Below are 226,570 nucleotides of genomic sequence, written 5' to 3'. Positions count from 1 at the left end.
TACTTAATCTGCTCAGGACTAAGCCAAGGCAGACTTACTCTTCAGGCAGTTTCCATTTTGATGCAGTATTTACTTTAAATGAAAGGCCATGATCCTGTTCAAAGACATGATTTCCCCTCTCTCCTCTGCTGTCATTAGAGTCAGATAACAGGAAGAGACAGTAAGATAACTGCCACTTATTTAGATTTCACTGAAGCTTTCAGGCAGAAACAGGGACGCCAGCCAGAGCCAAATCAATTCATTTGAATGATTTGCTGATTATCCATGTTAGTTATTCCCTGATTATCTTGCCTGCTGTCCAGAACTGGTTCTTTGCCTTTGGGCTTGGGCTGGCTGTTTATTTTAACCTGTTATTTATGGGGAATATTCTGCAGCATGAGCAGCGCACCCCAGTCTGCAGATACCAGAATAATTGGCACTGGAAAAACTGAGGATTGGTATTTTAATAACTGATTGACAGAAATAAAGCTTGATCGTAATTTTTCTTGGGGGCATCTGAACTTGTTAGCGAAGCAGGGTTAACAAACACTTTAGTAGTTCTTTTCATGACTTTGTCTTGAACATTTAGATTGCTGCTCTTGTGTTTTAATTAATACTGAAATTATGGGCATTCCAAAAGCTTCCCATCACTGAGTGGCAATCATACCTGTAGAAGAATTTAGTCTAAAAGTTGTGGAGCAAGTGAACATGCACAAACAGGCATGGATGTGGTAACATGAACACCAACAGCAGCATAATGTGACAAAGGTAGGTGTCCAGGCCCCAGTTTCCAGTCCAGAGCTGCTGAACCACAGTCCTCTCCTCTCATCTGGCAGCACAGTGCTGCTGTAGTCACTGCTGCATCCCTCCAGGGAGTTCATGCTCTCCATCCCAGAACCACTCGGCAAAAAAAGAGAATCAGTGCTGCACCTAAGACTTTGCTTGAATGTAAGCTTTCTTTCCATAGAGTCTACAAGTTCATACTTCCAGGGGTCATACAAGATGATGAACTATAGTAAAATTTAGGAAATTTGAGTAAATAACATTGAGATTCTAAAGTATGATGGGATGGAGCTACAGTAGCCAGTGACTAATTCAGTCAGATTATGCAGTCTGACCTCCTTCCTGAACCAAAGGATCTGAAATATTCTTCAAAATAAAAGGTAATGTTCTGTACTTTGGGGCTTCTGGTGACAAAGAGAAAATTAAGCCTCTGAATTTGATTCTCTTGCATTGTCATTACTTTCCAAGTGAGGCTGGCCCTCAGCCAACAGTCTGTTTTCTGGCTTTTAACCATGTGTATTTTGACAACATAATGTAGATAAACACATACAGTTTTCTCAACAATAGAAATAAATCACTTCAGTCTATTCATTACCATGCCTAAGTGAGTTTTTCTGCAGTAACTAAGGTAATTACGCATAGTATGAGCTAATGCAGGAGACATTTGGAAACAAGGCTGTGACCAAAATGAAATATTGTAATTCTAAATGATGACAGAAAGACATCTCCATGACAAAGCAATAGAGATAAAATCAGACAACATGTTTTGCAGCCAAACACAGAACAAGAAATTAAAGCAACTCATGATGCTATCAAAATTATGGGCCAGTTTTCCCTCCCTCATGGACTGGTGCAACAGGTGCAGCCTGTGGGGTGAGGCTCTTTGCCCAGACAAGAGTGGCAGCCAAACGGCCAGGGCTCACTCCCTCTCTCACCAGCCTGCCCTCCTCTCCTTCCTCACCAGCCTGCCCTCCCCCTCTTCCTCACTAGCCTGCCTTCCTGTCCTTTCTGTGGGTGCACATACAACTCTGGTCGTTTTGCTTGTCAGTCAGGACAAACTGAGAAGTCCGAGGAGGGACTGATAAATCAGCAATTACAGAGCAAAGTCAACAAGAAGAGATGGCACCACGGTGGCCAGTGGGAGCATTTGTTCAGTGAGGGGAGAGAGCTCCAGGAGCAGATACAACTTTCACAGCACAGATAACAGGTTGCCTCTTGACATCAGTCCCTGATGAAGTTGATCCAACCTGTAATACCTGCAAAATCAAACTTTTGGCAGGGCAAATAAATCTAGCTATTCTGAAACCTTAAAAGCCTCCATTTCAGTCATACACTTCACTGTAAACAGCATGTATTAAAGTCAGCTGGACCAGATGTGATAAAAAAGTAAATTTTTGGCTTAAAGATCACATTTTTTAAACTTACCAGGTACCTGTTGACATCTGTGTGTCTGATTATGAGAGGAGCACCAGAGCTGCTTTACTAACACCATTAACTCCAAAGTCTTCTTCCTGCCAGTGACCAGAAGAGGCTACTGAAGGGAGCTGTGGGAGAAACAGGCACCAGCAGAAAAATCCTTTCCTGCTTTCATCAAGCAGCTCTGAAACGGCTTCCTGAGCCAAACACTGTGAACAAGCTATGTTTAATGCTCATCAATGTACCTATCCTCCATTAATTTCTCTTCTCTTTTTCTGAACCCATTTAGACTTTTGGCATCCAGCGCTTCCCATGGCAACAAGTTTCGTAATTTAATTATGAACTGTGTGAAAAAGTACTTCCTTTTGTTTGTTTTAAATGTACTAGAAGAGAATTACAGGATGCACAACAGAATTGCATGAGCAGTCTTAAATGGGAAGATAATGTGGAACGACAATGGAAAATCAGTTTCAGCACGGAGAACTGGAAACCAGCTTTGTTTTTGCTTTACTCTGACCACCAGTACAGGGTTAGTTAATACTTCCTATCGTTCCTCTCCCTGTCATAAATAAGCCAATTCACGTGATTAGCGTGAAAAGTTAGAAAACAATCGAAGGTCTCTACAGAAATAGTAATGTTTGTTAGAAAGATGAGATCTGAGGTCTTCCTTTTCTCTTAGAGCAGAAAAGATATGGTGACTGCTGTGCTGAGCAAGGAGGGCCTCTGAATTTGCATTTGAATTTTCTAGGAGACGCGACAGTTAAAAATGTCAATATGATTTGGGGCTCTCATGGAGACACACCACAGGGAAACAGCAAGTGAGTCTCTCTTCTTGGAACTGACGTGCGATAGCATCTGGAAAAGGTGAGTGCAGTTCTCTGCACCTCGTTACCAGGAAGCCAAGCTGGAGGAAGTTCAGAGAAGAAGAGCCAACTGTAGCTATATGCTTGGAAGAACTGCCTGATGAGAAAAAGTACAAAGAGCTGACAGCATAGTTTGCTAACCAACGCTTAGGGAGTAAGATGACATAATAACTGTCAAGTAATATTTTAAGTGTAAACCTGTAGGAATGAGAGGAACTAGATTAGTGTGGGACAAGAGAGTAGCATAAGTAGTGACAGGCATAACAGAAAGAAAATGTAATAACAGAGCTCTATGACCCTTGGCCTTGCCCCAGGTGTGGTTTGACCTGGTTGTTCCTGGTCTCAGCATGTAATGTCTGTAAGGAGCACACAGGTTGTGATGCTCTCACCCAGCAGAGAGAACTGTGGCCACAAACTCAGCAGTGCCATTGCCCACACTGTGAAGAGGAGCTCAAGTGTTGCTTGCAAATCCCAAAAGCAACAGAAGCACAGTTCATGTTCCCTTTGCATTACCGTCTCTGGCAATGCTGGCAGAACTTTGATTTAGGTGTTCTCTGGAGAATGCACATCCCCAGGTCTAAGTTAGAGTATAGGCAGACATGGAAAGATTGGTCCTGTTTGGCCTTTATCGATAGTCTCTAAGAAACTATTCACGTCATGAAACCCCTAGACAATGAGACTGAAGTATTCAAAGCCCATACGTGAACTAAATGTGAAGAAAGCTGTAGAAAATGCAACAGGCAAAAGTGAAAGTGCATTTTATTGCAACAGTTTCAACTGCAGCAGGGTTTAAGGAGTGTGCACTGCAGGTGACTTTTTCCTTCTGCTGCTTTCTGTGATTTAATGGCTATCTACAGCATCCTGACTCTTTAGGAATTTACCCTTCAGCGATACAGCCAGAGGCTGTGGTGCTCTCTCCCAGACAAACCCATTTATCTGTAGAACACACTTATCCTGGCTAACTGACTTTAACACACATTCTTACAGTTTAATATTTTACAGGTGTCAGATGGGTGCTATGAAGGCTACATAAGAGCAATGTCATGTCTACCAATAGATTCAGTCCTGTGGGGAAATGTAATGTGAAAGAGACAGAACCAATAGAAAAACTGTGGCAAGCCACAGAAATTGAATTATACAGAGGACTTGGTTTAGACGCATTTAAATATTAAATTGTTTATTTGTCTTCAAAAGTAGAGTACTCTGATTTGATTCTGTAATCATGGTCCAATTAAACCTGTCCTTATTTATGGCAAATACATCTGAGACTGAAGATCGCTTTTCTTCAAGAACAAATCTCTTAGAAGATAATCTAATGGCAAAAGTCATTGAAAGAAAGTCATCAAAGAAAGAGCTCACACTGTTCCTCCCTGACTGGCAGATGTTCTTTAAAGAACAGATGTGAGCTACCTCTACCTTCAGTTTTAATTTGTTGTATCATGTTAATTAATTCTAAAACTTTAATTTGCACTACCTTCTTAAGAAAATTACTGAAAAATTTATAGATTTCACAAAGATTACACAAAATCAAAACACACAGCTACACAGAGAGGAGTGTAGAATCTGTTATTCTAAATGAAGGTATCTCTCCAGTTAATTCCTAGTACATGTTGGTAATATTATACAAGGAATAATTTTGGTCCATTATGATGCTGTAATTAGTAGGTCTCTCCCACTATCTACAGGATTTCTGAAGTCTGTCCTGGTGAGCAGTCTGCTTGCTGCATCTCCTCTCCAAATGTTCTATGACTCTGAATAGATTTTTGAAAGACCGTTTTTGTACAGATAAATCTTTGGCTGTACCTTGACATGAGAAGAACTGTGTGGGTTGGCATGTGACCCATATGCCCAACATTTCTCATTGCCCTTTGTATGAATGACCCCCACAACCTGCACTGTCTGTGGCTGCCTTGGAGTCCTTGGAAGCAGACATGCTTTGGAGTGGTGGGGATTCACTGATAGTGCTGAGGAAGGGGATCCCCAGTGTAGTGCAGGATCCTTCTCCAGGCATTTCCTGCATGTGTCTGCTCCAGCAGAGTTAGGTGCACAAGTGTGGACTGTAGATCTGCCTCTGAATTACTGCACAGCAGCTGAGCTTCACAGGTACAAGCTGTCTGTCTTTGAGGCACTGAGCACTGGTTGAAGTCAAACTGTTTCTTCTCAGCAGCTGTTTGTCACCTGTCTGCCTGCTGAGGACACAATTCAGACACTTATTTGCATCTTTTCATATTAGTTTTGCTGCAAGGTTTTAAAGTAAGCACTTTAAACAGGGTATGGTTAGAGATCAAGATTTTGATTTACATCTCTATTAGGTTTGACTCTGGTGTCATGGTTTGACTTCAAGGGAACATCTGGGCTATGGTTTAGATTCTACTAAACACTAAAACTGCTATGAGAACTTCCAACCCCAGTACTGAGACGAGGTAAATGTATGAGATGGACAAACTAAGGAAGGATTATGAAAGAACAGCTGTTCCAAAAAGTTAGTCAAGTCTCATCCTTAAAGTATTTGGAAAATACTATAATGTTTTGAATATAGATTTTAGATATATACAGGTTTTATATTGGCATGTTTCCTTTCGTGTCAAGTGCAAAAATTTTTTCTTTGCTTTTATATGTGGAATAATAATAAATGGAAGTTGTGTTGTGTAACTCTCCTGACACCTCTGGCATGAACTAACAGAGTAATAGAAATGATGAGGTCTCTGGACTCAGAGACTCAAGGCTGGGTACTGTCTGTGACTGATGCTGCTGTGTTTTGTCAGTTGATTCTGGGCTAAGCAGTTTTCATTACAGGGACACCTCAGCTCAGGGGCAGGAGCAAGAAGGGGAGACATCTACCCTAGGGAAAAACTTTTCTTCCTTTCCTTTTTGCTATTTAATATTGTACTTTATGAAATATTTCCCTGTGCAACCACCAAGGCATATTCTCTCAGTGTGTTATAAAAATTAAATTATTTGCCTACGAAAATCATCAGCTTCAATGGACGCAAAATCCACTGCATGAGTTCCAAATTTATCTCTAAGGCAATTCCTCCAGCCTTCTAGAGCCAATTCTACCCAAGTATTTTGGCTTCTACCTGTGAAAATGAAGCCTTTTGAAGAGTTTCTGTACCTGAGAGTCTAGCAATCTATTTTTCAGATGAGGACAGATTTCAGATCCATCCTTCTAACCGCACTGTTAAACAACCATTAATAGTTAGCTGGATGGTTATTTTAAGCTTCTGTATTTGACTATTAACAGGAACTGCATATGTGTGTCTGCTCCATATAGAACAAACCTATCTAGGGATTGATTTTATGATGCCAAAATGATAAAGTTTGCGAAAAAATGTAGAGTGAATGTGTAAGCTCTGGAAAACATTAACAAAAATAACTAAGTAACACTCCCTATTCATACCTAATTCCTACTGACATAAAATTTAGCTGTGTGTACTTTGGACTCATTGGAACTGTTACCATGAAAAATCTTGCTGCACAAGTCCTCTTTGAAACATATAATATTTGTGTTCTGATTGCTCTGTTTAAAAAAAAAAACAAAAAGGTTTTGTCATCACTGTAGTTTAGGCAGATTCTCCATTGTCTGGTGTCTTGTTATAGTCATTTATATCAACACAGAGTGGGTGTACAGTAGCCAGCAGTCTGTGTAAGCAACATTTCAGATTCAGTTTGCACTTACGTAAATGATTGTGCAAGATGTGAGAGGCAATCTAGCCCCTGGGAATTATATATGATTTTGGGCGTAATCTTGATGTGTGTAGCCAACATATAAAAATATAGAGAAGTTTTAACATGTTACCGTTACCATCACCCCAAATAAATATAATTAAACAAGCAGCTTTCTGTTGCACTTACAGGCAAGATCCAGAAAAGCTCATGTTTTTGGTGGCAAATATATAGGAAATATGAGCCTATAAGGAACAATATATTGCTTTGTTTTTCATGGCATTGTTCACCACATTCTCATAATAGTCAGATAAGAAAGTTTTCAGACTAAGGAAGAGTTAGGAAAATACATTTCAGAAAACTTATAATCTGTGTAGTTTAATAGGATGCATTTACTTTGCAATTGCTTCGTAATTCAGAAGAAAACGCTGGTGAATTATGTCACATTTCAGCTGAATTAAACTGGTTTAGAGATACTGTATCACGATAATCACTAAGACAGCCCAGTCCAGAAAGAAAGTGGTATTAAACTATGTTTATAATGTGGGGCCATGTGTTCCTTCCTTTTACCACAGAGCCATAAATGTTGCATATTCCACTTCGCAAGTCAAGGTATCCCAAAAGAGATATTAATGATATTGGGGGCTACAGGAAATGGAAGCACCTTAACAATGTGTTCCCCTGAGGGTCTGGCATGTGCTGCCTTGGAAATCCTTGACAAGGCTCAAAAGCACCATTAAAGCTTTTCTGTAGCTTGCTTTTTTTTTCCATCAGAGCTGGTGACAGCATAGGTGAAAAGTGCTCTTGCTGATGGCAGCACATCTCTCATACCCACCAATATTCATTTAACATTAATAAATTGCTTAAACATTCCTCAGGTGTCTGTGTCTCTCTGCAGAAATTTGGGATCTTTATTTTGCCCGACTCTAAACCACAACCCAAGTGAAAGAGCAAAGGAGGAACCGAAGAGACAGCCCCTGGCCGACTTTTTGCCGGTTGCTTTCATCCCTTTAAGTTTTCCCTGTGATGGGGCTCTGCAGGTTTTCAGGGCAAGGCAAGGATGTGTAAATGCCAGTGCAAAAAAAAAAAAAAATTTGCTTTCTTCTAACCCAATGCTTAGAAACAGCTGAACCCATTTTGCTGAGACCTTAAATGTGCTCAGTGTGATAGAGATTCCTTCAGAACAGAATTCTTTTCATTTGGATGATTTAAATTTGGCAAACTCATAGTGGTGTAGAACAAAAACCAAAAAGCTCTGGCTAGCTCTGCCTAGAATAATAGTTTATCTATTGTCCACCCCTTTTTAGACCAAGATTTGTCTTGTTCTCCTATATTTAATGAATGTCTTTAAGACTGACTTGCCTTAATGCTTATTACAGTTGTAACTCATTTAATAAATCAAATCACGATGGTGAGGAGGAGGAAGTTGTAAGAAGTGAATATCTAACAGATGAGTTATCTGGAAGAAGGCAGCACCTACTGACATCACTCTGCAATGTGCAGTGCCTCTGTCTGGAGCAGTCTGTCTTCCATGATGCTAGGAAAATCAGAGAGGTGAACTCCCTCCTATTTCCTCCTTGGAAGGTATTCAAGGCTATGGCCTCACCTCACTTGGAAGAGTCTTGAAATATTTTCAATAATGGGAAGGGGTGGAATGGCTGTGGGTTGGATCCTCTTGGAAAGTGCCCTGTAGCATTAGGGAATGACGCTGCTGGTAGCCTGCTCCAGCTGTTAAAAAGATGGGAGTTTTGCTGAGTTGCTCACTAATTCTGTACAGCCAAACGCAGTTATTGCAGCTAGGAATGATCCATCTCTGGTGTAAGCTCATTGCCAAAGCCTGTAGTGTCACAGAAGGTGTGATTGTGGGTGAAACCCCAGTTTGGAGAGCAGAAACCGGCTAGGTACACGTTAGTGACAGCAATCCGTGAGGCAAAGGAAAGTGTTCTGTAATTCCAGACACACTCACCTATAAATTGCTGACCGGTTTATGTATTGCCGATATAAGCACCCCAGGGATCAGGAATATTCTGCTTATCGGGGCGTTTATCACAGATAATCATGGGTGCGGTGGAAATACCGCCTGGCGTGTGTCGCTGGTTTTGGAAGCTTTCATTTCCTGATTTTCTGACACTGGTGGGGGGGGGGGGGGGGGGGGGATTGTGGTTTTGATTTTTTTATTATTTTCTTTTAACGCACCGGCCAGAGGACAGGCCAGCACAGCTCAGCGCCCTCCGCCGTGCGCGCCCGCGGTGCCGCCGTCCAGCTGTTTCGCGTTACCGCCGCCCCGTAAAAGCCGCTCACGAACACGGTGACACATAAACGCTAAATTAAAGCGGTGCTGCTCCCCCGCCCCGGGGCTGGGGCAGAGGGAGATCCGACCACCCGCAGCCGGGCCGCGGGGCTGCCGGTTCCCCGCAGCAGCGGCTCGGAGGCGGCCGGCGGGAGGCTCCAGAGCCCCAGCGGAGCCCGTGGGGCCGCTTCCTTCCTCCCGCAAATGCTTCTCCCATCGCCAGGCACCTGTGGAACGCCGGCCTCGGGGAAAGCTGTCCGTGGCTCCACGCAGGACAAGGGCTGGAAGGGGAGGGAAATCGGCTCAAAACAGCCGATGAGCGAGGATGGGCTCGCTTACAGCACAGCCCCGGGCGCACCGTCCTGCCAGGCCAGCGTGGCAGCATCACTCGTGGCGCAGCCGATGGCAGCCGGGACCCCGCTGTTTCCCCCGGGGAGTCCACCCGACCCTTCCCCGCCAGCCCCCGACCTGAGGGGACACACGGAGCAGCTCATTCGCAGCGGCTTCCTCCGGCCAGAGCCGCTCTTTGTGTCCGCCCTGCCAGGAGCGCGCCCGGGCGGCAGCGGCGGACACGGCCCCTCCCGGCCCCGCCGTCGGGGCTGGCAGCGGGGCCGCCTCCTGCAAGTGGGGACCTTGGTTTTTATTGTTATTTTTTCCTTGAGCTCAGAACTCCTCGAAGGCGGGTGATTTCACGGAAAGTGAAGGGGAAGACAGGGCCCCGAAGTTATTACACAAAATAATGAGTTCTCCAGCCGATCCCTTCGGGCTGAGACCGTGCCAGTGCGGGGATGCACGCATCCAGCCCCGCCGCCCTCCAGAAATCCCCAGATTAGCAGGAAAACTTGGTGGTGTTTCAAGTGCATACCAAGAAAATTAATGTGAAAGCATTCCTTTTTTAATCGGGAAAGGCGTATATTTTCTCTCTCTCCCAGTGCTTCTCTCTCTATTCCCCCCTCCCTCCACCCCGCTCAGGGTTTTCCAGATAAATTGGAGAGCTTTCCAGAGAGAACCTGGAGAAGAAATAATAGAAATACTCAAGCACTGTCTTCGTTGCCCTGATCTACAGCACCTTACTTTAAATGCCCGTTAGACTGTAAAATCCGGTCAAAACTGTATTCATTGCAATAATATTGGTAATAATGTATTTTGTGCAAAGTTGCATTATCTCCCTCACGACAGAAACTACAAACAAAATGTATGTTCCAAGAGAAAAGGAAAAGGTTTTATTTAATCCAGAAAATAATTAAAATCTCATGTATTTTTATTGGTTTTAGTATCCAGCAGAGTGAAAATATTGAAACTCCGAGACCCCTTGCATTAAAAAGTCACAACTGTTCTATTTTATTAGTTCTGACTGTGTGAAAAAAATTATAAGGACAACATTGAAAAAATCCGGGTTTTAGAGCCCCGAATGGCCATAAAAACAATAAAATCAACAATAAAACCTGCACTAGTGATATTAAAAAATTATGTAGTTCAATAAATGTGACATTTCATGAATGCGGATTTAATAGTCTCCAACCCGTGGAAGGAGGAAGGCTGAGGTCTAACAATTGAATTTGAAAGAGGTGGTTCTGTAGAACTGCAAAATTAAGTGCTTCATTTTTCTTGTTAGGGATTATGCAGGGGTAGTGGAATGTAATAACTGTGTCATTAAAACTTCCTTTTAACAAGGCCTATTGCTTGTATAAAAGTCAGAAAGGAATAATCTCTTCCTCTATTTATTTGTTTTCCAATAATACAGCAAAACATTTTTTTTTTTTATTTTTGCATAAACTTGTTCTCAAGATTTTGAATCGACAGCTTGTAAAATATTGTGGGGGCCCTCCATTCTGCTGCCTTATATCATGCACGTCGTTATTCCAGAGGGCAACGGGTCATCGGTTTACTGTACATTTATTAAGTAAATCAAGCTGCAAATCCAACACTTCCAGATGAAAACATTAACTAAACCCCTTGGAAAGAGCAATGCCTGGGAGACTGAACACAGAGAAAAAATAATCAAAACTGTCAGCTCACTTTACGTGTACCTGATATTTACAAGACACAGGACCACGCTTTAAAGGTGAGTTTTGGCGTTTGTTAACAATGTAAAGAAAAAGAAAACCCAACCTCTCTGTATTATTAAAATATTTTTTTGTTTTTCATTTCACCAACACCCTTTCGTCTCGCTCTGAGCCTCTTAGTTATTAAGATCTTCCTGGGTTTGGAGATTTTTTTTTTCTAAAGGGAAAAAAAAAAACAAACAAACCAGAGTTATACCAGCACCTGCTATCCCTTAACAGCTTTCCGTGCTCGCTGTCAGCACGGGGGCGTGTGATGGAGACGGGGCACGGCGGGCTCCGGGACCCGCAGGGTGCACCTGCCGCCTCCGCTCGCACGGACAGGGAGAGGCTGCGCCCCGGCTGCTTGAGGGGCGCGGGCAGAGCGGGGCTCGCTGCCCCTTCCTCACACCTCCCACCACCCCGAGTCCGGCCCACAGCGGCGCTGGCTGGGGGCTGCGGGGCAGGGGGAATCACCCGGCGGGATCTTAAAAATTTAATCGATGGAGCCAGGTGGCGCTGCTCGGGCCGTCATACCGCCTTCCCTGCCCGGGCTGTCGGGCACTGGGTCCCCAGCCCCGCGCGGCCCCCATCGCCCCCAGCCTGCCGCCCGGTGCCGGCCGTCGGTGCCAGGCGGGACGCGAGCAGCGCGGCGCGACTTCCTGCTTCGCCACGCCGCGCTCTCGGCCCTGTGCTGGGCACGGGGCAGGAGCCCGGGCGGCCCCGCCGCCCACGCGCTCCCCACGCTCGTTCCCGGTCCACGCAGCCAGGCGGAGCGCCCGCGCGGACTTTTCCAAGCGAGAGATCCCCGGGCCGGGTGGGGGGTGCCCGTCCGCTTCTTGCCTCCTCCCTCGGTCCGCGCCAGGGCCACGCTGCAGGGGTCAGCGCGCACCCCCGCGGGGAAGCCCGAGAACCGGGTGACGCTGTGCCGTGCGCCCGAGAACCGGGTGACGCTGTGCCGCGCGCGGGCACAGGAGCGGGAAGCGCTGCGGGAGGCGCCGGGCCCCCAAGTGCCGTCGGGGCCCGGCGGGCGGCAGATCTCGCCCCGCCGCCCCGCGTTCCCCCGCGCTGCGGCCGTGGCTGATTGGCGCCGCGGGGAGTTCGCTCGGGGAGGCGGGGGAGTGTTTGCCGGCGGGGGGTGGTTTCCCCCTTCCCTGGCCGGGCTCATTGGCCAGACGGCGCCGTGGCAGGAAGGGGACAGAGACCACGCGGGCTCCGCCCCGCGCCAATAGAAACCTATCGAAGGGTAACCCGAGCCCAGAGAAACCCGCGGCCGCGGTGCCAGCACCCAGCCGCCGCGGTCGGGGCCGGTTTTCCGCAGGGGCGGCCGGGGGCGCGGGGGTGCGCGGGCGGCGACCGCGCCATGCAGTACCAGCCGCCCGGCGCGGCGCCGGCCGCCCTGGGCGTCGGCGTCCCGCTGTACGCGCCCACGCCGCTGCTCCAGCCCGCGCACCCCACGCCCTTCTACATCGAAGACATCCTGGGCCGCGGCCCCGCCGCCGCCCCGGCCCCCCACTCCCTGCCCGCCCCGCCGCCGCCGACGCTGCCGTCGCCCAACTCCTCCTTCACCAGCCTGGTGTCCCCGTACCGGACCCCCATCTACGAGCCGACCCCCGTCCACCCGGCCTTCTCCCACCACCTCGCCGCCACCTATGGCACCGGCGCCTACGCCGGGCCCCTCTACTCCTTCCCCCGCGCCGTCGGCGACTACGCGCACGCCCTGATCCGGCAGGACCCCCTGGGTAAGCCATGTGCCTTCCCCCTCCGCCCTCCCTGGGCTGCCACGCTGCCCTCGTCCCGTCCCCATCCCGCCGTCGGGGCAGGGGTAAATGGGAAGTGCCCGAAAGCGGTCCCCTCACCCGCCTGCCCCGCCGCTTCTCTGCGTTCCCCCGGCTCCCTCCGGCCCCCGTCTGATTTACAGTAAATTAAAGACGTGCCGCGCTCCGGGTCTGTCAGCGAGACCACAGTGCGCGGCCGCGGTGACTCAGATTTGTTTTCCTTCAAACCAAGTGACTCTGAGAGTGTCCTTAGTAATGTCGCGTGTGGTTTTGGTGGGGAGTTTTAATTGTGCTTGGAGATCGCATGGCAGATCTCAGTCTTTCCTGCGGATGACTTGAAAAACAGTCGGGAGGCCGGCTCCGCTCGCAGGGGCCCCCGAGGTTCCTCCGCGGGTCGGCTCGGGCCGCGGCGACTACTTCGTGCCCTCGGCCGGGGTAAGCGACCCCTCTGCGGGGGCTGAGCCCCGTGCCCGGGCTGCAGCACTTGTTCTTAGTGATTGCAAAACTGGACCTGACTCACCACATTTGTGCAGTGAAAGAGGCTGACCCTTTCCGTTCATACAGGAAACCTTGAGCTCTCGATAGGAGTAAATCTGGTTTCAGAAGCTGTTAAGTGTTTTCCTGGCCGCCTGAAGCAGGCTCTTCCCCGGGAGTCGTGCACATTGCTGATTACTTTATCGACATCCTCAATACAGACAAATTCAGGAAACACTCGACTTCTGATAGCCGGGATCCGTTTTTCTGATATTGTTCATTTCCTCTGTGTGGGATGTGACTTTATGACAGCTAAAATAACCAGTTGCTTCCTATTTTTTGAGTCTGTTTTGCACCAGAATTACTAAAGCCTGACGCAAGCAAAATCTCGAAAAACAATGCAGCAAACTGCAAAGGGTGCAGGCACAAAGACAAACAGCGTGACTCAGTAGCACTGGCCAGAGCCTCCCGTCCCGGGACGCGGCCGTGGCTCCGTAGCGGGGCCACTTCCCCGACGTGTCGCTGCCTGCACCTCCTCGCCCCTCACCCGGCCCGGGGCCGAGCCAGGCGGGCACCCCGCGGCCTCTGGAGGGCAAACCCCCAGCCGAGGATGGGGGACATGGGGGCTCTTCTTCCTAGAAACCCAGTGCCCTCCTGTTGGCGCGTCACCCCTGCCCAGCCCCGCGATGTCCCCGCTCTCCGCAGGGACCCGGGCACTGGCTCAGAGAAAGGGAGGCAGTTTCTTTGGGGCATCGCGGTGAAAGAGCAGAAGGAAGCAAAGGTCTTTTTTTTTTTTTTTCTTTCTTTTTTTTTTTTTTTTTTTTTTTTTTTGGTCTCTTTCTGTGCGAGATAGACCAACAGGAAACACATTGACGGAAATGTTGCCAAAGCCCGTAGAGTGACTTTAACTGGTCTGTTTGGCGGAGGGGAAAAAATCAGAGAGGGGAAAGATCAGAGCAGGAACTGGGAGAAATAAAATCAGGCGAAGGAAATTAGCGAACCCTGGGCCCTGGCAGGGCCGGGGTTCCCCAGTCACGGGTGTCCACGGCCGGCCAGTGACCCTCGGTGCTGTGCCTCTCTTTGTAGGGAAGCCGCTGCTGTGGAGCCCCTTCATCCAGCGGCCGCTGCACAAGAGGAAGGGGGGGCAGGTCCGCTTCTCCAACGACCAGACCATCGAGTTGGAGAAGAAGTTCGAGACGCAGAAATACCTCTCCCCGCCGGAGAGGAAGCGCCTGGCCAAGATGCTGCAGCTCAGCGAGAGGCAGGTGAGGCCGTGCCCCTGCCCCGGGGAACCGCACCCCCTTCCCGGCCGCTCCAGGCCCTGCCGTGCCGCTGCTGTCGGTGCATCGCTCCCGGGGACCTGGCCGGCTCGGGGTCGGCAGGGGAGGGGTGCTTGGCAGGTTCTTGCTTTTTTTGCTCGTGGCTTGGGTAGGGCTTCGGGCACTTACTGGCTCCAAGCCTACCCCGCACCTTTTCTCGTTGTCGTTGCTCAGGTCAAAACCTGGTTTCAGAATCGCAGAGCCAAATGGAGGCGTCTAAAGCAGGTACGTAGATGTTTCTGTTTCTATAGAAATAAGTATTTTAATTGTCTTATCTTACGCCGTGCTCACCTATTCCAGGTTGTATGCAGAAGTCATCTGAAAGGCTGTTTAACCTCTTCACCTTGATTAAAAAGACAAATAGTCATGCTGGAATCCATGAGGGCTCGTTCAGGCAGCACTAATGTTAAAAGCTTCTAATGCAGTTCCTATATCAATTATGCCCGTCTTTCACACACCACCTATTAAAACTCCACGCTAATTGTTTTGTAAACCCATATGTTGTTTAGCCAATTAATGTGGAGAAGATAAGTAATTGTCAGTAAATTACTTAGGCAGTTTTTTTGGAGAATATTAACTGGTGTTTTAAAATGCCCTCTCTTAATAAACACATGTCGATGTATTTTGCTAACATTGGGAGAAGGCAGGTACAAACACCTTGCTTGTTTTGAGGAGCTGCATGGAAAACTGAGTAGCTTTTACTTTCCTTTCACAAACAGTTATAGTGTATGAGGCTAAGAAGTTAAAGGAGTTTCCCTTCTCTTAGAAATCATGATCAAGCAGATAATTATTTAGGGATTTTTATGGCACATAGAGGCTGTGCCTGGCTCAGCAAAACCGAGGTCCCTTGGCTCAAGTATTTTTGAAAAATTCTGATGTTTTGGCTTGAGTCTGACTTCAGTAAGTGTGACATGGGCACACATGTTTTACTGGCAAATTAGCCTTTAATATAAAAGTAAAGAGAAAAGAAAACCGATCACAGTACCATGCTCTAGATGAATCTGTTCTGTGACATTCGCCTGAGTTTAACTCAGTCTTCAGTTGGTTTTTTAATAAAGTCCTATTATTCTGGCAAGAGGCTGGCTAGGGCCCAACCCATGCCACAGTGTCCGGAGAGCTCACTTGGGATCTCGGCCATTTTAAGTCATTTCCTCCTTTTCATTCAGTCACATCCATTTCTCCCAGCCTGCAAGGTTATATCATGGGTACGTGTCTCTGCCTGCTTTTTCTTTAGAGTAGCATTTCATGCCCCCTTAGGGGACTGGGCTCTCCAGACAGGTGCCAACATAGGGCTACTCTTGCCTTCACAAAAAAAGGTTTTGGTTTGGTTTTAGTGGCTAGTGTTTTAATGTTAAGTTTTAGCTTAATTAGTAATTTTTTTTCCATTTGTTTTTGGGCCACTGATGGATTCAACCTCCCTCCTCTTGCTGCCGGGTGTAATTAAAGAAAGATCAGGGCAGGAGGAAGCTGTGTGTCGGTGTTTGTAGACTCATAATAAACATTTGCTTTGCTAAAGACAAAAGTTCAGAGGTTCCTGGGCTCCAGCAGCTCCTGACTCTTTTGAAGTGGCTGTGATAACCATCGCCAAGGAGCCTTATTCATGGCAGCAGCCCCTGTGGCTGTGAGGGAGCGGGATCAGGAGCCCTTGCCTGGCCCTGTCCCACTCGGGCAGGTTTATAGGCAGGAGGCCCAAGGAGGTAGCAGGACACCTGCCTTTTTCTGCAAGAAACCTGAGGTGGTTTTCCCACACAGCACAGCTGGAATTCCCGGGCCTCCTGTCTCTGTGGCCTGTAGTTCTGTACCAAGCAGGATTCTTTCATTGCAGGAGAACCCCCAGGCCACCAAAAAAGAAGAAGTAGAAGGTGCTGACAGTCACAGTGACCAAAGGCCAGAGAGCTGCCAGAGCCCCGAGCAGAAGGGTAAGGAGGTCTCTCTGGATGGCTCACAGTACACACCCTCACCAGCCTCACAGGAGGACCTGGAGTCAGATGTCTCTGATGACTCTGATCAAGAAGTGGACATTGAAGGTGATAAAGGCTATTACACTGCTGCCCACTAACAGTCCTGTGCAGAGAGCAGACCCTAACTCGGCTTGCACTTTACCAGGGGCTGGTTTGAAAGAATATTGTGCTACAGGAGAAAACTTTCACCGTTACACTGAAAGAAAAAAGCATCACCAAATAGACTAATTTTATAATAAGCAGAGGAAGAAGGATGTATTTTCTGCGAGCAGTTCAGTTTTGATATCTCTCATTTGGTTAAAGGACCGTGGTTTGTATTTAATTATTTGTAAAATATGTTTGTACAATAATCAATGTTCTAAGTGGAATATAATCCTGCACCCTGTCTTTACTCATGATGGTGGAGAGGGTCTGAATCAGCTGCTGTTGGTGATCAGGCAGAACTCTAACTAGTGTGGAAGTGAGTATGGATTGCAGGACTAAGACCTTTATATGTGTAAACAAACGTACTTTAAATAGATTAATTTAAACGCCCTTTGTAAGCAGAGAAACATGTTCTGTGAAATAGGGAGGGATTTGACAATCCCAAGAAGTGCCTTATGCTCACACCCTTTTATGTGCCATGGTGCTCTCTACTGAGACATCCCTTTGTCAGGTAGGGTTGTTGGACAGATTCCTTTTTCATCTTGAAAGAGAGGAGATGTGCCTTCTCAGATTTTTGAGAATTTTGCCTCACAGTTTGGATGGTTCCATTTGCAAAAAAAAAAAAGAAAAAAGAAAAAAAAATTCTCCTTCAAAATCTCTAGGACTGTTTTTTATGGATTTCATATTTGAGAAGAAATTGCAGGGAGCAATAGGGCCCTGCTGCAGGACAGAAACTGGCATCAGCTGCAAGGGCATAAATGAGGCACACAGCCATGGGAAGATAATGCCTATCATACACATATCTGCTTCTGTACATACTAGTTTTCTTTAAAAGTCTTGTGGTTTTGTACCTCACATTGTTCATATTTTGTACATATTTGTTCAGTGTTAAAAAAAAAATGGCAAAACCTGGTATTTAATTTTTGATGGACATATCTGTGAAATAAACCTAAACTCTGCAACACTCACCACTCTGGCCATCCAGTTTTCTGCCAGTGGCAGGAGAAAACCCAAACCTCTCCTCTGCCAGGTGTGTTGTAAGTGGCTTTTCCCTCAGTACTGTGCCAGCCACCAGCCACCCCGAGTTTTCAGCTCGGTTACAGGAGTCTCATGTGGGCTCTCTGCTATGTTTTTTTGCTGTTTAAGCCTCCCACCTCGTGTTTCGGTTTTGCCCGTGCCCACATGGGAATGGGCTCTGTGTTGGGAGGAGGAAAACCTGGCTGGCAAGCTCAGGCTGGGAGCGTGGGTGTTTACCCCCGAGTCGCCCTGACCTTGGGGGGCCGGAGAGGGAGTGCGGGCTGGAGGAGGAGCGGGGCCGGCAGGGACTGCTCGGGGCCGGGCATCGACCCCAGTCGGGGCAGACGCTGACCCACCTGAGTCAACAGTGGTTATTCATCGGCCTTTCTCCGAAATTACGTCGACCCAGGGAAGGAGCACGGAACCCGGGGGATGAGAATTGCTCCCAGAAGCGGGCATCCTGGATGGGCACTCGCGTGGGTATTCAGCCCTTCCAGGTGCCACAGTGAGCACCCAGGGAAAAGGGATTTACGCCTGGCCAAGTGTCAAAGAGGCTTTTAGTGCCAAGAAATGTTTTTAGATAGCAACAAGTGACTATTGTTACTAGCGAGGGAGGATGGCCCTTAGAGCAGATGAAATGTTGGTTCTAAGCGAGTTAATTCTTTAGAAACACCAGCTGAGTTTTCTGAATAAGTGACTTTAACTTTGGTTTATTCGAAAACCGCTCTCATGAACCGGGCCCGAAAAGCCGGAGTGATGGGGAGGTTCTGTGCCCCCTGCCCGTGCACGCCGTGCTCAGCCCCCGGCTGCCCCCCGAGCTGCTCCGGTCGGGGCCGCGGCAGGGCCGAGCACGGCGGTGCCGGGGACGCGGGCACCGGCCCCGGTTTAACGCCGCCCGTGACAAAGGCAGCTTCGGGGCTCTCCAGGGCGTCCCCGGGGCTCCTCTCGGCCTTTGCGCCGGGATCGAGCCCCAGCGCGGTGCGCACCCCGCGAGGAATCGCTGAGACAACTCAGTGGGGCTGCGCTGAGGGGCAGGAGATCGCTTCTCCATCCTTCGGCTTTTCCCTCGCTCGGGTTCCCGTCGCGGGTCCCGACGGGGACAGCTCGCCGTGAGTGCCGAGAGCTGCGGCGGTGAGGGTGATGGGGTTGGGAGGGCCGGAAACAGAGCAGGGAGCGCTCGGGGAGATGCCGTCCGTGACTTTCTTTATCTGTTTTCTGTCCCGATCTCATCAAGGTGCACGAAACTGGCGTTAGCTCTTCAACGCGACTCCGTGTTATGGCTGTGCTTTCGCGTGGGGATGGGAACACGGGTGGGCAGCCGCCGGCGGCCCGTGAGAGTGGACACCGGGCAAACCCCATTTCCACGAGGGCTGATGTCGGCCAGGACAAGCCGGGAGAGCCAGCCGAGCCTCATGTGATGGGCTCGGGGGGAGGCTCTGCCCGAGGAACTGCGCGAGGTCGCGTCCCGGGGGATGCAGTGGGGTCCAGGGAAGCCGGGCTCGCTAACCCAGGCGCTTTCCCCGCCGTGGCAGGGATTCGGCGGCTCCCTGCAGGTGGGGAGCGCAGATGCGCCGTCTGCAGCCGCCTGGCCAGGGATGTGGATTTCCAGGGTGTCGCGACAGGTGACAAACAGCGCTGTGCAGTCGATATGTCCTTGCTCACCCGCCCACCCGGGGAGGGGGTTTAGGGAGGTAAAACACACCGGCGGGCCCGGCCGAGCTGCCGGTCAGAAATAACCCCCCCTCATCTGTCCCTAATTTTCCCAGCTCGTTCCCACGCGGGAGCCACCGACGTGGGCATGACCACGGTGGGGCGGACGAGTGTCCCTCTACGGGCAGTCTTCTCTTTGGCAGGAGAAAAACAGCCAAAGCACTTTACACCGTTCGGGAAAACCTTCGAGCCCCTTCCGTGCCACCCTGCTCTGTCCTGTTTGTTTGCCCGTTGGCTATTCCATGCCCAACTGGCACGTATGACCTTTCCAGCACAACTCCCGTCTTGTTTTCGACTTTTTTATCAGCCGATTCAACTTGAAAATGGTTATCATTTAGCAGAAAAACAAACAGAAAAGCACATTTTTGTAAGCAAAACGTTAATGATTGGAAGAATTGCACCAATTTCAGCTTGACAGTGTGTGATTAATCCTCCGGGTCAGGTACTTATATTTTTAGTCATTAGGTTCGTCGGCCTTTGATATGCAGAACTGTTTCTAGCCTAATAGGCTATCGACCGAGCCGCTGTGTACTTTGACTCGGTGCGCAGCGCGGTCCCCGCGGGATGCGCGGGCAGCGCCGGCCGGGCAGGGGCAGCGGGGACAGCGGCCGGAGCCGGCCCGGCCCGCACAGGGGACCCGCGGGTGGGGCAGGCAGAGCCCGTCCCGCGGCCGGGACACGCGTGGGGCTGCGCGTCCGAGCCCGCCGCCAGTGCCCCGCGGGGGCGGGGAGAGGAGGAAGGCGGATACGCGATGTTTGCAATGCAGGTCGCTTTAATCCTTCTCACTGAAATGTCCAGAGCCTCTTCTATTGCACAATAATAGGAAATAATAACTCAGGGCTGCTAATTGTTTGCTTTCGCTGAAAAGGACCTTCCTCTGGTCATATCGGATAAGAGGATTTTTATCCGTCCACTCGGTTTAGTGAATGACAATAAAAGGTATTAGGCCTGGAAGACATCTGCTATTGAATGTCTCCTCAGAGGACAAAAAAAATAAAAAAGTCAGACAATAAAATCTGTGCATGGATATTATTGTCTTTTAGCTATGTATATATATATATGCAAAATGTTAGTTTTTGGAGACATTATTTTAGCACATGAGAAAGTTTCAAGACAGAACTATAAACCTGAAAGAAGTATAAACCGGAGTCCAGAGAATGCTGATCTGATTCAGATCAACTTCCTACTTATGTTTAGCAGTGGTTTGGGCTTATTAAGGACTTTGTCCAGGTCTTTGGTGACAACAGTTTACCAAAAGAGCCTTTGCTGACAGTTGAGTCTCTGTCTTATTTTGAATCATGGACTGGCTCCAGGTCTCCTGAGCATGGGAGGTTTGCTTATTCCTATTTATCCAAAACAGGAAATCAATGTGTATTTCTAAAATATTTCAGATGCTCATGTCAAGGCCAAAAAAACTTTACACAATCATGTAAAAGCCTTATCATGTTAACTTAAGTGGCTCTGCTTCACAGCTCCATTGTCTGCGAGCTATTGACAAATGACTGCTAAACTCCGGGAGTCTCAAGCACATCCAGACTGTGTTACTTTGGTCACTTCGAGTTACAACAGCAAATTATTATTTGGTGGAATCTTTCAATTGAGTTGGTGACTTGTGAATTTTCCCCTGAATGTTAGATACCCACCCATGTTATAAAGGCATAATCTCTAATGGGACTAATGGAGAGGTAGATCTTTTTTCCTATCAGATTGATACTCACCTATGTCGTTAACCCTTATTAATAAACAGAACTAATATGTTTGCTAGGGTTTGTTGACTTTTTTGTTTTGTTTATTTGGTTTTGTTTCTGTTTGTTTCATTTTGTTGCTGTAAAGTTTTGTTTTTTTCACATAGCAAACCAGAGCCTGATATTAAACAGTCTGGGAGGCTGTGCTCATGCTTGTTTTAGAATTGTCATAGTGACTTTTTAATTTTTAATTCTTATTTTCTTTTCTTTCCTGAAAGTATTGTTTCAGATGTCAAAGGTACTAACACATTTCTGGGAAAGACATACGATTTTTTCACTCTCCAGTAAGCTTGGTAGGAGCAAACCAATGTAAGGATATGTATTAACGACTAAGAATTTTTCTGCTGACTTTTTACAAGACAATTGTTAGAGCGGGTATGTGTGCAAGCATCCGGGCTGGACATTTTCAAGTAGCTGTTTAAAGGAGCAGATTTGACCAAGGGTTTTGTCTGAGTACATTTTGGGGAAAACAAAGTCGAAGTCAAAACAAATTGCTATGGTGGCCTGTAGGAAATGAATTGGTGCTCACAGTCAGCTAGAAATACTGATGTTAAAGACAAACTGAACTTTGCATTTGTTGGTACACTTTAGGCGAATGATTTGGGTTAAAAGATTGGATGGGCATGAAAAATGAGCTGCCATCTCATCAGCCTTAGAGAAGAGACCATTTCCAGAAGGCCTAATTAAATCAAGCTTATTTAGGGGCTAAAAATCCCATCTGACAGACACATAGACCTCAAAACCTTTAACATGACTTTAGCAGGCTGAGTTGCAGTCAGCAAGGAGCCCAGAATATGACCTGCTAAAACTTGGCAATTGTATCAGTTGACACTTAGTAGGTCTTGCTTTTGAAAAAAAGAAGTTCCTGACTGAACTAAATCTACTGAAAAAAAAAAGGATCCTTTTTACCTTTTTGTCTAGACAGACCCTTCAGGGTTTTCCTGCACTTCAATCTTCACCATTGCTTTGAAGACCTAGTGGAGAAAATCCATCCTGATCCTTTCCTATGCTATTATACTCCTTGGCTGTTGCAGTGGGCATGCCATTGTAAGGAGTATTCTGTCATTGTCTAGACAAGCTTTAAAGTTGTATTTTTAGAATGACTTAGCAAACACTTTTAAACACCTTTCAGCATTTGACTTGTCCTGTCTATGCAATGTTTCAAATCATGGTAGTCAAACCTATTTAGCTAGTATCTTTAAAAACACAGCTTTTATCCAAGTCTAGACATACTGAGAGTTCTTGTCCTGGAATACACCCACGTGAGGGTGGAGCTGTCTTAAAATGAGTCAGGACTGCCCACTACCCTGCAATTGTATCTCAATGACTTACTGCAGCTATCAGGACAAAAATCAGAGGTTAAAAGGGGAAGAAGTAACTTTGTTTTATACACATCAGTTCTGCCACTTCCTTCTCAGTGTAATAAGGAACCCTCTTACACAGCCAAAGACCTAATCTAGCACACGAAATCAAACAGAGACCTGTTGTAGTCCCAGGGTACAGAAGGATCCAGTTCTGCAAAAGGATGGACCAGTGGCCAAGGTTACTTTCCAGGGACTTATCCTGGAAGTTCTTCCCAAACGTACCTTGGAAATAGCCCAGGTTGCTGTAAGGGGTTTAGAGATGATAACCCTTTAAAGGAAAAGGTCTGCAGTAATTTTTGGCTGGTGGGTGTTGAAGCCCTGCCAGCACTTCAGAGAAAGTTTGGCTCATCGAGGGTGTTTCGTTGGTTGATTCTGGGCTCCATGGTAGTAAGAGACCAGATTAAATTTATCTCTGAGCATGTCAGTGCCAGTTAGATGTGGGCAGGAACTGCGAATGAGTTGCTCTGTTGGCTGAAAACAAACACGGGGCTGTATAAGCCAGGGTGAGAACAGCCAAGGGAGTTGAGCTATAGTAGTAGAGGCTTCAGGGGCTCAGAGGCAAAAATAATGGGATGGGACAGTAGCTCTGCAGCCCCATGGCATCCTGATGCAGGCAGTAGAGGAAACCAAAAATTTCTTCTGAAGTTTGTCAGATAATGGAAAACTATTTTTTGGGTAAAGGGCAGAGACTGATCTGACAGTCTGTCAGGGACCAGACTGAAATTTTCCATCCAGGTAAGATTTTGGAATAAACTAGTGGTCGGTACAGTCCCTAGGACATGGGTTAGGTCTGCCCTGCAGAGCTAAAGCCTTTTCTGTGGCTTTGGCCCTGGAGGCTCACACAGACATTGGCTTGGTCACCAGTAATGCACCTGGTACATTATTGTCTCCTTGGTGCAATACCCCCTGCAACTTCATGAGCCTTTTACTCCAAGTGAAGCAGCCTATTTTGATTCAGTGAAATAGCAGCAATAGTGGCAGCACCAAAGAAGGCAGCTCTTGGCCATCTCTGGCACCTGAACTCATCTCTGTTAGCAGGCAGGAGATGTACAGCGCTTCCCCAAAGTCATTTCTCTTTATGGTAACTTTTTGGGGAGGACTGAACCCCATCAAATCACTAGTTGCTTTTGAGAATCTCAGTCAGAACCATAAACAGATCGTTTTTTTGCTGTTCACCACTTCCCATACTGTGGTACGGGAAGAGAATGACGACACTGAAATAGCTGAATAAAGGACACCCATTTTCTGCCTGTGTTACTCTCATAATGAATACTATTCATGCTCGCTGCTGGTTTGCTCCACCAGTTACCCCACAGCCTTTGGGAGTGTCTGTGCAGTCAGGGTGTACTCACAGAAAAGGTAGATGGTGAATATCAGCATACATTAAAATATATTTATGTCTTAATTAAAAAAAAACTTACACAGAAAAGTACAGGTTTTTTTTTTCCTTTTTAACCTTCATCTGATATTTTTGCTGTAACAAAATATATGCTACATGCATATGGAAACAAACGTTTTTTCTAGAGAAGAGAATTATGACACAGAGGCCTGTGGGTGACCAGAACTCCTCTGAAAGTAGTGTGTGGTAGGATGCAGCTGGTCAACTTCAGAGTCTTTTGCAAGACAGCAGAAGTTCCCTGTGCTTGAAGTAATAAATATCTTACATCCACAGTTGTGGCTGGGGAGGGCGGTTTATATTGATTCATCATCAACCACTCCAAAATGAGATTGCTGAGTTGTAATGTAACCCTTAGAAGGGGTTTCCTGACAAAATTATTTTCTGTTATTTTGTATTATTTTTTTCAAAGGTGATACTTTTGCCTGATAACTGTCTCCTGAACTGTCAGTCGCAGGATTCATTAACACAACCTGTACAATCTGATTTCCTATATATATATATATATATGAGGAATAATCTAGCACTGGCAAATGAGGCACACACAGTGATACTTTAAAATGGATGTAGAGTATTAAGTTATTTGTTGGTTGCACCAGAACAAATGTAGGATAAATAATGCCATTAAATAACAAATGGATTAAGGCCTTATTTTTTCTTAGTTGATTACGGAATCTGCATTACTACATACTTTCCATTATTTGCAAATTACACCAGACAGATTGAATAAATGCTTTAAAATGGGTCCTGAACACTGGTTTAGAAGCACAGAGGAAATGGTTTCTTAGACAACTGCTACCCACATATTGATTTAATAACAGAGAGGTGGAGGGGCAAAGATGATTATGTTGATGTACTGAGCTGTTGATTGTTTAATTGAAGGTAAAATTTTTAGCTTCACTAGTCAATTACCTGATCTCATTAAGTTCTTAAAAATCACTAAAATACCATTCTGGCTGAAGCAGCTGCACTTTGCTACTATATTGTCTAAAGCATTAGGAAAATCATTTGCTAATGGTGATTTACAAGTGTAAACATGAGGTATTTTTAGTATCCGAATAAGCTTTCTCCATGTGAGAGATTTTGAATGACTACTATGCACCAGGTATGTAAGGACAAAGAAGTATATGAAATGTGTTGCTTAAATGAACCTTAAACTTCTAAATATTTTAAGTTTTTTTCTATTTAATTTTTTTCTATTTAAATTATTCCACCCTTATCAACAGGGTGGAAAATATAAATAGAAAATTATGGATTTTTAATATTAAAGCTGTTTCAAATATAAATGTAAGAAATTATTCAGTGCCTGTCACGTAATAGAGGTTGTTTTAAGGATAGATGCAAACGAAGACAGCATTTGGTTTCCCTGTGGAAGAAGAAGCCCTATGGTGTGAAGATGCTGAGGACACCAGCATGGCAGGACAAGATGATGATGCTCTGAGGACTCCAGAGCAGCAAGGACAACTCATCCTGGGCCTTGCCTTGCTACTTTGAAAGCTGCTGATAGAGGATTTTGCATAGCTTGTCCTGGCTTCTGTATGCCGTAATGTGCAGAGTACTGACATGAGCACTGCTAGCAGTCACGAGCATTTTTTGTCTTTCCAAACATCATAGGAACACATTCTTTTGGGTTAACACATTTTCATTTTGCAGGATGCCTGTCCCAGTAAAGGTAAGTGATCAGTCAATGGTCATACAGTTATGTAGGAAGCTTCTTTCAAAACCTGTGTGGCAAGGGTTCTGTCATTGTGTACTTTGTCTGGTTTTAGATCAGTTCAGAGAAAGACAGCTGGTTTCCATGCAGAAGGACTCTGGGATGAATTTCTTCATTCCTGCAAGCAATGTGCTTTCAGTCACATGAACTTGATGAACTCTCAAAAAGGAGCTAGACATGTTTTTCTCTCAGTACAAAGACGTAACAAGGTTATGAACAATCCCCAGAACGAGAGATGAAGGAAGACCTGGGCTGTATTTTTCCCCTTTCACAAAGGGTTAATTAGTGGTAATAGAGAAATAATTTAGAAGAAATTCAGTGACACTAAGATTTCCCAGTTTTTGAGGATATTCCCACTGATGTCTGATTCTGGTTCTATGCCAGTCCACATGCCACTTAAAATCTCTTTGGAGTGAAAAATGACTGTCAAAATGTGAAAAGGGGACAAAAGCACACAGCCCTGACAAAGAAATGTTGCCAGTTCCCCAATCTTAGAGCACATGCCTCCAAACTTCTCAGGAAATACAATTATGTTCTTACAGTTACCTATTATTGTATGCAGTTCCCATACATCAGCTGCTCCTAAACTACTGGCATGGTTGTTACTTAGGTTTTTAGGTACTCGAATTGAAGTGCAAAGTGCAAGGCAAATAAAACTTCCGGTGTTGCATTATGTTATGTAAATTGGCAATTACATTCTGCACAAGGCAGTGATATAAATTATGAGATCAACCCAAATTTGAGGACATTCATAGTCCTAAAGGAGTCTTCCTTAGTATTAGGTAGGTGTCAGAAAGTATTTTGTGTTGTAACAAAAGACAGTGGGCATGAGAAGGACAAAACCCAGTTTTTAATAAAACAACATTGATTTAGGTCTTTCTGATGGCAAAACTACTCAGGGGCCGTAGTTTGGCTTCGTTTTTCTGAGTATTGCCTTTTTGGGGTGTGGGAAGGGGGATGTTTTGGCCTTGTACTGTTCCTTATTGACTGTGGAATTGAGCAGGAAGAGTAGAAGCTGTGTAGAGCTGTTCCAAGACTCACTCATACTGTCAAGCCAGAGAAGTTTGTTGTGCCAGTGTTATTGTGATCAGCCAGTCTGTCCAAAATGGTGCTGCAACCTCTCTCAGGTTAAAATAGCACAAACCCATTTTTGGATGGGGTAGAGCCTGTGTAACTTGGTTTACCATTGCAGTTTTTGGAATGATAGCAAATTTGGCTGTGGGTTTTTTACAGGAAAAATTAAACCATTTTATGCACTGATTCAAAGGTAATTCTTGGGGACAGCTGATATCAGCAGTGGGTTCCTACTTGGTGAGTGGGCCAGGAAAACCATCCTGGTGGAAAGGAGAGCCTGGAAGGTTTCCTGTGAGCAGAGCCCTGTGCGCCAGGAGATCCTGCAGAGAGAAGCTATAGGAGTAGCCAGCTCAGCAAAGTGCCTGGGACAAAATATTTGCAGAATTGTTCTGAAGTATTCTGCTTAGGGTCTTTGTTTTGAGATAAGAAAATGAGGAAACTGACTAAAATAACTACCCACCAAAAGGATAAATTGACACTTCTGCGTCCCATCTCCTCCCCCTTGCAGACCTGTGCACTGGCAGAGGCTGCCTTGCTACTCTTGGTAAACAACTTTTGAGGTGTTTGACTGACACTGAAATTCATGCAGCTTCTTAGATGCCAAATATCTTGTGACCTGTACCCTGAAGATTACTGATACACAGCCATCCATTTAATAATCCATTTAATTTCTATTTTCAAAGTAAAATAGAAGAATCAAGGTGTAATTTTCTTTAATATAATGAGTACTTAATTCTGAAGTCCATCTTTTAAAGTCTCCTTTGTATTTTAAGTTTTTTTGTGTGTGTGTATTTGTGTGTTTTTTTATTTTTATTCTGTTTTTATTTTCAATGACTTTTGGTGTTCTTCAGAGTAGCATGAGTAGATTTCTCTGGTAGCATGACCAAATCCTGCAGGTTGCACTTAATACTGATTTATGTGTCAAACTTAGCAAGGCCTAGAGAGACCTTTTCCCTAACAAATAAATCAACACATTTCCTAAAATGAAGGTGGCAGGTGTTTACTTCTTTCGTGTTTTTCATTCATTTCTCAGTTGACTTGAGCTCATGCCAGCTTATACAGCGCTGAATTGCATTGAAGTTTTCTAAAACATATTCTCTAGAAAGGAAGCAACTCCAGTGCAGTGTATGATGAAACTACAAGAGTCTGAGGTCATAGCACTAGCCTATAAAATAAATTTCTCGGACTTCTGTCTTCCAAGAATCAGCTAAAACATAATGCTGGGAATATAATGTATAATGAATAAAGATATTTCAGTGATTCATGGGGATTTGTCTCATTCTGTTTCTAGATATGAGTAGGTCATTTACTAGCCTATACATATGTGTACATTTAAAAGCAGAATTTTCTCTTGCCCACTAAGATCAGTAATATATGATACAAAACCACTGAAATATTTCATCATATCTCAGCAGTAATCTTTTCTCTAACTAGGTACATCTTATTCCCAACATGATAAACTTTCTGAAAAACCTTTCCATGTGATCACTCACAAATACTAAGGCTTTTAATAGTCACATCATGCAATGCTTATATTGCCTAGCCAACATTTATTGTGAATCTAGTAATGCCCTGCTTTAAATTCCTAATGATACTAAAATTAAATTAGCTATAAACCCCCTTTCAACGTTTGTCTCCTGACCTGGAAGACTGCTTATACAAGCAATCAGGGAAGTTAGCTGCTCACTGGCAGGGCAAGTGTCTGCAAATAGTCTCTGCAATAACATATCAGCCACTGCAAATGGAGGAATATGAATTAAGCATATAGATTTTGCTCTTGTTTCCTTTGTGCCTCCCGCTTTCCTTGACATGTTTACTAACACATTTATAATGTCAGAAAGAGCTCTGAATGTTGAGCATTAATTACATGTGGGAACTGGAGCATAAAATAACATCTACATTTTATCCTTTTTAATAAAGAGGAAATGCTCTAATGTTGGATTTAGATTTAATGCAAAACTAAATATTTGACTCACTATATATTATGTCAGTAGATTAGCTGGTATTTATCACACTTTTCAAAACTAGAGCTTTAATGCCTCATTTGACATGATTTTGTCAGTCCCTGACAGAAAGCAGATAAAATGTCCATTTATGCCATTACAGCTGCCTCTTGTAGCACTTGTGCTGCTATGGAGAGGGGTCCTAAAACCTTTGGTTTTGATAATTTTATAACAGGTTGATCTCTAAAGTTCATTTGGCTGTATTACAGTAGATAAGTTCTAGACTATAAACCAGGTTTTAATGGTACAAAAATAGCTTAAATTGACTAAGTGGCCAAAAGTTATCTAAATACTGCATTCTTTCTGTCAAGGTAGCTGAAACTGGAGTTAAAACTACCACTGGATTTCCATTTCTTCCCTTACTTTGTGTTTCTTCTTCAAAGGACCTTTTTTCCCCTTGCCTGGGGGCGCCTTGGGCATTTTAAAAAATTTCCTTTATGCACTGGTAGCAAAAAAAAAAAGTTTTCCACAAAAAATGCAAAACTGAAATGGACCAAATTATATGGTCCCTGCTGACCAGACAAGATGATTCCAGAGAATTCTCTAGCTCAAAAACCCCTTCCAGGCGTGTGCTTTTACCCCAGCTGGGTTGTCAGAGTGGGCAACATATTACTCTGTACCCCAGCTCTTACATATAATATGGATATGTCAGTGCCAGGTACCCTGTGCCCAGGAGATCTGCATTGGGAATATTTTGTTATAAAGGCAGCAGAACTATTTAACACTTATTTTTAATCCATCTCCATATTTTGTGGGTTTAGAAGTGAATGCTGTGTCACGCATCTGCTGACTGGGCTGCAGCACTGCTGGGACAGCTGGGACAGCCTGAGGAGTTAAAAATGAGACAGGGAGTTGTGTTTCTCCTCTGAAACCTTCCATTTCATCAGGCTCTGCTCACAGAATTAGAGCTTTACTAGTTCTATCAAAATTGGTAAAAGAACCATAAAAAGACAAATGTTACACCAGCAAGAAGGGCTACTCGAACATGCAGTGTTTGGTCCCTCACCTGCAATGACAGGGATCGGCTTCCTGCGGGGCACTCTTGGATAATTACTGAGTTAATTGCACAGCAGCCTCTGTGTCCAACGCAGTAACACCATTAGAAATACGATATGTGTGTCTATTTAGGAAGAGTAGCATATTTTTGCAATTATCTAAACAAAATGAATTGCAGAATTTCAGGCCAAGCCTGAACTTTGCCCTGTCTCCAGAAGAACAAGGACAGTCAAGTCACTGACTTAAAAAGGGTACAACTCATCCTGCATATTTTCTTTCCTTTTTTTCCTGATTGATGCCATTGAAGCCAATGTCAGCATCTGCATGAGCTAAATGAGAATTTACCTTTGGTGGCTGGATTTTGGTAAGGAAAGTTTGTGGAATCAGCTACTCGGGATGTTGAAAACAGTGCTTTTCAATTTACGGGCATAAATTAATTTTTCCCCCACTAAAATGGAAGGAAAAATAGTTCCAACACTGAGAGCTTATACTCTGTGGAGATGTCCAAAATCTGAGGAAACAACCTGCTTCAGGAAATTCAGGTGCCACTGATCTCCTCCTGGCCAGTCCTGTCCTTGCTGAGAGTGTTCAGCCATGACCAGCCCAAGGGCACGATAATCCTCCCCTGTGACCAGTGGCGATTTGGGCACCAGGGCTTCAGTTTCTCCCTCTGCTTTGGGAAGGGCAGAAGATGGTGAATGAAAACAATTTCTCCAGTAAGACCCACTAGAAGGTGGGAGGAGAGTTGTGCATATTTGTGCATACTTGCAGTCCACCCACTCCTTCCTTCCCTGGGCTCACCCTTCCGCCCTCTGCGCTGTCCCCAGGGGTGCAGTGGCTCTGCCTTTGCTGGATGCTGTGGCAGCATTGGGGGGTGTCAGAGAGCCTGTCCTCCCTGCAGGGCCTAGGAGGAGGGGCAGAGATGCTCTGGGGGCTGGGAGTCCTCCTCCAGCTAGGAAACGGAGTAATCTGTGCAGCTAAAAGCAATAAAGAGCTTCACTTCTACCAACACCAACTCACATGGTATGTGTTTGACAAGCCCAGGTAGCTGCTTTCCTCCTGTGCTCCAGGCCCAAATGGAGCTACAAATTCTCTAATATAACTTATGTTTCTGGGTCATCATCAAGACAAAATTATCTGTGTGGTGGGTTGAGGTCAGCATTTGTGCTAGCATGGAGATTGACATTCTCATGGGAACCTGCAGAGGTGGCATCAGCCTCTGGGACCACTGGAACAGCACCTTTTGTTTGCTGACCTGGTGGAAAGGCAGCTCTTCCGTGCTCAGCAGTGCCAGTCAGCAGAGGCCTCAGAGCTTGTGGGATCAGCACTTTATTCACATGAAAGACCTGATGCCTTTGATTCAGTACTTCTGTCTTTCCAGGATGATGACACCAAAGCAAAGGTCTCTGTGATCTCACTGTCTCAGCAGCTTTCACGTGTGAGCTTGGTACACAGAGAGTTGCCCCTCTGGCATCTATTTACTCAGCGGAAAGGGAGCAAAAAGGCACAGGCTTGCCCAGGGTCATGCAGCAGAGGTGTCGCCAGCTCTTCGCGGTGCACTCTTTATTGCACCAGGTTTTGGAGTTCATTTTCAGTTTCTTGCTGTTGTGTGATAATCTGGTCCTTCATTTAAAAAAAATAAAAAAAATTTTAAAAAAAAGTGCAAAGACCCTGTAACACTGTGAAAGAGAAATTAGAAAATGTACAGCTAGGGATTAAAATATCATAATGCAAATAGGAACCTATGTGATATGTAAAACAAATATGCTGTTCTCAATTTTCTGACTTTTCTGGAACAGGGCAACTCACAGTTTTAACATTGTTACTGGAAATGGTGAATGTTATGCTTTGAAGTCCTGTAATATGCTGAAGATGCTCCTGTTCACATGCACAGTTCTCAGGGTTGCCCTGGCCACAGCAGTAATGGGGTGATGATGTGGGTGGAGACAGAAAAAAAAAAAAAAAAGACACAAACCAAGGGCAGGAAGAATTCACACAACTTCTTTTTTCACTTCTTGCCTCTTTTGATTTCCCACATGGTCCCTGCTGCTGGTGCCATACTCATTAGCTGATGGGCCAGCATGGTCCTGGCCAGTATTATTTATGTAAACACCATTCACATGGGGCAGGTGAAGTACCAAACCCTAAACTTCTGTGTTCTCACCTAATAGAGCAAAAAGAGGATGAAATAGCCTGACTAGGATGAGATTTTCAAAGGTATTTGGTTTTAACCTAACTGCCTCGACTGAATTTCTGAATAAAATCCCTCCTTGCCTATGTGGTGGACAAAGCCATCCTGGCCTCCCCCTGGAGATTTGGCTGTCAGCAGTGTCTCATCTCAGTACTAAAACAGTTCAGTCTTCCAGAAAAGGAAGAGACATTCTTAGGTTAAGATTTAGAATAAAATTATAAATTATAGATTTTAAATTATATATTAAAATTATAAAGATAGATTAAGGTTATGGTCTCAAGTATAGTCAGAAACAATAAAGGAGCAGTAATCAGAATGTTTTACAGACTTCAATTTAAAAAACACTTAGGTTTGTTCAAACTTTAAAGCCAGCGTGTTTAATGCAGAAAGGCTATTTTTACTTTGTTTCTCTAATTAAACACTGAGAGACACTGTTGTCCACATGCCTTGGTCTTTTAAATGCTTACTGTTTACCCAGGCAACTGGCAGGATGAAGAAACAGATATGATTGTGTTCTTGCCATCTTAGGTTGAAATAAATGAAAGAAAAGATTGGTTTTGTTACATGGTGAAGTCAATTATGGTTCTCTGATATGGCATAAAGTACCTCAAAACAGTGTAGATTTAAATCTGCAGGTCTGATTTCTGCTGTATTTAATTTTATTAATATCAGATGCAATGAATTCAGACATAGGATTAGGGTGAATAACTGTGCAAGGTGTGCAGAGTGATGGGAATTGGAATCTTTGTACTTGAAATCTGTCATGTCTGATATAAGAAACCAAAGACTTCTCTAAACTTTGCCAGCCAGAGGAGAAATAAAGTGAGTAAAATCCCTCTTTAAAACAAAGAAATGTTCTATTAATTAAAAAAAAAATGAAAAGGCACTTAATACTATATATAACACTACATATATCTGTATCTATCTCTCTCTCTCTCTCTATATATATATATAAAAATACAAAAATTTGGAAAAAGCAATAAATATGCTTTGTTTCCATTCAGATTTCCATGACAGATTCAAGTCATCCTGTTGAGATGTGTTGGATAACTGTGTTATATACTGGCTTGGAAAGGGAAAATTATGTGGGTTTTAACCCATTAGGTAACATCAGAATTTTGTATTGATTTGAAATTAAAGAGTCATTAAAGACAGCACTTTGCATTAACATGTGTGAGGTTAAAATCACATAGCTAGAAAATAAAAATGCTGAATATACAGTACAGGTGAAACGAGCATGTAAGAATCTCTTCCTGTTCCAGTGTAGAGGAGGGAAAAGCTAAGCTTAATAAAGTTGCACCCCCCAGGATTTCTTACCGGGTCTGAGTTTTGCTTCAGGAAATGACAATCCTACTACTCACCTGCCACAAGCAAAAATAAGAAACACCTGTTGTCTCTTTTTTCTTTATTTCTTCTGGTCCGGTTTGCTCCTTTGCTTTCCTTCTGGACACATTCTCTGAGGTCTAGTGCTTGTGTCCTTCTTGTCCTTTATCATTTCTGATTAAATAAGTAGGTAAATGTATACAGTTGTAAGAAGTTATTTCACCTTGCTCTGTTTCATTTAGTTTTATTTTTCTCCCATTGTTTTGTTCTTGCCTTCTTTCTTAATTATCCAGCACAGTTGTAACTGCTGGAGGATACTTGCTTACGTGGAGTTTTGGTCTGACCCAATATGGCCATTTTTATTCCCCAGTTATTACTGTCTTACAAAATTAGAAAGTCTGAACACCGGGGAAAACGTAACTGCTTGGTATTTTTTATTATCTTGCTGTACCAGTATATTTGTCATAAATTTCTCTTCTTTTTATGTCTGAGTCAAAAAATGTCATGTAGATTCTCTATAATTGTGACAGAAGGATTATCAAACCCCCGTGTCTTTAGTCCTGTGACTGAATGTGTTTCAGCTAGTGACACATTGGCTGTTTCTTTTGAACAATCTGTTCAAGGTATTAAAATAAAGGGGGAAAGTTCTGTCCACTGTTCATCATAGTTTTGCTGTAAAATAATTCAGTACCAATTTTAGAATGAGTAATACTTCCTGTTATGATAAAACTGGCTTAAGAAAAATGGAGCTTGCACGTATCTGTTTGTCCCTTTTGCATGGAAAAACCCACCTGATTTGGCTGCTTTTCTTATTTTCAAAGAGAGCATTCACACATCCTAGTGGTCATGTAAAAGTCACTATAATTGTGTATAACTATATATTCTCTAGACAGCAAGAACAAAGGCTTCTATATGCGCTAAATATTGTTTCATTCAGGAAGTTATTCTTATGTGTATGTTTCCACAACTATTATCAGTAGAATTGAAGGGTAGCAGCAATATCCACAAGCTGTCTGATTTCCTTCCCACACTATCAAAGATTGAAAGAACAAAGATGAAAATGTCGGGGAAATGCCTTTAACTATGACATAAATTTCTTTCCAGGAAAGGTTTTAGGAAGCTGCCTTTAATATATTGTTTATAGTATGGCACTCCTGCCTGAAAGGGTTTGGTTGTGTTGGATCTTCTAAGCATTTCCCAAGTCTGGCCTCAGGATGTCCTTCGCTGGGTTATGTTCTACTCTTGGTCATGGTACTGGAAGCTCGAAGTTCCTGCACTGTTTCTATGCTGTTTATTCTGAATCCGTATGGATGCATCTGAAATCAAGCTGTGGTAAATATCTGCAAAATGTCAGTTTAATCAGCTCCAGAAAGTTCTGAGGATAAAATGACATAGGAAATTATTACTCTTAGTGTTTATTTTATTTTATAAAGTTCCATGATTAGTACAGATTATTTATTATTGTCACTCCTCTCACAATGTTTGCTACTGTCTGTGCCTGGGGTATTATGCAGGGGGAAACTTAAAGAGAAGCTGCTAAACCTTATGGCACTGATGAGATGTTGGAGCCTACATTTCCAGCTCCTGTTCCTGTCTAGAAAAGCTCTCCTAAAGTATGTCACTTTCAGTGCAAACCATGCCCAGTGAACGGTTTCACACATTGCTCAGCTCCTTTTTATGACTTTATTTTGTCTAAATGTCATGGGTCAGCTTCATGCACATCCTGGTGTAGGAACTGAAAGGAAGCACTTGGCATGCTAGCTAGTTGGGAAAGGCAGTAAAATTGGACATCCAGATGCTTCCTTGATTAAGATCTCCAGACTGGTATTGCCCTGGAGCCTGGGAAGTGATGAAGAACTGAACTGTTGTCTGCCAGGACACAGGTTACCTTTCTCCTCCAAAGAACTGCTGTCCCATCCTTGACACTGCTCCCACTCCTGAGCTTCTGCCAAGGCAGAGCAAGAACAACTGCAGAGATGTGTGAGCCCCTGTGAATGAGCTGGACACAAAGAGACCCTGAAGCAATGTGTCACCAGACACTCAGGTTTGTTGTATTGCTGTGTCCCCATCCCCTGTGGCTGCCAGCACTGTTGTCCTGCTGCAAGGTCCTCACAGAAATACTTGATTCTGATGAGTCAGCTTTCTGGGTCAATAAAACAGCATTTCTATTAGTGGTTAAAAATCTTGTGAGGAGTAAAAATAAGTAAGCCCTCCTATAGCATCAGATAGAAAACTCATGAGGCAAGCTATCTAAGACTTGTTGAGGTGGGCAACAGTGGTCAGATTGGGAAAGGCCTGCCTGCTCATGCACACAGCAAAGGGTCAATGCCAGGGAAATTAAATCTTCCTCCACTGTCAGGGGAAGGAGCTGCATTACACACCTTTAAGTTTCAATGCCTCAGTTCTCCCCAGTCCTTCTTGTGTGTTTTTTTTCAAAAATGAACAGTAGACATTGCCCAAAGTCTGGATGAATGAAATATAGCATATTTGGAACTACCTGAAAGAAGTGTTTGGACCTTTTTATTTTAATTAAGCATATTTTATAAATAACTTGCTCCTTAGTTGGAAATTTTTGAAAGGTGGAAAAAGAATTTCGCACATTAGGATGTTAAGATGTCTTCTGAAAAAAGAAAAAAATACTTACAAGTACCACTATTAATACTTAAAACAAGTGAAAAAGAGTCAGGGCACACCAAGTCTTACTTGGTGGATACAGATGCTTTGTGCACATCAACTCTTGTTACCTCTCTGGTGCCACCTCAAAGGGCCATGTTATTTCTGCAATCTTCATGGTTTCAAGGGCAGAAGCATCTTGTTTGCTTGTTGTAGTGGCAGCTATAAAACCACAAGATAAAAATACTTAACAGCCAACTAGCAACTCCCTTTTGAACAGGTGAGATCTGAATATCCATTACCCCACAGTGTGTGCCATCCTTCATGTCAATACATGAGTGGTGTGAAGGAAAGGTGGAAGTGCAGGGTCAAAAACTATGATAAAGTGGGTGTTAATCTGATTTTTACCACTCTGTACAGAGCAGTAAAATATTGCTTTCTCAATTGCAATATTTATTTTTGCAAGTCTTCATACGGGCTTTAAAGCAATGACAAAGATTTTTTTGTACCCTTATGTAATGTATGTTTGTGAAATGAAATAAAATCAAACACTTCCTCCTCCTTCAGCAGCATTATAGTTGTAGTTGTTTTCCCAGCTGGGAGTGGTATAACTTAACAACAGCCACGCAGGGCTGTGCACACTCCTCTTGACTTGTCAGGGGTGACAAAACAGTGCCTCCCTCCCGTATCTCATGGGCAGCAAGATCCAAGCAGGGTGCAGAGCCCCACCACGGACAAGACAAGGTTAAGACCAGCCAACACCCTGCACTCTCAAGATGTGAACCTGATGCTAGAATCTGCTGGGGTTGTACCCACGTCTAAATCCTACCTTGTGCCTTTCCTGGGTTGCCTATCCTTGTTTGTTCCCCGCAGATTTACAGGGGGCTCCTCAGGGAGGGTGCAGAGCCCCATGGGTGCTGGTCCTGTGCGCTCTGCTCTCTCTGCCTGTGCAGCAGAGCAAGAGCTGCTGTGGCCATGCAGCTGCTCATTTGCCTACCCTGCTGGTAAATGCTCAGGGGGCATTTCTCAACGTCCTGCATATTGGTCGCAATCGATTTATTAATTAACACAGTGGTGGGAATCAAGGATCAGCGGTTTCTTTTTCTGTCTCCCTCCCCCTAACTTGCTTTTTGCTTCAGGCAAACGATCCAAGCTCTGTCCACATCCTCAATCCTGTAAAACAGGAGTGATGATACCTACCAAGGAGCTGTTTGTGAGCTTTGCTGAGCTCTTTAGCATCCGCAGCAGGAGGCAGCATAGAAATTTATGGCAAACATACTATTTCAAAACAACACAGTTTCAAACCATTGCAAAGAGCTCCTGCTAAGCCCGGGCATAGCTCAGTCCCTTCCCGACGGTACCACCATTCCTTCAAGAAGTTGCAGCCAAAATAGTTTTTCTGGCCCTTTTCTCCCCCGTCATTGTTCCCACACATTTTGTGAAAACGCACGCTAGTGAAAACTAACCACTTTATTTGTATTTTTTCAGGTTAGCTTTCAGCAGAAGTTCCCTGAGCTAGTTGGATGCAAGGTTTCCTGACTGCTCATACTCAGAAGAGGCATGCTAAGAACACTGAGCAGGTACAGGGCTGCATCTTTCAGTCACGACAGGCACTCAGCTCAGCTTAAATTTGCTGGGAAATCTTATTTTCAGCAAAGCTTCTCCAGGTCATTACCTGGAGCAAGCCCCTTGGAGGCGCGTAACCTCGCAATGTTTGTTAAACATGCATCTTAACCTTCAGCACAGGTGAAAATTTGATGTTGTGGGTTAGCTGAAAGTCAGTGATCCACCACGTTTAGGAAACAATGATATACACAAATCATATAGTCAGCCTTTTCCTGGCTGTCTGGCTAGAGGGAGAAGGGAAGCAGGACTGGCTCGTGCTCTGACACTGTTGTCTTTGTACCCCTGTCTGAGCCATGGCCTTGCAGAGGAGGAGCAATCCTGATATCTCAGCCCTGTGCTCTGGGTAAGCTCATTAAAAGCTGTGACTCAGTTGAGGTTTTCTGTAATCCCCAGGTGAACTGGAAGATAAATAGGTTATATAAGTTTGTCAAAGCCACAGAGTAAAGGAACTTTTCTGGGACAGTGACAGACTTCACTTAACACTTTGGAGACACAGTAAAGTAAGTTAAATAGAGTATCAAGAATGTCTCACATAGTTTTCTGTACTGTTGAAGACCCCACTCCTAGATAAGAGGATAATATAAGCAAAGAACTTGAATCAGCATTCCTGGCTGCTAAGGTAAAGATCTAGCAATAGTGCCCGTTATTCAAAGTGGTATTTCTATCGTAAAAGATGGGAAAAGAATTGAGTTGTTTTTTTTTTTTTGATTACAGAAGTATTCTTTTCAGAATTAATTTTTTTGTTTTGTTTTTTGTTTTTTTTTTTGTTTAGAAGTGTATGTAATTCCAATAGCAATGGATGACCTGCATAATAAAGTAGTGCACCATTAAACAAATGTAAATGTGGAGAAATGTAAACAAATGCTGGAGGATTTCTGAAAATGAAATTGATAAAATGGGTTTAGTAACTAAGTGTCCTAATCCATACAAGATGTGTTCCCTCAAAGTAAGAGACAGCAAGTAAGGGTTTTTGGTGCCTGTTTCTGTGCAGCTTGCTAGTTTTTGTTCAGCTCTGAACACAACTGCCTACAATAATGGCAGCTGGAAAGAAACAGTCCACATGTGATTAAAAAGAAAGTACTGCAAATGCTATTCCTGCTAAAACGGGTCCTGGGTAGTGATGGCTGTTTTCTCATAGCTAGTGTGTCCATTAGTGTGCATAATGAGCAGCTAAAGGCATTAAATTACACTGTTGAGGGGCTAACCTTCTGTGACGGACTAATGTGTGCTTGACCAAGAACTGATTCACTTCAGGTTCTCTTCAGGTTTCAAAATAAGTACTACAAGATGACAGTTGGTAACTTTTTGCTGAAGCTTAAAGAAATTGCACTCGAGTGACTAATGTCCAGAGAATCCCAGGACTTTTCAAGTAGGCATGGAAAACAAATTTTGCCACTACTCTTGACTTTACCAGAGTAAGTCTATGATAACATTACAAAGGTCGCTGCGTAGGAAGCATAGACAAATACATCAGTTTTGGGGTATGCTTTTTGCATTGTGCTGAATAGTTCTTTAAACCCAGTGGAATTACATGGTCCTAGAAGTCTAGTCTACTTCAAGAAAAAAGTTCAAAATAATCTTTTACTATGCAGTTATTAGATCCTGCCATGTCTCCCAAAGTATGTGAATATTATTCAGACCTATTTTTATATTTTGCTCTTTTTTCTGTGTGTATATGACGGAAAGAAGGTACCTACAACTCATGGGTCATGTTAAATAATGACCTTTGGAAAAGTTTGAGATGCTTTCTTTTCTTTGGTGTGATGTAATTAGGTTTTAGTCCTGAACAGAGATACTGAAAAGCTGAGTTGTATCACAGTAGTTTGCATTATTCTTTTAGCTTCTTGATGGTTTTCTTGATTAGGAAACTGTGTCTCCCCTGGGAGCTTCAGACAGAGACTGCTCTGACAGAAAAATATACTGAATCCTGTAGATCACTGGTTTTTGCACAGATAAAACTCTGCAGAGAGATGAATTGCTAGAGAAGCTGATGACTCTTTTGTACCGATGATGACCTATATTTGTACACAAGACACAGGTTTTCTGGCTTGCTTTTTTTGTCTTTTTTTTTTTTCCTCTTTTTTTAGATAAACTTATTCATCTGTAAAGATTTGGGTTTGCTGCTTAATTAGCTGTTTAGAATTGTACATTTTGCATAATCACTATTTGACTACACTTTGAAAAAAAAGGAAGTTCAGTCTATTTGCTGCTCAATTAAAACAACCTAAAAGGCCAACCATACTTTATGATTTATCTTCACTGCGATGGAATTTTGAGGCAACTAATTCTTTTAGTCAAACACACAGTGACTTCTGCCTGATCACTATTATTTCATTCTTGTGCATGGTCTTATCTTTTAAGTAGAATTTTCCATAAGGGAAAGTCAAAATATTTCAAGATACTGGGACATTAATAGTTTACTTGACTTGGGGGTTTGTGTTGGAAATATCAAACTGTTCTAAGGTGTTCAATGTGAAAAATCAAAATACAAACTGATATGCAAGTATGTGTCAGAGTTCTTTTCTGAGATTTTTCCATATATGCATACAAGGATGTATATTGAGGTACATAAAAACCTCTTTAAAATGTACAGCTTGCTTTTCACACTGCAGGAGGATCTGAGCACACCGGCAAAAGTTCTTATTCTGTCATACTAGAACAGAAAACTAGTAATATTTTCCCCCAAAGTTTTAAACATGTACATATCTTTTGTAATTGGTAGCATAGTTAGCTTAATGTTATCAGTGTTTCTGTGGCATTTTCAGTGGCTCTGAAGATCTGAAATGTGCAGTGAAGATTAGCAGGACAGTTACGGTCCATTCTGAAATCCTCTGTCCAATTATATCTGAAAGAACCACCTACACAACTGCAAATGCTGACCAAAACTGGGCTGGGGTGTGAGACAGACATCCCAAGGTCATTTTAGCAGAGCCCTTTCTCTGCCATCCTTGCACTGATTCCCGCTCCAAGCTCTCCTGTCCTTCCCACGTCTCTGTCCTTCCACTTGCAGATGCAGTCGGTGCCTCCTGCCCATCCCTTGCCCCTCCCAGAGGGGCAGCAGCAGCAGTGTTTGGGTCTGGGGGCTCTCTGCTTTCTCTCAGGGGAATTTAGGGTACTGCCACTGGCTGAAGACATGGGCTGAGGGGGGATGTAGGGGTGGGACTGGAGCTCGGACACTTCCAGGCAGGTGCTTGTAAAGTTTGCAGCAGTATTCCTGAATTCCTGTTATGACTCTTGTCTATATTGATGAAAAGCGCCTTTCATGACAAAGGCAGGAAACTTTTTACATGAAAACGGTCAAACTGTTGTCACAATTCAAAGCAAATATGAAATCTGGATAGAAACACAATATAAACATTCCCAGGAGAGCTTTTTGAGACTTGTTATGTCTCAGCTGGCACGGTGTTTCATTTGCAAAACTAAAAATCAAATGGGTTTTTGTTTGTTGTTTTTACAATATTTAAGTGACATTTTATTTATTTTAAGGATCAGTTGCTGACGCATAATATTCCTCTGTCCACTGATTCACATCAGATGAGCGCTTTTTCTGTAGGCAAGTGTCTGCATGGCAGGCTTGTATTTGCAGTTGAAAAATCAATAATTAATTCATAGCCAAGATAAAGAACTCAAGCCCATTAAGAGATTACCACCAATATGAAGATTTTCAGTTGTATTCATAGTAAAGGAGGAGGAGACTGAGAATGTTTGCCACTTAAAGTTTAGTCACTGCCTATTTTTGTTCTTTCTAAGGTACCTATCACTGGGCTATCTAAGTAACAATAAGCTAGGCACTCAAGTGTTATACTAAATATTGGTTTCAAGATAACTTAGTATAATGAAAATGAAACTTGTTTTGACAATGATAAAAATGTTTGTTCAATAATTTTTACCACAATTCCCAAGTGAATAAGCAGCCCTTGAGTTCCCTAATAAAAGTATTTTTTTTTTAATTCAGAAACAACTTGCACCTGAAACATATAAATTTTTATCTAACTGATTTGATTAATTTATCTCCAAGAGAAATCTCTCCAGGGAAGGGAATGTACAAGAGCTCAGAATAAAATTAGCAAGTATGCAAGGTGAAAGGGAAAGCAATCAATTTTGAATTAGATTCAAAATGAGTGAGTTTCTATATTTCTAATATAACGAAGAGACAATGGAAAAAGGCCTAAATTGACAAGCACTTGTGTATTTTATTATTTATTTTAATTTTTTTAACTTACTGCTGCCACTATCATAGTTACTGTCTCATAAATCACAGGAGGCCTGTAGTGAACCATAGCATTTGTTTCTCTGCTCAGGTGTGTGGCTAAGAGGCTACCAGAGAAAGAATCATTAGGCTGCCGTTTTCTGCAGCCACATACCCCGACAGCAGAGTTATCAGCAATCACTGGACTGTGCTTTCATTTACCATTTCTCCAGAGTCAAATCTGATTCTCCTCCTCTCCTCCCTGCCTGACGCACGGATTACTGCCAGGGCTGTGCCCCATTGGTGTGGCTCTGCTCTAACCCAGCCTTCTGAAATGGGACAAATAAAAAGGCTGCTGAAAAGGTGCTTTGTTTTTAATAATTTTGTGTTTCATAGGCTGAAAGCCCTGTATAGCTCTGCCTTGGTTTGCCTGGGCTCAGCATGGTTGTGCCACAAGCGTCTTCAGCCCTGCTGTGACTGTAGCTGGCTGCATGCACCCTGGTAAGGTGCAGGCCCAGCCAGCAGCGTGTGGGGTACAAAAGGGACCAGAAGAAATGATGATATTATGGCTCTTCATGTGTCAAGAAACTCTGTACAGGGCAAATCCTTGAGAATATTACCAGAAAGCTGTCACATTAATTTAATCAATCATTGTGCTTCCCTTATTGCTTATCAAACTTTTTTTAATGTTTCAAAAATAGGTAGCATTTGATTGATTTTTATTATATTGCAGTTGGTTCTCTCACTTGTAACATGGGCTGAGCTCCTCAAAGAAAACTGATGTAAACAGAAGGTTAAAAAGAAATGCACAAAACTGATGAATGTTGGCAAAGATACAAAGAACAGGTTGTAATGGCCGGAGTCTGGAGCCTTCTGGTGCCTCAGAAGCAGGACTCGATGTCAAGCCTCTAGGACATCCCCCTGTGAGGTGAGAGTAGATATCTGCATAGTAGCTGAGCTGTTGTAGAAACACCTGTGGAGTATCTCCCAGGCTTCAGTGATTTCTCTGTGCTTTTGATAATAAGTTTTCAAGTCTTGGTTCACCCTTGAGGAGTTTATTATGAATTCTTGATACTTTGTGTTAGAAATTGCATGTGCTTTGGACCTTTAACTTCCATGGGTTTTTATTTTGTGCTCTAGTTAGTTTGTATAGGAAGAAATACCTCCACATTTCAAACATTTTCTAAATTCTAATAAAAAACCCAAACAACTTCTGGTGTATTTGAAGCTCATTTCTCCCACGATTTTCAGTGTGAGGAAAACTTGGCTGCTCAAACAATCGCAAAATGAATTCAAAGTAATTATAAATATATAAAATTTCTTGGAGTTTGAGGTGACATTGATGCAAAATTGGGAGGAAATCCCATGAGAAGGAATTAACCCTATTTCCTACAGGATTTTTCTCTCATAGAAGACAAATCTAGCCTTATTCTTTAAACAATCCCTCCTTATTTCTCCATTTGACTAAAGTTTGTAGTTAAGTTTTCTTTAAAACTTTCTTTAAAATGTAAGTAAAAATATTAACTGGGAAGGTTTCTGAATTGCAGGGCTGCAGCTGCAGCACAGAAGCCTTTGGGAGAACATGGATCTGGAGCTCAGAATTAAGTGTAGTTCCTCAAAGAATCATTTCAGCAATGTGTGAGTAGAATTGCTTCGCAGCTTACTGAATCTTAGTCACTTGTGCTTTGGCTTTTGCAACAGCCACGTGAAAAAGAAAGGGTTATTTATTAAGAGCAGAACAGTTCCCTTTTAGTTCTGTAGCAATCATGTCTCTTTTTTTCCAGTCCATGGAAAGTGTTATCTCAGGCAGCTTTGTGCAGGAAGTTCTGTTTATCACTTCCTCACAGTTGCAGTTTGTCTAGGACTTAAATATATGATATCAGATTGCATCAAAATGTGGGCCTTTGTGTGCTTAACTCATCAAAGGAGTGGACCCTCAGGACTTGATATCACTTCACTGCATATGCAGTCATGTAACAAAACAAAGTCTATCTAAACAGGACAGGACTATTTCTGTTGGTAGTGTAGCAAAGCTACCAGAATTGGTGTAGTTTCAGGTATCTGCACTGTTTCACTTCTTGTTTTTAAATTTATCGCTTTTTTAAACAGTGATATGGTTTGCTTGTTTTTACTATGTAAACTACAATGAAAACAAAAATATTTCTTTTTCAATCAAAAAACCCGCAAAAACCCTGGACTCAGATGGGGTTTACTTGCTGTACACTGTTGGGGTGTCCGCTTATGTTTAAAAAAAAAAAAGAATTCTAAAGTTTTGAACCCTTGTATTTTCGGCTGGCTCTTGTTCTCACTAATCTGAAATGCTAGATGGTTATCTAGACAACTATGTGTCAAATAAGCTTAATGAGGCTATAACAAATAACAACAGTTACTGTAGGAGGTTGAGTACAGGTTACGAACCTGCTCTCCCACCTTCGTGGTTATGTTTCTATTTTCTCTAGGCTTGCCGGAGGAGTTCCCTTTCCAGCACAGCAGGCTGCACTGCCAGATGTTGTCTCAGGGCAGCCACAGGAAGTCTATTCAAACTGTGTAGCAATACTTCTGCTCCAAGCAGCAGCTCCTCTGCGCTGACTCTGGTGTTTAACACCACCCTGTCCCACGCCCCTTGCAGTATCTTGCTCAACTGTATTGGCCCTTCTGCTCCACACAAGTTGGCTTCATGTCGGCTGATAAATGTCCGGGCATTGCACAGCCCCGTACCCGCTAGCCAGGCTGGGAAACTCCAGCTTCAGGTCCGTTTCTGCTCCTTCCCACACACTTCTGGTGCGTGGTTTAACTATGTGATAAATGCAAACCTGAGAACATTAAATTAGGATCGTGTCGACCCTTAGGTCTGTGATGTAACATGACCTCTCATTAGCAAAATCAAGTACTATACAAGGGAGGAAAAAAATTTAAGTTACTCAGCAGTAAAAGACAAAGTAAAAGTCTCTCTTATCTTCATGTCTCTTTTGTCACCTGTGAAAGAAAAAAAAATTGTTATTATTAGATAGGCGGACACAGAAACTGATTGAGGGCTTTTTCCTTCTCCTTTTTCCAATTATTCTAACTGTGTATTAGTTGATGAACATGATCAGAAGATTACTCCAAATCCCATCAAGCAACTGCTGGGGGAGCCAGTCAGCAATGTGACCTGAGCGGAGACATCCCATCTGAACAAAAGGGCCCCAAAGCCCCAACCTGCAGGGATGATCCAACTCCTGGCAGACACTGCTAGAATCCCGTCAATCCTTGAATAGCTGGGAAATAATCGAGTTTTCTAATTCCACTGTGTTCCTTTCTGCCTTGCTCTACCAAGGAAACCCCAAGAGGCATTTTGTTTTGTCTTCTTGCCTTTGGTCGCTGCCTCCTACCACTTTTTCCACAGAAGGGGTGGTGTGGGCCTTGGCACTCAGTGGAGCTAAGGAAATTTTGGAAAAACGTAGGACGTGCTGCTGTGTGCTGTAATTTTGAGCCTTGTCAGTCTTTTGTGAGGAATGAACTCTCGCTGCTGGCCAGAAAGCAGGAAAGTGGATAAAACCAAGGACTTTTTTTAAAGAAGTTGAACTTTTCTCCCCTTTCAGTTAGATTATATAGCAAAAGTGAAAGTCAGGAACCTACCTCAAAAAAACTTGTCCTACTCTTCAAAATAGTTTTACTTCGAAAATAACAGTACTTTGCAGGAAGTAAATGTGCACTGTTGCATCATGAAGAATATGTCCATTTTCACTGGTGGTGAGGGAAACACCGCTTTTGTTAGTCAACATGGATAATGAGTGCTGTGAAAAAGACTTTACAGCTACTAATCAGCCATATATTTTTCACACACATACATTTGCACAGTGAAAACTGGAAGTTTCGTGTAGTTCTGCTTTGTGGAACCTCACACTACCGTACAACTGCACTCTACAACTCTACTGCCTCATCTTTAAATACTTTTTTTTGGTATTCATAAAGTCTTAAATGTTTAAATAGGTCATGATACCCTATGAGTCACTGAGGATGTATAGCAGGTCCACGTCTCTGGAGAATGTATAGCTTGTGGACTCACAGACTCAAGTGCGTATGAAAGGTCTAAATAAGGGAATTACTAATTAATCTTTCAAATTAAGCGGATGCATTTAAATATAAATCCTTTGGTTGTTTTTTAAAAAGTTATTTATTTTAATTTTATTTTTGGAGGCGGTGGTTTGTTTTTTTGGGGGGGGGGGGGGGGCGGTGGGGCATTAGTGTCATCCAGTTTGGAGTTTTTCTGTCCTGATTTACAGTCCCATATCTCGGCTTGGAAAAGCATGTGAGGTGATGTCGACTCTGCTTACATCCAACCAAGGTCAGCCAGGAGGAAGAAGAACCAGCTTAATGATTTCTTGGCTTGGGGATGCTGTAGGACTCCGAGAGATGCTAATGAATGTTAATTTAAACTTCTTATCACTACACTAGCAAGACCGTTCACACATTTTCCAGAGCCACCACAGGATTTAGGCTGTTGTCCTAATTGCCATTGTTCTGGCTGCTAGCTATTATATTTACCACAAGCTGTTTTCATCTTGTTGGGAGCCTGGTGCTAAACTGAAAAACACCTATTTCAGCAATTTGCTGCCTTCTAGAAGCTGAAGCAATTACAGTGGAGTATGCAGACAGTCTTCTTACAATGTGTGTAAATTTCTGTCTGTGGTTCCAATAGACAAATTTGAGTTCCTGGAACCTTGTACCCATTTAGAAATGTAGGCTAGGTAACATAAAGCACAGCACACAGTCTTTCTGTAAATGTTAAAGTTCTTTTTATTTGATTCCTTTTAAAAAAATTAAATATAACATATTTACCAAGATGTATGTGATTATGGTAAACCATCATGCCTGAACAGGTCTGAACTTATCCTACAAGACAGTCTAGTGGTGGACCCACAACCTTAGTTTGTGCCTATTTTTACTCAATGACCCTGTTAGACATGGATTTCTCTATCCCACAGAAGTTGTAGCTGTCAGAAGACCACAACATTTGTACAGTTATGGTGGTACCAGTTTGGAAAAATACTTCAGGTAAGTAAGAGCAAAGGAGAGAAGCCCTTCTTCACCTCAGTCTGAAAGAAATGTCTACCTTAATGTGGGACCAAATTTTTCTCACATCATTGAGTTTGGTGTTAGATTAGCTACTTGTGGCAGCTACATGATATGACAAAGCACAGTCCCCTTTCAATCTTTGTGCCACAATTTTCTGCTGCTTTTCATGTACCAGCAGCAATGGCTGTCTGACCCAGCAGCCAGCTAAGAGAGGGGCAAACAAAAGAAAACCAGTTGCATCCAATATGTTTTCTGCTGTTCTCATTTGTTTATCCAGTTTATGGAGAGGCCAGGAAATTTTTGCCCTGGACAACAGATCCAACATTTTGGGCAACAATGCTCCATAAGATTATGCTCAGCAGTAAGGTAAGATTGAACCTCAAATGTCTGACTTCCTAAATTGCTTTCTTCTCTTTCATATTTTTAGGTATGGTTATTAACCTGCTTTAGAAAAGAAATTCATATCACAAGTCATAGACTTTCATTTAGACATTACTTTGTCCTGGAAAAGAACTTTCTAAGTTTAAACAAAGCTTAAGGTTACCAAAGAAGTTTGGTTACATGTGTGTTTGTTTCATTTTTCACACTCATCTCCACTTCCTTCTTTTGCTGGAATATTTCCAGCCTCATCAGAACCCAAAAGTACCAGAAATAAATCAGAGGCAACCACTTTTGCAAAGCATAGGTCTTCTTGTACTGAGAATCCTGGGGTAGGACTTGTGAAATCTGGGTTTAGTTTTTTTTAGGCTTTGCCACTCATTTGCAGTTTGATATTGGATGATGTATTTAATACAATCAGTCTATGCTTCAGGCACCCATCTGTGAAACAGCTGGTATCTCCTTCCCTCGAAGGAGCAGTAAGCTGGTTGGAGCAGGGTGCTCCCAATGCCAAGATCACAGGCTTAATCCACGTACAGGCCAATCACTAAAGAGTTGGACTGAATGATCCTTGTGGGCCCCTTCCAACTCGGAATATTCTGTGATTCACAGTAGTTAATCTGTGGTTCCACACTGCTGTGGTGATTGGAGCTGTTTGTGAGCACAGAGGGGCTCTTTAAGAACAACAACAAAATGCTGTCACATTTAAATAAACACAGAATTAGTTTTGTTTCCCAAATCATTATTTTAATCTTGTTTCAACCTGCTGGAGAACAAGCTGTAGTGTTTGTTTCTGGAGACATATTATCCCAGTCCTAAGCAGCTCTGTGTGTGTGCTGTGACAGGGTCACTCCTGGCCAGGTGACCTGGAGTGGGATGTGCTACACAGCCCATCTTCAGTGGGGCTTTTATAGGGACTCACTGAAGATGTACTGTCTTCAGTAAGACATTTGTATTTTTTTTTCTTTAAGATCTAAAAGTTAGCAAATCTTGAGCAATGACTATATTCACATTTGTATTCAGCAGCGTGACTTGCCGGGCAGTGCATCTATAAGCTACATGTCTGGCTCTGAATTCAAGCAGGGAAGGGATGATCTGACCCTAAAATTAGAGATCCTGGCTCTGTAGATCAACTTGTCATCTCACCTACTCAGTTTCTGATGACCCAGTCTGAGTGTTCTGCACAAGGAGAGCTGTATTCCCAAATACACAGGAGAATAGTGTTTTTGAAAGGTGAGACATAACTGAATGTCTAACAGGGAGCCACAACTTCTCATCGACCTTGACTCCAGTTAATGATCTGAAGAATGTGCTCGTTACCTTGGGGAATGGTGAATCAATTCCCCTGCCAGTTTTAATGAAAGTTTTGCTCTTTAGAACTTGTATTTACAAAAATTAATAGAATAAGTGTAGCAGAGAGCCAGGTGTTGACAAGGAGTTTTAAGCACTACAAGAGTCCTCAGTTATTATGATATGACCACATCAGATTCCATGGTCTTTCTCCAGTCAAAAGATACTAGGAGGCAAGTGTGTAACTTATCACAGGTATGAATAACGAATTATTAACACATTATCTCTTTCATGACTTAGCACTTTAAATATATCCTGCTAGATTTCATGAGTCAAATTTTTGAAAGGGATAAATAAATACAAAAATTAAAACATTTAATCTTGGATATGCCATTAGTTAGAAATTCAAACTATACAAACAAAACTCATTGCAGCAAACTACTCAGCAATGCACATTGCAAAGAAAGCCTTAAAAGTAATTAGATGCCCAGAAAAAAATTAATCACAGCTGCCTCAGCAGTTATAAAAAGACAAGTATCAAAGTTTATTATAACATTGCTGTGTAATAGCTTAAATTATTATATTATAACATTGCTGTGTAATATTTCTCCATTCTGCTTAAGAAGAACCCAGACTTTTAAAATTATTCTCAAGTAGCTAAGCTCCTTATTAAGTGCTACTGTACTCACTGAGTCATTGGTCTTCATCATTAGACAAAGACTAAGCTATCTTTAGAATCTTAGCTATGTGACTGTAGAAATATGTTACCATCATACAATTACTGTATTATTCTATTTTTAAATTTTCATAGTATTGTCCACTTTCATATTATGTGGTCTTTGAAAAGCTATCTACAAGAAAGACTATCTGTATGCACATGGGAGTTTAGTTAAAAAGGCTGAAGTTGAGGTCAAAGGAATTTTCATTGCAGTATGTTTTAATGATGAATGAATGACTACTTTGAACTTGAAGCCAATTGGACATCCAAGACTATGTATTTTTGTTGTAGGTACAAAGCCTGGAACCTGGAATTGCTGCTAGCTACTTCAGAAGCACTAAGAAAATGAGATGTTGAGTAAGCTGGAGTAAGATGATGTAGCTTTCAGTGCTTGGCACACTTATCATTCTAAGATGAATGTTTGCCAAAAAATTATGACTATTGGTTACTGAGGTGTTGTGACATTGTAAAATTGACACAAGACCTTTAAACACTTAAGCAAACAGGTTTGGGTTACGACTGGATATGTTGCACAGGCCACATATGTTTCTGAACAATTGAATTGCTTTACAGAAGTTGTGGGTGAGGTCCTAAGATTAGATTTGATATTGAATATAAACCAACATTAAGAAGTTCAAAGTTAGTTCCACAATTTTTAAGAGCTTGACAGTAGTCTCTGTCAGACTCACATCTGGTGAACTATAATAGAAGACCTATGCCTGTATGGTTATGAACAGTCTGATTTATGAAAATGTGGGGGTTTATGCTAGGCAAGTGTTTTTGTGGGTAACAAATGGTCTTCACACCAATCATTGTTTCAAAATCTTCGTGTAAAGCTGTTTTGAGAAATTGAGTTTGGAGGTTGGTTTGGTTTTTGAGGGTTCTCCTGTTTGTGTAGATCTCTTTGCTTCCAGTTTGTGAGTATGATGCTTCTAAGCCTATAAAAACCAGGACTCTGATAAACACTCCCTTTTTTACAGCCTGTCTAGACCTCTAGAAATTGGGAGTGTCCAGCACTTTAACAACTGATGGATGAGTGTGTGTATAGACTTGGTTAACTGCATAAATGCCATTTCAATCCTTGACTCTGAATTCTTGGCACTTGTCAATGAGTGATTTACTCTTAAATTAACCATCAAGTGCAGTGAGGAATATCTCACCAGGTCTGCTCTACTGTGCCATTACCAAAAGGTAAATACAAGTACACCAGCCAGAATCATCATGGATTCATAAAATATCCTGAATTGGAAGGGACCCACAAAGGTCATCAAGTCCAACTCCTGGCCCTGCACAGGAACATCCCCAAGTCACAGCAAGCACCTGAGACCATTGTCCAAATGGCTGATGAGCTCTGTCAGGGTGGGTGCTCTGACCACTTCCCTGGGTAGCCAGTTCCAGTGCCCGAACACCTTCTAGGTGAAGAACATTTTCCTAATATCCAACCTAAACCCCTGACACCACTTCAGGCTGTTCCTTTGGGTCCTGTCACTGGTCACCAGAGAGGAGATCAGTGCCTGTTTGTCCTATTCCCCTCACCAGGAAATTGTAGACTGCAATGAGGTCTCTCCTCAGTATCTTCCGGGCTGAACAAGTGACACAAGTCACTCCTCATAAAGCTTTCCCTCAAGGCCCTTCACCATCTTTGTTGCACTCCTTTGCACGTTCCCTAATATCTTAATAACTTTCCTATATTGTGGCACCCAGAACTGCCCCCAGCACTCGAGGTGAGGCTGCTCCAGAGCAGAGCAGCACAGGACAGTCCCCTCCCTTGCCTGGCTGGCGATGCTGTGCCTGATGCACCCCAGGACAGGGTTGGCCCTCCTGGCTGCCAGGGCACTGCTGGCTCATGTTCAGCTTGCCATCAACCAGGAGCTCCAGGTCCCTTTAGCTAAGTTTCATTATATTTAGTGCAGGGCTTTCTTTTTTCCCTCCAGCTAAAAAAAATATTTTTTTGTAAAATTAAAAAATTCATTTTTTGTAAGATAGGAGCTTGTCATAATGTACAAAATGAAATTTTCTAGGAAGAGACACAGCAGGAAGAGCCTTGCTTCTATCACTGGGTCCTCCAGCCTGGGAAACCCACACAATTCCCAAATCCAGCTTCAAGACACACCTGGCCCAGGCTGGGGCAGCATGTGGTGGCAACCTAGGAGGTTTGACTTCCTTATGGAACAGGAAGGACCATGTTTCTCCTGATTCTTTCCTTACCTTCTTCATGAGTATCTCCCACAGCTGGGTGTGGGGATTTTAAATACTGAGAAAATATTTTCTTTTTTTTCCCCATGACTCGACTCAGCAAAGTTGTTGAGGGAGGAGAGCCTGGTTAATTTGTTCTGAGACCCTGGGAAGGTTTTTGACCTGCTGGGATATTTAGGGACAGGGATTACAAGGATGGATCTTCAGCAAATCCTTCCTAGTACACTCTTGGGGAAATGGTGCCTGGTGGTGGATTTCTGACTTTCTGATCCTTTGAAAATTTGTACTTGGGTGACAATGGTCACACCAGTATCCTGGGTGCAGCTGGGTCTGAGCTCATGATCATCTGCCTGGCTGCATCCATGTTGGCTGAGCACCAGGACAGGGCACATGTCATGTCTGTTTTGTTTTATTGGCAGTTGTCACCTATAACAATCAGTTTTCCTCATTGCAAAACCTGGGCATGTCTCAGGGCATAGCAGAAGCCACTGCTCAGTCCCAGCAGTCAGGAACAATGAGGCCATAGCAGTACAGCAGGAGATTGGATGTGTGGATGGAGCTGGGTTGTGCCCACAAGGCCTCCCCAAATGAATACCTGCCAAGGTGAAAAGGTTGTGCTGGGGATGCCCAGGTGAGAGATGTTGGTCCTGCAAATGGTGCTGCAATGACCCCTTCTAAGGTCATTGAAGGGCTCAGGAAAAATTGTTCTGAGACTCTCAAAGCTGTTGACTGCCATTGGCATGGGACTTTGAGAGGTCCCAACAATAAGCATCTCAGTGATGCATTCAGCTATTTAAAGTGATCTCAAAATGCTTGCTATCTTGCAACCAGTAGAAATGTTGAAGTAGGAGGCAGGGAGATAGGGTCCCTTATTTTTCTGGATGTTTTGGAACTGTTTCAGCTGTGAAAAAAGCAAATCCCATTATGAATGATGAGCTTTCCTTAACTCTGCTTGCAAGTGGTCATCGTAAAACTGCAAGGTAATCCTGTCTCTCTGCTAAACTAAGCTGGGCTTCAGTCCAGCTGCCAAAAAGGAAAAAAGGGACAAAAAAAAAAGAGGGAAGAGTTTAGCAAACTTACTAAAACAAAACAAGAATGTTCAAATTACTTTTTTTTTAAAAAGCATATAACTGGCTGGATTTGAACTAGCTATTTATTGGCCAAAGTTTTTTTTTCTCTCTCATTTTTAATCCTATTGAAGTATTTTAAGTAGTATTAGTTAATTCTTCTTTCTTATTAGAACATTTCCCTTCCTTTTTCCCCCTCTTCACCTCATGCTTTATATTTACAGAGAGCATCAGGTAACAAGACAAGTCTGGCTTCTGACCAAAAAGGTATTTTAGCTAGAGATTCATTAGCGTGTATAAAAACAGTGCCTTGTTTAAAGGCACTTCTTACACAAGAAGAAAGGAGTTCAATTACCATATTTCATTTAAAGTGAAGATTAAACATCTTTACCAGGACAGTGGACTAATCCCACGAATCCTATTTATGTTGAAATGTAGTGCTATTGGCAATAAACAGCAATTTGAGAAGTCATAACCCAAGGAAATAATTGTCAAGTGACTTTAGAGCTCCCTATAAATTTCCTCTTCATGACTTTGGCAGTAGTATTCAACAACAGAGTTAAATATTTGTTTTAGGTGCTCCTGCCTTTAACAGACTAATTAAAAAGATGGAATTCTTTGATTCTATCTCAAATAATTTTACTTCTAATCTCTCTCAGGCAAAGTCAGCTCTGTAAATGGAACTAAACATATTTTTTTTCTGAATATAGACTTTACAGTTTAGTAATAAATTCAAGCACTGGGAAAGTAAATGCAACTGAAGTACCCTTAATGATGCTATTGTGTAGTTGTTATGGTTGTAATCCCATTACAAAGATCTTTACCTTGAAGGCCATAAATTCTTTGAGAAATAATTCTAATGGGAAGGTGCATTACTTAAACATTGTGTTTCAAAATGATGAAAAAGGTGATTTAAGTTTGGAAAACCAAGTCACACAAACTGAAGGAGTAATAATGGAGGAAGATTAAACCTTTGCTTATCACACAAACCTTCTAAATTTGTATTTCCTGAGAAGTTGTGCAATGGAGCTGTTTCCAGAGCTATTTCTTGTAATTTGCATCACCCACATGCCTGGACCTTGCCATTAAGGATCAGGCCCCCATTCTGCTCTGCACCTGCAAACTTAAAACCAGTACCTGAGCCAAAAATTGTCAGTCTAAATACCTGACCCAGCACCCAGTGAAGTCAATGGAAGATTTTTCATTGATTTTAATGATTTAGTTCAGGAGCTACGTAAGTATTTCTAGGACAAAAATCAATATTGTCCCACAGTGGTAATGTTTCCATGCGCTTCTATTGATCCTTTTGACATAGGTTACAGGATATGTCGGCACTGTCAACATACCAGCTTTTAACAAACTGATTTGATTTATTAACACCATTTGATTAACATCTGAAGTAGCAAGTATTTATCAAATGTCAGCAAACAAATGTTCAGCAGACAGATCACCACAAAAAAATGACTTGTTGCACAATGTAAGCTGAAGTTCAATAGGAAAAGGCTTTCCGTAAAATCTGTTTATGTGAGAGCCCTACCATGATATGCACAGCATAAGCTGGGTATTGAGAAGCTGGTTTTTTTTAACCAATTATATCATCAGGCCTAAAAAATGCTCTTACCTCTCCTGGAGTATCTTAACTTACCTCCTCACATGAACAGTGAAAAAAAAATTGCTATGACAGCATGGTTATAAAAACTATGCCAAATTTTTCAAATCTAGTGGAACTTGCTTAGTCTGTCATTTATGCTTTATTATTTTATAACCCATCTTCTAAATAAATACAGTGAAATGCATCATTCTCTTTCACAAAGGCTGCAATCCATTGCTGTGTTTGGAGCATCTGACTTGCAAATGGAAGTCCTGGGGCATCAGAAATGGGACTGGTTGTCAATGATATTTACAATGTGATTGTTCAATTGACAGCCCTGTAATTTAGCTTTGCCCCTTTATAAACCAACCAAAACACTTCAATCATTTCTTGAGAATGACTCTGAAGTCTCTAACTCAATTTGATTTTTGTATAGCTATTTGAAAAATAAATAATTAATGTGATTTAACAATTGTATAGTAGTAGCCTAACGGTGCACACCTTTCTTACTATGTGAAAGAAAATCTATTCTTTTATGACATCAGACTCTTTCACATGATATTGTTTCTCAGTTTACTAATAGTCACCAGAATGATCCCCAAGTTTAAAATATAATTTCCTCCCTTCCAAAGGATCTTTTTCTCCTGGAAGAATACTTGAAAACTTTGGGAATTTTCCTGATCCAAAGACAAAACTACAGGTTATACCTGACCGAGACTAGGATGGATTGCATTCATTTTTTTTCCAAATTTGTATTTCCCAAACCAATGTAAAGCCTAATTTGCTAATTGAATTGGTAATCCTTTATCACACATAGCCTGTTACAGTATGAATATCTCTAACAGTTAAATCAATCATAACAAAAATGTGGGTATCATGTAAATCTTATCAGGATCACTAAAATAATGGGACTTTTGTTTACAAGGTGTCGATTGGTTTTAGAAGCTTTGATAATGACTCCAGACAGTCAATAAATACAGAGACTTTTACATAGCCAGTAGGAGCCGAACTAAACTATCTAATCTTTTTAAAATGACAGACAACACAATGAACTCTGAACTTAATCCCCTCCAAACATTAAGGAGACAGTTCAGTGCTTAAAGTACTATTCAAACTCAAACCCTACATTGAAACAAAATCATTAAGTGTCTGATTTAAACACACAGGAAAATTCAGAGGTAAGGCTGATTTTCCTTCCCATTGTGCCTGGGCAGTGGTGTGTAGTGGGCTCCAAGTCTGTTGGTTGCTTGTCTTGGGCAAAGAAAATACTTCTGTTCCTTTTGAAAGTTTGTAGTTTAAGCATTAAAAAAAACCCCACAAAACTGAAGACTTAATTGTTTTTTATCTCTATTAGGCAAAAGTTCCCCTAATGTTGAAGCAGACATGGGAGACAATGTTATATGCTACATTTCAAGTTGCAAAATGTACACTGTTGGGCTCATAACCTCTGAAAATGATACATTGCCTTTAAGAGGAAAAGGAAACTGTAAATGTAAAGCTTATGTTACACTGAGAGATGGGGGAGGAGGGTGGCAGGTAATGGCTAACATACAAATTGTGTATATAAGAGCATATAGATATACTAAACCATTCTTTATTTCAGCTTGTTGATTTTTGAAAGAGATAATAGGGCCATCCAACTGTAGGACAGTTTCATCTGGTAGTAATAAAGTAACAGAAGAGGAAATAAGAATATTTTTTAAATTATCATTAGCAAGTCTTCTGAGATAATTGTTTGCTTTCTAACATTATTAGGATCCCTATTTGCAGTGCAAATCTGAATTCTCCCAGTACAGCTGAAGGTTCATTATTACCCTGTTCTCCATGAATTGCATATTGTCTGTGCCTTTTATTAGTTTCTCTTATAAATGCACCTCTCTGGATAATGAAAAGAGGAATTAATCTGTTCTAATCTTTTCAGTGCATCCCTCTTGCTTCCTAATGTAAAGCCTGATGTGAAAAACATTTTTGTTTTATTCTTAACATGACCCAGATATCATTGTCTTTCCTGGATAATTGGAAATAGGATGAGTTAAAAATCTGAATTTGTTATTAATTAATTCCACTGAATATATAATATTTCTGATACTAAGAAATCTTAGTATCTCTTGCAGATTGCTGTATGCAAAGGGAGAAATACAATTTAAATCATCATTTGGACTTTAATTAGCAAAATCTGCTTACATTGTAGAATGAAATTTGTTGTTCTAAAATTTTTGTGATTTTGTTTTATAGTATCCTCATTGTCTTGGTAAGTTTCAGTATGCAAATGGATTCAAATATTTTATGTAATTAACAATGATTCTTAAGTCAGAAATTTCTGATATTCCCACTAACTGGGTTTTGCCATGATTAATTATTTAATCTTGTCTTTCCTGTAGTGCTTGATGAACAGACTGTAGCTTCTTGCTGTTGAGTTGTCATTCAGATGAGCTACATTATCAGGACAGCCTAAATCTTACAATGGATTGTTATCTGTGTTCTCAGGATGAGATCAACCAGCAAAAGTGAGAGTGTGAGTATTTATTTGGCATCAATGTGTGATATTTTAAACCATTTTCTAAAGTCTGAATTTACATTAACTGTATACAGACTCTGTCTTGATTTCAGACTCCAGTTATGCTAATAGATTTTTCTTACTGAACACAACATTTCAAGATATTCTAATTTAAAAAACCCTCTTAGTCCTTCAGAATATTTTTTATATGTTTGACTGACAGGTTTTTGATAATCGGTACTTTGTGGTAGAATTAGTGGAATTTCATGACAGCTTATTACACAGCACTTTTCCTTAGCAAAAGTTGCCTTTCCTTTCCATGGTTGCCTAATTAGTATTTCCTGAATCAGAGAATAGCTACATGTTTCATAATGATAAAGAACCAGAGCTCTGCCAGGTCTGTGCTGAATGAAAATCCACAACTGCCAACATATTTGGCTTCTGTTTTTTTCCTTCTTCATTTCTTTAAAACTTTTCTTAGTCATTCTGATTGATTGTTTCCTAAATCTGCCCTGATTAGTTACCATGCATTTAAGAACAAGTACTGTAGAAAATCTTACAATAGGAAAGTTTGTGTTAAAGAACTACACAATTGGTTGTGAATAACATCTAACCAGTACCTAGCTAGAGCAGGACCTACAAGTGTGTCTGTAAGATACCCTGCAGCATCTTTTACTCTCAGAAGTTCCTTGGTACATGCTTTCTCTCCCGTTCTTTCCTCCACCATGAGTTCCCAAATTCACTGCATTTGGGCATTGCCATCACACATCAAGTTATAACTAAGATTAGTTGAAGGCATTTGTATTTTTTTTTTCTCTATTTGTAGCAGTGGTTGCAATGAAAGTGTTTAAGAAAGCTGAATGATGCCTGCTGGCATTGTGGGCAAAGCATTCTTGGCATGGGCTGGATGGCAGAGGACTCCCAGCCTCACTGTGGACCATCCCTGGAGCACATTATGTGACACAGGCCCCAGCTCTCCTCACTGTGGACCATCCCTGGAGCACATTGTGTGACACAGGCCCCAGCTCTCCTCACTGTGGACTATCCCTGGAGCACATTGTGTGTCACAGACCCCAGCTCTCCTCACTGTGGACCATCCCTGGAGCACATTGTGTGACACAGGCCCCAGCTCTCCTCACTGTGGACTATCCCTGGAGCACATTGTGTGTCACAGACCCCAGCTCTCCTCACTGTGGACCATCCCTGGAGCACATTGTGTGACACAAGCCCCAGCTCTCCTCACTCTGGTGGAGCAGTGGGGATGCCCTCCTTGGCTGGCTGTGCTGCTCGGGGCTGACTCGCTTGGAGGGGTAAGCTGTCCTTGGGCCATGGGGTGCTCTGGAGTGTGCAGGTGGGGCTGGCCTGGTGACATTCATGTCCTGGGCTGTGAGTGAGTTGCTGTGTTGGGTTTGCCTGCAGTGATTCAGTTTCAATTTTTAAAACACGGAGCTCTCTTGTCATTTGTAGCAGCCTCCCAGCACAGTGTTAGCCCACAGTGTGGCTCAGAACTGGTGTCTGTGGAGGTCCTGAATGGAAACCAATTACTACCTTTTGGATAAAACCCCAGATGTGCCATGGCCAGTGAGCTTCTGAACCAAGAAGAAAGATAAAGGTGTGTCTTTTTTCCCTCCAAAAAGAATAGCATTTACCACACCTTTAATTCCGAATTTACCAGTTTTCCAATTTTTCAATTGATCAGACCGTGCCTTTACTTTGCCTGTGTGTGTATTTATAGCAGTGTAACACTAAACCAGATTTGCCTTTGTTTTTGTGATTTATGCATTTTTTTCTTGAACAGGAAAACATTCATTATCAAATGTTGTGAGAACAATACAGTAACTGGAGGTTATTTCATATGAAAATATTGTTGATTGTTCCTCCTGTAGAAATCTCTCTTGGCAGCTCACTTCCTGCCGAATGAATCAGCAAAAGCTGCTCATGAAAGTTGTTAATATATTATACAATCACCCAGCACTGCACTTGCTTCTTATCTATGAAGTCCATTTGTGATCAATTATTCACATCACCTTTTGATTATAGTCTCTGAGCACAAACAGTTTCTTAATATAAATTAATGGCCTTGGAATTTCTAAATAAACATTCCCTTTAGTTTAGCATCATTTCCTATTTTCGTATCAAAACAGAATCTTATTGTAATTGTTCAGTTTTCACTGGAAAAAGTGTTTGTGGCCTGGAATGTTCTCAAAAAACAAGCAGTTCCTTTCAAAGCTAATAGCGTTGATTTACAAGGTCTAATGTGCCATGGTAATTGAATATTGCTAGGAAATACTACAAAAAAACAGCTAGAGTGGTGTGATACTTTAAATAATGATTCTTGTACACATTTAGCGGAAAAGATATTTTCTCTTGAAGTATAGCATTATTTGGCAATGTTGTTTGCTAGATTGCTTTTACTTTTTCTTTTATAGTAATAAGACCCAGCTATCTAAGCAGCAGATAGTCAAGGTACTTGCTTTAAATTTCCTGATTGCTGTTAACACTACTGAATAGTCATGGACTTTTCAGCAAAAAGAATACTGAAGATTTCCTCTGGCCAGATTTGACTAGAAGGACAATTAAATACCAACCATCACACAGTGGTAACCTCATGTCAACTGTCCCCTGTTATAAACTACAGGGAAGCACAAGTGGAGAATGTAGCAGAAGCATCAGCCTGACCTGCACAGCACTGGTGCAAAAAACTGTCTGGTAATATTCCTTTCTAGAGGCAAGGTTATTTCACTTAAATCAATTATGTGGAGTACTAACTAAACTGAAATAAGAACCTGAGAGACTGAAAATGCCTGTGGAGGTATTTAGTTTAATTAACTATTAGCTAAAGTGATTCAAGCCTATGTTCAGACAAGGTTGGTTTTTTTTTCCCCTTCCTGAAGTATTAAAAGAATAAATGCCATGATAAAAATGATCAAACTTCTGAGTGGGTTGTTTGTAGTAGTTTCAATTGAAGCATTTCAGTTTGCAGTGAGAATAGACTCAAGAGGGGGCACCATGTCTGTCACTCACTGTGGCTCAGCTGACAGAGCAACTCATCCAGCTGGGATCACTAGGCCATCACCAGTCAGATGTCCATCATGCACTCATCTCACCCTCAAAAGTAGTTTTAATTCCTGACTTGTTCATACCCCAAACTAGAACAGGGGCTGTTTTTCTCAGGAAAGTTCTCCTGGGTTACACAAGGAGTACAAATGCTGTGGCTATCTAAGACTGGATGCTCTTAAAAGTGTGGAGAAAAAAAAAAGCCCTCCTGTTTAAGGAAAGTAATGTCCTCCAGAACAATATTTGCAATAGAACTCCTTACTGCCTATAAAGAAGCAAAGCCCTCAGGCTCCCAGGGCATGTCCTTGACTCAGGGTTTTAGTCAATGCCTGTTCCTTAAAAGCACTGGTAAGCAGAGAGAAAACTTTTCATGCATGTGTTTTATTCTGTAGAATAATAAAAATGCTACTTTGTAGCATCATTCAAATGCTATGCTAAAAAATATGGTTTGTATGTTGAAATGAAAATGAAATAGTACTTGTTCTTCTATGGCACCAAGTACTATATAAACACATGTAATGACAGTGACTCTCCTGTCCTTCCTTCTGCAGTCAGACAGAAGTGCCTCTGTTCAACCAGTAGTTTTGATGCCCTTATTGACTCTTACAAAGATAACATCAGCACCAGCTGAGGATCTCTCCAGATATTTTTAGGCACTTGTAAGATGTCAGTGGAATGTCAAAAGCAGTTAGTGATGCACTGCCCTCCTAATGGGAGAGATGTGTGCTGTTCTGACAATTTGCCATAAAAAACCCCATATGAAATAGAACATTGTTCATTCGATTTTTGATGAAGATTGTTATATACATTGTCCAGTTCTTAAATCTAGTGTAATTAAAACAAAAAAACCCCAATGTATTTATGATTTTGACTATTCAGAAAACATAATTCACTTAAATGTTCTGAAATAAAAAAGGTAATTTCCCTGCTGATACCTAATGTATTAATGTAATTAAAAAGGTAAAAGGCAAAGGTAAAAATGACAGTGGCAATTCCATCGTCTCCTTATCTGCATGTTTTCCCCAAGAATCATTTGATAGAGTTGTTGCTACCATGCTTCATCCAAGAGGCAGAAATGGGTCTGGCCATCAGAAGAACAGGCATAAGGGGAATGGGAGCAGCAAGTTCAGTTTCTAGGGAGAACGAGTTGGTTTGCAAAGGTCCAGTTTGGGGATGATCTTAGGAAAGAAGGCAGTAGCAGAGCAGGAGATGCCAGAGAACTGACTAATGCCATTGTTGTCCTTATGGAGGGATGTAAAGAGGAGATATCTGGGCAATGACCAATGAAGTAATTTGTTATGGATGGCATTGCATGTGAAAATTATCTATAGTAATTCCATTTGAGGGTGGACACTTTCCTCCTTCTCTCTTTTCCATGATTCATTCAAAATGGATTCCAATCCAACTGGGAAAGAAAATGAAACATACTCAAAGCTGCTAACTGTGCATTGGCAATTTTAAAAAAAGGAAGTAATCTATACTGGAATTGCATACCCAGTAAGGACCCTACTCTACAGCACATTACACCTTTTGTAATGATCATGTGGATAAAATGTATTTTTAAAGTATCAACACAGGCAGGCAAGATTTAAACCAGCAGTTCTTGGCCCTCTGGTATCCCATTAGGGTTGGGGAAGAGTAGGAATTAGGGGAGGAAGGGGAGAAAGGACGTGGTGAAAGTGGTTTTTCTTTAGATAAGCCTCTGCATCCTGTTTCACAATATTGTTGATAATTTGCCTCAATTCCCCCTTGCTTTCTTCTGAGCTGTGAACCATTTTTACACGTCCAGCAAGAAATAGGTGCTTTGGATCATTTTTTCAAAAGAAAATCTCAGGATGATTGGAAAGATGGCAACAGCTCTCTTTATAGCTTACAGGGCCTGAGGTTTCTGCCTGTCCAGATAATGAAATACTTCCTTCACGGAAAGAGTGTGAATTTAACCAGCTCAGAAAATATCTTCTCATTTTCTGCCAGGGACTTCTGGAAGATTAATACCTTCTTAGGCTTCTTGACCTGGTTAAATCTGAACTAGTACAAATATGATACCTCATTTACTGTCCTTTTCTGCATGGAGAATACCATAAATTTAAAAAAAAAATAAATTTAGCATTGTCTTTGCTGACAAATTATTTAGTTGCAGCCTCCAAGTATATTACGTACAGTTGTGAAGCAAAGATACACTGTTCTGCCAGAAGCAGATGTCAAGTGCCTATGCTGAATTTGTCCCTTTGTCTTTTTACAAAAATACTTTCTTTCCTTGAACAAGACAGTTCCCTAAAGACATTTGAGAGTGGCCCTGAGCTCAGCTGGAAAAGGGAAAAGCTCCTGAATGACTGAAAGAGATAGATGTTGGGCACATTTAATCAGCACTGGAATTATGGTGGGGAGGAGCAGATGATGGAAATGGGGAAGAGGAGCACACATTGCTCAGGGTAGAAGCAGTATCATCTCCAGCAGCAAGGGCTTTTGGCAGGTGTTAATGTACTCCTGCCTGCAGATCTGAGGTCAGACACAGATCCACCAGTGTACCTTGGATCCTTCTCTGGATATCATGGTCTTAACCTGGTTCAGTGGGGGTATAAAACATGCTGGAGAGCTGAGCAGCTGGGCCTGGTGCAATTTGGTCTGATCTTGTCCAGAGAACCAAGGCACTTCAACAACCAAAGAGACTGTAACATCTGCCTATTTCTTGGTCATTTACCTTTGTATTTGTTTGCTTCTTTTTACATTGTTTTGCTTTGTTATTAAGCATATTATTTCCAGGCAGCTGTGATACCAACAAGAACATTTGCACAACAGATTCAGAGCCCTGTTTATTTTGGTTAGTTGGTTTCCTAAAGCAAGCTACTGTTTAAATTTCTGGGAAAGGAGGAAGAAATTTTACCCAAAGCTTCAGTAAGAATCAAACTAATTTAAAATCACATCCATATATTCATAAAAGCATTTTGTATAAATTGTCATGCTTCCATCATTGCATTCTATTTTTATTGCTAGCCACAGTATGTGATGGCTGGGTGTAGATGTCTGAGCCATCTCTGATTTACCTGCCCTGCCTCTGCTCTTCCACAGTGGCAGCAGATGTACTTTCTTCTATCACAAAAATAAGCTTAAGCTTGTAATGTTTGCAGTTTACTTTCACTGTGTCACCTCATAATTGTTAAATTATTATACTATAAATCCAGTGGCTGTTGAGATTAGAATGAGTAGTTTCAATCTCTACCCTTTCATCTGCGTTTGTGTGACATCCAGTGGCTGAATGGGTCAATCACAGGCTCCCATTTCTGGTGAAAAGCGTAAAAATTACAACTCCATGTAGAACATGAATGCAGGAAATGTATTGCATAGTAATGCTAACAGAGAAATTGCTTAATACCGGTTCAAAAACAAACTGGTGATTAAAGCAGCTTGTTCAAGGAAACACATTGCAAATTTGCATGTAGCCTTAACTCACTGCAGTCTTTAGTGTTCTTTCCCATTGCTACCGATGTGAACTCATCTCCTCAGTGTGCCCACAGGGCACAGAGAAGTGAATAAACTATTTCTCACCCCACTCGAAAATGTGTAATCTCTGTTTCCCTGCACTCAACTGTTGACTGCATTATGAGTGTCTGGATTCATTAATTTTGTCAGGAGCTGTACTGAGATTAGGAGCCAAATTTTGATTGAAACCCTTGAAATATTCAAAAAACCAAAATATATTGATTACCCAAATGATAATGAATTAGACTTCTAAAAAGTTGTTTAATCTTAAAGATCTAGGACTCCAGTCTCATGTTTGAAATAACTGCCTGAAATTAAAGTAATTCATGGCAGCTGCAGAAGTGTTTTCTTTGCTATCATCATGAAAATGACGTGACAGCAGTGCTGCTCTCAACATTTGTTTATCCATTTATTTTCACTTTATCCATGCAAGTAATTAATAGCAGCTTTTTTTCTTTTTTCTCACAAATATAAACTCCACAGTTATCACAGAGCATTTTTTGCCATTTGTTGTTTGTTATTATAAGTTCAACTACTAATGCTGAAAAGGAAAATGATGAGAACATAAATATTTCTGTTTTTCTAATCTGCTTTAGGAGATCCATAAACCTTTTTCATAAATCTAGCTAAGTCCTTGTGTGCAAGCTTTTTATATAACAAAAGGAAAATGGAATTTTTTTTAAAAAAAATTTAATCTCATAAAATTTAACAGAGAAATTAAGCATTGATATCTAGTGTCTGAAATTCCTTTAAAGTTACGTTTTCAAAATGGCTAAATTTCAGGTTTAATATTTATTTCAAGGACGGAAAAATATTATTTTGGCAGGAAATTTGTTGTTAAGACAAGTATAAATTGGACACATGCACAAAAAAAGACTGCAGGCCTGGGTAGTGCATACGAGGCAAATGTTAGCAGCAGACAGGAAAAGAGCAGCTGTGCACCATTCTTGGACACAAAGTCCTCAGGAGTCACGAGGTTAGCACAGGATCCTTTTTTTTTTATGCCTGGTTTTGCTGACTACAGAGTCACTTAGTCAACTATAATAGAATAAAAGTCCTCTCCTAAAGTTAGATTAGTTTTATGCTACTCTATGGCAAGGAAAAGCAAGTCAAATCTCTCAGAATTGTATCTAGAAGAAAATAAAGATCAGATATATGAAAATGCCCTTGCTGAGATCCAGTCCTTTGAGCTGCTTCTTGGAACCACCCTAAGGTATGCTTCTTTCTAATAATATTATACTCTTCATGTTGGATGTGTTCCATTCTATAGCTGTTCTTTCAGTCAGCACAATATATTAGGAACTTTGTTTTCTGGATCATGAAGCCTACAGGAGAGTTGAGTTTAATTTCAATGTAATTGGCCCTAAGTGTAAAAATACAAACCAAGGTCACCTATTCTGCTCTTTCTTTTCACCAGGACAAAATCTGTTTCTGATGGCTGGCTGCAGATTTGTGAAAAAAGAAAGTGATCTTAAAAGTGAAAACAAGGGGAAATTTTTGTGCAGCGGTGGTTTTAGTTTAAAGTTAACAGCTACATTTTTAAAGAATTAACTGCTTCTTATTCTTAAATTTTTAAGAAATGAACTTTTTGTTTTAATCACCAAGAAGACAACTACGTAAAGTTTTACTGTTGATATTTATAAATATCTAAATATTTAATTATTTTTTCATTTGTAGCTTACAAAAACTGTCTAATGCTAAAAGTGCAACCAAAAAAATTCCTCAGCATATTTGTCCTTAAAAACAGCAATTCATATAAGATTGCAATTTGATTTGTCTAGGTATATTGTCGGTATTTTTAGAAGAGTTTTAAAAATAGCCTGGTACCATAAGCATCAGGTTGCAGTAACGATCAGGCTAAAAAAAGAAAATTAAATTTACCCTGAAAAATGTGGCAGTCTATAACTTCAGTATTTTGGTGATGGGAAGAAAAAGGAATGTGGGAAGATTGTTATTGCATTTGAGTGATTTTTTGAAGGAAATACTACCAGTGGTAGGATTTTTCCTTTTTTTTTTTTTTCTTTCATCAGGCACTTTGTACCTACTTGTCTACATTTGCAATAGTCCTTGCTGATTCAGTAGGTGTTATCAATAAATTTATCTTAATCAACACTGAATATGATAAAGGCACAAGCATAGACAAGGTGTGCACCTTCTTCAGTGCCATTTATTAACTCATGTCCAGGTGTAGTTGCACCAGGGCAAGAGAGATGATGAGTTCAGTTACAGTAACTGGAAGGATGCCAAATGCAATTGTAGACCTTGATGCATTCACATTTGTCAAATGCTGTCAGCTCCTTACTGGAAAAAGTAGCTACACATCACCTTAAGTTTTACATATCTGGCCTATTTCTTTACACGAAAACCGCTTGTGTGCAGAAAGATAACTTTGCCCAGAAAGCAGGTGCATCCTGTCTCCTGAGCATGCAAAACCCAAGGATTACTTAATCCCTAGCCACAGAGTGTAAAATTTAAATAGAAAATGGGTTATTGCTCCTTCACTGACACACGAAGTTTTGCGGTACAAAGCACTTGGAAACATTATGTCAGTTTCTAGCGAACACACAGCAAGCCACTGCACGTAAAGGTGCACTTTTTTGTTTTGGCTTGGTTTTGTTCTATTTTTACCCCGACCCCCAAGTTTCTATCACGTAAAGAATGGAAGGAATGAAGTCAGTGACATAACCTGAATGCAGAAACCCCCACGGAGCCTCCGCGGACCCCTCCTCTGGGGTCGGTGCCTCCCTGCCGGGACAGGCACGGCCCGCGTGTGCGGCTGAATCAAAACAAGCAAACAAACAAACAAGCAAGCAAACAAATATAATAATAATAATAATAATAATAATAATAATAATAATAATAATAATAATAGTAGTAGTAGTAGTAGTAGTAGTAGTAATAGCAGTAGAAGACCACACCATGAAACAAACCAGAACTAGCTCAGAACTAGCTCAGTAGAAAAGGCCGTGTGGAACCCTCTAAGCCTTCAAGCCGTCCCTGCAGCGCGGCGCACCGGGGCGGGCAGCGGCTCCGGCCAGGGACAAGGGGCCGCATTCTGCGCGTCCCTTTTGTCACAGCGCGCTGAGCGGGCCGCAGCGGCTGCCGCCGGCCGAACACAGCTGCCCGCGCTCTCTGCCGGACACCAGTGCCCGGAGATGCCGTGGGGACGGAGGGGCTTTGCCGGGCTCCCCGGGCGTCCCCGGCCTAACCCTGAACCTGACAAGGGCAGCAGAGCACCGCCGAGCTGGTGCGAACCCGAGGGGCGCGGCCCGGCGCGACCTGCGCCCCCTCACCCGGCCCTGGCCCTGGGAGGGACCCGCCGCCCCGGGAAACCCTCCCCGCCGGCTCCCGCCGGCCCCCGCCTGGCTCCGACGCCGCTCCTCCCTCGGCGCCTCCCGCAGCGGCGCTGCCGCCGGGTCCCTCCCATCCAAGATGGCGGAGAGTCTCCCGGAGCATGATCGGATCCTGCAGGAGATCGAGAGCACCGACACGGCCTGCGTGGGACCCACCCTGAGGTGTGGGGCGCGGGGACCGCGGCGCCGCCAGCGGACGGAGCTCCCCTGCCCTGCCCGCCTGCCGGCCCGGGGAGCGGCGGAGCGGCCGGGCCGCGCTTTCTGACAGCTGCTCCCCAGGGACGGCGCGGGGCCGCCCGCAGCGCCGCCGGCGGGAGCGGCCGCGCCGGCCGCGGAGGGAACGCGCAGCCCCCGCTGCCGCTTCCTGGGGGCTCGATCGCTGCCCCCTGTCCCGGGCGCTGCGGGGCGGGGGGAAGGGGCCGGTGCTGCGCGGGCAGGGAGCGGGGCTGTCACGCCTTGCCGGGGCGCTGACAGGGAAGGGGGGCCGAGCGGAGACGGCGGCCGTGGCCCGGCTCCGGGCTGGCTGCTCCCTGGCATTGTCTACCGGGGAAGCAGCCGGGCATGGCCCGGCTCCGGCGGGGCTGGGGTACGGTCTCGGGACGGGGCCGGCGCGGGTGGCCGGGCTTGGGGCGCCCGCCGTAACGCAGTGCCGGCCTTTGCTGCCCGCACTGGGACACGAGTCAGCTCCCTGGGTGTGCCGGAGCCCCCGGGTCTGTGCTGAGAACGGGGCCCAAACCCTGTCGTGGGTGGGTGTTGCAGTGCTCCACTGTGCAACCTCTGATGATGCGGTCTGAAACCTACTACCCTGGTCAGTTTCCTTGGAAATGTGACTGTGTTTCTGGTATGGCATGACTTCAGTGGTTTAGTTTACTGTCTTTTTCCTCCAGTTCCGCATACTGCCAAACGGCTTAGCCTGGATGTTAAAGAAAAGGTTTTGCATAACCTTTCCTGTTAGAGGTGAACGTGGAAGTGCCTTTCACTTAGAGCTGGGAAGATAAGGGCAGGGCCTTATTGGGTTGTAGAAGAAACGCAGTGGAAAGGGGAGCTTCATCATGGAGCTTTGCTGGTGCTTCCCCGATTAAAGATGTCTGAAAGATGTAAAAAAGCATAGGCACTAGCCAGACGGGGGGGGGGGGGGGGGGAGGGAGGGGAGAGAACTGTGAATATGAATGTTATTTCTTTTAGAAGATACAGTGAGCTTGTGTGAAGAAAACTGGAAAATGCAGTTTGTGTGGCAGCATGCTGCAAAGCAACGAGCAAGGTGCTGCTGGCTTTTCCTGCAGTGGGAATGGTGCCTGCAGGAGAGTGTGGACAGGGCTGGGAAAGGGTGTGCGCGAGCTACATTGGTGAGGAACCCAGTCTTGAGAACTGGCGGAAGAGAATTTTCTGTTGCATGCCAGATGGGTCATTTTGCACATCACAGCAGTTGATTTTGTGTCTACAGTGCATCCTCCAAAGCTGCGTGGGAGGTGGCAGTCTGGGTATTTGTGTGAGGCTGGGGCTAATCAATCCTGAGAGCCCCAGGGAGTGTGCTGGGGCTGCCTAGACATCACAGGTGAACTGCTTGCTGGCTCAGTCTGGTCTTGGAGGTCAGCTTGGAGCAAACTGCACTCTGATCTCTCCTCATGTTCCTCAAACACAGCTGCTGTTGGGAATACAGTGTAGAGATGCTGAAGCTGAGCACCACAAGGAGCCTCACCTGTGATAGTCTGTGAGCTTAGGCTGAGAGAAAGTAACTGGGATGCTTTCAGACTTGAGTCGTCCCTGGAGGCAGTTTCACCATGTTTCACTTAACAAGCCCAGGCAGGTTGAAGCTGATGCCTGCAAAAAAACACAACAAAATATTAAATATAATTGCAGTTTCACCACCATCTTCAGTATAAGGCTTGTATCAGAGTAACCCGTAGAAAGGACAAACAGAATATTCGGCTACGCAGCAGAAGAAGGTATCCACAGATGTGGATGGGGAAGGGACTATGTGAACCTTTTATCCATATTAAATATTTAAATTGTGTTGATGTTTTTATAAAGACTAAAATTTAATTTCTATTTTTTTGCATGTTCCTGTCCTATCACTGACTTTCCAGTAAGGGAATTTTGCATTGCTACCTTTCAGGATTTTTAGGGAAAAACTGCATGTTGGTCTGATTTAACCTCTAGTGTTCAGTTACAAATAAAAAAAAGTGAGGTGAAAGGGTAGTTACACCTGGCTGAGTGTTTTGAAAGAAGTCCAGCAAACACCACAGAAATATGCTTCTACTCCCTAAGAGCAGCAGTGTTTAACATCAAAACTTGAGCTGTCTGCTCATCTCTGTTACAATTTCTGAATTGCTGTGTGAAACTGAAAAGTCTGAAATCTCCCATCAAATTACAAGATCTATTTCAGTGAAAGAAGCATAAACGTAAAATGGAGCATTATTTTCTGCATGAGATCTAGGTTTTGCTTGCTAAACAATATAAATCAAAGAAATGAGTTGAGTAATTCTATGTCCAGTTGCATAAGGCTGCAACATGAAGTGATCCATTGATTTCCAGTCACAGAAGCTATTGAAGCCAGTTGTCTCACGTAATGACTGAGATTACATTAATTTCATTATGTGAAATGGAATATTTTTTAGTCTCTGGTTCGTAATGCTGGTAATCATGCCACATGAGATAAAGTACCAACATACTTATTTAAATAGCAGAACAAAAGAAGGGACTTGAGGTGAGTGGTTTGGATAAGTGGCATGAGGTAATAGTAAATGCTGAAGATTGTAGGATGTGCAAGATCTGACTTATCCTTAATTGCTAATATCAAGATATTAATGTTTTCCTAGGGCGTCCATGCTTCACAAAGGAAGTGTACTTTTTTTCTTGTGGGCCTTATGTAGATTTCATGGAAACACATTTTTGCTCCTGTTTTTCTTTAGTGTTTTGCTTGCTGGTTGGGTATAGCTGTCCCTGCCAGGGTGCTTTTTCCTACCCTGCTACAAGAGTGGCAGCACTTGGTCTTATGATATAAAAAATAATAGCATTTATTGATACATAATGGTTTTGTGTATAATTTACGGGTAAGGAACAACATACAGACTGATCCTGCAGGTGATTTTCTACTGCTCAGATCTACCCATAAGGAGGAATTTGAAATGCAGGTCCTTTATTGGAGGAATCAACATACAGATAGTGCAGTTGGGATTATTTACTGTTTAGAAGAGTTAGCTCCTAAAGCGTGCTCTGCATTTCAAGAAATTAAGACATTTTATTGGATTAAATAAATTTATTTTTTTTTTAGATTTTAACTGGATAGATTTATTGATTCAAATTTGCTGCTATTTTACTTGCATCTCTACATTCAGTAGCACATGCTGAATCATTATAAATGAGAGTTAAGCCAACATGCTTTTCATTAAATAGGCAGACTGTGTATATAGCAAGCTGAGATTAATTTTTTTTTTTCATCAGACTCTGTGAAGCTTTTATCAGCATTTTTTTGGCTTTAATGGATAACAAAATGAGATTAATGACAAAACTTGTTAAATGCTCATCACTCTCACTTTTTTATATAACATGTTAATATCATATAATTCATGTTGCATATGTACTTTTGAGCTTCTCTCAGAGAGAGCTATCACATTTCTAATCTTTAGAAAGGAAATGGAAGAAGACAAAAAAGAAAGGAAATTCCCATAATCCTGTGAACAACACCAACAGAAAAATCAGAAAATGAATAACAAAAAACTTAAGGCCCTCACTGAACTCTGTCTTAACACTTCTTGGTCAGTTGGACATGCTGTGGTAGCTAGTAAGACAAATTCTCCTCAGAAGAAAATAATTGACCTTATTTGATGATTAGTTTATGATTGGTTGAAAAAGGTCAAAGTGGAACTCGATGGAGTAGAAGTTGTTCTGTCAGTGCCGTGTGTACTATAGATATGAGAATTTTTGAGTCTTTAGTAATGTGTAGTATTTCAAAACTTTAAAAAAAAAAATGAATTGACTCTTAAATTCTAGCTTGGCAATATATTTCATAATCATATGGTAGACTTCCTCTAAACACTTCATTTTGCGAGCTTTGCGTCACTAAGTCTGCAGTGTTCTGTGATTCCCATACACAGCCTGTCAGGGGAGTACCTCCATGCCCACAATCTGTTGACTGAACAAAAATACAAAAGTAAAATTAAATATAAAAACTGTGGGGGATTTGATAATGGCAATTTTGTTGCTAAGGTGGATTTGATAAGGAGGTGCTGTCTATTGATGTATCTGTAAGTGGAATGTACTTTGTAGCTTTAACCCACAATCACAGCTTGGAAAGTGCTCCTCAGAAGTCAGTGTAAAAAATGCTTTTAATCAAATTCCCTCTTCCTGAAATCTGTCATCACCAAGCTGTTGCCTGGTAGATGTTAGAGCATCTTCTAGGTTGCTCTAAGTTGTGCTGGCCATGAAACTTCTTTGCAAAGTTGTTAGAGAGCCTCCTGTGAAGACATTTTGCTGTCCTGTTGTCTCTGGCTGCAGCAATCACACCCAGAATCACCATTCAGTTGATGCATTTCTGTCTGATGCTGCAGTATGCTGCAGTCACCTTCCACTGATCTAGGACTGCATTGCACTGGTAAAAGCAGCACTGAGCTGAGACTGCAAAGCAAAATAATTTCTGTATAGTGCTGCATTTTTGGCATTTAGGTTAGACAGAGTTTGGAGGTCGGATGTCATAAATGAGTTTGGCTGAACTGTTAGAACCAATTGATAGCTGTTAATTCTGAACTTCTGTCCTTGTGCTGCAGAAAAGCTAAAGGTAAAAGCTACACTTTAGTAAGGCAACATTAGAAAAGTAAGACTATTTTGTCTTGTACTGAGCAAGGTCTCTAAGAAAATTCAGAGTTAGAGTCTAATTCTGCTGCTTTTACCGTGTTGTGGTACACTTGGCAACTGCAGGTTCTTTGCCCAGCCTGGGGGTCTGTATTATGTATTTTGGAGATATTCTTGTATTCATTGAGGGGGCCTGTCCAAAGCAAAATGACCGAAGTGCCTAAATGTTATGTAACTTCAGTTTTACCGAAAGTGTACATTACAGTTACCAGCAGGCATGATTTAGGTATGTGATTCTGTGTCTTCAGCACAACAGTTCATAAGTGGTAACATAGTCAGTATGAATGAAATCTCAAAATTTTACAGCACTAACACAATTGCGGGCAGGGAAATACTTTTTCTGCCTATGGTCTGTTGGGATTTGTGATGTGGTTATCCAATAACAAGATGTGGTTGCCTTCATTTTTCTCCTGTGGTCTTACTTGTCTGGTAGGATTGTCCAAAGTAATTTTTCTGTGTTTTCATTTATTTTGGTTTTGGAGCATGAGCCCGCAATTGTCATTTTTGTCTATAGCGTAGTCTTGTTTTAAATACAGAGCAGATGTAAGAGTACTCTGAGATCATCAGCCAGTGCTTTAGATCAGAATTTTAATGGTTTGATCATCTCTTTTGATTTCAGATAGTATGATAATATTTTACAGAACTGTAAGCTATTGGTTTGAAAGTCAGTAGATCCTATTTTTATTAGTACTTTGTCTTCAAGCCCTTCTTAATTTTCAAGTTAATGTGTTTCATTCCTGGTTCTGTTTCAATCAGAAGTTACAAAGTAGTCCCTAAGAACTGGAAATTCCTTGTGTCATAGCTGTGGTCTCTTTTGGATCAGGTCTGTACTTTCATGTGTATTATTGTGGTTTAGCCCCAGCCAGCAGCCAAGCTCACTTAGGTGCTCATTCATTCTCCTACTTGCAGCGTGGGGGAGAGAATCAGAAGGATAGAGGCTGGAAAAACTTGTGGGTTGGGATCAAAACAGTTTAATAAGGAAAGCAAAAGTGCACACACAAGCAAAGCAAGGAATGAATTCACTGCATCCCATGTGCAGACAGGTGTTCAGCCATGTCCAGGACAGCAGGACCCCATCACAAGTATTAGTTACTTTGGAAGACAGAATCACAGAATGAACTAGATTGAAAAGGACCTTTGAGATCACTGAATCCAACCTATGACCTAACACCTCATCAACTAAACCATGGCACTGGGGTGCCACATCCAGTCTTTTGTTTAAGCACCTCCAGGGACAGTGACTCCACCACCTCCCTGGACAGACGATTCCAGTGCCCAGTCACTCTTTCAGTGAAGAATTTTTTCCTGATCTCTAACCTAAACTTCTCCTGGCACAGCTTAAGACTGTGTCCTCTCGTTCTGTCAGTTGTTGCCTGAGGAAGAGGAGACCAACCCCCACCTGGCTACAGCCTCCTTTCAGGGAGTTGTAGAGAGTGATAAGGTCACCTTTGAGCCTCCTTTTCTCCAGGCTAAACAACCCCAGCTCCCTCAGTCATTCCAAGCCCCTCACCAGCCTTGTTGCCCTCCTCTGGACGTGCTCAAGTGTCTCAATATCCTTCCTTCTTAAACTGAGGGGCCCAGAACTGGACACAGCACTCCAGATGCATGCTCACCCTCACCAGTGCTGAGTACAGGGGAAGAATGACCTCCCAGGTCCTGCTGGCCACACTATTCCTGATCCAGGCCAGGATGCCTTTGGCTTTCTTGGGCCCCATGCCACACTGCTGGCTTATGTCCAGCCGGCTGTCACCAGTACCCCCAGGTCCCTTTCTGCCTGGGCACTGTCCAGCCATGCTGTCCCCAGCCTGTAGTGCTGCAGGGGGTTGTTGTGGCAAAATGCCATCACTCCAAATGTCTCTTCACTTCCTCCTTGTTCCCCCACTTTGTGCTGAGCACGATGCCATCGGGTCTGGAATAGCCCTTTGGTCACTTGGGGTCACCTGTCCTGGCTGTGTCTCCCCCCAGCCTCCTCACCAGCGTGGCAGCACAAAAAGGCCTTGGCTCTGTGTGAGCCCTGCTCAGCAATGACGACAACATCTCTGTATTATCAACCCTGTGTGCAGCACAAATCCAAAACACAGCCCCATACCAGCCACTGTGAAGAAAATTAACTCCACCTCAGCCCAAATCAGCACATACATCAGCTTATCCTTATTGTAATAGCTAACTTCTGTTTTGTAACTGGGTTGTTATGGAGTAAGGAGAGTGGCCTGCTCACTGTGAACCAGTGTATCCTAAAATACTAGAGGATTGCTTGTAGTGTCAGTTGCAGATTTTGTTACTTGGTGCAGGATTTGATGGTATTCCAAGTATTTAAGTTGAAAGACAACAGTCAGATAAAGCAACTGTCTATGTGATGTATATTGCTATGAAGGAGCAATTTTTCTTTTATTGCTAGTCCATTATATAGAGTTAAAAGAGCATAGACTGATTAATCTGGCATTCAGCAGCAGAACTGCAGTTCTGATTTTTCTTTAGCCTGGTCAGATTTGCCATTGGTAGCAAAAGTATTTTAGAAGAAATCACTAGAATTGCTGCAAGTTTCAACATATTATTTCTGAAGTTTTTTTAAAGCCTGAAACTGTTTGCAGGTAATCATATCTGTACTGCATGTTTTTGTTTTTTTTTTATGAAAAAATCTGAAGGTTCAATGCTGATTAAGTTTGTCATGAAGTATGTGTCTGCAAATCAGGTTATCTTGATCTTTTAACTGTTCACGCATCAGCTTCTGACTCAGTTCTTGCAGTGATTTCCAAATGGGCAACTGCCAAGTGAAGCTTTAACCTAGCTAGTAACCTGTGTGAATTGTTCTGAAATAGCTCTCTCCAATTTCACAAGCATTACCAAAGAGCTTGAAATTGTCCCAGTGTTTAGGAAACAAGTTTCAAAATACATTAAAGCTTTTAAAATAAGGGAATCATCTGATACATCATCGTCAGAATAGTGTACTTACTAAATGTTTCATGCAGTTTGTGTCATTTAAATAAAGCCTTCTCTTCTTATAAACAGCTTATGGTTATGTACTCTTACATCAGTTAAACTCAGAGAAGCCAGTTCTTATTCCTGTCATCTCTTCATTGACTTGTTCTTCAAGATTATTTTATTCAGTGTCTGGTGACCCAGATTTTGGACCTGCTATGTGCATAGGAGTGGATAATTTTACGTCCTTCACAAATGCCAGTCACATGGGTGCTTACTTCCTTGTGGATTTTTTTGAAAGCCATCTGTGTAGCCTGTGCCCCAGCTTGCTTTGTGTGTGACTGAACCATTGCTCTGAGTCTGTGCAATTTCTTCAATACAGATACCTACCTGAGGAGCCTTAGCATAAGTTAAATATAAGTCTGGTTTTGACTGGTAAGAGCTGGTGTATTTGCAAGTTTTGGCATGTTGCATTTTATGTATTATACTACTAAAATGAGCTCATTCAAATTGAAGAGGATTTATATGTCTTAAGTAGTGCTTTTAAGATAATGCCAGAAAAGGATTTGCAAATAGGAAGCTATTTTTATGGGTTGTAGCAAACTATTAAGTGCTAACTCATTCAAAAATACAGACCTAGCTTTTCATCAGCATCAAGTAATCACATGAGATTTTATCTTGCTGAAGGGCTTGCTGTGGCTACTTGTAAAATCTAGCTGTGGCTAGTCTTTCTGGCTATTTTCCAGTGATGGTTGAAATGCCCAAACCTAATCCCTGTCACCACAGAGCTTGGTATAACAATAACAGTTCAATCTGAGGTTCAGCTTGATGAATGCATCTCTTCCTCATCTTGTACATGTCTACTACGGGACTGTCTGTACTGACAAACTGGGTCCTGTGCAGGAAGGAGTTCATGATCTCTCCTGGAGCCTGGCTGAAGCTCTTCCTGTACCTCAGCCTTTGCCAGTAATAGCAAACTAGTGGAGAACTTAATCACTGAAGGAGGTATTAAGAAGGAAGGAAACAGATTTTAGAGTGCATCAGCCTTGATGGAAAGACGTGGGATTGGACAGAGAAGACCTAAAATACACTGAGGATTTTTTTTTTTATGTAGCATGAGAAAAATGTTCAGTTCTAATACTGTGAGTGGGATTTTCAGTGTCTCAGGGAAAGTAATTTGCTTGTAAAATTGCAGTAAGTGTAACTTGCAATTCTCCTGTGAATCAGAGTAATACAAAATTAATAAAGCATATACTGTCATATATGTACCTGGGGGATACTTTTGAGACATTTCAGCTTCAAAAGGAAATGCTGAAACTATCAAGTTTTGGGACTTTCACGGTTCACACACTTCCTTAGACACAGAGTGACTTTGAAGGATTTTTACCCCATTTTGTTCATGGAAGCAATGTTTTCTTATAAGTTTTGTTTTCAACATAAAAGTAACATGGTAGATAGTGGTTTTTACTGTATATTTGTTCTGGTGTGTTTCATAAACTTAGGAAGCTGCAAAGAAATGAACAGATTTTCTTTGTTTATCAGGCAGGTAGAGAACTGGAGTTAGTCAGTCGCATCAACACTCTTAATGGCTTCCTAACTGAGACAAACACTGAGTTTCAGTTCAGCTTCTGAATTGAAAACAGGCTTTTTTTAGAAGTCATGTTTTATTTTCTTAAGTGATCCCAGGAGATATGCAAATAATATACAACACAGGCTGTTGTTTTATATGAATTAAATACATGATGGTTTTTTATGTATAGGCTATGTGAGCTCATAAAGTTAACAAAAATGAACAATATGGAATCATTGTAAAATACTTGCTTTGATTATATGTTTGCAGAGGAGTGTGATGCAGTGAAGAATTGTCTGGATTAGAATACATTATTAATCTAATTGGTTTTGAAACTTCAATTACTACGTATTTTATTTTATCTGGAACTTCTTATATTTCTGAAATAATGTATTTACATGTGTGTAGTGTTGATATTCAAAGTCTATTGAAATAAGTGACTTACACATTTCTGACATTAAATGTTCTGTTCTATTTCATATGTCTTGTGAAGAGACATATGAGATTGTTGAATTATGAAATTTGTTTTCTTCCAAAACAATTGTGTGTATTTATCTTGAAGATTATGTCTCAAGTGCTCTAGATAAAGTTGACAGATTAGCTAGAGTTTGTAATACATGCCTAATTATTTCTGATGTAATAGTAATCTCATCAAATGTTTTAGAAGAACTTAGAAGCTCACAATTCAGTTTACAGATGAATCCATTGCTCCTAAAATATAGCAGTTTATGTAACAGTCTCTGGAAATATTAAGGAGAGATAAAAACATTGCTATATAGACTTCTGTTTCCTACTTTATGTTCTATGGAATAACATAGGTTCCATCTACATCCACTTGTATCCATTTAGGTATATGAAACAGATGGCCAAACTTGGCACTTCATTCCGTGCCGATAGCCAGTACCAAAGCGAGCAAAGCAGCCGTTTCCTTTGCTGCCTTTTTATCTACTATTACAACATAAAATTAGGAAAAAAAGTGGTAGCACTGCACTTGTTTTTCAGTTTCTTGCTTCATACATCAGTGAGTCGCACAAAGGCTTAGCAGGAAGAGGCATCTCCTTGGTCAGCAGTGTAAAAACAGGAAGGAGGAAGTCTATTGCAAATCTGGGTGTACTGATTATCAGTTCATGTTTCGCTGCAGAGGATGTCCATTAACAGCCATCAGAGTGATCCACAGCTTATCCAGCATGAACAATGACTGCTCTAGTGCTGCTACTACAGAATAAGGACCCTGCTTATAGGAAGTAATGTTAACTAACAAACTGTACTCAGCCCTTTCCTGCTCATAGAAACAGGATACTATTAGTGAGAACAATTCACAGAAATTGCACATCCAGGAAAACCAGGCAAGCAAAGCATAACAGCTAAACTAAGATTAATAAAATCTTTTCTCTGAATAGGCAGTAGCTGTGTTCTTTGTTGTTCTGGCATATAAATGTGAGCTTTTAAATAGAGTGGTGAGATGTAATTATGAGTAAGAATGGCAGAACTGGAACATAGGTAGCATCTGGCATTGAAAGGCTGCTTAGGTTTTAAGAAACATGCTTATTACCATAACTGCAATTGAATTACAGGAAACACCTGGATATTATTTTATAAAGCTTTTTAGGGTGTATGCAGCCACCTATATGAAATTACTCCATGGAAAAATCCCTACAAAGTTTGCAGCTTGTGTAAACAGAAAATACCTTTGTATATTGTAGGACAAAGGAGGTTTCTGCAGTGTTTCCTGTGAAATTGCAGCTCAAATGGAGTGTGTGATACAGTATCATGGTTAGGGATGCCATGGTTATAGTCACAGTGTGACAGGGCTGCTTTAAGGGCAGAATCTTAATTTGTATTTTCAGTGTTTTATGCTTGCACTGATCCCACTAAACTCCATGCAAATTTGAATTGTAAATAATAATTTATTTTAAATTTTTATTTAATATAGCTCTGTGTTGCTGTTTCATTTTGGGATTTTTTTTTCAATGAAAGGAGAAATAAGGAGAGCATCTGGGGGGTCACTTCTTGCAATGTGTGTATGGAAACTAGTTGAGAGCATCTCTAGCTTCAGGACAAAATTGGCATTGGTAGCAAGATATGAATTCTAAAAACATTATTATCCATAAGTACAGTTTCTTCATTTGAGAGTTAGTTTATTTGTGTGTGTGTTTTAAGTATTACTTTGAAAAATTGAATAAAAAGTGCAGGTTTGGTTTTTGGCGGTTTTTTTGTGCCTTCATTTAATTGATCAAAGTAATCAGTAATTTTTTTTTCTCCAGTGGTGCTTAATTTGAAGCTCTACAAATGAATCTTTTTCTCTTGCTTCCGTTGAAGGTCAGAAGTTGCATGGTCGGACTTACATTCCATGTTAAACTCATACAGCTGTTGTACAGATATGTGTAATTCCTGTCATTGTCACAGCATTCATGGAGCTGTAACTGATTGGCACTTACTGAGTGGTTATCAGTATCCTGAAAGGAATGTGTACACACAGTTTTTAATTGCTTCATATGTCTTGTGTAATCAGGAAATGAAAGACTTTGTGGCAAGGCAGGGGTGAGGAAACCTGCAATTCATCCTAGAAATGGGACAGAACAGGATGGATTGAGGGAAGTGTGAAAATGGTGGAAGGTGGAAAGTCATTAATAAGGAGTTTTGTTGTCCTGTAAAAAGATTGCTGTTTTTTTCTCTTTTTTCTGACATGTGTTTTGGCTGTTTTAAAATATATGATCTCTTTTAAAAGTCTCTGCTGCTGCTAGAACCTATTATTATAAATGATTACTGGAAGGAGAATTGTTCTCTCAAAAAGTTTACAATAATGCTTTATAAGCTCAGATTTATCTTTTTTGAATATGGATTGCAATTAAAAGTTGAATCATTGCCTATTTAAAAGACCACACAAAACAATCCCTAAACCTTCAAGAAATAATAATTTTTTTAAAACTCCAATGGGATTTTTTAAGTATTATTTTTTTCTTTATCTAATAGACTGTCCTAGTAATGACTTTTAAGTGAGAGAGTTATCACCAACCAGGAATTCATATTATCTTCTGAATTACTGTTTTCTTATGAAAGTATGGAGGTTTTATTTTTAATAAAATAAACTCTTCAAGTTCACTTCTTTGGCCTGAAGCCTGAGTTCCTGAGCAGTTTTTCTCTCCTTTGAAAGTTACAGCTATTGCTATAGATATGAGAGAAAATTACTTTAGTTCCCATTCTGATTAATCTTGAAATCTATTTTTCCATGCTAAAACGAGAAGATTACAGTAGAAGTTGTACTTAGGTCTGATTATTGTAGTTTTCTAGTCTAGAGTCCATAGATGTGAAGATAGACTGGACATGAGGAGGGGGAAAAGCAAATTTGGGGTATTTGCTGAACTTCCAAAAAATTATTTTGGGGTCCTTTCCTTTTATGCTTAATAGTCTAGATGCACTTCCATTGTCTGCCCTTCCACTAGTCCAGTCAATGTATTAAATTAATTTCTGGGCTTATACAATTTTTCGCTTCTAACTTTTGATTTTCCTCCTCATTGGTGAAATTCTCATCCTCTTTTACTCCCACCTACACTCATTTAAGGACATATATCCTGATTGCATGTATAGAAATATTTGTATGAAATGATAGCAGAAATATATTTTTGAAGTGAGACTCTAACCTTTTGTCAAGACTTTTAGGATGCTCACTTAGAGTGATAATGTCTGTGTATGGAGTTGTCATTATGGAATAGACCAGATGATTTCAGGATAATTTATTTTGAATATTAATTTTTTGAAAGGTTGTGTGGAATTTTTGGCATGTCAAGTTTTATAATTTTTGACTGAATTTTAGTTCTCTGGAGATAAACTTTTTTGCTTACTAAACTGTTGGTATTTTTGTACATAGAATGGTGCCCTCTGGTGCTTCAGTATATTTTTTCATGTAAACACAAGAAGTCATCAATAAGGCCTATTAAATACACATTTTTCATATTGTGTTTCAGTTTTGAAAGTAAAAGTTTGAGGGATTTTATTTTATGGTATAAAGTAAACTCATTTTATTGTCTTCAATTGGAAAATGGTTGCATGTCTGAAAATCCTTCTTCATTATTTCTTGAGACCTGAATTCAAATCTGTTTATGCTTGTCATTCTTCCTTCAGCCTACCTGGTAAGAAAGATCAAGGTAAAAATATCCCTAAAGCAATAAAATGTATCCAATGAACTCAGACATTTTTCTCTTTTAGATCAGTCTCTGTCTGCTCCTAGTTAATTTTTTCTCCTTTTTCAAGTACTTTCTACACTACCTTCTTTTTACTTAGGCTGGCATTAATACAACTCATCCAGTTGTTGGAATGAGTAAAAAAAAAAGTGTATCAGTTTTTATACAGGGAATATTGACAGATAACCTGCTCCACATTACCAGGAAAGATGTTCAGCTCTGCTTATGCTAATGGTGGGTTCCCTGTTTGCCCTGTCCATTAGGGAAGAAATCAGTACCTGTCCTATCACTCATTTGCTGTACTGGTGGCTAAGTAATCACTCAAGTTCAAGTTCTCTCACTCCAGATTGAATATTAGGGTGGTTACGTTGTGTTGGTTTGGGTTTTTTGGATGCCAAAATCAAATACAATCTTCTGTCTCCAACATTAGTAATTTTCTCCTTTTTTTTATCCAGTCTGAAGACTCACTGCAAGGAAAAAAGCTTTATTGTCAAAGTTTCATGGTATGAATCAACCACTAGTAGTCTATAGGTTCCTATAGTTGTGCAGGTCAGAGGTTGAAAGCAGTTTTAATAACAACTGATCATGTCTGTCAGTTTGACACAGTTCAAATTTGTGTTGTATTTCAGACTATCAGCATCCACTTCAGGGGCCATAAACCAGAAAGAGGATCCTTGGGACTCTTCATTCACAGATCTATAAATGTAAAGAAAAACTGAAAGAACTGTGTATTACACACATAGAAATTCCTTTGGTATCCTAGGCACATTCGCCTCTTTTTATGACCCTTCCTACTGCTGGATGTGAAGCAATTTACAGTGCGAGATTTTTAGGGTAGACATAATTGCATGTAATTGTTGTCTCCTGAAGAAATGGAGCTAGAAGGGTTACTGCTTCCTCACTTGCTTTCTAACAGAACTCTGTGTGTGTTGTTAATTCAGTTAATTTTGTCTTGTAATTTTAAAGAATTACTTCTGGGATACTTTTAGGATTTCATGTCTCTCCAAGATACTGCAGTATTGATGATTTGTCTGCCTGATAATTTAGCTGTCAAAAGTGGAGAATTGTTATTAGCATCTCTTGCCGTGTCATTATCTGTTGAATGTACACTTTCAGATCATTATTAAGAGGTAGCAATTACTTTATTTAGATAGGTGTAGGTAATCTTTGAAATAAATGTATGTAAGGAAAATGAGCTTCAGTATCAGAAATAAACTATGATGTGTGATGTTCCCTAACAGGTAGATCCAGGTGTGTATTGTCTCAGTTGTCTTTGCAGATTTGAGAAAAAGCCTAATTTCTGGCCAAAGATGCCCTGGCTCTCCAGTGTACACTTACATTTTCTAAAAAGCTGGTGTTTTAGGCCAGATTTGTTCTGAAGCCCCTGAAACTGTATGTGTAAAGTGTCCTCAGAGGACAGTGTCCTGAGGGAGTCAATAAACCTGTTTATTCATCTTCTCGCCTAGATGAGAAATTCGTGATACAGAGTGTGAATTTCTTTTAAATATTCTATTGATTTCTGTAAAGGCAAGCAGGGGTTTTTTCACTCGTGCGCTGAGGAGCGTTGATTTGTTGTTCCCACAAGATGGAGCTGTTTACGTATTAACTTGGAATTTATACTACTAATGCATCTTAGGGAGATCTGTCAAAATACTGGTTTAAATCACAAGTCATGATTTTATTAATATCATTGCAGAGAAGGGTACAATGTACAACACATAATAGTAATTATTATTTTAAGAAGGTAGGGTAATCTTGTGATTAAGATATTGGGAGGTACACAATATTGTTTTCTTCCCCCTTATTTTGAACATTTATTCCCTGAATTATTTTCAATTAAACATTGTGATAACAACACTGAGATTAAAAACCCCTACTTTATTATAATTAAATTTAAGCATAAGTGACCCTAATATTGAGAAAAACATAATCAATACAGCTTTTTATAGCAGTGAAAACTGTATTGCCTATGCTACATTGCATGTACTTCGAGAACTTCTGGCTGTGTTTTCTGGAATTTTTTGATAACATTTTAAAGATAAATCATCTGATTGCTGAGAATTTCCTTTTGTCAGTATTTTAAGAGAATGTCTGAAAGTGTTGGCGCGGATACGAAATGGATAAAAAGTTATCAAGGACAGCTGTTAGATACCCCCAAATCATATGGCAATAACTAAGTCAAAAAACACAGTGCATTGCTACCATCAAAAGAAGTTTGGTGGTACAAACTCAAGTATGGAGTTCCTCTTGTACCATCTTTTTGCAGTCTCGTTCTTGTTTTAGTTATATTTTCTTTACTGAGTTTTACTGCTTACATGACACAATTGACAGTTTGGGTGCATGGTGATAGATACAAGTCCTCTGTCTTTGTGATAATGATGCTCCTTTCTCACCTCACTTCTATTTGAGAACACTGGAAGGAGACCTAAACTTGGAAGCTTCTTCCACCCTTAAACAAAAAGGCTAAATAAAGTAGTAATAAATTGAACTTTTTTTTCTGTATGTATGGGTCTTTTTAGTTTGTTTTCGTGTGTGTGTGTGGTTGTTTGTTTGTTATGTTTTTTGTTTGGTTGGGTGGGGGTTTTTTGTGTGTGTTTTTGGGTTTTTTTTGTGGTTTTTTTTGTTTTGGTTTGGTTTTTTGTTGTTTGTTTTGTTTTTTGTTTTCTTTTCTTTTCTTTTCTTTAACATGCAGTGCAGTATAGGTGATGAGTCCAGTCCAGTTTGAGGAGGCTTATGCTTGCCAGATATCTGTGAAGGCACATTTTTGATGCATCTGGTCCTCTTAATCTTTTTTTCTTCTCCAAGAACTGTGGGGACAGCTGGATGCCCCTCTGTGTCCACCCTGTGGCTTCCAGCATCTCTGACTTTTTCCTTAATGGAGCAGCACTCATGTAACTGTACCATGTATTTTGGAGTCCTACCACATCAGTCATTGGAACTTTTTCCTCATCCCTTCTCCATTTCTGTACAGGTGACAGTGCAGTGGTCCACATGCTTGCTCCTGTGTCTTATGCAGAACATCAGGCTGCCTGATGAGGCCTCACTCAATGCCCGCTGTCTCTTGCACCTTTCTTTCCTCGCAGGCCAGGATGCTGCTTCTCCCTCCGGCCAGCACTGGCTTCTGCATGTGGGCATTTCCCTCTGGTGATGCAGGTCACTTATGACCATCCACCACAGCCTTTCAAAGCTCAGTCATCCTGGGCAACCTTGAGGGAGCTCTTTCAGGCAGTCTGTCAGGAGCCTCAGGATGAGAGACTTATGGGCACACATTTGCTCCTTCCAGCCATCATTTCAAACTGTGGTCGTGGAAATGGTGAGGGGTGAACCGCTTCATGGGTCAACAATCTTATTTTTCCCCTGCTGCACTTTGGAGTAAAGAACCTGCTTTCAGTACCATAGCCTTATTTTCATATCATAAGCAAAAGGGGATATTCTTGGAAAATGGTATTCAATAGATTTTTCCCCTGAAAAAATATCTATAACAAGCGGAATATAAAGAATTGGCTTTTGTCCTTCAACATCTAGGACAGTATATTGCCTCTGTTCTGTCACTTAAGTTCAGTTGCTTCTCTGAATATGTTTCACACTGTAAAAAGAAACTCAAAAAGTATAAAGAATCTAATTACAAGAGTCTTTTCTGCATCCTTTTCTGCATTGAAAGGTCATGTTCCTGTCAGACACTCAGCTGTAGGTTTGTTGTGCTGCTGATGAGCTCAGATCTCAGCAAAGCCCAGATGTCTGGTTAGAAAGTCTTGAAGAATATGGGAAATCACATTCTCCAAGAAGACTGGGAGGGAAGTAATTTCTTGCCACTCAAGAGTATTAGAGGCTTTGACTCATGGTTGCCTGAGTCTTTAAGACTGCTTCTGCAAGTAACACTGAAACGCTTGGAATTTCAGCCATTTCTTTTCCTCACGTTAACATTTTTTATTTTTTTTTCTAAATCAGCTTCTCCTTATAAATATCTGCATAAAACTTCATAATTGTGAAAGGAAATTAGTGCTTAAAAAAGCAATTTAAAGATTTTTAATCACTTTTTTTAATACTTTTTTTTTAATACTTGTAGTACAAATATGTTTGTATATGTATCATTAAATCATCCTCGTATTGCTGCTCTCATTCTATGTGAAAAGCTACTTCAAGACTACCAGTCTTTGATGTTGTTGCTGTATCAAATTCTTAATCAGTTTTTGGAACTGCCTGTACCTTGCCTTTATTGGGAGACTCCATACGTTTGGTTTTGGTACAGTTCTGTGTAAAACCTCTTCTCTTGCTTACTCTGCCAAAGTCTAAAACTTTAAATTACCCTGTGCCTCCTTTGCTCTTTCTCATGCTTGAGCATTTTTCCATGATTTCCGTTTCTGATGCTGCTTAACAAACTACACCAGTGATTTCTCCCAAGTCATGTTTCCCGCTGGGGTTTTCTAAGTGAACCATTCAAGAATTAGTAAAATAAGCCAGAAGACTTGAATGCTAGCTCTTCCTGACAGGTGCCGTGGAGGAGGTGGGCTTAGGTGTGCACATGTCATGGTTTTGCCCTGGGAGCTGTCGGGCATGGGCGGGCAGGGACGGAGCCTTGGGGATTGCCTTTGCCAGGGGTCCGGCTGCTGCCGCACAATGCGCCGGTCATTCTGGCTGGAGTCACCCGACCCTGATTTAGTTGGATAACTCTGCTGTTAGGAACACCAGAAAAGCAAATTTGTATGTTTGCACTTCTTTATATTTAGCAAAGAGTGGAATTTGATGGAAAAGCGATCCATGCTATTTGAGGTTGTTGGAGAAACTGATTCTTTTGTACCCATATTTGAGCATTAGGGCATAAATAACAGACCAGTGAGGCTCAGGTCAACCATGATGTAACTGGTTAAGCACCTGGACTAATGCCATAAGGGCTGGGTTTTGCGCCATCAGTTCTCAGTTTTGTGCCATCTTTTTTTTAATGCTTATTTTGATTGAGTGGATCCACCAAAGAATGCCACTAACATCAAGTTTGCTTGCTTTTATTTTCTTGTTAAGAGAGATAGGTTTCAATAAAGAGTGTTGCATACATACTATTTTCAACTGGGGAAAAAAGTGAACTTTTATTTTTTTATTTGTATTTAATAGGTCTGTATATGATGACCAACCAAATGCACATCAGAAGTTTATGGAAAAACTTGATGCCTGCATACGTAACCATGACAGGGAGATAGAAAAGATGTGCAATTTTCACCACCAGGGCTTTGTGGATGCTATTACAGAACTTCTTAAAGTTAGGGCTGATGCAGAAAAACTAAAGGTAAGGAACAAGTTTTTCACAGTTTCATATATCATTGTCTTTGAATCTAAAAGAAGGAACCGGACAATTCTACTGAAGATTAATTTAGTGTTTATCACTAAATTAATTTATCACCGTTTAGCACTCTGATGTTTGCAGCAAGTTTTTAGAAATTAATTGAACGGGATTTGTGATTAAGAGTTGTGTTGCCTGAGACAGTAATTCGTATTTACAAAGCTGAATATTTTATTAGATCTCATTTTGATTTTTTTAAAATATGTTTTCTTTCAGAAAATGCTACCAAATTATTTTGCCTTTTTTAAAGGCTTTCTCAGAAGGTGAAGGAAACAAATTATAAACACAGTGTTTCTTAAATAGGTCTTTTCTTAGTCATGTGCTTATATGTCAGACCCTAGAAGAACTAAAAATCCTTATTAGAAAACTAAAAATACCACAATTATGTGTGGAATAAACCCCTGTTCTTTACTTTGTAATGAGCAGGAGAGTAAGTGATGTTAGTAGTTTTCATGAGATATGAGAAACAAGATTTCATCACAGATCAGAATGCAGAATAGTGAATTATGAGATCCGTCCCTTTTAGCTCTCCTTACACTTTTGAGAGCAAAATATGCACACCAGACAGAATGAGCATAGTTCATCAGAGGTTATGATTAGAAGACCATTATATAAAGGATATTCAGATAACAAGAGACCAAATACAGCATCAATGAGGTCATTGAGCATCTTTGTTCAGAAATTAATGAGATTTTTAATAAACTAGAATGTGCTTCCTTATTATGATGACCTAATGAGTCACTTACTATGTGGGAAAATCTGAGGTTGAGCTTTGCCTGCACCTGCAGCATTAAAATGTTGCTGTGGTTTGGAGATTTCCACGTTTGATGTTAATCAACCACCCAGTGTTTGCATTCAGCAAAGTATGAATGTTTAATTACCATAAAATGCAATCACCATTTCTTACAGACAATGAATGGCCCATAGAGCTCATTGAGGTTATCAAAAAGGGACCAGTGGTCAATTGGGTCAATGATTTGAATTGTTTGACAGACCTACAGAAACAAGGAAAGTTCAAAAATCCCAAGTAAATTTGAGAAGTTTGCCACAGAATCTGTTAGAAAGAACTGTCATAAGTAATTGAATTTAACAAAAGCCCTTTGCGATCAAAAGTTCAAGTTCAAGCTGTAGAGTTAATTTGAATTTGCATTTCTTTGTTCTAAGTTTCTCAGGAAGCATGATCTGATTACAAGGGTGAGCAGTCACATCAGGGCAATATATGCATATTTGTCTAACAAAGGTGAAATTATTTTTAAGGTCCAAGTTACTGATACCAACCGAAGGCTTCAGGATGCTGGGAAAGAGGTGAGAAAATGGTGCTTCCTATATGGGCATTATGAATATTCGTAGCAAACTAAATTTATTTGCATAATTTAAGTGTGTTTTTCTTTCCTTTTTTTAAAAAAAACCAAAACCTTGAAGGTGATAGCCCAAACAGAGGAAATCATCCGATGTAGAGTTCAACAGCGGAATATTACAACAGTTGTGGAAAAACTACAGTTGTGTCTTCCAGGTGAGTGACCTATAGCTAAATATGATGGCAAATGGTAAATAAAGTAAGTCACAATAGACAAAAGGAAAAGTCTTCTATTTTTTCTAAGCTCTGGTCCTGTAACATCCAGTTTAACAAAAAAAGTCAACATGTAGGTTCCATGTCTTTTGCAATATTTGACACAGAGCAATTGTGACAATGTCAGAAGACAGTGGCACAAACAATGTAGACACATACAGCTTTGAATGAATAAATATTTTTAATATGGTAAACAATTTGTTGCTCAAGAGGGTGAGTTTTAGTGTTTAAATAGTGGGGAAAACACTAATGATGCTCTTTCAACACTGTACTTTTAGCTCTGTGTCACTACAGGTGTTTTGAAATAAAAAAATGTTGTTTCGGGAAGGTAATACTGTAGGATTGCACGCAGCTCCATAAGGGTTATATCCTGTTTGTCATATTGGTGTAAAGTAGATTTGAGAATTTTTCTTTGTGAAGTTTTCTTGTTGACCTGTTCTGAGTACAGTAGGTGGTACTGTTGCCTTTTTATGGAGATGAGCCATGGACTGGTAATGCAGATCAGGTTGTGGCATGTTGTAAGTGAATGAATATATTTGATAGGTATAGTGTTGACTGTTTTGTTAATCTTAATTCTTTTTAATTTAAAAGCTGTTAAGAGTTCAGCTATTTTTTTCTTTTTTAGCTGCATTCTAGAATATTTTTTGCTAGGTTTATCACATTCACGCTACAGTAGGAATTAAATAAGGTAAATATAGCACATCCTTTTCTATTTCTAATTTTGTCCTTTACAGTACATTCTTTCCTCTTTTATTAACTAAAGCCACAATAAGACTCACAAGTTAATCTTCTTGCTTTTATACAGTGCTGGAAATGTACAGCAAACTAAAAGAACAGATGAGTGTAAAAAGGTGAGTAAATTTATTTCTATGAGAAAAAATGTAACATTTGTAAGTAAGTCAACAGAATAGCAAACACTTATGTAAACAAGTAAGTGTTCTTAGTCTGTAGTTTGGTATACGTGTAGTCTTTGTTTCCTAGTACTAGTCTGTATTTCAAGAATATTTGAAAATGTTTTATTAAAGAACTTCTAGGACCTTAGTGATTGCTGTGAAAAATAATGCTTACTTAAATGGGTATGACATGTAGTGAAATTATGATTATAAAATGTAAAATAAAGTTAACTGGTTTTTATTACTTAAAACAGTTTAAGAAGCAAGAAAAATAAGATCTTTAGGGACTAAAGGTATTTTTGAGTGCATTAATATCTGATTAATATATCATTATATATTTAAATTAAATTAATATTACCAGAAGAAAGGACATTTTACTTCTTATACCTTTCTTTAGACCTGTCTGGTTTCTCTATGCTTTTTGTGTAAATGGGACTATGAGAATGATGTGCAGATAATGTGTTGTTTGGGATTTTTCTCTCTGAGACAAATTGACTTGTTAAAAAGAATTTAAACTATAATTAAAAATTAATTTCTAGGATAACAGTTTATTACTGGTACATGACCAGCTGCTCCTTCCTTCCTGTTGTGTCTCCACTTTTTATTTTCTCAGGGAGCCACTCACTACTGCTGTAGTCCCAGCATCCCCGGTCTTCCCTCCCTCCCTCCCTCCCTCCCTCCCTCCCTCCCTCCCTCCCTCCCTCCCTCCCTCCCTCCCTCCCTCCCTCCCTCCCTCCCTCCCTCCCTCCCTCCCTCCCTCCCTCCCTCCCTCCCTCCCTCCCTCCCTCCCTCCCTCCCTCCCTCCCTCCCTCCCTCCCTCCCTCCCTCCCTCCCTCCCTCCCTCCCTCCCAGCTTGGCTGCCCCTGCCCCCTGCTTTAGCTGCATCCTGTCCCCCTGGGACTGCTGCCTGCACCTCACACACCCACCCCAGCAGTACCACTGCTGCTGCTTTCTTCTTCATGATTTCCATATCATCCCTGCCCCCGTGATCCCTGCCTGCTTTTCACAGTGCCTCAGTCACACTGATGCTCTGTGTCTGCCCTTTCTGGGTTCCTGGTTGCTGGTGGTGCCTCTTCGTGCACTTGGCACCACTGCAGGGAGCTCCTGCTGACAAGTCTGTCTGGGCAGGACTGTTTCCATTTGGAACGAGCTGTGCACAGTCAGTTGTCTGCAGGGCTGCTATGTAATACAGATTTACTTTTGGACTGTTTGTCTGGATTTCAGTTTATGAGTAGCCAGCACCTACATACTGTTGGACGTCTGAAAACTCTCAACAGCAGCCACTGTGTGAGCAATCAGCTCTAAAGCCTATGTGCAGACATGTCCAAAATGCTTCAGATCAACTGTACACATCAGATCTATGAACTTTGCAGCAAATCTGATGCATCTTTGACAGCGATATATGCACTACATGATACCTATGCATGTTTGCTCTCTGGGAGGTCTTTTGCAGAAATACAAAAGCTTTAAGAATGACCTTACAGCTATGGCACTATGGTGTCTCTTACTACAATTAAAAGTTGCTATATGTGAACCAGTGTGGTAGGTCTCATCAGCTTGACTACTATACAGTGTTACCTCTGAACAGGACACTGGTTCAGTGTCTGCTTAGAGTAGCTGGCACCTAGTAGCAGTAGTAGTATTTTGTTGCAGTGTTCTTGGAACAGCTCTGCAGAAAGATAGAAACAATCCCCTTGCTACTTAAGTCAGAGATCAGACTGAAGAATGTGTTGTCTGAATCACACCACTTCCCTCTGCAAGGTCTTCTGTGGACAGTGCTACGTTTAGTGTCCTGAAAATATTGAAAACACTGGGTTCAATGCCTGCATTCTGCCCTGCCCTTGCTCTGCCAGGCAAGACAGGCAGCATCCTGGTTTTAGAATTGCAGGGGAAGTTGTAGTTCCTAGTGTCATCTTGTAAAGACCATTTAGATGAAATAAAATCACTGATGGTTTTTAGCATTTTGGCTCTGTATTTGCTAGTGATTTTGTAGAGTCCACTGATGGTTGACGTGCTTTCTGAGAAGCCATCAGTACTCTTCACATCTTAAAGACTTCTATCTGATAATTTTCCTGTGGAAGTTGTTGCCAGACAGGAAATCTTAAAAGTCAAAGGACTTCTGAATTGAGGGGTTTGCATGTGTTATTGTCATACCATAAGGAGATCTAAAGGAGAGGGGAGATGCCATAGCTTTGATGTACCATGCCCTAAAATCACATGGAGTGCAGAAGGCTTAGACTCTGCTGCAGGCTACTTCTGCAGCTCAGATAACTCTCATTAGCTATGCTACAGTTACTATTTTGCCTGTGACTTTACGCTTCCCTCTAATACAGCCTGTATATATACACCTGTATAATGCAGGTGGCTATTCCACCTTTCAGGTAATTCAACTGGTAATTTCCTTGTGGCTCAGCAGAGTGCACGTATTCTGGCCTTTATCACTACTGAAATATTGAGTTACAGCAAGAACATCCATGGTGTCAGTGCAAAGACCTGTCAACTGATGTGTGCACATACAAGGGATTTCAAAATTGATTTGCTTAAGTTTTGCTGTGAAGCTTTTCCACGGAAGAGTCAGAGAGTAGCAGTCACAATCTGAGACATAAAAAAAAAAATAAAGAATGTTTATTTTAGGCAAAGATAATTTCTTATAAACCTTCATTGAAGTTTGTTAATGCAGCAAAGCTTTCACTGTTACTTTTTTATAAAAAGACATCTTGACTTTCTCTGCTTGTGGCCTTTTAGAACATATTTTTGTTATTCCATTGTCTTACAGTCTTGCACCATGAATAAAACTCTCAATTCTAATGTTTAACGGAAGGGAAAACAAAAGTATGGATATTATGTATGTTTGGGGGATAGTTGTTACAGGAAAAAGATTGGAATTTCATTTTCTTTTTCCATGGCAGACCTCTTTTAAGGCAATGCAGGATTTTGGATCTGGAATACGTACTGGTTTGTGCAGGTGGAGCAGAGGTTTAAGAGAAGTCCAAAAAGCATCTGTTGATAGCAACTTTTGGTCCTTTACCAACATGGGTAATGTTTGAACTGATGACCTAGAGGTGAAAGGCTCTGTATCCTATTTATCTGTCTCCTGAGCCATGGATAACACAAGTTGACAAGAACTGCAGTAGTGAGAGGAAGTAACTGCAGAATCTGCTCTAAACAGACACAGTTGGCTGGAAAGAGCTACAGAGGGTTTAAAGTCTTAACTGAGGAAGCACAAAGGAGAAGTGTGGTTTCTTTGCTGCTCTCCCAACCGCCTAGTGGGGCTATGCACTTACACAATTCGAGCTCGAATTTTAAGTCACAGATAAGGTCATCACACATTTCATACAGCTCTGTCACCATGGCCTTTGTGTTTGGATTTTGATATGTGCCTTGGGAGGCAGGTCCTGGCTGCTTCAAGTGATTGTGGTCTAATTTGGAATAGTTAGAACTGGTGTTTTCACAAGTCTTTTTCCACAGTAAATATTACAAAAAGCCCAAACCCATTGTATAATGGAAATAATTCAGTAAGTCTACTCATGTCAGTATGGAAGATATCAGAACAGCTAAAACCATGGTAATTTGATTTTGTTTTTCTGCATTGTTATGGAACAGCGTCAGAATGAAGCACTGGATTTTACCAGCAGCTAATCAATACTTCCCAGAGGTGCTATGGATCTGGCAAAAAATGCCATCAGAATTTATATCATGGGGTTATTCGATACTGAAATTTCAGCTGCTTTCTTTGTCACCATTCTCAAGCATTATTAATTTGATAATTTCACTTTCTAAAAGAAATTCCTACCACATCATTATTGACAAAAAAGGTATTCCACATCTTGGCTTTTTCCACACAGCAGCTCCTTAATCTGATTTTCAGAAATACTGAGCTTTTGATTTACTTTACAGAAGTTCCAGAGTTAGTAGTGCCTCTGTCTCAGTTCATGGTCCTTTGGGCAGCTGACAAAATTTGTATGCTGGGAAAGTTTGAAACTTAGGTTTAAGTTAGTTGGTTAGTTTAATCTAGTTGGTAAGGCAACTAGATTTAAAAACAAAAGAAATACTTGTGGTAAAAGGATTTCAATTGCAATTTCAACATGTCACCTTCAGGATCTCTCTGAATATGATTTTTCTGTAGCATTATGGAAAAATCCCAAGGAACTCCCTCAAATGTGTTTGGTAGCAAAGTTTTAGGTATTTACTCAGAGGAAATGTGGTAAGCAAGAGAATACAGCATTTCTTCTAAGGGAAGCACTAAAGTTGAAGGATAATACTATTTTTTCCTTGTAAACTCGGTCTGTTTCCTTAATTAAAATAAAATGAAGATTTTGTCTCTCAGGTTTTTTTCAGCAGGAAATTTTGGGATATAACTACATGTTTTTTTTACTTAATAAGCTTGTGTGCAATTAAATTATTCTCAGTAAAATTAAGTCTTTGAGTTCGTCTTGCTCCTTACGTGTGTAATTTCTTTACTGCTGTAGCTTAACTTGATGGGGCTTTTTTAGTAAGTTAATGATATTTCTCTTTACTGCCTCCAAATAACAGTTTGCTGATAAAAATCTTAGAAGTTCTCTTTGTGATTTAAAGCATAAAGAATACTTCATGTACACTAAAGTAATGGTAATTTTCTTTTAAATTTTGGAGGTTTTGTGTGTTGATGTTTTCGTATTCTATACAGACCTGACTGTTCTGTGTCTGGAGCATTTTGCAAAGAATAAGATGATGCTAAACACTAATATTAATATTTGGGAGGGAGGTGGGGGGGTGGTGTGGCTGTTTCTTTGTTGTCAGGTTTTTTAAATTTACTTTTGTGTTGTGTGGTGTTTTTTTCTTTCCTTGTTCTTGCTGGTATTAGAAGGCTCCATTTTGACAGTTTAAAGACTTTAGTAAAATCCATTGTGCAGTTTTAGTGTTCTGCTGTCAAAATGGATCAGTTCTATACAGTCTTATCATATGACCCATATAGGTGTTTCAGACTTGTATCTTAAGTTTGAAAAAATGATAAATTTTGCATTGAGGAGCATATTCTCCTAAGATCAGCTCAGAAGAATAGACAGGAGAATGCTATATTTAGATGAAAAAATAACTTTGAAGATACTTCTTCAACTCATTTGTAGTCAAATGGGCAGTCTTCACCTTATGCGATTGATAATACATGATGGGAACAAAATAATATTGTCAAAACCTTTAGCATTGAGTTAAATCTATTGGAAGTTTTAAAATCTAAATATATAAATACATCATTCTGTGAAATTATATGCAAAAGTTTTTGGTTTAAATTCTGACCTGTAGATGACCTTCAAATTAACAGGACTTCAGTGCTTTATTAGAACAGATGTTAAAAGGGCAAGGTCCTGAGCTCCATATATGTATAATTAGTAAGGCACTCTAGAATGGATTTAGAATGGATTATGTTAATTCTGATCTTAGAGCCAGCAGTCAAAAACCTCCCAGATGAACTAACAGTGTTCTGATAAGCTGATCTGTATAATTTAAATAAAAACCTTTTATACGATTTTGATGCTATTATGGTTTTATTCCCCAGAAGTCTCACCATGTGGCACTCTTGGCCATTTTCTATTTAGAAAAACAAAACCCACACACATAAACCCCCCCAGACCTTTTCTTATGTGCAACATTCCTGTCACCTTATGTATATTTTCTATAAACCAAGCATATAAGAAACAAAAGCTCCTAATTTACACTTGAAACCTCTTTATTTGCAGTCTTCTGAAAGCAGCTCTGTTTTGGAATAAAAGAGAAGATTTTTCCCATCCTCCAGCTATGCTGAGCTGTTAACTTAGAAATGTCTTGATTAAGAAGATTCAAAACACTGTCTTAATTTCAGAATTGAGCAAGAAATGATGTTCATTGTGACTGTAGTGTTAGTAATTTGTTATTGCTTGTCTAGTGAAAGAAATCAGAAACTTGGCTTACATTTTTTGAAAGTGTTTACTCACTATATATGCAAAGTAATATCCAGAAACTAAAGAACCGTAAGGGACACTTTTCTAGGTTTTTTTCTCATTTGAAGGGACTTTCCTCATATTCAGCTTTTTCCCCTCAAGATAATTTGGTAATTTTTCAAAACAGATTATGTTGGACTTTAAGGAAGAAAAAGGAATTAAAATTATGGGAGAAAAGCTGAAAATGGGTTAAGGATGTTACTCCATATTTGTGGAAAGAAAGGTTGGAACTAGCAGCAAGTTAACTCCATCTGATCTGAGTGTTTCTGCTTTTCCCGTTTAAGACCAAGGCAGAAGGAATCGGTTTACCTTATTCTGTTCTAATTGGATAAACTAAATTCATTTTCCCTACTCCCTCCAGGACTGAGTACCTGATAAGAGTATTACATAAAGGGAAATTATTGTCACATCTGCAGTTGACTACTGTCCTACTCATGTTTAGCATGGTTCCTGTGCCTCTCTTTAAACTGTGTTTAAGATCACAGGTTTGTTGATTCTGGTACTTGGTTAATTCAATGTAGTTGTTTTCTGGGTGGGAGAGACTGTATTTTGTTAGAAGAATTCATAGGTTTGTGTTTTACAGCAAAGTCCAATATACTGCTGGAAAAAGTATTGTTCAGAATAGATGTATATGTGTCTTTTCCACTAAGGATGGTGGAAAGAGGGTGGGCATAGATGTGTGTATGTGTTCATGTACACCTGAAGAAGGCAGGTACCTGCAGGTATGCTTTATCAAGCAATACCAATTTTTTTCATTGTTTGGTGCATATGCTGCAGTGTTGGGTGCTTGGCAGTTTGTGTGTCAGAAAAACCCGAAATCATTAAAAAACCCTAATCAGTTCAATCTAGAAGGGGAGATGGTGGTTATGACTTCAGTGTCTCCGTTCTGCAGGATGCTCCATGTGGTACTGGGACTGTTGATCAGAACAGTTAATACTATAGAAGCCTACTTAAAGTTTTGACTTGGCTGAGTCACTCTGGCACTTCACTGGGTTTTTTTTCCAACTAAAGCATTATATGGATGACCTTTTGATTGATAAGTTTTTGAAAAATTTTTCTAACAATAGAGTAAATTAATTAGATGCATATTGATTCCATGTGTGATATTGATATATATGTTTGATAAGTTATTTTACCAACTTTTAATAAGAAGCTGCATAATTTTATATTAATCTCTTTGTAGATACTATTCTGCTTTGAAAACAATGGAGCAGCTAGAAAATCTCTATCTTCCTAGAGTTAGCCAATACCGCTTTTGCCAGATAATGATAGAAAATCTTCCAAAACTACGTGAAGAAATAAAAGAAATATCCATGTCAGATCTGAAGGATTTCTTAGAGAGTATTCGAAAGCATTCTGACAGAATTGGGGAAACTGCCATGAAACAGGTAAACCAGCCAAACAGTATTACTTCTGTCCTGTTGTGCACTGAAAATTTCAGTGCATTAGTCTCAATTTATCCCAGAAGGTTTGTTCAAAGATTGCAGTCATCCCACAGATCTGTGAGTAAAGATGGAGAGCTTTAAGATGCGAACATGTTGTGTGGGTTTCATCAGTGTCCTAGACAAGAGGTAGTTTCCTCCCTGAGAAAGGAAGGAGAGATGCTGTATATCTCAGGTTTCAAGAAATTATGAATTACTTTGAGTAGTCAGCTCCTGGGTCGTGTGTATCTCAGCAGCTGCATCAAAACAAAGAGCAGCCTATCTGGCCAGCTAGCCAGGATGAGTTAGACAAAAGAAGTGTTGAGATAACTAGTTGTCTCTAAAGTGCTACTCATACAGAAGACTGAGGTAAGAACCAGAAGGAGACTGAGACAGCTGGAGGCCTTGTCTGCTCCATCGCAAAATAATCTGCCACTTCAGAGCACTACTATTAGGCAAGGTTTAAAGCAGTTAATGCTTTAAAAATTTATTTGGAGAGCAAATAACGTTTTCATTTGACTTCTCGTTGACAGAATTTGGGTTGGGTTGCCATTTGTCATCTAAGGTTCTTGTAAAATGCAGCACTGATTTTTATAAATGAAACCTAATTGCAAGGTTATGCTGTGCTGCCTTCAATAGTAAGGGCAATATAGTGCCTTTGACTTCTGCAGCTGACTGCTCACTTAGACTTAACTGAAGACAGCAAAAAAGTATCCGAGAACTCAGATACCTGTACTTCATTTAAATACTGATTCTCTGCAATTTATGATCAGGAAAATTACAGATTGATTTGTAAATATTTTTCTGCCTTTAAAAATTTATTCTGGTGATTAGGGAAAAGTTATTCAGGATTCACTATTGAATTTATTTGTCATCCCAAACTGATTAAAGGCAAAATCATTGGTGTGTAGGCTGAGGGCGTGCATGTGCCTTGCAGTTATACTGATGTGTATTCAATTGCACCACCTGTTTTTCATGTCCTAGCATATACTCATCAGTAATGGAATTTGACTTGCATGCCTCTTAATTGATTCTACTCTTAAAACAGGCACAGCAGCAGAAAACCTTTAGTACTGCTCTTCAGAAGCAGAATAATGTAAACTATGGTCGGAATATGCATTTAGGTAGAAACAGGATTTTGGAATCCAAGAATGAGATCACATTGAAGCGAACATTTGAAGATGAGGATGAACATGAAGAAGAGGTAACTTTGTACTAAATCAGTTCATCTTATTTAATTTTGTAGATTTATTGAACAACACTCTCTGTCTTTACACATGGTTTAGATGGTTAACATTAACAGAACACCTTCAAGGTGTGCCAGTCCAGATCAGCATTTTAGGGTGAAAAATTAGTGCTAAAATATTAGTTGTATTAATGCTAGCTTTAGCATTATGTTTGAGGACATTCAATTAGACAGGACTTGCAGTTATTCTGGAATTCAGTTGTAATTTACATCATACATTGCCTGCCCACTGTTAGTGTTACATGACTCACTAGAATATTCTGGTGTTGCTAAATCCTGCATTTTGGTATTGAGGACCTCATCTTAGGTGAGAACTCTTTCATCTGTCAAACACTCAGTATTCCTAAATTGAATAAAACAGTGAGTATTTAGACCTTTAAATCTGATGCTCTTGAAACACAGAAAAAGGAGTGTGGTATTGTAACACAAATAAAATTTGACTGTAATGCTAAAGGAGGAGAGATTGCAGCAGTTGTTTCATTGTTTCCCAATAGGAGCCATCTATTTTTGAGTCTTTATTATGTAGACAAGTTCTGTTGGTAATATATCTCATTTTGTAGATTATATGCTTATTATGTTTTATATACTCTTCTTTTTCCTTTCCTTCTTCAGGTTTTAACAGCCCAAGATCTTGTAGACTTTTCTCCAGTCTATAGGTGTTTGCACATCTACTCAGTTTTGGTATGTATTAAGGTGACCTCAAAAAGCGATTTACAGTTTTGAAGTGACATATTCATTTTCACATTGTTCATACCCATAATAGTTCCCAATCAGGCAAGTATATTGCTTCTAGTGTTAGTAGTTCTGGATGAACCAGCTGGGATGGGTATAGGTAGTCAGGGCATGAGCCCATGTGTGCTTTCGTATGCATAATAAAGGACACTCCCCAAGGCATTTATTACCTAGGTGTTTTTAAATATATGTGTAAAATATGCCTGTTTGCCTTAATATTGGTATCCACACTTTCACAGTTCCCACAAGTATTCTGTGTTACCCAAGTATTTGGATGAATGTTACAAAACATAGGAATATTCAGTCTGAATCTTGGGGAAATCAGAGTAGTAGCGAAAAATATGAAGCAAAATCTGAAGATTCTGACAGGGTGTGCCCAGGCAAATTAGATTCGACTCAATGGCAGAAACACAATAGCCTGTTTTAGCTTCTGTAAAAGAGATTCAGTGCACAAGCTTACAAGGATGAAAACCTTTCTTGGGAAACATGGTATCAAATTATTTGTTGTTTTCTTATCTTTCCTATGTCTCAGTTACTTTTGAAGTCAGATTACTTATAGAATTTAAGTATCAGTGACATGAAGCTGATGTACTTGTAAGTATTGCTAATCCTACAGTCTCAGCTGCACCTGCCTTCAAGCATTCAGGCTGGGTTATCTTCTTTTTATGGAATCCTTGCAGCTGTGTTACATGAAAGCTTGCATATTGAAATACTTTAAATGTAATTTCACTGTAACTTTTTTTTTTTTAAAGAAAAAATGCAAATAAAACCATCATTAATTGTTCATCTCACTGAAAAGTTGGGAAGGACAGAAAGACAGGCTGACAGAACTGTTGGAAGAGTAGACTGTTTCTTTTAACAGAGAACAATGTGAAATAACACATTAAAAAGAATGTGTAAAATTAAGCATGCCAGTTGACAGCTACTAATTCTTTCTTTAGTATAATAAAGGAACAGGAAGTAAAATTGAGAGATTACATTTAAAAGTAATACATAATTATATTTTTCACTTTTACAAGAATCCTGAAGTTGCATCCTTGATCCAAAGATAAGCTTTTTAGGTTTACACGGGAAGTTTTCCAGATTCCAAATTCACCGGAGACAGAAAACAACTTGGAGTGCTCCCTGATATCAAAAATGGTTGTTGATGTAGACTTCTGTGTTTCCTGCCACCATAATTTTCTTAATAAGCCATAATAGCATTATTAAGAGTTGTGCATTAGCCACTTCTGGGGGTCCTTCTCATTTACCTTGTGTTGCAAACCATCTATTTTTAGTTTAGAGAACTTGACAAAGAAGGGGAGTTGATACCAGATGATAATAAGGATCTTACATCAAGTGTTATGTTCTTAATGAATTCCGTCTCTGCTACAAAATATTATAATTTCATACAGGACAGTAGTTTTCTACTCTGCTTCTTCATATTGAAGAAGAAAGCACAATTTTTATATACCTCAGAATATTACACAGCTTGTGATTCCAACCTAGGGATGGCAAGATACATACATACCAAACATAGACTTTATTTATGGACCAGTAACCTTTCTTGAGACTAAAAATTTATGAGAAATATACATAAAGATCTTTATTTAGCCTGTGTATTATGAGAGATGCTGTATATATAAATTCTGGTGAAGATACCCCTGCCCCTTTTACATATAATGTTATCTTTTAATAAAACACTGTATCAGTGTAAAACAAGTGTATCTATGGTGTGAAATAGTCCTGAAATTTATAACAAAACATGAACTGATTTATTGTTTCTGTTGATAGAAACTCATGTAATTTTGGAAGCTGGACAAAACAAATGCATCACTTTGTTATATTTTATCTTGCCTAGGCTTTGCTGATTCAGTGAGTGAACCATCAAGGTTGTTGGTGTATTCTCTTGATTGCCTCAGCACATCTGGTTCAAACAGTTGTTATGCCTGAATCATTAATTGTGACTGCATAGTATAGCATGGTCTATAAATAATGATAAGACATTTTACATCTCCACTTGTGTGGATTTGAGAACAGCTAGTCCTTTTCACTTGAGAAGCTTTTGTCAGGACTGGGTAGAGATTTGATGCTGGAGATAGAAGTCAACAGTCTAAACACTGCACTGAATATTTGGGCTGGCAGTGAATGGTTGGTAGCTGTGATCATTAGGTGTTTGTATGAATTGGAACATACTGTCTGCTGCAACAGACAGTGTTAGTAAATTTGCATCTTGGTTTCAAGTGGATTTTTTTGGGTTTTAAGCAAAGTCTCTTTTACTTTTAGGCTTTCTTAGGTTAGCAGTATTTCTAAATATGACTAAATATTCATTATTAGCTAAATATTCATTATGAACTAAATGTATATCTTATAAAGGAGTTAGGTAAGTAATCCTGGTTTAGTAGGATAAAATGTCTAATTGACATTAATTAATGACAGTATATATTAATGACAATAATAATTTGATTTGGAGATTTTTGGATGACCAGGTAATGGAATTCTAAATAGCAGTGGCCTAATAATAGGCTCATAAAGTAAAAACAAACCTTAAAAATGCTAAGCTCTTTTATTCTGCTTGCATACAAATTGCTTGTGGTTTGGTAGATAGACGAGTCAATGTAGCACTGATTTCAGATGGACAGATGGTTTCTACTGAATGGTCATCTTAATGAGATGAGTAGGATGTCACTTGAATTCCTCATAATACAATCTTTAGGCACAGAAGGTATTGTATTTTTAAGGATCCTGATAGGAAAAAAAAATCCAAATCCACACTCATTATAAATCCAAAGAGAATAAACAAATATTCAATAAATCTCATGTGTGTCTTTCCTCAGGCAAGGCTAATGCAGGCAGTGTTCAGATGTGTCATGTATTCACAGAAGCATTTTTGTAACAACTTTATAATGCAGTTACTTTCTTGAATAACCTAGAGAAATGTTTTAGGAGACAATGAATTTCAATTATACAGTAACAGGCAATATGCCTCATCTGTGAATATTAATATACTCTGAACGTTGTAGTTTAAAAATGGACACACTGTTTAAAATGCATAGTGTTGCTTGGCAAAATGTAGGCATGTGAGCAAAATTTCTATTTACAGTACAGGCTGTAAGCTTCTCTACAGAAAAAGGTAATTTCTGTGTATTTCATGCATGCAAAACTTTGCTGGTGTCAGCTGGAGGTTTACACATGGAATAAATGCAAAATATGTGCTTAATTTAAGAGAATAGTATCTTTAATTTAAGAAGGGCCTTTTTCATACTGAGACATTATTCTTTTTTTGACTGCTTACGTCTTTTTTTAGGGTGATGGAGAAATATTTGAAAATTACTACAGAAAACAAAGGAGGAAACAAGCAAGATTAGTTCTGCAACCACAGTCAAGCATGGTAACCAGTACTTTCGATTTTGTATTGATTTGAGTTGAAGCAAATGCTTAGTGATATTTTTGTTCCTAACTTGTTTTCTTTTTCTTTGAAAGCATGAAACAGTAGAAGGCTATAGAAGATACTTCAGTCAAATTGTAGGGTAAGTTTTCTAAGTGAAAATTTATTTCAGTTTTACTGTGTTGATTCTTAATTCAGCCTGTGTTCACCCATTGTCCAAGAAATTTCTTGTGCAAGAGTCAGTTTCTGCACAAATCATTTGGGTGGTTATTGGTGGATCTGAGTAGGAAAGAGCATCCAGACCCTACCAGCACAGTGCCCTACAAGGACCCTCCAGCAGTCTTGGCTCCAGATGGCATGAAACAAACTTTTCACATTTTTACTTCATTCTGGGTGAAGCACAACACCAAACCTACTGAAGTGGCACTGCTCCAGTGGGGAAGGTTTTGGCGATGCTTGGGTGTGAAGGGTAATATTTGCTCTAATATTAGAAACAACTAAATAATTCAAGTATGATTTCGTTTTAGTTTTTTTGTAGTAGAAGACCACATTTTACATGTAACCCAAGGATTGGTAACTAGGACATACACTGATGAACTGTGGAACATGGCCCTTTCCAAGATCATCGCTGTTCTTAGAACACATTCAGTAAGTGAGAAGTCTTATCAGTATTGCAGTTTAAAGCCTCTTACTTCAGAGCTCTGTGTATTTAAAGCAGGGATAGCAACAAAGTGAAAAATTACACCTTTCTCATGTTTTCTTTTTCTTGTGATTAAAAATTGCTCAGATTTGGGAGGGAGCCTGCCAAGCTTTTGTTTTTCCCAACAGTATCAGGCTGTGATCCGAAGCCATGGGCTATTTGCATAATCCTCCACTGATTTACAACTCACTGGGTCTTCCAAACGTTCTCTTAGTCCAGCAGTTTAGAATATGCAGAGTTAATCTGCTGTTATTATTGCAATCCTTCCTCATTAGTCTCAACTGACCTCTTCATTAGATCAGATTGAATAGTTCAGCACTGAAAGCACCACCAGGAAATAGTTCCTAATTATCATTCCAAATGCTGTGTTTCCAAAATAAACTCCACCAGCAAAACCCTTGCAGCTCTCTCTTCAATGCTATGGTAGTGTTATGTTTATGTTGAAGTAAAAGCATTAGAAAACTTCCATATCACTTGGGTATTTTGGTGCATTCAAGTGTGTCTCCTAAAGTTATATTCCTACCTTAGGTGCAGTGATGCTGGGTGCTATTTCTTATTCCTCTATGAAAAACAAATGGAATACACATTGTTCACTCAGACTGACTGATAATAAATTGCTTCAGAGTTTACTATTGGTGTAACTTTCACTGTCAGAAAAAATGCAACAACTTTAAAACTGTTGGAGGTGGCACAGCATTAGTGAGACCCAGGCTTGGTGGTCAAAAGAATTTCCTATGGAACCTCTGTGATACTGATTCAGCCAAGTGTGCTTATATTCCACTAAAATAAATGTGGTTTTCAGTCTCAGTACACCATGGTGGTATTTATTGAATCTCATATTTTAGCTGTCTTTTTCTGAACTTTTACACCATTATAGTTATATAAAAATTTAACAAATACTTTTATGTAGCTGAACTAAGTAAAGACAAACATTAATAAATTGTTGTTCACTAAGGCTGGATAATTTAACCTGTGATACTCTTCTTTGAAAATGTTTGTCCAATATTTCAAATCCTTTAAATAAAACCAGAATTTCTCACTTTCAGTCATATTGCAGTGATCCTGACCTTGTTCTGGAACTGAAGAATCTCATTGTAGTGTTTGCTGATACTTTGCAGGTACATACTGTATTATTAATTTAACTGAAATTCTTGTAGGCAGATTTTAACTTTAGATGAGTGCAGTGTTTGTGTTTTCATGAATAATATATACAAATCAAACCCAAAATTGCACAGTAATATAAAAAAATGTATTTCTTGCCTTAGCCTCTCATTTTCCATGTTATGAACTGAACACGAGTGTTCTGGGCTATCCAGCAAGCATCAGCTATTCATATCTGTGCAAAATTAATGTTAGTTTTGTAATTTGTGTATGCTCTTGTCTTTTAAAAGTGCTTTACTTCTAATCTTAAAAAAGAATAGCATTCCAGTTATCATTAACTCCTTAGCTGAAGGACTAAGTGAACATCACTGGAAAGTATTCTTGCAGTTTTTAACAAACAAGGAGAAATGCTGCAAATTTCCCAATGCACAGGATAAATACTTTGGTAAAAATGTAATAAATCAACATGTAGTGTGCTGCATGTACTGTAATTTGTGTTATAGAGGTGATAAGCTTGAATATAAGTCTCACCTCAGACTTCTGAAATGTTGTCATAGGAACTGAGTGTATTGGTTCTTGATCTATCTATCCCTTCTTCATTTTCATCCTTCAGGGCTATGGTTTTCCTGTGAACCGACTATTTGATCTTTTATTTGAAATAAGAGACCAATACAATGAAACACTGCTTAAAAAGTGGTCTGGATTGTTCAGGTTAGTATATCAAAATAGTTGTGCCTTTTGTATTGCATCTATTGTTTTTGTCTGAGCTCGAGTTTTTATGATGTAATTCAGAAAGAATTTATTAACTCAAATGTTGTGTATGAATTTCAGGGTGGTTAGGACTAAGATACTTATCACGTGTAACTATTAAATAGAAGAAGAGACATCAAGTACTGCTTCTACAGTTAATGGAAAGAAGGAAGGTCTCCAAGGGGACATCATTGGAGAAACATGCAGGGGAGAGACATCTGTTTCTCTTCTTTAGGAACCTGATAATTCCAGGTTATTGCAGTAGGGCTTTAAGCTCCTAATTTAGGTTGTCTTAATGTTTATTGTTGGCTGATATGCATATCTGCCTGACAAACTACTGTCATCGCCACTGTATCTTCTTGTTTTTTTAATGAAAGACATTTTCCACCAATTCTTTGAGATCATTTGATTGAATAAAATCTAAGTCCAGGAATACATCAGCCTCAGACTGTACTCCATGGCCTGTTTGCACAGAGGGTGTGATGTCTCAATATGTAGAAATTGCTTGCCATAAAGTGTTTTATTACAGAAAACCTTAATATTAAATTGACCACTTAAGGTTCTCCAGTTCCCTGTGCTTCTGTTATAGACATTTGACTTGTACAGAAGTGCAGAAGGTGCCCAAACAATGCTGTGGCCATTTCCTGCTTGAAGTCCATTCAGTCATCTCCATTGACCATATGCAGCTCTGGTGCCAAAGTGAGACACTCTGAATATCAGCTTTAGTGTAGGAAAAGTGCAGGTTTCTTTGATCAATAGGTATATTATGGTTTACTCTGGAGTGGATTAGTTGCTCTGAGGTTCCTTTGCTGTATTATTCACATGTGAAAACACTTTTGGGTATTTTTTTCCTCTGTGGTTAGACATACTGTAAAGAGTTAACACATACGAAGTATTTCCAAAGTAATCAAAAATACTTGGTATGTGTAAAATTCTTCAACTTTTTAAAGATGCAGACCTAAGTGTGGTGGTAAAATTTTTATTTATTATATATATGTATATTTTTACACTTTAACACCAGAAAATACTGTAAGTTACATATCCAAATTTTTTTCACTTTTCTTATTCACCAGGGATATTTTTGAAGCTGACAACTACAGCCCTATCCCTGTAGCAAATGAAGAGGAATACAGAGTTGTTATAAGCAAATTTCCTTTTCAGGATCCAGAGCTTGATAAGGTGAGGGAAACTTTTATGTTACTAAAGTTTGTGACAATCCAGTTGAAGACACTAGGGACAGTAATGATTTCTATAATTAAAAAACAATTAAAATTTGAAAAGCTAGGTAGATTAAGAAGCTAAATCACCTTCTCTGTGTGTAATTATGTAGTCATAAGTAAATATGAAAATGAAAGGTTGAGTCATTTGCTCAGATGTTTGAGTGAATAATGAAATCCATTGTTTTGTAAACAAATTAATAATAGAGTTAAATTGATAAAGTCCTTATGTAATTATAATGCAGTCTGTCTTTAGCTAAATTTTGTTGCAACTTGTGTTTAATTACTCAGTATATGCTGTTGTATTGCAAAATATATGTAAAATAGAGATTGGTTAGAGACAATGATTTCTGTATTTTACTTGTAAATATTTGTGTTCAAGCATGTGGGGCAAAATACACGTGAAGGGACTGTGAATAATTCTGCTGTAATAGCACTGCAGTAGGATGTCCTTTTGTAGCCTCAGCCATTCTTTCACTACAGGCTCTCATCACAGAAAGGTGATTAACCTGTTCTGCTAGTCAAATGGGATTTTAGAAATAACAGTGAGGAAATCAGAGGCTCATCATGGAGTCTGTAGAGGGGCACTAAGTCTGAGAACCACATGACAGTGGGAGTAACTGTGGCAGGGGGAAGCTCTTTTATACAAGATCCATTGCTGGAGATACCTGCAAAAGTGAAGAGCTATTTTAATTCTGTGGTTCAACAGGGATTTGCCAGAAATTGTAACAGCTGCATGTCATTAATACAGTGTTGCAATGAAGATGAAAAATTAAAGGAGGTTTTTATGCTGATTTTTGAATGAGATTCCAAAGTGCTTTCTGGATGCATTCCTCCATCAAATTAATTTACTTAGCCATTATAATACTAAAGTAAGTTAAATAGAATGGAAATCCCTTACAGTATTGGAAGTATTCTATACCCCGGATACTATTTAGCATGTCATATTTTGCTAATAAACTGTAGAAATTTTTATTTTGTACCAAATACTCTTATCTCCTATACATATATATATGTGATTACTACAAAGCTTTGGCTGTTGTTGATGGATGCTTTTTTCTAATGAGAAATTGAATTATTTATAGGTGATACCAGTTGATGGTTTTTCTTATGCATTAGTCATAAACAGGAAAATAATTTTTTGTAAATGTGAAAAAATATGTATTCAGTGCAGTCATACCTATTTAGTTTGTGTAGTTTTAATTTAATTTATTCACTTTTGTTCTCCCAAATACAGTATCAGCTTTAAAATCGAAGTAAGAAGCATGATTTTATTATTACAAACTTACTATTATTTCCCACATGTTAATCCAAATTCCTGAAAATAATTCAAACTGCTTTGGTTTTGTGAACCTTAAAAAATTAGTGTAAGCATTCTCAAGATACTTTGACAATCCCAGAAGTGTTGAACTTCTCAAACTTTTTTTTTGCACTGCTTTCTTTAGGAAAAAAAAAAGTTTGCATTTTGAACCTCTTATCCCAATTGCTTCTGTCTTGTTCATTCAGATTAAAAGCAGTTTGAGACCTGATTTTAATGTATGTTTGTAAATTCCTTTCTGCAGGAGCATCTTGAATTACATAAAATCTCCAAACTTCATCATAATTTAAAGAAGTGATAAAATCGTATTCTGCTTATGAGCTATTTAAACAAATGTAGAAATCAGCTCAACATGTGCAGCTCTGTATTTGATGAAAATGACAAAAAGTTTAGATAGATTAAAATGTTGATGTTAAGTGGTTTTCTAATTGTTGTGTTTAGTACCAAGCTCTTGTTGGAATCAGTTGCAAGTGTAAGACAGTATTATCTCTTATTTTCTCAGCAATCCTTTCCAAAGAAGCTTCCAATGTCTCAGTCAGTGCCTCAAATTTACATGCAGGTGAAGGAATTTATTTATGCAAGCCTTAAGTTTTCAGAGTCACTTCACCGCAGGTAAGCTGGAACTATCAGGAATGTGGCTGTAAAGTAGCTTGCAACTTTCAGGTGACCTAAAAATATATACTAAAATGAAAATACACTTTCTTCTGTACTTGCTTGCTATGCTTGTTTCATAATTTACAGACGTAATTCTTCATAGCTATTTAATCTATTTATTCCCAGTGCTGTTGCATGTATTTATACATATGTGGATATGTATGTACTATAATATGTGCATTGGTGAGCAGGCAATTTAAAACACTCCTGGGGTTCTTTAAACAGCATTGACTCGTTTGAAGAATCTGGAGAATTTATTTCTTTAACAAAGCATGTAAAGATTGAAAAGTACACTTTAATACTGACCAGTTCAGAAGTAATTGTTTAGCATCCCTGATTACTTCCTAGTGTTTCCCTACTCAGTGCTTGGAGCTCCCTTAGCAATGATTTCTCCTGCAACAAAACATGCAGTCTGCATGTCCACTCCCTCCTTATCCCACCTTTTACTGATGGAAAACATCACGATTCATCCATTTCATTTCCTCTTCTGCCTTCAAAAGCATAGTTTTAATTGCATAAAATAGAATTCAGAGATCTGAAGTCTGGAAGGTATTTGTGGCCTTGTCACCCACTTCTGCACTGTTAAAGATGTAAATTACTCCCTTTCACACATTGTTAATTGATACTGTTTATAATTTACACGTACTAATGAGCACATGTTGACCTCCTTAGTAACTCATTAAAACCCACAAATTACTCTTTACAAACTGCTGTGTCAATAAACATGTTCAAAATCTAAAAATAACAGATTTTCCTTCAGTGTTGAAATTCAGTTAATGGACAATTTGGTAGGTGAAGGAGGTGTTCTATCTGCTGGATCACAAAAAAGTTGGAGCAACCAGAATTTAAATGCACACAGAGAATTCTTAGCATCAAAAGTTCCCTTTGTAGGGAAGAAATTAAAATTATTAAGTATTGCTGTCAAAGTATTGCTAAGTACAGCATAATTATAAAAATAACCCTTTTTTTTTCAGTTCAACAGAAATAGATGATATGCTCAGAAAATCTACAAATTTGCTGCTTACAAGAACTCTAAGTAGTTGTTTACAGAACCTAATTAAAAAACCTCATATAGGTTTAACAGAGGTAAGTTTTGAAACACCTATTCGAAACTGTGGGTTTTAAAACAATCCATGCTAAAACTATTTTTGTAAGTGTAGATACACGAATATTGACATCACAGTATGAGGAAATCAAGTAGTGTTTGTTTTAAAATTAAAAATGAAATAAGTATAAAAAGCATCAATATATCTGACATACATGAGAACAATACAGTGTTAGGTCTAGTTTGTCCCAGGGATGCCTTTTGAGACAGACATGACAATGAAAGGGTTTTGTGTTTTTTATGATAAACAGAGAGTTGCAGGAAATAAGCCAAAAACATACACATTTTTGTTTACATTTAGAGTATGATTTGTGTGTTCTGTCTAGCAGTTAGTATCACTGATGTTGAGTTTCTGTTTTTTCCATAAAAAATAGGGTGGAGTGAGATAGAAGATACAGTTGAATGCATCATTCTGCAGGCAGTGTTGCGACTTTTTAAGAGCAGTAAATTAAAAAAAAACAAACAAATGGCACAAATTAGTGATTTTATTTCAGCAATGTTTTCCTTTATATATTCTTTCTCTTATATTTTCTTTCCCTTTTTAATTCTAAACTATCTATTAGATTTAGTTCACTCGGTAGGTGTCTGAAATCTTTGTTTTTGAAATGGTGTAATTTGTATTTAAGCTACATTATTACTCCTTAGTGATATTTGAAAGCAAGCTTGAAAACTAACAGGAAATAGGTGGTGACCTGAAATACTGAAATGAATTTCTAATAGCATTGTTCCTGAAGGAAGTAACCATTTACAAAATTAAATTACAATAGGTGATATAAAAAGATTTTTACAAGAATTTTTTGTCTCTTGTAGCTTGTTCAAATCATCATAAACACAACACACTTGGAGCAAGCCTGTAAATATCTTGAGGATTTTATATCTAACATTACAAATATTTCACAATTGACTGTTCACACTGCAAGACTTTATGGGCTTTCTACATTTAAGGTATGGTATATCTTATCCATTATGTGACTGTCTGAAAAGTTATGTAAATGAAGCATTTTAAACCAAGAAGGGTGAGAGCAAGTCTGCATGTCTTCTCATCTTTGTCTCTAAAGTAATTCTGAACTCTTAAGCATTCAGTTGTAACACTGAGCAGATAAACAGTGTTTTTTAATGTCATTAGTATGATCTGGAATATGTCAGTACATGAGAAGCCTCAATATTATCTTTCAAGTGCATTTTTTATTAAGTTGTGAAATGGCAGTCAAAGCTTGATTCACCAGAAGCTTTTAATAGATCAAGCTCCAGTTTGTGTAACTTCTCTCTCTTTCTAAATGGAATCAAGCAAAACAGCTACCTTAATCTGAAATGTTTGTATCTATTTTTTATTCTACAGTAGAATTATTTTGTGATGTATTTTCAAAGGGTATATTAGTTTAAAAGAAGTATTAACGACTAGTGCTTGAACTAAAATTATTCTGTGATATTTTTAGAATTTAAACCACAAAACAAAAGTAAAAGTCATCAGGGATTTTACAGCAGCTGCAACTTGAACTTTAGGTATTTGGCATCTTTTCCATGCACGCTGAAACAGAGTGATTTATTGTATTTATGGGATAAAGAGGATTAATCCTATTGAGAGAGTTCTGTTTTCTGCAATTCATTTTATCTCTTGATGCAATGTGTAGCCTATCCTACTGTAATATACCCTCTGGCATAGATATTAAAAGGTGGGTGAGGTGGAATAAAATATCACCATTGCAAGACACTTCAGATTTCCAGTTGATGGCTAATGATTCTCCCATTAGCTGTTGCTTGTTTTGCTAAGGATTTAGTGCATAAGGTAAAGTAGAAATGTTGTGGACTAGCAACTGTACTCGGTTAGCATTGCCCTCCCAGCAGTTTTAATAATTTTAGTCTGGGGTGCCTAATTTGCTTGTTGAGTACCATCAGTGCATGTGTGTCTTGGAATTTGTGTGTCTACAGCTATTTTCCTCAAAGGACAATTCATTACCTTTTTACCAATCAAACATGCATTCAATAACACTTAATACAGTCATAGTCTTTGATTTCATTAAGAGATGAGATATTCTTTATCCTTGAATTTCATTTAATAAGTACATTTGCAAGTTGCATTATACTTTTTGTAGATTGCTTATGCTGTTTAACACTCCTACAGGCTAAGTTCTGTTGGAAGGATTCAGTGCTGTGCCTGTTCTTAGTGAGTTTAGCATGTATGCACTTCGGAAAAATACAGGATAAATATGGACAAACAGGAGGGGTTTTTTGTGTGTGTGGTTTCTCTCCTGTCTACTTGCCTGGAGAACTTGTTAGCACAACGTTCTCCAATTATAGTAGAAAATTCTTTTCTTGTTAATCCCTCCTTTTTTCCCCCCTATTGTAAAGAAAAACTGTTCACGGTTCCCCAACTGGGCCCTCACAGAGTTTGGTATGTTCTACTGTTATTAAATTCATCTCCTGGTGGCAAATTGTGTCACCTCCATTCTTTCAGAGTGGTCAAAAATCTCCTTTTATTAGCAGCATTGATCACATCTCCATGATTCCATGAGGTGAGCCTTTAAAATTACACTGTATTTTTTTTAATGCAAGACAAAACCAGAAGGACTAGTCCTGCCATTGCCAGAAAATCATTTTAACTGTTAACGGTGATAGAACCACTCCACAAATTACTTAGATTAAAAAAAAAAAAAAAAAATCCAAACTAGGCAGATATTTTTGAAAGTCTCATCATTATAGATTGCTGCAACTGAGGTTTTGTTGTTAATTAAAGACTTTAAATGTAGACTTGACTTTAATTGAAACTTTCTTAGTCATGGCCACCTACAAAATTGTGGATATCCACATACTCCTTTGACATGATGACAGGTTGCCAGATTCTTGCATTTTGGATTTGGAGAGCTGTTCAGTGGAGGCTTTCTCAAGTTGGTTTAGCAGTAAAAATGCTGTATTTTGGGAATCATACTTTGATATTTATTTATGTCAGGGCCACATACTTTCTTGCTTACTTCTGAAGTGCCTCTCAGCCTAGGGCCTGACTGAAGGCTGAACTTGGCACACTCAATGTGAGGACACCTTTAAGCTCAGATAAATGTGAATATTTTTATTTTTTCTTTTTGCATTTCTTATTTACACTTTTCTCAAATGCCATGTTTTTTTGGATTGCTTTCTTCTAGAGGAAAGTAGTAATGGGAGTTTAATCTGCTTCTTTGTTGCTTCAGAGTATCCAGGCTATTTTCACTCTCTAAAAATCTTAAGTAACTGATCCATTTGGTTTAAATCAGAGGTCGTACTTGAATTATTTCTCCATATCAGTGCAGAAAATTTTATATTGAGCCCAAATTAGAAAGATACTCAGTATCTTTAAACTGCAGGCTGGCAAAAGCACAACTTTCTAGCAGCGCACACACAAGTATCTGCACATAAATCCCATTGCATCTCTGAGGATGTCCCCTGTACAAACGAGGCAGAGACAGTATTGTAAACTCAGTTCACAGTAAATGCAGGACTTTGATGTTCCAAAAAGTAGAATCCAGGATGTGGCAGAACAAAAGAAGGAGCAAGCAGGGGAGTGCTCTGCATCATGGATTTTTATAGGAGGATGAAAAATTATGAGTATTCTTCAGATGTGCAGCTTTAAGACAGCAATTACATAAAAAATCATATGATTGCTTGACCTCTGTCCATAAAAGACAAAATTATTAGGTTCTTTTATTATTTTCTTTGTAAAAGAAAAATCAACTTTGTGTCAGGGTTGATAAATTTGTAAGGCTGAAGTAAAGGTGGTTGTTGTGAAGGAAGTAAACAAATTGCTTTGTTTTCAAATTAATTTAATTTGTCTGAAAACTTTGATTATTCTGTAAATGCTCACAGAATTATAATCAGTCATAGTATGCATGATGGGAGTGTTTTAAAAGCCACAGCCTCAGATATGATAGATATTAAAGTACCAATTTCAATAAATTATTTTTTAATCTAAGAAAAACACAAGACTTCAGTTTTGTTGATGGACATAATTTTATCTGCATTTAATAATATTCTAGAATTCTGACAAGCATTGCACACTTTTTTTTTTTTTTCAGGATGCAAGGCATGCTGCAGAAGGAGAAATATACACAAAGCTTAACCAAAAAATAGATGAATTTATTCAGATTGCTGATTATGATTGGACAATGTCTGAATCAGATGGAAGAGCCAGTGGATACTTAATGGACCTAATTAACTTTTTAAGAAGCACGTTTCAAGTTTTTACTCATTTACCTGTAAGTGTTCAAAATTAAGTTTAATTTCAAACTATTTGAGCAAATTTTATTTTAAAGCAGTAGGGTTTGAACAAAAGGTTCTGTTTTTTGATTTGTGCACATGCTGACAGATGTAGTTTTAAGTTTTTCTCAGCACAGAAATATTGTCAAATTTGTATCAGTATGTTTGTGGAGCTTACCCATCATAATATTTAGAAAATACTTTCAAATACTTCAGTCTAAATATTGTTACCAGCAACTAATTTACAAATAGTGTAAGAACTCATGCAGTTTTCTAGAGCCTTTTTGATTAACCATCTTGATTTTGTGTGCACATGCATTGGTTCAAAAAATGCAGAATTGATGTAAATCCTACATTTGTGCATAAGATTATGGAGGTCTTGCATTCTCCAAGGTTTTTAGCTAAATACTTTTGATCATAAAAAGTTACTTGGTTCTAGTTAGCAGAGTTTCATTGAATGAATCCTTATATTCAAATATGTCCTGTGTTATTTTGTCCCAGGAAAAAGGTTACTGTTAGCCTGTCTTATGTATGAATTATTACATTCTGTTGTCTGATTTCCCCTTGATTTCATATAAAAAAGACTATTTCTAGTTTGGCTTATCATCATAATGGTTTATAGCTTTATAGGTTTGGAATAACTTCAGTAAGTAATTCAAGCTACATCTGATTTTTATCAGCTTGTCCTTGGTTGCTACAGTCACACTGATGTCTGAGTGCTTTGGCCACCTGCAATGCTTAAAAAGAATAAGTCCTCAATGCTTAGGATGTTTTGAGGCTTTGGACTGAAAGAAAAAATTGCTTTATGTGCACAGCAAGACGTTGAATTTGCTGGCATAGCAGGCTTATCTTGCCTTCCAGATCTTACACAGAGACTGCAATTCTTCAGTCTCCTGTCCTTTTAACTGACGCAAAGACAAAGCCCACTCAAAATGTATCATGTGATATTGATGTGAATGTGTCATGTGAGGCATGTGCTTCTGTGCCAAATCAGTGGAGCGTTTTTTGATAAAGAATAGCAAGTTTGTTAGATAGTGTAATTCATTGTAACTTAGTATACAAAGCAGTGTGAACAAATGGCACTGGTTCTCAGTGGCCATATGCATATGGCAGTTAAGGGATGTGAAATTTGTTGAGCAGGATGTACAGAAGTCTGTCATGAATGTATGTTGCTAAATGGTTGTTCAGAAACGAGCCAGACAAAACGAAGTAATGGGTTAAGAGGAATGCAAAGAAGCAGCTGTGGCATTAGGACTTAAGAAGTGTGGAAGGTATAGAATTATGTGCCTGGGGGTACAAGTCAGCCTTTGGAGAAAGCTAGTTTCTGTAAAGAGGTTATTCTGTAATTTCAAACTCTGGTCAGGTAACAGGCATGATGTGGAACTGTATGGACAAGTAGTCTGCTGTGGCAAGAGGTTTCTTGTAATTTTTCACTTATCCTGCATCTCGTTCCCTATCCTATCTTGGCCAATTGTAGAGAAATACAGTCCTGTGAATGTTGTGTGTGAAGTTTATATGAAAATGTGTGCACACTATGGTGATTCTAGTTAGATTTGTACTAGTAAGTTATTTTTGTGAAGAGAAAATTTTTAGTAAAAGTATTTTCCAAGATTAACCCAGAACAAAGTTCTATAACTCATTAAAATAGTAAGTGCTCTGGAGTGATAAACTAAGCTAGATTTTCACATGCTGTAATTAAGGTTTGGAATAGTTTTAGAATTAATTTTCATTAATGAATTATTCCATTAATGTCACGGTGTCATTTCCATAATAGTTTTTGTATGGCTGGCAGAAACATTCCACTGCTCAAAATAATTTATCAGAACCTTTTCTGTAATTAGAAGTCAAAGAACAAATTCCTAGCACGCTGGCCATAATTCTAGTAAGGAAAAGAGCGGGACAAGTAGAGAGGTCTTTACTACCTTTACATATCCAATTGTGTTAGAGGGCATTGGGCTAGGACTGGGGACACTAGTTGGCCATGCTGGTTCTTTGTTGTCACACTCCAGAGACACTGACTTTCTCTTTGGTATTGTTTCAAACACTAGTCTGCCTATAGAAGTGTTATAATATATTCTTAAACTATTTTTTTTGTTGCAGTCATCGGGTTCTTGTCATTAGAATCTTGTTTTATTTTTGCAGTATGTATAAGCTGTGTAAATGCACGGGGATGTGTCTTCATGCTTTCATGTGGGGCTGTAGTGAAGTATTTCTGTACCAATGTAGGCATAACTTTTCAAAAATGCATCTTACATTGTGTATCTGTTTTATTCAGTTTGTATTATTTTCATTGGAATATTAGAGCTTTAAATCAGGTAGACCATGAACTCTACTGAATCTGCACACAAAGTGACATAAGTTAGTTGGGGACTTATATCTCTGTTGAATTATTGGAAATGTCGTGTGTCTCCAAAGCTTCTTTTCTGTCTCAAGTCTTGCATGTTAATTTTCTCCTCTGTGTTTGATTACTGTACTTAAGAAGCAATTTTGGAAAAGAAAACAGCTTTCTTCCACCCTACAGTTATATTGCTATAAGTTTTATGTTAAAATTTATTAATGGGTTGTGTTATATTTGGATTCTTACTAAAGAATCCTGAGCCATTTTAAGTCTTGCTTGAACAAAGCATGTTAGTAACATACAGATAGTCTCTGTAAGCCATAATGGTAAACATGGCATTTATTTTTTAACCTAAGACTTTTGGAGTATATTCTTTCTTGTAATGAAAAGTTTCTGGAAAGGCATTTCAACAGACACTTTGTCATTTGAAGTTTGCTACTTTGATATTTTGGCATACAGTTCCTTATTACAGAAAAACATATTATTGCCAAATTAATATTATTTAAGTTATAATATCTTTGTTACACTTCAACAAAATACTAAATAAGTTCAGAGGTTTAAAGAAATTACTATTATGTAGCTATAATTGTTCTTTTTTGTAAGCTTTTGCTTATCTTTTATTGCTACCAATTTTTTTATTCTTTTTTTTTTTGAAGTTGACAGTACATCTTAATTTTTTTGTTTTGATTGCCTTACTGGTTTCCTTCTCAGCATAACAACAATGACCATGCAGCTATGTCGGTAAGTAGATGCAAGATGAAGAAAAAGCATGTGAACAGAAAAACTATGAACTGCCTGCAGGCTTATTGCTTCAATTTTTAATCATTTAATAAAAAGACCCTTTCTGTTTTGCTGATAACTTGCTGTGTACCTTGTGTGGATGCATGCAGGGATCAGGTTAATGACTAACATTGGGCTTTCATGCACTGGGACAGACAGCAGGAGTCCTAAAAACCTTGCAGAAGGTTGATGGGATGTGCCTTGCATCCCAAATGAGGTGATTTAGAGACTGAGAACTCTTGAAAGAGAGGTCAGGTATCAAAATACAGTGGTGAGACATGCATACAAAATTAGGATAGAGTGATATAGCTGAATAAAGAATCAGTGAAAGTTCCATCGTTCCCCTGCTGCATTTGTCTGGGTTAAGAAATGTGTGTGCTGGTGTTCTTTATTTGCTTTTTAAAATTTTTTTAAAGAAGCTGATGAATTGTATTTAAGAATTCTCCCATCCCCTGATGATTTTCATATTTTTTTTCATATCAGGAATTCATTCTGCTTTGGGATAAGCATTGCTGTGATAATGGAAGTGATGAGGTTAATACTACTAAATTATTAAAACTGGGAGAATGGATCTAGCAGTGGGCTCCCAAGTTGTTAGGAGCCTAGAGCACAAGTTGCAAGTGGAGATGTAAGGAGGTGGAGTATTTAGTCTGTTAAACAGAAGGCTGAGGAGAGATGCAGCCTACAACCTCTTGAAGAACAAATACAAAACTGATGGAACCAAACCTCTTGGTTGGACTGGCGATTTCAGACATGGCTGTGGTCACAGGTAGAAGCTTGGCAGGAGGAGCTTTGGTATTAGAGGGAAATTGTGCTTGAAGAGAGTGGTGCAGTGTTGAAGGAGATTGCAAAAGAGGCTGCTCAATTCCCATCCTCAGTTACTTTGAAGGGTCTGCAGGAGAAAAGGTCAATGGACCTGAAGTAGTGTTGGCAACAGTGCTCCAAGTAGGTTGGACTAGATGACAATGGTTCATTCCAATCAACACTTCTATCATTTAATACTCAGCATCCTGGTGTACTGTCAAGATAATAGGTGTCATCAGCTCTGTGTTTTGTGTAGAAATATTTCCTGTTAGTATTGTATAGGTCTCAGGCTGCTGGTTATTTCAAGATTGAGGGCTAGCAAAATTTCAGCAATGTAGAACGCAGAAGCTATGTGGCTTTTGGAAGGTTTTAGTTGGAAAGTCATACAGTTTTTAATGGTTCTGTTTTCTGGATTCACAAGAATTTAGTCTTTTGAGATTATGTTTATAATCCCATTTTAATTTCATCTTGCAGTTTATAGTGCCATTAGAGGCTTTGAATCAAAAAGCAAATTAAAATTTCATTATACAGCCATTAATCTCATTAAATAAATTGGATTATAGAATTTGTTATTAAGGAAGTACCTTTTTTAGTTTTGTTTTAAAGAGTTAGGGAAAAATGTTACCTTGTATTTTCAGATCAGTTAACTGGAAATTCTAGTGGGTCTGTATGTAAGTAAGTGGTTTTAATCTAAGCTTAGAATTAGCTGAAATTTTATTCCAGATATGTGCCTTGTCAATACAAAGTTGGAAAAGAATGGCCATTGAGAAGAGACTGTTGCAAATTGCTTTCAATTAGGTATTTTTAATTGTTTCCGTAGCATTTGGGGCAGAGACTGGAAGTAAAATTGATTCTTAAAAATCCCATTAATGTTTTTAGTATTGTATTCTGTCAGTAGTTCAAAAGTTGGAGATTTTAACCTTGAGTGATAAAATTTGTATGTATAATTTATTTGCATTTTCCAAAAGAATAACATTATGTTATTTCATATTGCTAAATCAATTCTTCACCGTAGCATCTTAGATTTAATGGCTAAGTTTTGTTATTTTCTTTTTATGCTGAGGATGGCAGTTTGTGTTATTTTATTGTTTCTGTGATTGGCAGCAAAAGCCTAATTTCACAGCTTGCAGTGAGGGTGAAGGGGTGGTGGTTTTCTGCAGCTATATTCAAAAACTGTCAATCAACAGCCTCCACAGGCTACTTAGAGAATGGGTTTTCTTACTGACTTCTCCAACTGCTGCTTCATGCTGTCTTTGATTGGCACAGCCTGGCAGGGAGGATGGATGAATCTGTCACTGGCTGGTTAATTGTGTTGCTGGTCTCAGCCTGACATCAGGTCTTTGACTCCTAAGTGGCTCAATACAAAACAAATTAGCAGATTGTAGTCATATTTCTCATTCTATATGCTTTGACTTTGTTGAATGCAGTCCATAAATCATATTGACTGACACCATAGTGAATGATGAAAGCTGCTTTTGAGACAGCTAAGCATGGGTTTTAGAAAGCAGCACCGCGAAGGTGCCGTGGAAGGATGCATATGGCTGACCCTTTGGGAATTTCCTAGGAGCCAAATGTCTCTTTACTACAATTGTTCTTAGGAGAAAAGCTTTTGGGTCCTATAAAAAAGGATTTAATATGTCAGCAGATTCTCTTTACAAGCTCCTTTGAAATATAAGAAGTTTGTCTAAGGGTTTTCTCTTTTTACAAACTTGTATTTCAGCAAAATGTGAAGGCTGGGTGAAAAAACAGTTGCCTTTAACGCTGTTAGCAGGTGTTTTCGAGTATAGAATAGGGTCCTTGTTTTCTAAACTTTACACTGATTGAGTGGAAGAATAGGTTTTGTAGATAGGAGCAATTAGCATAGGCACAGCAGAGACAATAGTGGTGTCTCCAAATGGGAGGCAACTGGGGCAAATGTGAGGAGCCTGCTGAATCTCTGCATGCTGTTGAATATAGGTATTTAATTGCTAGATAACCATGGCCACCCCCATCCCCTTAAATAATAATAGTAATATAAAAAAGCAAAATTAACAAACGTCAAGACTGTTTTAAAATTAACTGACATTTGTTCAATCCTGAAAAATAAATGTTATTGCTATGTTCACAAGTCGTTATATTTCCTCTTCAAAATGCTCTATGAAAAATTGGCAAGGAATTGATGATGTGGTAGATGTTGGAAATTTGAAGATTAATTTTTAACTAGATCCTATTTTTTGAACACAAATGTTAATTCTTTTCTGGGTATCATACATCCAGTGTATTTTGAACTGGGAAGCACTGAATTTTGAAGAGGATAATGGTATAGTTCACATTTCTCTTAGTTAAAATTCAGCATTTTGATATATATGCATGGCTTTATTTTTTCTCTAAATTTGAGAATTTTAAGTGATTTTTATTAAGCATCAACTGTGTATAGTAAACTTGTAGTATTTGTTGATATGTCATTTGAACAATAAGCCTGTAGTTCAAGTTACATAGTTGGAAATAATTTATATGTTAGGATGTTTCCATTTTATGAAACTTTAAAACCAGCATTAAGTGTACATATATTGATACTTATTTAAAGTCGGAGTGGCTTTAGCTGTGTCATTTCTGTATTGTAACCATTATCCTGTGCTCCAGTACTATTGATATTTGCCAGATTGTAACAATTAGCTACATATGCTTGTTAGAAATACAAAATTCTTTCATTTATTTAAGATAACAGAGGAGTATGCATTGTTTCCATATGAAATAAACTGAATGTTAAAATTTCTCATGACAACGTATTAATCTGGTTGAACTTTTATTGCATAATAGTGGCAGCATAAATAGAACATGGAGCTGATTTGATGGAGCAGTACATTAAATAGAGATGCACTAGTTGTTCCATTAAATCAAAATGACATTTCCATTAAGTATTTCAAACGCACTGCACTGTAATTACATGAACTGTGGCCCATTTAGTCCCCTTCTCACCTCCCTTTTTCCTTCCTTTTTTGCCTATTCTTTTTTTCTTCTTTTCCCCCCATTCATATTGGTATTGTTCTGCTTGGGGAATAGAGCTGCATGTCTCCCAGTATAATTGCTGTTGGGTTTGGGAGACTTTTAAGCATGCTGTTCTTGCATTGTTTCTTACATTCTTTGTTGTCAGTTCATCTATTTTGCTCAAATATGTTATTTGCTTTTCTGAGATTTTCAATTAAGAAACTGACATGTCATTTTAGATAAAAAGCTCCTTACAGTTCAAGGTGTCTTAATGCTAAAAAAGAATTAACAGCAGCCATTTAATGTTTCAGTGTGAACGTGAGGAGAGTTGAAGGCTTTCCATTGTATTTGCTATATTGTAATTACCTTTTAACAAGTCATGGATTTTTAAAGCGTGAAATATTTGGGGCCATATTTGCTTTCTGTTATGAAAATTTTTTGCGCATGAAAATTCAATCATCTTAGCAAATTGACTTAGTAAGGACAAGATCTGGCTCTTCAGATGCTGGAGCAGAACTTCCCAAACTTTTTGGGACAGTGAACTTTCCATTACAGCTGTTCATTACTTATACATGTTTCTGGGAGTCAACAGTGAATAGATCAGCCTGACCTTGCAGAAAACAACTGGGGAACCATTACTTTAGAGAAACAGGTGACATCACTGTACCGATGGATAGAAGTAGAACAATAGTGGCATGTGCTCCAGTAGCTCTCTTACGTTATTATGATTTCTTTTGTATAAATGTGTTTTTACGTTTGTTTCAATATCATTGTAACTTACACATCAGTTGTAATGAGTGGTTTCAGTACATTAAACTACAGAGATTGATATAGTTGCATTTGACACCCAAGATCACTATGTTTTAAAAGATGGCAGTGCTGTGAATAGAATGGTACCATCTGGTTTGGTATCTGGTTTCAAGTGGTTTTCTTAATTTTAAGGTAGAATTTTGTTATCTTTAAATTTTTCTGTACTAAATTTTAAATAATTTATTCAGGTTAATGTCTGACTTGTGTTTTGGTTTTTTGATCTCATGTTGGGAAAATTGTCATGTAGATGATACAGAGCACTATTGGCATCTAGACTGTGATTGGGAAATTATTTCTGTTTTGTACAGCAGAGGGCTACATTTCATTTTGTAAGTAGTTGATCACTGACAGCACTGATTTATTAGGCACCTGAGATGATGGATAGGCATGAATTTTTAAAATAATTTAGCAACAAACTTTGAGATGGAAACTGAGCAGATAAACTACCAACAATTAGCACAAGCTTTTATGAGAATGCCCCAACCGATTGCAGTCATTCTGGTTTCTATAAAGTTGGGGGATTTTTAAAATTTGATAGCATCAAAAATATACAGCATGTTGATTTTCATTACATTCTTGCTTTCATTCTGTTTTGGATAAAAATATTTAAATAAAATCACAAAGCTGTTCATATGCTTCAGCAACTTTAATTGTCATTGTTTTGCAAATGTCCTTGTATTCATGAAGACTGTTGGATTGCTGGAAGAAATATCAGTAATTGCTTTAACATCTATTTAATCTTGTTTTCTCTTTGATCTAATAGAAACAAATCTAATAGGTCAAATAAATAACAGGAAGTGTGATCTTTCTCCTTCTGATCTAAGTTTTGTACCATTAAGACTTAGAATGTATATTAAAATCAAGTCAGATGATTTAGGTCTTTAGTGACATATCATTTATTTCTATTGTAAAACTTGTTGCTTTTTCTACTAGGGAAAAGTGGCCCAGACAGCTTGCATGTCAGCCTGCCAGCATCTTTCAATGTCCCTAATGCAGATGCTACTGGACAGTGAATTAAAACAAATAAGCATGGGAGCAATTCAGCAGTTTAATTTAGATGTGATACAGTGTGAATGTAAGTATATATTCCAATCTGTATTGGTCTTAACATTGAAAAAAGTTATTTTGTGAAGGCTATATAGTGATCCTTTTCCATAATCGACTAAAACTTTGTATTTTATTTAAAAAATAATACTACAGTACATCTTCTTTTAAAAGTATTTATGAGTAAGTATGTTTGCATTCATGGGAAATTTTTTTTAATGAAACTTTTCTTTTAACTAAAGTATCTAAATTAAAACATACATTGTTATTACTCCTAATGGAATCATAATAACTATATCCAGTAAAGATTTAGTTTAGTACATGATTGCCCAAAACTGCTACATAAATATTATGTTTTAATGGTTAAGAAAAAAAGATCAAATGTCCATGAAATTTTAATATTTCCTCTTGAGTTCCTCTATTATGATACAAATTTTAAATGTGCTGTTATATCGGGTTTCCTCACTCGTAGAACTGCTACTGCCTTACTGTGCAGAATAATAAATAATACTCATTTAGTATACATCAGATGTTGTTTTATTGTCACAGTTTAAAATATGGTATCAGACTTTATAAAGTGGTTCAATACAGCACTGAAGGCAGGATTAATTACCTCATGTTTTGCATGGAGCTCATGGCTCAGGGTGTGTTGTTAATCTGTTGGAAGAAAGTTCCGTGAATAGGTGTTAGGACTGGTTTTATAGTTGATGACTGAGATGCAGTGGAAAGGCTCACTAGTGATTTTTTTTCAATTTTCAGATTCTTCTGCTCTGTTTTTACCTTTTTTTTCCAAAGTGTCTTTCCTGTTACGTGTTTGAAGAATAGGTCTCAATTATTTTGGTGACATCTGTAAAATGGGGCAGTTACACAGGTCATATCCTGAGGCTTTTAGTTTGGATGCATGAAAAAAAATTGATGACTATTCCATTAGAAGCTGGGTTTCCTATGGGAAACTGAAAATTTAATTTCAAGCAATTTGGTTAGCATCACGGAAAGTTCTTGTGGGAGTCCAGAGAAAGACTTATGTGGCATTTTCGACATTTTAAACATGCAGTTGTCTTTCCTTCTCCTGCCTTATTCATTACATTCCAGGTGAACTCAGTAACAGGTGGAGCAGGCATCTTTCTGATGGTCCCTCACTGTCCAGCCTTAAAGCCTTTCAGGGCATGGAACAAACTGAGTCAGGGTTGACTTGACAGAATATTTGTGACATTGAAATTCTGTGATTGTACAAGTTAACCAAACAGATCATGGTTTGACTTTCCTTACTTTTAGTATGCTTGATGTTGCAAATTTAGTAGTGTACTTTTCGGGTAGGTACATAGGAGTGTGTTTGTGTATTTGTGTAGGTTCCTGGATGTAAAAAAGATACCAGTTGTTAAAAGATAAATCATATAGTATTCATAACACTTATATAATGATCATCCATCCTAACAAGCTGAATTAATACAACCACTAAACCATCCTGTGCCCTCTGAACAAATAGTGTAACAGTGAAGAAAACTTGTCCATTACAAGTTTTTCTTATTTTATTCTGTTTCTAATATTTAAAATATCAGCTGTGAACTGATATTCACTACTCTCTGTAAATTACCAATGCCCTGCTTCACTCTGGGATTTCCAGCAGTACAGGGGATAAAATGCATGTCTTAAAGGTGACTTTCACAGTATGAACAGTATGTTCACAGCAAACAAGGGAGAAGTTCCACTGTTTCCAGCTATCATCTGATCTTTGGGTTATTTTCAGATCTTTCTCTTCTCAGGCAAAGGCTGATATGTGCCCTGATTAGTGTCATCCTAATTTCTACTACCATTCTGTGTCTGTCTACCATCTTTGGTTGATGCACAGCAGAAACTTTAATCGGTGAAGAAATCTTAGTAGAATTTTATTTGATCTAAAATGATAATATTTCATTATTTTAAAATAATAATATAACTGTAAGATGGCATGGTTTTTCATATGTAGCTGTTATTCTGAGTATATGGCATGGACAGGACATACGAAAACTTCGGCCAAAATAAGAAAGTTTTAGAAAGCTAGTGACTTAAAAACTGAAAAATGCATTCTTCCACCACTGTGTAATTTCTAGCATGGGCTGTACAAGTGCTAACAGAATGAACTTTAGCTCTTCCTTTGTGAAAAACTTACAAAGCATCTTAGAAAAAAACCCTGATTTTGTACAGAAACCCTTTGAGTAGTTTAAATATGATTATGGAAGCTTGTCAGAATGGTGTGTTTCAACAAGCCACATTTTGCAGTCTGTGGAATAAAGGAGTGACACAAGATTTTGCTCACACTGCTTTGCTGATGTGGTTTCATTCATAAGGTCCATCACAGGCACATTCCAGGCCTCACTGTGATGCCTGTGATTTATGTTCTTGCTCATCACCCTCCCCCAGCTTTATTCTTTGATGCTTTGGGATTAATGGATACGACAGTGACATTTCAATTAGTGCTTAGAGTGTGCAAATAATTCACAACTGTTGGGAATTTTCTACTGTATTGTATTAATGGGTTTGACATTTTACTTACAATGGAGTATACTAGATGAATTTTGAACTAAGAATTTAGATGAGATGCAGAAAGTTATTAATAGCTGGAAGTAAACTTTTAAAAATTCTTGCCAACATTGTAGATTTTTTTTCTGATCTTTATAATTTTGTTCTTTCTAATATGAACTGGAGAGATCTAAATAAAATCAGAAAAAATTTGATATCTTATTAGTTTTTTCTGTTAAAAAACAATCAACAGTCCAAACAACAATCCAGCAATCTGTTAAAGTCAGTAAGTGCTCTTATTAGTGGCAAAGGATAGGTAGAGTGGTAGGTGGATTTCCAAGAAAGAAAGGTGGAAGAGAAGGAGGTCATCTGGTGGTGAACTGTGATTTTGTTATCCTGCACTAAATTTTAATACAGTGGAGTACCTATAATAGTAAACTTCAAAAAGCAGAGTAGAAAATCTGGAAATATCCGATACTTTTGCTCAGCAATAATAATAGCATCAGCTGGTCTTATCTCATGATTTGTAAGGGAAAACAAAAAGTCATCATAATCTGGCTCTTCTTCTAGCATGTTTTTTGTTTCCTTTCAAACATTCCAAAAGATTTCAGTTTGATTTCAGCTTGTCAAAGTATTTCTTTACTTCCTCTGCAAATTTTATAACCTAGAGCAGTGTTTTACCCCTGTATTTCATACCATTCTTTCTCAGTGGTTAATACCACTAGGATGATTGAGATTCTTGAAGCATTGTTCAGAAAACAGAATGTACTAAGTCCCATGGAATAACATCCAAAGAGTACTCTTTTGCTTGAATATTACATTTTGGTTCCCTAAGGAAGCAAATGGGTTGGGAAAGGGTTGTTTGCTGTTTCTTGAAAATGAAATTCAAATGTGGGTTACTGTAGCTTACTGTACAAGAAGAAAGGTGTACATAATAAATAAGGAGCTTTTCAGAGACACCATCCAGATCTACTTAGCTTACATCAGCTTCTTATTAAGGAATTAGAACTTGTTTGAAGTTGTAGTTGTTGGAAGATCTAAATTTTTTTCTTTAATTTGTGTTTTAACATAGTTGAATTGTGAGGCAGGATTAGATAACAGAATGAAATATGGGTGAGTGGGCATCCTTCTTCACCCAGATGTGAAAGGGTGAAAAGGTTTTGGGTTTTGCCTATAAACAAGCAAGGCTTAGTGGAGGGTTAGTGCAAAGCAGAGTGCTCTTTATTTTCCTGATCAGCCCTGTGTATGGCTTCCAGGCAGTCCCTCCTTTCACCCAGTGCGTGGAGAGCAGCAGTATCCAAGAGCAAGTGACATCCTAACCAGAGTGTTCTCTGCTGAGCACACACAAAAGTAGTCTCCAGGTGGGCATGCCAGAAGCTGAGGAACCCAGATCCTGTTTTTCCTTGAAAAGGCACTATATTCTTCTCTGGAGGCCCCTTGCTTTACCTGCCTCCTCTCCCATCTGGGCAGTCAGGTTAACTTCGCTGGCTGGAGGCCATCCTTCATCCTCCGGTCACATATGGCAGCATGGGCGGGAGAGGAAGCAGCGAGACCTTGCCGGTGCTGGGGGCTGCTGCCTGCCCAGCTGGCAGCTCCCTCAGCAAGGCTCCCTCCAGGCGTGTTTGAACAGCTGGAGCATCCAGCAGGGCTGCAAAGTGGCTGAGGCAGCTCACACAGTCACCTGATTCTCTGCTCTTCCTTTAAAAATACTTCTGTAGCTTTGCTGTCCTGCCTGTGAATCAATGCTATGAGGCTGGAGTTAAACTATCCTAATTTAGCTTTTGATTCAGAATCTAGACTCTGGTTTTCTTCCACTGAGCAGCAAAACTATTTGTCAAGAATTAGGTACTGAATTCCCAGACCAACAGAGAGGCACAACCAGATGATGTCTAAAAGATGGGATCTTGAGACAATAAAATCAAGAGACTTAATAAATCTAGAATTGTTTAGAAATTCAATGCAATTTACAGTCAAAGATGTCTTAAACTCCATTTAGTAGATATAGCCTTTATCTTAAGATCTCCATTAATATGTACATATATATATGTCAATTCTCATATATCTTGTATATAAAATACAATTATAAGATCAAAGCAAAATATTAAAAATAAAGTGGACTGAAGTAATCTTTTCAACATTTATATTCACTCTTATAATTCATGTGTTACCACCCAGCCTGTTTTGGTATTACTACGTATTTGTTTCATTTGATCCTATCTTCTTTATATTCCTTTATTGCCTGTTACAGGAAGTATGTTGAGATTGTAACTATTGAGGACCCACATTATTCTTGTTCTATATACATATATAGTATCAGCAAAGCCGAGGAAGAGAAGATGTTCACAAAAAACCTTGTGAATACCAGATTCATATGATGTATATTTTCAACTGAGTTTTCCCAAACATTTGGGTTTATGATTCAAACTGCCAAACAGCCAGTTGTTTGCCCCTAAGAGTGACAGTTTAATAGTGATCTTTGCATTTCATTCTCTTATATTATAAAATTCCAGAATGCTTTTATGCACATTAAGCCAAACAACCAGCCAGCCCCCCTACCCCTGCAAATCCTCTTTAAGCCTAGAATGATTGTAGGGGGTGAATATTTTAAAATATGTATATATGACAGTGTTTCATTACTATCTAGAAAAGGGCCCTTAGGACAAAGAAATTAAGAATGTTAATCCTGTTCTTATATCTTCCTAATATGCTGTGCAGTAGAAAATATTTAATTAGCTTTGTAAAATTGTTAGCAAAACTTAAAAGCCCTGCGCTGAGGGCGGAGGGGGATCTGTCTGACTGTTACCATAAGTAGATTATCTTTTTGCCCTCTGAACTCATGAAATTATAATAATGGAACAAATTCTATTGTAGTCACCTGTCAATGTTCCAAATGTGAGAATAAATGTTTGTGCTATAATGAGTGTCCCTAATGTTGTAAATGAATTTATAACATAAAACTGTAGTTTAAGAGAACAAAGCTAATGCAACAATTAAGTTTGGTACATTGTGTATTTTTTGTTCTATAGCTGCAATGCTAGTCAGTATTATGTAGAGAAACAAAATTATTTTGCATTATTTAAGGCATTAGGATAAATTTCAGAATCTCTTCACCTGATGAGCACAGAAAAGATGCAGATATTTGCCCTGTGGCATGTAAGAGTATTCTGCTGTAGGAAAATATCTCCCAAAGTATAAAGTGCTAAAAGCTAGCTGAAAAGACTTTCTGAAGGTCACACTTTTCAGTTACATTTACTTTTCAGTTCTGTAACCCTTTTTTTGCCATTGATCTTCTTTCTCCCAGAGCTAGCTACAATTGTGGAGTGGCTGGAAGAGCTGAGATTCTGGTGGGGGAAGCTGGTCACAGTGTACTGTGTATGAACAGAAAGTTAGGATCAGATCAGATGATCTGATGGGCCTTACCTTCCTGGTTTAAGGGATGTAGAAAAGACCCCTCTAACCATCATGTGTATCCTTCTTATTAATGTGCTGCTCACAGCTCATGTATCGCTTCTTATCTGTTTGCTGTGGAGCTTTGCTTAGGATTTCCTGCTGGAGCGTGGTGTTCCCTTTTAAATTCTGGGTTTGGCTGACCTCAGAGTCCAGCTCCACTGTCCTTAAGAAAGAGTGTTCCTAATGGCCGTGAAATACCTGCAGAAGACAGCCTTGTAAATACATAGGCCTTTAGCCTAGGTTGTTTAGAAGGGTGCCCAAGGTGCCTAGGCTTAGGCATCTTTGTAATTCTGCAGGTTGGTGATTGTACAGGCTGTTTTGTCTTGGCTGATTTAATGAGTTTATTATCAGAAAACTCTCCCTATAAAATACTGAGTGTAAGATATGTTTTTTCTACTGTTTTTTAGCTTTTTTTTTTTTTTTTAAGGCATGTTTGTGGTCAATTAAAACTCCCTGAAAACGCCTCTAGAAAGTTGGTGTTACTTATAAAGTAGGAAGACCAGACAATTTAAAATTCACACTTAAATACAATAATCAGTGAGCATTTGCCAATGTTACCAGTATTTATCTGTGACATTACAGTGGTCTCCCTAAGGCATTTGATTGCTATTTTTAATTCTTTTGTTGATAAAAGATAAAGTTGTATTGCAGTTGAATTCATTCTCCTATTACATGACTCTCATAAAATAACTTTTGCACTAGTGTAATACAAATAATAAATTCTGCTTCTACTTGTAAAGCTGCTACTCTAATACTATATCCATCTATTACCAAGCTATTTTTAAGTATTCTGAGATGGTCCATGTAGTTTCTTGTACCATTTAAGTAAGAGTCTTCATCTAAAATTGTGTTCCATGTAGTCATTTTTAGACTTGTGAAATAGTTGATCTGCTTTCATTAGTCTGCTTTAAGTTGAAACCATACATTCAGAAGTAAATGTTCAAGGCCATTATTTTACCATCGTGTTAGCTCAAGACATCAGTGGTTTTCTGGATTTTACCTCCATATAATCCTCATTTTCTAACTAGCCATTTAAAAAAATATATTAAGAATTTCATGTTACTTCTGAATGTTAGTATTGAGAATGGTAGAGTTTAGCACTGGCTCTGGAAATTGGATACATATGTTTTGTTTCCTCTACCATTGAATGATCTGTTTCTCAAATTTAGAAAAAATACCTTTCACTGCTTCAGATGATGCTTCTCTAAAGCTGCTGTAGTAGTATCTACTTTGTTTTGTTGAGAGCTCTACCTGAAGGGCATAAGAAAAATACTCATTAAGTTCTTTTGAAATAAGATACCTAACCTGAGTGGGGATGTGAGGCAGTGGTTGTTTGTCTTTGTTATTAACTTGCAACTGGAATAAGAACTACAAAAAGTGTATTTATTTTTAAGTTTATCAACTTGGATCTTTTCCTGATTTAAATAAATTGCTTTCTTTCATTTATCATGTTGCTATTTTTTGTATTATGAATATATTTTTGCCTGCCAATTTGGACAGCCGGTTCTGGGTTCAAAATGAGCAGAAGTTCATTACTGATAAGTAGGCTAAAAGGCATAAGAAAGAATTTCAGCTCTGCTCTGACCATAGGGCTTTCTATCCATTGTCTACACATGAAACTAACTCCCACCTTAGTGTTTGTCTTTTAATGCTGTTTGGCTGGAGGTGCAGGTTTTATAGCATGGATGCTGTAACAAAGGCAGATGTTTGAAAATACATTGACAGCTATGGAATTGGTATTATTTTGAAATTCTTCAGTAATCATGCACCTCAGGCTAAAAAATACCTTGATTTCTGTGGTCATAACATTACTACTGGGTCAGAATTTTAAGCAAAATTTCTAATAATACTCCGTAAAGTATTATTCTTTAGGATTATTGGAAAAACTGTCAAAAGGTTGTTTGTTGGTTTGTTTGGTTTTAATCACTCTAAGTTATTAAGCTATGCAACTTATGCTATCTAGGATTTATATTACATAGAGCTTGATAAAAAATAAAGTCTACATCCGTAATATTTTAACCTTTTTTTTGCAGTGTTTGCTAGTTCTGAGCCTGTGCCAGGATTCCAGGGAGACACCCTGCAGTTAGCTTTCATCGACCTCAGACAAGTAAGACACTAGTTGGTGTTTTTTATCCTACTAATTTCCCCTTCTGACCAATGCTGAAGTTATTAAATTCAAGAACCTTTCATGTTTTTGCATTCCCATGTAATTAGTTGTGAAAAGCAGTTATTTGAAGTGTTGTTAGTGGCACTATTCCCTGTAATTTAGCATAAAACTGTTTCTCCTGTGTGTGGTTAGGGGGCACTGTGCTCCTGATAGTACTGTTATAGGAGTATTGGATTGAATTTTAGTCCTGACAATTTTGTGAAGATCCTGTGACGCCTTTTTGCAAGAGTGTACATGTTATCCTGGTGTGTGCTGGTCTGATTCCATTCTGAGCATATTCTCCTGTCTACAAAACTACTCTCTGGATAGCAGAATCAGGCATGGTACTATTTAACATTTCCTTTCCTGAATATGTTACGTAGAGTACTTTAAAACTGTTGGAAAGCAGCTTTATTCCAACTGGATTATCTTTATTCTACATAAAATTTAATTTGATTTAATTTAATTTTAAATGCTGTAAAATTGGAAGCACTTTCCCAGAGATCCTGCCCAAAAGAAGGTTTTCCCAGACTAAAATCTATTAAAATCTTTGTAAATTTGGACATTATAACCACCATAACAAATGATCTTCAAAACCTTTTCATGCTTGAAATTAGCTTTTACAAAGAACTTATTATTTCACAAAAGTGTAAGTATAATTTAAATAGTGAAATGAATCATTAACTGCACATGGAGGATCTTTAGCCTTCTGCAGGTGTTGGTGATATTTTTGGTGTCATTATGAGCCTATCAAAGTCATTAAAAATAAGATAAAGTAGAAAGAATTCTATACCAAATTATAGTAAGAATATTTTTGCTTTTAATAATTTAGTAGGTTTTTCACAGCAAGATTATTAAAGGGCATTTCAGAAGGGAAGATTCTTGAGGCAAAAGTATTCAGATTTCTCCTGGTAGTTAGAAAGGACTTCATTAAACTGTCTTTTTAACTGAAAAAGTTAAAATGTAGGGTTCTCTGTTATGTTCTCACAGTAATATAATAATGAACAATATCTACAGTGGGATAAGTGTCTACTGTGTGAGAAAGATACAGGATTATGTCTACAAGACTTGTTCATGCCACAAGTCTTGCCTTAACTAGCAGCCTTTCTCTTTTGGATTCTTTTTTAGCTCTCTTTTTATTGTCCGTGTTAAAAGAAACTAAATATCTTCCAATTTGTACTTAGATTATTTCAGTTGAAGGGAAAGGATGTTGAGATTTTGGCACTGTTTTTGTCATCCTTGCGGAATCCTTGCAAAGCCTACTTTTGTTTCAAGGGAAAAAAATGATTTCCAGCTATGCAAGAAGGCAGGGTGTGTACAAACTTTCTACAGGAAATAAAGTTTTTTGTATGTTTTAAGCACTAACTGGGGAGTATGTCACTTAAATAGGTATTACACTGTTTATGATGGCTCTTAGTTTATGTTAGCAACTTATATTTAGAATTCTCTCAAGCACTTTATAGAGGATGCTCTGTATGTCATGTGAATTTAATTAACTTAATGTACTGTATAAACAGGAGAGGTTAGGGCAGCTCTCTATTGGGTTGGAACTGGAGTTTGCAGATGTAGAACAGTTCTAGCATATTTGGTTTGGTTTGATTTTTACTCTATTTTTGTGTGCATCACCAAAAGGTATTGCAGGCACACATCAAAAACTTATACCATTTAGTAAGGATTTTCAGTGCTTTCCCTCTTCTCCTTATTTGTGATCCGTTTCTGTCTTAACAGAGTAGATGACAGTTCTTTTCAAGAATACTTAGAAAGGCAACAGAGCCTTTTTCAGAAGGTTCTTATAAAAGGTCATGCTTCTGTTTTTTAGTTCGAATTTGATACTTCTTCATGAATTGCAGGATATGAAAGATAAGGAAGTAGGTCCAGTGGTCAGGTTTTACCTGCCCACCCGGACTGTGCCCTGAGGTCAAACTCCTGATATTGGCTGTTTGGTACAGAGGAGCTGATGACAGGTAGGGGCTGATACAAGGGGGAAAGCTTGAACCGTATCAAAGCTAAAAGGCAGGAGATTTGGGACTCAGTGAGAGACTGTAGCTAAAAGATGGATCAGCAGGATTGCCCTCTTCTTAAAAAGCAGCTGACCTGCAAGGGAAAAGACTTTATCGTCCTGCCAATCACATGGTTGCTAATGGAAGCCAGTTATCTCAACAACAGCTACTCTGTGCTGTACTAGTGCAATGTGTAAGATTAACAAGGATTGGGCAGTAGGATATTATACCACATTTTACTAATGATGTAAAGTCACCAGGAGCCAGCCTGGAATACAGAGAGAGGAGCTACACTTGAATGATTACCATGTAGGGAGGACCAGCTTTCAAAAGAATTGCCATAAGTATTTTCAACCTAACAGTTCTTGATCCTCTGTCTTTCCCTGAAGACAGTGTGTAGGCAGCATGTTGTCCCCAGCAAGCCCACTTTCCTTCTTCCTTCCACAGACATAGAAGAGCAAACAGAAACAGCAGGCATGAGAAGGAGTTGTGCCTGAGAAGACAGCCATAGTTAGTAGCAGTAGGCTGTAGGAGGACAGAAATCACAAAGGAGAAAGCACTTACCAGTGTCCCATTTGAGCCACCTCTGTCTCTTTGTACTGTTCTCCGCTTAGGCTTTTGTCATACTCAGCATGCTCTTAAAGATTTTAGTAATCTGAAGAAACCCTAGTCAAAAAAGAGCTTTGTGCTATTTCTATAACCACGGTATCTCAGCGTTTTACACAGGTGACTTGGTGGGGTTAGCTGATTACACTTGATCATCTAGAAAGAAATTTGCAGCTCCAGCTAGTTTAGCAGGTAGAAAATTGGGGCAGATTCATGGTTCTGTGCAGCTGCAGTAATTGTGTCATGCCTTATGCCACTTGTCTTAGCATATGACCTGAGGTCACACCTACGTGCACCCTTTGACCCCACTTAAAGCCATTGAGGGGCCATCTCAGCAAGGCAATTATCAAAGTGGCATGTGCTGCTTTACAGAGATTGGTCTCAGGCATCTTGTGAAGATGCTGCTCTGCTTGTGAAGATGACCCAGCTCTCCTGCAACTTGCATTGCTCTATGACAAACATTTCTTGCTACTGTCTGTACAGGGAACCTGGGTAAATAGTGCATTGGCCCAAAGTGAGGGGGAATAAACTTTGGGGATTTTGCTGCCATTTTAGATCTCAGGTCAATTGGAATTAACCTTCTAGAGTAAACAAGTCTTAGTTTGTCTTACTTGAATTGTCTCTGAGGAGGAAGCACAGCCTCTGATATGAATTAGTTTTTTCCTGGTTATTATCAGTTCTTCAGTGCCTGAAGACTAGGGTTACAGTTCTGGAATGTGAGGCAGTTTCTTGTATGTCCTGTACACTTAAGTACTGTGTGGATAAGACATGAATATTATAATTTGTGTGTTATTCTTTGGAGAGCCAGTATAATATGTAGTGGACAAAACAAATAACCTTGTGGTAGGCTGAGAGTTCAGCAGTTGCTGTCCTAGGCTAGGTGTCCTGATTCTTAACCAAGTGGGTGCTAACAAATACCTGTTCTTGAAATCAAATTATTTCCTACAGAGATATAACTAAGCTTCGAACATAGTTTGACTGTGTTTCACTTTTGACTCAACAAGTTGTTCCTGATGTTTCTCTCCACCATCAGCACTGCTTAGGGGCTTCTTCCTCTGTTGTCTCATCTCAAACAAGTACTCAGCTAGCTTGATGATTTGTGGAATTTCCTTGTTTTGCTGGGTTGAGGAGTATCTGTGTTCTTGTGGCACTTAAGTACATGTTGTTAACACCCTCCAGCTGCTGTCAGTGTTGGTCCTGCAATAGGCAGCAAGTCTCAAGTGAAAATAATCATATGCTGTTGCTAACTCCAGAGTTAAGCAACCACAGTAGCAGTATCTCCACCCACATGGCAGAGTTTACAGTGTAATAGTGGTGTCCTTCCGATGGGCGACCAAGGGCTGTGATCAGCAATGTCCATAAGCTCTGCTTTAGCATAGGGGGAAATTTTAGAAGATTTTCAACAGTTTCTGTTTGTATTTTCTCAATGTTAGAGATAAATTGGACATAAAGTCATGACACAATCAATATGATTAATATAAGGAGTAAGTTATCATAGAAACATCAGAAGACACATTTTTGTCAGACTTTTGTTTATGATGTGTGTAAATAAGCATGTGCCATTTCTACAAACTGAAGTTATTGGTAGTATACAATACGTATTCCATTTGCAAATTGATACCTGATATTTAGAAGTATAATACATTTTCTTCTAATTATGCATCATCAATAGTTTATTGGATTGCTTTTCCATTTATATTGCAATGTGTTTTCTGGTGAGAAATATACTAACTTTGTGAACTGTAGTGTTCCATGCAACAAATGTAATGTAAATTTATTTGAAAGAGGAAATTGTATTACTACTTAATATTGCCCTCCTCTTTCTTCCCATTCATTACTGAGACATAGCATTGTCCTGATAAACTCAGAAGTCACTTCTTGTAGGTAGGAACTACAGACCACTGGGCTTCAATCCCAGGCACAGGATTTTCTGCCACTAAAGGCAGGGTGACAGCTCAGTCATGAACTGTCTTCTCCATTGCTTGCAGTGTTTAATTTGAATTAATTTCCTGTGTCAGTACGTTTCTACGTTTCAGCTCTGGCTTGTCTCTGATTCCCAAATATGCAGCCTCCCAAAGCTCTTGCCATCTCTGTTCCCTCTGGGGAATGCTCTTGAGCCCATCAGTAGACCTCAGAGAATAGGTTGCAGCCTGTTGCCAAACCTGTTCGCCATAACTCTTGGAGGCTGAGGGCTCTAAAGGTGTGCTCTGGCTTCCTTTACAGGCTGCCAGCCCACAGAGTGCCAAAGCTTTGAAATTAGTGGAGTACACCCATCCTGACCTATGTTCTGAGAAACAGTCTTGAACTGAAGAAACATCAGGAGTTTTTAAGAGGGAGAAATCCCCAACAGAATGTTTAAGAGTAAGTCTTAAAAACTTCAGAGTTTGAAGATAAAAGTAAGACTTTTTTCATAAGGCAACAGTTTGAATTTTTAATTAGAAAGTAGTATGGAACATTTAATCTTTTCCTTCCTGAGGGAAATGGTTGCTGAGACTTTCATCTTCACAGAGGCTCTTTCACAATGTTTACTGATCCCTTTCCCCCTGTTATGCACTCCCCATCTTCTCTGAACAAGCAGAGGAGCATCTGTAACATGAAGCCCAGCCTCAGGGTGCTATGTAATGGGATTTGTGCTTCTCTAGTTTTCAGTGCAATGCTGCTTATTTAGCTAAAGAAAGGAGCTCAGGTTTCAGACAGCAACAATTCAGGAGTTGCATCTCCCTGGATTTTAGAGCATAGAGCCTCAGTTTGCTGGAAGAGGAAGGCAATTCTTCCTGGACTTTCCCTTCTCAAATTGACTTGGCAAAACTAAGGCAGAAGGGCTTGAGACACACTGTGGGCAGAAGATTCAAGGTTCAGTATCTCATTTGTTTGCATCATACAGTGGTAGCATGCATATGCATCTCTGGGTTTAAAATGACACAGTTATTTGAGTAGGACTGCAAGCAAAATGTGTGTTACCTGGCTTGCAAGAAAGACACAATATTTCTTCAGAGTACTATATTCTTCCAAGTAAACAGGAATTCTTCACACAAATCTGACAACTTGTTTGTAAATGCTTATATTCCCCAATGGAATCTTTTACTTTTGATTTCTTCTTCTCAGCTATGTTCTGCAAAGCCTTTAGTTAATCACAGGAGGCTCAGATCACAAGCTGTGTGTATAGATATTTGTGAGGAAGACTTCAATCAGTGCTCTGTACACAGAAGCAAGCTGGCTCATTACTAGGATGGGATTTATACCTGCCAGCTGGTAAGAATTAGGAAGCTTGGGAAACAAATGCACAGAAATTAGCAGCAGGGAGTCAAACACAAGCATGGCTTTGGATTCACTATCTTGATAGGGATTTGCAAAATCAAAGAAGAATGGCAAGTTAGTAATTTCCTGATAGTAAGTATTCCTGCCCTGTTAGTGTCAGAAACTAAAAGCACACATGCCGGGTATTAGGTGTCTGTGTATTCTTTGGGACTTTAAATCATTCATCAAATTCAGTGCAAAATATTGTATCCAGTTCATCTAAATGCCCCTTTTTCAGCAGAGAAGTGTAAATAACATGCTGATCATTTACCAGGTTTTTGCTCTAGATCATGGTGTACTAACAATGAGGGGCATACTTGAAAATAGATTTGAAAAACCTCAGTGTACAAATGCTGTTACTTCACTAGCTCTATCAATACCTCACTTAACAAAAATTATATACATATGGCCATTTAACTGCAAGATACCCCATTCCATCTATGGGGACCTTAGCAGTTTCTCCAAAGGAAAGTATAGTATAATATATTGTGCACAAAATGCTGTGAGGTGTAAAGGTGCAACACGTAAACAGAATGCCATCTCCTAATCGACAGTAAAGAATGGAATAGGTAGCTAAGTCATGGAAGTTATAAAAAAAAAGAAAATTCCATGTTGTTTCTTTAAGCTAGTTAATGTAAGGGATACAATTCTCTGAGTTCTCCTCTTACTTAACAAGATACACACAAGAGCTAAATGAGCTGGCAAGAAATCTGTATTGTGTGTTCAGAAACTACACAGAACTTGTGAAGCACTGACTCAGCTTGACTTTGAGACCTGCAGATAACAGTCTTTGAATAAGAACATAAGCCTTAGTTAGGGCATTTTTTGTTGTTGTTGGATGAATTTATAATTTTGGGAACAGATAGGAAATCACATTTATTGATCTCATTTGTGCAGGTGAAAACTTGACTTAGAACTGGGCAGGGGAGTTTCATCTTCTAAATGCTACCATCATGGAAATCACTAGAAGTTTCACTGGAGAGCTTGATCAAAGCAGATATGGAAAAAAGAAAAAAGAAAAAGTTGGCAAAAGCTGCTGTCAAGACTGTTTAGATGGACATATCTGAATCCCTGATGAATACTACCAGCTGTCACATTTAATCAGCTTTAAGCTCTTCTTGGTCATCATTACTTTTGCAAGACACAGTTTAGAAATAGTTAATCAATTAATTCAAAACCTACAGAGCTGTTTTATGATGAAAACTTCATATCTCTGGGAAACCCTTCCATTCAAGAGAGCTTATCCCATACTTACAGAGAAAATTCCTATAAGACTGGGACTTAAATGGAACAAAATTTTATCCTTGGTTGTCGCCCTGAAAACTCAGCTTCTGAGCTTGCTAACATAGTTTTCTAAGGACTTTCCCAGGACAGTAACTATAAACATAGATATGTGTACATTCTTTCTGTTACACAGCTTGTGATGGGCATCTCTCATGGCCAGTGCAGTGAGAAAGTGTTATCCTGACCATCCAATCCCTGGCCGTGGTCAGAAGCCTATAAATCCTGGGGGGAAAAATAAACTTTCTCTTCTCTTCTTTTCGCCACACCTCGACCTGTGTCCATGTGATCTATTCATCTTCAGCGGCAGCAGTTGGTAGTTGAAGCAGAATCCCAAAAATACTCTGCACATAATGTTAGAACCAAAAGGCTTCCATTTTCTTGAGCATGACACTAAATTTCTATAATAACTGGCATGCTGTGGAACACTTTGTGAAGCAGCCATTTCAAATGACATTATGAGAGATGGCACTAAATAAACTTTATCTGGTGAAGGTTTTATTCTTTTGCAGAAGGACCTGTTTGTAAGAAGGTTTCAGAAGGTTCACTTCCAGATAATTTCTCAATTAACATATATCTTCCTTGAATTAGAAGTTGATCTATGTGCCTGTTATATTTGTAAAGTCCTACTTACCCTTTGAGTCACTGCTACACATTCCATTCAGTGAAAGTAATCAAATGAAATGAAGATTCTCTTTAGTTATTATTCTGCTAGCAGTTTTGCTCCCATCCAGTCCTTGCCTTTGTCATGTAAGAAATTATGTACATGCAAGGAAGACAGATTTGAGTGCACAACTTCCCAAAGTTTGTGAATGCATTATATCAAGCTGTTGTCTTCCTGGTGACAGCCAGTTGCTGCAAGATATCCATCATTTTGTCTGGGCCCTTTTGTAGCCCTGAGCTGATGGAGTTCAGTTTTGGAGCCCCCATCTCCCCAGTACTTGCTCTGAATTCTGTGAGCAAAATGTGGCTCCTATGGTTAATGAATAAGCATTGTTAATGGAGCAGCACAAGAGAAGAAAATTATTGGTTTACTTCAAGTTATCTGTTATTTGTATTCTCTTAATGTTTCTAAGTCCTAGTCTCTAATCAGGGAGTCATGGAGCTGGTAGCTGCATTAGTGTATTAAGTAATTTCTGCCCCAAAATCACTTACATTCTCCAGCCTTGTATAAGCTGGTAGTACCGCTGGTATGTAGTATGTACTGAGCAGCACTACTAACCCTTTAACCCAATAGACTTGCCTTCAGTTTTTTTTTCAGTTGCATCAATCAACATACTTAGGTTCCATTCCTTTTCTAAATTATCTGTCAATCACACACAGCTGACAGAATACCCCATTTTTTTCCTTTTGCTAGTTTCTTCTGTGAAAAAAAAGTCCATCTCATCTTTGGAAGTCACTGCAGGGCAAATATAAAATCCAGTAAAATCAAAGGAATCTTTTACATCAGGAAAACAAGATCTTTTCTCTGCTTCAGAGCAGTAACAATGCATGGAAGGAATTGCATGGACATAATAAGGCAATGGTGAATTGCTGAAATGGATCATACTGTCTTAGGAAAAAAGATCATACATTCATAAGTGTTTGTATAGGATATACCATAATGTGACACTGCTCTGCAGTTGTCTGTCTTAGAACTGCAGAAATACAAATTAAAAAGTATTACTCTGTCTAGCTAGATTGCCCTCAGTCAGTCACTGAAAATTGGGAGATGAAGTTAATACAAAGATACCAATAGCTGGCAAAAGAAATCATTGAGGTTCATTCACTGAGTTTCTGAACGAAGTGTACTAGTTGTACTGTAAGCAATATGACTGAACCAGCATGTTCGTAGGCACAGCTCATCATATATGTTAACGTTTATGGTTCTCATGGGTGTGTCAGGTTTGGAGCAATTTATCCTTTTACAAATTGTGCTATTTTAAAGAACATTGAAATAACAAAGTTTACATGGAAGATTCGTATATAGACTGTGTCCTCCTTGCAGAGGGCTCTCTCTAGAGCATTAATAGCAAAGGAACAATAAGCGCAACTTAAAAGACCCTGCAATTACAGAAAATGTGAATAAAGAGTGAGTAATAACAGAAATGCAGAAATAAATCAAAATATGAGTGGATGGAAGCACTAGATGATGGGGAGAAAAGAAAAACATAAAAATATGGGATGAGGGGAAAAAAAGATAAAAAGTCAATTTGTGTCTTTAAATGCACTTTGTTTTTCTTACCCTTTTCTTTCTGTGTTTATAATTTTCCATGGTTTATGCTGAGATCCAGTAAGAACATTTCTTTTTTAAACAGTAGAAATTTGAATAGATGTTTTTATCAAAAGAAAATAAAGGACTTTCATTACACAGATAATGGTGTATAAAGTCCATAAAACCATCAGGTTGCCTTATTCCCAGGAGAACTCAAGCTTTCCCTGTTTGAGTTGTGTGCCTCCAGGAAATCGTTCAGAAGGACACATAATTAGCCCACACTCTTCCAGAGTGCACAGTGTAACTTGATGCAGTTAAACCAGAAGACAGTTTTCATCTTTTGACCCTGTGTCAAATGTGTCAGTTGAGTAGCTTACCTGAGATCTGTAAGACAACGTAGGCCATCAGGGATTTTCCAATAGAAAGGAGCATGCAGTAGGATGCACACACAAAACCACAATTTTAAAACCTGACTTATTTTCAAAGTAACAGAAATAGTGGCCATTTTAAGTGGCACAACTCAGTGCATTCAGATTCTGTTTCTTTTTGCCAGTCTGAAGTTTAAAGAAAAATGTTTTCCCTTGCTTAGGATGTATGAAAAGGACATTAAAAGTGGCTCTTTCACTTCAGGCACTAGCAAGATCCTGAGTCCTCTGGAAGGATGAACGTGATGCTATCATTCCAATGCACATCCAAATGATAGTCCCAGGAATGGTAAAATGTTTAGTATAGTGTCTATGTCTTGCGTCCATTGACATGCAGAAAAGCTGAAAAAGTTCTCAGTGAAATGGAATAATGTTGAATAACTCCTAGACAGAAATGCCCTGGTAACTGTGTGGGGTGTGTGTCAGGGTGTGGCAGCTGCAGGGGGAACCTGCCTAACTTGTAGAAAAGTCACAAGCTGAAAACTCAAATGACACTGTAAAACACCCCTCATAGCTTAATTAAATAAAACCAATAATGTGATTTAAACTTCTTTGAATTAAAATTACTTTAATAAGGGTGTTAATTACTAGAGGATTAACACTGCTTACATGTGATAATAGATCTGGTCAGTCAATAAAGGGTGAGAATAATGTTCGTTTAAGAAGCAAAAGAATCTAGCACAGGATTACTCACTAGAAAGGGATAACATTTCAAAGTGGCAAGTAAAATAAGGAGAAGATGTTTTTAAATTGCAGGAGGCATTAGAGGCTGAATTTTGCCATCATTACTCAGCAAAAGTTCCATGTGTACTGGGATCTGTTGGAGCTAAAATATGAAGATTGTCATTGCAAATGACATATAAAATAATTTGTAATTACTCGGTCTTCCAGGGAAGTCATAAGAAATAATTTTTTAGATAAAATATTTAAAGAAAATACTGTCTGTAGAACTGAGGAGAAAATGCATAATCTGAAGGAAAAAGACCGTCTTCTAAGGAGATTAATTTCTTGAAGATGTATTTCTTAGAAAAGAAATTGTATTGGATTATTGCATTTAAGCAAAATGGAGTTTATCCTAATATGTTTACAAGCAACAACTAGAGGAGAAAGATCTTTTGGAAAAACCCAGTTTAAAAAAGGACATTTTGAGGTATCCAGGTTGCAACTTGCTGGCCTTGGAAGCATTTGTTAAACGAAGTTATCTAGACAACAAGTTAATGGAACAAAAGCAGGATTTTATATGGGCTATTAGTATTTGCTAAAATGTTTTGAGAATCATTTGATAGATATAAATAGGGAAGTAAATGTTTTCTTGTAGCTGAAGGGGAAAGTGAAGGTTGTCCATGAAAGAATATGAAAGTTTTTTCCTAGTGATTTTGGCATTCCTTTTAACTTGTCTCTATTTACATTCCTGAGCTACTGATTGTGGAATTCCTTGTCCAGAGGTTCTCAGGTCTAGCATAGCTTTCCCTAAGGGATGTAACTTCATCTGCTATAAAGGGTGGCTATGCAGCCATACCCTCCCTGAGTGCACTACTTTGGAAGAAATAACTATCTGTTTACAGTAAACTTATGATTGCCACATCTGTAAGTATCTGTGCCTTATGGATTGCACTGGCTTTTTGTTTCTGGATGCAAACAAAGTTATGCTGTTTTGTGGCCTTTTATGTCTTGAATTCCAGTGGCTTTTCACATATTCTAGCTCAGCACCCAAGATCAGCTGAGAGACTTTATGGAGCAGTTGCTGTATTTGTATCTGCTTCCTGCAGAAGCTTTTCAGAGAGATACCATGTATATAAAACTCAAAGTGTTTTGATGGCTGCCTAAGAGAAGAATCTGACACACTGTGGCTGTAATATTTTATTTTAGATGTGCAGCTTTTGAGAAATGCACAGATGCTAAAAGAAACTAAACCAAAAGAAAGTCGTTAATCAAAAAATAATTACTCTGTTGTGTTGAACCAAACCTGCAGTAGAATCTCAGGTTATCTCTCTGGAAATGGTGTGATTCATAATACACACTGCAGATCCTGGACTTCTGAGGAGAGCAATTGCTGCATATTCAAGAGTGCTCGTAAACCTTACAGACCTCCTGTTAAGTTGAATCAATCTCTGTAGCAATGTTATTTCAGCATATTTCATAGATGTAATTTTCTCTGGTGTTTTTATCCAAGTTGGAATATGACAAGACTGGAAAGTTGGGAGAGGGAAATGCCCCGTTCACTGAATCAGTGCAGTGCCTGCATTGGCAGTGTGCTGGGTCTGTTCTTGAGCTGCAGCTTCACACAAAGAGCTGAAGTCTCTTCCTCTGTAAGCACAAAGCTGATGCCATGGAGCTGTGCCATGCTCACTTGTCTTCCCATAAGCATCAGTTTGCATTTGCACACCGGGCTGTTTATCTAAAGCTCCTTCCTTCAATCCTAGAAGTAACTGGACTGAAATTTAAACTTGCAGATGTATATTTGGGCAGACCACTGCAGATGATTAGTTCTAGGGTACAGCAGCCTGATTGTCTAGATCAGATGCATGTGTATACAAGGACAGTTTTGGGGTAGTTAGAATCAGCATTTGTCAGATAGTGATTTCTTATGGTATGGTGCATATACGTATTTGTAAGACTGCAGGCATCTGGAGTTAACTCTTATGGATAATGCTAAATATAAAATGTGACACATGAGACGACAGTGTTCAATTCCAGAACACAGTATGGAAGTGGATGTGTTTTATGTTTGAATTTTATTCTACTTACACCAAATTAGATTAATTTAAATTAGACTCACCTCTAAACCAGAGAAGGTGATTAAAATGTGACTTTCGATTTTGAACTTTTTGATGACGTTTTTAAGTGAATCATCTCAGATAGACTTTTACAGGGAGGATTGAGACAAATGATAGTTTTAATCCCTGAGAAGCTTATTTTAGAATACTGTGCCTCATCACGTGCAATTTATGGCATTATTCCATAGACAAGTGAATAGTTTAAAGCAAACCTCTTGTGACTCTAGTGCACGTGAAAAAGAAGTGCCTGTAGAAAATTAAAGATTAAATTAACTGAACTATAAAATTTCTTTTTGGTAGATGTCAATGTTTAAGTACTACTGGCAAACCTGTGTTTAAAAAAACCAGAAGCCAAGTGAAAATGCCAGCTGAGATTTAACTGTGCAATATTAAATACTTCATCATTTTAACGTTGTGTTTTAAAAATTTTGAAATTGTGTTTTCAAAGTCTCCTTCAGGTGAGAGGCAGATGGCCTGTTTTGGGGGTCTGCACTTGTGACCCCTGCATGCTGTTTGAGCGTGTACACCTCTGCGTCAGGAGCTCAAAACCAGAAAAAATGGTGAATGACCTGACCATTGCATAATACACAATTTTTAATCCACACAAATTTTGCCATTGACATAGTTTATGCTTTGTCTAAGGGGACTTTGTGTACGGACTAACACGCTTGACAGGAGCAATTTGGCCCGAGCCCGTGCCCTCTGGAGCCTGACTGTCTGCCAGGCTCCTGCTTTTCAAACTCTTCCCTGCTTCTAGACTCAAAAGATGGTTCTTTTGCTACTAGTCCAGCTTATTCTTTAATGATGAAGAACAACACACTTAATAATAAACATTTTCACTGTAATTAAACAAATCTTCTTTGAAGAGGTATTACTTGTTGCTATACTGTGTGTTTCATAGGGCCTAGCTATTTATATTTGTCTCAGAAACTACTTTTCTATGTCTTCAGATGTTACATATTGGGCTGCTTGAAGTTTTAATGGTATTTGTAAAAATTATACATTGTGAGTGTTTTTCTGGCTATGGTAACAGCAACAAGCTTGTTCACTTGACTTCAACAGCAAGTGTTCAATTTTGTAGGCAGGCCCAAGTTAATTTGAAGTGCCAAAGAATAAAAAGAATAAATTCTTGAATGTAACAAGACCAGGCATCTCTCAAAGTGTACCACTAGGTCCAAATTTTAGGAAAGAATTCTGCCCTTTGCAAGGATTTTTTCTTATAAAAGAATGAATATTCTTATAAAGTAAACACAAGTAACTTCTGTTTTTTTCTTAGAATAGCAACAAATCCCAGTGGTTCAGCTGTCATAACATTATACGTTGTACATTTATGAATGTGTTGAAGATTGTATCCCAACATTCAAGATAGTGACAGATAAAATTTCACTTATAAATTTAAAACAGATGGTAGCATTTAAATACAAAATTGTTTCATTCTTGTGAACATTTCAATGTCCCAAATTTAGACACAATTTCTAAATGCATGGTGCTTAAAAGAAAAAGGCATGTCTTAATGCAGTGGCTTAAAAATTGAAAGACGCTGCCTAACACAGACTATGCTTCCTTTGAAAATCCAGGGCTCAGTTTTCAAAGCGTTGTCTAGGAATTTAGCCTGCGACCCCCATTGACACTGATGGGAATTGCATAGCTAAGTCCCCATAACATCACTTTGAAAATCCATTTGTTGTACCAATTCAGAAGAATAGCATAAACTACAGGGAGACGTTCACAGTTCAAGAGATCAATGTACACTTTGAAATACAAGACCAATGTGCATTATTCCAGTTATGTGATCAGTAGGGGGGATTCTGAAATTCACCACATTCACAAAATAAGTCACCAGGTGTAAATAAAACAAAATATTTTGCCAAGTGGCAGGCAGACTTGATAACCAGGCTAACAAGATGTTTGTCAGCAGTAATGAACACCTACTGATTAAGTGGTAATTGTGTTTGGTTGGTACAATGTTATTCTACAGTTAGCAAAATTTTTTTTTTTTCTTTCAAGCTGGACTTAGGTATCTGTATTTTAAGTAGTTCTGTTGTTCCTTTGCAACCAAGAAATATTCAGAGTAAACAAGACTTGTCTTTGTCCAGTTTTGATTCTGATCCTGGTCCTTTATGTTTTGTTTTCCAATTTATTAAGTGCTTTCATGGTGTGCCTGCTTTAATTAACAGGAGCATAACTTGGTGAAAAATGATGGTGTGATCTTCATCATGCAGACGGTTTTTGTTGGAAATAAGTGTATACCTGTGTAGGATATGTTCTTGTATACTTGTACATGAAACCTAAGCAAAGATTTAAAAGTGTTGTTGTTGTTGTGTAGCTGTGTTACTGCAGTGCCTATGAGTCCCAGTCATGGACCATGGCCCCATTATGCTGAGCAGAATATAAATAAGTGTTTTAACAAAAGAAAGACAGTGCTGCCTCAGAGTTCCCAAAGCAATGAGATTATAGCTCCACTGAAAGGTTAACATTATGTCAGAGATTATGAAACAGCAACGATTCTGGCTGACAGGCTTCCTTTTGAGTCCCGAAACCCATTTGTCCTTCTTAAAATAAGGTGGGGTGGGTTGGTACAGTGTGAGTTCCTCGGAGTAGGAAATGTTGAGGACCGGAACATCTGTGAGTGGCTTTTGTGAGTTTACTGTGTTTAAAATGAAAAAGTCACCTTTGTGTTTGGTGCTTTTTAGCTTCAAAGCCAAATAAAAGTAGTAATAATTGAAATATAATAGTGTTTGCTTTTTCTTTATCTTAGTGACTTAAACGATACATATCTAGCAATAGTCTATTTTTTTGTAGGCCAAAAGCCATGGATCCTCAAGGAAAATGTGATATTACTTCTGTATTCTTTCCTAGGAAAAGATTGGGTGTAGCTTGCAGTTGTATATGCTTGGCACTATTCATTTCCCAGAAGAGTTCACCGTATTCTAGGCTTTGGGTTTTTTTTAATTAAAGAGGTCAAAATCCATTATATCAAAATTTCAAAGAATTTACCAATTAGCTGTAGTCTGTGATGCCCAGCAGGTGGCTTTTATACTATTAAAGGGAGATTGTTTCCATCTCTGATCAAAGCGAAAGCAAAACAAAAGAAAATATAGAATATTTTGCTATACACAGTGCAAACCGCATGCTGTGTAAATTATGTAGAAACTGTACATGAGAGACTGTTCAGTCATCCCACTTCAAGAAAAAGTTCTATATATTTTCACACTGGTCCTCACAAGGATTTCAATGGTAATGTCTAAATCTGTTTAGATTACTGATTAGCTGAGAAGGTTAGACAGCTTGCGATTTCCTAAAATGAAGACTTTCGAATTTTTCTTATTTGAAAGTGAAAACGCACAACTAAGTAGATAATGAATTTACTAGAAGTGAAATTAGAAAAAGCTGAGTGTGCTGGAATGTTTCAAGATGCAAAAAAATTCCAATTTGCACTTTTCAATGAGTCTAAACTTCCCCGATTTTTGCCTACTTAAAAGAATGTTTGTGACCTTTTGACCCTTTTGTTATCCCTTACTCAGAAAGGCCTTTATTCTGTAAGACTTAGGTATAAAAAAATAAAAAGAGCATTAATGGCGTAACAGTCCTTTCTGATCACCCTGTGTAAGATGTTTATGCAAAGTGTCAATAGAAGCAATTGGCCTAACAGTGTGACAACCTGCTTTGCTTGGAAATGGGCTAATCTCCTGTTTGGGTTATCCAGAGGTCAGGTAAGGATTTCTTTTTTCGCACTCCCCGTAGCGCATGGGTACATAACCTGCAAACACTACAGGGTAGAAATCAGAAGCAATTGAGCCCAAGGATGCCACAAAGCATTTTAGTTAATCCTGACCGGTTTGCTTATCCTGACTTTTTTTTCCTCTCTGCCTTCTTTTAGTTTTTCCGCTCCTGGTCCCATCCCAGAGAGTCTGCTTGAGCGTATAACACATAGTGATGACAGGGACTCTACCAATTTCATTATCTGCTGCTTCACTGTGTTGGTTTTTCTTTTCCTTTTTTTTTTTTTTTTTTTTTTTTTTTTTTTTTTTTTTCTTTCTTTCCAAACAGGCATCATCCCACTCTTTTTTGAAGTTCACGTGGAAACCTACTTTAAATCTCAGTTTTTGAGGGCTGCCCCCTTTGCCCTGTCACAGCAGGCTGGAACTCAATAAGAGCTCAGGCAAGCGTAGCGGGCCGGGCAATGGGCCTTGGCGGGCTGCACGCTGTGAACTCCTGCCTCACTGAATCAGCTTCTGTGTGTTTTTATAACTGCCTTTTTTTTCCCTGTTAATTATGCCCTAAGGCTGTGGAAAGACAGCATTTATCTGTTTCAACAGACTAAGCAGCAAGTGTTCTGACATGTTTATCAGGCAAATTGTACCTGACAAAAGGTAATTACACATGCAATCAAGTCCAGAAGTAACTGGGTGATTAGGGGTTAATAAACTGTTTAGCATAAGAAATATTCAGCTTGTGAGCAAGGAGAGTGGGCCAGAACTGACATAACTGACAGTGATATATTAAAAGAATTACTTTTCTTTGGATGGAATATTTGACTTTACTGAAAGGTAAATAGGAAATTAACCATACAACTCGGTTTTATCTCCTTCTCCTGAATCACTGGTGCCATTTGTACAACCAAAGCTATTTGCTGATACTCATGCTGCTTCAGAAGAGGTTCCAACTTGCACCATTCCAACTTGCCCTAAGGTACCTTGATAATTTACAATTAGGATTTTTGTAGTATAACCAGCACAGTGTTTAATGGACACTGCCCCCATTTCCATCAGTAAAGCTCATGTCTCCTCCTTCTGTCTGTTGCTGTGTTCACTCTGTGCATAGCAAGTTCCCAAAGTTGCGTTCTCTTCCAAGATTATTCCTGACAGTTGCCCAAAAGTAAAAAGGAAAGGGCATCTGTATGATATCTGAGGATGTGACAAGAGGCACAAACAGCATTGAAAGGGCCGGATGATCAATTCCAGCAGTTCCCAGTGCACAAAATTCTCACATAATTACAAGATGGCCTAAATACAGGACTGTGGCTGAGCTGCTCTGAACTTTAGGTAATACAATACAAAGCTTTAGTGAGCAATGATGAAGAGTCATTTCTATTCAAATATGGCCATATCACCTAGATTCTGGCAAAACTTAGAGTACTAACTTTGAAGAATAGGTGCAAGTACTCTATTTGAAATCAGAATTCTGTTCCTAAAAGTTTAAGATCTTTCATATCAGTTTAAGATCCCTCATAGCATCAATATTAAAATGTTTTGTGTTAGCTAGCATGGTCTTACAGTAGGATGTCTTTTACCAAAACATAGCTTAGTATCTTTTAAAATAGGTCTTCAAATTAAAAATTGCAATGTTGTCTGTATAGTGTCAGAAATTACTATAAACTTTTACATAAGTACATATAAACATCATCTTTTCCAAGTTTGTTTCTACAGAGAGACCTAATGTTAGACATAAAAGGCATTTAGAAAATACCTGCACATGAAGGGAAAATTACAAAATCAAAGCACTGTAGAGCATAATTCAAAATAAAAGTGCGGTGCAGCAACCAGAGGCTTAAGTTACCTATAATGTTAGGAGTATATATGTGACTAATAATGTAATGGTTTGGGAAAGCAACACTGTTGCACGTACAGTCAAAGAAACATGCTGCTGTCTGATCACCAGCTTTGATGGTTCCAAGATGTTGGCTAAAGCTTCCCCTTATATCACACCTTTAGAAGAGGCAAAATCCTCTAAATAAAGTGGAAGTGTAGACTGTTATCTTGTAAATGTAAGTTGACAATATATAGGATGTTCTGTGTGGTGTACAGGAAAGCAGGAAAGGCTAAAGCTTGTTGTTTGTTTGTTTGTTTTTTTGCTGTGTTCCTTTTTTTTTTTTTTTTACATAATGACTCAGACACACGCACTTCTCTGCAAATTGTTCCTAGTCAGAAGGGAATAATTGCTCCTTGCTCCTAGGGAAGCATATTCAGCTTCATTATAAAATACTCAGGTATAGTACTGCCTGTCTGAGCTTACTCTTATTTTTCATGGTTATTATGGGATAAAGAGCACAGCCGTGCCATTGTTCTTGGGTAGCAGAGTACATATATTTAGTTTATGTGGTGCTTTACAGTGTTTTGGCTGCATGATAAGCTGGTTCTGACTGAACACCCTTGGGTGGCTCCTTAGATGGGGGCTGAGTAGCTTTCTAACAGCCAAAATGGGCTGTGCTGCCTCCAGACTGAGTAGTGAGGGAGACTGCCTTTCTGTCTGAAGTTTTTTCCTTATGTGTTAACTTAGGAAAGATAGATGTGCAAAATAAACATTTCTCCTATTGTAATTTCAAGGCAAGCTGTGCACAGTCTAACCTTGAAAGAGTCGCAGCCAGGTGCACCAGTATGATGTGATACATTCTATGGCCATTGACTGTTTTTTGAGGCTGGGAAATACTTACTGCCAGGACCTACTGTTTGCCCGCATTTATCTTTTGACAGTGTATGCCAGTGTGGAGCATTTCTTGTTAGACAATACATCTCATTTTCAGTTATTGTCTCAGTAATAGTGAAAGCTGTAATAGATAAAGTAGTAGTTGCTACTACTACTTTAGGGAAATGTTGCTTTAACTTGGCCTTTAATCATTTTTGATCCTAGATGCTGCAGTAAAAACTACTGTCACAGAACAAGCAAACTGTCCTGTGCTTCATATACATCACATGCCTGTGGCCAAGACAGTCCCACTTTTTCTATATCAGGGAGAGGAATTAAAATTATTAATTTAAATGGGGCACATATTTGTGTAGCAAAAGATGGTGTAAATCAGAAAGGAACAGAGCAGCAGATAGCGGAACAGATTGGTGAGTTAGCACCTCTGCATTGTTGCTGCGGGATTGAAGGTGAATTCAGTGTTGTGTTGTGCTCAAGTGAAGCTTTGCATGAATGGATTGAAGTTATTTCCCACCAGCCATGTGGTGGTCCTGGGGCCAGTGAGTCATTTTTGCTAGACTGTCCTCTCTGCCACTGGCTGCTTGCCAACTTTATCCCCTCACAAAGCGCCTGTATTGGCTGTGCACCCACCGAGCCTGGGTGCCAGGGCAGATGCAGGTGATAGGAATGGCCAGGACACAGATCCCAAGTGCTGCACACCAGACAGCTCTTGCCCACCCCACAGCATGCAGTACTTGCTGTCAAAGCCCACTGCATACGGCAGTATGCAACGGTGCAGAACTGCAGCTGTGAGTGGGACAAAATGCACAATGCATAGTCGTGCACAGCAGCAGTCTGGTCTCCAGCAGTGTCTGCAGCTCCCTGCCACATTTAATCCAGAACCAAGACATGATTGTCACACTGCAGCTCCTGAACAAATGCCCAGAAGGAGGGAAGGGGCTGTGACTGAGTGGCATGTGTCATTTGATTGCATGTGTGAGCCTTTGAGCTACCTGCCGCATGTCATGACAGCTTCTTGAACTTAAGAGATTTATTAACATGAGGTTGGTTGTGTGCAGCTCTTTGACTATGCATGGAGCAGGGAAGAAGCTCTGGGTACATCCCCCTTGCCAATCTCTTTGGGTGTTCATTCTTTAGGGCCAGGACTGTCTGGGAATGCATAGAATATACTTCATGTTCTGTGTGACATTTTTTTACCTCCTGTTGAAAAACAACAGACTTCATGGTCTGTTTAGAGCCCTACGTGCTTCCGATGTTTGGCCAGGTGACAAATGAGATGTAATCTTCCAGCCATCACTATCACAGAGATTTCCCAGAGCCATGGCACAATCAGTTGAGTCAACCATTGAAAGCATCATATGAAACTCACTCATGCAGTATTGTCAGGGAAGTTTCTTTGAACTTGTCAGCACTGTAATCGTGTCAGTCGTCAATGGCTTTGGGCCACACATTGCTAGCAGGATACCTTTAGATACCTTTCACCCATATGAGCTTCAGGGTTTAGGATTTACCCAGAATCCTCAATTTCAGTGGTACAATAGGGGTAAGAAATGAAATCTTTCACCTCGGACTCACTGAATACAACTGCAGGAACGTTGGTCGATCCTTAAGGACCATGTCCCATGTGGAACCCATGACAAGTAGCACTGTAAGTAGCAGTAAGATAGTAATGACCAGATTATATAGTTTGGGTTCCTGCCAGCTTTATCCTCACAGCTTGTCTTGTGTATGTGCCAGTCCTATCTTTCCACTCTTTTGGTTGTGCTTTAAAATACCTCTGTGAGGACTGGGCACCACAAACCGTGTAACGCAGGTAATAACAAGTGATGAGTAATACGCAGTAGCAGCTAAGGCTGTGAGTTTCACAATTGATGCTAATTTCTGAGTTATCAAGCCTTCCCAAGTCTGTTTGCTTGGTGACTGAAGGCATGTTCTCAGCAACTCAGTAAAATTTGTGGTGTCCATCTTGAGAAAGGGCTTTGTGGGAAAGAACCGTTTGAATTTGACCTTGGTGGTTATCATGGATATCTAGTGAGCAGAGAATGAAATAGCCTCCTTGGGTTTTAGATCCTTTCACCCCTTTGAGATAGTTAAATGTAAAATGTAAATGTCACTGAGGTTTGTAAGGGTCCCTGAAGGTCTTTGGGATGACCGAGCAGTAGGTGTGTCAGAGGTCCATTATAATACCAGGAAATGTTGCTACCTAGTCCTAAAAGACTACACTACAAATAAGGAAAGAGTAATTAATTAGAAAATTATGTATTTAAATTAGACACTATATTTGAAAGTAACATCATAAAGTGTTTTGGAAGTGGAAAAATTTGCAAAAGGGAGGCGTAGAAATTTGAACCTGGGAGGACTAGATGTATCCTTTTATTCTGTAAATAAATTGATTGTTATTATTATATTGTAATTCTGGTCACGAGCATTGCTGGACATCTCTGATGGTTTATTGGGCTGAGAAGTTTGAGGAAGGCAAGGTTCTCTGGGGTGCAGTCCTCCTCTTAGTGTAGCTTGAGAAGTCAGAGGAGCGGGTGTCTGCTGCAGTTCTGCCTGTGGGAGTAGGGGCTGCTACTTTTGTGTCCCAGCTATAACAGCTCTGGTCTGGCTTAGCAGAAGCAAGTGTTTGAAGTGAACAGGGTTCTTCCTTGAAATAGCAAAATGGTGTGACTTGCAGTATTCTGTTACAATTTTTTAAGTGGTTTTGTTACACAAAATCCTGTTGCAGCCCACCTTTCCAGCATTACTGATTCAGCAGCTCTGCAGGCAAGCAGGGCTCTAGGTTACACTGAGGACCCAGCTCAGTGGAGCAGCCACAGGCACTACACGCTGGGGCAAAGTGTTGTTAATGGTTCCCAAGGCTTATTTTAACAGTAGGTTTAGCTAACACGGGACAGCCTGAGAACAAGCCCTCGTTAGCCCTCAGCAGCAGGACAAGGCCCGGCACCAGACGCAGGGGGAAGCTGGGGCGCCCCGCCATTGACGTCAATGGCAGTGGGGCCCGCTGGCCCGCAGGTAGCCGTGGGAAAGGCATTCCCGAGCGGGGCTGCCTGTGCCCTGGCCCCCGGCAGCCTGGGCAGGGTGCCCAGCGGTGCCTGGCCTGCACCCCGTGATGGTGGAGGGGGAATTAGGCTTTGAGGGCTGTGAGGGTGCTGGCTGCTGGAGGTTCGGAATTGCGTCTGATTGTAAAAGCAGGCTGTTTTTTTGTTGAACAGCAGCTCTGAGAGCATGAGTCAAAGACCTGATTTGAAACTGCAGCCAAGCGTAGGACTGTGCTTGGAGACTTCTTGTTCCTTCACTGAAGTGATTGGGTTTGTTTGGGCCAGAAGTGTGCCCCGGGCTTGGCGCTGAGTTTCAGGGATCAGTCACAATGGAGAGTGCAGCCAGGAGGTGTTTAATTCACTTAGTTGAGACTACCTGAACCTCTCATTTAAATTACTGTGAGAAGCAGCAGACAGGAGCATCCCTGTCTTGCTCCCCACGGTAAAGCAAATTCCCAAATACTAAAATGTGAAGCCATTAGCATTCCTCTTGGGGCCGAACCTGCCCAGCCGCCTGCCTGCACACTGAGGGAGGCGAGAGACGTTAAAGAAGGAAATGGGCAGGTGAAGGGGGAGTGTTGGCCGGGCTCGGCGAGGGGCTGCGCCCGGCCTCTCCGCAGAGCCGCCCCACACTCCCTCATCCGTCTCTCCCCCCGCAGCTCCTGGACCTCTTCATGGTGTGGGACTGGTCCACCTACCTGGCTGACTACGGGCAGGCCACCTCCAAGTATTTGCGGGTCAACCCCAGCACGGCCCTCACGCTCCTGGAGAAGTAAGTGCGGGGGCCGGGGCCGGAGCTGCCGGCGCTGGGATGCAAAGCGGCGCCGGAGCCGGAGCCGCCCTGCCGGGAGCGGCGGGGCCGGACCGCGGGAGCAGCCAGCGGCTGCCCGAATTGCCGCTCTAGGGAAGGGAGACGCTGAGCTTTGGCCGTAGTGAAGCCGGTGCGAGGTTTCGGCCGGCCTGGCGGGCGGGCAGGGAGGGCAGGGTGAGCAGGGCACGTTACCGGCAGCCTGGTACCAACCTGCTTGTAAAAACCGCATCAAAGGGCGCTGCGGTTTAAATACTCTTTCTAACAGTGTTTTCTCTCCTCTCCTGCCCGCGATGAAAATGTCTTTTGCAGAGTTCACAGAGGGTACGTATCGCCTATATTGTTACAAAATATTGTTTCTCTAACTTTATTAATTTCCGGAATTTCGTTGTCGTATCCGTTGGTACGGGAAATCAGCAATATATATGCCCGTTTCTGACGGTGAACAAAACTCACCCATTCGCCGAGTCTGAATTTACCATAGAAGCAGATGATACTAACGGGTTTTCTGACTTGCTTCTCTCCTAAGGCAATTGGTAGGATCGGGGTCCTGCTGAAGGGGTATTTGCTGAATACTTACAGGTTATTTGTGAAGTAGTATTTGATAAAACGAATTCTGCATTGCAGAAGTTTAATTTAAGAACACATAGTGAACAGGTTTTGTAATCTTCCATTTCTTATTAGCGGAAAGATCAAAAGAGGAACAGTAGTAAACCAATCAAAATAGTTGGTTTTTCCTTTTCAATTTGTGTTTCTAATGTGTTTGTCATTTACTTTTTTATTTCTCTAGAATGAAAGACTCCAGCAAAAAGAACAACATTTTTGCTCAGTTCAGGAAGAATGACCGTGACAAGCAGAAGCTAATAGAGACTGTAGTAAAGCAACTTAGGAGTTTAGTGAATGGTATGTCCCAGCACACATAGGCCTCTTAAATCGACAGTATCTCATCACACCGAGGTGTTTCTTAGCCACTATTTCTACTAAGCAAATGGTGATACCAGTTAGGACTTTTGTTTGACAGAGAAAAAGAAAAATGCAGTAGATGGATTGTACATGTAGTCTTCAACAAGCAATTCTTTGTACGTATTTTTAATGGATCGAATACTATTTTGTATATTGTAAACAAATGGTGAAAAATGAGGTTGTACAATAAAAACCAGCGCAATTGTATTGTACATGGAACAGCTGAACTGTAAATATATTATTTAAATAGCTGCAGATATGGTATCCAAAATTTTGCTCAGATTAGGAATTATTTGAGAAATGATCCCTTAGTTGCTGTTTTCTGGTTGAATCCTAACTTAATGTTTTTGAGCATTGAGATACTTGTGTTTCTGATGCCGCCTGTTGTTTTCCCGCATTAAATGTATATTAGCCTTAAAGTGGTTGGACATAATTTTGTATACCAGGTTTTGTAGTCTGGAGGTATGAAAAAGTCTTCTGATTTTTAGTACCTTTGAAAACTACCTGAGAATTAGATATCTATTTAGCATTAGGACTTAGGCTTTGTTCTCCAAAAGGGTTTAATCTTGAAGTTGTAATGTAAATAACCATTTGAGTTCTTTATAATGTGACATGTTGTTGTTTCGTTTGGTTTTGTTCCTCAGGGTTACTATTTCTAACTGTACTTTTGTAAGATCTCGGGTTCTTTATCCCAGGTTGCAGTAAGGAATAGGTTTGCCGCTGTTGGTTTTGTGCCGCATCTGTTTGTTAGTTTGCGCTTTCTCCTGCCAGCCCCATCCCAGCGATTAGCATTTTGTCCCACTACCAGTCTTTGCACTGTCCCCTCCTGGCTGTTTTAGACACTAAGAGAATGTCTAACAAATACAAACCAAATGGAACGTGTAAAAATAATGTACATTTTCGCTGTATTTTTAAGTTATTGACGGTCTAAATACAGTAATATAAACCTCACCCGTATTTCTGTTTAATTTCACACACCGGAGCACGCCTCGGAGCCGGTTTTGCGGGACCTGTGCAGGTCCCCACTCATTGGTGATTTACCCCCGGGGAAGGCGGCCGGGGATCCGCGCGGCCCCGACGGCGGGGTGCGGGCCGGGAGCGCTGCAGGCCCTCCCCGACTGCCGCTGCAGGCGGGGAAGCCGCGGGCAGTGAGGCTTGCCGGGGAGGGCTGGGACGCTCCCTGGTCGGGGAAGCCCGGGACGGGACTCGCCACCTGGGCAGGCCGGCCCGAGGGGGCGCCGGGAGCTCCCGGCGGGGCGGAGAGGGTGCCCCGCTCGCAGGGGCGGCCGTCCCGCCTCCGGCTGGGGCGCCCCGAGGGGTGGGCGGGGGCGGGAGGGGGCGCCGGGCCCTCGGCCCCGGGGGCTGCCCCGCCGCCGCCCCGAGCCCCTCGGCCGCTGTCCCCGGCCCTCCCGCGCCAATCACCGCACTTGGCCGCGCTGCTTAAATATGCAGCGGATACGTCATCTCCGAAGGTGGATCGGGCGTAAGTGGCCAATATCTATATAAATGTGGCCGAGGGGCGAACCGGCAGCAGGAGGCGAGCGGGGCCGGGCGGGCAGCAGCCGGCAGGGCCCGTCGCGCAGCGCCCGTAGCCGAGTCGGGGGGCGCCGGCCCCCCGTGCCTGACAGCCGCCTCCGCCCGCCCCGTCCCCGCCGCCGGAGGAGGAGGATGCCGGCTGGGCTCTCCTGGCCCGAGGCGGCGGCGCTGGTGCTGCTGGCCCTGGCGCTGCTGGTCACCCTGTGCCGGCACCTGTGGGCGCTGCGCTGGAGCCTCAGCCGGGACCGCGCCAGCGCCCTGCCCCTGCCCAAGGGCTCCATGGGCTGGCCCTTCTTCGGGGAGACTCTGCACTGGCTGCTCCAGGTAAGGCGCCGGGAGACGGGACGGCTCGGGGTGGGAAGGGGCTGGCGGGAGCCACGGGCTGACCCGCAGCTCGTCCCCAGGGCTCCCGCTTCCACAGCTCTCGGCGGGAGAAGTACGGAAACGTCTTCAAGACCCACCTCCTGGGCCGGCCCGTGGTGCGGGTGACGGGTGCTGAGAACATCCGCAAGATCCTGCTGGGTGAGCACACGCTGGTCAGCACACAGTGGCCCCAAAGCACCCAGATCATCCTGGGCTCCCATACTCTGCTCAGCTCCACTGGCGACCTGCACCGCCAGCGTCGCAAGGTGAGCCTCACAGCCACCCGACAGGTCACACAGCCCAGGCGGCACCTCCGGCCCAGGCCTGGGCCTCGGTGGCATGCGTGCTCCCCCTGCTTTAACTACCTGCCTCTCTTCCCCCCTTCTCCTCCTAGATCCTGGCCAGAGTCTTCAGCCGTGCCGCCCTTGAGAGCTACCTGCCGCGGATCCAGAAGGTTGTGAGCTGGGAGCTGCGGGGCTGGTGCATGGAGCCAGGCTCTATCGCAGTTTATTCCTCCGCTAAAACCTTAACTTTCCGCATTGCAGCTCGGATTCTGCTGGGGCTCCGCCTGGAGGAAAAGCAGTTCAAGGATCTGGCCAAAACTTTTGAACAGCTGGTGGAGAACCTCTTCTCCCTGCCCCTCAACCTACCCTTCAGTGGGCTGCGCAAGGTACTGCTGCCTGGACTACTCCTTCTGCCCTGGCGGCACAGACCCCCTGTCCCTAGGCCCACCAAGGGACATTTCTGATGGGCCAGGACACCTGCAACACCCCATTCTAGGTCTGAGGGCTTGGTATCTTATCTACCCCAGCCATTTCCCCTTCTCTCTGCAGTTCTCACCTGCTCCTGCCTGGCTTCCAACACCTCTGGACACTGGGTCCAGCTCATTGTACAGCACACGGCTCCTCTTCTCCCTCATCCCATATGTTGCCTCTGGGGAGTTCATCATGTCTGACCCTGTCCCATCTTACCCCATCTGAACTCATGTCAGCCCATGGCCGAGGGGTGTGTGGGCGTAAGGACAAAGACAGGTGGGCACAGCACACCTCACCTTAGCACCTCCTCTTGCAACTCAGGCAGGCTGAGGACTTTAAGACCCTCTTATGGTCCTCGGTCCCTTGTAGTCCGGCAGCCTAGAGACAAGTCAGGGAGAGAGCCTCTTTCAACCTGCAGTTTCTTCCCTGCTGCTCTGCCCCTCTTTGCCTCTCCACACTCCTGCTCTAGGTATAGATTCTGTATACCATTCTTCATCTCACATTCCTCCCTCCTCTGGCTTTGTGTGCTCCACCCTTACCGCAGCTGAAGTCTTCTGTCCACTTTAGCCTGGTCTTCCCTCATCTCTTATTTCCACTTTGAGCTTTGCCCTGTTGGATCACGTTACCCAGACAGTCCAAGTTCTCCCCCAGCCTCTCTGCTACTCTTCATCAAAGCTCTTATTTTCCCTGTCCAGTTTGTCTTTGCAGGTTGTTACCAGTATGAGCTTTCATCCCTCCTTCCCTATCCTTCCCTACCCTCTTTCAGGTCAGCCAAAGCCCGCCTGGTCCCAGATCAATATCTTTATCTTGCCTTTCGGTCTTCTTGTCTTTCTCCTCACTCCCTGCCCAGTTTACTTAGTCCAATCCTTCCCACCTCAAATCTAAGCCTTTGTATCTTCTTCCCAACATTTGGTCATGGCCATTTTTAATTTCAAACTTCTGGTCCTTCTGGCTTTTGCAGGAGACATTTTGATAGAGAGTTGTATGCTCTGTGACTCCATCCATCCCACTTTGCAAAGACATTGTTGGTCACTTGACTTGCTGAAATCTTACATGAAAGTTTTGGTGCACGGGAGTGCAACACACCTGAAAATGAGCTGACTGTGATTAATCTGTCTTTATCCACTATATCCTTGTAAAACCATTCATGCCTTGCTGTCTGGACTCAGTTTTATTGTTACCTTTTCTTGTCCCTTGGGATAAGCTTCTTTTGGACCTGGCCCAACTATAGGTTTGCTCAGAGCAGATGCCGCTGAATTTGGTAGCATGGGTTTACTGCCGTCTTTTTCTCCCACATTGTTTATTGGGATTTTGTTGCATTTGATTCACAACAGCAAGGCAACAGAATGTGCAGCATTTTCCCCCAAAACTGGTGCCTCTTGCAAGGCTCTGGGGCTGGGCAGCAGATTAAACAATTCTTGCTGTTACAGGTCCTGGGATTAAGGATTGCTACACTTGGGTACCCTTGGTCTCTCTAGAGAGGGGAGCAGTTCCCAAGGTTCTCCTGAACTGTGTGTGCCTCTCGCAGGGAATCAAAGCACGGGACATGCTACATAAGTTTATGGAGAAGGCTATACAGGAAAAACTTCAGAGAAACAACCCAGAAGACCACAGTGATGCTCTGGATTTCATAATGAACGGTGCCAAGGAGCATGGCAAAGAACTCACCATGCAGGAGCTAAAGGTAAGGAGAACCTCTGCCTTGCAGTGCCACTTGTGACTCACTGTCTGTTTGAGATGGGCTGAGGGCCAGGAGAAGGCTTGTGTGGGGACCACCACCGGCTGCTGGCTCCTGTGCCCCTCTTACCAGCAGTGAGGACACCAGCTTCTGTGCAAGTGAGGGAGCTTGCACTTGGCACACTCTAAAGCTCTCGTGGTCTTGTGTCGCTTTGCATTAGAAGGGACCTTTTTAAAAGGGAATGGATGTCCCTTCTACCTTTCCTCTTCATGGCCACCAGCCATGTAGGATGCTTGTAGGGTTATGTGGCTGTGTTAAGGCTCTGCACATCTGTGCACTCAGTAACCTCCAGGACACTCTCTTGGAAATATTTAGAGCTATTTGTGTGCTTCTCAAACACAGCCCAGCACCCAGCCTAGGGCAGGGTGTTGATCACATCACTGGACTCCTCAGGGCTGTGAGCCCAGAAATTTCTGAAGTGATAAATCAGAATGGGTCCAGGGATGGAACAACGAATTCCAGGTCAATCACTATCACCTCCTCATTCATCAGATCATGTAGCCTGTGGATTGCTATGATGAAATATGATACATGACTGTGACACAGAGATGAACCCAGTAGTCTTTACTGAGCCAAAACCACCAAGTGAATGTGATGAGTATTTTGCCAAAGATCTTGGGAAAAAAAATTGTCATTAGTACTGCATCCTTCATAGTTCCACGTCACTTGCTATCCGTGAATGATAGATAAGATTGCATTCATATAACAAGTTTTGAAGCAGTTTTGCATGGGTACAGCATCTGGATGTGGTTTTAAAGTATTTGAATATAGTTTAAAGGTAGTTTTACTATTTATAAAAGTATTTCAGGATAACTATCCAAAGACTAATATTTTATAATATTTTGTAAAAATGCAATCTCTAAATCTAAAATATTTGAAAAACTTTGAGCAACTATTAGATATAATTAGAACTAGCATATATTCCTAAATAAATTTTATTGTAATTATTTATGACATTATTTATTCTAACGTTTTATTATAATGTAATTTTTAAAAAATTGACTTATTCAAAATATGATTGATCAAGATTAATTAATCTCTGTTAAGAGTCACATGAATATTAAGCAAGAATAATTTCACAATCTCTCATCATGTCCCTGGCTCTGACCACAAATGGAATAAGGAGATACTGAATATAACATGGACTGAGTGACATGACAGTGACCTCGGGCCAGCTGATTCAAATTTTAATACATTCATATGTTGTTCTGCACCTTTAGGGTTGGAAATTTTCTGTATTTAACAAAATTACTTGCAAACTGAATTGCCTCTGCTTGCAATTATGGCAGTATTCTCCACCCTAATAAAACAGTAGTAGAGGTCTCATTTAATGAAACAGTGTAATTGGATAAAAAGTCCAAAGCTGTCTCAGAGTTGTGGATATATGTCTTTGAGAGACCCTCCAGACACTGGCACAAACTAGTCACTAATTTGCTTTTTGTTCAAATGATCTGGAAAGACAGTCTTCCCAGAAATTTTCCAAAATACACAGTGATTTGTCCTGCTGCCATGAACTCACCAGGGCCCTTGAAATGTAAAGCTCATTAAAAAGATACTGCTTTGCCAACAATACTCTTTTAAAATATTTTAAACCTTGGGAAGATTTTTAAAAACCCCATCCTGCCTAATAATGCTGTCACTGGCTGGGTGTAATGCTGCCTGTTCTGCCTCCCAGGACAGGGACGGTACTGGTGATGAAGCTTGGGAATATCCTGCCTTTTAGTCACTGGTTCTGTTGGCCTCATAGAAGCAGGGAGGGAAAGTTGTGACAGCAGCTGTGACACAGCTTCTGCAGCAGCACTGTCAGAGGTTGATGCAAAGAACATAAGGGCTGTTATTTCAAACCTAAGAGCTTGCCCTAAATTCCTTGCATGCTATTGAAATGTCTTGGGGTTTAATTGCATGTGGTGGGACTGAGAGGTTTCTTTTCATCTGGGTCTGCTACCTTGTGAATGTAAAAATTCCTGCTAATGCCTGCAGGAGGTGTGATAGGGATTGACAGGGATCTGTTGTTCCAGGGGTTTTATTTCAGCTGAAAGATACCCTTGAGGGCTGCACTTTGGCCAAAGCATCTAGTCCAGCCAATATATGGCACTAGGGATGTTAGCAAAAAGTCATCTTTGTTATATTATCCTTAACTTTATCAGACTTGAATCCAAGTACCTTCAGTCTTCAAGTGTTCTTATTTGTGTTTGTGGCTTCACCTCTCTGGAACCAGTTGTGTCAGAACCATTTAAAGTCCAGACACAGTCATGTGAAAGGAAACTGCTCTGTGTCCTTGGGGGATTTTGCTCCTCTTTGCCCCTGGGCTGAAGCAATTAGTGCTCTGCAATACCAGTCAGTTCCAGGCCTCCCAGGGACACTTCTCCTGGTACTCCTACCTTCAGCTTCTCCTTGCCTTTTGTCTCTGGCCTCAGCACTCCCAGCCCTGTGCTATGGAGCCACTGGCACCTTCAGATGGTGCTGTAGGTTTGAGGGTTATGTTTGCTGTCAGAGATGTGTCATGCCATGGACCACCTCTGGGCAACCCTTAACTTTGGGAAAACCGTTTGCAGAAGTTTATCAGAGGGTGCTGCAAAAAGACCCCAGCAACCTGGCATATGCTCTTCCGTATAGACCCTGCAGACACAAAGGCTGGGAGGCTGCAAGGGGACCTCTGACCTTGGACAAAGCACATGTTACAGATTTGACTGTGCTGTGGTCCATGTTAACCATCTGAGCTGGTTAACTTCCTAATTTGTTATGGATATATCTGCTGTGGAGCTAATGGGAACTCTGCTGTGCTTCAGACTGTACAGCTTGAAAAGCAAGCAAGTCCATTGCCTGGTGTGTGCTCCCTGCTGGCTACAGCACTTCCCAGGCTGACCCACTCTAGCACAGAGGCCTTTATGCTTTTGCCTCTTGCCTTGAGTCCCCTCCCAGATCAGATCAGATCAGTCATAACTGGAGATGGATTAAATGTAACCCATTTTAGCTGCCAGCACATTAAGTATTTGTGCATAAACCACTGCCCATATTCACTGCCTGGGCAGAAAAGTAAAAGCTGGGTACAAAGGGGAACTGGCAGATGAAGATAAAAAGCATAATACTTGAAATGGACTTTACTCAATGTGCTATAATGCATGCTAAAGTGCTGCCTTAAAATTGGTAAATCTTGTGAAGAAAGCTCAGAAGAGCTAGATTGGAGGTAATGTGTACTCATCCCAGCTGTGGTTCTGCATCAGTCACTTAGCAAGTGGATGTACAGTTCATACAGAAATGCTTTGGTCCCTGCCAACCCAAGATGGGTGCAGGTTTGGGGATCAGAGTGGGGCCCAAGGCCTTCTGCACAGGAGCAAAACCTGCAAAAGATGAGAGCAGTCTGAGACACAAGCATGTTGAAATGTTATTCAAACTTGGCATTTTCATTCCTCTCCCAGGAATCAGCAATTGAGCTCATATTTGCTGCCTTTTTCACCACGGCTAGTGCTAGCACGTCTCTGATCCTCCTGCTATTGAAGCATCCCTCAGTGATTGAAAAAATAAGGCAGGAGCTGATATCCCATGAGTTGTACCAGCAGAGTCAGTGCTGCCCTGCAGGACCCTGTCTGGACACCCTGACCATCCAGACCAGGGATAGAGAGAAACCACTTTCCCACTCCATGGCCAAAGACATTCTCCAGGACCAGAGCCAGCCCCTGGCCCCAGTGGAGGAAGATTCCCTCCAGTCCAGTGCCCTGCTGGAGCCCACTGTCCCCCAGAGCAACTCCTGCCCTGGCCCCCAGCTCCCGGCCCCACCAAGGCTAAGCTGTCACTGCGCCTCAGACATCAGCCTGGAGAAGCTGAGCCGCCTGCGCTACCTGGACTGTGTGATTAAGGAGGTGCTGCGGGTGCTGCCCCCGGTCTCCGGAGGCTACAGGACGGCACTGCAGACTTTTGAGCTCGATGTAAGTACTTCATACTGTGGCAGGCTGCTAAACAGCTGCTGCCTGCTGTTGTGTGCAAGCACCCTGTGTCCAGCACAATGGTGGTGCTTGGTGGTGTAGCTCAAGGGGAAGTGTTACCTGGCAACCTCTGTGGGTCCCAGTTGGGCTGGGGAGAAATGGAACTGCAGAGCAGGTGGGCAGTGCGGTGGGGCTGTCACCAGGCACCCTCTGCTCACCTTCCAGTAGCACAGGTATGTAACAGTCCTCTCCTCCCTCTTCTCTCCCTTTCCCAGGGTTACCAGATCCCCAAAGGCTGGAGCGTCATGTACAGCATCCGTGACACACATGAGACAGCTGCTGTCTACCAGAGCCCCCCCAGCAGCTTTGACCCAGACCGCTTTGGTGCTGGCCGGCCGGAGGCTGCAGGCCGGTTCCACTACATCCCCTTCGGTGGAGGGGCACGGAGCTGCATTGGAAAGGAGCTGGCACAGACCATCCTCAAGCTGCTGGCCATTGAGCTGGTCAGCACGGCCCGCTGGGAGCTGGCCACCCCTGGCTACCCCACTATGCAGACCGTGCCCATCGTGCACCCTGTCGACGATGGGCTGCAGCTCTACTTCCACCCCTTGCAGCCCAGCCAAGGCCAGGAGGCCTGAGCCAGGGATGCCCTGCTCCCCTCAGCCCTGGAGCCAATGCCCCTCCACAACTGCCAGGAGCAGGTCTCTGCTGCCCCAGGCTGGCTATGCTACTGGATCACTGCTGAACAAAACCTTAAAGGTCTTTCTATTTTTCCTCTCCTGGTGTACAGGCTGGTAGGGCATGCAGGGTGCTGCAGCAGGGTATCCCACTCCCAAGCACTGGCGCAAAACCTGCTGAAGCTGCTGACAGGGTGCTTATGCCATGGGGGCTCAGTCAGCCACTGCCCCATTCGGCCCCCCAGCTACCAGGGATGGGGAGCAAAACTCCCAAACCCATAGCTAAGACTCCCAGGGTTATCTCCTGTAGGTGTGTTATAGGAGAGGCAGGACATCCTGCACACTGTAGCTTTTTAGATGATAAAAGAGAGAAGGTGGGGGGCTCTGCAGGAAAACACAAGCCAGAGTTGCCCAATCCATGGCATCAACTCTAGCTAGAATAATAGGGTGTAAAGTGGTTTTTATTGTAAATATTTAATCTCATTCATGCACTTCCCATTACAGCTGGCACAAAGAGGATATCTCTCATTTATCCACTAGCAGTAGCTGTATATGTTGTGCTTGAGCACTGTGCTGCTGCTTGGGGTCTGTAATGAAGCCCCCTCTGAGGTCCCCCCCAGGATATTCTCCCCAGCCACAGCCTGCCCATGGGATTGGACTGAAGCAGGGGAGGGGGCTCTGGGGAGCAAATGTTTAGAAAACAGGCATTTCTGAATACATCTGATTTGTGGTAGAAAGTCCCTTGTTCTGATGATGCTGTTCCCATTGCAGAGGGGACATTTGCAAGGTGACACAGGCCCTGTGATAGCTGGCTGGCTGGCCAGACTGACTGTCACCTCATCAGCCCAGCTCTGCCAGGGGAAGTGTCAGGACAGCAGCTCCATGCATCCATCCAGGGGGTGGTACCTGAGGCTAAAAGTGGGTGCTGAGGGCACCCTTTTAGATGGCTTTTGAGTACCTCCACAGGGTATTTCTTTCCCATGTAAAATAAAATTGAGTCCTGTTGCTTGTGTACTGAGAACAGAGCCATGGTCCTTGATCCACGATGACATGTTTACACATTTCTTTCAGCTTCACTTCTACTCCCCACTGTCATGCATTCTGTGTGAATGCAGTGGGAAAACAATCATCCTTGTCCCTCCAGAGCATCCCATGCCTGGTAGTGTCATGTGTTCTGTGTGAAGAATCAGCTTGACCTGTGAGGGCCAAAACACGGCATGAAGACAGTGTCCCTTTGGAAAGGCTCTGGGGAGCTCTCCAGTCTCCTGAAACTCTCGTCATCCTGTTTCAGTGCTAGAGATGGCCTTGCCCTGGCCAGTCCCCCTTGCCTGTCTGTGCTGGGGCACTGCAGCAAGGCATGTGCTATCCTTAACTGCTGGAGGGCTGTGCAATGACCACCACGCTACCTCGGGCAGAAACTTGGCTCCCAAATGTGACAGGTCAAATCTGGAAGAGGTTGAACTGCAGGCCTGAGTTAAGTGCTATTGGCAAGTCGACCCTGTAGTGAACCAGAGCCTTTGGCCCTCCTGACCTTGTCCTGAAAGGTGAATCTTTTTGCCTATCAGAGGTGAAATCAGTAGATGGCGGCTGCAAGTGGCAATGACTAACTTTAATTAGCAGGAGCTACTGGCTGACTGAGACTGCAGGAGATTCAGGGTCTCGCTGTGGATAGGGCTGGGCCTGCAGTGTCCAGCAACCAGTGCAGGAAGGTCAGGGCTCCTGCAGCAGCGCACTTAAAAATTACCCTGAGCACCAACAAGCCCGCTGAAAAATGTAACATGAATCTAGTTAAAAAAAAAAAAAAAAAAAGAAACAAAAAGAAACTGATAAACTGATTTTGTTTGCAGATAAACACGAGCATTTACAAATGAAGTGTAATAATTGTTACTTGTAATCAAAGTTTGTTCATATTAGGCTGTTAATTTCTTGACCCCCTTCCAAGATGTTTTTAATTATCCCTTTCACTCTTTACCATTTGATTCTTTTCAAGCCGATGGCTGGGGAATACACAGCTGGGGAGATAATAAAGCCTTCCTGTGGCAATTATCGGTGCTCAGGCCACCGTATCTCGTTATTTTGATAGACAGTGAACTTGGCGCGGTTGCCGGCCGGGTTCACTCAGATGTCACGGTCCGTGTTGTAGGTCACAAGCAGGTCAGCGCCCGGCAAGGGGAGAGCGCCGGGTCAGGGCGCGGCCGCCGCTCCCGGCCAGCGCCGGCCGGGCCCCACGGAGCCGCCCCAGGCCCGCGGCGAACCCCGAGGGGCTACGGCCCCCGGGCCGGGGGAGCACCCTTCGGAGGGTTCCCTCCTGGGCAAGGGGCTGCGGAGGCGGGCCCCGCTCCGACACGGCATCATAACAGGAGGGCGGGTCTCGTGTGATGCGTTGATCGTTAGAAAAATAATAATTAAAGGTGACATCTCCCTCTCCCCTACACAGACACACACACAAAACTTCCAGCGTTTATTGAGCTTGTCTGGGAACAAGAAAGCAAAAGTAACAGGGAGGGAAAATATAAAATCCGTAAAAAATAAAAGAAGTGTATTGGCAGCAGCCGTGGCCGGCGAAGAGCTCCGCGGCCCCACAGCCGCGGTCCTCGCCGGGCGCTCCTTCCCCAGCGGCCGGCGGCTCCTGCGCCGGCACCCGGCAGCAGCCCCAGCCCGCGCACCCCTCCCGCTGCCCTGCTCCTACCCCGCTCCTCCTGCCCGGAGTCGCTGCTCCAGCCCGGAGAGCAGCTCCGCTTCCCGCCCGCCAGCGCGGAGCCCCTGTGCCGCGGCTGCAGGCGGGGTGCCCGGCCGTGCCGAGCGCCTCTTCCCGGCCGCGGCAGCCCCGACGGGATGCCGGAGAGCCTCGGGTGAGGGCTCCGAGGCAGCAGATCCCGGGGAGAGGAGCCGGGCACGGCGGGTTTGGTGTTTCCTTTCTGCGCTCACCTCCTTTTCCCTCGATGACCCGCGCTTGAACCTGCATCGGGAGGCTGAGACGAACTGCTGCCGGCGGCTCCTTCCTCCGCGGCCAGCAGAAATACAAGCCGTGCCTTTCGAGGTGAGCCAGGGGACAGCGGAGGCTCCTCCGCCGATGCGCCGGCACAGCTGCGGCTCTGCTCAAGGGGTCTCCGGGCTGCCCCAGCACGGGGGACCGTCCGCTCCGGCCGTCCCACGGTCCCGGCCCGGCATTGCCCGGGTGCGGCCGCTACCTCGCCGTTCCCGGCCGACGGCGGGCGGGCGAAGGAGCTGCGCAGAGCGCACCGCGCCGGGCGGTAGCGCCGCGGGGTAGGTGTCTCCGGACAGCCGGGCCGCCGGGTACCGGAGCGGGAATTTCTGGGAGCAACCTCTGGTCTCTATCGAGCACCGGTGATAAATCCGAGGACGAGGAGGCGGCGGTGGCCGACCACTGGCTGTCAGCTGTCGGCGGCGTCCCGCAGCCCACTCGCTGAGCGCAGCTCAGGGTCAGCGAGCCCGGAGCCGCTGCCGCCGCCCCCGACAGCACCTTTCCTTCCCCGGCAGCGGTCTGCGGCGGGTAGGATGCACTACGCAAAACAAATAGTTAAAGATTTCGGGGGGAGGAGCTAGGCCGCAATCCGCAATTAAAGATGAACTTTGGGTGAACTAATTTATCGGACCAAGGTAGGGGTGGGCAGCAACCTGGGAAGGGTATAAAAGGCGGCCCGCGGCGAGCCCAGCCCGCGCACTCAAGAGCTCCCGGGGGGCCGGGCGGGAGTCGCTCCCTAGTCATGGGCTTCTCCGCCCTAGTCGCCAGCGCCCTGTGCACCTTCCTGCTGCCCCTGCTACTCTTTCTGGCTGCCGTGAAGCTCTGGGACCTGTACTGCGTGAGCAGCCGCGACCCCAGCTGCCCGCTCCCGCTGCCCCCGGGCACCATGGGGCTCCCCTTCTTCGGGGAGACGCTGCAGCTGGTGCTGCAGGTAAGGCGAGGCGAGGGCGCGGGAAGCGGAGAGGAGACCCTCTGGAGCCAGAGCTCCTCTGGCTGCAGGGGAGGGAGATGAGAGACAACTTTGACAAGCTCCCCTGCCCAGGTGGGAAAGAGCTACTCTTCCTGCCTCTTCCTCTTATCCTTTCTACAATTTATCATTTCCCCCCCTGTCTAGAGGCGGAAATTCCTGCAGATGAAACGCAGGAAATACGGCTTCATCTATAAGACTCACCTCTTTGGGCGGCCCACGGTACGGGTGATGGGCGCCGAGAACGTGCGGCACATCCTGCTGGGCGAGCACCGGCTCGTCTCCGTGCAGTGGCCCGCCTCGGTGCGGACCATCCTGGGCTCGGGCTGCCTCTCCAATCTCCACAACGGGCAGCACAAGCACCGCAAAAAGGTACGGCCCGACGGCGGGCGGGGAGCGGGCGCGGTCGCCCCGGGCGCGGCGGCTGAGCCTGTGTCCCGTTCCTCCCCGTCCCCCCGGGCAGGTGATCATGCGCGCCTTCTCCCGGGACGCCCTGCAGCACTACGTGCCCGTCATCCAGGAGGAGGTGAGCGCCTGCCTGGAGCGGTGGCTGGGCGCCGCCGGGCCCTGCCTGCTCGTGTACCCCGAGGTGAAGCGCCTCATGTTTCGCATTGCCATGAGAATCCTGCTGGGCTTCCAGCCCCGCCAGGCCAGCCCCGACGGCGAGCAGCAGCTGGTCGAGGCCTTCGAGGAGATGATCCGCAACCTCTTTTCCCTGCCCATCGATGTGCCGTTCAGTGGGCTCTATAGGGTAAGGCTCACGGCGGGCCAGGCGGAGAGGGGTGCCCCTGCGGCCAGCGCACGGGGGAATCGGGGGGGAGGGATGGCACTGCAGCCTACGACCTACACTGTTCTCCCTCCTGCTCGGTCAGGGCTTGCGGGCACGCAACATCATCCATGCCAAGATCGAGGAGAACATCCGTGCCAAGATGGCCCGCAAGGAACCTGAGGGTGGCTACAAGGATGCACTGCAGCTGCTGATGGAACACACACAGGGTAACGGGGAGCAGCTCAACATGCAGGTAAGGTTTCCCAGGACTGGATTAATTTCTCTCCCTCAGGCCCTCTGAGAATGTCATAACTACCTTGTGGGGACAAAAGGAAAGAGCAGGAGATGCTCTCTCTCTCAATGAAATAAGCCGGCTTGTGTTGAGCACTAGGGAGTCAGGTTGCTGGATGGGGAGATGTGTCCACAGGGAGCATAAGCACCACCAACCACCCCCATCCTGACCCCTGGGTGTCTGTTCCAGTTTGGGAACAATGTACAGCATTGCAGTGGTAGAGTGGGCCTGATAGAGATAATGTGTTCAGGGCCTGGTTTATGCCTCTTCTCTCCTTTGTGTTAAGGAGCTGAAGGAGTCTGCCACAGAGCTGCTGTTCGGGGGCCATGAAACCACTGCTAGTGCTGCCACCTCGCTGATCGCCTTCCTAGGGCTCCACCATGAAGTCCTGCAGAAAGTGAGGAAAGAACTGCAGGTGAAGGTGTGTCTTCCCCAGAGGCATTTCACAGCAGGGGGCAGTGGGAGGAAGGTACCTCCAGGACAGGTATCCCAGACAGGGCTCCCTTTGACCCAGGTGCTGCCCTGCTTTTAGGGGTGGCAGGAAAATACTGCTTGCAGCTGAGGGGCAGCTGCTTTGCAGTGCCAGGAGCCCTGGCTTCATGGTTCATGAATTTCATGGCAGCATTTTACTTTCCAGGGATTACTGTGCAGCTCCAACCAAGAGAAGCAGCTGGACATGGAGGTCTTGGAGCAGCTGAAGTACACAGGCTGTGTCATCAAAGAGACCCTCAGGCTGAGCCCACCTGTTCCTGGAGGATTTCGGATTGCACTCAAGACCCTTGAGCTAAATGTAAGCAAGGTTTGGGCACAACTCCTCAGAGCAGCGGCAAAATATTTCATGTTCGTGTGGTCTGTCTGCCTTAGAGTGACCTGCAGGAACCAGGAGGGGAGGTGGGGTGCACTGATGTGTCCTGTGCTGTCACTTCACATTATTTAGCACAGCAAGGTGCTTCACATCTCCTTTCTGTTCTTTTTTATAGGGTTACCAGATCCCTAAAGGTTGGAATGTTATTTACAGTATTTGTGATACACATGATGTAGCAGATCTCTTTACCAACAAGGAAGAATTTAATCCAGATCGCTTCATGTCTCCATCTCCAGAGGACTCCTCTAGGTTCAGTTTCATTCCTTTTGGTGGGGGCTTGAGGAGCTGCGTGGGCAAAGAGTTTGCAAAAGTCCTTCTAAAAATATTTACAGTGGAGTTGGCTCGAAGCTGTGACTGGCAGCTGCTGAATGGACCTCCTACAATGAAAACAGGCCCCATAGTGTACCCTGTGGACAATCTGCCTACCAAATTCATAGGTTTCAGCGGCCAAATCTGAGAGCTCAACACTCACCTCAGACTGGATTTCTATATAGCATTTAATATGTACATAGTAACTTTTTATAGCAACAAAGGCCTTTAAGTATTTAAAACTTGTAAATGTTCTATAGTTATTTATGTCTTCTAAATATTTCAAGAGGCTATCATATTTTTTCCCCCAAGCACTACAATTATGGATCTCTGATTCATAATTAGATAATGTTATTTCTATAGAAATAAGTTTTCCCCTATTTAAAAACATCATTGAGAGCTGGCCAGCTAATCATTTGAAGACATTTCAGGATGGTGTATGTATTAAGAAGTACTCCAAAAGCATTCGAAACAATGATAATGAGATACTCATCGAAATTACCTGAAATGGTTATTGTTTGAGAGTGTTTTCAGTATTATTTGTGTCTAGATCATATGTTTCATGTGTGAATTTTAAGTTTGATAATAAAGTTTATTTTTGATGATCCTCTGTATGAAGATCGCTGTGTATGCTAGAGCGTAACTTAATGGATGTGGCTTTCGGGTTCGGATGTAAAGTCGGATCTGCTTTTTTGAATGAGGCATTTGCTATTTTTGTGTTCGTAACTCCCCTCCTTCATGTGTAAGTTGCTTGAGTAGTTAATTGTTACAAATTTTATCTTGTAAATGCAAGAACAGTACAAAAACACATGCTTGCTGAAAACTGCATGGAGTGATGGCAAGTGCTACAGGTCTCCTTATCAAGACCATGATCATGATAATGTTGAGTCACAGTAAAAAAGAAAGAAAAACAAAAAAGAATAATGTCACACAAGTCTTTCTCTGGAGCTGGTTGAGGAAAAAAATTCCATAAATGTCCTCCCCTCCCATATTACTGCTGACCTGTGTAAACAGATCACTGAATCTTGTTCTGTGTTGAGCTTGCTGGCTATGAATCTTTACTTACGAAGGTGTCTCTTATCAGCTGGTAGAGCAAATAAAATCTGCTTATTTCTCCTTGAAATGCAGCAGCTCTGACTAGGTCAGAGATAGAGCATGCATTTGGTTTAAGAACTTCTTTCCTGGAATTCAGCAAAGTGAAAACTAAAAGGCAGGCACTAATGTGAATTGATTAACAGAAAATCAACTGTTGAGATGCAATTCCCCAGGGGTGTGTAAGCAGGGCAGATAAAATGCCCTAGGCATGACCCCTGTTTTGGCTTAACCATAAGGGGTTTTGTGGCCACCCCCGCTCACTACACCTATTAGTCTTCCCTCAAAAGTCAAACAACATAGGATGGCTCTATAAACATCTACAAAGTAAACCAATGTAATTCAGCGTCATGAGCAGTTGTATCACCATACAGAATAACTAAATTTTTTGTTTGCTTCTGGAAAACAGTCACTTTTTCATTATGTTCTCCCAAGATCAAAATTAAGGGCAAAGCTAAGTTACCCAAAATAGCTGCAGGTGCTTAACAGCATCTACGAGGTTTGGAATTTTTTTTAAGGGGTGTTTCTATAAGGCATTTGATATGTTTCCAGCTAGCGTTTTAAACATCGGAGCTTCTGGTATACGACCTTAGATACAACCTACGTATGACCATAACTATCAAGAATTTTTCATATTCAATTTTTTGTAGCTCCAAAACACATTCTTTTTAGATTTCACCTGAGTCTTCTTGGCAATGTTTAAAATATTAAATATTTTTTCATGTGCAAACTCCTTGTGCCATTATGTTTCTCAGGGACTTGATGAATAACCTTTGTTTATTAGCAATAGTAGTGGAAAGCTGCAAACCTTGATCCTAATTTGGAGGTGATCTGGAGTCTGGAGAACAGCAGGACTTGTCTTGGTATTCTTTACTAACATTTTCTTCTGTAATATCAAAACATTCTCCAAATCCAAATAGATGTTGATATTCTTTAAATGTTTCGTTTCATTTTAGTTAAAGTCTTTTATATATGGGAACTTCTTGCACGGTCTTCATATTATTTTGGTTTATGTTTTAATTTTATAAAGAATGGGAACCTAAGTGCTAACCTAACAAACACTCACACAGTGTAAGTCTAAGGCCATACATGCAAGTCTTTAATTTTTGGTTTTGAGTCAAGTTTGCATGGCTTTTATGTTCAAAGAAGAAAAAAAAAATCATATACTTAATTTGATTTTGTCTGGACATCTGGGGGCACATCCTCAGCTGCTGTAAATCATGAAAACATAACCTATGTAATGTACTGCCCCTGCAATAATTTATCTCTGTAGCTAAGCGATCTGTCACTGCTGTGCAATTTAGGCATCCTGCAGCTAGCATTAAACAAGCTATCTTGAGAAATGGTAGCAGCGTAGCTACAGTAAAACGGAGCTCAGTGCGGGTTAATTGCTAAAATATTTGCCCAACTTCTTTAGCAGGTTTTACAACCCCTGCTAATCTCCTGTATGCAGCTGTATTTTGACAGCTTGGATGCTGGCTGCAGACCAGTTTCAGGTGAGCTCTGGTGTGAGCGTAGCTTTGCCTGCTGAGCAGAGGCTGGCGTGGGCACATGCTGAGAGTGTGGCTGCTGTTCAGGTGCTGCCTGTCTGCTGCACCCTGAGCTCCCACCCCTCTTGTTATGCTGGGTCCAGGAACTGATTTTGTTGAGAAATTACCTATCAAAAAATAAATTGCTTTTTGGGCCGGCCAGCTCCTCATTTGAGCTCCCCACAGGAGCGCAGTTTGTGCTGGGGTGCTGCACTGAGACAGGAGGCAGGGTATTTTGTATTCCTTCCCCTTGGTTAGCCTGTTATTTAAAACAAAAATATTTGACCAGGTCTCTCTTCTAAAAATCACACACAGTTTAAAAGGTGCTGTGTTTTGGTCCTGGAGTAAAAAGCCATGATTTATATGTAGTGTGCCGGTTCTTCCCTGAGGGTAAGGTGAGTTAATAGAACCCACACTTCTCCTAAAACCATGTAACAGCTCCTGCCAGCCAGCAGCATCTCTGAAGCTTAGAATTTCTGAACTGTCTATTCAGTGCTAAATGTGTTGTTCTTAACAACACACAGTTGTATCTATTCTTTAATTGAAAGGACAGTTAAGAATTACACTGATGTAAATTGGCATTGAGGAATGCTACTTGATAAATCAACACTTGATTGAAATGTAAGAGTATTTCCAGATAAGGTCAGAACAGGTAAAAGTGAATTTTGCTAGTAACCACTATATATATATATATATATATATATATATATATAACCACTATATATATATAACCATATGAGTAAGAAATCATACATTCTGAAGACTCATTGGAAATGATTTAAAAAAAACTTAATCAGGTTTACTTATTTTGTCCTTGTGAAAAAAAGATGTGCTACTTGCATGTTGCTCTCAGCAGTTGAACTGGGAAAGATTTTCTTTTGTTTTGGTTCATAGAAGCACCTATTCCAGGGACAATATAATTTGCAGTCTTGTATGCTTAAGGTTTTGAACTTACTTTTCTGACATTTTATTTAATTTATTTTTTTAAATTCCTTACAGGAGTCTCATTCTGCAAGATGAGAGGGTGGTAAAAAGGTTTTCCTTCTTTCTACTCCATTTCAATCTATTGTATATTTTCTTATTTTATTCTGTTCAGTGATTTAGAATAATCTTTGGAGAGGTACCAAGAAAAATACTTAATAATATGTAAAATAATTAATCTTTGACTTTTAAATTGTACTTTTCTAAGTGCTATAGGAAGGTTTTAAAACTGTTTTTACAAATCTGCATCTAGCCATCTTTGAGAACAGAACACTGCTGTGTTTTGTTAATTCTACATATCTGCAGAGGTTTTCAGGGTGGATGCTGATAAAATAACATTCCTGTCTTTTAAAAACTAATATGCATAAAATTAGAACCCTGGATTCAACTCTCTATTTCTTATTTTTAATCTTTGGAATTGATTTAATAAGGTAAATATTCTGAAAATTTGTAATCTGTCTCAAAGAGAGCTGCACTGCTTAGACTCCCTGAAAATCCAATATTACTTCTGATGTAGTCTTAAATACAGATAGTCCATATGTAAGCAACCTATTGCTGAATTTCTTTACCTGAAAATTATATATATCATCTTTCCTAGAACAGTCTAACAGGATTATATGCAAGACTCCTGGATCTTTTACAAGGCTATGCAGGACATTTGCATAAACTTTAATCATAGACTTTTGGCAAAGATTTAGAAATTTTAAAATGCAGACACAAATCTTGTCTTTGAGTTGTACTGCTGGTATGTTCCAGGCTCAAATTAGTGAATTTATTTATGGCTTAAAGGTACTATGTTACATGTAGTTGCCCTCTATTATAACAGAAAAAGTGGAGTGGGTTTGGATAGCATTTTTAGTTGAGATAGTTTTGTTTGCCAGGTGGTTTGTATTGTAAATTTTCTGTCAAGTTATACATCCAGCATGCAATGCAAAACATATACAGATTAGCAGCAAAAATTCAAAAAGTTTATTAGTTGCAACCATTAGAGTGATAGATTAGGAGAAAGGAAATGTAACTGGCAGCAAGTTTAGAGAAGACTCATTACTAGACTGGCTTGCTTCACTTGTTTAATAGTGTCTTACAAAAAATGTTATATGAGAAGTTCAATGAATAATGCAGCCTTCATTAAGTTATGTAAATGAATGTAGCTTCGTGGGTGGGTTAGAAATAAAATATTTAACAAATCTGTTTACATCCAAAGAGTAAAAGCAGCGGAAACAGCTTTTAAAGAATCTGAGATTTAAATATTTAAAAGGTGACAGACAGGAGAACTTTCATAGTAGGACATTACAGTGCTGTTTTAATAGGTGTTTACAGCTTGCCTCTCAGTTGCAACATAGGCAGGGCAAGATACTAAGTATTCTCAGTTAATTAAAATGTTGTTTGTCCCTTTATCAGCAGTCCCAACATTGCAGTTTCACTTGTATGCCATTAGTGCCCCGGAGACATGCAGAACTTACGTGATTTGCAAGGCTGGAAGGATCATTTTAGCAAAAGTGACTTATGATGTACTTGTTTGCCAGGTCATTTTGTTCACAAATACACAATCATTCATATGTTGCTAGACTTCAATGCTTTTCTTTTCCCAATTTATGACCATTTAGGAAAGGCTTAAAATCTGCGGGTTAAGACTACGCTGCTGTGCAGGATAACTGTCACAAGATGAGAAAATTATAAACCCAGGACCAAATCAGGTATAGACAACGTGTTCTCCTACCACAGCCACAAATGCCAACCTTTCTTATGCTTCTCCCAAAGCAAATCCTTGGATTTGGGCCTCACAGCTTGTGCAGAAGGTCAAAGATTGTTGGAGGCTGTTTTTGAGCAAAGTGGGGAATAAATTCCAGAGCTGAGGCCCCCTCACAGAATCTCTTTAGAGATAAAAGTAACCAAAATGCAGTCAGGACCATTAGCACTCCTAAGTAGGAGGCAGGCCCGTAATTCTGAGATGGTGGGAAGCTGGGAAGATTGGTGTCAATACAGAGGTGTGGGTCCTGAGCAGTGCACTAGGTACAGTTTAGGAGGAGACGCACATAGGCACACACCAATATTCGTTAAGTCATCTTTGTTAATGTTGCTTTAAATGAAATAGTTTCCTTCTGGAATTGCTATTTTGAAGGGAAAAACAGTAACTTAGGTTTGGGATTTTTTTTCTGCTTGAGCTCTATGTGGTCAATACCAATTTGATGTATCTGTACCTCAGAAATACATTACTTTTGTAAAATATCAGCAAAACAAATATGTTTTCAAGATTGAATCTGAACTTTCCATGGAATTATAGTAGGTCTTGGTTTCCTTGGCTTGCTGACTTAATTGTCTTAAAGAAGCAAGAAGCCGTGGTGTGCTTTACCTAATATCCTTTATTTTACATCTGAACCCTTCTGGGTGAACTAACTGCTTGTATCCTGTGGGAAAGCAAGGAAGGGACTGCATATTACCCTGCTAGCAAGAGTAGTGCCTGCCTATGTCAATAGCTTTTTTTGCCCTCTTACTTAAAATCTACATCTGCTCATCAAACACGCTGCTTCCCTCCAAAGCTTCCCGTGGAAGCTTAGGAACCACAGAGTAATCGGAAACTGCTCCCTGACCTGGCAATAGCCTCCTCTTTTGTGAATTGTCCTTAACTTTGACAAGAATGGAAGGAGATAGGGTGGGAACAAAGGGGAACCAGCAGTGAGACAAACAGCCCCTCTGCTCCAGCACCACACTACTGCCCTGGCTGCCTGACACGCAGGTGATTTTCACCCGGGTGTCATCCTCCTTGTCCCGCTGTCTCTGGCTCTTGGTGTCATTATATTAAATATATATTATTGATGTTAAAGATGCTGCCTACAGCACTGCAGCAAGCTAACACATGCATTATGAATCCAGCAGTTAAAGAGAAAAATTAATTAATTTTGCTTGAAGTGATGGCATATTATGATCTTTTTGCTCATTTTATGACATGAAATGGCTCAGATTTTTGATATTGCTGAGGAAACTTTTCCTCTAACTGGGCCTAAGAGCATGCTGGTCTCTGAATTTCACTAATTGTCAGTCAGTATTTCTAGAAAAAAATCACAAATTTCTACTGCAAGGACATGCACAGCAGAGCACATTTTACAGAGACCAGTTACTTACTTGCCTGCAAAGTGGAACCATTCACTTTTTATGGAATTGTCTTATTATTCTCCTCTTTTGCATACTGCTAGAAATTTTTTTAATCAACAGTTTGCAGATGTACTTATTATTAAAGTATTCAGGAGGAGAGAAAGGAGACAGGCTGAGCATGCTGATGTGGAAAACCAAGAATCCTTAAGTAGTCAAAGGTACTTGTTTATTTTGGTGGCTCCTTGGTGATTGTCCTTTTCACCTTTTATTAACCTGCAAATGGATTAGTCCTCATAAACTAAAGAGAAGAGACCAGTGCACAACCCACTGCCCCAGAGATAAGGTCACAAAGAGGGGACGTGTCCCGAGTACAACCTCGGAGAAGAAATAGAAGTCTGAAGGCATTTACACTAGGCTGCCATCGCGCTTTACTAGCCCTACTGTGATTTACCGTACCAGTTCAACTGCTGACACCTTTATGTCCCTCCCTCCTATCCCAGCAGGCCACAGAGACACAGTCCATGATAGATGCTGGTGAACTTTTCCTCTGATCACCTTCTGAAGAACTTTCCCATAATCTATTGTTTTCTATCACAGTGGAAAACAAAACAAGGGGGTTTTTTTGACTTTCAGTTACCAGCTATTTTGCCCTAACTTTAAAGCAATGTACTGAATTTATTACATCAGTGTGAAAGAAGTTTTAAACTCTTGTCTCTTTATCCTACTCCCTGAACTTAACATGGTCCAGAGTAAATCAACGTAATTGCTGTTAGACCTACATTGTTGCAGGAATGTTTTATATTCCATGTTGTCAGTTATTTAGAACAGTTAATTGAAATTGCAAACATAAAGAGAGGAAAGCTACAGTTAAGAAATTAACTTTTCTTTTTGGTGCCTGTGGCTACTTGTATGAGTTATATAAAGAGCCAACACTAACTTTAATGTAAGACCAAAAGTGTCTGGAATATCTAAAAGGAAAAATAACTTGTGGATTCAAGGCAAGTATTTCCTTTAATTGACAGATAAAAATATAAGACCCCATTTGGATTGAGATAAGAACGTGACCTATTGTTTTTCTTTGTAACTCCAAAATATTTACCAAAATTTTGTATTTGCTTCTAAATAAATAAATGCCATGGGCTACACCTGGTTTTGTCTCATCAAAATTCAGCACATGCTATAATACTTTACAGCATGAGGGAGAGAAGAAAGTAATGACAATATTAACAAGAGGTATATTGAAGAGAGTGCACTTGGAAGAGGGGGAAACTATGCCACAAACTCTCCTGAGGGTGCCCTCAGCTGAGTTCCTTGCTCCTGCAGCCTGCAGAAAGGCTGAGAAGTGCATCCAGGAGCATCAGTACCTGTGTAGCAGGGAGTAAAGGAGTGGCTGGACTGGGGAGAAGATGGCTAAGCCAGTGCTTGTCAATAGTGTCCTGATTGCTGCGCTGATCAGCTTCATCCTTTCGGCAGAGAATTCTGCTTGAGCAGGTCTACCATAACATGCTCCCAAGTATGTTTCCCCAGCCTTGTGCAAGGTTCTCTGTTCTCTCTGGGTTGTGAGTGTTGCAGACTCAAAATTTATTTGTTTGGTTTTTTTTAAATTATTTTGATAATGGCTCCTTATAATTAACATTGCTGTAGAGGAAGATTTGGCCTAATGTTTTTTAACAAACTAAGTATTTGTCTTGCTATTTTTTTCTTCATATACTAAACTTCATGCTCTCTAAGCCGAATTTCTGGGCTCTGCTCTATCAGCATGGCTGGCTATGGTTTTGGAACCATTGTTCTCAGCACAAGTGGCAAAAATACAATTGAGATGTTATAAACTTTTCTTGTATTCCTGAATTCCTTAAAACTGAGTGTTTTTTCTGGCAGAATGAAGCCTGAAGTCAGGTTAGACATAGAAATATTCATTCACATGATATGTGGACAAATAAATATAGTTATACACCTAGCTGTATAAAGTCAGGTAGAGATATGAAAAATTATTTTTAACTTCATATTACCCACACTAGCAAAAAAAAAAAAATACAGATGCACTGTGGACTTGAAGCTTAACCTGTCACCTTTAAAGCACGGTGTGTCTCCCACCTGGCTTCTGCTCCTTGTTTTCTTGCTTTTCCTGAAGGTTGGAGGAAGGACAAGAATTTTAGCAGCAGCTTCTTGATCAGACACTCTGTCCTTACAGCCACAGCAGAAAAGGGGCAGGAGTGCAGGCAGGCCACCAGCTTGTGACAAGGGAGGTGTCTTCGTGCCTGCTCAGCTTGTTCAGATGGAGGGGACGTGAGTGTGCTAAGAAAACAGCAAGTGGGAGCACAGAAAGCCAGCCCTTTGCTGCTGGTTCTCCCCAGCTCTGGTGCACCTTGCAGCTCCTGCAGGGCACAGGCACAGGGTCACCTCCCTGGCAGCTTCCTCCTTTCCCGTCTTCCTTTGATCTCCTGCATGTCTCTGATCCCTTATAGCTGCTGCTGCACTGTGGCTTTCCTTCCCTCCTGCTAGACACTGTACCGAGGGTAAACGAGGTTCACGTCCCCGGTGCTCCCTGCACCTCTCTCCCCTGTACCAGGTTTCTCCTTCTCCTCATGTCCCTCAGCAGTGCTCACGGTGGCCCTGTCTCCCTGTCGGCAGTCTCTCACCATTCCCGCCTGAATTGCCTTCCTCAGTCTCCTATCCCTAGTGAAGGCAGACTCTCCAGTCTTTATTTGTCTGGGAAATGGCTCATTTAACTGGGACAGGGAGGATGGGCAGGGATGAGAAAGGGCCATTGTTATGCTGAAAGCAGTTAATGGGTGCCACCAGACACTTGTGCGATCTACAGATGTAGCAGAAGTCCCTTAAGCAGTGCTGGAACTGCCCAGGCCACCAGGGTTTCCCAACTCTCTCTTCTCAGTTTTCAAATTTTCGTCCTGTTGACGCTGGTCTGGCACCATTCCTTGGCATTTTCTAGTAAATTTGATGGGGTAGTCAAAACACACCACACCACACAGGGAGAAACACTCCTGAGTTGAGAAAAGGCCTTATGAAATGCCTGTTATCAAAGACCTGAGGCTTTGGCTTTGGAGAGCTGGCAGCCCCTCTCCTGGATGGGAAGGACTGGAGGATGGAGCTGCAGACAGGGCTCCCTCTGACTCTGCTTGGAGCCACCTGGCCATTGGCTGGCTTTGTGGAAACAGGGTGGGATTTTGTGGCCCAGGCCCTTATTTTCTCCTGAGCATTTCAATGTGCCATTAGAAAAAAAAAAAAAAGCAACCCAAATTTTCCAGGAGCAAATATGATTTTTACAGGCAGATGCTCAGCCTTCAGCAGATGTGTAGGTCAGCTGCATGGTCTGAGTGTCCTTATTTGATTAAGGAAGTCCTCCTTTGCGTTCCTGTAGAAATTAGGCTTACCTCATGATTGGACTGGGGCTTTTATGGTTATTAGGCAAAAGCATTGTCAATTTAAAAGCCTAAATAACTCAGGCTTTTACATCAAAAATCATTCATTGTCATACTACTACTTTTCAAGGGGCTGTCTGTTAGAGCCAATGTGAATTTTGGCTCAGTTTTTCAGTTCTGCTGCGTGGAGACTTGAAAGTTACTTTAATTTTCACCCTTTCCCATTTTTTCTCTCTGCCTCACCCCCTCTCTGGATCACAAGTGCTGACTTGAATGCTCAACATGAACAGCAAGCCTCTGAGTTTTCCTGTGACCAAAAAAAGTGAAAGATGAGTAAGATTTTGCTGGTCAGAAATTGACTGTTACTGATTCATTGAAACAAATCCAAGTGGCTGTTGGAATGTCTGTAAATATGCTGTAATGAATCACTTGTGACCTCTGAGGGGAAGATAATGTGTCAGAGATTGCCTACAGATACATATTCTAAAGTGGTATGGAAGATGGCTGTTTCCATATTCCCCGATAGGTACAGGGAAGGCACTTGAAATAAATCTTATAAGAAGCAGGGTGGCTGGCATATGGTGTTATTCCCCTTCCAGCCACCTCCAGCTCAACTCAGCAGTGGCTGGGATGCAGTTATCATTGTCCTTTAATGGTCCATGAAAATGAACTTTTGATCCCAGTCCTGTTTTAAGTAAACAGATGACCCCATCAAGCAACACCATCCCATTTGGGAGCTCAGCAGAGGCTAAAGCGAGCAGTAAAAGATCTGCCATTTACAGACACTGCTAGTGAGCTGTGAACTTTCATCCAGGGGGTGATGGTGGTGAAAGGACACAGGAGGAAGTAGGGGTGACACTTGGGCCTTACCAATTAATGGTCAGGTTTTTTAAACTCTAGTTCCTTCTGTCAGAAGAAATGTTGGCAAAGAAGGGTATTACTCAAGAATAAACTCGTGAGGAAGAAAAGGTTAGTAACCCCTCCTGCCTCACCTAGAGGTTGCCTGTGTAGTGGCAGGAGAGAGTTCACATCTGGTTCAAGTGTCCCCTGACTGCAGTGGCAGTCCAACACCCTGCTGCTTTTAGCCGGAGTGATGCTGAAGGATGGCGGTCAGCACACGTGCAAGCCCCGGCCCTGTGGAGCTGAACTGGGTGATAAAGTGAGTAACTGCTGCTAGCAGAAATTGTGTGCAGACTGAACCCTTTCCCATTTCATGCTGGAAACCAAAATTGTATTGCAACATGGTGTGCTTAAAGGCTGCCACAGGCCACTTCAAATTTGATCTTTAAAATGTTTTTTCAGGAACAAGAGAAATTCACTGTCTATAAAACTTTTTTTTTTTTCTTCAGATTATTGCAATCTTCTTTGTTAAGCCAAATTCATTAGTTTAGATTTAAGGACTGCCTTATACCATAAAGCTGGATAACCTTTTTTTTTTGTTTGTCTGGGGGAAGGGAAGGGAGCTGCGCGGCCTTTCACCTTCCAGCTTTACAAGCAAAGCCAACCTTCTGGGCAATCACTGCAAAATTCTTTTTCCCTCCCCCTCTTCCAGTGATGGCTACAAACAAAGGTCTTTAGGGCTGGCTACTCCAGACTTCAGGACTTTTAAAGGTCTTTACTTGACTGGAGATCAAAGGTTTCTCCTTAAAGAGTTTATCACTCAGACAACTCTGCAGTTAGCATTTCAAACTGGGTTTACAAGTCAAATAATTTAGCAATTTCTTCTAACCATGTGGCCTTATGCAGAGACTGCTGGATGCCAATTATAGCACCATTATGACATGGAGTACAGCACTATCTATTGACAAATGCGTGTACCCTTTTCACCATTCTTTACTGCAGAAAAAAGAGATTTCCACATATTCTGAGTAGGTCCCAGACTACTCAGCTGGGGTTTGAATTCCCTTCCTGGGATTGTGGATTCCCTCTTTGTCACCTTGGGTATGGCTCTTTTGCTCTCTGTGCCCTGGCAGAAAATGTTTTTCTTCTTGGAAAGTGTAAGACCTCTGAAGTAACTGGATGGTGGCATTATTATCATTGGTGTACAATGCAGTAATATGACTAAAAGGGAGTCTTAAACATTTTTCAAATGTCCCTGACCATTCATCCTCTTTTCAATGTTGCTATCAGACTGTCCTGACACTAGGAAGAGATTGGTGTGTACAGGCCAAGCCAATGACCAAAATGCTATTGTCAGGAAACCTGCACCAGCAGCTCTATCATATTAGCTGCTAGAGTCCAGAGCTCTGTTTATTTTCTATGCCAGGTTATCATCTGTTATGTTGTTGTAGGCTTCCTTGCTATGCTAATCCCTTTAAGCACCTTCCAAAAGTGCATTGAACAGTGACTGTAGCACCCAGCTTGGATTCAGATAGCTTTTCCCCTCACCAGGCCAACAAGCGGAGCCACTGAATTGTTTTGGGAATGGTGAAACTTTTATTTCTGTTAGCCCTTTACACACGTCATCACAAAAAACCATGTATTTACACATGTTGTACTTTATTTGAATGTAAAATTATGGTAGCAATCTCTGCTGCCTGTTAAATTGTCCGAAGCGTAATACATGGGATTCATTGAAGGGAAGGTGCCTAGGCTTACTCAAACAATCAGCCTGTTGTAAGCAGAGCTGTGCAAGAAGTATTATATATCCCATATATCCCTTCCTTATGCACCTGGAGGGAAGTTTTGCTCTGCCTGCTAACTATGGAGGCACAGGGTCTGACTTTGGCTGGCAGTTCTAGAACAGAAGCATTTTATGGTAGCAGAAAGTGAAAAAGTCAGTGGGTCAGGTTTTTCAGACAAAAGGCTGAATGGTTTCTCAGAGCTCCTGCACAACAAGTGGTATACACAGTATTTAAGCAACATTATTACTAGTAGTTTAGCTGCCTAAATTCAAAGTGCATGGAAAGGTAAGGAAAAATGTCAGCATGCTATGGGTAATTTGTGGCATATATTTTTTCCAGATGGACATTCTCTCTTGCACATGTCAGTCATGATGTAGGCTTGTGTGTTCAGAATTATGGGTGACTGAGCACTCAATAGAAGAACTGCATGTTACTATTAAAGAAATGGTGTGTTCTACCTGCACCTATAAATATGCGAAAGACTGGTTTAGGATAACTTTTAATTTAGGATACATTAGGTGTATATTAAGTACAAATACAGCCTCTAGTTTTACATGACAGTGTATCAGCACCCTGATAACTTAACAATGTTAAATTCTGAAGAAGCATTTTGATCATCAGACCCTTTCCCTCACAGAGAGGGTGATTAATTTCTACACTATTTGAATTCTATAGCTTCTATTCCCCAGGCTGACAGTATCTATAAGAAGCCAAGGTCCCCCATAACCATACAAACATATTGCAGAGAACACTGAGGGTGTTGCATCCTTCTCCTGCAAAACCAGATTTTGTACGTTAGCCTGTCCTTAAGCAGTGTCTACACCATGCAGAAGGCTTTTGCAGACTAAAATGAAGACAATAATGATAGTGATATCAAGATAGCATTGTCTAACACAGGGACCATGCAATGTTATGTACAAAAGCAAGGTATAATTCTGAGGACAACATAATTTGAGTTGATAAGAAAAATTCCACTTGGATTTGAAAAACCAGGCTGCATCTAGTCAAAACTTCTTGCAGAACTTCTCTAGGAACCCAATCTTTATACAGGAGTCCTATAAAGAGACTATTTTATTTATTTTATTACTATTTAAAATGTCATAGCATCTAGGAATCTGTAGCATGAACTAGGAGTCTAAAAGAGCATTTTCCGACACACTTTTGTTCTCAATAAGCTACAAATCTTGAGGGCCCTAGATGCATTAATTTTTTACTAGATATGCTCAGGATGTCACTCAGAAGAGGGGAAATAGCAATGATGTCTCCCTTTCATCTAATTGCCTTCTAATGCAAGTTGCCATCCAAGACATAGGAAATATGAGTCATACCTTGGCTGGGTGACACGCTTCACCCTCTTGCTGGGAAGATATTCCTAACCGCAGAGCTTCCAGCAGCATGGTGGAGTGTTCAGCTCCAGGGCAGGAGTTTGACCTCACCTGGAATTGTGCCAGACCATGATTATAAATATTCACTGGTCTGGTCAGGAAGCAGGATGCTATCACAGGAGCTGGAGTGCTTCTCTGAAAGTGAAGGGCTTGGCTGTACCTTTGATGAAGTTGAACATCTTTTGCAGAAAGCTTGATTAGGCTGAGGGTGAGTTTGGTGTCAATTTGGTTACCATGTTGGTGAGATGGCTACTTGAGCGTGGAGCTGGTGTGTTCAACCCTGCTTTTCATGGTGTCACCTGCAACCTTAGCTCTGTATAACCCAAGCTTTCTAATGATGAGTGTGTGTGATTTTTGAGAGAAGAATACTTTAAAAGATGAAACTTAAGCTCCTAGGGGCCCTAATTCCAAAGGCTCAGGTTTTACCCTCCGTGATTTAGTTCAGTTGTTTATTAGGATGACAACACGGGCCAGTGCACTGGGGAGTTTATCTGCCCATTGCAGTCCTGGGAATAGTGGTTAAAACTGACAAGAGTGAGGCAAGAAACAGCAACACTGACTTACTGCAGAAATGCTCAAATTTCCTAATGGACTATCACCTTTTCTCTGCCTGAATGTGAACATTGTCCACTTTATTATCTCTGTCTGGAAAGAGGAATTGAATAAAAGATAGTCATAGACCTGAACCCTTCTGAGTGATTTATCAAGTAGTAGGGGAATTCTCAATATGAGGGTTAAATCTGGAAAACAGCTGTGTTATGAACTGAATCAATGCAAAATACAAATTCCTTGTTCTCTCATACCCTATTTGGTTTGTTAATTTTATTTCAATGTAGTAAATGGGGATCCAGTTTTGCATTCCATACTCAAATGCACAATTAGTGTAAAAGAATCCCTTTGTCTGAAAACAAGTTGTGAAAGGTCTGAGTTAAAACAGCAGGACCAGGCAGTAAGTCATACGCTGCAGAATAATAACTTCTTAACATAATATCGTCATGTGCCACAAAAACTAGAAACTAAAATATTCACACTGACCATAAAAATATCTTTCTACACTTCACCACATCCTAAGGTATGTTTTCTTTTGGAAGTAATGTATAATATATTCCTACCATTACTATTACTTGGTGAAGTGGTTCTTGCAAAGTTTACTATCTGCTGATGCAAGGTGGGGGGAAGAAGTGGAGGGAGAAAGAGCTTGGTTTTAAATTTTAATTTTGAGAGAAACTGTACTAATATGTCAGCATCTTGCAGGAATTATTTTTCATATAGCTTTACTTTGGCAGCAATGTGGTAATTTTTATATCAGAGCTAGTAATTTTTACCAAATGCAATGTATGTTATCATGACACTGCTCTATAAATGACCTTCTTTGACAGTGCTGTTGCATGTAATTGCTATCTAGTTACAAAACCCATTCTCAAAATGTATCAAACTTGGATGTCAAAACAGGTATGGTACTTGCTTCAATAATTCTTAAAGGAAAACTCTCCTTCAATGTCCCTTTTCTGACAGTTAAAACCTTCTTTGAAAGCTAGAAAAAAAATTCCTCAGAGCTACATTGTAACTATTTATTCTCACACTAATTTGGTTTTAAAATTAATAAAGGTTTTTCCATTTTGAGTATAGAGAACCATTCTAGCAGACTTCACTCTACTGTATCACACTAACCTTTTCATTCTCTTCTCCAGGGTCCTGTCAGTACAGCAAGTTTTTACTTTAGACATTCAATTGTGAACAAAGATGAATTTAAAATATGGACTAACGTGAACAGTATTCCAGATGAAGCTCGAACAACACTTTCTCCAGTGTTATGAATGTTTGCCTATTTCCATTGGAAGTGCCTCACCTCATATATTCCAGGATCACTTTGGACTTTTCACAGCCATACCATGTTGGCAACTCAGTCTTTCCATGATCAGGTAATACCTCCTGACCTTTTATTTTTCCTTCAGTGGTTTCCAGCTGATGAGAATTATTGGTCTCATCTTAGTCTAATTTTAATTCTTGCTATTAGTTGCTAAACATTCCCTTTATACATTACTTTTCATGCCACTAGCACACTCTTGAGTACCATTCTCTTTTAGACATTTTCACCCTCTTGACTTTTTGCTGTCTTATGAAATGAGATGGTCACAAAACTAATCACTGTGAAATTACAGTAGTAATTTCTCACCCAACCACCTCTGACCAAATATTACTTCTTTTAGAACCTCCCCCCTAGCAAAATCCTCATCCACCTCACAGCTCTCAATTCCTACCTTCTCTACCTTAACTAGAAACATCTACAAAACACAGCACCAAGTGCTCCACTGCACGTTTCTTCTGTGCCCACAAATTCTGTTATGTCTTCAAAACAAACCATCATCCATGAAATGCCTCATCCAGTCTGATATATTTACCGTGAATTGTCACTGGTAGAACTGAGCTTCATGTATTAATTTTGTACAACATTGTATGAAACAATTCTTTACTTGTCAGGAAAAATTTAAAATGTATGCATTTCAAATATGGAGATGGTATTGTTAACAGCTGCAGTTTTGTGATACATGAGTGCAATATTCAATAGCTTATTCCTCCCATAACAGAGGGGATAGAATGCAGAAGAATGCATTTTAAATGCTTGTCTGACTAGCTTTTTTTTGTCTGTTTCTCCACTGAGAATCAAAATGACTAAATTCTTTCAAAGTGGGTGAAAAATATTTTTGCAACTACAGTTGTGCAAAAAATCAACTTTATTTATTTATTTATTAAATCTTTAGAATAAACACCTGGCACAGTTGATCTGTCCTAATAGAAAAACAAGATTCAAGAAATACTAATTTTCTCCTAATTACACAGAGATGATGTATATACTATCTTCTTAGAGTATAAACTAATGCCTTCAATTCTGTACCATTTTATGACTTTACATTATTTTGAGATCTAGATCTCAAAGCACATTGTGAAGCACAATGGAATGGAGAAAGTAAAAGAGATTTTCTCTTTTTCCAGTATGGACAACTTCAAGCAGATAGAGTTACCTATATAAAGCCATTTATATACTATTAAAAAAAAATAGAAATTAAATGTAGAGAGGCTTCAAAAAGTTTTCATGCTTGGAATCTCTTGTAAAATACCTTCTGTAGTTTGTTTGTTAGCAATTCTTTTAATAGTGTAAAAGGTTTATAATTCTTAGATATAAGTTCCTAGTTCTTGTTTGTTTCTACATATTTTTTAATCAATGACTTATTTGTTAATATTTTTTTGGAAAAGGGAATGAGTAGGTGGTTTGGACTCCTATTTGATCAGATGACAAATACATGTAGCAAGGCACCAAAATCTTTTCTTTACAGAATGGAAAGAACCCATGATAAATGATAAAGAACCCATGATAAAGGCTTTTTCTCCTCCTCAAAAAAACAAACCAACCAACAAAATTAAAAAAACCCCAAAACACAAAAAGGGCCAAAGAAACAAAAACCCACAACGGTACATTTATAACTACTGAAATCCAGCCAAAAATCATTAGAAGGTAAACATTTTTGCAGATGACTTCAGACTCAGACACCTGGTTTTGCAGCACAGAACCACCTGTGCAGCATTAAACACGAGAGGAAGGAAGTACAGTACACAAGGTAAAAAGTACAGGGCGAGGCAATGTGATGTATCCCTTAGGTCAAGCAAGAGGCTGTTTGTAAATGACCCTTCTGAGGCAGGGTATGACTTCCCAGGACTGGAGCGCTCTACAAAGGGATGCATAAATAGCAGTTGTTCACAGCAAGGGTTATACTATATGGCTATTAGAGTGAATAGAAGCAACTCACTTCTTGCCAATGACAGGAAGTAAGGTCAAGCAAAGATAACAGGTCTTTGAATTAGAGGTTTTCAAAATATTAGTCTTACGCCTTTAGTATGGAGTGAATGAGTGGTTCTCTTTAAAAAGTCCTGCTTCTGAAACTCAGGGACATTTGAAACCAAGCCTAAGAAACAGCAGTCGTGAGGTTTTATACCTGCCTGGCCCAGCTTCACTTGCTCCAGCAGGCAGTATATTTAATAACATAGTCAATCTGAACACAAATAATTTAAACGCCAGCTGAGGCCTTTTGGGATGTTTTGTTCAATCTCCAAAAAGAAGGGAGAAGAAATCATGTAGTATGTCAGTGCTGTAATAGCACTGTTAAACATCTAACTTGCTGAGAAAATAAATGTTTGTGTAATAGCATTTTGTTTACTATTAACCTTTAATACCTGCATGAACTGCAGGAATAGTTATCTTTTTCTATAATTCCTTACTGGATTAACTACATAATCAATTTCCAGAGTGGCCAAGCCTTAGCTTTCTTCTTAGACATTTGTTAAAGGAAAATTGATCTTTTTCTGTTTCACGTTGCTGAATGTGACTCATAAATCACCATTCAAAACCAGTCATTATCATGTTTTACAATGCAAGCATTTAATATCAAGATTTGCCAGGGAAAAAGTTTTCCAGTGATTTCTAGAAGCTCAGTCTGAGCTACTGTTCTCTTACCTCTTCAAATCTTACAAAGCATTTTTTCCTGCAAGTGTTTTAAAAAGCATGAAGCAACTGAATCTGTGATAGATAGGAAATTAAATCACAGGCAAAAACTTAAGATAATTTAAACTCTTATGTACATATATCATGTCCAACAATCATACAATAAGTGAACCTATATAAACTTGTTCCATAATGGAGTGAGTTCAGTAGAATAGATTCAAAATTAGTGGATCTGCCAGCAATTGTGAGGATATGGGCAAAACATGAAAAAAAATGGAATATACTGGTTTTTTTGGTAGCATTTCTAGTAAAATAGTAACTCGTATTAATTTTGTAATGATATTTTGTGGTCAAAATAAAAAAACTAAAAAATAATTTAATACCAAGTTACTTCTTACAGATAGACAGCTGAAATAGTTTTTGTCTCAGCTGTCTATGTATTTCCTATGTTTAGCAGGTATGCAATTTGATTTTGCACATAAGTTGTTCTTTCAATAAAATACAAATCACTGTTAAGTAATTTCTGAATAGTTAGTAAATTCATGGAGCATAAACAGATAGACTCCATATTTTGTTCAAGTGTTTGTGTACACATTTGTGTTTCAAGTCAAATGTATAAAGAACACTCGATAAGGTTATTTTTTTTTAATAATAGAAAGTCTTGTCTGTCATTTTAACAAGAATGTATAAAAACTCTTGATGGTCACTAATGTGTTAGTTGGGTTAAAAAAAAAAGGTTCAACATCCTTTCTTATTATCTCTTAATCATAGGCAAGTTTGCTGATATAGGAGTTTCATACCTTTCATAGGGATGCCAAAATGACCCATCTAAGCAGATCAGCTGCAAAGCAAGGGAAGAAAAGAATTTCACACATTTGTGTTCCTTTTGTAATGCTCCAGCTCCTCCTTTAAAATGATACAAAGCATATTTCCCCTTGGGGCTTTGCATTTAAGTGAGAAATCTTTCTCCTTTTATATTGCGTGTTTTGTTCAGTAATAAAATGCCATTGATGTTAATTAGACAGATGAAGATTGTTAAATAAACAAAGAATTTTTTTCTGGTAAAAATGTGCTGTTTAGGCAGAAGAAACATGAAACATTTGAATATATTTTTTAAAGAGAATGATTATAGATATATTTCATTCCTACATTACATTCTTCAGTTTATAGAGTGATCTACAATCAGTAGTGAGATCTGTAAGTAAGGAAAAAATGCTAGAAATTATTAAATTTCAGCTACATTTTAAAGACTGCTGGTTTTAAAGTATAATAAGACAATGTTACCTAGTTAAAAATGGTTGCTTCATTACCATATATCTCTTTAAATGGTGGGAAATAAAAGAAGGTTGTAGCTCTCATCAGATATATCACATCAAAGATCTAATTAAAATCTGAATATTCAGCAGTCAAGTTATATTAAGATATAATAAAGAATAGTGGTCAGCTTTTCCCAAGGCACGTGCATCCAAACATGCAGTGGCAACCAGGATTGGTCACATTACTTCTGCTGCTCTGGGAAGGTTTATCTCATCCCCATTTCCCAGCAGAAATCTCCACGTCTCCAATTAATTTGGCCTGATTGAGGAAGAGGTAGAGGGAAAGAAATAAACTTCTTTTTCCAAATCAACCTCTGGCTTCTTCTCACAAATTTTAATTATTGTTTACTTTTTATAGTTCTCATATTGTTTACAATGATTTTACAAATAACGTTTACTCTCTTTTTTCCCCCCATTCTAATTTCACTTATTTTGAATAAAGGCTTTATTGTGTTTTCCTTTAAACAGAGTGCAGAGTAGGATTAGCATGACAGTATATTCTAGTTCTTTGGGGATATATATATATATATATATATATGTATATGTATGTGTATATATCTGTATGTATGTGTATATACATATGTATATATAAATATATGCCAGACCATCTCTCTCACATTGTTTTTTTCCCCATACTCTTCATTAATTTTAATGACTGTGTATTTCTACCATAAATTCTGAGCTTCATGAGTGGTGCCAATCTCTGAAGGGTAGTTGGTTTTCTTTCTTCCTTGGGTCTTTAACTTTTATTTTAAAACATATAAGAAATGGTGCCACATGCCCTTGTATTTGTCCCCTTGAGTTATTCCTTACTTGCCTTTTTACTCTAAGTTCACTGACTTTGTTCAGTCTTTTATTAATCCATTATTCCACAATGGGTGGCATTTTTCCAGGGTTAGAATAATTTTTTGGTAACTCTTTAAAGTTGAATATATTGATTTTCATATGTCCTTGAGAGGTTTGCAACTCCTCCACATTTGCCATGTGTACCTGGAGATGTATTAATTCAGTGAGCAGGCTGTGTTTCTGGGTTGATGACTACACAGACCTCAATCATCCTTTTGCAATTTTCACTCCCAAACTTGGAATTTCCCAAGCAGCCCCCATTTGAGATGCAGGTTGAGATTGGTCTGTCCTGCATCGAGCCACTATGAATGTAATACCCGAGTACTGCGGTCCCAATGCGTTTTCTTTATGTTTTTATTAATGAGGAAAGGAATTGCCATTATTCTTGTTTCACATATTGCTCAGCATGCTTCAGTTCATGACTGCCTGCATACTTCAACACAGATTTTCAGCTCCTCAACTCATGTCCCAACTGCTGCAGTTTTAGTATGGTTACTGTGCTTTATGTGTAGTTACTAACTCGACCTTTCAAAGAAAAATTCCTAAGAACAGAGGATCCTACATAGCCTGGAATTCCTGAGTTTTTGGATGAAAAATGTTTATGCATCATTTTACAAATCTGATTACAAACTTTGAGTCCTTCTGCTTTGTCATATTTTCTATCTATACAGGTGCATGGCTTTTTCTTCTCTGGTTTTACATGTGTGGACTTTCTCTGTCTATTGTAGCAACATCCAAAAACATTAATATTGTATCTGAGGTGCCTGCTGAGCATTTCCGACACTTACCCTGGGAGGGGCGCACATGTTAGTAATGATATCTCCAGCTGCTGCTAAATAAATCATAATGCCATCTTAAAAACATTGAAAAAATAGAACCAGATTCCGTATTGAAAGCTGGCCAATCTTTCATATGAATGTCTTTCACAGAAATTCCTGGGCACCTGTTATAAGACTTACTCTTCACTTTTAATTAAAAGATATCCGTAAGTATTTTTATTAAATACCTAAGCACACATGGTCATCTCTTTTTATCTTTTTTTTCTTTTCCATAGAGTGTAAAATCATCTGCCAAGTATTGTACTCTGTGCAAAGTTTGTGGTTTGGGGTCATGTTGAAATGGGTAACCAGAAAGATTTATAAAATGGATTTACAACTATGAAACTATGTTTGTATATACAATACATAAAATGCAGGCACTTCTCTTTTATTTATAGAGTCTTGTGCTGCTCTCTAGAAATGAAAACATAATCATAGAATCATTTCCTGCTGGAGTATGTTGGAGAATAAGTATTACCCATATTTAAATAGTAAGGAATGAAAACATACATGGGATAGGACTTTTAAATAACTCAATGGTACTTCCATATTTTTTGCATGTAGGTATACCCAAATGAAATCAAATTCATCATCATTGAAGCTTGCTTCATTATTTTTCTAGTTTTCTATTCTACGGTGAATGGATAGGTTCTGCCTTTCTGTGTAGGTCTTTCCTGTAAAGTTCTCTACACTTTTTAATCTTGTACTCTGTATTACCTGACTTTCATTTTCCCTGAGGCAAAATGCAGAGTTACAAAATTTACCACCAGCCTGGAGCATTCAAGTTTACTGGTAACTCTTAATAGAAAGTACCCATGTTCCTTTAGTGTGTTGTTTTTTTTTTTTTTTTTGTGGGGGCTGAGAAATCCTTTTTAATGGTCTCTTTCAGAAATACGGCTTTGGGACAGTTTCCCCCTATGCATCTGTAAGATTTGCAGAACACAGTCTGCTTTCAACACAGGTTTTCAGGTAGTCATGTCTTTTAATCCTGCTATGTGTTGTCCTTTTGAAACAGTTTATTCCTATTGTTTTAGCCTAATGCCAGAACAGAATAGTAATGGTAGCTGTCTTCTAAGAGCAAATAAATGAAACTCTCAGGTGCCGACTGTGCAGAGAAGAGTATGTAGGCCAAGGAATGTACTTAAACCATTGGCTGTTCTGCACAGTGGGGGAAGTACAGTGTACATTCAGAGGAAACCAATGCTGCTAATATTAACCCACCATTTTCAGTGCACAAGGTTCCTGTCATGCTGAAATTCTGTGTTAGACAAGAGCTATTAAAAGCAAACTTAATGACAGGAACTGGTGGAAATTTACTTGTATATGTTCTGCTAGAAGTCACTAGTGACTGGTATGTGTGTTAGTTTAAAATAATTTTAACACCACGTGTGTGCACAAGTGAGAACTACCAGAAAGAATCTTATATTGGAGTGCTGTACCACATATCTATTAATTTAAGCTTTGTAAAAAACATTGCCAAATCAGGAGGCCCCGCATGCTGTTTGTTTACCTTGCTGTATATATTGCCTAACACCTTTAAGAAACTGCTAAACACTTTTATGCAAAGAGAATCCCTGACATTGTGTGCCAAGTTCAATGTTAGCATGGCTTACATACTATTCCCATGCCCACAGGGCTAGAAATTCTGCCCAAGGTCATAGGAAGGGTGTAGTTCAGTTTGGAGTGACTTAATATGAGGCAGGATGTGCTATAAGTGCTGGTACTAGAAAGTAATAAAGCATTTTAAAGGTAGAATTTACATGTTTTTATTTTCTAGTTTAAATGTATGCAAAGGAAGTCAGGGGGTTTTTTATTGTTTTTTAAAGTTTGTTCCCTTAATCTTGTTCTTTAAGCTATTTTACTTTGTTAATATTGCATAGGTAACCAACCATCTGTATGTTAGAAGCATATTCTGTTCATCAGTCTCTTTCAGTAAAATACTCAATAGATAGCAGTATAATTTTAAACTCATTTGAAATACACAGACAATGTAAAATAAAATGAATCTAGAGCAAAAAGTTAATGGATAAACCATTGAGATTATTAAAATTGTTCCATTTAATAAATAAAAAATGTGAGTAAAAAGAGTCTGGGAGATTGTCATACACAAAGTACGCCAAGTATCTCATCTGCTTTCCGGCATTAACCCAGCTGAGACCTAGCTACCATGTAAAAAACAGATTAAACTAACATCCATCAAGGTGAAAGATAATTATTGCTTGTGTCAGACAACACCTGTTTTTGCAGCATTCCTCAACTGAGTTAAACTAGAGACATGCTGAAGTTTTCCACTGAATTTTACATTTGACAGTTGCCTGAAGCAATTGTGTCTGTGAAACACCTTCACTTCTTCCTTTGTTTACTTTTTGGATAGACTAAAAATGGTAGAATATTAAACAGAAAATTTCAAAAATTAAGCAGAAAATTCAGCAGCAAAATATGTAAAGTTTTTGATGGATGTTTATTGAAAAGGGTTGCAATAGTCAGTCTTTTGTGTGGTCTATGTACAGATCTGTTGAAAACATCCATTTGGTAGTGAATTCTGCTTACACTACTCAGCTGAGTAATCCCACTTACCTCAGTGGAAATTTGCAAAAGTTGAAGTAGCAGTTCCTAGATAATGCCATAATGTACTCCTGCTATCTTTAAGCAGCAGGTTGTATCTGCATAGGTTGTAAGACAAGATGTTCATCCTATCACATAAAGTAATCTGTATTTCAGGCACAAATAGCACAACAAAATCCTGCTTCAGTTGTGCCAAGACAGCTTAGAATTCATGGATCAAAGTGAATTCTGTTACATGAAAAGCAGTGATACGTATGAACAGTATAGCTTTCACAGGTCAGTTCACAGAAGGATTTGGAATTTTTTTCTGGGTTTTTTTTTTGTTGTGGTTTTTTTTTTCTGTTTGCTTGGGATTTTTTTTCCCTTTTTTTTCTTTTTGAGAGATGTAGGATAAAGTTTGATTTTGCGACTGTCTTTTGAAATAGACCTCTTCAAATAGAACTTATTTTTCCACTATACAGGAAAAAAACATTGAAAACTCTGTGTCATCAACTACTCTTAGGTACAATCTAACTTCATCAGGTTAAATACTAAATACTAAGAGCCCCAGTCCAGAATTCACTTAGGTCACATAGGGTGATATCTGATAGAAAGGCCAGGTGGATAATTATGCTAAACAGTAGCCCCTAAATTAATTTGATTGGTGTATGAATATTAATTGGTACAAGTAATGGAGCACTAATCATCCCATTAAAATCAAAACTGCCAGCACAGGGTAAATTATGAAAAACTGTGATCAAAAGGTAAAAAAAATACCCCCCGCAAAAAACGTACTTCCCAAGAGAGAAACACAGAGGTCCATAGAAGAGAATGAGCTGGGGTCACAGATGTGATGTTTATTGGGGCAATAGATCCAGAGGCAGCACAGCATGGCTCATTGCAAAAGGAGGCAGCAGTTAACAGTGTTTGGTACTAGCTGCTTTTAATGACAACTTCTAAAGATTGCACACAGATTTGAAAACAAATGTGATCAGATGGAGAAATGTGAAACAGATAAAATGTATAAGCCAAAGGCCCTAAAAGAAAACCTACTGCTACAAATAAGGTAGGCAGTTCTATCAGTATAGATAAAAGATGCAAGATGATCTTGTGGGAAATCTTTGCTGAATGATCAGGCAGAGAAACTATCTGTGCTACCTCATCTATTCTTAAGAGTTTTATCTGAGAGCATATCAGAGCAATATGGTCACAGCAAGGGCAGGGCTGACACCACAAACTGGGGGTTTCAAGAGATGCAGTGGTATCTTTTCCATTAAAAACTCATTTGGAGGGCAGGCTCTGGTCAGCAGAATATGTCCTTAAATGAGTAACCATACTCCTGAGAGAATTAAGAAAGTGAAAAGTAGAACAAAATCAGTAGAGGAGACCACAAATTGGCTAAAGTCAATGGTCATTTCCCCAGAAACTTAGTGACCTGTAAAGATCCCTGAGTTTTTGTTAAGATTGTTATACTAGACCGTATTAGGTACTGACAGAGGAAGGACAGTTAGTGACAAAAAAAAAAAAGCATGAACATTAAATAAGAAGGATGCTCTGCAAAAATCATGGTCTTGCAGTGGATATCAGGATGACCAAGAAAATATTTCATAACACTATATCAACATCATCCCATTAATTTTCTACAAACTTCAGAAGAACAATGGATGGACAAATGGAGGCCCAAATGTAACTTGACAGTAACCAGAGGCAAGAGTTAAGAATTTGCAAACAGTAGGATTGTGTCTGTGGAAAGCGTTTTAGAGATGATGCCTCAATAGAGGATGAGGTCAGTGGAGAAAGCTGTCAATTATTTGAGCTGGAAATCTACATTGCTGTGAACTGTATTAACAATACAGCTGGTACTGATTACATAAAAGCGCCACAGGAAATACCAGAAAGAGTAGATAAAAAAATATCCTTTGGTTTAATGTATGAAAAATACATCTTTGTACTAAATGTGGATGGTTTCAGTGCACTTCTTCACATCTTTCTTAATGTATTGATTCTGTGCTTTAGAACAATTGACTTAGAGCATGATTCAGGTACATCAAACCTAACTGAATAAAAGGTGTAATTGGTGATTAGAGAAGTGCAATGAGATCAGTGGGAGGAACCAAATAATTAGCTTCCATACAATATTTTTCAGAGTTTTATATTCCAGAAAAGTCTGAGCACAGACCTGATATACATTCTTTCAAATCCTAGACATAAATATATCATTATGGTTATAAAACATAATATTCTTCGCCTTGGAGTTTATAGCCTTGAACTATTTCAGTGCCAAGTCTGTATTTCTACCTCTGTTAACATTTTAACTTCTACTACTGCCTTAAATAGTTCAAAACTGGTAGAGAAGAAACAAATGCCCAGGGCAACATACAATCTGAAGAACAAATGACTGGGATTAGCTGCCAAAAAGATGATCACATCTAGAGTCTGGTCCAAGGAATTGGTCTACAGACCATGTACACAGCTGAGTTCCATGCAATCAACCCTCACCCATTTGTCTGCACAACACCACACGCTCAAATTAGTACCAGTGTTGACCAAGGTGCTATACTTATCTTACAGATTCTTCCTGATCTGTGACCTCCAGATGCCTACACTTCTAAAACCTTTATAACTCTCACCCTCTCATATCTTTTCTAACACATCTTTTTGTCTGGTGTTCACAAATTCAGTTCTTCCACATGAATTTCTGTTCAGAAATTCTGTTCAGGTTGACTTCTATTTTTAACCTGTTAATGATGCCAGTGTCTATTTTCCACTTGTTACATTTTCAAAAGAGCACTGGTGTGCTTTCATCCATATATTTGGTAGAACCTCCATTGACAACTTCTAAAGAAATGCAACCTATTTAACTTCATTGCCCTTAGATACAATGCCTACAAAAAAATTGCCAACAACAGACTGCTGGGGTCCTGAGATGCCTGCTCTTCAAGCTGATGAGCATTGTTCTGGTGTTCTTTTGTAAAGCTCTGTTATAATTTGTGGTCTTTTTTTTAATGGTATAGCTCTTTGGGGCAGGGACTCAGGAACTTTTTCCTGCTTTGCATTTATGCTACATTGCTAAGACCTGCAGCAATGCCAACAGAAGAACAATTAATAACACTCGTACAAAACTTGTACACACAACAGCCCATAAATGGAAATACTAACTTCTGCTTGATCTACTGGCTATCTTGAATTGCCTTGCATACCCAACCTTTCTTTAGCATCAAGCAGGGAGATTCTGTTTGATTCAAAGATGTGATTTCTAAACACAGACTTTTAAAAGGCTTGTGGCATTTGCTGCATAGTTTCAAACACTGTATTCTGCACACTTTGCTACTTTGCTTCTGCTTACTCCAGAATTAATAAAACTGGTCCGAGCCTTTCAGTGGCACTGTTTGATTCTAACTTTCTCCTTCCAAAACTCTTAAAAATGCATGAATCAACACAGCAGCCTGACAAACTATTTTAGGAGCTGATTTGATTGATGCTTCTGTAATAGGTTGCCAGTACAAGTCCTACAACAAATTAGAAAGAAATGGGAGAGCAGGGGCACACACAGGCTCTACAGAGCAAGGGTCAACTTCCTAAGTCTCACAGAGGATTCAGTGTTTTGGGGGGGGAATGGGTTTGATATACTGTTCTGAACTTCCCAGAAGAAAGACGTGGGGATCTGAGGGATTAAACACATATTGCTCATCCACACCTGTCATTGTGAAGGCAACAGCAGCCTTAGGGGTGCGTGCAACAAAATCTTTCCTATCCATTATCATTCCAAATGCCAGAGCTAACTTTCTCTCTGGGTCACAAAATGGATGCCAACAGCCCTTCCTCCAGTTCAGAGAGCGGCAGGAAGCAGCAAAATCACTCCCATATATTTGAGATGAAAAGAAATTCTTCTTGTGTGCCTAAAGGCTTGACTGGAAAGCCATGCCCAGCAAGGCTCACTTAGCAGAGCCAGCTTTAAAACCGTGGGGTGAATCTGTGATGGCACAGTTGCAGGGTGTGCATACTGCACCTGGGGCTCAGGCTTGGCAGCGTTTGTGGCTCTTGACGGGGAATGCTCAGGGTGTTCAACAATTGGGCAGGGCAATGGAGAAACTCAACTTTATCCCTTGGAAAGTTCAGAAGGTTAATTCATAGAGCATCTGGGGTGTCAGTTTGGATACTTCATGGAGACTGTATAGAATTAATCAAGTGGCGATTCAGGTGATTATTTTTCCTATCTCTGGTAACAATATTGTTATATATATTGTTATATTTAATAGAACAATTTATATATAATTTTATATAATTTTATACAATTTATATGCAATTTAATATAACATCTATATATGTATACTGGCATGCACAAAATCTTACTGCTTTAGATCACATCCTTGTATGGAATTTCAGCTCAGTGTTGCCCTTCAACAGTGCCTCACTGTCGGCTACTTCGCATATTTTAGTAGCACAGGTGGGTTCTGAAAAAGAAAATAAGTATATAATAATAAATTGGATCCTCAGCCATCATCCTGGTTATGAGGCAGGGCTGGTTCCAAGGCGCAGGTGGCACAATCCTTTCCAGGTGACGCTGCCCAGGCCTCGCCCTCGCCGGGCTGGGGGCGCGCAGAGGCGGCCGGAGACGCCCGGCCTGGCCCGGCCTGGCCCCGCCGCTCAGGCCGTGCCCCGCGGGCCGGCCCCGCCAAAGCCTGGCGGGCTCGGTGCCTTTGCGATGCCGTGAGAAGATGCCGGGACCGTGATTCGTAGGAACCTCAGGGCATCCCTGCGTTTGGCTGCTTGGGACGAAGGGGCTCCGCAGGCGGCTTTGGGAGCCAGCTGAGGCACTTCCTCACGGCTGTCTGCATCTGTGCACCCTGCTAATTGCCCGGCCAGGAGCGGAGCGAGGCTCCGGAGGGTAACGCGGGATGTACGGGGAGAGGGAAGCCCCGGCGGGGCCACACGGGAACGGGAGCGCCCGGCTGAGGCTGCGCCTTCCCCGCCGGCCCTGTGGGACCCGCCGCGCCTGCCCGGCCCGACAGAGCCAGCCCGGCTCCCTCACCCTTCTCTCACTTTTTCTTCTTTTTTTTTTTTTTCTTTTTTTTTTCAATTCAGCGAGATAGGTATTTCCTTTCCTCATTCTTGCTGAATGCTCAGCTCTTGAGTGAATAGGAAAAAAAAAAAAAATCACACCAGCAGATATCTTGGACATAAAATTTGCCAGTAAAGGAAGTGGGAGGGCTAGAAATAGAGCTGTATAAGTGGGCTTTGGAGTTAAATGGCAAACTTGGAAGACCTAGTTAGAAAAGTTAGTAATGCAAACTGTCATGAAATTGCTTTAGAATTTTCTAAATCTTGGATCTGTCTTTCTGTCATAGTTCAGCTGATTAAAAACATACAACTGCATTAGTAAACTGCAACAGAGAAGTGATATTAGACTGTTAGTGATTGCTACAGCTGTTCTTTGTAAGTAATCTCTGGATTGCTTTTCCTCATTCTTTTGGATGGAAGTAATGAGTGACCCCAGCCTTACAGGCTGGTGAAATACAGGGCTTTGTGTGGTATGATTATTATCACAGGGAATTTATGCAGTTGTAGAAGTTTATTGCTCTTCTTTGGATATTGTAAGGCTTGTTTGAACCCTAGGTAGTAAGCATTTCGAATGTCAGAAATATTTGTCATTCATATGCACCAGTGAGTTCTGAAACTGCTTGTGAACTTGAAGTACAGAACATCTTGTAGTCTTAGTAATTTTAAAAGCCTCAAAATATTTTCCAGGTTTTGTTGGTTGATAGGTCTAAAACTGATAAAACATGAATTAAGACTGCTGTAGAATTTCTAGTAACATTAAGAAGGGATGGTAGTCGTCACCGGCATGCAGACCAAGATTTAGGAGGAACATCAGCACAGGAATCTTAAATGCACTGTGTTTTCCAAGTTTTTCAAAGGCTTTTGCTGGAATATATCAGGAATTACGGTAACAAGCTTTTTTCCCTTTTGAAAAAGAGCATCTCTACTTCTCCATAATAAAAGGAATACAGCCTAACATCACTATGAAATAGCAGTGCAAGGAGCCAAGTGAACTCATGTGTGCAGAGTTTGTTTTGGGTTTTTTTTTTAACTAACTTTATCTGTAAACTCCCAGCCCTGGAGCCTATTTGAAATAAGATAGGAAGGTTCAGTCTTGTCACAAATGCAGCTACAACTTGTCCTGGGGAAGCCTTCGTAATGGGGTCAGGTAAAGTTCAATGAACTACCAAACCAGCACTATTTGAGAAATGCTAAGGTGCTCTTTCCACTGATCATTCCACTCTCTCTGCCTGTTATTAAACTGGTAGTTTTTACAACATCAATAAAGAACTTTCCTACCCAATTGCCCCAGACAAAGGCCTGAAAGCTAGGTTTAAACTATGAAAACTTTGTGTTAGGTTCATTTAGATTGTTTTGCTGTGTCAAATACTCACTTGAGTTCAAAAGTTCAGATGAACCATGAACTTTGTCATTTCACAGCAGGCAGTTCTACAAATATAATCCGAAAGTGAAAAAACATGGTATATTTAAGGTGCGTTTGTTGTTCCGTGTGGAATATACTTGGAGTTCCGCATTTGCAAAGTTCTGCTCAACTTAAAAAAACCTTTTAACTATTTAAAAGACAAAAAACCCCAAACACAATTAAGCCAAATAATTCCTTGATCCCTGACCTTTTAGGCTTTCAAACCAACACATATTCAGTGACTAATCATTACTGCACAAACTAAACCCAGCTAATCTTCTTAATAAATTGTGAAGTCTTGTATGTCTCATGGTTTCAGTGATGGCTTTTCTCCCTGTCTGGAACATTGCAGAATATCAAAACAAATGGGTCATGGCTTTATGTATTTGTTTAAAGTTTGAATGTATGTCATCTCATGATAGTCTTGAGTTGAGAAGGTTTTAGTAGCCTATGTGAAGTGTAAGACTGGTAGGAATGAAAAATCAGTTAATGCAAGTTTCACCTGCTTGCTAGAATTTAAAAATGTGTGGACAAAACTGGTTTGTGCAAAACTATTTTTTAAATGTGGAAACTTACCAGAAACTGAAGAGCCTGTAATAAATTCAGTTTCCTTTCAATGAAAAGGAATTCCTTATGCATACTCTCTTCTTCTTCCTAGTAGATCTGGAGTCTCAATCTATCAGGAAGAAGCTGTGGTGGTTTTTTTTGTGGTTTTTTTTTTTTACCCCCCAGACTTCAATTTGGAATTATAAGTAACTTTAGGCTGTTGTTCCTGACTGTTTGGAAGCTGTATTTCAAGGCTCAGAACAGAAATCCTCCAAACCCAACAGGATGTTATCTGAAATATATTTTTCAGTATCACATATATTTTCTGCTATTTACATTACAAAAATTTGGAATTTTTGCACTTTTCTTGATGCTGTATAAGACCTGAGACCTCATATAGGGGCTTATAATTTGATTATAACACTCTAGGAACTTCTCAGTTAAGGAAAGCAAAATAGTTACACATTCTTGATAAAATCTGGTCTCTGTAGGAAGCACATGCTTTTGGCAGAAGGAATAATTTAATTTAAATAATTCACGTATCCTTGTGTTACTCAGCAAAGAACAGATACGAACATAGAGAAGAAATTAGCAGTCATCTTCTTTGTGAACAGCGAAGAGAGAGTGAAGAAATGTCACATTTAGTGGACATCTGCAACAGTTCACCAGCAGTGCTGCTGCTAAGCCCATACTTGTAGTTGAGATTGTGACTGAGCTTGTGATCTGAGCTCTGATTACCACTAGGATCACTGCCCTATCTCCTTCCTCTTTCTGAACTTTTGTGTCTGCTGAGTGGAAAAAGTACACATTGTGAGAGTGTGCATTGTCTCTTGTCTGATAGTTGCAAATGTTGGTTATCTTGGGCACTTCTGCTGCAGCATTTTAACCAAGTGCACCAATTCCAGGGATTGGTGACACCGAACTCGTGGGCTACCTCGGCTGCAGCAGTCATGAGCTCTCTTCCTGCTGGCAGGCTGTCCTGGAAAAAGCAAGGAAAAGTAGAAAAGTAGAATTTTGAGAATATAAGCCATGCATTTCTGTGGCAATAGCTTCCTACTAGTGCTGGCAAGAAGCTTTATGTAATGCATCACTGATTTTTAGCATGATCCACAAACCTACTTGGAAGTTTTGATTTTAACAAAATTTTTATATATGCATATAAGTCTTTCCTCAGTCTCCTTTTGCTGGGTAAAAATCACTGAGCAGTACAACAAGCTTTTAGGATTTTAGATCTAGGTGAGGAAGACTGTCTTTTGAGAGCTCTCCTCCCCTGTCTTCCAGCATTTCTGGAGGTGGGTTGGTAGTAGGGGAGTCACTTCATCACATCTGGGCAGCCTTCTATAACATGGTCAGTAAGGCACCTCAGAAACTGTGACACAGACTGGCTTCAGAGATGGCTTTAAGCCGACTGAGCATTCTGTCATTTCTCTGAGAGCTCTCTGCAGAGGAGGTACAACACTTTAGCCTTCCTAAACTGCTGTATAACTTGTAAACTGAGGAGAATTGCAGGGGTGGTGGTAGTTGTTACTTGGTTGGTTGGTTTGTTTTTGCAAGGTGCAGTTTAGATCAGAGTCCTGTGTGAGTTTCCAGCTGAAGGGAGAGTCAATGAAAGATGAGGTGGCCCTTCACTGATTGCAGTTGTTGGGGAAGTTGAACAGCTAGGAAGGATAGGTTACTTTTCTTCTATTCTGAACATGGCCAGTGACTGTAAACACAGTTTTCTTTTTCCATTTGGGAACATGAGCTTTACTGAAAAATATTCTACTAAAACCAGGCTGCAACACTAATAATGTTAATGCAATACCATACTTTTCATTGTATTGTCTCTTTTATTCAACTTTAGTGAGATAATAGAACAATACTTATTTACTTCTAGATATCTCTTGCACAAATAGATGTTCAGGATCTAATTCATTCTGGTGGGTTCTGACTGGTGAAAACTAAATAGGGCTCCTGTTGTCATCATCACTTCTCTTAAGTGTTTAGTAATTGCTATGCATGCATTTAATGTATTTTAGAGTCAGACTGAGAAAATTGAAATCCTAAAAAAAAAAAGAAAAGTGCAACTCACTTTTTTGTTACATGTTTCTTCACCAGGTCATCTCAGTTCTGTGTGGGTATGAATAGCAAAAAACAGATAGTCACTGAGATTAATTACTAAATCTATGTGAAAAAGGTCAGACTCCTCTAGCAGCATTCATAAATTAGACTGCATTCATCTCATATTGTTTTGACTGAAGTAGAATAATAGTGGTGACAAATGCAATACATTTTTCTATTCAGACTACTCTTAATGGGAGTGATCAGATTATTTAGTGACTGGAAATAAGTCCAGGATGGGAGAAAGATGGACATAAGAATTGTATTGCTCATTAAAGCTTGAATTACTGGGTTTTCTAGTTAATTATAGTTTGTTGTTTGTTTTAACAGCTATGACATTTACTAAGATTTGCTATTAATTATAATTGTATCAATAACTTTATTTGGGTTACTTATGATCAGCACAGAAAGAAAGCACATTGCCTACTTTGAGAATGCTGAAATTCGGGAGTTTGTTGATTTAAGCACCTAAAATGGTGTCAGTTTTTCTCAAGCTTCTTGAGACTTCAAATGTTGACTTGAAAACCTGAACTAAAAAATTGATTTCAGATACTAACCTCTTACTGGTCCTTATGCACATATTTGGGAAAGAGAATTTTCACTGATATTTTATCCTTTTGGCTCTGCTTGCAAGCTAAGTAATATTGAAAAACCATTAAGGTGATTTCAGAAACATTCTGTTTAGACTTGACAGAAAAACATTTAAAGTATTTTTGGATGACAGTGGTGGAAAATTTGTACACTTTTTCCCAGAGTGGTTGAACAATTACTAATTCAGTGGTTCCTGGTCTTATCTATACAATGCAGTAGAGGCTTTGAACTTCTTTTTCAAATAGTGTCCTTTAAGAGTAAATATTGTGTTACCTTTTTACTTCATAAATGCATTGTTACTTTGGTTAATTGTTAGATTTACTGGTCTTCTGGGGGCTGACATGAAGTTTAAAGCAAAGTCACTTTAACTGAGGCCTGAACATAAAAAGCTGAGACTGGCACTGACAGCGCAGAGATCAGGCTTGTGCACTAGTGTATGTCTTTACTGTGTTAACAAAAAACACATCAAAGGTGCAGGAACCTGATCCTCTGACTGCTCAGAAGTCTGAAAATAATTTGGTAATAAGGTGCCTTCCCAGAAGGGAAGAGGGAAGTGGTAAAACACAGTCCCAACTCTAAGTCAGTGTGGTCAAGTGTTGTGCTACTTTGGGCAAAGAGACAGTGGCTGCAGGAATTCCAGTTTTGCCATTGGTCCACAGGAGCGGTGAGATATTACTTCCATGCTCAAGTGTTTGTGTCTCTGATTGCCTTAACAGGAGTGATGAAATACACAGCAGCATACTTGTGAATGGCAAAGGAGTAGATTATGAAAAAATCAGGGAATAAATGTGAGTTGTAAGAATTCCAACAAGAATTTTGTCTTGGTTGTTGTCTGCACTGGGATTCTCATATATTTTGACATCCTGCTAAGGATACTGTCAAGTGAGATTTTTGTTTTGAACTTATTTCCCCTTTTTCTGTCAAAGGAGAGTCACTGACAGCAGGCTAGCTGTGCATTAACATTTGTTTCATAGCCTCATCATCATCAGCTCAGGTACCTGGCCAAGTTGTGGTTAGCAGGTCTAATTCTTTGCATTGTTTGCCGATGTCAAGACTATAGGTTGCCTAAGCCTTCAGTCTCCTCTCAGGCAGTTGCTCAGCTGCCACCCTCTGTTCCCCTATTCTACAAATTGCTTTTACTATAACTGCTTAAAGCATTTTTTTTAGCTTAGATATTCTCCTGGCTAGATAGAAGTGAGAAACTGTCAGTTCTGGCTTCACAGCCCATAAAAAACTCTGTGCTATTGATAGTTTTCACCACAGTATTTTGGAAAAAGTACTATTGTAGGAAACTTCCAAGGTGCATTTCTGTACCCTGTGGACCTGCCCAAGGCCACACAGTACAGTGGCCTCCTTGCTGGTTTGTTTGTCTCCACATTGGGATGCCAGAACTGTTGCTGGCTTGTCCTGTGCCCAAGGATGTTATCCCACTCCTGTAAAAACTCAGGAAGATTCACTGATTCTTTGTAATGGCAATGCTGCTGAAACATCAGGGCATCAACTGCTGCAGTTTCTGATATGGCCAGTCCTTTAAAATCAAGTTCTGCGTTATGTTTGGTTTTATTGCTTTGAACAAGCTTTACCAATTTCCACAGGAGCTGTGGAAGTAGTGGACTTTCTGATGGCGTGTTTCCAGCTTGAGCTGGAGAGTGCTGCTCATGCAACACTTCCATAATTGGTTTTGGCTTTGTAATGTCAGTCCAAGGGAATAAATTTCTTTCTTCGAGCAGTTCACTGTGCAATCTGTAGTTGACTGCCACTCAGACTATCTCTTTTCCTTGGTTCACAATTCCCTTACTCTCACTGACTAATTTTTCAGCCTACATCAGGGACATCTGAACTTTTGGTAGTTTTTTGTTTTTTCTGAAATAAATTCAGCTAGTGAATCTGAAAGTTTGTTTACATGCTGGAGATCAGTACCTATTCCAAGGTCAAATAATGCTGTACTTGTTTCTTTTGCAGTTTGGATTCCACATGCTTCTATAAGGTATTAATCTATAAGGTATAATTCCTTAAAATTCATCTGCTTTACAGGCATTTTCTTTTATTCCTTCTCAGGTGAGCCTCATATAATTACCAATTGGGAATGACACAGCTACCTCAGCTGTTCTGTTAGTTTAGAAAATAAGCTTTTTCAGTAACACTGTATTTTAATGGAATGGCTGTCACAAAAATGCACAGAAAACACAGCTCAGGCAGAGTAGGACACAGGAAATGTCATTTTCTACTTCTGCTTTGGGAGCTGGTTATCTCCTCACACAGACTTGGAGTGCTTGGAACAGGCTTGCTTGAATGCAAGTGGGAGGGAAACTCTGGGAAACAGGGATGGCTGCTTAGACAAGCAAGAGAGGAGAAGGAAAAGGTAAAATCAAGAGCTGAGAAATTTTTTAGCCTGAGAAGATGGATTCATCATATCTGTCAGTGGCACTTTCAAACAGTCCACCTTTTAGAGGTTCTTGCATCTGTGATCTCTGCTCTGAAAAATCTCCACTTGCATTCTTTCATCTTACAGCTGGAATATTGAATAAGTGACCTTTTCTGACTCAGACACATTGTTGCCTCTGACCTCTTCAAATCATGGCTTCACCTTTGCTGCTGCCAGATGCCTGACTGCTTTCCATCTCCCCTCTCTCTGCACCTCAAGAAGTGTCCTTCATTCCTTGCAGAGTCTTTCCTGTTGCTCTGTTGCAGAGCTTTTCTCACCACTTGCCTCTCAGATCATTGTAATTGACAGGCATTTACGTTTTATTCCACTTTAGGAAAGCAGCTTCCATATGGAAAACACATTTTATTTGATGTTGGATTTATCCAGGAGCTGATCTTAGTCATAATAACTGTTTCTCATTCAGGATTGCTGCTTTTCTTTCTGTATTTTCCAGCTGGACTGTTTGAGGCATAGGAGGTCAAGTGACTTGTCCCAGACTATGAGTCAATGCTGTGAATTTGGATAAGTACCCAGTATCCTAAAGGCTCTCAGTCTTCTCCTCTTGCCATCACTAGACCATGCAGCATCTCTGAAAGGATTGGCTCTATGGAAAAATACCAATTAAGAACACTGAGTTTGAATCTTCAGTTCCCAGAATGTAGTTCTTGAGCCTTGTTCATATTCTAATAAAAACATGTTTTTTTAAGTAAATAAACCATGTAACAGCTTTTTTGGTTTTGGCTTTGTCTCTTTCTCTGCCCAGCTAAGTAGTGGCAAAATGTTTTTTATCAGCAACTAATACAGGAAGCAAAACTTGAAAGGGAAGAAATCTAGAAATGTTTGGCCTAACAGTGGGTATGATTTAACAGGTATTTTGGATAAACTGGCTCTTTTTGTATCTGCTTGCAGTTGAGTGCCTCTTTCATTTAATTAGATAACTTTGATATAACTTTATTTGTGATATATATTGTTTTTGCAAGGGTACCTTCTGGAATGCTTAGCTAATACCTTAATTAAGACATTTTGTTTTCACAGCAGTTCTGCAGTGTGATGAGGGTACAGCCTCATCTTATGAAGTATGACAAAAGTGCAGAGAAGTTGGTTCAAGAGTTTCTGCTAAGTTTGTGACTCCAGACTGAGGTGTTTAGGCCTGAATCATTGGGAAAAAGAAAAGTTAATGCTTATGGTTTAAAAGACTTTGTATGTTACTGGCTGTTTGTATTCAGTAAAAACTGAATACAAAAATTACTTGTTTGTGAACAAGATCTATGTGTTTCCACAAGACACCATTTCATAGAGCTGATCCCACAGAAACCTCTGTCACAGGACTTGGTCTGACAAGCACCTATAGCTTGTTGTCTAACTCAGTGAAGACAACATGAAATCTTCTGCAGAGAGGAAATTTTTTGCTGAGGTCTGATGAAACCTTTTTGTTTTCTTTTCTATCTGCTCCTCATCCTAGTCTCCAAATTGACTTCATGAAAGTGTGACATAGTGGTCTCCCAAGCCAAGTCTTTGTTCTTGAGCATTCTAGTGCTGGCCATTATCATCTGAATGTATTGAGGGGGAAAAAGTATTCCTGATTCAGGGAGCAGTGGTACAGTTGCACTGCAGCTTTCCAGAAGCCACTCCCACCTCTGAGGAACATGAATATTCAGATCAAAGAGAGTAGTGAAGTTACAGGCAATTGAAAAGAGACTTTTATAGTGCAGTATGACTCTATGATTCTATGCTTCTGGTCAGCTAAGCAGGGTCTGGAGATAACTGGTTCCTACATCAAATTTTTTTGAAAATCAGAATTTGTAACACAGTACTGATACTCATTTTCCTTTAGATTATCTCTCCCAGATAAACATCACTGTAGCAGATCTGAGACCCTCTGTCCATACATGCAAATTAACCAGCTAAGTTTTAATTTAAATTTGAATGAAAAATTTGAATAGTTTTGTAAGTCTCTATACAGGGGAAAATACAAATGGTACTCTCATTGTTGCTTCCTAAAAATACTGAGTAAAGAGGTTTAGGCCCAGTGTAATTTAAGGTTGCATTGAAAAAAAATGGGCACAGATGAAAGGGCATCCACATGCCATAAGATTCCAAGGGAAATATTTCAGGGTTAGCAATTATTATAAGATGTCTGCTCTTTGAAATTCGATCCTTATGGAAATTCATATTCTCATGAAAATCTCAACCAACTCTTAACAGACTAGAACTGAAGAAAATCTGTCTGGTTTTGATTTTAACTGGAGTCAAAGCTGTTCTTTCAGTGTTGAACAACTTTGAGGAGACTGACTCTCATAGCTGAAGCTGATTTTTTTCTGAGATGTTAGATGAATCAGGGCATTACAGTCGAGGTTCTGATTATAATGCCTCTCTAACTGACTTTATATAATCACATGCACACATAACTTTTTAAACTCATTTTGTCTATCAGTTTACACCGATATATGCAGAGTGGGGAAGTGTCACACACTGCAGAAGGGAGGGAGTGTTGGTTCCACTTGATTTTGTTTTGTTTAAGCTTGAATTTGAACTCTGGATGTAGGATTTTCCAAGGAATATCTGTCTTGGGTACTTTTGAGGCATAGACACTTGTGAAATGGAGAACATCTGGTTCAACATTGTTAATCTCCATTTGAAGAATGCCATTTAGTTATTACTCAGACTTTATGGTGAAAAGAAAATATTTTGGTTTTCAACATTGTCTGTTGTTTTTCTGCCTTTGAAACTTTTCTGGGATAGTGGAGTGGAAATATAAATATGATGAATGTGTTATGCAAATGATTTTTTTTTTGTTGCTGTAACTGAAAAATGTTTTGTTTCAGTGTTAGCTTGTCTGAAATGATAGGTTACTCTAAATAACAAATTACGGTTCTGCTTGCTTTATTGTGGGGCTATAGTATGCAAACTTGCAGTGTAAACTGTTGCATTCAAATGAGAGAAAATGAGAGCTAGGGATGCTTGCCTGGTTTTTCACCTGCTGCAGTGAACTTCTGACTTCACAGAATTTGTGTAAAGCCTAGAAAAGCATTAAAGTTTTACAGCTACCGGTCTTTCATCAAATCATTGGTAACAACCAGTGACTGAAATACTGGTTGCTCCCTTGGGTTTCATATATGCGACATAAGAATATAATTTGACTTTCACTCTTTCCCATTTTGCTTTCACTCCCATTTAATAAAAATTACCAAACACTTTTGTCTACATTGCATTATACTTTGCCAGTCTCCCATAACTGTATCCAATAAGGAGAATGAAAATGTTTACTTTTCTCTTTATTTTCTTTTTATTTTTTTTGATCAGCCCTTTATATTACCGATGGCACTTAACAATGACATTTTTTCTTTCTTTCACAGTACTCTGCTAACTGGGAAAATGATAATTTTGTTCATGATTCAGATTAAGGTAATGTAAAGTACATTTTAGTAACATTCCCCATTAAATGATGCTTTTACATTTTGAATTTCCACTACCCAATCGCTTTATTCCAGAAACTTTGCTCTTGAGGTTAGTTGCCAAACATAGGAAGAGGTAGTTTGCATCAAAGGATCTGCCCTGTTATTGAAAAGGTTAATAATATGGAAACACATTTTTTATTACCAAGTTTAATCTTTATTGCAGTTATCACTGAGCTTTTTTTTTTTTCTAAATTGGTAAGGAAAATACTTTGAATTAATTAAGTGAAAGCACAGCTTCCACAAATTTTGCTACTTTGAATAATTGGAAAGATAAATTCAGCAAGTTCTAGTAGTGTTTTGTTTAGGGGAAGGGGAATATACATATATGTGTAAGATTTCCTCTGAAGTGAGGGGGGAAATCTTTGGGAAATCTGTTTAATCTTTATTGATTTTTGTTTAATCAGTTATGATATGGTGTACCAAGAATGGCTATTTCCCTCTCCCCCCACCCTCCGTGAATTCTTCAACAAGTAGCAAATTATTTAAGATAAATGCCTACTGCTGTAGACAGCTGCCAGAATAGAAGTGAAAATAAACTGGTGAAAGGAAACTGCCCAGTTCATGGAAAGGGCAGCAACGATATAGTGCAGCAAGTCCATGACACTTCTGGATACACATGCTGAAAGACTTACCCTGGCTGGCCTGCTACAAATCTCCCAGTAATTCATTAAGGGGAAACGTTCCTTGCAACATTTCACTCCTATTTTAACACCCTTTGTCTTTACCTTACATACTCAGTGGGTTCATTCCTATGTCAAGTGAGCCTCAGTGAAACCAGTTTTTCATTCCTGATAGAGCATACTGTTTTGCTCGAGTAGAAAGATTAGATGGATGCTTTTACTGTAAGTATTTTAGCAGTCTGTGGTATTTTTTCAAGGTTTGGGGTCAAAAGAAGGATATGATCATTGTGATCCAGTAAACAATGTAGAATGAAATTGACTAGAGACTGAAACAGGCAATGTTGTCATGTTTTCCCATAACTTCGAAGAAACAGTTATGCTCTAAATATAATGCAGTCAGACATGTATTGAGATGGAAGTACAAAACCATGTCCTGGTTGTTCTAATCTGCTTCAAATCTTTGAAATTACAGAATTAATTTATTTTCATTATCATGGGGCCATTTTGCTACAATTGTCTAGGGAGGAATCCCATTAACTTCACTCTGATTTTTTTTCTGAATGCTGACCATGGTATTTGACCTGTTTAAACAAAGCAGCTTGCCATTTATTTCAGCTAGTATTTAGTTACATCAAGTGTCTCTATTCCTCATTATGTAACTTTACAACCCTAAAGACGGTTGTAGCAGAGTCCTGGTTTAGTAATTTTGTATTTCTAAAACAGATCAGAGTGATGGGACAATGCTCAAATTTACACAATACTGACTCGAATATGTTGGCAGAAGCTGGGTCTGGATAACCTGAGTGTATCCACAGAAGCTAAACTGTCATATTTTGCTCATAGTTTGTAGTTTTATAGTATTAGACAGGTTGTGAGGGCAAAGTATGGCAATACTCTGGTACCTCTGGTATAGTGTTGGCATTTTGTTGCTGTTAGTTTGGAGGGATGGGGGGGAAGGTTGGTTGGTTGTTTGAAGTGTAATAGCTGCATAATTGCATACTGGCAGGTGCTGTAATACTTTAAGCACAGTTTGTGAATAGATCCATCAAGAGAAAGTTTTAGAGTAGTTTTGTCAAGTGTACAATTCAAAAAGCAATCTGTTTTACATTAGTGTGTCTCTGGCTACTGATTACAGGGTTTTTAAAGTCTTGTTGTTATTTCCCAGTTCATAAAATAGCTCATCATTGATGGTATTCTGTGTAGCCTTTGGATTTCATTCATAAACCTTTACAGTTTGATGGGATTTCCATGGCTGAGACACATTCCACTGAGCATATACAAACATCCATGCGTGTGCATGTTGCAGTCTTATCTGTATAAAGGAAACTTCTCTTTAGAGGAGGCATATAAATAAAATTTCATCTGACAAAAAAATGTTTATACTGGGCCAGGAGTGGTCTGCATGTTCACATTGGTCCAGTAAGAAAAGTAACCTCTGTAATACTTAGAAGTTTTGTTTCCTGATTGTTTGATTGTTTTTAAATAGTTTTCTATAGCGCTAGCCAGTGTCACTGAAGGTACCACAAGCTAGGCTGCTGTAACTCCTGTTAAGTCTTCTGTGGATTTAAACTCAGAAGGTCAGTGAGCTGCTGTTTCCTTGGTTTTACACAAATGGTAGCTGTAACTAGGACAGAGACTTCTGATGTTAGAAAGCAAACCCTATGCACAGCAGTTATTTTTTCACTCACTGCAATAAGTTTGAGACTTCAGCAACTTTTTAAAGTGTAAATTATTAAAAAATTATCATTCTTTTATGTGGGTGTAAGTTTGCAGTCCATTTTTTAAAAATCCAGAGGAATCCATGTTTGGTTTGATGTGGAAGTGCAATGCTTGACACTCTTATTATGCACACAGAACATTATTAAAGTTCTCTTTCTACCCTTACATCTTATCATTGCTCCTCTGGGATTTTTCCTCTGGGATTGGATTCTGTGTCTAAATATTGTTTAAAGTGCTATGATTAGTTTAAAAAAATCTTTCCCTGCTGTGACACATAAGTGCATCTCCTGCTTTATACCCTGTCATGCGCTTTGTGCTCTGAGAGGAGGATACAGTGAAGTTTTCTGAATTCCAGTAGCAGAGCTCACAGTATAGTGTCCCTTTGCACCATTTTTGAACCTGAAATTTCATGTGTGTTTTATTCTAGTTACTTGTAATAGCATTGTATGATTAACCCACCAACAGTGTCCCAGATTTTGATCAGCTTGCATTCTGTTTCTTTGGGCTTACTTGCTTTGACCCCTTGCATGATTCCTTATCCTGATCGTGAATTGCATCCTCAAAATTACAGGTATCTACCTCAGTGCTATCTTGGGAGAAGCAGACCTTCAGAGCAATGCTAAACCCAAGTACTATTAATACGAAAAGCAAATGGTAATGAAAGTAGAAGAACTAAAGAGAATAGTAAACTTAATAGCTAAAAGAGGAAAGGAAGAATGAGTGTTGAGTCTTAATACTGTTTTAAGTGTGTATGCAATGATTTTAGCTAATGACTTGCCATTACAAACATCTTAATGAAACAATATAGCTGGTAAAGCCTTAGATTCCCTGACTTTTATAGCAACTACAATTAGTTAAGTAGGGAATTACTTGCAGAGGTGTTTTAGTTTGCCAGTTGAGCTGTATTAGCAGAAATTATAACAAGCTCACAAGCATTTAACCCAGCACAGAAATGCAGAATAATTCATATGGAAATAAAAATAAGTCACCAAACTTTGAATCACAAGGATATTTATTTGCCTCCTTATAGTATGCTGTTTATAACTGAGAAATAAACAGTTGTTTTATCAATTAAAATCCTAGATGTACTTAACAGATCTCACCTAAAATGTGATTTCTATATTTCTCCTTTTCAGAATATTAGAAATTGACACCTATGAGAACTGAACATTTTAGAGGGCATGATCTTGCTGCCTAAAAGCAATGATCTCTTGAAGTGCAGGTAATTTGCTTAGAAAGAAAGCAGAGTAACATAAAATGTAATTTTATTATTTTTTTCCCAGAATTCAAGTTTGGGCCCTGGTACACCCTCTAATTTATCTTGAATTTATTTTTTGATGGAAGCTCAGAGGAAAAAGTTTTGTAGCACTGCTGGGAGATATGACAGAGTAGTTTGTTAACCAAGTTCTGAGGGAGACTTTGAAAGACTTAAGAAAAACACATGCCTAAATCTTATCAAGTCTTTCAAGGAGTCTGGCACCTAATGTGCCTTTACCAGAGGTGAAATTTTCTCTTATTTTGTTTACCAACCTTACAAATGTAGGTTATTCTCTTTCACACCACAAAGTAGGCCCATTTCAATAACAAAATTAACTACTGCTTTTTTGCCTCTTGTTTTGTTTATACTTGTTTATTAATTTCTTCTTTAGGGGTTGACCCTAGGTTTAGATTCAGGTTTTGTGTGCTGAACACTGATGAAGTAAAATATCTCTACTTTAACTACCGGAAGAGATTAAGAATTAATAGGTTAAAAACTTGCTGCATAAATAAATACTAGTATGCCTTGTAGTTTAAGAAGGGCAAATCTATGTAATTTTATTTATTTGTTTGTTTGTTTGTTTGTTTGTTGCTTTTATTAAAGAAATACTTACTGCTTTAAGTTCAAGCTAAGAATCCCAAGCTATATTTTAAATAACTGGGTGTATTCAGACCTGTGGAGTGCAGCATCTACCTTACGAAAAAATTTAGTTTGATATAAGAGAAAGGAAAAAAAAATTGTAATGCATAGTATGAACTGGTGAAAGAGAATGATGAGCAGCATTGCTTTGCTGGTCATGCTCCTGCTTCAGGAAGTCATCCTTACTTTCGGAAGTGTCAAAAATAGAAAAATGTGAGGCTAGGAAGAAGAATAATGGGAAGAAATCTAATTTGGCGTGAAAAGAAGCAATGGTGTGAATTAGAAACATCAAGATGCCATAAGACTTTTTCTCCATCAAAAATGAAGGAATAAATAAGATTTCAAATATGGAACTCACATAAATCCCATGTGTCAGCAGCCACATGTGTGCTCCAAGAATTGGCAAGAATCACTGCTCAGATAGGAGATGTGGAAAGATTGCTTTCATCATGCTACTTATTCCTTGTGGCATGTAGTGCCATTGAGTGTAAGGCAGGAAATGTGTCCTGCTGCTCTGCTGTGACATGTTACAAATGGCCAGTCCAACAAGGAATCTGAGGTTACTGTACCCTGACCAATTCGTTACTATTTCATCTGGTAAAGAGGTGAATTACAGCAAATGTTAGTGAGGAAGGAGGAAATGTGGAGAGCAGCAGGTTTCAGAAACATAAGTTTCCAAGTTCTAAAGCCTTGGAGATACATAGACATGAATAAAAATACTTGCAGAACAGTATATGCTGAAGAGAAAGAGCTGCATGTTTTCTGAATTAGGTCACATAAAATCCTGAATTAGCTCATCTCTACCTCAACCACTTCAGAAAGGAGCCAAGAGCCTGAGTTATCAGAGAAGTAACCATGAGAGAGGAATAAAGGCACAGTGTGATAGCCAAGTATCCTTTTGCATATTCTAAGTTTTCATTGCTTTGCTCCTGGGATTCTCTCTCCATCAGTTAGTTCTGCTGTGAACAGCTGAGTATTTACCAACTGGTAAAGAAGCAATTTACCTCTAAATTCAGGACACAGGACAATTCCTTGTGACAGTCATCCTTCAGGTGAGTTGGAAGTTGGCACACCTTTGTCTCCTAGGTAAATAAAACTTTGAGTCTTGGGTTTGGATTCCCCTTGCTATCACCATGCTAAAATGCATTACAAAGAAGCTAATCCCACCACTAAATTCTAGTAAAACTTTATTAATTTGTAAAATCATATGCCACACTTGATGATGGCTACTTAGTACAGAGAAGAGGATGTAAATTGAAGTGCATTGCAAAGCAATTGGATACATCTAAATCAATGTCCCTAAGCAGACAAGCCTGGTGTGAGTGAGTGTGCTGGTAGTGGTAAGTTAAATCTTGTTTAAAAGGACAGGTGGAAATCAAGGCATTTGCTGTATCAGTAAAATAACACTGGAAAAAAGGATGTGTATGGCTGAGTGATGAAATGTATCAGGTAAAGCAAAACCTCCAGGTTTTCTTCACCTCTTTGTTGCTGTAGGTAAGGAACCAATCCACTGAACAGCATTGCACAGGTACAGAATAACTTGGAAAAGTCCAAGCTGAACTGAAGTCACAGTGGCTGGAACAGAGGTCAAATCTATTGTAAAGGTTGGAAAGAAGAATGAGTAAAGTTCTCCTTAGGACAGCTGTGATCTGGGACAATTACTCACTCCTGTGTCTGCCTAACAGTATATTTTCTCGGAGAAGTGAGCAATAGAGAACAAATGAAAAATTCATTGTTAGTCTTCTTCAGTTTAATTCTTTAATTTGTAGAAATTATTTTTGCTCATCCAGAAGGACATTTACAAATTAGATGAGGAAAAAAACCACCAACCCCTTTATTTCTGATGAGATCTTGGTTAATTGTAAGAAATTTTATGTCCCACTGACTTTAATTATGTCTTAGTTTTGGGATGTTTTGTCTTTTTGATTTCTTGTAATTTCCAGATATTTTTGGTCTGGTTTACAGAGACCATATCTGATTTACTATGTCCCCTTTAACTTGAGTTACAAAGTTTTCGAAGATCAATAATAGTTTTTCTTGCTATGAAAAATGAAGTTCTCAATGAAAAAGGCTTTTATATGGTGATTGATAGCTCTACTGTATTTCTGGTTTTAAAATTCACTTTGTTCATTTTTTTTGTAAAGCAGAATAGTGTGAATATTACATTCTATCCAGACAAGTCCACTATAGGCACTCAGATGTCAAAATGTTTCAAAAACATATAAAAAAATAAAGAAATGAATAGAAGCTTCCTTGTTCCTTAAATTATTACTGTGTTACCCTGAACTGTAAGTGAACCCTTTTTGCTTATAAAAGAAGCAGCTGTTCATGCGATTGAAACCATGGTTCATTACAAGCTGACCTCAAATTCAGGAGTAAAACTTCCTCTATTTTACTACAACTATTCAGACATGGACTAGAGATAAACAATAATCAAAATCAGGATGAAACTTGACTGGGAAACCCTCTATACTCTTTGGCAGAATTATAGCAGCTTTTGGATCACCAAGAGTGATATAATGTTAAATGACCCTAAAACATTCCCTTCTCAAATGCAGCAGGTCTGCGCTGCCAACTCTGTAGCAAACAAAGGCTGATTGTAATGACTCCTTAAGCATAAGAGTATAGAAACGTTAATTATCACATTTTTTCACATTAAACATTTACAGAGAGTCAAGATGAAAATGGACCTGTTTATGATGATTTCCCACTTCTTTTTGGGTAAGCCATGTGATTAAAACAGATTTTCATTGTGTGTGTCTTATTTGAGTTTCATCTCTTTCCTAAATGGTTTTGCTTTTTAGCTAATTTTGGAATTAGGACTGGATGTAAAAGTACAAAAGTACCCAATGTGCCACTACTCTGTTTTGAAGACTTATGTCTAGAATAATGTCATACCATCGAAAAATGTAAACTAAATTAATGCTCATTACTAGCCAATTCTTTTATAAATGAAGTAGGGCAGTGACATAGTGCCTTGGATGTATGTTTCTCTCTTTTGGTCTATTGTGTTTATTATTCCTCTTCTGTAGCTCCCTTGTTTGTTGTTGTCCAATTTTGAGACACAGCACTGCTTTCTTGTATTATTCATGACCCATATAACAAGACTCAGAGATAAGATCCTTTACCATTTATTGGGGGGCTGAACAGAGTCCCTAAGATTTCATGATCAAATACAAATAGGAGATTATGAATGTGTGTGTGTGTTGCCATGATACATTTAATTACAGAGATTTGGGGCAAAAAGCTTTTGAGTCAGAGTAGAATATAATATGAACCAAGTAGTAGAAATATTAATGGTACTTTTTCAGTAAACCAGAAATCTTCCTTGTATTACAAGTATGCTCAGTCAAATTTTTTTTTTTTCTTTCTGACCTAAATTTCTTGTGGGGTTGTTAAAAACTTAGTAATGGCAAAGTGTCTCTGGGCTCTTAAAATGCATTTTGGGAGTCTTAAGAAATTGCTGGGGTAAAATGAAAGGAAAAACTGTTCTCCTATGCTTAGAAATCTCCAGGCTGGAGATGTGTAATATTGTTCTGGGATAAACCAGTACTATCTTCCATTGATCATTTTCCTTATTCCTTATTTATTCATTGAAGCCTTTGTGGGGTTTGACTTTCAGTCTACATAAAATTTGTTGATTTTCTTTACCCACAGATTCTGAGGTGTTTTTACTGAAGATGAGGTTTGTTTAAATCGTCTAGTCTTTGAATATTAGGAAAGCAAAAGGTACTTCTGTCAAAGTGTATTTTGAATGAAGATAATTCAAAAGCTGAAACTTTACATTTCTGAGAAATATTTTCTTAAATTTGTTGTATTTTCTTTGCTCATCACCTGTGCATGCATTCAGTGTCTTCTTCCCTACTCCACAGAATTTCATATCATCTTTATCCAGGTCTTTCCCCCATCTTTCATGTAAGGAAGCTCACAGGAGGCTGCCCAACTTGACATCTCAGTTCTCCTAATTCCACTGCTTGGTTTGATTCCATTGCTCTGTTAGATTACTCATGCCTGCTTGCCAGGGGATCAAGGAGCCTTATGTGATAGAGGTCAGAATCCCACTAAACTAGACTACCTCTTCTATTTTTTTTAACTTTCTTTTCTTGAGCTACTGCCCAACTGGTGCAAATTCAGTTATAGTCTAAGCAGAGAAGAAAGAGGGAGAGATACTGGGCAGCTGCTTAGCTGTGACTCTGCTGTATGACATGGAGTCCTGCTTAGCAGAGACCATAGCTGTCTCTTGTTCTTCTCTCTCTCTGGACTCTTGGGGATGAATTTCTTTCAAACATTTCATGTATCCTGTTTTCAGCTGGTCTTTACTCAGCCTGTTTTCATTTAGCTGCTGGCCTCTCACTCTTGACAGTTGTGCCCTCTTTTCTTGCTTGTGTTATAGGTCTTCACTCTTAACAGGCCTTTGTTCTTCTCTGCTTTTGAACTTCTGACTTCTCTGTTTTCAAGACAGAGATTCTGGTTTTGTTTCCTGTCTGATCACAGTGCTACTAATTACTCATTTCTTATTTTCTGTGACTGCTAATGTTTTAGATTTCATCTTTTTTAACTATTAGTAAGTGGCACTGGGGTCATAGCAACATAATACAGGATCCTACATTATTATATCTACACTGTACAGTACTGTATGTATATTTGACCTATGTTATTTTTGAAGTGATAGTCTGTAAGTACATTAACACTGCAAGTGTGCGGTGCTGTTGTTCCTGAGACTGACCAGTTTTTTGCCTTCACATGAAAGTAGTGGTTTTTTTAATGCTCTGCTGTCCCTCACGTTCTTGTGCAGGAGGAGTATATCTATCACAATTCCACGTCCTCTCAAATGCCTGCAGGATAAAACATTTTGCTGAATAAGTCTCATGTAGAGAAATCATGAAGATTTTAGTCCTACTCTTATTTGCTGCTGTTTTATCATCAATCTTCAGCTCATGTAAATGCTTGCTGGGGAAAGAAAACCCCAAATACAAAACCTGGAGAAAATTCTGTTAATAGCTTTGATTGCCAGTCTTCTCTTGTGTCAGTCATCTGTTCAAGCCTTCTTAGTTCATTTTTGGTGAAGATAAGTCCAAGTGCTCTGCTTTGGAGTAGATGTATTTCTATCCCAGAACAGCACTTTCTGCTTCTCAGGTGCACTGAGTTCTGTGGTCCTCAGCAGCATCACATCACAATCATTTGCCCTGTTAGAGAGGACACCACTCAGTACTGAGCATATCCAGCAATCAGGCTCCTCTGGACATGACATAAAAGCACCTATGGATACCCCAGTTTCACCCCTGTGCCTCCTTGTTAATCCCCACAGAAGTGTGTCCACTGCATCCACTGCAACTGCTTAATGTCTTAGAGTCTGTAATCTCAACTTCTGGAAGAGGAACTCCTGCAGAAGAAAAGCACAAAGGCAGATGAAGACTGATTTCTGTCTTCCACTTAAGGAGAAAGCCGAGCTCACCCATAACCTTTTGGATATTTCTTCATAGACCATTAATTGTTAGGGCAATGCTTCCACTTAACAAAGCTTTTATGGTTCAAGGCAACATCTTGTGGCTTATTATACCCTCTTGTCATCTCACTATGAAACGAGTCAGTGGAATATATCAGCTTTCCACTGGGGTGACTGGTTTCTTGTTTGGTTATCTGCTCAGCTGGATGTATCTAAGAAATCTTAACTGTTAAAGACCCAAATTTTTCAGTTGCCTTTGATAAGTGATCATTTCTCTTGGGCTGATATGATTGGATAATTTCTGGACCTTTGAATGTCCATTGAGCACCAGCTCACTGATCATCAGTGCTTTCCAAACCTCTGGTTCACTGAAACCAAGGATACCATGGTGGTGTTTCAGAGAGCTCCAACTAATTTCAGAATCTCTCTGGGACTGTTCTAAAAGGAGCAGGTCTTAGATCTGTCAATTGGCTTGTAATTTCTATTTGTTTTTGCTTCTCTAAGAGCAGTTAAAATTTACTGAGTTTTGGAAGTTCCATTCAACAACATCAAAATACATCAGAAGAAATTACTGGACATTGAGTTGGACAATGCTTTTCAATTGGAAGAGATTTATAAATTTGTTTGAAATCACTTCATCTCCTCTTAAAACAGAGCCATGTCATTTCCAACAAAGGGCACAGAAGATATGCACTCAGTGGTGCTATAAGGAGAGTAGCAGAATGAATAGAATTGTGCAGTGGAACAGATATATTTACCCCTCTAAATGCCCTGAAACATTTAATGGCCTAAGTGATCAGGAATATTGCTGTGCCTGTTGTAGCTGAGTGTAGGGTTCCATTGCTTACAGCTTCCTGGATAGCCCTGTGTATTCTCTTGCCACTAAATAAACACTAAATAAACTATTGTTTATTTAGTGGCAAGAGAATTACAATTATTGTTGTATGGGTTGACAATAAACTATTTAGGTGACTGTGATGGTACAACTTGCAGACAGTCTGTCACCTTCTGTCTCACTCTTCAGTGTCTCGGATTAATTTCATAGATAAAAGAACCTTTGTCCTTTAAATCTTTCAGTTGTTTGAGTTAAAGATGAAGTGTCAGATGTGGCTTTTAATTTCCTGCCTATTTTCTTAGGCCAGGTCTTTTGGCATTATTTAATCTGGGTCATTTGGTGTTATTTAATCAGTGTGATATTTTAATGCAGCTGTTTACATTTGACTCTTGCTCTGGCATGTTTGGAAACACACAACATGTCTGCAGTATAGAAAGAAAATTGCTAAAAACTGAGAAGTACAAGGAACAAAACACTTATTTTTCTTATTTTTAAAACAACCCAAAACCTGGTTATCTTAACATAGCCTAGAATGGACTTTGTAAAAAGATGACATAGTCTGTGTTTGGAAGATGCTATTTAGATATGGCTCATGCAGATGAGAAATAGTTAAAATGTGAGGGACAGTATTAATTTAAGGAACTTCTTAATATTTGGAGATTTTAAAAACATAAATGCAAGAAATTATCCACAGTCATTTGTTAGTAGTAAGAAGAAAAAATATCTGTACCAAACCAAACTATTAGGATAAAGCCTATACAGAATTTAAATAGCTGCTTTGAAAGCTGGCAGTGAGGTATGCTGCTTGATGTCATTCGTGGCCTCTTTTTAGGGAAGTTAGATTTCCCTGTGGTCATATTGGATTGACTTAGGAAAATATAGAGGGGTCTAAACATTTCAGAGGGAGGTCTTCTGCTGCCTGATACAGAGGCTGCTCATGCAGTACTGCAGGTTATGTTCTTTTCAAATAGACTCAGAACAAAACCACCCCTCCATGACCGAAACCAAACTCTAAGACACCTTAAGTGTATTGGTTTTTCAGTGCCTTCTTTGTTCTGGTGCTGCACCATCTGCCACATGCTACACTGGGATTCTTATGAAGTGTTTATTTCTGTAGTGTCTGAAAGTTTGGGCTATAGTATAGGTGTTAAAAACACATAAGGAGGAAGCACTGTGCCTAAAAATCTTAAACAAGGTGGAGGGAGGATACTTTGCCCTTTTTAAAAAAGTTGTTTTGTTTTTCCCATTCTGCTGTTTTCTGTAGCGACTCTTATTTTCTAGTTGCTTCTTGTTATTATTGGGAATTTAACTGCTCACACATGCTTTGTTGCTTCTTGTGTAACTCTTTCTTGAGCTATCATGCCAGTTTCATGAGTTTTTCCATTTTGCTTGAGCTTTCTTCTGTTTTTGGCACTTGTATACCTGCATTTCTTTCAGCTGTAAAACAAAATTAGTCTGTATTCTGCTTCAAACTGCTTGTCACAGGCCTCTGCAGGAACCAATTCCCAGCACATAGGCTCCTGCTGAAAATACTGATCAGACTGCTGGTGATCTTGCTATGCCAGGGCCACTGGCTATCTCCATTGTGATCAGGAAATGTAAACCCAAAGGGAGAATGGAAACTGTACTGTCCTTATTCCTTCTGTTCTACTCTGTGCTTACTTGTCCCAGGGTATTGCAGCCTGGAGTCTCTTTCACTTGGCTGCAAGAGCAGTAACAGTGTGACCTGCACAGACTGTGCAGTGGAAGGAGCAGTGTAAATGGAAATTACACGCAAAAGGGCTTAGAAATCCTTAAAAAACCCCACTTCCTAAGATTTTGAATCAAAGTAGAGATTTATCAGGCATCCTACTTTACTTACAGTAAGAAAAATTTGGTATGAGTCAAGACTTCTGGCCCAAAGCTCAGAACAGCAGGTTTTCAAATCCATAAAGGTGCAAGTTTTGCCTTGTTGTTGATCCTTGACAGAAATCAAGTGTAAGCACCCCTCACTTTGAGACATCAAGTGATGATGTTGGCTCTGCTCCAGTAAAGGCAATATTCCAGGGAAAGATAGCACAGCTGAGCAAGTCAGCTGTCTAAAAATGGCTGTGTTAGAAAGGAAGAAAGAGTGAGAATAGAGAATGTCTTCTCATATTAAAAAAAAAAAAGTGTTAATAGTTCTTCTGATTTTCCCCTAAAATTGGCCTCAACAGTTTGTACATTGGCTCCCAAGGTTATTGTCCTTCCACCTGAGGTGGTTTGTTTTTAAAAAAAGTGACTTAAAAAAAAAAGAGACAGAAAAATAAGGTGCTCGGGTTAAAAAAAAAAAAAAAACAAAAAATAAAGCAAAAGATTCAGTCAGCATATCATCAAAATTTTATTCAATCTGAAATCCATTCCCTCCAAAGCTGATATCAGAGAAAATAGCAACAGTTTGTTTACAAATTGGTTAGCTAGAGAGATTTGAAATTCAGCTTCATTTAGTGCTGATTTTGAAGTAATTGTTGTGTTAACCTAGGAGATTAGATGAAAGAATACAAATTTATCTGCGTCTGAACCAAAAATTCTCGCAGAAATTGTCACTTGTTTTTCTGGAGTGTGACTTCCATGCAGCTGAAACATTGCCCTCTGTGGCTTCAGTGCAGTTTATGACTGTCTTTTCCCACTCCACATAGAAATGTAATTTCCATGGAAGGATGGTATTTCCTAGGATCACAATGGTGGTTTTAGTTCTGATTTTCTTCTCTAATGCAGCTACGTATTTCTAATGACTTGGCACTACCTATTAGCTTGGGCGGTTTTGTTTACAAATTTATTTTCACAGAATTTCAGCAAGCCCGGGTTTCTTTAGTACATTTCTGGAATTAAGAATACAAATTCATTAAATCTCACTCAAATGAAAGACCTCTAAAGAAATTGTTTTTAGCTGTAGTTCTCTCTGTTTTGCTAAGATTAATGAATTTTAGTGCTCAAAAGGCCAAATCTATGTTCTTCACAAACAGGAAGCCCACAGGTGGGTGCCTTTGTCAGACAGGATAATAGAGTCTGGTGAAAAAGCTTTGATGTGTGCAGTGACCAGGTCAGATGTAGTATGTGATAGTAAAGCTTGACTGGAGAAGTGAGAACTGTAATATGTGTGTATATATGTTGTTTTCCAGATACCTTGAAGCATCTCTGGTTCATACAAAGACCCCCTATATGAACTGCTTTTTCTCCCCTCTCCCCAGTTGTGTTAGGTTTTGGGGAGGTGGAGGTGAAGTAGAATACATGAAAAGACTTTGGGATTTGTTTCTTTGGGTTTTGGCATTTCTCTTTTGTAATTTTGAAGGGATTTTAAAAAGGTCTAGCCTCTGAAACATTTTGTTTCTCCTTGCACATTCTAAAAATCATCAGCCTTTGAAAAATCTAAAATTCTAAGTTAAACTTAAGAGTTCTCCCATAAGATGATGACAAAATCTGGAAATCTGTTGTTTTTATAACTTAGGATAACAGAAATGTTGAACAATTAATTCTCTCGCAAATACAATCCAGGATTTGAAAATTAACCAAAATACTAAAAAAACCCCAAACAAAACATGAGAGCATCACTTTAAAACATTTGGTTCAGTCTTTTAATATCTACTCAAACCTGTACCTTAGAAGGTACAGGTTTTTGGAACATTATTTTGAAAACAGTTGAAAACATTATTACTTTTTGGATTTGTTTCTTCTGCTGTATTTGTCTCTTTTTTATGCTGCCTTATGTTGGCTAGTACAGAAGTACATGCATTTGGTGAGTTTAAGGTACCTTGCAAGCCACTCAATTCAGCTTTTCAACCTGTGGGTGCAGAAAAATTAGAAAAGTCATGTCAAAGCATTAAAATCTTGAATGCTTATGTCAGGTAGCTCTGGATTCCATGACTACTTCCGTCTCATTTAACCCTAATACCAAGCTCACTCAATAGGACAGAAAAAGTAGTCCATGGGATGAGCCATCAGGTTATAAATAGTAAAAGTGTGTTACCTCTCCCTGCCTTTCCCATTGCTGTCTGAATGCTCCCCATTGTGCTCCCAGTTTATGTTTTAGTAGAGATTCCCACTCCTGTTGCACTAAGGACGTCTGCCTTGTTTAGCATCAGCCAATGTTAATAGCACTGGAGTTGGTGGATCTGCATAGTTCAGCATAATTTAGTACAAAGACAAGGCTCTGGTCCCTAAAGCAGGATCGTTGTGATGCTCATGAGGGGCTGCTCGCTTTTTCAATGGTTTGTTTATTTGGGTATGGCACAGATTTGAGTAGAGCAGGAGAGCTTTTTTCTTAAAATGCACTTTTTAGAAATGGCTGTGCAATTGTTACATTGAAATCTCAGAAAAAGCTTCTTCTAGTAGATTAAACCTTGGGCCAGAATTTAAAAAATTTTGCTATTTGGGATCGTGACCAGTTTGGTAACGGTGAGTAAATAATTTTATCACTGTGTGCTTGATGCTTACCTAATTAAATCTGTTCACATGCACTGAAGCTGGGTATTTTTACACATCAGAGCCAAGAGTAAGAGTGTTTCACTAGAATGCTAGATGGCTTAGTCTGATGTGACATTTATCTTCACTCATCAGAAGTGCAATCAATGGGGAGTTACCCAAATCTTTGTTCATGAAGATAAATGTCAAATATTATCTATCTACATTCTTATATGGTGTCTATCACCATGGTATCTGAATGCCTTCCAAAGCAGTGATGTACACAAATTAGACCTAAACCAGTCAGCAACTTATGATCATCATAAAGATGTCGCTGACAATTTTCTGGCAGTGCCTGTTAGCATCGAATCTTTCCTGTTTCCTTTCATTCTGTAAGAGACAGTGAGAGATAAGCTTGTTTAATTATTGGGGGGGGGCAGGGGGAGGAGGGGGAATCATGAAAGATAGATTAGACAGTATGATGGAATACTGAATTCATGATAAATTCTTTCTTCCACCTTTCTTTGAGTTTTCCTTTCTGCCCAGGAGGCTAAAGACATGTTCTCTCTTCTAAAGTCAGTCTTGGAATAAGCAGTGCCAACAAGGCCAGGTGTAATTTAAAAATATTTATGCATTGTCAGCTCTGGAATTAATCTTTCTTAATTGAATTGACATGAACTCATGTCTGCAGGTAATGTAAACTGTCAAGCACTCTGCCAGTGACAGCATGTTGGTCAGGGTGGTGAAGTTAATGAGAGATCTAAATTATGATGGAATATCTCAGTGTTGGCTTTGGAGCCTGATGTTTATAAATGCATTAGTAACACCACATTAGCTACAGGCTACAGATTCTGGAGTTCAGAAGGGCTAATTACTTGTTTGCAGTTTCTGAAAGAACCAGAGATGAGTTATTTGTATCTCTGAAACATTTTAGTAGTATATTTGCTGCAGTGAAATTTCTTTCCCTTGAAATATATATAATGGAATTTTAAAGCATAATATATTTCATTTGACAAACAATGCTCTTAGTGTCTGGAAATACTGTTTTAAAACACACATATCAAACTAATTATTGATGCTGTCTAGGAGGGTCTTACCCATATCACTGACAGTGAGATCAAGCCTGCAGTTACCTGTTAGCAAAGCATTTAACACAGTCTAACAGTGATGCTTTCCTTTCATAACAAAATGCAATGACTGTTAGCTTTCTAAAATCCAGAGAGTGCAGAGTGGATCCTGTGGAACAGAAATCATGGATAATGTTTGTGTAGAAAGAACAAAATTAGATGAGCCTTTGAGGCAGATGAGCCTTTACTTGCCATGGGCAGCTGTTGAGAATTTCCCAGGGTGCTTAGTGAGGCATCACGAGCTGTGCCTGACATGCTTGGGGTGAGGCTGCAAACTAATTTTACTGAAGAGAGGTAGGAGGTGATGAATCCAGTCTGAATGTTCCATCTTCAGAGATGAACACTTGCTTATGTGCCATAAGTACTTGAAAGTATGAAACTGCTTTTGGCACTATTTAGAGTACAGACCCTTTTTAGTGTATGCAGACTGGGCTCAAACAAGGATGCTGATTATATTTTAAACAGCAAGGCTTTTATCTTGAGGTAGCTGAGTGATAAGAGAACACCTGACTGATAATAATGGACCAAAGAAAATGGGCTTGCAGATGGAATCCTGGGACAAAAAGCTAAAATACTTGAATATCAGTTTGGTATTGGGACAGTCTCCCTGCGTGTTTGAGCTCAGGACAAAAACAAAAAGGACCTGAGGGATCCTTCAGGCCTTTCACAGGCAGATATTGATAAAAAGTCCCTTTGCAAACTCAGCAGGTGCTATGAGAGCAGAGAACTAATGAACATGGTTTAGATCTTCTGTTTCAAGAGGTAAGATAATCCATTGTAAAAGAAGGTCTCCTAAAATTTCACCAGCTTTCGGTTGTGTTGGACAAAATTATTTTCTGAAAAATTTGACTAAAGTTCACAATTCAGGTGTTTATAACCTTTGAGAGATATTACACAGGAGTGTGGATTTAGCTTATGCTGTCCTTTATTATGAAGGTGACCCTTTCAGTCTTCATGTCAGAGGACAGAGAAGTGAGGGAAGAATTCCTGTAGGTAAGTGAACTGAAGCACACAGAATTTGAAGTAACCTTGCTTGTTATATTGCTTTACTGTGCTTGTCAGGGAGCACAGTAAAGGTGACATCTACTAATAGCTTTGAAACATATTTAAGAAATTCCTTACCTGCTATAGCACTGCTTTCTGTAGGTGGTTTACCCAATGAAAGCACAGGATTGTTTGACACATTTGGAGGAAATGCTGATTAAATTTAGCCACACAGCTCTTTGTTCTCAGCAGGTATCCATCATGCTATCACTGTTATTCTCTGCATTTAATAGAAGAGAATTGTTGTTCAAAGGCTGTGTAGGGATGTGGAGGCTCTGTAGATTAACAGTGCTGCCTGGCAGCTGAGGCTGCTGAGACAAGCCCAGTCATGAGGGGACCTCAGGTCATTCTTCCACTCTGGTGTTTTAACAGCGCGGTGTGGGACCTGGTAACTCCTCTTACCCTGGCTGGGCCTGCCCTTATCATCTTTAGGGGTAATGATGTCCTTCTTAGACCTTTGCTGGCCTAGCTTTATGTGTAGTTAGAAATTTTGTTCTGTGAAATAAATGGGGAAAAAAGGGAGGAAATTAATAATGCTTTTTAAAAATGCTAATTTAATTTTATTTTCTCTGGTGACATAAGGGCACCATTGTTTATGAATGTTCTTCTTACAAATGCTTGTTAGACAAATTCTCCCTTTCCCTCAAGTCCTCTCTAAACCACACATCCTTCTTTCAGCTGCTTAGTGATTCTGTCCTATGCCAAATAATTGCTTTTAATGGGGTAATTCTGAGTTATGAGGTAAGACAAATGAGTTTAGAATTGAGTTTTGTTTGAAATCCACCATTTTGCTTTAAAATCAGTTAAAAATTGTCATATTTGTCAGACATATATCTTGCAGAGACATGTAGTTACCTAAAGGAACTAAGAAACACAAATGGGATAAAATTAAATAACTTCATTACACATAGAAAGAAAATAGAAGTTCATTGATCTTGACATTTCAGTTGAGGTGTTCATTTACAGATACAAATGCAGGTTCTGTTAAAGCCTGGCGTGTATGTCTGAGAGCTTGTCACAGCTCCAGTGTTGCCCTGAGCTTGTTTAGACGTCACTGCTGTTACCACAAGAGATTCTGGTAGCTTTCTCCTGCTTTTCACTGGAACTGCTGTTCATGGCAAAACCAAAAAGTGCGTGTTTTCACAGATGGGCAATGGATTTTTTTTTTCTTTACCCCTTTATAATTGCTTTCACAGCAAATTTTCACAAGATTTTTTTTTAAAAAAAGTTGCTTTCAGAGTAAAAAAAAAAATAAAATCAGAGATGAAATTTGGTATTTCCAGTTTCCAAACTGGAAATGCAGCTTTTGAGCCAGTAGTGGCATGCTGAAGTTGATATAATAGAGTGGAATTTTCACGGAGCAGGTGGCCACACGCTGAACATTTGCCGTGGGAAGATGTTTCAGTGGTGCATCAGCATCTGTACTGCCTGACCTTTGCAAAGGTAAGACTGATTTGGAGGCTGGCTGAATTGAAGGCATTTCCCCCGTGCTCCAAAAGAGATTACCAGTCACTAACCTGGTGCTGGCAGCAGGACTCTCCCATGATGTGCCAGGCTGGCCTGGCTTTTGCTGTGAAGAGAGATTTGGGGTTTCAATCCATTCTCTCCCCTCCTTGTTTCCCTGAGCACAGTAGTTTGTTTTCAGGGTCCTTTGCTAGTTGGGAGCAACACAGCTAAGGTTCTCTTTCATTGCTTTGGGGGATTTACATTCCCTTTTCCTTTAATTTTCTCCTCCCTGTTAATTGCATAAGAGAAGCTAAGAATGTTAACTGAACAGATAATTCTGGGTTCATGTATATGAGCAAGAAGAATACAGATTTGCATGAAAATAGCTATCCTCAGGTTAGACCTTTGCATTTGGAAATAAGCTCTTTTCAGGACTATTTTCTCTCCATTGTTATGTGTTTTATTTAATGTGAATGGTGGATGTTTGGGGAGGGACAGACGTTTGTTTGACTATTCAGATGCATTGGCAGGGTTTAAGTTGGCACAGCATGGATCAGGGCAAGATGAGTGGAGACATCTTATTTCTATTTAAAAACACACCCACATATAGTTGTGCAACTGAAGTAAAAGTAAATCCTTTCTCTGAACTGATTGCTTTTAGTGCTCTTACCTGTCTACTTTGTGTGTGTGTGTGTGTGTGTGTGTGTGTGTGTGTGTGTGTTTAAGCTCACAGCACAGTGGGACCATCCCATTTTCTTTTAGGATATTTCAAGGCAAGAAGTAACAAAAACTTGGAATAAATCTTCTGTAACAAAGTCCTGTATGGCAACACCAGAAGGTCTTGCCAGGTGTTCTAGTTCCTGCCTTTCTTGTATAAATAATTGTCTCTTTGGTCTGTTTTTTTTCTTTTTTAAACTTCCTTAATATTCTAACAGTAGCAGTTATTCATACATAGTGCATGCAGGTTTTTGCATGAAGGCAAGTGGATTATGAGGAATAATGTGTAGATTTGGGGCTACATCTGTTCTG

The 226,570-nt window shown here is 40.1% G+C and overlaps 4 protein-coding genes and 2 long non-coding RNA genes across 12 annotated transcripts; all 6 read left to right on the top strand.

Moving 5' to 3' along the window:
* Positions 1-12,268: 12,268 nt before the first annotated feature.
* On the top strand, positions 12,269-17,683 carry HHEX (hematopoietically expressed homeobox). The gene is made up of 4 exons (XM_058840724.1): positions 12,269-12,781; positions 14,378-14,556; positions 14,785-14,835; positions 16,436-17,683. Exons 1-4 carry the CDS (start codon positions 12,403-12,405, stop codon positions 16,667-16,669), a joined length of 843 nt encoding a protein of 280 aa, XP_058696707.1. The 5' UTR covers positions 12,269-12,402; the 3' UTR covers positions 16,670-17,683.
* Positions 17,684-37,327: 19,644 nt separating this feature from the next.
* Positions 37,328-59,679, top strand: LOC131580063 (uncharacterized). The gene is made up of 3 exons (XR_009277813.1): positions 37,328-37,441; positions 56,356-56,489; positions 57,301-59,679. It is a non-coding gene; the product is annotated as an uncharacterized LOC131580063 (long non-coding RNA).
* On the top strand, positions 42,415-46,713 carry LOC131580064 (uncharacterized). Its single transcript, XR_009277814.1, has 3 exons — positions 42,415-42,604; positions 43,224-43,314; positions 46,644-46,713. It is a non-coding gene; the product is annotated as an uncharacterized LOC131580064 (long non-coding RNA).
* Positions 59,680-63,974: 4,295 nt separating the features above from the next.
* Positions 63,975-153,070, top strand: EXOC6 (exocyst complex component 6). 7 transcript variants are annotated; one of them, XM_058840717.1, is made up of 24 exons: positions 63,982-64,221; positions 84,989-85,160; positions 86,472-86,519; positions 86,637-86,727; positions 87,590-87,635; positions 94,815-95,019; positions 96,101-96,256; positions 96,911-96,979; positions 100,317-100,400; positions 100,493-100,539; positions 100,925-101,045; positions 102,144-102,215; positions 102,812-102,909; positions 104,022-104,127; positions 105,986-106,095; positions 107,112-107,223; positions 108,053-108,187; positions 111,286-111,465; positions 114,516-114,545; positions 120,099-120,240; positions 128,192-128,265; positions 151,008-151,120; positions 151,469-151,480; positions 151,947-153,070. In XM_058840717.1, exons 1-24 carry the CDS (start codon positions 64,100-64,102, stop codon positions 152,077-152,079), a joined length of 2,478 nt encoding a protein of 825 aa, XP_058696700.1. In that variant the 5' UTR covers positions 63,982-64,099; the 3' UTR covers positions 152,080-153,070. The 7 variants fall into 7 exon arrangements, with proteins under 7 accessions (XP_058696706.1, XP_058696704.1, XP_058696705.1 ...); XM_058840719.1 differs by lacking the exon at positions 63,982-64,221 and adding an exon at positions 66,417-66,523; XM_058840718.1 differs by lacking the exon at positions 114,516-114,545 and having other exon boundaries at positions 63,981-64,221.
* A 717-nt stretch (positions 153,071-153,787) lies between these two features.
* LOC131580324 (cytochrome P450 26C1) lies at positions 153,788-163,140 on the top strand. The gene is made up of 6 exons (XM_058841384.1): positions 153,788-153,979; positions 154,060-154,284; positions 154,413-154,688; positions 156,302-156,457; positions 159,931-160,437; positions 160,710-163,140. Exons 1-6 carry the CDS (start codon positions 153,788-153,790, stop codon positions 161,070-161,072), a joined length of 1,719 nt encoding a protein of 572 aa, XP_058697367.1. The 3' UTR covers positions 161,073-163,140.
* A 1,167-nt stretch (positions 163,141-164,307) lies between these two features.
* LOC131580327 (cytochrome P450 26A1) lies at positions 164,308-167,904 on the top strand. The gene is made up of 7 exons (XM_058841386.1): positions 164,308-165,028; positions 165,212-165,436; positions 165,528-165,815; positions 165,937-166,086; positions 166,412-166,546; positions 166,763-166,915; positions 167,106-167,904. Exons 1-7 carry the CDS (start codon positions 164,840-164,842, stop codon positions 167,445-167,447), a joined length of 1,482 nt encoding a protein of 493 aa, XP_058697369.1. The 5' UTR covers positions 164,308-164,839; the 3' UTR covers positions 167,448-167,904.
* Positions 167,905-226,570: the final 58,666 nt, after the last annotated feature.

Source organism: Poecile atricapillus, chromosome 6, assembly GCF_030490865.1.
Source record: "Poecile atricapillus isolate bPoeAtr1 chromosome 6, bPoeAtr1.hap1, whole genome shotgun sequence".
In the NCBI taxonomy this organism is placed as follows: domain Eukaryota; kingdom Metazoa; phylum Chordata; class Aves; order Passeriformes; family Paridae; genus Poecile; species Poecile atricapillus.
This window is presented reverse-complemented; position numbering and strand designations above follow the sequence as displayed.

Bases quoted from the DNA above. Each gene is read 5' to 3' on its own strand.
- HHEX (XM_058840724.1), top strand. From the start codon at position 12,403: ATGCAGTACCAGCCGCCCGGCGCGGCGCCGGCCGCCCTGGGCGTCGGC. The intron at 12,782-14,377 runs GTAAGCCATGTG...CTCTCTTTGTAG, and splicing joins GATCCGGCAGGACCCCCTGG to GGAAGCCGCTGCTGTGGAGC. The intron at 14,557-14,784 runs GTGAGGCCGTGC...GTCGTTGCTCAG, and splicing joins TGCAGCTCAGCGAGAGGCAG to GTCAAAACCTGGTTTCAGAA.
- EXOC6 (XM_058840717.1), top strand. From the start codon at position 64,100: ATGGCAAGGAAAAGCAAGTCAAATCTCTCAGAATTGTATCTAGAAGAA. The intron at 100,540-100,924 runs GTAAGTTTTCTA...ATTTCGTTTTAG, and splicing joins TACTTCAGTCAAATTGTAGG to TTTTTTTGTAGTAGAAGACC. The intron at 102,216-102,811 runs GTACATACTGTA...TTCATCCTTCAG, and splicing joins TGTTTGCTGATACTTTGCAG to GGCTATGGTTTTCCTGTGAA.
- LOC131580324 (XM_058841384.1), top strand. From the start codon at position 153,788: ATGCCGGCTGGGCTCTCCTGGCCCGAGGCGGCGGCGCTGGTGCTGCTG. The intron at 154,285-154,412 runs GTGAGCCTCACA...TTCTCCTCCTAG, and splicing joins TGCACCGCCAGCGTCGCAAG to ATCCTGGCCAGAGTCTTCAG. The intron at 160,438-160,709 runs GTAAGTACTTCA...TCCCTTTCCCAG, and splicing joins TGCAGACTTTTGAGCTCGAT to GGTTACCAGATCCCCAAAGG.
- LOC131580327 (XM_058841386.1), top strand. From the start codon at position 164,840: ATGGGCTTCTCCGCCCTAGTCGCCAGCGCCCTGTGCACCTTCCTGCTG. The intron at 165,029-165,211 runs GTAAGGCGAGGC...CCCCCTGTCTAG, and splicing joins CGCTGCAGCTGGTGCTGCAG to AGGCGGAAATTCCTGCAGAT. The intron at 166,087-166,411 runs GTAAGGTTTCCC...CTTTGTGTTAAG, and splicing joins GGGAGCAGCTCAACATGCAG to GAGCTGAAGGAGTCTGCCAC.